At 42.9% G+C, this 256,947-nt stretch overlaps 7 protein-coding genes across 18 annotated transcripts in view; 4 read left to right on the top strand and 3 right to left on the bottom strand.

Moving 5' to 3' along the window:
• Positions 1-13,612: 13,612 nt before the first annotated feature.
• On the bottom strand, positions 13,613-134,887 carry sh3pxd2aa (SH3 and PX domains 2Aa). 8 transcript variants are annotated; one of them, XM_036137604.1, is made up of 17 exons: positions 134,555-134,887; positions 134,242-134,366; positions 114,238-114,318; positions 91,366-91,441; positions 86,010-86,086; positions 81,440-81,531; positions 68,225-68,250; positions 61,560-61,604; positions 56,820-56,948; positions 31,409-31,522; positions 25,339-25,422; positions 20,234-20,351; positions 17,826-18,229; positions 17,729-17,743; positions 17,461-17,510; positions 17,193-17,312; positions 13,613-15,759 (listed from the first exon to the last, which is right to left on the bottom strand). In XM_036137604.1, the coding sequence occupies exons 2-17, from the start codon at positions 134,335-134,337 to the stop codon at positions 13,762-13,764; spliced, it is 3,525 nt and encodes a 1,174-aa protein (XP_035993497.1). In that variant the 5' UTR covers positions 134,338-134,366; positions 134,555-134,887; the 3' UTR covers positions 13,613-13,761. The 8 variants fall into 8 exon arrangements, with proteins under 8 accessions (XP_035993497.1, XP_035993499.1, XP_035993500.1 ...); XM_036137606.1 differs by lacking the exon at positions 17,729-17,743; XM_036137607.1 differs by lacking the exon at positions 61,560-61,604.
• A 3,540-nt stretch (positions 134,888-138,427) lies between these two features.
• On the bottom strand, positions 138,428-145,697 carry stn1 (STN1 subunit of CST complex). 3 transcript variants are annotated; one of them, XM_021323634.2, is made up of 9 exons: positions 145,349-145,697; positions 143,319-143,414; positions 143,058-143,135; positions 142,676-142,849; positions 141,203-141,308; positions 139,335-139,485; positions 138,935-139,030; positions 138,766-138,838; positions 138,428-138,600 (listed from the first exon to the last, which is right to left on the bottom strand). In XM_021323634.2, exons 1-9 carry the CDS (start codon positions 145,479-145,481, stop codon positions 138,443-138,445), a joined length of 1,065 nt encoding a protein of 354 aa, XP_021179309.1. In that variant the 5' UTR covers positions 145,482-145,697; the 3' UTR covers positions 138,428-138,442. The 3 variants fall into 3 exon arrangements, with proteins under 3 accessions (XP_021179309.1, XP_021179308.1, XP_012732128.1); XM_021323633.2 differs by having other exon boundaries at positions 138,908-139,030; positions 145,349-145,695; XM_012876674.3 differs by having other exon boundaries at positions 138,908-139,030; positions 139,335-139,482; positions 145,349-145,692.
• A 1,031-nt stretch (positions 145,698-146,728) lies between these two features.
• Positions 146,729-174,563, top strand: LOC105917813 (serine/threonine-protein kinase 10-like). The gene is given in 19 exon segments (XM_036137603.1): positions 146,729-147,478; positions 151,137-151,301; positions 156,567-156,615; positions 156,862-157,011; positions 159,671-159,743; positions 160,927-161,121; positions 161,523-161,604; positions 163,478-163,609; positions 164,766-164,804; positions 164,806-165,474; positions 165,544-165,674; positions 165,789-165,912; positions 168,616-168,795; positions 171,124-171,253; positions 171,661-171,785; positions 171,891-172,082; positions 172,160-172,285; positions 172,355-172,468; positions 173,473-174,563. Coding segments are annotated over 19 exon segments (2,997 nt in total). The 5' UTR covers positions 146,729-147,304; the 3' UTR covers positions 173,620-174,563.
• col17a1a (collagen, type XVII, alpha 1a) lies at positions 174,456-198,800 on the bottom strand. 2 transcript variants are annotated; one of them, XM_021310723.2, is made up of 54 exons: positions 198,670-198,800; positions 197,038-197,096; positions 196,773-196,814; positions 195,220-195,654; positions 195,086-195,133; positions 194,941-194,994; positions 194,780-194,827; positions 194,518-194,658; positions 194,339-194,437; positions 191,172-191,243; positions 191,011-191,079; positions 190,848-190,892; positions 189,246-189,407; positions 188,988-189,068; positions 188,859-188,903; positions 188,627-188,749; positions 186,741-187,043; positions 186,608-186,658; positions 186,506-186,532; positions 186,405-186,431; positions 186,257-186,319; positions 186,078-186,182; positions 185,931-185,993; positions 185,812-185,847; positions 185,676-185,729; positions 185,476-185,547; positions 185,313-185,375; positions 185,152-185,223; positions 184,965-184,991; positions 184,847-184,882; positions 184,688-184,723; positions 184,473-184,589; positions 184,316-184,387; positions 184,144-184,212; positions 183,842-183,892; positions 183,660-183,722; positions 183,507-183,566; positions 183,387-183,413; positions 183,261-183,311; positions 183,124-183,159; positions 182,961-182,990; positions 182,352-182,453; positions 182,136-182,276; positions 181,964-182,041; positions 180,630-180,755; positions 180,474-180,548; positions 180,193-180,330; positions 179,883-180,035; positions 179,561-179,725; positions 177,731-177,868; positions 177,510-177,653; positions 177,339-177,419; positions 176,146-176,199; positions 174,456-174,781 (listed from the first exon to the last, which is right to left on the bottom strand). In XM_021310723.2, exons 2-54 carry the CDS (start codon positions 197,087-197,089, stop codon positions 174,735-174,737), a joined length of 4,569 nt encoding a protein of 1,522 aa, XP_021166398.2. In that variant the 5' UTR covers positions 197,090-197,096; positions 198,670-198,800; the 3' UTR covers positions 174,456-174,734. The 2 variants fall into 2 exon arrangements, with proteins under 2 accessions (XP_021166398.2, XP_021166400.2); XM_021310725.2 differs by having other exon boundaries at positions 191,172-191,237.
• Positions 198,801-206,310: 7,510 nt separating this feature from the next.
• On the top strand, positions 206,311-208,579 carry LOC118563237 (small integral membrane protein 26-like). The gene is made up of 2 exons (XM_036137602.1): positions 206,311-206,555; positions 207,617-208,579. The coding sequence occupies exons 1-2, from the start codon at positions 206,432-206,434 to the stop codon at positions 207,784-207,786; spliced, it is 294 nt and encodes a 97-aa protein (XP_035993495.1). The 5' UTR covers positions 206,311-206,431; the 3' UTR covers positions 207,787-208,579.
• A 1,084-nt stretch (positions 208,580-209,663) lies between these two features.
• On the top strand, positions 209,664-229,300 carry dtd1 (D-aminoacyl-tRNA deacylase 1). Its single transcript, XM_012852738.3, has 6 exons — positions 209,664-209,799; positions 211,342-211,432; positions 211,627-211,862; positions 213,584-213,681; positions 221,617-221,781; positions 228,340-229,300. The coding sequence occupies exons 1-5, from the start codon at positions 209,757-209,759 to the stop codon at positions 221,770-221,772; spliced, it is 624 nt and encodes a 207-aa protein (XP_012708192.2). The 5' UTR covers positions 209,664-209,756; the 3' UTR covers positions 221,773-221,781; positions 228,340-229,300.
• A 4,940-nt stretch (positions 229,301-234,240) lies between these two features.
• The window catches only part of LOC105917821 (sodium/potassium/calcium exchanger 3), a 64,136-nt gene continuing 41,429 nt past the window's right edge, over positions 234,241-256,947 (top strand). Inside the window, exons 1-3 of one of the 2 annotated variants that reach the window (XM_036137600.1) lie at positions 234,241-234,262; positions 234,606-235,138; positions 242,497-242,619. In XM_036137600.1, the coding sequence (XP_035993493.1) occupies positions 234,952-235,138; positions 242,497-242,619 (310 nt within the window). In that variant the 5' untranslated portion in view covers positions 234,241-234,262; positions 234,606-234,951. Of the gene's footprint in view, positions 234,263-234,443; positions 235,139-242,496; positions 242,620-256,947 lie in introns of those variants that run through there. The other variant, XM_036137601.1, reaches the window with a different exon arrangement.

Raw genomic sequence — 256,947 nt, 5'->3', positions numbered from 1 at the left:
AAACAATCTCAAAGCCTGCAAAACTCTGCGGCTCCGATTTGTTAAAGGAAACCCAAACGGCGATTAGGTTTACTCTCAGGGCCCGATTGCCTTCCTCAAGACAGATCTGCTTCAAATTCTGCCCGTAAAAAACTCTGCTGACGCACTGTGAGAGTTGATTATAAAGCAACAGAGTCGAAGGATTGCTGCCATCAGCCTCCTGCCTTAACTCACAGAACCTGTTCTGTGGTTTTTCTTTCCAAAAGCCCAGATTGAGAACCAAATGATGCTGCTCTGTGGCACAGACTGCCACAGCCGTTCACTCAGAGGAGGAAAAAAAAAGCACACAAAGTCAAACTATTTTTCTATAAAAGTCCATTTTGCTTATTGATCGTTTTAAATGTAAGAAACACTTTGTGACGAACGTTTCATCAGCAGCAGAGATCCTTCACTGAAGGAATCGCCGATCGTTTCCTGGAATATTTTAATGATTTATTGCCCTGAATTTCCACTATATAATTTATATTTATTGTAAAAAGTAAATGTAGTAATAATTCCAAGGTTTATAGCTCAGGAAACAATGAAAGATTATCGCCCAGTCTGCATTGAGTCTTAAATCTACATAAATACAACCTCCCAGTGAGAACAGCGCACCCACATGGAAGAGTTGAGACTGAAGCAGATGTAAGGAGAAACTGATGGACAGAAGACATTAATGTTTTAAAACACAGGAAGTTTGGCTGCTCTGGAGCGTTCACCGGCCTTTTAACCCAATGCCAGGATGGAAAGACACCAGCAATGAAAATCAGCCCCTCAGTTTAGTACAGCTATAAGACGATTTCCAGATATTTCATTCCTGGGTAGGGCTGGACGATACAGAGAAAAAGCATATTAATAAAACAGTAATCATGTTCATCAATATCGATAAATATCAACAAATTCAAAACATAGATTTTTAGTGCAGCCATTTTATGCTGTTGCTTGGCAACCTATTTTTAGATAAAGAACACACAAACACTGAATTCAAACTCAACCCTTATTCAATCAACTTTTTACCAAAACTACAAGTTTTTGAAAAAAAAAAAAAAAAAGAACATGTGTTCTCTGAACTCTTTGAAGGGGGTGGAGCTTGGTCCCCGAGTCTGCGTTGAGATTGGTTGGGAGGATGTATGATGTAATATTAACCTACGTGGCTAGAATGCAAAAGGAAGGCAAACTTTTATCTATTGAACTCTTTATTGACCCTTTTCTATCATTGATATACGTCGATCGATATATATATATATATATATAATATATATATTATATATATATATATATAATATATTATATATATATATATATATATATTATATTGTTATTGAATTATCGTCCAGCCCTATTCTCAGCACAGAAATATTGTTCAAGTGGTCATCATTTAGGACAGATACCGATATTCCCAGGGGTGGACGTCCTGTTTAGTTCACCCCACGGTCTGCCGCTCCAGTGGTCAAGGAAAGGAGAAAACATCCAAGAGCTCCACCTCAGATGGTTTGTTAAAGATCACGACAGATAAATTAGTAAAAACCTGAGTATGGCTTGGCTGGAGCGCTTTGCAATGCTGCATCTGGATGAACTACCAGACTTCTGGAGTAATGAGACCAAAGCAGAGCCGTTTGCTCAACGACGCCCAGCACCGGGTTAGAATAGAAACGCAGCATATCAGCACAAACACCGCATACCAGCTGTCCAGCACAGCGGCGGTGGTGTAATGATCTGGGCCCCTTCAGGTGGTCCAGTCGACCATGATCTCCTCTGCATAGAAAAGTATTCTAGACTCCGGACTGGGACATCGACGGAACAATGATCCCCAACATGGCAGCAAATCTGCAACATGGCTGGAAAACCGAAGAATCAAGGTGCTGCAGTGGCCTAGTCAAAGCCCAGACCTCAGCCTGATTGACATGCTGCGCTGGGACCTTAGGAGAGTTCTGTGTTCACGACAGTAATGCGGTGGGGGGTGCACTCCTTTTAAGACCTTTTGAAGACGAGAAGCTCGGCGGCTGGGTTTGTTTGGTTCTGCGGATCCTTTTACTGACGGGACTGATTTTTGCTGCTGCTGCTGACTGACGGGGGCGTTTCACACGTCCCTGCTCCCACGTTACCATTTCCGTTCGCTACTGCTGAAGTGTTAACTCTCATTTGAATGTAATTTATGAGTTTAGAGAATGTCTTCGCTCAAACTGAAGGACAAAAAAATTATATAATGTTTTTATTTTTACCTTTGTCTGATGATTTTCTCCTTTTCTTTCTTCTTTATTGAGATGGGAAACGTGATTCTTTTCGTACCTGATGCTGTGGAAGAAACGTTTGTGCAGTACAATCGAACCAGATTTCAGGTGTTCCTCTGCTGTACTCTGTGGGGTTTTATTTAGAGACTCCCCGCCTCTCCGGTTTATAGCACTTATTATATCAGTGTCTGGTAATGGAAGCGTCACTTTATGAGGCTACTGATTGTAATCTTGTAAATGTTTAGGCCAGCGTTGCTCTCTGCAGACCAAATCAAACAGAGGAGCATTTTTTAGCACATAGTTGTGTTTGGAGCCCAAAGTGCAGTCTCTCTGTCACACATTCATCTGTAAATGATTTTCTACTTGCAGTGCGAAGCTGTTTTTTCTTACCCATCATGCACAAAACTCAAGACGCTCCTTGAATGTTATGAAGCTGTAATGTAATATTTATTTGTCCACCACCGAAGGGGGGGGACTGCTTTTGTTCACGTGGCTTTGCTTTTCTCCTTTTCCTGCATCTATTGGACGTTGATGGAGCTCGGCCGCGTCCGCTCGCTCACCCGGCTGCACATTTACACGTTCTGTAGATCCCGCCGTCGCGCCTGAGATGAAACTTTCCTTTTGTTCACTCAGAGCGAGCATCAGGACCAAGCACAGACGAGTGTCGGAGGAGAACGCTGTTGGGCGTTCGTGCAGAAAGGGAGCCAGAAGGCCGGGAAAGCTGCGTACGCGTTCTCCGTTTGGCTTTTCTTTTTCTATTACAGCAGCTGAAATCATAAACAAAGATATATTGTGTTTCTACTTCCTTTGAAGCAGCGGTGTGAGCTGGATGATTGTGGTTAATAAACTTTCCAGATGTGTTTGAGACAAGAGTGTTTGACTCGTTATTTAAGACGATTTGTGTCCGACAGCGGAGAATTTACAGAACTACAAAATGTAATAATTTACCAAAATAAATGTCTGGAAGTAAAACTTCAGAGACTTTTAACACAAAGCAGGACAGGATTCTGATGGATATTGTCGAAATACGGTATATTGGGGATGTTTTTATGTAGTGTTGGTTTCAATTGGGACTTTAAAAAATAATAAATAAATAAACTGCCCGTTTCCTGATTATTATTATTTTTTTTTATTTTTTTTACTCAAACAAGAACTTAATATCATATTTTTGGATCCTGCAGCTCAGTTGTGAGTAGATTGAACATTTGGGAGTTGGTTCAACTAAAAGCTTTTCAGCTGTAAATTACAGCAGCAAGAATAAATATAGATAACTTGGTTCCCTTTTATAAAAGTACGTTTTTCTGCCAATTAAAGTTTTTTAAGAAAAATGTTCATATTTCTTGTGGATGTATTTAACATTCATGCTGTACTTTACCAACCTGTAATGTTCAAGAAAATGTTTAGCAGAAAATTTATGAAACACAAACCGGGTGATGGGAGGTTAGGATGACCAAACCAGAAAAGAGTCTTAATGGTTCTGTTTTAGTTTAGTGTTCTGAGTGGGAATCTTTCTTTGTTTCAGAAAAATAGTCTTATTGTTTTAAGACTCTGTTTTAAACATGTGACAACTTTCACTGAACAGATCAGAAACACCTTTATTAACCATTTTTGTGACAAAAACAATTTTCCTTTCAGGTCAACTTTGCTGTAAATGAAGACATTTCAAATATAAAAAGAGCCGTTGGGGGAAAAAGCATTTTTTAGTGAATCAGTCTGGATAATCTGACTGTTCAGTGTTCATCAGTTTAACCACTTGGTTGCTCTGTGGCGCCACCTGAAGGTAAAAGTCTGTTTGGGGTCTGCAGAGACGTAAGCTGCCCTGTTCCTGCCCTGAAGGTCCACTCTGCAGAACTAAGCGGTGGTTTCAGTCTGGGCCGGTCCGGTTCTGTGGATCAGCCCCACAGTGACGGCCGTGGACGTTAACCACCAACGTTACGTCTTTAGCGGCACCGATGCTAAAGCCCTAAAACAAGCGGATCTGCAGCTGTTAGGCTGTGAATAGTGTAATGTCTCTGTTTATTTTAAGATATTGCATTTTCTTTATTTTACCCTTTTTTTCCCAGTTACTTGGTTTGAAATAAACTAAGTAATAAATAAAAATAAAAAAAACAATAGATCCCAGCACAACTTGGTGTTGGAAAGCTTTAAAAACTACTGGAGAAAAACCCTAATCTTCCCCCTAATTTTCCACATGAAATTAAAAGAATAAAATATTATATTACTAATGATTATAATAAGCAGTTTCTTAGTTAAAATGTTTTTCCTGTCCAAACTGCATTCTGTTGCAGGCTGAAGCCTCCTGGTCATCATCATGGCTCATGTTCTCTAATTTCAAGTATGTGGATGAACTTTGCAACAGATACTTTTAATATGGTCCATCTTTTATATGTTTTACAGATGTATCTAAAAATCTTAAAGTCAAATCTCAGACTTTAGATCGTTCTTTCTGTGTAGACCATAGAGTGGAAACTGCTGCTACCTTTGCACAAACTAGGGCACAGGTGGTGGGACCTGTCTGTCTTACCTAAAATATTTTTGCTCATCTTTTTAAAGTGCCTCTCTGGGGCAAATAAAGTTTTACTGGATTGAATTCACGGTTCTCACACATATGAACTAAAGTTCCTAAAACACGGGTTTAATACAACGTCGTATTCCAGTCTGCAGCTGGAACTACTTCAACTCTTCGGGGAAAGCGCTCCACAGCATTTAGGAGTTTGTGTGGGAAGCAAAATGTGCTCCAACTCATCTGAAGGAGGTCAGACGAGATGTTGGACCAGAAGCCCTGGTTTCTCCACTGCTATTCATCCTAAAGGTGTTCCATGAGGTTGAGGTTAAGTACTTCTTCACCAAAGCTGCTCATCCATACCTTTATGGACCTTACTTTGTGCACCGCTGCACATTCAAGCTATGACAAGGGAGGACTGTCCCAAAGTTAGGAGCAAAAAACAGACCTAAACATCTTCTTATACTGAAGCGTTAAGAGTCCCTCACCATAATCCTCCCTCCACCAAACTTTCCTTTGACAGAGACGGTTAGTTTGGGACTCCAGGGAACACGTCTAGCATCCCTGACAGGTTCTGAAGTCGCTGCTCAGCCACAGAAACCCGTTTGCTGAAGGTTCTGTCAGCGCAGCTAATGTGAAGGAGGCCTCTGCAGAAAGTCGGGGACCTCTGCACCTCAGTGTCCGCTGACGCTGCTTAGTGAATTTATGTGGCCCACCACTTTGGGGCTGAGTCGACGTCATTCCCTTTCCACTGCGAGTGGACTTATAAGACAGGTGGAATCGTCTGACGGTACCGGACTGGAATTGCCTGAGCTCCTCGGAGCGACCTGTTCCTTCACCAGATGTTTGCAGCAGCATGGCTGGATGTTTTTACAACGGTGGCCATGAAAGTGACTGAAAGACCTGAAGTCAATGATTTGGAGAGGCAAGACGGCGTCACCTGGACCCTCACCAACTCTTCTTGATCCCGACCCGATTCTGGTTCACTCCAAACGTCAGGGAATGCTCTTTGTCTCCGAATTCTTCCCATTTCAGAAACGTGAGCAGAGACGCTGCTAATCCTGCTGCTGCCTCTTGTCATCATAGAAGGTACACCTGGTCTGGCGTTCTGTTAACTGTGACATCATCCAGAGAAGACGGCTCACCCGCTACTACCATCTAATGTAGAACAGATTACTAGATCAATGTGTGCTTCTGTGCTTTTTTGTTTCTCTTGTTGTGTCTCTGCTCTGTCTTCTGTAACCCCAATCGGTCGAGGCAGATGACCGTTCATACTGAGCCTGGTTCTGCCGGAGGTTTTCCTTCCCGTTAATGGGGAGTTTTTCTTCCCACTGTCGCTTCATGCTTGCTCAGTATGAGGGATTGCAGCAAAGCCATGTACAATGCAGACGACTCTCGCTGTAGCTCTACGGTTCCCCAGGAGTGAATGCTGCTTGTCGGGACTTTGAAGCAATCAACTGGTTTCCTTATATAGGACATTTTTGATCAATCTGTATAATCTGACCCAATCTGTATAATATGATTGAACTTGACTTAGTAAAGTGCCTTGAGATGACATGTTTCATGATTTGGCGCTATATAAATAAAATTGAATTGAATTGAATCTTACGGCAGGAAAAAGTTCAGCAGTGGAGAAAACTGAAACCTTTTATCAAAGAAGCCGAATTAAATTCTTCTCAGCTGCGTTAAAGCAAACCTGCTGCAAATGGAGCATCAAACATTTGTGTGAGGGTGAAAGCTGCGGGTCCCACTTGTTCGTCAGCAGCTCCAGGCTTCCTGCATGGTTTGAACATTGGTAAAATGTGAGTAAAGACATTTTTTTAAGAAGCTACATCTTGAGCCGTGACCTTTGACCCCGCCCAGCTTTAGTGCAGGGGTCGTCATAGGGTCAGGATTTAGGGAAATGTCACGCTGTGGCTCATCCTGAAGTCTCCCTCCTCTTATCAGGAGTTGGTCTCCAGACAAAAGAAGTGGCCGAGGGTTATGAAGGAGACGAGAGCCCTTACCTCTGCCACAGATCGTCATCTTTCAACGTTAACGTCCAACGTTATGAGGTTCGCAGAATAAAAGCAGCAGAAGAAAGGAGCCGCTCACAAAAGAATTTCATTCCCAGCACCGACGTCGGCGCAGATATGGACTCTGGAGCTGGCGGCTTTATTCATATGGAAGCCGCTCTCACAAGACGAGCCACGCTTTCAGCAGCAGGCGGCCGTGCCCTGGCTGGACAGAGAGCGCCCCCCAGTGGAGCGGGCTGGGTAGGGCGCCCTGGACTCACCGTTAACGTCACTTCAGTCCAGCAACATCAATGGGACTGAATCTGCTGCCAGATTCCGCAGATCGAGTTAGATTAGTTCAGAGCAGCTTCTTCCTCACACCAACAGGCAGGTGGAATAACAGGATTTAAAACCTTTCAATGTGGATAGAAAGCTGCTCAAAGAACCACGTTTAAAATGTTCTGAAGCAGAATGTACGGAGAAGTCGTCTTTAAATGGTACACGGTCTTAGGCAGGCTCAGAAACTTTGGACTTCAGCTGCATATGTAGCGGTTCAACCATAAGTGGAGGATAAATGTGCAGATTACCAAACCCTCTGTCTGCATCAGAAGCTCTGAACCTCACAGCTTCTGCTCCTCCACGCCTAAACTCCCCAAACTCAACAAAGACCAACGTCTGGACGCAGGATGCTCCTGTTCCGCAGCGGCAACAACAAATGAGCAGCAGGCCGGTGAAAACAGCAAAGATAATACATTTAATATTGTTTCTCTTTCGGGCAGATACAATGTAAACATGTACAAGATACAAAACAAGAGAGATACATCGAGACTGGTCAGAATGAAGCTGGAGATTAGAAAGGGCCCCGTTCTCAAAAGGGAAAGTCTCAGCCGCGCGGGGACGGGATGTGGCGGCACGTCTTCTGCAAACGGGACGAGGAAAGAAAAGAGCGAAGACGTGGAAGAGTAGCACCGGGTTTGGTCCAGCTGAAGGCCTGCAGTAGCTGTCTGTCGGCTGGTAAACTGTTCCTCTGTCAGGGTTTACGCATCTGCAGGGTCTCTGCGTTGGTTTTGGCACACGGCGCTCCACAGCGAGGAGGAGGTGAATTCTGCTCTCTGGAGACTCAAATCCATCCTCCTTCAGCTCCAGGATCAGGAACTCTGGGATACGCTCAGACGGAGCTTTAATTAAGATGAACTGTTGTCCTAATTGAAAACAAGGGTTCAAATGAAGACAAATGGAGCCACAGCTGCTGCATGCTTCGTTCCTCGACACAGCCTCCTCCTCCTCCTCCTCCTCCTCCAGCATCTCTACCTCGGGAAATCTCAAATAATCAGAGCTCACTCACACGTCGGTTTCTTTTTTTGTTTTCATCTTTCAAACGCAAACAGAAAGTGAATTAAAAACCTGCGTAATCATCCTCACACTTCCCAAACCTCTCCGACCAAATCTGCTCCTCCGACGACCAAAACTCCCTCCGCTGCCGCCGCCTTCTACCAACTTTGCTTCAAAACGTACGAATAAACCGTTCCCACCCACTGCGACACCTTCAACTGTCCTCTGAAGAAAGACACGGACCCTCTGACACCTCTTCTGTCCCAAACCTTCCTCTAACTCCTCAGGGAGACGCAGGATCCGATGCTAAGATCAGATCTGATCTCTGTTCCAACCTCTCCTGAACACACCTGCACTAGATCCAGCTTAAATGCACCTTCACAACATTCAGTGAGACGACCGGGGCGTCTCAGAGGAAGAGGAAGCTCAGCTGTGTGGAGGAAGGAGGACAGGAAGGGCGGAGCTTCTTCCAGCTGTGTCATATGAATAAAATGGCCGTGAGGGATGATTGGGATGATCGGGAAACCAACAGATCCCCAGCACGCCGGATCCTAACCAAAATGTCCCAGAAACTTTGCTGCGTGAATTCGGTTTAGAAACGTCGCAGCTGCTGAGAGACGCTGAGAAAAGCTTCTTCCTGGATGACGCTGAGAGTTCGATGAGCAGCTTTACGCCATTCCTATTCTGAAATATCCAGGAATCCATGAAGGAGTCACAGGAGAGCTGAAGGATTTGTTTTTATAGAAACGTTGTGGCCTGGGTCAATGTAAGCTTCTGTGCTTTCTGTGTCTCTGCTCTGTCTTCTCTAACATAGAAAGTACTCCTGGGTCAATGTGAGCTTCTGTGCTTTCTGTGTCTCTGCTCTGTCTTCTCTAAGCCCCAGTGGGTGGAGGCAGATGAGCGTTCACACTGAGCCTGGTTCTGGTTCTGCTGGAGGTTCTCCTCCCTGTTAAAGGGGAGTTTTCCTCTCCACTGTCGCTTCATGCATGCTCAGTATGAGGGATTGCTGCAAAGCCATCAACAATGCAGACGACTGTCCACTGTGGCTCTACGCTCTTTCAGGAGGAGTGAATGCTGCTTGGAGAGACTTGATGCAACCTGCTGGGTTTCCTTAGAGAGGAAACTTTCTCACCAACCTGGAGGATCTGATGGAGTCTGACTTTGGAAAGAGACTTGAGATGACTTGTTTTGAATTGGTGCTATATAAATAACATTTTATTTGAATGGAATTGGACTGGAACTTTTAAAAAGAAAACATGTTGATTTTTAACTTGTTTAAACATCAATGTCAACATTCAGTTTTTCTCAGTTTTTCTCAGTTGTTTGTTCAATATTGATGCAAACGCAGAGCGGTGCTGACCTTTGTTATGTTACTAATCAACAAACCATAAATTTACATAAACGTATCTTGCTGACAACCAGCGAGCCTCACATTTCCACTCAGGACCCAGAACACGCAGGGTCCGGTCGGATCAGGGAATAATCAATAACGTAGATAATCTATGTCTAAGATAATGAGGAGGACATCACCGTCCCTCTGGGACAACGTGGTCCTAGCTCTGAGTCCCACGTCTCCAGGACATAATTCTGCATCTGGACCATAAAAAGCAACATGTACAGGAGGCAGGGCGTCTCTAAGCAGACCCAGCAGGGATACCGGGTAGATCTCTGGAACCGGCCCCTACACTTCATGCATCTATCTGCAATTTTCATACTTCTTCTTCTTTCAGTTTTCCCTCTCAGCGGTTGCCACAGCGAGTCGTATTGGACCCAGATCCCACTTCCCTACAGGAAAAGATTCCTACATTGCAGACTTGGAATCCCGACACATCTTCCGGTTCATTTATTGGACGCGAGCAACAAAAATCGCAACTTTTAGCAAATCCTTCCTGCTTTCCAGCTTTTAACTGAAACTAAATCAGGCTGGACAGGTTTGATTCTTCTGACTCAGGAGCTCAGAAATGTCACCTGTGTTGTAGTCAAACTGAATCCCTAATCACAGAAAAACGGCTGATTTTACAAGCCTTCCAGCTCGTCTGTCCACATTGGAAACAAATCCTGCTACATTACCACCAGAACATGGTTAAACCCAGCAGGTCTGAACTATTTCACCATTTCTGAGCTTTTATGGTGAAGCTGCAGCAACAGAGGTAAAAGTGTTACTTTTTTGTAGTAAATCTATACTTTTACTAGATTAACCTTTAGACGTTATTGTATGTAGTCATAAAGTTAAATATGTTCATCCTTGGGGCTGTAGGCTTTCTGACATGCACCTGTTAAGCTATTGCCAAATGTTCTAAATTTCCAAACTTTCCGGTGGAAAATCGGTTCCATTTGCAGCTGATCAGATGGGATTGAGTTACTCTGAAGCTGCAGCGTTTGAAGTTTGAATCCTGGAATCCTGGACATCTTCAGCGTTCACTCCCGAGGTCTGAGAATGGTTTCAAGCTCTTCATCGAACTCTCAGCGGCAGATTTGTTCCTTTGATTTGACTCCGAGTATTAAAAGTGAAGGATTTCTAGCCCCTAACATGAGACCTGTGTGCGCTGACCTGTAGCACATCAGTGCGGCCTGCTGGGGGCCCTGCGCTGAGAAAAAGAACAGATTTTCCTGTTTGGTGAACATCCTGGAAGTCGATGGGTTGAACTGAAACCGCCCGGAGGAGCATTCGTCTATCGGGTCTCGCTCCAGCCGACGTCACCAAGCGCGCCATCACCTACGCTTCCAAATGTCACCTTCACTGTGGTGAACGGCGGCGAAGGGGGTCTGACAGCGAGGGGGGGTAAATGTCAGCAGAGACGTTCCTGCAGGTTGAGAGAGAGGACGCGCTCCCGAGGGTGAAGAAAGCAAAACACAACAAGACACAAAGAAATATCAGAACTCCATTCAGGCACAAACGTGACAGCTGAAAGCGGGGCCGCTGAGGGCCCCCTGAAGACGGGGCCGGTCGTTCTCCGGGTGTGGAGAGGCTGCCAGATGGATGCGATGTGACTCGGGAGTGGGCTTCAGCAGAGATCCTCCTGCTCCCGCTTTGGTCCGATGTCTTTCAGGGCCTCGACTCAGACAGACGTCGGCAACAAGCTCAGCGCCGGCGGTTCGATGCGGGACGCCGATCCTCCGCGGAGGATGTTTACATCCACGGCGCCGTCTCTGTCTATTGCACATATCCTCACGGGTACATTTCAACGTTTGTCAAATAAAACATGGGGAGAGAAAAAAAAAGACATTTAAAGCGTAAGATAAATGCTGCACGAACAAATGTAGATTTGGTACAGAGAGATTCCCTTGAACAAAGGTTCAGAGCGACCAAAGAAAGCCATATGCAGCCGTAACATGAGCTAAAGTGATCCAACACGCTTACATAATGCCTTCGTCTTAAAGGGACAATTCAGTTTCCTCACTCAGGTTTCAGCTCAAGGTCCAAACGACTATTTTCCCCTAAAGTTGGTATTTATTGTAGCCAGATTTATCAGGGTTTGGATCACGGATGGAAGAGGGGGGCAGCTGCATGGAGGACTCAGAGAGTTCGTACATTATAAGCCCGTCCACCACCTCCTTCCGCTTTATAATTATGCTCTACACATAAAATCCCAATAAACACATTAAGGTTTATGGTTGCAACTGAACACAATGAGTGAAAATGCTGATTGTTAAATTATGTAGAGCAAAAAAAAAAAACTCCTAATAAATAAAAGTAAATCAGGCATTATGTAAAGGCCAATAAAGATGAATGAAGTGCTCGTGATTTGCCAAAGTTGCAGCATGCAGCATAAAGAAATACAAAATAAATTATTTCCTGATAAGAAAATTAAATAGTAACAAATTAATTCAGTAAATTTAGCTGCACTGAGATGAAAAAATATGAAATTTCAGAGATACTCACTGACCAGCAGCGCAATGTCTTCTTGCACTGAGGTAGCAAATGTTGTTGTAGTACCTCTCAACCTCCACACGAGGTCTCTGTTTCGCCAATTACATCAAAACAGCTGACATACACATTGGAGTTTGAGCTGCAAATTTAAATAATTACAAAAAAATAGAGAATAAATAATATGCTGATTATTTACTGCATCTTTACATTAATGCACCATAAAAAAACTTTTAAAGTGCACTAATTTCACAAAACAGAACCACTTCGTTCCTCATTATTGCTGTTGTGTGATCACGGAGCAAAGAAAAAAACTCTTATGGTTTCGTTAAAATAGACTTTGAGCAGATAATGTACTCTGTTAAAGATTATGATACTGTCCAGCAGAAACATAATAAAATAAAATACACAAGCAGCCTAACCTGTGTGTGAGAAAATGTATTTCAGCAGTCTTGAACATCAGCCGATGATAAATTTAATAGTTCAGTTATAACTCTGAATGTACTCTATTGTGGGGGAATACATTTTGATATATTTATTTTTATTATTTACAGGATTTTAGGTTCTTTATTGAATAAGATTGAGCTAAAATGTTTAATAAACTGGTAAATCCTAAGAACTGTAATGGACACCAATAACTAACGTTTTATATAATGTTTAGTTCTATAATTTGGTGAAAATAGGTCAAGTGATTCCAGGAACAGAAGAAAACTAACATTTCAACAGTTTAAAAGCTGTGTTTTAAACATTTTTGAAAAATGCCTCTTAATTTTTTGATCACATACGACAGAAATTTTATTTTAAAAAAGTAATTTTTGCCATTGAAAAGCTGTTTCTCTTTGGTTTCATCACATTTTGAGAGTGTCCCTGGGATTTTATCACCTCGCTTCCAGCATTTATTTAACATTTTGCAGCAACAGCAGCTTTATTTTAGGTACATGAAACAAAATGCATAGAGAAACTGGTTTGTCTGGAGCTAAAACTCTAAAATCTCTGTAAACTAATTGTCTTGTCTTGGATTTTGGTCCGAAAGCCAAACAAGTTTTATATAAAATATCTGTCTCTTACTTGAAGTTTTACATATTTGTCACTAAATCCACATTTAAATGGTGTCTTTGAAGAACACAAGCACCAGTTTATGCCAATTAGTCCAAACTTAAGTAGTTTTCCCTCCCTTTGAGTTCAGAGTTAGTTTGAACTTCAGATGTTTCAAGACGGCAGAAATAATTCTCAGAGGAAGACTTTTATCGAAACGCGACGATGAAACAGACAAATGGAAAAACTCAGTTATCTTTTTCTCAAGTCTCAGTTCTTCAGTCTGGGATCGGTAACCGGAACCAGAACGGAAACGTTTGGACGTGACGGTGGAGCTCTGAACCGGTACGGGTGATGCTCGGTGGTGTTCGCAGGACTATGGCACTGTTAAAAAAGGATTTGGTTGATTTAAGGTTCTGCCATCAGGAGATCAAACACAAAAGGCACTTATCAGCCATCATAATCAGCAAAGCCAGTATCCTGCTTGGCTTCTGCAGAACCCAAACCTCTTTAAGAGGTTTTTTTTTTCTCCCCTCCCTTCTTCTCATTGTTCTCCTCAGCCTTCCCGTTTCCCAGGTGTTCGGTTTTCCGTCTTTTCTCTCTCTCAGTCTCTTTAAGATTATCTGTAAACCGTCACTAAAACATTTTCCTTCTCCGTCTTTTTAGAAGAGTACTTGTTCAGGGACGTATTGCTTAAGGGGGATCGTGGGTGACATTCTTGGGGACTTACGGCCCCAGCTCTATGGAGACATCACGCGGACTCCCGTGAAGCTCCGGCTTTCATTTTTTGCGCTCCAGATAATTAGACGGGACCCAGCCCTTGCGGGGGTGCAGGCTGTCCTGCACCTGGCAGTACCACCAGCCGTTGGGGTTTCTCTCCAGCACCTCCAGACACGTCCCCTCAGTGAAACCCATAGTCTCCTCGTCGCCACGGTAGTCCGCGATGGACACGTACACGTCCCTGCCCAGGTTGTTGTGGATGAGCTGGCTCTTCTCGATGGGCTTGGGGCGCACCGTGGACACCGGGATCCCGTTGCGCTGGCTGGCTCGGCTCAGGGCGTCGGGGACGTTGCTGGTGCTGAAGGCGCTCCCCGAGCAGCCCAGGCCGGAGCGCTCCACCGGCCTCGTCTGGCTCTCGACGACGACGTGCGGTCGCACGGTACTGAAGGAGGCGTTTCTGCGAACCCCGAGCGTGGCGGAACCAGAGCTGTAGTGGTCGCTTCTGCCGAGGGACTCGTTTCTCCGTAAGGAGCCGGTCGTGTAGTGGGAATCCTTGGATGTCTGCGAAGTGGTGACGAAAACCGACTGGGGCCTGACGGCCACCTGCCGCACCCCGTTTCTCATCCGCACGCCTCCGTTCACCAAGCCGGAGGGCTTGGAGAAACCTCCGGGTGGCTTGGACGGAATGGGAGGAGAGTTCCCCCTCAAACCTTGGTGCTGCTGGGTCAGACCCTGAATGTTGATGTTATTCAGGGCCATAACGTGCTGCTCATTCTTCTCCAGGCTGTTGGACTTCTTCCCACTATTCCTTTGCCCGTTTGACTCCAGCACACCGGCATCGCCCGCCCTCTTGACGGGTTCAAGGTAGTACGAGGGAGCCCAGCCCTCCTCTGAGGCCCAGCGGACGTACCACCAGCCGCTCTCCTGCTTCTCGAGAACCTCCACTTCCACCCCGGCCGGAAAGCTGATCTCAGAGTCCTGGATCTTCTTGTAAACGTCCACGGAGCGGTACAAGGTGGGGCCTTCCACGTCGGAGTCCCCTCGGCTGCCTTTAGAGTACACAGACGACAGGTCGGAGGTACTGCGCGAACACATGGAGCCCTCCGAGGAGATCACAGACGCCGTCTCCGACTCGTCCCCGCGGGTCGGCTTGAGGCTGTGCCGGTACTGACTGGTCGGCCTCAGCTGCCGTCTCAGAGAGCCGATGTCCATTCTCTCCGGGCTCTGCGGCTCCGACTTGGTCAGGAGGGGTTTGGGTCTGACGGAAGGCTTGGGTCTGGTGGAAGGGCTCTGGCCGATTCCTGGTTCAGCATCCCGCTTAAGGGCGGGACTTTTCTTCGGACCTCTGCCTTGCTCGTCTGATGAAGAGTGAGGGCTGCTGTCCTGAGACCTCATATCCACACGTCTGCCGAGCGTCTGGCTCCTCCTGCTCATCTCCGGCGTCCTGTTCTGCCTGGTTAAACCGGCTAGAGGGGACGACCCCGATGGTTTCCTCGGGACTGTTGAGGAGTGGTAGCTCCGCGGGGAACTGGGTTCACTGGACCCTTTAACTCTGGGTCCTTCGATGCCACTGCTGAGCCTGAAGCCATCGTTCTCGTAGATGCACTCCCCTTTACTGACCTCTTCCACGGACCTGAACGAGGTTCTTCGATGAGCGAAAACCGGGGACGCTTTGCAGACCGGAGGTGAAGCTTTAGTGGAAGGAGGGGAGCTGTGGTACTTCTCAGCCACCGTCTTGCAGGCCTTCACCTCGTTCTTCAGGAACTCGCTGTCAGAGTCGCCCTCGCATCCCACAGCGGGAACGTCATACTCTGGTTCCTCGTACACAGGCCTGCTGGGGTGCTCCGAGGCTTTGGAGGGCGGGATCAGAGGTTGGGGGGGTTCTTCGGAGTCTTTTTTGACCGGAGGAGCCGGCGGAGGGACTTTGGGTCGAGTGAGAGTGCTGCTCCGTCTGCTCAGGTTGGGCTTCTTGCGCTTGTCGATGTACGAGCAGGGCGCCCAGCCTTCCATCTCACCGATCTGCACGTACCACCAACCTCCTGGGTTCTTCTCTATCACCTACACAACAAACATAAACTCGTCTTAATGGGGTCAGAGTCACGTGCCATTAACTTAGGGCTGAGCTTAAATTAATCAGGTTTTTATGGTTCGCCTTTCTGCCAAAATAAACAAATCATCAGCGCCTCGTCCCACGCGTGCATGTTTATGCGACGTTGTTAATTTATAAGAGAACATCTCAGATCACATGCTTAATAAATCACAAATACAAAGAAAATAGTAAAAGTCATAAATAATAAATGCAACAATCAACATCATATTTAAATAAACCCACAGTTTGCACACGTTCTCTCCGTACGCAAGCTAGTTTTACATGATTCAATATCTAAATAAAAAATAAATAAACTGAAGAACTATATACAGAACCCGTATCAAACATCTATATACAACTATATTCAAAACTATGGACAGAAAAGGCACATTATAGACCTCTAGTGGTGTGTTTTATTACTGGATCAAACTACCTAACCTCACCTCTCCTGCTGCAATGACAACTCACTGTAGTAATAATAACTGGACTTTGCTTTATAATTTAATCTATTTTAAGATTTTATTGTAATAAATCTTGACGTCTATTTTGTGGCGCCCCCTGGAGGCCGTGGCGCCCTCAGCATTTGCTTATTTTGCCTAGTGAGTGCCTTGGCTCTCATTGACTGCTTCTGTCTGGGCTATGTTTGCTTTTTTTAAAGTGGTCTAAAGTATTAAAGTAGTTGAAGTAAGCCGGCAATAAACTAAGGTTTGGATGTTCTGCAGGCGTTGTTGAGAACAGCAGCCTGGTGCACAACCGAGGAGACGGACCCAGGGGCCACTGGAGGAGAAAAACTGGTGTTTTTAAGCTCTGGATGCACTCAGAGGTTGGACAGGTCGTCTTTTCCTTTTCTTTCCTGCACATTTGACATATTGGTTAGTGCCTGCATGTGTTAAAATCAAATAAGCATGATCCATTTTGATGTTAGTCTATTTTAATATATCTTAACTAAAAGGTGCAGGAGAACCCAATTATTTTGTCTCCCATATCAGGAGCTGAGACCTGTCTTAGTTTATTTCCAGTTGGGTTTAATGAGTGACATTTTGAATACTTTCATCTCTATAAAGAAATAAGGGCTTCATCTTATTTTTGTCAACATTTTGTTTGCATTTCATTTGTGGAGGAGGCTGGGGTTAGAAAAATGTATTGCCAGCACTAAAATCCAGTGAAATGCTAATAAACGGATCCCATAAATGATTCCCGTGACGTTTAATGTCTCATTTATAATCATGAAGCCCCCTTAAGGTATCTCCAGTGGTGTCTTTATCTTTCCGCCTGAGTCTCTACAGAGAAATCTCTCTGCATGATCTCATTAAAACACGTCTCAAGGTCGCACTCCGCTGACATACATATGCAATCAGCCCTCTCTCATCTCTGCAGCGACACTCTGCATCTGTCCTCTTACATCAGCCTTTTGTCCTCCACGGAAACTGATGCCATCGGAGATGGAGGACTGGAAATCCGCTATGGTGTAGTACTCTGCTTCCACAGCAGGGGGCTCTGGTGGCTTGGGTAACTGGAGGCCCTGAGGAGGAGACAGAAGAGCTCCAATCATGCAAGAAATGTGACTACTTGTATAAAATCTGTATTCCTCACAGTTAGGGGGAAATCACAACTTATAACAACATTTGTGGGTTTTTTTTAGTCGGCAGAAAGTTTGTGAATTGTCTCACCAAGTTGGCTTCTCTTCTTGGGGGAGGCTTTTGTCTCAGATTTGGAGACCCTGAAGAACACAATAAATCTTCTCAGACTGATCAGAGTAAACAGAGCAGCAAATAAAATCCGGTAAAGAGAAACTTTACACGTGATTCTTAGTTAGTGAGAGGAAGCAAAAACCACACAGAAAATGAAAATGCTCGTGTTAGAGCTCCAAGCAGGTTAGCATTGCCAAAAATAATTAATTTCATCGTCTCCATCAAATTCACCACCAGCCAGACTCACCTACAGCTTCCAGTCCTACACAAAGAATGACATCTTTTACTTTTACACACAGAAACAACCCACTGTCCTCTGTAGGAAGTTGAACACGAGCCCTCACCGATTTCCACTCTGTGTGGAGCCACTCGTGCCACAGCTGGAGACCCGGCTTCTCCTCTGACTTTGCTCTCGCTCAGGGCAGAACTCGCAGCTATTCCCAGGCAGGGACTGTTGGTGTCTCGGCCGGCGCTCAGCCTCCTGCCGGTCTCGGCGTTGATTTCGGAGTTGTAGGGCATGGGCAGGCTGATCTCGCTCTTGGTGATGTGGCGCTCCGGCGTGTTGCTTCCCTCTCCGTCTGTCTGGATGTCCTTCTCGCTGACCGACTTCTTCTGCAGCAGGTTGCTGATCTCCATGATGTTTCCGATGATCTCCACGGGGCCCGTCAGGGTCTTCTTACGAGGCGAGAAGTCGTCTTTTAGTTTCTTCAAGTAGGAGGCCGGGGCCCATCCCTCCTTTCCTAAATATCTGTTGGTGGAGCAGACAAACAAAAGTCCTCAGTGTCTTATGTTGCTGTTTATTTTGTCTGTAGCTGATTTTTACATCACAGCATCACTGACAGGTCAGACCAAATATAATCCCTTCCACAGATATTAGAACTACAAAAAAATGCTATGATGTGTATGAAACTGTTATTGCTCCATTTCTAGGAGAGATATACGATGGACGGAGAGATGTGCATCTTGTTCATCTTTACTTTTATTTTTTCACCTGGATATTCGGCCTATTTTAATAATGTATGATACTACCATATGTAATGTGCATGATAAGGCAGCTGCATCCCTAGCTGGTTACCTTAGCATCTAGGGACAGTATAAACGATTAATATTCAGATCAGAACATGTTTGTCCATTAGCATGATGTAAGCAGGTATTATGCAGCAGAGATTATAAAGTCTGACTGATGCTGGGAGGAACAACCTGCAGAAATGCTCCTTAGAGCATCCAGGATGCAGCAGTCTGTCCCTGAAAGAGCTCTGCAGCAGCTCCATGCATGGAGGAGACGTTGTCCCTCTGTGAGGGGATCTTCCTTCCAGTCCTTCTGTCTCCCACCACCTGCACTGGTCCAGGGAACATCCCAGGACAGAACTGGTCCTCCTAATGAGTTTATCCAGCCGCTTCCTCTCAGCTACAGACCAGCTGCTGCTCCACCAGACCAGAGAAGATGGCTGATGCCACCACAGAGATAAAGAAGGTCTTCAGGAGCCCAGAAGACCTCAGCCTTAGTTTGCTCTGACCCTTCCTGCGAAGAGCATCAGTGTTATGAATCCAGTCCAGTTCATGGTTCAGGTGAACACTCAGGTACTGAGAAGAGTCTAATATCTCCACATCAGCTCCCTGGATGTTCATTTGTGTCAGTGAGGTGGATCCATGTCTGTGAAAGTTCACCATCAGCTCCTTTGTTTTCCCTGCATTTAGCAGGACATGGTTCTGCTGGCACCAGCCTACAAAGTTCTGGATCCACTGACTCGTCCTCATGCCAAAGAGACCGACTATGGCAGAGTCACCAGAGAACTTCTGCAGGTGACAACCAGAAAAGAACAGTTAGCTTTGAAACGAGCCGGTTCTTTAACTGTCCTGTAACCTTGAGCCACGACAGCCTGGTGATTCAGGCTCTCAACCAAAGATTTTCTCCCAGTTGTTTCACAATAAAAGATTTTATCGCTGATGAAGCTTTGTAAAAAAAGCTTTACAAAAAAAAATGTATTTCCTTCAAAAGCTTAAACTGCAAAAACGGAACTAAAAAAACTTTGAAATGAGCGCATTTATCCTTGATTTGAGCAGGTAAATAAGATTATTTTCCAATGGAAAAAGATTTTTGCACTTAAAATAGGAACAACTCATCTACATCATCTTATTGCAAGTGCAGTATGTCTAATCATCTGATTTTAGGGGTCAAAATATTAATTCCTTTGGCAGATGATCTTATTTACCTGCTCAAGTCAGGGACAAACGCACTAATTTCAAGACATTTTTACTTATTTTTTGTTTTGTTTTTGCAATGTAAAAGTACTGCAAGGAAATAATAATAATAATAATAATAATAATAATAATAATAATAATAATAATAATAATAATAATAATAATAATAATAATAATAATGCTTTAAAAAAAACAAATCCCAATGAAATCCTAAAACGAGTGTATAATGACACATAGTTCTTCACATGTATTCGTATATTTTTAAGTACTGGCCAGTTCGAGGATTTCTTGGGTTTGTAAATGTAAACTCTTGTTGCGATGCCAGAAAGCAGCAAGTCACAGCAAGCTGCCACTTTTAACGCCCCACAGGAATACAAGGAAAGAAACACGCATGTCAGGCGTAGTCAACGGGACGCCCACCAGTCACTGAAGAACGTCACATCAACACGATGACAACCAAACGGCTCGCTGGTCTTTAAGGCCTCGCCTCGAGCCCAGAGAAAAGTAAAAGTCACCTTAAAGCGGGTCCATTTGTGTCCAGTTGACCCACCTGATGTACCACCAGCCCTCCAGGTTCTTCTGGATTACCTCCACGGTGACCCCTTTCTCAAAGCTCACCTCATCCGCCCCTTGGCTGGTGTACGGCTGGACAGTCAGATATTTCTCCTCTGTTGACGAAGGAGGGTAAAGAGTCAAAAGAGGAACAAAGAGTTTCTTTTTTTGGAGGAGAAATGGCAGCAGGGTCATTCGTTGAGCTTTTCTCAACGTTGCTAATTACTTGCAGCAGATTGCAGCCTTCATCTCCCTTGAGAGGTTACTCCTCTTCAATTTACAGCCCTACATCAGGCTTTTCTTACAGAAGATGAGCTATTTGGGCTTAAATCTGTCCTCTCAGATCCCTATCTGACCATCACTCCCCTCTCACGCTCTGCTACCCCTCATAGACCCTGCAAGGGAAGGAAATCCCTCCATGGAGAGCAGAGGAGGCGTCTGGGATTTCTGGAGACCAAACAAAACAAAGACTGGTCAGAAAAGGATGAGAACAACTGCACACTGCAAAAACGGAACTAAAATTAAGTACATTTTTCTTGAAATGAGTGCAGTTTTCTTGATTTGAGCAGGTAAATAAGACTATTTGCCAATGGGATAAGATATTTGCACTTAAAGTGGGAACATTTCATCTCCATCATCATTTTTCAAGTGCAGAATATCTAATTATCTTATTTTAGGGGTAGAACTACTAATCCCATTGGCAAATAGTCTTATTTACCAGCTCAAATCAATGAAAAATGGACTAATTTCTAGAAAATGTTACTTACTTTTAGTTCCCTTTTTGCAGTGCAGCATGGTTAGATTTATTGTTGCTATATGAAAAGTGAACAGAGAATATGTTAAGTTCACCAGAGAGAGGTCAGAGACAGCTGGATCACTGAAGAAAATGAGAGGAAATGGATTAATTCTGAAAGATCCTGGAGTTTCGTCTATAATCGGAGTATTTTATTTATCTCCATGTTCCTCAGACTCAGCACTGCAGCAACAGCTCAGTGTGAGAAGTGCATGGTCAGCGGGATTCTGGAGATCAAATCAGGGGTTTAACGTCTCTAATAAGACCCAAACCCAAACAGAGTTAAAGGAGACAGCCCTACTGGGGTTAATTCATTGCTCAGGCAGGTAGAGACAGCTTTACCTGGCCGAGCACAGGTGGTACAAACAGGAGTTGTTTTAACAAAAAATACTGTAGAAATACTGGGAGGAAACTCTGATGAACACCCAGAACCTGCTGCAGGGACTAGATGACCGTCTGGTCTGGGAACGCCTTAGGATCCCAGGAATGAGCTGGAGGATGTCACGGGGGGAGCGTCTGGGTTTCCCTCCTGGATCCGTCTCCCCCAAAACCCAATCAGATACTGGAAGGCAATGATGGATGGATATAGAACCACTCTCTGTTATTAGCAACGAGTCCAGTCTTTGTTTTTTTGTGGTTTGGGAACACTAAATGTCCTCAGTTCGTTATCATCAGAGTTTCATTAACATGGTTTCTACGCTGCCACGGTGTGTTTAATGTTTTAACAACAGATCAGGACACTGACTTCACTTCCATCCAGCTCTGGCATCTATTTTCCAACAAAAACAGGTCAGCCTCCAGAGGAGAACTGACGGATTTAGATGTGATTTGGTCCGGACACAGAGCCACGATGGGAAAGGGAAAGGCTGGTTTTTGCAAAGAGCTGACACACCTAGAAAGATAAGATAAGATAGTCTTTATTGATCTCACAATGGAGAAATTCACTCGTCACATCGGCTCATACAAGAAGGTGCAGAGTAGGGAAGGTGCATTCAATTATATACAGTGAATCTTCATATATACAATGGATCAGAAAGAATACCAAAAAAATACAAAAAAGGAAATAGGAATGGGCATATGATGTCTCATTTACATTCTTAGTGGTCTATATATATATATATATATATATAAACATATCTATATACTCAAATATATACATATATCTATGCGCCTACTTACATACGCACCTACGCGTATGTATGTGCATATACATTGTATACATTTGTACATACATACATACATACATACATACATGTGGGCTGACTTATGTTCAGGTGGTGATAGCAGCAGAAGTCACTACATCAGGATTATTGCACGGGTTGTAGGACAGTGTATTAAATAGATTATTGCACCTTGGTTATTGCACATTAATTGTTACAGTTATGGTCACAGTTGCAGTTACAGTGCAGCATTGTAAAATCTTATAGCAGCAGGAATAAATGACCTGCGGTAGCGCTCCTTTTTACAGACAGGATGTCTAAGTCTTGCACTGAAGGAGCTGCTCAGCTCCTCTACAGGAGGACGCTCATGAATCTGATGCGTTGCAGGCAGCTGGCCGAGCATCCAACAGTCAGTTCAGGAAAATGAGAGCGGACCAGGAATTATGGAGAATGCTTGATTCCTGCTTGCTTGAAAACAGCCACACACTTTAGTTCATCCCAATAAGATGGGTCCAATGGGTTCAAACCCATTAAGGATGTCCAGAGCTGATACCTGCATCCTGATTGAGTTTACCTTTTTTCCAGAGCTCCTGCGGCTGTTCTGCTGTCTCCCATTATGATTCACATCGTTCATATGCCAGCCAGCCGGGAGCTCAGAAATCACTGCCTGATTTCTTCAGGACAGCTTGCAAAATTGTAAATGACATTGGCGTGAAAACAAGTTCTCACAGATTTATTGTGTTTCTGCATTTTTTGATTTAAGATCTCCACAATCACATAGACCGTGTAACACGGAGCAAGCATAGCGTGTTAGTTAACCATGTGGCCGTGGCATTGATTAAGGCCTGTAAACGACGAGGGACAAAAAGCCCTGATTAGGTCATCCCTATTAATTAGGACAATTATCCTTCTATTAGCTGCCCTCTGTGTCGGAGGCTGATGTGAAGGGCTATCGGCTGCATCCCCTGTGGACGGAGAGGGACGTTTAGCCGTCTCCCAAAGTTGTGGGTGTGATTCCAGCTTCCTCTTGTGACATGTTGACGTACCCCTGGGCAAAGTCATTAACCCCTGGATGCCTCTCAGAGTGTGGACCGAGTGAATAAACATGACCAGCAGTCATTAAAGAGGTTTCCATCGTGTTCAGAAACACTGAAAGCAGGATGAGTTTGAGCAGCGGTGGCGTGTTAGCCGAGCTGGTAGCCAGTAAAGTTTAAAACCAGGAGGAATTCAAGGAGGAGGCCTCCAGCACGGTTTAATGGCCTCATTCTCTGGCGGCGGCGGCGGTGGCTAGCCCGCTGACTCATTTCAGAGGCAACACGGAGGCTGAGGTGATTAAAAGCAGCCTCCTGATTGGGCTGCGGCCTCGCTTTAACACTTTTCCATACGCTCATTTCGGGGCCAAGCGTCGCAGTTTTGAGGAGACGCATCTAGCGAGGGAACAGAGGTGCAGACCAGACGGAAGGACTGCTGAGGCCGATCAGAGCAGAAGCAGGAAACCTTTAGATGTTTTGCAGATCTGAAATAAAGCTTACGGGACCTTCAGAAAGACCGGAGACCCATCGAACAAAAACTATTAATCATTACATAGTAATAAATTAAAGACGCTGACAGAATCAATCAAATCACAATAAACTAAACTCTGAAGTATCAAGATCTTCTAGGCTTGGCTGAGCTTTGCACCTCTTTATTCACCACTGGGTTTCCTCACGTAGAAAACTTGATAAAACTTGATAATGTTTGGAGGATTTGATTTAATAGACTCTGTGAAGCCTTGAGATGCCGTGTGTTGTAAACTGGCTCTATATAAATAAACTGATTTGGTTTGACTAATAAAATAAAGGATATCTTAGCTAATGCTCAATAATAAAAACCTGACTCTCACATTTTTTTTGCTGATTTTCTAGAAAATCGTAGATTAGGTAGCAACACGGTTAAAGCTGTAAGGGACCAGAGGGGGAAAAAAGGTTTAATGCATTTGACTTATTTAGCTGCCCGGGGTGAGCTGAGAAGCCTTTCACGTGCGACGGGGAAATATTTGAGATTTCGCTGTCTGCGCCGTGCGCTGGCCACCCAACCAGCCGCTGCTGGCACCGTCCCAGAGCAAGTTGCTGGTGGAGGAGAGATGAGTTGTTTACCCTAACCCTGAAAAAAGCTGAGCATGAACACTGCAGGCTGGTTTTCTCGCTGTATGTGTGGGAACTGCAACCAGCGTATTACAAACCCGTCAGAAACAGATGCGTTAAAAGCGTTTTCCATCACTTTAAAAGGATAATGTTGTCGTTAACGTGTTAGAGAACGACCGTCCCACCAGGTCGATTACCTCCCTAATGTGTTTATACCATTTAAACTTTTCTACATTTTGTCACAAAACAAAATCATCCTGTTTTCATCTTTTTTTTTTTTTACAAAGACAAAGCTTTTACAGGGAGAAGTCACACCTCCACGCTTTTCCTCAAAAAGTAAAAACTACATTTAGCTGTGAGTTGCAGAACCTTCTGCTGACCAAGCATATTTTTAGTGCTTAAGTAGGCGATACGACAGAATAAACTGACCCTTTGGTTCTGGGTTTCAGAAAGAAATCAGGGAAAATAGGTTTGAGTGTACGTAATCTGCACTGTTGGGTGCTTTTACACCCAACTGTACAGGTATGTCCTAGAAGATCCTGAGACTAAATTATCAGGTTCAAACTGTGCATGTGAAGGCAAAATTTAGTGCATGAAATCTGCTGAAATTTAAAAGTTTCTGATTTTTACAGCATTAACATTGAGATTTTGTGACATCCGCCTCAAGCTGTACAATCTGTGACAACCCCCCCCCCCCAAAAAAAATAACAAAACTTTGACTGAAATTATGTAATAACTATAAAAGCTACCAGATGACGACTTTCACTGAACCGATTAAAATCTGAAATCTGCTGGAAATGACGGTAAGATTTCCACAAAACATTCAGCGAATTTCACAATTTTCCATTGGAAACATTTCACACTTTTATGCATATTTAATGAAGTCTTAGCACACGCTTCCTGATTGAGCCGTAGATTTTAATGATTTATCGGTATGTCTCAATTGACCACTAGAGCTGCAGTTTCGTTGTTAATTGGCTGTCGTTCTGTGCAGGTTTTTGTGTCAGGATTGTGTTTGGATGTTCACCTCTGCTCTGCTGGCGGTTCACTATACCACCGAGGGTCCAGCGGCGGTCCAGCCTCTTCAGATGAGCCTTTCTTCTCTTAGTAACTGAGGATGAGCAGCAGCAGCAACCAAAAGATAAAAGAAGCAAATAAGTAAATTAGTATAAGAAGCTTGGTTTGGCAAAGTGAAGAAAGAAACTGCTGTTAGGAACAGAAAAAAAATAGCTCTTAGTGGGAATTCAGTTTTTCATCCACAGCAGGAACCTCAGAGGACGTGTAAAGCATATTTTTATGTATTTGGATTATTTACTTTTAAACTTTTCACACAGATCGCTGCTTAAAGTGGACACAGGAGACTCATGTAGTGTAAAACAGACATCTCTTTTGAATCTTATCTGAATCAGAGCCATTTCTCTTAACTGTTCGCCGCGGTTTATCTGTCGCCGCTAATCAGCGGCGCTGGGAGATCCGTTTTCACAAGGTCTCAATGCAATGACTCTGACACCTTGCTTCACGTGCTTGGCAGTTGATTTAATCAGTCCTAAGTATGTGGAGCTAGTTTAAGATAAGAGTATTTACCACGCCCAGACCCCTGCCGTCTCATGACAGCGTGGCCATCCCAAATGTCTCCCGCCAGCATGTCGCGGCTCCTTTTGGGCGCTCTATTCAGGATAAGATACCTTGTTTTGCTTTACCTTCTTGCACCGAGGGCCTGGAATCGCTTCTACTGTAACGCCTCCTCTCAGGTCAACATACCAACGGAGAGCCTACGAGTTGATAATAGTTGGTTTGGGCTGGTTGGAATATCAGGAATATACCAACCAGCCCAAGCAGCTGTGCAGAGTTCCAGTATCTTGGTTGGGTAAAATGAGAGACAGATAGGAATCCAGAACTTTGTCAGCGAGAACGAGGTTGTTGCTTCAGCCTGAGGTGGAGATAAGAAGCCCAGCTATAATTGGAAGCTCCATATTTACTGATCCGTCTCACAGGCACGGTGATTGCATGTGAATCGACACAAAGAGATAAGCTGCTGACTAATTGAGAAGTATTTATAACAAACTGTGCCATGAACAGTGGCGGCTGGCCAGTAGGGGGCGCTCGGGCGCCGCCCCCTTTAAATCGTTTAGATAATAAATGATTTCTGAACTGCAAAGTACTTAGAAATGTATTTATTCATACTGTGTGTCCAATAGACATGTTAGAATTTATTAAAATAGTAAATACATAATTCTATTTAATTGCTCACATTGTGCACACTTCCTCCTTTCCTATGTGCGGGGCGCCGGTCTAATGTGAGTGAATGTAGGCGCAGCAACTTGGGCAAGCACGTGATCTGAGGCTGACTTTTAATTGGTTAGCTAGGTTTTTTCATAGGGGCGCACTGCTCTGCGTCCCGGACACACCCATTCTGTTGCGTCATTACTGGTAGAGTGTCAGTACTGGCTACTTTTTTTAAAAACATTGTGTGATTGGACAATCCCCGATTCGACTCAGCTCAGCTGCAGTTCGTTAGGTTGATTCACGGTTATGCTTGCAAAGTTGAGTAGTTTCAAAATGAGAGAAAATTCTGTTTTGTCTTTACAAAAAAATGCTTTTACAAAGCGTTCACTTGAAGAAAAAAAACAGGATAAAGGAGCTTGGACCGGATCGTCTTAATTTACAAATTCAGCAGCAGGCAAGTGATCTCTCCACTCCATGGTTGGACAAAGCAGTGTAGGTAGTAGTCAGCCAGTGAAGAAGCGTCGGATACTCAGTGTAGAAGACCATGAAAGGATTGCTGCAGAGGTGAGTTGTTGTGGAAAATCACTGTTACACTGGTTTATAGTAATGTTATTTAATATATTAGGAAGATGTGCGTTGTAGTTAGAAATACCTTTAGTTGTGTCTATGCTGTGTAGGTATGTTGATGTAATGTTTGTCAGCAAGATATTTTATTATTTAAGTTGTACTGAAGTTTATGGGTAATGGGGAATAAAACATTTGGTTACTGAATTTTGTATAATCTTGTCCCACAAAAATGCTGTAACACATTTCATAACACAGCCTTAAAAAATGGCAGCAAATGTTATTAAAATCAGGAAAACAATCTAGAAGAAGTCTTTTCAGAAACTGTCACGCTCTTGAAGATCCTCATCACCACACCCATGACCACAGCAGAAAGCTGAAAGGTGCTTTTTAACTCTGAAAAGAATCAAGACTTTTCTGAGAAACTCAATGACTCAGGACAGGCTGAATGCAGTGGCCATGTTGTCAATGGAGAAAAGACTAGTCACAGAGATGACTGACTTTAACAAGAATATAATTGAGAAATTTGCTGGGCAGAAGGAAAGGAGGGCAAAATTCATGTTCAAATAGTGCTATTTTTTAAGATTTGCTTTGTTTGTTTTTCATTTGTTTGTTTATGTGCGCCCCACTCAGTTTTTTTAGCACCAGCCGCCACTGGCCATGAACCATTGATTTTTCTCACAATCCATTACTTCAGAGCCTGTGTGCGATCATAAAGTGATTAATCTGACCCTTTTCTGAGGGCATATGAAGAGCAAACATCAGCGAGAAGAAGAGCAGACGGAGAAAGAAACTTTCTGTCTTTTATCTGTCTTAGATCTGTAGAAACCTGATTCCTTCTTTAGCTCTTAACGTCTCGTCCTCTGACCTCTCTTATCTCCCAAATGTTCCTCTTTCTCAGCATCCTTCCATCTGTCTCCGGTACCTGTCATCCCCTCTTTCTCCTGGTTCCTCTCTACCTCAGCAGCAATCCCACTGAGCTCCACCTTGCTCCGGTTGACCTCCTAATTGAAACATCCGCTCAGGCACAGAGAGGAAATGTTATTTCGAAGTAATTTCAGTAGAGCCGCGCCTGTCGGTTTCTTTCCAGAGAGCCGGGCCGTCGGCAGAATTAGGTTACGGACTACACGGAGATAATAAGATGTAAGGGGCGAGGGGGATCCGAGGGATGCAGATCAGGAATGAGAAGCGACAATGTGTGCAAACAAAGGGACACAAGTGGAGGCACTGCCGATTAAGCAGAGTTCTGATTCACTTCAACGACGTTCCGATGGTTAAAGCTTAAATCAGGCTTTACGTCGTTATTCGGTGGGATATCACTCAGCTTTCACCTTCTATTTCATAAAATTATTACCTGAACTCGGATGCAAATTACAGTTACTGATACATTTCTGCTTTGACCAGAGGAGGAAATTTTTCAGCTCCTCCATCTGTGTGATACACTTAATAGTCCACGAGGGTGTAAGTGTTTGACGAAAGGAGAATTTTATACTTTAACAGATTTAATTATTCTAAAGATTAATGTAAAAGGGAAAAAAAGTATGAAGGGTTAAAAGGGACAATATTAAATAAATAAATAAATCATAAAATATATACATTTAAACATACCATGAAATAATTAAATGTAAAATAAAAGAATGAAATGTAAAATGAAATAAGTAAATGTGTCATTAAAGGTCCCATTAAACAATTGAAATGTATCATTGAATAGACCGTGAAATAAATAAATGCACCATGAAATGTTCCATTGAATAAGTAAATGTACAATTTGTCTATTTAAACCATCATTAAACAATTAAAAGTAACATTAAATTATGAAATGTAAAATTAAACATTTAAATGTGCCATTGTGTGGATTGTTGTAAATATATATATATAAAAATGTGTGTATATCTGGAGCATGTAACAGAGGGTAATTTCCCTCTGGGATTATAAAAGTTTGTCTGATTCTGATTCTAATTCTGAAATAATTTAATATTCCTTTTAAATTATGACATTAAATTATTATATGGCATTTTTGTTAAATAAATTAATTGGAATATATATTTCATTACTGCTCTGTATTTACACAAGACAACAAGACAACTTCTTCCTGGTTGAACATCGAATACATTTTTGCTGATTTAATGGGCATTTAATGATGCATTTAATCATGTAATTCTACATTTAATTTTTTCATTGTACGTTTATTTATTTCATGGTATATTTACATTTAATTATTTCTTGATATATTTATTTATTTAATATTGTCCCCTTTAACCCTCCATACAAAAGTTGAAAGAAAGAGGCAGAGGAATCTGATCCAATCTGTATACACAACATGAAAACTTCATTTAGGAAGCATGAAGTTCTGCTTTCAGCATCTCCACAGAGACAAAGGGAGAGAGAATCCTCCTCATCAAAGCCTGTTTAAGATATTTTACCAATCAATTAAGAATATTTTTTAGCATTTATGGTCTCTGAGAAACAGATTTAAGTGTTCACAGCTGCCTAGAATTGTTGATTAATTACCATTTTTAAGTCTAAATGAAGCAGACGTAGCAGCTGCTGTGTGTGTGTAGTCATTATTTCTATGAGAGGCATCCTACAGGCTTTAACTATTAAAGTTTAATGAATTACAACAAACAACAGTTAAAACCGGTATGAAACTGTTACAGTTCATTGTAATCCTGATTGGATCTCGCTCTTTGACTCCCTCCACAGTTAGGAGTCAGGATCGGGAGTCAAAATGCATCTTAAAGTTGCTGACACACCATTTTCCATCTTCTCAGGAATGCTTGCTAATTGAAAATCATCCCTAACCTGAGTCTAAACATGAGAAAATAAAGAGGAGTTTGCAGAACAGCAAGTCATTCTGTCTTTGAAGCATGTGTGGCGGTTCTGAATAATGCACACGTCTTGGGATCAAGGGTGTGGAATACGCAGTTCTGCTGTGGCAGGATGGGTTTCGCTTCTTTTGCCCTGACATCCTAGTTCCATGACAGGGTCAGTGAATGTCTGGGAATGTCACTGGATGCCCTACGAATGTCTCCACAAAGGAAGACAATGCCTAGCCAAATTAATCAGAAAGTAGGACAAGAAAACCATTTTACATCCTCTCTGAGGTGGAGGGGCTCTGGATCTGTTTCTCTTCCAAAGCCCCTGGGAGTCGTGTCAGAGGGAATTACACCATGAACTCTTTGAAATACCAAAATATGTTAAATTAAAATCTGACGGCTTGTGCAAGTCAACTCAAAATGAATCGGTATTGGGTCTGTTTTTAAATTGTCATTAGGGCAGATTTTAAGTGCTGCATCTCTACTATAAAGCCCTTTTCAAAGTAGTTATTTTCTCTGCCAAGAAAGATTAGAGTTCAGCTCTATAGCTGCTTTAGACAGTTTATTTGTTACATTACTATCAACTCAGCTGCTCAAATTAAGTTCAAAAACACTGTATAATGACTAACATTGACAATTCATCAAACTCAAAGAGTCAAACACTTTTCTACACCAAAGAAAACATCCCGTAAATAAACATTTCCCTGTTTAGCTGCTAAAAGCTTCCTCAAAGACAACGCTAGTTCAAAAGTGTCTGACTGCTATTGATGCAAAGCTAAAGAATCAAGCTTTTAATTTCACAAGAGATTCAAAGAGAAAAGAATAAGCGCTAATATAAGCTCCAGTGGCTGCTGTTCAGAAGCTGTCATCATCCTAGCCAAGTGGGTTTTGCAGGATGTGCACGGTCCGCTGGAGCGTGCCGTGGGCGAGAGACTGTTTGTTAGATAATCCGAAGGCAGCTTACATCTTCGTAAACTACTGCAGATTTCTGCGTGCAAAGCTGCGTGTTCCCGGTATGGTTCCCTCTCTCTGGAAGCACAAACCGGGGCGCTGTTGTGACACAGTGATGAAACACTTCATCCGGGCAGTCAGACTAAACATTTGGGGGGGAAAGGGTAAAAAAAAAAAACGAGGTTCCTGCAGAGAGTCGCAGCCTCCTGGGGGACCTGGAAGGAATTCTCTGTGGTGCCAAAGTATTGCAGGCTTTTGGCTGCTGTCTGGTGCTGTTTCGCCAGAACGTTGCGACTGTGGCCTCAAAGGCTCCGAATGTGTGACTGGAGGTGTGTTTAGGGTTAACTTTTAAAGGCTCTCTTCACTCTGAGATTTATATGTGGAAAACAAACACAGCAAAAAAAAAAGAAAAAAAACTCCTCGGTTGAGAAATCTCTGCTTCTTCCAAGCAGACGTTTCTCTCTCCCACAGCGAGTCGGCCACAGCGACGTTTATGTGTTTCTGTGTTATATGGCTGTAATAATGTTTCTGTGCACAAACCTTCTCCGGTCCTGGAGGTGGCCAGGTCCGAGTCGTCTCTGGTTCCGTTCTGGGAGTCCAGGTATGTGGCCGGCACCCAGCCCTGCTGCTCAGACGTGCTGACGAACCACCAACCTGAGGCCAAAACACAATAAAAACATGTTTTTGATTCACACCAAACAATAATTGCTCATCCTCTCTGAAGCTCTCTGCTGTACAGTGGCTCAGAAAACAGACCGCAAACCTCAATGTTTTTCACATTTTATGTCGTTTCAACTTGAAATGTCCCATAAATGACAGTTACAAGTCTTTTGTGGGTATGTCTCTACCAGCTTAGCAAATCAGCAGGCTGGAGGGCTCAAGCTCAATTAGCCTGGATGAAGAGCATCTGTGAACATCCACTTTCAAGTCTTGTCACACGTTGTCAGGTGGATTTATGTCTGGACATTGATTTTACTGATCTAACAGTGAATGCTTTGAACTAAACCTTCCCAAAGAATCTCTGGCTGCGTGTTCAGGGTGGTCGTTCTGCTGGAGAGTGAACCTCCACCTTCAGCCTCCATCAGGTTTTCTTCTAGGTTGGTCCTGGATTTAGCTCCATCCATCCCCACAGCATGATACTGCCACCGCCGTGTTTCACTGTTTTCATTAACTGGAGCACTTCTGAATGGTTGCACTGTTTGTTTGTTTTTTAGAGATGAGTGGGCTGGATGCAAACTATGCCACTTTTCTAGATTTTTATTTATAAAAACAAAATAAACCATGTTTTCCTTTTGAAATTCTCAGTTAGAGTCATGTAAAAAAATATATCAGTAGTTCAAGAGGCATAAACATTTCTGCGAGGCACGGTGGCTCGCTGCTTTAAGGCCAGCACTGGCAGCCTGCCCAAGGTAAAAACTGCATGAAACATTTTGGTTTTCTAAGTAACAGCGTGACAAAGAGATTTAGAGAGGAGCTGTGGCAGATGGAGGTTTCACCCACTTGGAAAGATCATTTCATTATGAAACCAGACACTGAAAAACACCGCAGAGAACGGAGAGGCAGAAGGAAGCGAGCAGAGACTGCAGTTTTAGGAACCCCTCTCTAGTATTCAGCATGTTAGTTTGGACTTGTTAACTTTCAGCATGGATAAACAGAAGGACAACATCAAGGATCACAACCAGGTTGGAACAGATTTACAAGATTAGGACTGGTAGCTGCAAAATATGAACAATAATCCACTGAGGACATTCAGCCACTCCTTAAGTTCCCAAACATCTCTCCATTATTCCTGTTATTCCACTACTCCTCGTCCTAGTCTGACGCCACCTTCCTTACTTCACCTTCCTCACTCAGGTTGTGAGGCTGAGCCCAGCCTACCCCCAGAAGAACGTCATTCCAGACACTTGAATGTAGGATCTTCCTCTTTCGGTAAAGATACATACCTAATGACCCTAGGCGAGGGTGGGAACATGCACAGAGCGCTCACATGATTCTTCACTATGACAGAGGGGAGCAGTGCCCCCGCTACGGCTGAAAAGGCTCAATCACTCCATGTATCTCCTTCTCCATCTTACCATCCGTCGTGATTAAGACAACAAGCTACTTGAACCCTTCTGATTCGTGCAGAGACTGACCCCAAACCCAGGGGGGTATAATGACACCCTTTCATTCCCAGCATGCCTTAAAGGTGCATAGCCACGTTATTTTTATTTTTACGTCATTAGCTCACTCTGGTTGCAAACAAAGTTTTTATGAAAGATTATCACGTTCTGCTGGTGTATTAGTTGTTATTTTGGTGTTTTGTGCTTTGTTTTTGTTCACTTTGTTAGTAAATAAAGCCTTTCGAGTTTATTTAAGATTTTAATGGAAGTACGTACTGAGCATGCGCAGCAGGGGTTAAAACAAGGAAGCGGCTAACGGCTATTAGCACCTCAATGAAGAATGGTCCAAGTTCCAGTGAAAAAAAGCAATGATTCCAAGAGGGAATCGCCTGGAATGTCTCTGGGAATCCAGTCTGAACGTTGGAGTTCACCGAATGGGACGGTAAACCTGCCGAGGCTCAGATGTGACGCAGAGTTGACTGACGTGAGTAAATGTTCTGATATGAGGCTATTAGAGTTGCTGTAGATCGTTTTATTTAATTAATAACGCTGGTCTTTGAACACGCTAAGCTGCTGCTTTACTGCAAGGCATTACAGAGGGTCAGGCTCTGTCCGCTATTATTTAAAAGTGATTTATAAATTAAGCAAACCGCCATTATGGTAGTTCTGTGATACTGTCTCTAGATGGCGCCACATTGGTTTATATGTGCTAATCGCGCCCGAGAGGGGATTCATCTTCAGCTCAAAAGGGACCATCAAAACACTATCAAGATGGAGGCTTGGTGTATATAACTTTATTTTATCATGATCAAACGTTTTTTGGTCTTTTTTACAAGTATATTACGTGGCTATGTAACTTTAACCTCTATTTTGCCAAAGCATTTGGAGACGAAAATTTCTCGCTGTCACTGAACTGATGTACCAGCAACAGTGAAGCTGTGACATGATCTGCTGCAGAAAAAACAGCAATATATGCTGCATTAGACAAGCGACAAGCTTATTGAGGCAAGGACAAAATGTTAATTTAAGATCCTGCAAAAATCTGTGACATAACTTAGAAAAACAAATATCCCAACGTTGCTTTACAGAAATTTCCATGTTTTCAGATCCATCCAAGAAATGCAGCAGAGTGCTCACTGAGTATTGGTAGTTTGAAGAAAAAAAGACACAAACTTGAGGAAGAGCAGATTCAGCATTAAACTTGGTTCCCAGTCAGTTTTAAACCAGTTCAAGCGCCCAAACATCTGTCAGTGAGCCAGGAGAACAACAGCAGTAACAACGCCCTGTTGTCAGGGGATCCAATCTGGATTTGGATTTAGAACGGCAGAACGACACTTCCCGATGCTTGAAACTTCTCCTTTACGAGCATTTAGCTGGGGAAGCCCTTCGGATGAAGAACGAAAGGTTTTACCCTACAGCACAAGAATGAAGGTTCACTTGTTTTGTTGTTTAACCCTTTTTGAAGTTAACATCTCCTGGAGGAGAGAAAAAAACATCACCAGCTTCTGTCTTTCCAGCGCCTGTCGAGAGTTGAAGAACTTCCTCCACCAGATGGAAGCCACCACATCGCCTCTACTGACTGCACTTTATTACAAAAACAAATCCCCTCCCTGAGCTCCAAGGTTAAGGACAGATCTGCCTTTAGCTGCACGCTGTTCTCTTGACAAAGCTGCTGAAACATTTCCCTTTGGCCAACGATCAAAACCGAAAGCACCAAAACAGATATTGATTTAGTGATGAGGATCTGGTCATCAGAACAGAAACATGGTCACATGAAGGACTGCCGTTAGATCATATTGCCGGCACTGGAAGACGCACCCATCAGTCCTACAAAGAAGACATGTGGCTTCATTAGGGTTGTTTCTGCTGCGTCTGGCTGCAGCCCAGCGTGTGACGCATTCTTCCAAGTTCTGCCATACAGTCTGCCTTGACGGCTGATTCTGTCTGAGGCGGGAGCTGAATTATACATCCAGCACGGCGCTTCAGTCTGTGCGGAGAAAAGCATCACGACGACGGGAAAAAAGATCCTGGATGCTGCTGTAGCTTCGCTCAATCCACAGCTTTTTGGTAACTCAGCGCGCGCCATATGTTTGCTGGATGCATCCTGCATGTCGGTCCCTGCTGCTTTTTGTTGACAACCATATGCGCTGAAGTTCTCTTGACTTTTTGTCAGCAAAAGTGACATAATAGCTATAAATGTAAAAGAGAGAAATGTATTTTATTTCTCCAAATGAATCCAGAAGTCATATCACAGCCTCCAGGATGTATTTACAACCGATGGCTCAGAGTGAATCATCATCATCACGCCCTGTTTTATTATTACCCACCGAGACACACTGGCAGGGTTTAGGAAAGATGTGGAAAATAGAGACTGCAGAATAAAACTGAATGCTGACTAAATGAAACATATCTATTTCTATTTTGTAATCTGGTCTTTGGCTGAGGTCTTAATGGAGCACTCACATATACAGGGCTCACTCTTTTAGATACATAATTTGTAGAATAAACAAAGTAAGGTAAAATTAAGAAATGTGCATAAAAAGATGCAACTATTCCATTAAAAAATAAACCAAATCATTTATGCATTAAATTTAAAGGAGAGGAATGTGAAAAAAAAACTAGCAAAATTGTTTGTGGGCAATAATAAACACAACAAAGTAAAAAAAAAAGCCAGAAAAACCAAAAGAGGACGTTTCTGCGGGCGTGTCTTTTTAGGACCCCTGTGATGAACCAGTAAATAAACAATGCGTGTTCAACTTTAAGAACCACAAATGAAGGGTTTCTGCATTTTTTTTAATGCTCACTGACTTTTTTAAGGCCATTATGAGTGAAATTTAAGACCTAGAACTCGACGTACAGAAACATCTAAAAGTATTGTAACTTAGACTCCTGTGTTGTGGCTGAATTTATGGGTCCTCTGTGACTAATGACTTGTGGATTTTATTACAAGTGTATAAAAAGATGATTGCTGATCAAATAAAGCTTCGTAGATGGTGAAGATGGATTACAACATAACAATATAATAAATTTACTGAAGCAGAATCAATATAGCAGCTCAGGAAACGTGAAACTTTGCAGCGCGTCGCAGCAGGCAGAGCAGCAGCTGCAGTGACGTCAGAGTCGGTGAGCAACGGGGAGCACAGAGACTCAGTCCAGTCACGTGGGGTGTGAGGGTTAGGTCTGTGAGTGTCAAGTCTAATAATGCCGTCATGGATCCATTATCCAGCGTCCAAAAGTCAGGTTAAAGGACCTCGCATGGAGGAGGATCAGCGAGGAAGTTTGGATCTCGGGTAAGTTATCAAAACTTTTACCACGGTAAATATTTCCCTGATATGAGGAAAGGAACAGGGTAGCTCTTCCCAACGCACGTCTGACGGGTCTGTCCACACGTCGCTGACGCTCTGCACAAGCGTCCAACGCTCAACTCGGGTTCAGTCTGAACGCACCATCAGAGGGTTTAGGTGAGAGTCGGTAGTCGAGAGGCAGAGCGAGCGTTGGTGTCCAGCGATAGAGATCAGTCATGAGCAAAGCAAAGAGGTAAACCTGTGGCTGTTAAACAAGGTGAATAACAAAAGCTGTAGATAGCACGGTAAGGAACTGCTGGACGTCTACTGGCTCAAAGCGGCCAATAATCTGGCGAGGAGCTTAGAGCTATTGTTAGTAATCTTGTTCAGAAACACTTTTTGTTATACTCTGTAAATTGTTCTTCGATCTTGAAACTAGTCATTACATTATGAATTCAGAAAAACGAGGTTAAAAAATGTGGGGCAGGCCTGTAAAAAAATAACCAATCCCTATAATTCGGACAGAATGGCAGAGATTGGTCAGAGTTTAGTTCCTACTCTCACTCCCCTCAGTCCCTCAGGTTCTGGGGGTATCATCTTATCTATTGGTTATCCCACATACTATCATTCTGACTCTTGTTCCTTCCTAGTTTCTTCTTGCTGGCTGCGCATATCTAGTGTTTATGTATCCAGTTAGCTTAGCAGTTAGCTTAGCGGTTAGCTTCGGTGTTAGCCATAGCTCTCAACTCTCACGCATTGACCGTGTGACACACGCATTTCACTAACTTCACACGCTCACACGCAACACATGGCATTTCACACGCAAACATGGCATTTCTCACGCATAAAAATCACAAAGCCCGTCTGGGCTGCGGACGACAAAACTCTGCCTTCTGCTGAGCTGTTTCGGCTTCTTTCACAGCTTGTGGCCATCAGTAATTCCTGCTGCAGTTCGTGTTAACAGAGCAGCAGGAAGAGCGATCAGAGTTATGAATAATTTTAGTCTTAACAGCGGTGAAAGTGAGCCGGTAAGGTCCTGTACCGCGTACACAGGAGGGGAGGGGGCGGAGCTGCTGCGAGATGACCGGTTCATTCAGAACCAGTCATGGCTGCACGCTGGATCATAAAACAGTTCTGCTAACCAGATGCAGTTTAAAACGTCACTTGGTCAGTTTATAAGTTTCGTTTTTATTAATTCTGCATTTTGTAACTACATGCACCGTATTTCTGTGCCTCCGCGCTTGCTCCTCTCCCCCCCTCCTTTCCCTCGGAGCAGGTGCTTTCTGGGCGTCAGTGCGCCCAGAGCGCACTGACGAGAGCAATAGAGATTTGTCTGGTCAGCGCAGCGACTGACTGAGAAACCTGTCGCTGTGAAAGGTGATGAGAATGTTATAAACTGTAACAGTCTAGAAGTGCATTGAGCTGAAAAGAGGGAGACATCAGCAGCTGGATCGTGCGTAAAGACGCAGCGGGAACCTCTGTGTGCTTCAGTGTTGCTGCTGAGGGGTAATTGTTGATCATAAAGGCTTGATGAAACTATAGATTTACAATGATAAACAACCCATAGATGAATGTGTAACAGTATAATAATTCGGTCAATAATTAAAATCTACTTAATTTTATTCAGTATTATTTGAACAATTGTGTATTATTTATGTTTTAATCCATTAACTGAACAATTAATTAAGTATTATTATTATTAAGTATTAATATGTCTCTTTCTCTTTTTAACACAAGTAATACATGTCTTCATTGTCTGGTGGGATAAAAATGAGATGGAGTTGGCTCCACCGGCTCTTCCAGGGTCCTGTTAGCCCCGCCCCCAAACAAGCCCCGCCCCCAAATTAGCATAATCTCACTCCTAACTTTTGATAAAAGTTGAGAGGTCTGGTGTTAGCCGTTCATTGTAGCTCCGCTGCTCTCACCGTAGACTTTGAACATGGCTGAGAGTCACAAGAAGGGAACTGTATACAAGTTTATGAGAAGAAGAGGAAGGTCTCAGTAACAAAGAAGTAAAACCAGAGTGAATTTTGGAGATTTTTTCCCGTGATTCCCCTGATGTGTGGAAGAGTCTTGTGCATTTCTTCAAAAAGGGACTTGGGGAAACGCCAATCCTAGCTTTGAGTAGTGCAGCGCGCAGGTGAAGCAGGGAGGAGACGTAGCTTAATACAGGTGGACTAGATGAGACTTAGAGCAGGAAGAAGGCAGGAGAGACGTGGTGGCACCAAAGAACAAACATGGCATGAGAAAACGTGAATTATTCCACCACATAGATTATCTGTTCCATATACAAGATTCCCCACGTTGCATGTCACCAAAGATTTCCTGGAATATGATGAAAACACAGAAGGAACAGGAGGCGCCTGTCATAATTAACAGGAGTCCTGTGCTAAAGACAGATTTCAAGTCAACAACAATAAAAATTATATTTATTAGAATTTAAGCAATCCACAATGTTGTTTCCCAACATTTAAATGCTTTCATAGCCGATGTGTTTGTTTAACAAGAATTTAAAAGCTCCTCACCGCAGTGAGCCTGAATGAGAACAGATTAACAATGATTGCAGTGAGACATCACTCAGGAATGAAGTTGTTCACTGCAGTTAGCTTACAGACCTGAGTTTTCTCCTCCTGGACTGAAACTGTTTTCTGTTTAAAGAGTCTCACTGTGGTCGGGATTTTCACTTCATGCCATCGTTCAGTGACATGATCCATCCCCGTATAAATGTTAGATGATCTGGGATTCGTTGGGAGGCTGTGGTGGCTCCTTCTCATGGTTCTGGTTTGGAGACATTTGTATTTTTAAAACGTAATCGCTGTGATTCAGCCCGTAAGTTTGATTTCTCTGATTTATGGCGGCAGATTGTTTTCCTGAGTTTTGGTGGTCATTCTCTCGCTGCCCTACGTGGCTCTGTGCCTCTGCATTATGGTTATCCTTTAGGTGTCCTCTCTGAAACAGCTACGGTTAACATTTAACAACAATTATAAGCTGTATTTTTTTCTTTAAAGTGTTTGTAGATGGACCAAATTTAAAGACTAGAGCTTGGAAGTGGCATGATGAATTTGAGGTGGTTTATTCTAAATAAATAAACAAATAAACTTCCAGGTGAAGGCAAGGACCAGGAATAAACAAGCAGTTTATTTCATCAGTACATTTTGGCACAAAATGCTGCATTTGTTGCACAATTGTATTGTTTAGTACAATTTTTAATCTTATGAGATCTATTTCAATCACCAATTAGCTGCTGATTAACAAAATGAAGAATTATTCTATTCTGGTCCATTCAAAAAATCAGGTTTCTAGGACATCGCTTTCATCCCTTTCACCTGCACAATATTGCCAAAATTACACGTTTCTAGCCTCGATTATAAATATTTTATCATCAGGTTGTCCTGACAAAGATGTCTACGGATCAAAAATGTTCCAGTGATGCTTTTTATAGAGTTAAAAGGCCTTGTAAGGTGCCTTTGTCATTGAGTTGAAACAGATTCTATCAACCTCAGAGGAAAATGAACAAGTAATAAAAGTTTGACTTGAGAAACGTGTTTGTAGAGGAGTCTGAGGCCTGAAGCACACAGACGGAGACAGCTAAACCTCACAGACACCTAGAATCCCTCTGGGATCCTCTCGTTCCTGGAGTTCCTGCACACAGCTTGCACCTCACAGCCAACACAGAGCTTAATTCAACCTGCAGACGTTCAGATGCCCTGAGCTCTGCACGGCAGCTGCAGTCACCGCAGCTTTATCCTCCTGCAGAGACGGACCAGAGCCTTCAGGTTTCAGCAGAGGTCAGTTTGGCTCCATAGGGATCGATTTTCATCTCTGCATTTTACAGAACATTGTTCTTGATGGTGTGACAGTTAAATAATCCTCATTAGGTGTTACAAATACTGCCTGTTTCAAAGATAATCACTGTGTGTTTCCTAAAAAAATAATCTTACTTAAAACCTATGCTTATTCAGTTAACATCCATCAACTTGAGACATTCAGCTAACCCCCCCTCCCCCCCTTCGTTGCATATACCCGTCTATCCTCGCAGGTCCTTGGGGGGAAGGATCATTGGACGAGAGATGGATTACACCCTGGACAGGTCAGCAGTCCATCACAGGGCAACACAGAAACACAATCAGACCTAAGGGCAATTTCACAGAGATCGACTACCCTAACGGAAAAGTCTTCAGACAGTTGGAGGATGCCAGGGTACCCAGAGAGGACTCACACATGCATTGGGAGACCCCAGACCTTCTAGCTGCAGAGCTACAGGGCTAAACCCTGAGCTGCCCTACATTCAGCTATTATAGTAATAACATTATGATGACTGCTGAAGAAAAGGAAGCACATTCTGATGAATGAATGAACATAAGAACAGCACTTTGTAGCTAATGTTTCCAAGTAGCCAAGGGCCACTTAAGGGCCTCCAGGATGGACTCTCCTATCACAGCACTCCCATCAAGAGGAGGTTTTGAATTGTTTCTTGTTATTTCTGTTCTCTGTCATTTTTCTCTTCATAGAAGGTACAGCTGGTCTGGTGTTCTGTTAGCTGTGACATCATCAGGGGAGGCAGATCATCCACTATTACCATCTAACATAGAAAGTACTCCTAGGTCAATGTGAGCTTCTGTGCTTTCTGTGTCTCTGCTCTGTCTTCTCTAAGCCCCAGTGGGTGGAGGCAGATGAGCGTTCACACCGAGCCTGGTTCTGGTTCTGCTGGAGGTTCTCCTCCCTGTTCAAGGGGAGTTTTCCTCTCCACTGTCGCTTCATGCATGCTCAGTATGAGGGATTGCTGCAAAGCCATCAACAATGCAGACGACTGTCCACTGTGGCTCTACGCTCTTTCAGGAGGAGTGAATGCTGCTTGGAGAGACTTGATGCAACCTGCTGGGTTTCCTTAGAGAGGAGACTTTCTGACCATCCTGGAGGATCTGATGGAGTCTGACTTTAGAAAGTGCCTTGAGATGATGTGTTTCATGAATTGGCGCTGTATAAATAAAATTTAATTGAATTATTGTAAATTTGTTGCTGTGTCTGGGATAATGGTCCTATTGATGACCCTCTCTTCATTCGTGGGTCAGATGGTCTCATAAAAATTAATCCAAATCATCACCCCTCCACCACCGTGCTAAACAGTTAGAATGCGCTTTCTATGTGGATATGTTGTTCATGGTTTTCCACAAATTCGGTGAATTATGGATAAACATTTATACGGTGGGTGTCGTGCCAGTTGAATCTCACCAAGAACCAGTCCTGAGTCGGTTCACAGCAGAAGAACTGAATCAATTCATGTTCAAGGTTCAGGACACAAACATTATGAACTAAGTTCACACTCCCAATATGATCTAGTTTTAGTTCATCTATCATAAAAGATCAAAAATAAGAGATCATAACACTATCCATGGATTAGCATATTGATAGTTATTGATAGTTATTTACAGCACTGTTAGAAATTTTTTGCCTTCATTAAGTGCGACAGAAAAGCAAAAACAGGTCAAACCAGGGAGGAGGAAAATCTTTTCTCACAGCTGTATCTCCGATAAGATAAAAAGTGAAAAGGGTCCCGGTCAAGTCTCGATCAAATGTCCCTGACTTTGGAAACTTAGCAGCTACAAGCCCGTTAGGTCTGAAACTCCTGCTAATAGCAGCTTCTGATGCTCATTAAAGGTTGGCAGATAACAAAAAGATCTGAACTCTCACAGCAGAGCCAGTAAACAGTTTACTGAATCTGGCCATTGCTGTTTTCATTCTTTAAACTATTTTGTTTCCTATTATCCTGGGCAATAAAAGGTCTGCCTGGCAGAGAGAAGTACTTGGCTCATATGAAACAAATTAGGGCTTTTATACCCTGATTCAGTGCAACTTAAAAAAAAAAAAAAAGGAAAAATCTGAAGAATTGAAGCCACCTGTAAGAGAGGCATTCTGGTTCTGCAGAGAAACAAAGGCTGGAGCTCGTCCTCTTCACGTCCGCCTCTGTATTAGAAGAAAGAAAACAGCACAACACGTTCCTCCCACTGGTAGAGAAGCGAAGCCGCGGCACGCCATCGACCTTGGCGAGGACCAGCGTCACAGCTGCTTCATCTCAACTGACCGACACAAGCTACCGTGGAGATAAACTGAAACGCTGATAAGCCACAAAAGCTGTGAATCAACTGCTGTTTTTAGATGAAGCTGAAGTTGAACGTGATCTTAAAACTCAAAGGAGAGAAACAGACGACTGAACGAAGTGAAATCTGGCCGCCAACAAAGAAAACTCAGCCTCTGTGTTACTCACACATGCACAGCTTCACCCTCCACCACCAGCACATGTGTCGGTGCAAGCAACATTTGGGCAGAGCCCGACCCCCCCATAAATCTGCCTCTGGAGAGAGTGGACTCGATAAAGTCAGACAAACGAGGACCAGGAGGACGGTTGCCAGCCGCTCAAAGGGTTGGAACGGCCGACCGGCGCGAGGTGAGGGAGACAACACCAGCATGCAGATGTGAGAAGAAAGGCACGAGTTGGCAGCGTGGAGGACCCGGGTCCTGGGAGAAGTGGGCCGACCCTGGTGTGTGAGCGCCTTGTTGACAGATTACAGTTTTCACAGAAAATCTGTCCCGTAGGAGGAGATCTGGACCAAAGATTGGCAACCAGATGGAGGAAAATTACTCAGAGGCAATTAAAGCAAAGCAAAACTTGGCTCAGCATATGCATGGATCCGCACATGGAGCCGAGCTGCGTTTGGGTTTGTGTCTAAGATCCTGTTAAAAAGTGCTAAATAAATACCTGCTTTATTTTGACGCTGTTTCTCATCTACCTGCGAGTCCTTTACAGGGTTCCAGACTGAGGAGCGTTGATCTGGATTCCTGACGTGGGATAATTAGTAGGATCTTGCGTTTCACGCGTAACGCAATCATACGCTGCGTGATTCAGCTAAAATGTTCAAACCATTTACTTCATTTAAAACATCATCATACATGTTAGGGATACTGTCTTTAAACTCTTCATAGAAGCCAAAATAGTTTAGCAGATATTATGAAGGCTCCCAAGGCAGCTACAGTTAGGTTCTCTCTGTTTACCACACCCAGAATTTCTGACTGAACTTTCACAACAAACTAAGCGAGTGCAAAGGTAGACTCAGTTTTGATTCTCTTCCTGTTTCCCTTTTTTTTCTGTTGTTTTACAAATGGTTCCACATGGTCTAAGAAAGTAGGCAAGATGGATTAATATAAGAAAGCAGAAGGTGCAGAGTAGTTTAAGAACCGGAAAACTAAGAAAATAAGGAGTCACTCACTGATGTCGGGATTCTAACCTCTTCTGGCAATCAGTAACATTTAAATCATTTAATTATTTAATTTAATGCTATGGAATTTTTTTAAAAACACAAAAAAGAAAACACAATATCAATCAGACAGTCAGAAAAGGTTGACTAGTTGCCGTGTTCCACTTTTGGCTCGTCCACTGAATATTTCCCAAAAGGATTGAAGACCATCATTTTTGGTATTTTTGGTCGGTGTAAGACTTTGAGCTCTTTTTCTGAGCAGCAGTGGTTCTGGCCAAGAAACTCTTCAATGGAGGACATCCAGGCTCAATCTCCTTATTGTTGCGTCATGAAGTCTGACCTTAACTAAGTAAGTGAGGCAAGCGGACATTCAGATGTTGTTCAGGTTCTTTTCTGACCTCCCAGATGAGTCGCTGGTTTCTTCATGGATTCATTTTGGTAGTTTGGCCACTCCTAGGAAATTCAATGTTCTTATAATTTGTTGGTAACAGTTTTCTCCCGGGTTTGCCAGAATATCAAAAGCCTTCGGAATTGATTAATGTCAAGAACTTTGTTTCTCATCCCTTCTTGATATCTTTGGATCGGAGTGTGACGCCTTTCTTTCTGAGATCTTTTAGTCTGCTTCATGTGTCAGACAGGTTCTGTTTAAAACTGAAATTGAACTAGAAATGATTCATGATTTAACAAAGGGGTTGTTACTTTTTTACACATAGCCATCTTGGTTTCACTAGTTTGTTTTCCCATTATAAATAACAATTAGAAAACATGCATGTGAGTACATACATAATGCATGTACTCACATTATATTAGACTTTTTTCAAACATTCCTTGATGAAGTTGTGTTTGTGGAACTTTCAAGGGGACTCGCAGGAGAAACAGGCCATGAGGTGCAGGAAGTAAGAAGCAGTGTGATGGACAGGATGAGGGAATATGAACATTGACAAACCAGGAGCTGAAATAGTCTGAGGCCCAGGTGGAAAATAGAGAAAGGAACCAGAAAAACTACTCAGAGGAACAGTGGAGCAGCTTTAGCAGCATCATAGCAGCGAAGCTGAGGGGGGGAGGCTAATTAACACGTATAGAGCTAAACTGAGAAACAACTATAACACAGAGGGGAAAGACTGGATGGAGATTTAACGGAATAATTCCAAATTTCCAAAAAAACAAAAGTCAGGAATACACAAAGAACTGAATACAAAATAATGACAAACAACGCAACAACTTGGAGAACTGACAAAAGGAAAATGGAGAGGACAGAGAGCAAAGATAAAGCCAAACACCTGGAGCAGGTGACAGACGAAGGCTACAGAGCAAGTCATTTTCCCAACGCTGGAAGTTCACACATGCCAATCTATGGTGGCCTGCCGTGGAAAAAAAAAACATTTGTCCCGGCGCCTGCTGGGCTCAGCAGCCACAGCAGCTGTGAAAATGGACGAGACAAAGAAAAAGGTGTTCAGGTAATAAATGTCATGCTGCAGAGCTGCAGGGCGGAGGGTTGTTTAAACAGGTTGAGGAGATCCCGCCTTGTTGTGGTTGGTCGGGTTGACTCATGTCGACGGGCAGAGAAATCCCAAGGATTCCCAAAGAATCCCAAAGAAAGCCTCGTGGCTTCAGCTGGAGCTGAGATTCGTGCTGCTCAGCGAAACCAGAACACCAGCGCTTTCCTGTTGGGCCTCTTAGTCGCCCAGGTGTTCCAAGAAGCAAAGAACTGGAAGCCCTTTTTCACTTAAACCAGAGGAGACGGACAGGTATGCTATTTTTCCTTTAGCTATTTAGCTCGTCTGACATGAAGAGCTCTGAAGAATTTACAAGGCGCTCAAGACCTAATGAGTAAAATGCTCCGACGCTACGGAGCAGCACCCACTGTCACCCACATGCAGCACGGATATTCATGAGCAAGGCAGCACAGGGACCGTAATTGGCGTTTCTCACGGTACAAAACTCTAATTGGAAGTTTCTTTCCACGCTGTGTCTCGGCAGGCGATAATTGCCAGCTTCCAGTCACAGAGGCGAAGACGAGGTCACAGTGAGCAGAGCGGGCTTATCGCTGACCGCCAGGCCCGGCTGACGTGGGAGTGGGTCTGAAGAAAAAACACAGGTGAGAAGGAGAGCAAGGGAGGGAGGGGGAGACGGAGATTAAAGGAGCGGTAGAAGTGTGGATACAATCTGAGAGGTGGAGGGGGGGGGGGGGAGGGAGCAGCAGATGTTTGGCTGGAGCTTCAAAGCTGTCGTTTTCCATGCTGGTCCAAAAGCTACTCGGCACGCTCTCCTTTGGGTTCTCCGGTTTTTTACAGTAAGAAGGGCCGAAATGTTGGACAGGGACGACTGTCGCTCTGGTTACTTCCTCCTGTCCTCTAATAAGGAGCAGATCCCCAGGAGAGCAGCGAGTGCTCGGGAACGGCGTGTAGCGTTCCAGCGCAGCACAACAAACTGCCTGCTCATCTTTTTTTCTTTACAGATTGAGCATCAGGGGAGAGCCAAACAATAAGCAGAAGAAAGAAACCGTCTCTGCTGCTGAACGTCCAGCTGCGGTATTATGTTTACCTCTCGCTGGTTTATTGTGCAGGAATTGCTGTCATCTCAAAAAGCGCTTCTGATTCATCGAGTGGACAAAGATAAATCATTTTGGATCATATTTCTAGCCCAGAACCAGAAGGTCCAGATATATCTCACAGCTCAGGGACAACTGGAAGCCCACCCATCACAAAAATCATGTGACAAGAACTAGGAGATCAATTCAATTCACAAATACTTTATTAATCTCCAGCTGAATTTGTTTTTTGCTGTCAGAGATTCTCAAAAACATCATTACAGACGCTGATGGCTGAGGGCAGGGAGGATCTCCTGTAGCAGTCAGTATTACAGCGGTCTGAAGACGCCTCTGACTGAAGATGAAAATAACAATAAAAATGAAGCTCATGCATGGACAGATTGTTAGCACAGCTACACAGAAAACCATGTGAAGCCAACATGGAGGTGTTGGCAGTGATAAAATTCTGCAGAAAGGAAACTATAGAAAGTCTCTTCTGGTGCAGTTACCATACAACCTGTTACAAAATGTTCAACCAGCTGTAAAGTGGCAGAAACCAACGATGGCTGTGGTAAAAAAATTGATCTTCAGCCTACAAACCCTTTATTATTCAGGATTTACAGCATATTTCCACCTATACATTTATACTGGTATGAGTGTTGTTAACAGGGCGGGGAAGCTGTGAGTCAGAACCACCGTCCTGCCAACTGCCCCAAAAACGCTCCTCCTGTTTAATGTAAGCATGACCAGTTTGATGAGCTCTTTGTCTGAACCATGAACATCCTTTGTTCAAAACGTTCAGTTCCTAAAGTAGAAACTGGAAAGACTCTCAGCGCCTCCAGGAAGTGAAAGTTTTAAACAACTGAAACGTTTGCCTGGAGGATTAAACGGGACATGTGAGAAGGCAGCAAAGCGTTTCTTCCTGGGAAGTCTGCTGGATGGTTCAGAGCTTTGCTGGAACTCCCTGATGATGAAAGTGTTTGAAGCTCATGACGCCTGATTGAAGTTTTTACCCAACGCACAACGCCTGCCGCTGATCCGCTCCAACAAGTGAAAGCTGATAGGCGCATGTGGAAGGTTCAGTAACCAGAGTTGACTAAACATCACGCTCAGCGGGCTCTGGCTAAACGTCTGGATTCAGGAACGTATGGTGTGTGTGGGCGTGTGGGAGTTTTCTGGTGCTGTGGGGTTTCTTTACACTTTTATTTAAACCGTTTTTCATCAGCTTTGAGGCCCAGGCTGCAAACGCAGGCGCTGTAGTCAGGGTTTCTGTTCTTTCCAGGAAAACGCTCCTTGGAGTTGTTTGTTGTTTTGGAAGTGGACACTATGTCTCCTTTCTCTTCTTTGCTAGTTTTACTTTCTTAAAAAAAACGTAATCCTACTGGGTCTGCCGACCATGAAGTACAGTTTCTACCCTGAGCATCAGATATGTTCTTGTTGTTGCTGGATGAAACTACCTGAGCTGGAAAAGAATGACACCACCCTCCCTGGTACTGACCGGCGCTCCCTCCGCCTCCTAAAACGGTCCATTTCTAATCCAGAAAGCATCCTGTTTTTTTCCCCAATTACAACTCAGAATGAAACTCGCCACCATGAGAACCACCAGAAGTCCTAAAAGCAACAGAACAAAGCGGCTTCTCTGGGTTTTTATTAGCTTTGGAGAACACCAGCTCTTAAATGCAGCAATTATTTTCCGAAATTAGGCATCAGCTAAATCCTGCAAAGCTCTGAACAGCAAACCCGTTGAAAGTCTATTTGCTTTTATTTCACAAACTGGTTCCTCAAACATTAGATCTGACTTCTTCTTCTGTTGGCTTTTCCCTTTCAGGGGAGGCCACAGCAAGTAATCTGTCTCCACCTCACGCCATCTTCTGCATCTTATTCTCTCACACCAAATAACTTCATCTCCTCTTTACCCCCATCCATAAACCTCTGTACACTTGACAATGTACCTTTAAATTCAAATCAAACATTAAAGGATGGAGCCGTTACATTTTTAAAGTTTTAGAATGGTAGCATTGAAGTTGACTAAGATCCTTGGGTTGTTGTTCCCTTTTGGCCAAGTGGATGATCAACTCAATAAAACAAAGTAAACGATCTCCATGTAAAGCATCATGCAGGCTGAAGACCCCCAGTCTGCTCTAGGACCCACAGGATGTATCAGAACTTGCTTTGAGCAGCATGTTGCTGTTTGTTGGCATGACCCGTCATCAAACAGGTAACGCCAACACCCTGCATCCCATCAAGGCAAGGCAAATTTATCTGTATAGCACATTTCAGTACAAAGACAATGCAAAGTGCTTTACATGATTAAAATATAGGAAAATAAAAACGGAATTAATGCTGAAAAAGTTGGAATAAAACATAGAAACAAAATAAAACATGGGAAAATCGAAACTAAAAGCAAATATTAACAGTTGGACTACAAAGTTGAACTAATGACGTTTCAGTAAAACAGTTTAACTAGAACAGTCGAAGGCAATCCTAATTTATTTTGATTTAAAGGAAGTATTACTATTACTATTTTTTTTTCTGGGAGTTCGTTCCAGATCAGTGGAGCATAGGAACTAAATGCTGCTTCTCCATGTCTGGTTCTGGTTCTGGTTCTGGTTCTGCAGAGCAGGCTGGAGCCAGAAGACCTGAGTGGTCTGGAGGGTTGATGCCCTGATAACAAGTCTGTGATGGATTTAGGTGCTAATTCAGGGATTTATAGACTAACAGAAGGATTTTAAAGTCTATTCTCTGAGATCCAGGGAACCATGGAAGGACTTCAGAACCGGGTCCATGTTCTCTACATTCTTAGTCTAAGTGGGGACTTCAGAACCGGGTCCATGTTCTCTACATTCTTAGTCTTAGTGGAAGGACTTCAGAACCGGGTCCATGTTCTCTACTTTCTTAGTCTTAGTGAGGACTTCAGAACCGGGTCCATGTTCTCTACATTCTTAGTCTAAGTGGGGACTTCAGAACCGGGTCCATGTTCTCTACATTCTTAGTCTTAGTGGAAGGACTTCAGAACCGGGTCCATGTTCTCTACTTTCTTAGTCTTAGTGAGGACTTCAGAACCGGGTCCATGTTCTCTATGTTCTTAGTCTTAGTGAGGACTTCAGAACCGGGTCCATGTTCTCTACATTCTTAGTCTTAGTGGAAGGACTTCAGAACCGGGTCCATGTTCTCTACTTTCTTAGTCTTAGTGAGGACTTCAGAACCGGGTCCATGTTCTCTACATTCTTAGTCTAAGTGGGGACTTCAGAACCGGGTCCATGTTCTCTACATTCTTAGTCTTAGTGGAAGGACTTCAGAACCGGGTCCATGTTCTCTACTTTCTTAGTCTTAGTGAGGACTTCAGAACCGGGTCCATGTTCTCTACATTCTTAGTCTAAGTGGGGACTTCAGAACCGGGTCCATGTTCTCTACATTCTTAGTCTTAGTGGAAGGACTTCAGAACCGGGTCCATGTTCTCTACATTCTTAGTCTTAGTGGAAGGACTTCAGAACCGGGTCCATGTTCTCTACTTTCTTAGTCTTAGTGAGGACTTCAGAACCGGGTCCATGTTCTCTATGTTCTTAGTCTTAGTGAGGACTTCAGAACCGGGTCCATGTTCTCTACATTCTTAGTCTTAGTGGAAGGACTTCAGAACCGGGTCCATGTTCTCTACATTCTTAGTCTAAGTGGGGACTTCAGAACCGGGTCCATGTTCTCTACATTCTTAGTCTTAGTGGAAGGACTTCAGAACCGGGTCCATGTTCTCTACTTTCTTAGTCTTAGTGAGGACTTCAGAACCGGGTCCATGTTCTCTATGTTCTTAGTCTTAGTGAGGACTTCAGAACCGGGTCCATGTTCTCTACATTCTTAGTCTTAGTGGAAGGACTTCAGAACCGGGTCCATGTTCTCTACATTCTTAGTCTTAGTGGAAGGACTTCAGAACCGGGTCCATGTTCTCTACACTCTTAGTCTTAGTGAGGACTTCAGAACCGGGTCCATGTTCTCTACGTTCTTAGTCTTAGTGAGGACGCGGGCAGCAGCGTTCTGGATCAGCCTGTTTCCAGGGTTAGAAGGATCCTAACCTGATGCTGCGACTTCCAGAGACATAAAGGTTTTTATGGACAATGTCAGGTTGTAGAAGGTTGATGGCACATACGACGAGGATCGAGTAAAGCGGAGCTCTCTCGTACGCACATTTTTTAACAAACCATAAAAGCGGCGCTCACGGTTTCCTCACACTTCATGGTGTGACACACTGAGCTTACGGCTTCACAAAGCTGGTACACGTTGAATATAAGTGCTACCAGCCTCACCAGATCCCCCGGGCTGTGGGAAAGATGCGGCGGGGGAAATGTTGCCAAACGGTTTGGCTCTAGATGCGCCTGCAGCGGCACTTCACCGCCTCTAACAATCACCGCCATGCTACTGAGAAACGTCCGCACCGTTTCCATGCAGGCGATTTATGACTGCAGTCCACGGAAACAGAAATGCTGTCATTTTCCAAAACAGAGGGATAGTTTGATCTAAAAGTCACAGCAGGGGAGGGGGGGGGTGCACTATGAGAGAGGTACAACTCCAGAGCAAAGCTGTCAAATCTATTTAGCAAAGTGTCTCTGGGACCTCAGAGCAATCAGCTCCAAAGTAATGAAGGAAATTGCTTCTGTGACTGCTGTTGTGGCTTGGACAGCAAACTGAACCAAAGTTTAGTGTTGGGTCACTTCTGCTTAATCCATTTGTTTTGGATAATAAAGTTGGACGAGGCGGATCTTTTCCCAACATAAACTATGCGCTCTGTCACATGGTCTGAGCGGTGGATTCGTTTCTTATATTTACTTTAGGGGGACACAAAATAAACATAAATGTAAATTCACAAGCCATTGCTGCTAACAACACTGATCATGGCTTTAGCAGAGATTTTCATTGTTTTCCCAGCCGGTGACAGCTCTCCAGTCTCCAATAACTGGAAATAACATTCTCACAACAGATGCATGCATCTGATCCAGTCGGCCTGAAGCCCAGAATCACTGTAAGTTATGGATGCAAATCATTCAATTTAAGCTTAATTTAACACAAAATCATAGAGATCAGAACATTAAGTTTAATGGTTCACAGCAACTATCAAAACGCAGTGAATTACTTTGACAATTAATAAGGTATAATATTGATCCAACTGAAAATACAAATATGCATTTGTGTTTTATGTTTCTATTCTAGAAAACAAGAGGAACCGGTAGAATGAGGTCAACACAACTTAATGATAAATTTAAACGGGTTCAACGTGTGAATTTTAGCTTTTAAAACTCCCAATTAACTCTGAAAGCTGATGGAGTCCTGACTAACCCAGCTGACCTCTAATCTCCATCTCTGCAACGTCAGAACTTTCCTTTCCTCAAACTCTCGCTCAGTATTTAACTCGTCCCATATGCAGGGAGATTTTCTCCAGCTGGGACATTCCTCCATCCAGACTCTTGGAGCTGGAACCGGTGAGAGAAAATTAGGACAGCAGTCCAGAACATATATTCTAAAGGATGGTTGCCCTTTACCTTCCACCCATAATGACCTTTATTGCCCAATAAATCTCTCTTTTTTACGAGGCTGCGGTGAAATACTCTTTACTTTAGCACTCCAGCAGCTTAGTCTTAATTTGTGGGACCAATAGTGTCCTAAACAGGCAGAGAAATATGGACTATCCTGCTACGGAGCCGAACCTGTCATTGTGTCAGATCAAGTCAGCACGAGAGTCCAAAAACCGCTCAGAGTAAATGATAACGTATGCAAAGCCACATCTGCTCTAAATGTGTAGAGGCAAAAAATAGATCCACCACAGACCTGCAGAGTATCTGGAGAGGAATAAAAGACATGATGGCATTTCTCTGACTCACTGTCACTGGGAGGTCAGAGAAAATAGGTTGTAATTAAGAGCTAGAGTGTCGGGATCTCTGCTTCAGAAGAGCAGAAAGTCAGGCCACACAGGCCCAAAGGCTGCAGTAAAGCCCTGCATGCAGGACGCTGGAGGAGGGTTATAGTACGAGCTCTCACATGTGTTTGTCTTGGCACAGCCTCCAAGTGATGTCATCATCATCATCATCATGCCGTTGCTCCCCTTCTCTGGCCAGGAGGATGACGACAGCAGAGACACACACCCATTGAGCTCTTGGGAAAGACTTCCAGACAAGTTCAGGAGTTGCTCGTGTTGCTCTAAGTGCTCCGATAAATGTTGGAAGCTCGTGTTTGGAGCAGAGCGTCCAAACGCGCCTGGTGAGCAGATGCTGTCAGGCCGGATATGAGAAACCGGGACCACAGAGGAAACTTCCCGTGTACCTTAGGGCCACGCTCATATATACCCAATTACCAAAACTTTTCATAATGCATGCACCTATTACACCTGCAAAGCTTCTGTCTTTCAGCTTTGCATAGAAATGAACATCAGTCTAAAACTGAAACTGTCATAAACATGTTTATTCAGAAGCAGCAGATAACTTCCTGTCCAACATCCTAAAGCTAACAGCCAGACCTTTCTGATAAATTAATTAAACTCACTTCAGATAGAAAAAAAAAACTGGGCAAAAACTATTTCTAAAAAGGCCCAAGGCAACAGATCAGAGGCGTCATGTAAGTATTTACTAGCACCAGCTGATCGGCCCAATTATTCTACCTCCTGTGACGTCGTCAACAATAAAACTCAAAGAGGAATTAGCTGTTTCGTTCATCAGCGTAAATGTAAACCAACAGGGGGAATACGTACCTCATCCCTTAGCTGTGATTTTATTGTCTGTATTTGTTTGTGGAAAAACACATACAGAAAATACAGAAGTTCTCTAAACAACCGTTTCTTCTGCGATGAATGAAGCCGAACTGGAAATTAGCGAACATGTCGCTCGCAAGTCGCTAGCGGCTCCCCTCCCTGTCCGGGCTCTCACTGTAACTGCAGTTTGTCGGGTATTTTATTTAGAAATATGATTAATTTAATTTTTCTTTCTAGTCCAGTGTAAAATGGTTTTGGAGGGTGGGCTTTATAAGCTTATTGCTTCTGCCAATACACCCTTTTTCAGACTTTTAATTTAGGTTACATGTAAATATACTGTAATTTATACACATATATACATTTATATACTTGTGTGTAGGCCTACATGTTTCTGGGGGCAAGTTTACATTACAAGCCATTTGAGTTATTAAAAATGTGTGGACTGTGGCGGACCACTAGGGGCCTCCACTCACACCCAGATGTGTTTTGTTGGTGCTTATTGCCACAATGTGTACCGTTCAGTTCAATCGGAGTCGCGTAAACGAGGTGATCAAACTGAGCTCCTGTGTCGACTCTTTGCTCGATCTTATTCTGGCTCTGGATGCTGAACTGGTCGGCCGCCCCTGATCTAGTGTGATGAATTTGCAGTAGTCCACCAAAACTTTAAAGTGATTACCTTAAGATAACCTGGTGGGTTTTAGGCACTTATGTTCAGCTCAGAGGCTCAACAGTGTTTTCTCCCAGCAGCAGAACCTCCTGAACCAACTAAGCTGAGTGTCTTTCCAGTTGTTAATCAGAAAACATAACCAAGGTTGAAACGACTTCAAATGTTAAGCAACATGTTGAAATGGTGGCCCTCGTTTTACTGCATTGGTATTTTGGAAAGAACATCAAGAATAGCTCATCTTCATCAGTTTCATATCTCCTTGTTGAGCCTCAGCACTTTATCTCATTTAAAACTCATCACCAAGCCAACCAGAATGCTTTAAAGCCACAAAACAACACAAAGACCAGTCACTAACTAAAGCAACTTTTATTCATTCAACCTTGTTCAGCTAAAAAGTGAATATTTTCACAAAAGCAATCAGAATACCCTCTGGCTGCAGGCAACTCCAAACACACACAACATTTTGTAAAACGCTTAGCACCATTGGTTGAAACGTCAATAAAAGGCTCAAAATGAATCGCTTTGGAAAGGTTGTGACCCCAAGACGGCTTTCTTTGCAGCAGTTTTCCAACAGTGAGCTTTGGTGGTGAAGGTGTCACCATAAATCCACCTTCTTTCTCCCACTGCTTCAACTCGTTTAAACGTTTTAGGTGTTGCTGTCCTATCCCCAGTATAAGAGCCAATTGAAATTTGTAGTTTAAGGTTTGAAATTTGAAATATTTGATCCCCCTCTTGGTCTCAGGGAAAAACAGCTCGTCTTTCACACATAGCTTCACATTGTTGCCGTGGGCCTTCATGATTTCCATTTTCTGTTGTACTATTTTATGTATGAACCTAAAACGATGAGACATTATAATTTTCCTGCTCAGTAATTTTGAAGTAAGAATATTAATTACTGACTGGGTCGTTTTATTATAAAGAAGATTTTACAAAGGCTGTGCTTCTTCGTTCAAGCAAGAAAAAACAGGTTTTGTGTTTCTTAGTTTGTTACCATGTAAACTACCTGCATATAAAAATAGTCTGATTAGAATCAGACCTTTTTTAGACAATGAATTTATAACAAATAATTTTTTTCAGAGCAATTATGTATGTGAACTTCTTTTTTTTTTTTACTTTAAGTTCGCCAGTAAAAAAAAAATCACCAGCAAAATATAGTAGGCAAAAATCCAGTTGCAGAAATCAATAGCCAATCCAATTAAGCTTATTTGATCATGTGACAGACCAATGCGTTTGGTGCGTTTTTGGTGCAAAGGTCTCAACAGTTAGCCACCAACCAGCTAGCTGACCCACCTCTGTGCTCGTGAATGGCGTGATCAAATGAGCGTGATTTGACGGGCTAAAAGCCGCTCGACTCAATTTAGTGGAGATTGCTTTAGCTTGAGACACAAGAAGGACTTGCATGTGAATTTTACTGAAACAAGAAACTTTAACCAAGCTCCCAGATGTCAGAAACATGCCAAGCAAAATTTACAGGTACATGAAGGACAGTTTGCACCAGAGGTAAAGAACTTATCACCAAGCTATAGATCTCACACAATCCATCGTCTCTCTGTCTCTGTCTCTCTCAGGACACTCAGGGCCCCTTCTTTAATTTCTAACCTTGCCTGCAAGCTGAATTCTCACAGTATTTATGTGCTCACAAACACACGAGAACCCATCTTGTCCCACTCCTGCTTCAGCCGTTCCAGAACCGACCCAGCACGGGTCTGTTTGGTGAGAATCCACGGTTGGTACAAACGTCACTATCCAAATTAAGCCATGACCAGCGTAAGTTGTTGTTGCTTACGGTGCCTGATGTTTACAACATTTTCATTTGATACCATCATTAGCTACAACTGAGGCGATAAGAATTGGGTAGGCGGGCACCAGGTGTAGCTTCGCCCAATCAGCTTGGACAGTTCAGCTGAATGTCCCTCCTTTCCCCAAACAGACCCGATGGCAGCAGACCCAGATAGACGATGTGTAGAGTGCTACACATAATCAATGCCACTTGCCAGGTTATTTTATTTCATCTTTTGTACTAAAAACAAAGGAAATAATCTCTAATTTCATTGTTTTTGATACAAGGTTTTGGAAGGAAACTCAGTTGACCAAAAGCTGCAGTCATAGACAAGATACACATTTCCCAGCATGAAGAGAATGCAAAGATCCTGAAAAGTTCATAAATGAGTAAAACAACAAGTGTACTCTGTGCAAAGTCCTTTAAACTCCATTAGATGAGGTTTATAATTCAAAGCAGGAGCCAAGAGAACATCCGACATGTCATGTGACTGGGCCAAACTCTGTTGAGTGGTACATGTAGTTAGCTGTCTTTGATTGTAAATCAGAAAAATGGATCTAATGTCCAACTGGCCTAGAATAAATACTGTGGAGGTTTAGCAGCTTTCAGCGTTCAGCTAGTGACTCTGTGACCAGAAAAGCATTGATAAATAATCCGCTGATCACAATCAGATGAGATTCAGTTAATTGGTTGGATCCTTTTCAGTGAGATCGCTCATAAATCTGATCTTTCTCCGGTCAGTGAATGCATCCTACCTAAACCCAAACCAAGTTGTTGTAGCAGGAAAGACTCTAAGTTAGCTACTGTCAGTATCAGTGAGATGTTTAGAGGAAATTCAAAAGCTGTAACAATAACATATTCAAAAGGAAATTGTATTTCTGTTGAATCATGGCCGCTGTTCATGCTTAAACTGAGAGCTAGACTTCAGCAGGTGATGGTCAACTGCTTTACTCATCTTTGATTTTGGTGGTTTCTACCCAAGTTTCGGGGGTTAAATAAAAAATAGAGATGTCAATTTGTGAGGTTTCACTGAGGTGGCGAAAGGGCAAATCAACCTGGGAGCAACTTCAGCGTGAAACAGGAAGGCTGAACGTATCACTGGAAAGGTGTTTTGTTTTATATCAGCTCCAGCCTCTGTCTGTCATAATGCCTACTGGATCTGGTGATGTTAGCAGAGTAACTTTCTCTTGGTGAAACACATAGAAACCACTGTTTACATTAAGCATTGCTAACGTTGCTAATCAGGCTAATCAGCAATTGTAAATGCACTTCTTGTTTACTTCACACGCCTCCTGCTCTCAGACTGCGCTTCGTCCACGCTCCCCGGTCTGAGCCGGCCAGACAGCACCTCCCGGCGGCGCCGAGCCCCCAGTCAGGAGGGTAGAGGCTGAATATGAGGTTTCTCCAAACAAAGCAGAGAGGAGAGGCTAGAAAGGTGCTGAGTGTGCATAACTTCATACCAGTGTTTATGCTTCTGTGTCAAACAGGAAGGAACTCTAGATCTCAAGCAGTATTAATTTTAAAGCTAAATTGCTTTCCACCTCTCGACAACGACCGTGAAGATGATTGTGGAGCTTTAGATTGAAATAAAAACGCAGACAGACTCACCGCTTTCGCTCTTCTCGATCACATCCACCGTCTCGCCGGCCTTGAGGTTGATCTCGGAGTTCTCCTGCCTCTCGTAGTTGGCCACGGCCACGTACTGCTCCAGCACCATGGGCTCTGAGCTGTCAATCCCTGAGGGGAAGAAACAGGCCGTCAGCCACCTGCCGGCCGTGGCACCCCGCGAATGCCCGCTGCACCCCAAACCCCCGCCGCCGCCCCTGCCGGGCATCCGGTGTGTGGCCATCAGCCGACCCCGACGCCCCGCCGCCACACCGCCAACCCCGTCCAACCGGAGAACAACGTCCTAAACCGGCTGCATCGCCCCAAACGTCTGGCCATACAGCTGTTCCAGAGAAAACAACTGAGGAGCATTGGAAGGAATCAGACCAAGAAGAGGGAGGGACAGGAAAAATGTTTGCAGGATCTTCATCCTCCAACTACAGAAGATCCATTAGCAAAGGCAAACCGGCAACCCCCCCCCCCCCCAAAAAAAAAGGCAAAAGATGGTTAAAAAAAAGCGTAAAATGAGAAGAAACAGAGGAGCGGCTGAAGAGTGGGAAGAGAATGAGTGGAAGAATGGAGAAGTTTCCCTGTGGAAACTCAACAGTGGTAGAGAGGAAAAGCCTCCCCTCCACCGCCTCTGGGAGCCAGCCGTTGGACGGGGAGTCTGGGGGGGTGGGAGCGGGGGGGGAACACCAATCATAGCAGTCAGCACTGCTGGCCTTAAATAGAAACATATGAGTGGATCAGGGAGAGGGAGAGAGACCCGGGGAAAAGGAGGCTGTGCCGCTGAGGAGAGTGTCTCAGTTTGGACACTTTGTTTTCTCACTCTCCTGTTTTCTGATGTCTCGGCTTTTTCTCCTGTTTTTTAAGAGTTATTCATTATTTTTGCTTTGCTTGGTTTCTGAAAGAGGAGCTGAACGGATTCAGATGAACTGAGGATGACACGTGTTCAAGGGATGGAAAATATTAAGCAAATTAAAGAGCGGCCTTGAAAATCAGTGAAGACTCCAACTGTAAACACACATTTGACGCAAATATGTGGAGTGTGATAATATGTAGAGAGTTTGTCAATAACTGGGAGCCATGTGCTACACCTCATATATATAAATAACGAAAGGTATTAAAACTTGAAACAAAACTAAGGATGAAGACCGACGAGAGGAGTTGTGGTTTCTGGGACACCTGCTGTAATAGTTTATAACTCCTTTTTTTGCCAATAGGGCGGCACTTTGACTTCTACCACATTTCACAGAGTTGAAGCAGACAGAGAGAGGTTTGACCATTCCTCTGTGCAACATCGCAGGCGTCCTGGTTGCTCTTTCATCCTCTCTGCTCTTCAGCAAAGTCTGCAGGGTTTCTGCAGGGTTCACAGTCTTGGGGCCTGAGATGGTCTTCAAAGAAGGTTAAAGGTTGAAGTAATTCGATGTTGATTTGGAAACATGTTTTGGATCATCATCCTGCTGCATTACCCTGTATAGTTTCAATTCAGTTCAGAGTTTCAAAGTGTTTAATGCCATGCATTATGGAAAAGAAACAAACCCACAGCCTCACAGATCCTCCACTGTACCTACCAGTGGGTATGCGGTGCTTTTCCACATATTTATCTTTAGTTTCATGCCTGGAATATATTTTGAGGATAAGTTCAGTCTTAGTCTCGTCTCACCAAAGCGCATAGTTCCAGTTAATTGAATACTATAATAATAATAATAATAATAATAATAATAATAATAATAATAACAATAATAAAGTGTTGTTTTTCTCATGTTGTAAACCTGTCCTAACTGCACTCTCTTCATCTATTTTTTTATATATATTTTTGCCCTTGTGTGTGTCTGCATGCTTCCATTTCTGTTTCACTTTGCTGCTGGAACAGCTGAATTTCTCCACTGAGCCACAATAAAATATGTTTTTATGAAAGTCCCAATAGAGATGCAACTGTTTGTGATGATTGGACAGAAATGCTTTCCCCCTTTTCCCTGACATGCACACCAAACAACCAGTTGGCTTGTAGATAGTAGCTAATAGTTTTAAGAGAACTCTGTGACTCCATGGATCCCGTCTTTGCTGCAGTGAGCTTTGGTGATTTTTTTTATCTCCCTTAGCAGCCTGTTCATCCACCTAATGGCAAGAAATGGACCTTTGTCATTTAATATTTATACTGCCAGGACAAAAATCTCATAGTTTACTTACTAGATGTTCTAGGAAACAATGGCAAATGTAAAAATTTGAAGTATAAAAAATGAATGCTTTACTTATGTTTATTTATAAGGGGTACAGTGTTATTGTACCATTGGGGGTTATTTAAAAAATATTGTTTTTTAACAAGTTTTTTTCCCTATTGTATAACTGTGTAGAAGATAGAAGTTTTCTAAATTTTATCAGAGTGAGGCTACTACTTTGTGAAGTTAGCATGGAAGCTTTTTCAACAGGTTTTCTAATGAGTTCATGAGTTAATGGAAACTTAAACCGTTGCAGTTAATTTTTAGCAATTGTTTCCTTCTCTGGAAATGGCTTTTCTTGAGTGTTCAGAAAACAATAAAGAATATTTACAGTATAAAACTTTGTTTTTGAAGTGTGAACAACTTGTTTGCTATTTGGTATTAGAAAAAAACAGCAGAGACCTGCAAAGTTGTGCACTAAGGAAGCCTGGGAAAGTGGATGAGTCAAGTTAAAGCCTGTGAACAGGACTTAAAAATATAATTAAGCATCTCTAAATGTCAAGTGAGTTGGCAGGGAACAAGAAGAGCTCATAACTTTACTTCCCCACTGGGCAAGACCGAGTGTTTCTCTGCTTTCTTTCAAAAATTTCAACACAAATGATGAAGCGGGGAGACTAGGTTAAGCCTGAGGGTTAAAGGAAGCACATTTCCATCTGAAACCTGCCATGTTGATGGAGACCCCGCCTTTTTCACAACATACATGAATCATAAAATCCTCGAACCTTCTTTGTGAGTTTACAGCCGCATGCAAAAGCTTTCTGCAAGCTGTAGATAATTACTTTAGTAAAAGCATTGAAATTAGAGTTTATTGTTTTTGGGTAGCTTAGATGCACAACAATATTCGTCTATAAAGCTCACTCAGGCCATACTCTGAATAATCCATGCCAGCAAGCTTTTATGAGCACCACTACCCAGATCAGGACAAATCTGGAATAAGCAACATTAAACATGAACGCCGTGGAGTTTGCCTAACTCTGTTAGCTCTTTTAGAAATGAATATTCACACAGCTGGTTTGCAGTAAACAGCCTGTGCTGCAGAACAGAATGGGAGGGGATAAAAAGAGGACAGACTTCCAGGGCAGGGGAGTATTACGTGTAATAAATCCTGTTTTCAGGAAGTTTAACATAAAGGAAGAATTATAATGGGTGGGAACTGCAGCAGCACAGGGTGGCATAATGTGTGCAAGAAAAAGGGCCGTGCTTTATGGGAATAATAAATACTTATTTTTCTTACTGCAGCCAATGTAAACAAAATTATGGAAATAATGTTTTAATTAGAACAGGACCGAATGCTCAAATATTGCTTTTTTTTTGCATTATTATATTCTAAACTTCCCTGCAAAATGAATTCTCGCGGTAATTGTACGTTCAGAAACTCACGAGAATCCATCTTGTGCCGCTCCGAACCCAAACTGGTTCGGGCCAATCACGTTGCAGTATTGAGGTTTAAGGCGGGACATACCGGTGCGAGGAAAACTCGCGGGTGAGCCCACAGCCGAATCAACATAAACACGGCAGCGCAGGCGGACGCACGCGTAGCGGCTGCTCTCACGTGTTTTTGGTCAGAATACACAATTTCTTCTTTTAAAAAAAAGAACAGCAAGAAGTGCCTTGACCAGCTTAACCTCGTTGTGGTTTCTCATGGCGTCTGCTGCTTACGTTTTAATTTGATACCATGATTGGCTAAAACCAACCATTGGTAGGCGGGCACCAGGTGTCGAGTCACCCAATCGGCTCAGAGAGTTCTGCTGAATGTTCCTCCCTTTCCCAACCGGATTCAAATGAAGCAGACCCAGATTGATAATGTGCAGAAGTAGAAGCGCTACTTGGCTGGCCAAGTTACATCCCCTTCAAAATGAACCGGTGGCTAAACTGGTTATTAAGCTTTACTAGATTCTAATTGCAGAAAAAGGCAAATTTAGTAATCTCTATATGAAGAACTTTCAAAATGGCAATTAAACACGAAATACTGATAAATGACCCATTAAATGGGTTATACTCAATAAATATTTTTGTTTAGCATGCTAGTTTAGAAATTAGCATGGCAAAAACACAGGACTTCCACGCACCGTGACAACTTGTGTCTCTCATGGTCTGAGTTAAGAACGGAGAGCCGTTTGGCTCTGATGCTAAGATAAGAAACGCTTTTCCTTCCACTTCTTCCACAAAATCAGACAGAAACGCACGAGACCAAGGGGAGCAACCAAAGACGAAACACAGACTGAGTTTCAAAGCACTTGATATGCCACATGCATACCTACTACCGTCCTCATTCTGGCTCTGGCTCTACGTCCAGCTGCTGTGTTACCCAGGCAGGTTCATCCATCCTGAGATGGAGGAACGACATGCAGAGAGACAGAGAGACTGATTCTGAGCAGATGGGACATGCAAAGCAGATGTCCAGCGAGAGCTGAGGTGTGAAGAGAAATCAACAGAGAAAAACAAACGTGACGCAGCCAGCCTGTGGCTCTCATGGCACATGCATATTGAACATGTTGAAGAAAGACACACACAAGGCTACCTGAGGCCTCTTTCCTCGGGCTGTCTGTAAAGCCGTACATCCACACTGCAGACAAAAAGGGAGGAGGAACAAAAGAGGAGAGAAAGAGGGAAAGAAATTATTTAGCTTCACAGCCGACAGAAGCAACAGTAAGCAGAGGTAAATCAGAGTTGGCTCCAGAGTCTGGGCCAACTCGTCTGGGCGTGATGGACAGAAGGTGTTTCCTCTGCTGATGGATGAATGGATGAAGGGCGTCTAACTGGCCAGACTGATAACCACAATAACCACCCCGCCCGTTTTCAGCCTTCTTCCCTTCTCACATCATCCGTCCAGCATCTCTATCTGACTTTCTCCTTTTTCTCTCATCACTCCTGGAATGCTGCGGAGGGCCGTTATAACCACCCGCCCCATGGTTCCAAATAACAGGAGCCTCTCGCCAGGAAATTACATTTCCTTCACCAGAAGACCCACAGAGAGAAGGTGGAGACGAGGGCTGAGGAATGAGTCGGTGCCGAGGATCCGGTCTAACAGGTAGAAATCAGCTTGTTCTGAACGTCTAGTTGATCTTTTCATGAACGCTGATGGAAAATAAAATCATTGTTGTAGCTTTAGCAAATGGGATTTTATTAGTGTATCTAAACCAGACGTTATTAACCTTTAGTTTTCAACCTGATGACCAAAAAAAAAAAAAAACACCATATAAGGTTTTCCTAAACTAAAGTTTTCAAACTATAAGTTTCTTTCGGTGTGGAAATGCCTTGCATTTATAGCATGAAAATGCATAGGAAAGCTGCTAAAGCGAGCATTTTTAAATCAGCATCTCTGGTGAAGTGATAAAGAGCCACAGTAAAGGGTCTGAAGAGCCACATGTAGGTCCGGAGCCGCAGGTTGCCGACCCCTGATCTATGCAAACGTTTTAGCTTTTCTTGCGTTTCTGTAATAAATTCTGTCCTGTGCAGTCCAAGAGTTCTGGTTCTGCCACATCCTGCAGGGTCAGGGTGAGGAGTCAGGACAGGAGGAATCTGTCACAAGTGGTGGCCTGTAAATAGCTGTAAATAGGGGTGCTGGGGGCCAACCCATCTAAACTGCATGAAGAAAGTGTAGACAGTGAACCTGAGTTATGAACTAAAAAGTAAGTTATTTATTTAGGCCTAATTAAAATGATTATGCTGAGGGGCGTTGGTCAGAGGAATGTGAATGGACGTCTGAATGGTTGTCTCCCATGTCACTTCATGCTGGTCTCTAATTGGTCACTTAAAGATTTTCCTCGGGGTGCAGCACTCTGTGCCCCGAGGCCAATCGCCACTTATTGTGTCATTCTTCCTCCAATCAGATTGTTTCACAAACCTGTCAGTCAAAGCTACAACCCTGCCAGCTTAGATGTCACTCAAACACACAAACAACGACAAGACAGGTGAGAATGGTGCAGGGAGAGAAAAATCAGTCATTTATGTACAAAATAAAGCTGATTCAGCAGCAGGCCAATGCACTGCAAAAAGGGAACTAAACGTAAGTAAATTCTTCTTGAAATGAGTGTATTTTTCCTTGATTTGAGCAGGTAAATAAGACTATTTGCCAATGGAATAAGATGTTTGCACTTAAAATAAGAACAATTCATCTCCATCATCTTATTTCAAGTGCAGGCTGTCTAATTATCTTATTTTAGGGTTAAAATACTCATTCCATTGGCAAATAGTCTTATTTTGCTGCTCAGATCAAGGAAAATTTCAAGAAAACTTTGTTTACTTTTAGTTTCCTTTTTGCAGTGCAAGGATTTATTTTCAAGTGGAACGTATTGTTGAGTTCATGTCTGCGACCCATTTTAAAGGTTTTAAATGCAGCAAACAGTTTTTTTTTTTGACCAATTAAAAATGATGGATCAGAAGAGATTTAGGAGGAAAAATTATCCAAGTTTATCATGTTCAGCGGTGTTGTTCTCTGACACTGAGGTATAAAAATTAACTCACAGGTTTTGAAAAACGTAAAAAAAAATTTACCTAAAATCCTGAAGCTCAGTTTAATTTATCAAGCTGTCAAATATCTTGACAGTTTTAATTTGAATTCTAAAATATCGGCATGTTTTTCCCTTCCTTAAATGCAACTAAATCTTAATCATGCCAGCAGCATCTACTAATTTTCTCGTCTTCATAAACATCCTAAAAGGCTCCTTCTTCAAAATCTTTCTCACCTTGCGGGATGTTTTAAAGGTTAAATTGCTTCACCGAGAGCTTAATTTTTTTCATGGATCTATTTCCCTTGAATTTTCCAAACTTTTGAAAAGTTTTCAGAAAAATAATACTGAAGCAAACTCTTTTCACGTAGTTTTTTTCATGCATTTTTAAGTGAAACGGACCAAATTGGTCCGCCATGCAGCTTCAGAGAGGAGCAGAAAGATAAGAGCCCCGTGACTTTGACAACAATCCAGCAGCTAAAACTGCTGCCGCTGCAGATGGGAACGCCGTCAGGACAGCGCATGATGCAAAGCGTTGCCACATAGATCGCAATGTACAGGTAACAAGCATCGATCTGCCAAAAGCAAACAGAGAAGAGAAAATCACACACGAAGGACGCGAGCGATGTCAAAGCGCAGGGAGAAGCTGGGTATTGACACAACGTTTATCAAGAAGAGAAACAAGAGGAGAACTGATTTATCTGCAGAAAACGTCTGAGGGACAAATGACATTTATGTGCAAACGAGACGGAGGAGCGAGTGAATGGAGAAGAAGAAGCTGCAGCAGCCACCAAAAAATAAAAAACACATCCAGGCATGAATCATTTCTGCTTTTAAATCAATATGTTGGGATACAGCATCCATCTACGCATCCGGTCCCACATATCTAAGGTCAGGACATGAAGGTAACATCTCCAGAAGGAAAGCAAAGTATCCCCAGCAATATTCTCCAGATTACCCAAGTGTACCCAGACGGGGGGAGATAACAGTTCCCAAAAGGCCAACAATAACTCTGGAGGAGCTGCACACATATACAACTCAGGTTGGATAAATAAAGCCTACAGGTCTGCTACTTATTAGGAGACGTGCAAGAAGAAAGCCACTGCTGAAAGAAAGCCGTGACAAATTCAGCTTCTCTTCTCCGCAGAAGACGCAGCAAACAGGTGAAGACGGATCATCGGACCAGACAGAACAGAAATTAAACATGTTTTAGGGTTTATGCAAAATGCTGCGTGTGCTGATGTTGCACATTACCCTGAAAACATCATCCCCATTAAGAAACATGAGGGGGGGGCGGCATCGTGCTGTGGGCCTGCTCTTCATCAGCAGGTACAGGGAAGCGTTAAAGAGTTAATGTGAAGGAGAGTGGAGATAAATCAAAGATAGAATGGCATGTGTTAGAGCAAGCATCTGTCTGTGTTAGAATGGCCTAGTCAAAGTCACACACACACATATCTGGTTTTATTTCTCTCTGTTCTTCTTCCATGGCAGCTCCTCTGGATGTCGCTGAGAATGCTTCATGTATGAATCCCCAATCCTTTTCCTTTCATTCATGACAACAAGCTAGTTTGTGATGAAATTCCCAGAGAATGGAAATAATGAAACTGAATAAATGTGGGCCTGCAATGTAACGAAACATGAAAAAGTTGTTGCAAGTTCTGGCTTTGCCCATGAGTCTCCTCTGCTCAAATTAAACACTAAAAAGACAGCGACAGGCTGGAGTAAAAACACAAATTTAAAGCTTTTCTATTGGATTTAACTTTTTTAGCGTGTCCTTGACCCTTTCTTTTAGTTTTTTGTGCCTGTTGCTTTCAGTTTAATCCATAAAACTGATCAAAGTGCTGGATAAGATAAAGTTGAGTTAGCCACGGTGGACAGTACCAGATCCAGGATGGGAGTGTGGTGTGGGCACAGTTTCTACCCCATCCCAGACCACAATGAGCCCTCTTTTCTCACCTCCTTCCCATTTCACTGAAACACTGTCCCTCCGGAGTCACTGCTGGGTAAACACACGAGCGACGCGGCTGTAAAGTCCCAACTTCACTGCCGTGTAAATCACCGACGCCACGGAACAGCCTCTACCCCAGTTTAGAGCGCAGCGCAATGTTGAACTTTTATGGGGCCTAAATGGGAGGTTTAATGTCAAAGGTTTGACAAAGGGAACTCTGGTGTCATAAGCGGCGGCCCGACTCCCAGGATCCAAATGAGCAGCGACGGTTTAACAGATCCATAAACACACTCTGGCCCCCGGCCGGACCTCCTACACTTGTAAAAACACCGACGCACACCTAAAAACAAAGCCCTTCTTCCTGCTCCCCCTAAACACGGCCCGCCATTCCCATGTCGGCATGAAACCTTATCCTCGGCGCCACGTAAACACAGTCGGGCCTTTCTGACAGCATCGACTCCTGTGGCCCCTGCAGCGCCTCCCCCAGTCCCCCCAAATCTGACTCCCACGTGGGGGAGGACGAGCTTTATCAGCGCTGTGCAAAGGAAGACGAGACCCAGACCCGACCCTGTGGCAAAAACACACATCTGACATCCAAAGTTCATCAACCCAAATCAGCACTTATATTATATTATATTATATTATATTATATTATATTATATTATATTATATTATATTATATTATATTATATTATATTATATTATCCATCCATCCATTTTCCGAACCGCTTTATCCCTCATGGGGTCGCGGGGGGTGCTGGTGCCTATCTCCAGCGTTCTATATTATATTATATTATATTATATTATATTATATTATATTATATTATATAATATTATATTATATTATATTATAATATGTTATATTATATTATATTATAATATATTATATTATAATATGTTATATTATATTATATTATAATATATTATATTATATTATATTAAATTATATTATATTATATTATAATATGTTATATTATATTGTATTATATTATATTATATTATATTATATTATATTATATTATATTATATTATATTATACCAGTTACCAGTCCATCACAGGTCAACACAGAGACACAAAGGACAGACAACCATGCACACACACAACTAAAGGCAATTAGAGAGACCAATTAACCTAACGGTCGTGTTTTTGGACTGTGGGAGGAAGCCGGAGTACCCAGAGTGAAGCCATGCATGCACAGGGAGAACATGCAAACTCCATGCAGAGAGACAGCAGGCCGGGGTTGGATTTGCAAAGCGGCAGTGTTTAAATGTTTTAAATGTTTTTGTTTGACATAACTTTAGAATGACCAACTGTCGGACAGTCTGCTGAGAACCAGCACCTTTGTGGGGTTCTGCACTGCTACACCCATTATAGCCATAATCCTGCACAAAATGGATAAAACAGGGTAGAAAAGTCCAAACCGCATTGTAATGATGAATTAAAAAAATACAAAATGGCTTGAAAGTTAAAAAAAAAAGAGAAAAGAACATTGTTGGACAGCCTGGATTCTGCTGTTTTCAGGGATCTCTACAACATTCAGATGGGCGGTTCTGAATATGAGGGAAGTATCATGAAAGCGTGGATCCATCCTGCCTTGTACCAGCGGTTCAGGCTGGTGGCGTGATAAAATCAGTCGGTACCGGTGCGGACCTTATCCCCCCCCTACAGACGGCTGCTTCCAGCAGGATAATTCATGAACAGGACCACGAGTTCATCGTGAGCCACACTTTGTGATAAGCTGTACCTAATAAAGTGGCCCGCCCAGTGAGTCTCATTGAACTGGTAGACGGGTCAGCGACAAAGTTCATCATCACGGATCATGTTGTAGTTTTTAGTTTAGTTAAAAAAACAGGTTGAAACTTTTAACCAGTCGCATCTTACAACTTTTCAGGTACAGAAAATATGAACGGTTCTTTAAAGCCAACCGCTTGAGGAGAATCGGGTCGTCTATCAAGCAGAAACCATTTCCTGAATTAGCTCCTCAATAATTTTCCTTCTGCTTTTTGTCCAAGCAGAGATCCACGACACATTTACTGTCAGGGCTCCTGCTGAGCAGCTAGTCTCCGGCTAATACCGTGGAAGAGCCATGCGATTGTTTGCTAATGTGCTAACGATCCTTCAGTGGGGGAATGGATGAGTGGTCTTAAAGTCAAACAAGATGGCTGTTTTTCCTTGTTTTGGCTTATGTGGCTTAAAGCAAATGGCTTTACGGTGAGAACGGTGATCCCGACATCGTCCCGCAGACTTGGTCAGGCCTGGCTGTTCCTTTTTAATCTAAACTGACATCCAGACTGTCGCCCGTACACTGAATTATCAAAAACACTAAACATGTGTCTCAGAAGAAGCTCTGAGTTGGACTCCAGCAGAATAACAAACAGCCTCTCCCACGATCCAATTCAATCTCAATTCAGTAACGCAGCACAACAATCATTCAATAATTACTTAAATGTGTCAGACCCTCAATAAAAAACATACAAATTTAACTGAATCTATGAGACAACAGCATGAAATATAGTCATTAGTGCATTAAAAAAAACAGTTCTACATGTGCTGAATCAATTATCAGTATTTAAGCCATTTGATGATGACACATAAACAATTAAAGGAATGATTTATTATTTTTTTAACACTTAGGCGACCCTGAGCTTCAGGAGGCCAAAGGGGGACAGACGGCGTAGTGATGGACCACAGACTGACAGCTCCCACATCATGCAGCGCCATCCTCCTCCAGGAGCAACAAGCACAGACAGCAATCAGGTTCGGGTGAAGAGAAGCAGGTGACTTACCCGACTTGCGCTTGGAGCCATAGTCCCTGAGGGAGAAGCAACACAAGAGGGACATGGTTAGTGACAGCGGACGCTACCGTCCCGCAGCAAACACTTAGTCAACACACGTGCATCCTGGTGCTGCAGCTCGGCTTCTGTGCGCTGAGAAACGCACGAGTTTGAGGGAGGGAGGGAGGAAAAAGGGAGCCGGAGAGGGAGGGAGCACTTTGGCCGGCTGCCTGTACTCTCTGCAACAGACACAAATAAGTCACGTGACGGCAGAGCAGCACCACCATCTAATTTCCCCCCCCCCTCCTCCCTCTGTCCCCCCCCCCCCCGCCGCGTCCTGTTAGAGGGGAAGACACACATTCAAAGGAAGGAGGATCAGTTTAAGATGCTTTGCTTAATGGCCTCTAATGGGATTATGGCACAAGTCTGAGCTGCGGTTCTGAGGCTGACGCAGAGCGGCTGTACGTGAGTCCGCCTCGTCTCCCGTCCAGAGCAGAGCGGGGCAGGCTGGGGGCTCAGAGGAGACGGGCGAAAAATTAGAGTCCAGCTAAGGGAGGCGAGGGGGGGGGGGTATTTATAGGAATACAGAGATGAAGATCTCTCAGTCACTGCTCAGGTTATTCCTCCAAGTCAGCCCCATTACGTATTTGAAAGTCACCCCTGCTGCAGCGTCTGAGGGAAACGTCCGCAGAATCATGCCGCAGTAAAAGTATTATTTGACTTTTCTAACCTTCAGACTGCAGACACTGGAATTTAAACAGCTTATGCGCGACACATGGGCAAAAAACATGGCGATCAGCTGATGTTAGGCATCTTTCTGCATTTCTGTGCTCATCTATCTGCAGAGCTGGTAGCAGGGTTGCCCTGGCAACAGGAAGGTTCTGGGTTTGAAACCCAGCCTGGGGTCTTTGTGCGTTGTGGGTTCTCTCTAGGTACTCCGGCTTCCTGCCCCGGTCCAGAAGCATGACATCTAGGTTAGCTTGTCTGTCTAAGTGGCCCTTCAGATTGAAGGACGTCTGTTCTGTGTCTCTGACATGGACGGGCGACACGGTGGACCTCACCAAAACTAAATGTCCCTTCCCTGCATTCAGAATTTCTTGTAATGGCTTGAAGTGGTCTTGACTAACAGTTTTCCGATCGTTTGCTTATCTCTGAACTTTGGCTGTTCCTCTTTTTCTCCCGTCAACTACCCGGACATTCAAGAGGTTTCGCTTTTGTCATTTGACTCTGAACTATGAATCAATAAGACCTAAAAAGAGTCCCAGTCTCAAGAGATGAACAGGTTCTTTTGGGTCTTTAGCTTCAGTTTGCCCCCCTTTCTTTTGCTGAATTTTGAAAATACCGAAAATATTCCCGTTTGACAGACAGAAAAAATTTCAGTTCAATAATTTGGTGTCTTCCCAACAAGGGATTGCAGGACAGCGAGGAAATTAACCTAGATTTTAATCCCGGCTCTGCTCAGACGACCAACAACAAACACTCGCTTTATCCTCAGCATGTCAATTTTCCTGCTCTTCTTGTACCACACCGTGAACGGCATGCTGTCCTGGTCGGGTACCGAGACCGGAGAGTTCATGGGTGGAAAAGAAGCCAAAGTAGCCCTCCAGAGAGAACTGTTGATGATAGCACATTTAAAAGACGACAGGAAAGCCTGGAGTTTCCAAAGTGCACAATAAGAAAAGTTGCTATGAGCAGCTGGTCAGGAAGCTACCAGAAGGTGGCCGGGCGTCAAACCATGGAAAGTGCATACGAGATCATGGCTGAGGGTCGGGTTTGAAGCACTTCAGGGTCGCTTTTGTAAGAGAGTGGGAGGGTACCCATCAACTCAGCCGTCAATTAGGGGTAAAAACATGAAAAGATGCTCTCGCCAGTGACCTAAAGTCCGTAGGCGGTTGCTGGCTTTCCCCTCCTGTCCAGCAAAGTGGACGTCAGTAATTGGAGCAGTTTTGTTCACAGCTCATCCCGTTAACGAGGGACCTAATCTTGTCAGATATGAAGATGAGTAAATTGAACTGAAGGATTAATGCAGCGGAGGAACTGTTCCCTGCGGTGCAGCCGGTGGTCAAGGTAATGACCTTTCACTGCGTGGGATTTATGAATCCCTCCTCCAGCGTGTCCGTGACGCCGCTCCGTCTGACAAAGCGACACATTGTGACGGGTACAGGTAGGCTACCATCGCAGGGTAACATCTGTCTGCTCTGAGCAGCTGCAGACGCAGATTCCTGGTGCCACTGTGCTCTGCTTTCTCCGATCCCTTGTGATCTGATGCATCCGCCTCTCTGTGGCTGGCTTCAGCGGATGAATGAAGCCTTTATGTCGACCTCTTTATGCCAAGAACTCTGTGCACCAGCAACCAGAATATGCTCCGCTGTCCCTGAAGAGGGACGCGACATGACTTGAGGCCATGCATCATCCCGTCCACCTGAAGTCAGGCAGGACACAACCTCTAAAGCACCAGGAACGATATTGCTTTCTTCCCAGAGGGCAAAGACTTAAAGTGGAGCACAATGAGCTGTGCTCTGCGGCATCCGGATGGGTCTGGTCTGGAGAGCCGGCGCTGGACAGAGAGTCTGTCAGAGCGAGCAGAATCTCTGCCTGGACGGCTGCTATTTTCATCCATCCGGCCACAATTCATTAAACATGCAGATATACATGAAGATATAAACATAAATACTGCATTAAGTAACGCACAACACTTTCTTTCTCATTGTCTCATGAGTTAACACTAAACTTTTCAATTCAATTCAATTCAGTTTTATTTATATAGCGCCAATTCATGGAACATGTCATCTCGACGCACTTTACAAAGTCAAATCAGTCAGATTATACAGTTTGGTCAAAAATTTCCCATATAAGGGAACCAGTTGATTGCTTCAAAGTCTCTCCAAGTAGCATTCACTCATAGAGAAGCGTAGAGCCACAGTGGACAGTCGTCTGCATTGTTGATGGCTTTGCAGCAATCCCTCATACTGAGCATGCATGAAGCGACAGTGGAAAGAAAAACTCCCCTTTAACAGGGAGGAGAACCTCCAGCAGAACCAGAACCAGGCTCAGTGTGAACACTCATCTGCCTCCACCCACTGGGGCTTAGAGAAGACAGAGCAGAGACACAGAAAGCTCAGAAGCTCACATTGACCCAGTAATCTGTTCTACATTAGATGGTAATTCGTCTTGTTCTATGTTGGTCAAGACAAACCAAAAAGTTTCTATTCGGTTACATTTCACAATAATGAGATAAAGAACTTAACTTTTTTCAATTTCAGAAGTATACCTATGTTTAAAAAAAATGACTTTAAAGCTGTTTAACCTGAGTTAAATGTTCTGGGTTCCTTTCACGGGTTTCCCACTACAGCTAGCAGAAATTCTGGCCCATTTCTCTGGACAGACCAGGTGTAACTGGGCCCACTTCGCCCACACACAGAGCTCTTTGATAAAATGTTGACTTTGTGGTGCGTGAATAAGCTATAAATTCAATGTTCCAGTCTAGTTAGTAAGAATTGGATCAACTTCTTCTATTTGTGAAGAATTGTTGCTTTTTTACAACTCTGCGATTAGAGTCCATGAAACATTTAATTTGAAAAATCTGTCCGTAAGAAAATCTGACTGTTTGGTTTCTGTTAAACAGGCGTTGTTCCTCTCCACTTTCTCCATGTGCTATTTTTCAGTTTACAATCTCTTTTAAATGTGCTACTATTGCTTGTTTCTTATCCTACATTTACCTGTTATTTATGTGCACCTTAAATCGCTTGCAAAACTGATCAGGGAGGGTCATAGATGTTGAAAACAGCGAATCAATGTTTATTAGCATAACCGCTGTGACTGAACGACACCGAGCCGCCTCCTCATCAGCGACCGTTTGAAGAACAAATGCTTCCAGAGATTATCGCCTTAACCTCTCTCTGTCTCCCACACCTTCTGCTTGAACTCCAGATCCAGCATCATCCCCAACTGCTGCCGTGTCACGCCCTAATCTGCTCAGGAGCCCCACGTTACCTTCAGCCGGCCCCCGGAGACCCCCAGCCTTTGAGCTAACACCGCAGACGCCTTGTTCGAGGAATAATATTCTGGATTTGCTGATTTACCAGAATAGTTTATGAAATCATCACAAATAAATTACCATCGCAGCAGCTTCTGTCTGGTCATGGTTATAGTATCTCGGTGTCTTGTCCACAATGAAAGCACGAAGCCGGGGATGGAGAGACGGACTGAGGCTTACGGTGCACCAAAGTGAGGCTGTTGTTCCGGGATGTCGGGGTGAAGAAAAAGTTACGCCAAAGGCTCCTGGTCTTCATTCAGCCTGTCTATGTTTGAACCTTTACCAATGATAATAAGATGTGAGCAAAAGAACGAGATTCTGGAGAGAAACGGGACTGAAATTAGCTTCTAAATGAGAAGTTTGGACACCTGAGCAACAGTCCAGACATTTTTCCCCTTAAAGAACCTTTGGTTCAGGACAGACTTCCACAATGAATGGGACAGATGGAGTCCATCTCCTGGTAGCTCTCTGTGTTACGGCTTTCCAACCTAACAACACATCTCCTCATAAAAAACCCTTTTGTATTGATCTATGGGATCATTTGATTTTCTTAAAAGCTGTAATGAGAGGTTTCATCAGTTGTGAGACGTGATCATCAAAATTCACAGACAAGATGTTTCAAACGTGTGTTTGTGATTAAAGTGTATTAGATGCGCTTCACTCTTGGCAAAATAAACCGACTTTTTAGTGAAACCAAGACAGAGACTTATCTGTACTGTTGTTCATGACGCTAAAACAAAGAACACTGAGCCCGCAGCGAACATGCAGGTCAGAATGGGAGCTTTCTTCTGTTTTTCTGTCTGCAGCCCAACCAGAACTCCTCTCACATCAGATACACATTATCACCTACTTATTCCAGATTAACCCCCAAACAACCAGCCTGTTCTCCCCCACCGTCAGCGGGGGTAACCCTCCTACTTAAAAACATCGCCTGCATGGAGCCCGAAAGCTGACCAATCACACAAGTTCATGACTTATCCCTGCAATAATCTGATAATCATGCAGCCTCCTTCCACCTCATGCAGACTCGACCCCAGCTCAGACTCTTCTGTTACTCACACAGAGGGCTGTGAGGGGGGGGGGGGGGGAAGATGACTGATCACGTCTCTGCCGCGGCCAATCAGCGGCTGAAATCACAGCAACGATGCAGGATGCGCACATTAATAAGGAATCTGTCGACATTACGGTGTGCTGAAGACAGATTAGTCATTTTAAGTTGACACTTTTCCAATTAGAGACAGATAAAACAATCTTAGTTTCAAACATGTCGGTTTGATGATGATGATGGAAAATCATAGCGCTTCCAAAATAAAAAGAAGGGAGAAAGGGAGGGGGGGATCCAGGAGGAGAGAATTTCAATGCAGTGGAAATATATCTGGACAGAGGAAGAGGAGCGCTGCCGTAAATACAAGAAAGCAAGATGAGAGGAAGAGAGGCGAAATGAGGGGCAGGACCAGGGAGGAGCAGGACCGACATCTGAACTGGACAAAGCAGCTTCATCTATCTGGACTGGTCAGTACGCCACCATGTGGACAGATGTTGTACAGCAGATTGGGCTTAAAGCTCAGCTGTGCAGTGGGACAAATAAAAGCCAGTGTGGAGTCCTGGCAGGTTCTGCGTTAAATGGCTGAAGGCCCGCAGAGGACAGCGATCTCATTTGGTTTCCAGTGAGTTAAATCAGGGACGGAGCACGGATCTCTTTTCCTCAAAGGCTTTTTGCATCAACTTTTACACTAATTAAACACTAATTTTAAATACCTTAAATTAAACATTTATTGGAGTAGCATAATTTGCCCCAGGATATTTAAAAAAACATCTAATTCATTTATGCAGAAAAATGTGGAAAATATTTTATTTAATGGCAAAATTAATGGCGTCGCTTACAGTTTGCAATCAATAGAGGTAACTGAAATGCTTTTTAAATCTTTACTCTGAAACGCATGTTAAAACTGAACCAGAGAGGAACCCTTCTGGACGGGGACAGATAGATGTCCTTCAGTCGTGTCTCTAATAGAGACCGTCCACCGTGATTTAGAGGAAGAAGCCGTTTCTCTCCACACAGATGCATGTGTGGAAGTCGCTGCTGAGACTTTGACTAGGACGGGGAGCTTAGTTCAGATAACACAACGGATGCATAGGTGGCAGATTACACAAAACTGGTTCAGGAGACTCAGAACCAGCCTTCTTCCAGGTCCATCTCAGTCTCTGCATGTAAGTCCTGCAGAACAATGGAGGAGACCCAGTCCTGGAGAGGTCTGGGATTCTGGACCATCGAGATATTGTCCTCTAAATGCTCCAACATGCTCAGGCTTCAAGAGGGAGGACCCTAAGTGTATCTTTTTTTAATAAATATAAATATTCCTTGACATTTAAAATAGCTTTTACACAAAGAAGAGCGCTTTTAATTTATTGTTAAGGATTAGGAGTCGATTTTAAAACAAAGAAAGTCTTTATGCTACTTCCTTAAAATAGTTTTTTCCTGTTTGTTATTTATTGACACTAAAATCTTCTGAAGAAACCAAGAATATTAAAAAGGGTTTTGTCGTAAGGCTGAGAGGAAAAACAAGCTGAAGAGGCTCTGTCCATCCACTGAAGTTAAAAAGATGTGGAACAACCCATAAAAACAAAAGAATTGGAAGAAATTGATGCAACAGCCTCTAAATGCTCGCTGTTGGCAGTTTTATAAATATAATCCAAAGACTCAGATCATCAAAACTAAGAGGAGGAAACATGTAAAACACAACAGAATCCTCCCACTGATAAATTTTTACTTCATAACAAAGCTGTGCTGAAGCAGACAAACGCTGCAGGGCACGGGCCACCGAGGCCCCGAGTCTGAGACCAGCTTTCAATGTTTTACATCCTTCAAACTCATCGCTGCAGCAGCTGCACATCTGTCTCCACCAAACTAAACCAAAGTGTTTGATTTTAGTCGTCGTTGAAGGATTTTGAACATAAATTTACTCAAATGATGCTGATTCTTTTTTTTTAATTATTGTTACAATTTCACGCCAGGCTTCTCATAACTCATGGAATGTGTCAATAATATTTTGTATTCGTTAATTCAACATGATTTATTTCAACACCAAGAGCAATGTGCGCGTAAATGAAGCTGAGTGGTCTCCAAAAGGAGACCTGGATTTTAAAAAAGCAATCAGCTGATTGCCTCAGAGTGACGTCACTTCACAGCACCAATGGTCCCTAACAGATGCAGTACCAGCATCGGCCGACAGGGGTCAACATTGGGCAAACGCAAAAAAGAAAGAAGAGGCCTTTATTCCCTTTATTCTGACTATATCCTGGCCACTTAGTGTTTTTTTTACAGAAAGAGTGAGTAAAAAAATAATAAGAAGAAGATTTCAAACACCTTCCAGGCAGAAAATCAGAGCAAAGGTCAACCTAAATCATCCCATGACGATTTCAGAAACTCCAACTAAAGAGAAATCCAGAAGATTTCAGACCAAGTCTTGTCCCAAGAGGATCTCTGTCCCCCGTCCTTCCTGCATAATTCCTGCAACTCAATCCATCACACCCACGTGGCGGCCGGCCCCTCCCAGAGCTGCTGCTGTGGCGAGCCTGGCTCAACAAGTCCCGGTGAGTAAGCGTGCATCAGCTTAGGGGAGCAGAAGTGAGTCAGACGCTGCATCTGGGTGAATGAGTGCATCCACCTGAGGGAGGGACAGCGAAGAGCCGAAACGGGAGAGCGGAGGCCGGGGAGAGGTGAAACAACCTGAAAACGGTCGACAAGCAGAAACAATTCAGGTGCTTGAAAACAGAAATGGGTTTGAACACCTTCTATGGGACTGTGACTGCAAAAAATTATATATATATTTAAAAAAAAAAAAAAAAATCGATGAATGCTCAGTGACAAATAAAAACAGGACGTCCCCGAGGCTCAGCTGAGCGCTCCTACCGGCGCTGACATGCTCCGAGAGTTTAAACGGACTGAAGACGCTGCTGTTCGCCGCTCGTCGGGTCTCCATGGAGAGCAACTGAGCCTAAAAGCTCATCCATTAGGGTTGGGAGAGCCTGTGGCCTCGTTGTGAACAGAAGACAGCTGGAGGCGGGGGGAAGTGGTGGAAGATGAAGGCTGAACAAGCTGCACTGCTCGATCTGGTTGGATCCAGAAAGCAGCTGGCTTTGGCCCAGAACAGCTGGATCTACCTGGGCTCCAACACGCACCTGGACCAAAGGAGAGCTCCACCTTAAGCAGGAGACCAGAAATCAACTAAAATAGGTTTGAGTTTCATATTTGAAATGTGAGCAGGTGTAGGTGAAAAAGCACAAGTCACTCCTGTTTGCTGAGGGTTTATTTAATTTTTTTTTACTAATTACGTTAAGCGATCAGAAAGGACAAACACCATTGTGAGAATTGTTTAAAGCAGACATATGATCCACTTTTTTAGCCCTTAAATACATTTTGCTGTGTACTTGGAGTCTCAAGAAAAGCTGAATGTACAGTACTCTGTCCAGGAGCTGCGTAGATATCCTTATATTCTGTTTGGCTCATATTGTTCAAGCCGTTCAGTTTTCTCTGTTCTCTATTATGTGTTTTGAACAATTATGTCACAGTATTTGCTGCAGAGCTGCTAAACAAGGTCATCGACTTCCAGGATTACCGACTTATCCACCTTTTTTTTTACCATGAAGGATGCCGAAGCTACAAGTGGATGAGTGAAAATGTTCAGCTGTCGGGTGTGTTAACCCACATAATTCATTAAACTCCAGCAGACTACAAAAATGGCCGGATGGGTGGGGTCATCCAGATTTAAAGAGACGGCGCCAAAACCAGTCGGTCTCAGAGGCGCTATGGGGCAACAATAAGGAGGAATTAAGACCGAAGTGCATTTCCACTTTATGTAGACCACAAGTGAAGGGTTTAAATGTGAAAAGTAAGACATTAGAAAGCCTGATATGTCCACTTAAATACAGCACAGGCAAGAGCACTTAAATACAGCATTTATACATGCAGGCAAGAGTAATCAGGGTAAAAAGCATTTATTCAATCTGTGTAGACTAACAAACAAACATCAGCGCCTTATCTACATGCAGACCCCAGTCAGGCATAACATTATGACCACTTGCCTAACTGTGTGTTAGTTCCCTTTTCTGCTTGTAACACCTCTCTGTCATGGACAGACCACTGAACTGTGGTAGCTGCCTCCAAGATGCTAACAGCAAATCCTTTCAGTTGTAAACCGGGGGCTGGATCAGACTCGTTTATCCATACTCTCACACTGCACCGTGATCCCATGTGTCCTCCAGCTAAGCGACCCTTTATGTGATGTAAAAGGAAAATATCTTCAATTCTCTGCTGTCCCCTTCTGATGCTCACCGGCTCATTGTCTTCAGTGTTGGTGACGGACGGGGTCAGCAGTGCTGGTCTGCAGTTATGCCGCCATGCAGCCTTCCCTTCCCAAATGCACCTACTTGCTCATCCGTGTGGCCGGCTCACCACTTTGGACCAATCTACTGACCGCTGCAGACTGAGAACCTGATAAGAGCTGCAGCTTTGGAGATGCAGGGACTCAGCTGTCCAGCCATTACAGCTGGATCCTCGTCAAACTGGCCCAGAACCCCTAATGCCGCCATCTTTTTATCTGCTTCTGACACATCAGCGTTGAGAAAAGGATTTATTTATTTATGATGAGATAATCACATAATCGGTCGTTGGTCATAATGTTATGCCAGATAAGAGTAAAACGACTTTTTCAGCGTTTTAAATGTAAGAATTTAATTATTTTCACACCAGCTGTATTTTATTTACCGGTTCCTGTGACTCTCTGTTTCCACTGGAAAGAGGAACATAAAGTCTTTGGATTTAATCAACATGGTGATAAAATACCGCAAAAAGAGACACACACACACAGTGTGATGGATTAGTAATAATGGAGAGCAGTCCATCCATCACACACACACACACACACACACACACACACACACGTACTGTGAGACACTCGGGACTTTAAATCATCTGATGAGCTCATCCCGAACGCCCCCATCCCTCCATTTCTCCATCCCTCCTTCCTCCCATCCCTCCATCACCAGATACATTTTCATTTAGAGGATGCGCTGAGGTGAAAGAACCAAAGAGCCACATCCACTCCACTCCTTGGAGCTTAGGGTTCTGACGTTTAACACACCATTAAGTGAGCAGAGCGAGCGCCTCGCCCCACACTGAGTGTTGTTGTTCTTGCTTTATATATACTGAGGCAAAAGGAGAGAAACCAGAGAAGGTTCTGTATCGATTTTGTCAGAACCGGTCCAAACCGCAGCTCTCCATCAGGCTAAAGAAGACCTCTGCAGGGTCTCTCAGGGCTACATCAAAGTCCTCTTGGTGCAAAACTTTTTAATTATTTCCCTCTTTTTATTAAATCTGTGACATGTTTGTGTGTCAGGAGGAGAATTACTCTTTAAAGTCTGAGTTGTTGGGTTGTGTGTTGGAATTGGGGATTGGACTCACAGCTGGAGATGAGAAATCCTGCACAGAGGGCTTTAAATGTGTGAAAAATGGGAGGTGGGGGGATTGCTGCTTCAGTTTCCGCCCCATATTCCCGTCTCAGATTAGTAGCTGATGATGGGTGGAAAAAAACCACAGCACACTCTTGAGTCAGCTAATGTTTTATTATATTTTGCTTTCAGGCAAGTGGTCTCAATCAATAGTTGGAGGCTTTCTGAAGGTCTTTCAGTTTCTTTTCACCTTATTTCAGTTGTTGTACCTCGTCAGAACAGCCTGTTGTGTTCAACACACAACCAGCATGTAAAGCAGCTTAAATCAGCACATATATCATGCTAATGTAAAGTATAGTCTGTGCACAGTTAATGTCCACGTACAGAACCAACGAAGGAGTTTCCTTTCATCGTCTATACCTGCTTTTACGTGCCGCCACACGCCTAAGGGCAGTTTTCAAGCGATCAATTAACCTAATGGTCCTGTTTTTGGACTGTGGGAGGAAGTCGGAGTACCCGGAGAGAACCCACGCATGCGCAGGGAGAACATGCAAACTCCATGCAGAAAGACGCCAGGCCGGGATTTGAACCCAAGACCTCCTTGTGCTCTATTTTCAGAATATACAAAAACATGCAGAAAAGTCCAGATACAGGAGCTGAGAGATTCCTCCTGACCTTCACTTCACTTCAGCCACTGGAAAAATGGTCATCAGTGTAATCTCTTCTACCAAAGCAGGAGATTTGTGGGTTTGTTGCTCTGGTGAAGACAACGCTGGGGCGGAAACACATCCGCAGTTATCACTGGAGGCTGCTGAGCAATGCGCTCCAACAGTTAATATTTGCTTTTAGTTTCGATTTTCCCATGTTTTATTTAGTTTCTACATTTTATTCCAACTTTTTCAGCATTAATTATCTTTTTATTTTCCTATATTTGAATCATGTAAAGCACTTTGCGTTCTTTGTACTGAAGTGTTTACTGTACAAACAAATAAATTTGCCTTGCCATGCCTCCATGCCAAAGGACTCTAGAGTCAAATGTGAGGACGTTTGTCCAACCAATTAAAATGGTCCAAACTGGATGAAGATCCAGCAGCACATCTGCACCAGAATGGCTGATAAAAGAAAGAAGGTGTAGCAATGGCCTAGTCCAAGACCAGACCTGCACCTGATTGTTATTCTGCGACGGCACCTCATCAGAGATGGCAAACCTGAATGGTTAAACCAACACTGGAAAGAAAAGTGGATGAGAACACCAGAGAAGTCAGAAGAAAATCATAATTTAAGGTTAACGTCGCTAAATGTGGCTCTACAAGATATTCCCGTCACTGTATGCTCTTAATAAAAGAGAAAGAGACGCTAGTTCAGGAGCAGATAATTTCCAATTCACTGAAGGTTTTTTTTTTTTTTTTACCAAACTCTCCTTCTAGGTCTTATTTTCATTTAAATACAAAGTACAAGTTATAAAAAATTATATTTTTAGATTCATGGAGTATATGTATATATATATATATATATATATATATATATATATATATATATATATATATATATATATATATATATATATATATATATACAGATGTAAAAGTCCTTGTTTCTCTGTTTTGTTTTTTTCATCTCCTTAAATCCTTTGATATCCTATGTAAGGAGAACCAACAGATGCCTTTACTTCACTTTACTGGATATAAACAAGGAATTTAAACAAATCCAGCGTTTGTCTGCTGATGTTCCACTGTTAAAGATCAATTTCCCTCATCTGGCAATATTAGCGTTAATTATTCTCCCTGAGAAGACGGTGCTGTGTTTCCTGAAGGAGAAGACAGTAAGCATACATCAAGCAGAGACATGAAGAACGAGGCGGCCGCGGTCAGAAGACGCGCTGTGCGCACACCGAGAGATGGTGAAGCTGCTAATTCTGTCGGCGGAGGTGTTTATAACCTTGAACCGTCTCGCCAATTAGACGTACTTGAATTTATGAGGGTGAGTTGGATGCAGACAATTAGAAGCAGAAGAGCGGAGGGATGATCTAGTGCGGGAAAAACACTGACAGAGAGGGGTCACAAACGAGAGGCAGAGGAGGAGAAGCGCCGAGGAAAGTAATTAAAATACAAGAAGAGCCTAGGTAGAGCTCTGAGTCGGATCGCCTCGGGTGCATCCATCTCCGCGCAGACAGCAGCACATTACAAATGAAGGGTGCGATGCCGGCGTTTCAGTATCGGAGGGGAGAGCATGTTCTCTAATTAACTACTACCCAACGGGGCCATCCCCTGCTGCAAAACAAGCCAGTCTCCTCCTCCCATTCTCGCATCCATCAACTTCCCTCGCTTTATAACCCGGTGAGAGGTTTTAACACACAAACTCAGCGAGACCGAGCCGATCTGGGAATAAGATTTGAGAGCCGGAATAGACGGAGAGGTAATGAGCTCGCAGCAGACGAGGAGGGGAGCGTGTGTTGCATGGACGTCCAGGGCGGCGTGATGGCTCTGTGAGCAACGCTGTGTTTGCACGCATGCACTGCAGAGGGTCTGCAGAGGGTCTGCAGAGGGTCTGCAGAGGGTCTGCAGAGGGTCTGCAGAGGGTCTGCAGAGGCGAAGCACTGTGGGGAGAGGTCCTGCAAAAACCGCAACTCAAACTAATTTTCCTCTCTGGGATTTTAAACAAGCGTTTCTCTTTTTAAATCGTGTGTGTGTGTGTGTGTGTGTGTGTGGGGGGGGGGGGTTATGTGTGTGTGCAACACTCACTCCACTGGGGGGTTGATGTCCTCGGTTTTGGTCTCGAAGAAGTGCAGCACCTCCTCGCTCTGAGAGATGTGAGGAGGAAGTCTCACCAGAGCCTGCAGACGGAAAGAGACGAGCAACGTGAAGACTGAGAGAACCAGAACCGGACACGGCCCAGAGTCTCTGGGTCAACGTTAACCTGCTCCACGTTCTCCTGTCGTCACACCACCCAAAAAACACAATTATTCTGCGAAGTGTGATAATTTCTGGATGTGTCACTGAGGTTTTGCCACCGGTGTTTGTGGATTTTTGCCCTTTCCTGAAGGTTTCTCTCATAATCCGCCTTTAGTCAGATCACTGACCACAGGTCAGTAATCTTGGTCTATCACATGAGATTTTATGTGATAGACCAAGACACTGAGGTGCATTAATGTACATTAGAAGAAACGGTGTTTGAAAATAAAGGTTGTATTCAGACCCATTTACTCCTAAACCCTCTAAATAAAAACCTGAAGTTGTATTCAGAATCTGCAGCTTTAGATTTTCTTTGCCATCAATGCAAACTGTCTCCACACCAGGAAGCAGCCGCCACCACGTTTTAATCCACTGACGCCTAGTAAATGGTTAACGAGTTACCAGATGTCTGTTTTGTCAAACCACAAATATGCTGTAGCTGCTTTTCTATCTTTTATTGCCATCGTTTACGTCTGAACTCGGAGTTTCAGACGTTTTAGGAGCCTTTAACCCGCTTTTCACCCGATTTTTTAAATATTCCAACTGTAGCCTGCAGTTCTCCAGAACCTTTTCTTCCTGTTTGAGCGCCTCTTTAAAGCAGCGCTTTGCAGGTTTTGACCCAAGAAACAGCTTAACTTGAGACATATTAAATGATTTCTAAGGTCAATATGCAGCATTTAGAGCATATTAATGTCAAAAAGCACAAAGTTACTGTGTAACCTGACAGTGCAGTGTTGCCAGTAGACCTCAGGGGGCGCTAGACCTGGAAGTTACAGGCCTAGCGCCCCCTAGGGGCTAAAAGTTACACGGTGCTGCTCTAAGTTCTCTCTTGATTTAACTTATCGGAGGTCATGTAGCTTTCTGGACCAGCTCATCTCACGCTAAGCGTCCAACACGACATGTTGTGGTCTGTTGGTGCTCGGAAACTCTGATTTCCGAAATGGATTTAAAAGGTTGGTTCAATCTGGAGTTTAAATCCAACATGGCTGCTGCCGGTCCGTTCTGAGGGTGTAGTAAGGAAGGTGCTGGTTTTAGCATCTTCCTTACTACCCTATACCCTGAATAATCGATTCATTGATGCGAAGGCAACGAAACAGGAAAGCCGCCAAAAGGAGCGAACACTGCAGCAACCTCCATGTATCGCAGGATCTGTTTAAGTGAATCTGCAAATTTTGACCAGCAAAGATTTATGATAGAGATCAGTGAACTGCTGCCTATGAGCATCTTCAAACACAGAGCCCGGCCACAGCCAGAGAGGATCATATGTCTGTTATCCATCTATATTTAATGAGCCGGCCGGCTGCGAGCCGAGCTAAAGCTCACGTACAGAGAGCCGCCGAACCAGGAGCTGGACCGTGACGAGGATCAGAGCGGGCCTTTAATTCAAATTCCTGCAATCGGGGACTGAGCGGCGTTCATATTTCATTCATCTCAGCTGATATCAGGGAAGAAGCCTTTTGGTCGGGATTGAAGAGGCTGCACCACGCTGTGCATCCACAGCTGTCAGGACCCCGCATCCTGGATTCTCCAGAGAGCAAAGCCTTTGAAAACACCGGCTAATTACTCTTCCTCTGTTGTCGGTGCCTCGCCAACAGGACGGAGGCAGTAAACAGGCTGCGGTGCTAGATGAGGGCCTGGACGCTGCAGCAGGATAAATGACTCCGCTGCAGGTTATTTGGGTAAGAAAGAGTGCGTCGTTGGGCCGCCCTGCTTTTATTTCTGTGGTCCCGCTTAATGAGCTGATTTTCAGGCTAGCCTTCCCTAATGTGGGCCAAGAATACTACCTCCTAATTGTGTGCGGAGACAAAGCTGCTGCACGGCACCCATTTCCCACTGACAGTGTGGAGCTGTGCCAGGAGGAAGGAAGGGAGGAGGGGAGGGTGTGAGGGAGGAAAAGATCATAATCCGGTACGCACCAAATGAACCGTATCTAATAAGAGTGTGAACAGGAAGTGATAATCAAGCCTGTCTTGACGTGTGTAATTACAAAGGCGCAGTTCTTTGATGCTGCGTATTTTTAGAGGAAGGGAGTTTTGAATGGGTGAGCGTTTTATTTACAGAAATCCTCCGGAGTTTGATAAACCGTAAGGTTGCACTGGAGGCTTGGAGGCCGTGAAAGCATCCGGTCAGGCCTGCTGCTTCAGCAGCACCACCCGCTCCTGATCAGCCACAACTATTCATACCCCTTCAACTTATAGCCGCAAAACTGTGAAAATTATACATGTTTTTAACATATATAAATCTTAGTTTTGCTGCAAATCTTTCAGCTGACGTCTCTACCAGCTTTGCATGTAGATGTTGACTTTTCTGCCCGTTCTTCTTTGCAAAAACGCAGTAGTTCAAGTTCAGTCTGACTGGATGGAGAGTTTTCAAGTCTTTCTACAGATTCTGAACTAGATTTAGGACTGAACTTTGACTAGGCCGTTCCAACACATGAATATGTTTTGATCTAAACGTGTGTTTCAGGATTGGTGGCCTGCCAGACGGCGAACCTCCACCCAGTCCCGGGTCTTCTGCGGTCTCTGACAGCTTTTTCTCCAGGATTCTCCCATTTTCAGCTCCATCCATCTTCCCATCAACCCCGAGCAGCTTCCCTCTCCCTTCCAAAGAAAAACGTTCCCACAGCACAACGCTGCCAACCACAGGTTTCACCTTGGGCATGGTGTGGTCAGTGTGAATCAAAAAAAAAAAAAAAAAAAAAAAAAAAACAACTGGACTTTTATTCTGAAACTGAAGACGTTTCTCTTCCATCCAGGAAGCTTTCTCTATTCAAAATGTCTGGAGTAGTGAGGAGTTCCAGCTTTATAGACCTGCAGGCCTCATTAGAGCTTAGATTCACCTGGAACTGGTCGCCCCTAACAACGGAGAGTCGTTAAGCTCCTCGTTAGCCTGGCTGACAGGAGGAATGTTGTAGTCACATGTATGGAGGTGAGAACTGGGCCCAAACTTGGCAGGAATCAAACTCATCGCTGTGTTTTATGTATGAAATGTATGAAAGTTGAAACCTGAGTCCTCCTCCTCTGGTTTTCTCACTTTACGTAAAGCTCCCCCCCCCCTCTCCATCCGTCTGTCTTCTCTGTCCACAATGTGGACATGTTGGTCCTCACAGAGTGTCCTTTGTCCTTTAGGTGTAGGTGGACAGCAGAGTCTTGTCCTGAGGAGGTAGCTCTCCTGTGTTGAGCCATGTGTCTGTGGAGAGGTTGTTGGTTTCTCCATCATAACAATCAGAACGTTCCTCACTGACTGAACCACAGACACCACTCCACTCATCTTAGGTTTGGGGGTTTTGTCCTTAGGATGGACCAGACTCTGTCTGAGGGTCCTGGTGGGTTTGAAATGTACCGGTGTTTAGAGAAAATCCTCCGGAGTTTCTCAGAGACTCCAGCAAGATCTGGGATGACATTGTTTCTGCACTTCTCTGCAACGTGTCTGTTGGATTTCCTTGCTGATGCCCAGCTAGGGTATCCACAGGTTTGGACAGAAAGGTTTGAGGTTTGCAAAAGCTTCAGGGTAGAGATCCAGTTGTCTTACTTTTCAACCTTTTTTTTGGATTGATCATGACCTGGAAGACTGAGAGTCTTCACCAACATGTGTTCAGTGTGTTGTGCAGTGCTCCTGTTCCACCAAAATATGTCTTGTATGCAGACTAAAATAAAGTATTTTACTCTCTGAGCAGGTTTGCTGTGGCTCCTTGATGCAAACAGGACTTCTTATGGCTTTCTGTCACATTTTGTTCCTGCTCCTCTCTTATAACAGCCAGAATTCTCCATTGTGAGATCAATAAAGTTCAATTATTATTATTGGAGAGCGCACGACAGATTCCTGGCAACACGTTCTCCCAGCTGAGCCGTGGGTCTGTGCAGCTCCTCCAGAGCCACCATGGTCCTCCTGCTTCTCTGATCAATGCTCTCCTGGTCCGGCCAGTCAGTCCAGGTGGACGTCCATGTCCTGGTAGGTCTGCAGGTGGTCCATCCTCTCTCCAGGTCCAGATGATGGATGGATCAGAACTCTGGGAGACGTTGCTGTAGAACCTGAACCTGCTTTAAACTGGACCAGAACCTCCTCCCTGAACCGTCTGCTGGGTTCCTTGGTCTTCATGATGCTACTAACTAGATGACTTCTGGGGCCCGATGGGTTTTACTTAGGGGGTATCTGAGTAAAGTGGGTTGAAGACAAATTCATAGATCATCTTTCAGATTTATCATTGAAAATATATAATTTCCTTCCACTAATCGATCACTTTGTGTGAATAATGAGCAAAATTCAAGGAGTATGACTATTTCTCATGACTCAAAGTTATGTTCCCTCTCCTCTCAGCCTTAGGGAACGTTTCAGATCAGCGACACGGAGGCCTCTTTACCCTGCAGTAGTCATCGATGAAACGCAGCCGCTTCATGGCCACGTCTCGCACATGACTCCTCCGGAACAGGATTTTGCCTGGAGAGGGGAAAGGAAAGGGGACAAAAACAAAGAATCAAAACGCGGGGAAAAGCGAAGGATAAACAAGGAAACGTCTCACTGTGTGTAGGGAAGAGACAGAGGAAAGAACAGCAAGGAAGCGTACGGGAGGAAACATGCAAACAAGTCGGAAAATGAAGAGACATCTATGTGTATTTTCCTGCATAGGCAGTGAAAACTCAAGGGTGTAATTCTCAGATGTGCCAGCAGGTGTCGGTAATTCACAGATTAAACATTAAAAGGTGACAGCTTTTTGAATAAAGCTTGAGATTTCAACATTCCTGGATCTCTTATCATTAAACTATAACTAAGACAATAATTGCTGGATTTATCATGACGCTCAGCTGTTTTTGGTTTGGAGAGAAAAGAGGAAACAGCAATGATTATCCAAGTGGCCTGGAAGTAAAAAGCTGTTTTTTTTTCAGCTTAATAGTACTTTTTTTTTTTAAACCATCATGTATCAGGTGAGTAAGAACTAAAACAGCTCAAACTGCACTGCAGTGTTATAGTAAATCTTGCCTCATGTTGTCTTTTTTTTTTTTTTTTTTTTTTTTACCATTCAGAGGCATAACCTAAGTGAGTTAAAGCTTATGGTCTCAAACAGACAGCCAGACATTGTCTGTTAAACAGCAGAATTAATTTTTCCATTAATTATATCAATCCAGCTGATTATGAAGTGACAAAACAGGGCCAGACCATCCCACTACCACCACTATGTTTGAGTGCGTATAATCTAAACGTTTTATTGTAAATATATGTGTAGGAGTGTCTGGGTCAGCAGTGGTTTGGGCCTTAAATTTTTGCCTCTCTTTCTTTTTGGTGAATCCTTAAATTTGACCCTACCAGAGGCAGCTAGGCCTGCAGAGCTTTAGATGTTGTTCTGGGTAATTTTGGCAGGGCAGCGCCTCCAAAGAAAGGTTCTCCACTGTTCCACTTGTTCTCCGTTTGTGGATAATGGTTCTCACAGTGGGTCTACGGAGCCTCAAAGCCTTAGAAATGGCTTTGGGACTGATAAATGTCAATGATTTTAGATTTCTTTTAGATAATTTCAGCTTATTTGATGTTGTCAGCCAGGTTTAAGGTGATTTCTTCATTCTGCAGGTCAGACAGAATGAAGGAAAACACAGACAAACCACTCCTGGGCCCGACATGGGTGTGGTTTGTGAAACTCAAACAACACGGTTAATCACAGCCATCTAGGGATTTACCCAGGCGGACAATCATATTTTCACACCTACGTTGGTTTGGATCGCTTTTCTCTTTTAAGCAAAATCATCCTTTGAACTCAGAGGTTGTATTTATTCAGGTTATCTTTGTCTGATAGAAAAAGTAGATAAACTGAAACATTTCAGTGTGATAAAAAGCAAAAACAGGAAATCTCTACGGGATGAATGCTTTTCCCCGCGCTGTGCAACCATTTAGTAATTCCTCTAAATGTGTCTCTGTGCAAGGCAGCAGCTCCAGACGTTGGTGACACTCTCACTAATCAAGAAACAAGAATCACCAAGTGTTACCAGCTCAGCATGCACACATATAACAGATTACATATAACAGACACAACAAGACATGATCTTTTTTTTATTGAATCAGTTGATTGCACTGACCAACACACTTCCTGGAAAGCTTAAAGGCTTAAAGCATGCCAATAGTCTCTAGGGTCTGATAAGACTCGAGTCCAAAAAGTCTGCCAGCAGTCCCTTTGCAAACGATATGAGTTACTGTGTTGCATGAAATAGTCACACGAACGCTCCATCCATGATGCACTCGTGCTGTAAACACTGTTAAACCTTCATTTTACAGAACTGTGCAATCTGCATGGATCACTGTCCAGCCAGACATTCCCTGAGCAAATAGAGTGAAAATAGGCCTCACCTGTAGTGTGATTGTAACACGTAGCTAGCATCTCCTCTTTGGCGCCTTTACTGATTTATGAAAAAGTAAAAAACTACCTGAAGCCACATTTCTAAATTTAGTGAGATAATTTGAATTTTGTCATTTCCATCAACTCTTTCTAATGCGACACTTTAAAATGCACGTTAGAAAAACATTGATGGAAACATGACTACAGACCACAGACTTCTCACAGCAGGGGGCGATAGCCTTCACAGCATTTGGAAAGAAGCTGTTTTTGAGTTTGTTAGCTTTTTAATCAATGTTTCTGAAGCCTTTCCCAGATGGAAGTGGGTAAAACAGTGCATTGCCCGGGTGGGTGGGGTCTGTGGCATGGACTCATGCAGCATAAACCCTGTCCAGATCATGTAGACAGCATCCCACAATCCTCACTAACTTTGCTAAATTCTTGCTCTGTGCTGCTCCACACCACACTATGCTGAGACATAAGATGCTTTCTATCGTAGCTCTGTAAACGTTTAACATCTTAGTAGAAAGTGCAGTCCATTTCAGTTTCCTGAGGAAGAAGAGCCGTTGTTGGGCCTTCCTCACCAGGTGGGAGGTATTCCCAGTCCAGGAGAGGTTGGAGGAGATGTGAATGCCCAGGAACCTGATGCTCCACCACCTCCACCACCTCTACCACCTCCACCTGTGCGCAGAGAGGAGCACGTTCAGTCTTCATGGGCTGTGTTTCTACTTGACGAAATGTAAGCCCTCTCTCAGTGGATACGGCGGGCCAGCTGGATGTCTTTGGACATGATGGTGACCCTCTTGGCGTGGATGATACACATCCTAGAAGAGGCCGACCAGGTAGGCTTAGCTGGCCTCCAGCAGAGCCATGATGGCGGAGCTCTGGAAGTGCAGGTCGGTCTTGAAGTCCTGAGTGATCTCCCTCACCAGCCGCTGGATGGACAACTTGCAGATGAGCATCTCGGTAGACTTCTGGTAGTGACGAATATCTCTCAGACCCACGGTACCAGGCTTGTATCAGTAACTGGGGCGCTTTTACAAGCAGGCTTGGTAGCTAGCTGCTTTCCTCCGGTGGATTTACAAGCTGTTTGTTTGCTTCTGGCCATTGCAGTTTGCTCATCTTCTTCACGTTTCAGACTGTTGGTGCTTGAAGTCACTGATCCAGGAGCAGAGTAGTGGAGATACCCCCAGGCTATGGAGCTTCAGAGCCAGCATGTTCGGGAGGTAATCAGGTAACACGTGCAGGACTAAGTGATCAGTACATTAATGTAAGAAGCCGCCACATATACGGACACCAGAGAGCACAAGTTGGGGTTTTAGTGAAGCGCTGAGTTGCAGGCAGTTGCCAAAGCAGCAGACAGAGAGGATGCTTCAGTTAAAGACTCAACATCCGCCCTGTCTTCTCTAACATAGAAAGTACTCCTGGGTCAATGTGAGCTTCTGTGCTTTCTGTGTCTCTGCTCTGTCTTCTCTAAGCCCCAGTGGGTCGAGGCAGATGAGCGTTCACACTGAGCCTGGTTCTGGTTCTGCTGGAGGTTCTCCTCCCTGTTAAAGGGGAGTTTTCCTCTCCACTGTCGCTTCATGCATGCTCAGTATGAGGGATTGCTGCAAAGCCATCAACAATGCAGACGACTGTCCACTGTGGCTCTACGCTCTTTCAGGAGGAGTGAATGCTGCTTGGAGAGACTTGATGCAACCTGCTGGGTTTCCTTAGAGAGGAAACTTTCTGACCAACCTGGAGGATCTGATGGAGCTGACTTTGTAAGGAGCCTTGAGATGACATTTGTTTAGAATTGGCGCTATATAAATAAAATTGAATTGAATTGAATCAGCAGCACGAATAGGAAGAAGGGCTCACGTTGAAGGTTTGCCTGAGGTTGAGTGGTTACATCATCACCTGTACTTTGAAAATAATGGACAGTAGCACAAAACAACCACTAAACACCAAGCAAACAAAAAAAATGTGAACCCCATTAAAGTCAAGTACAGGTAATGCCATTAACAGACCTCAAAGACACCCTAGTATGTCTTCTGACCTTCTCTCACTGTTTCCTGACTGTCAGATGCTTCGGTCACTGCCTGTTCCCGCTATCGCTCCAGTCAGGATGACGTTTCTTATACCTTCTCTGGTTCTTCTGGGTGGAGCAGCTTCCAACATTCAAATACCAATTAGTTCTCCTGTCAAACCGTGTCTTTATGAATATTTGTTCAGTGAATAACGATCGGGTCTATATGGTTTTCAATTAGAACGTTGCAATATTTCATTGAACTCCAGGTGGCATAACCTTATTTAGAAGAGTGTGAGCGGGGACACATGAACTTGTTTTTGTGAGAGCCCAGTTTTAGAATAAAAGAAAGGCTCCAGATGAGCTCTGTCCATCTATTTTACTGGACAGTCCACCTTCTCTAGAGGCGCAGAGGGAACAAGGCTGACAAATGATGCACTGAGATTAAGCATCAAAGTGAAATAGTTTAATTCAATTAACTGTTTTAAACACATTTCGTAGACTGTTCATAATTCAATCTTTAAATTGACACTAAGAAATTCCTGAACATCAGAAGTGGTACTTCCGCAACCTGGATTATTAGTCCAGCAGAAAGGTTATTAAAGTGAGATATTTTAGTGCTGCAACCTAATGGGCTCTTTCAATCTTTTCCAATTAGAAAGGCCATTAAGTGTCGCACAGCGAGGGCAGGGGAGTTTGACCTGAATTACATGTCCGCAGACGACTGCTGCCTTTTGTGTCTGAGGAGAGCGGCTTTCTGGAGAAGGCATGGGTAGCAGTTTTTGTGTGTGGGAACCTGTGACAGCCATGCTTGGATACAGAAGGAAAAGGTAGCTGGAGGGTTGATGGGAGATAGGGAGCGACTGGTGTTGATGCTAGGACCATGTGATGCCCACAGGGCTTAAACATTTAGGAAAATAAACCGCTTTAAATAGAAACAGTCACCTTATTCTCTTGGTGTAAATGAATCTGCAGAGATCTGCTGCAGAATCTGCAATAAAAGCGCAATAAATCACCGCCGCCACTGCACCGCGGGGAAGTCACAAGCCTGAATGTCAGCTAGATAAGCAGGTGTCTATGTGACAAGGCTCGGATCGATACCAGGGCACACATACACACACAAACACACGTGTGATGAGAAATTCATGCGCCGAAACCAGCTGAGTAACAGACCTGCACACGTGTAAAAAAGAAAAATGTAAAATAAACATGTGACTGACGTACGTGCATGCACAACAGCTGAGAGGGGAAGTCACAGATATTGTCTCATCAGCAGCACTCGCTGCACAGACATTAGTAACCAGCTCAGTGTGACGTCCCCTGAGTGCCAGTCATGCATTTTTAATATGGGAGCAGGTTCAGATAGCTGGAGCCGCGGGAGCCGGCTATTACCTGGGAGAAATGGAATGATCCTCTTCTTTGGATCTTTTTGCCCTCCCTCGATTGGGAACTTGTCCAGTAGCTGCATCTGTTGGAACCCAGAGGAGAGGAAACGGCTCAGTGTTATCGCTGTGTGGATTCAACGTTATAGGATTTATCTGCCGACCTTTTACTGAGCAGCAGATAACCGCATCGATTCCCTTATATTGACTGCAATATCTCGTGTGTCATGTCGGAGCCAGGAGGCAATTAGCTTAGCGCAAACACGGGGCATGGCGCAGATTTGCCCCACAGCACTTCCACAGCTCAACACCTGATACCCCACACCTTGATTTATTTATTTATTTTTTGCTTGATTTGAGAAATGGAAAAATAAAAAGGGACATTTCACAGTTTCTGTTTACATCTAATTTAATTACATCTCTGAGGTGCAAATAAAAATGTGGTACTAATCAGTTAAAACCTCTTGATTTTTTAGATTTCAGTTCAAGCGGACTCTGAAGGCAAAAATGTGTTAAAAGATTTGCTTTAGAGATACTTGAAAGATAAACACCAGCAGCAATTATTCTATCGCAACGTTTGATTCGTGGCCAAACTAACCCACAGAGAGCAGAGTGAGCTGTGTATATCTGCCGTGATTTCACATTATTATTCATACTCATATAGTTTCAAGAAAGAATGAATAGAACATGATTTAACTCCCTTCCCTTTAAGTCCCTGATGACGTCCAGCTGGTCTCCTGCAGCTGCACAGCATCATTGATCCATTTTAATGCTCGCAGGAAAAACGAGTTAACTGAAAGCGAATTACCAGTCACATCCCATGAGCAGTCATGTGTGGGTGATCTGGTTAGAAGTTAGGATTCATACAGAATAACTACCATTTTCTTTTTACAAACTGAACTCCATCTCTCATGGTATCCAGGAAGCGTCTTGTTGTTGGAGTACAGCCTTTACAGCTCTGTGATGACTCTGTAACACATCCTCACATCCCCCATGTCCACTTAACCCTTACAGAGCTGGATTCTCCCTGAACATGTCACCAGTTACAGTACAACACAAATAAGATAACATTTCCTGAAGCTATTAAGCATTGCTGTGTGACATTTACACAACACACACATCTGAGAAAAGGTAAATACTAAAGAAGTTAATAAATCGTAAATCAACACATAAGATAAATAAAAAAAACTACAAATAGTGTATTATTTTATATGCAAGAATGTCTTGAATTTCAATTTTAAGGATAAAATATTCCACTGGGATAAATATCAGTCACAGATCAGCCTGAACTAATAAATAAGGCCAGAAAATAAATGTTTTTGGTTCCTTCCTTTGGTTCCTTCAGGCATGGTAAACAGTAAAATTATATTTAGGTTGGACTCAGTCCAGTTCAGTTTACTTTTTCCCTGGACTTCCTTATAGAAAACCTCCTCGGTTCTCCTGGACCTTGGCCAATCAGTGAACATCAGTCTGTTCGCATCACATTCCAGCCCTACTCCGCTCTGATTGGTCCTAATCCTGAGCAGGACCCAAAAAAAAAAAAAAAACCCGCTAGGAAAACATACTGTAACTGAAATGCTCGTAAAGTGGGTGGAGCCAAGTAAAGCCGGGCCAAATATCAGCGATGTAAAAGGGGCTGTACAGGCTTTAGTTTTCAGTAGGTTCTGGGAATAATTGGATTAAATTAAATATAGCCCAAGTTTTCACAGAAACTTTAAACCAGTTGTCTAAATAAAGCCATAATGCTGAATAATTTTTAGACAAAGAACCAATGGCTAAACTAGCAAATAATAAGCAGATCAAGTCACATCTGGATATAATCTGTAACAATTTGAAAAAGACAAGGTAATTAACCGTTCATCTTATTACAGATTATGTCCAGGAGAAGACATTCCATGTTTACACGGACTTCCCAAAATCCACAGGGAAGGAAAACCACTCAGACCCATAGTGAGCAGCAATAATTCGGTGAGTTACAACATTGATAAACATCTCTCCAGTATCTTAGCACCTCTGGTGGGAAACACAACACACTGAGAACTCCACAGATTTTGCAAACAAAGTCAAACATCTAAAGATGGCGCCAGGAGAAACTTTTGTATCTTTTGATGTCACGTCACTTTTCACTTGTTATACCCACATCAGAGGCGGTAGAAACAGTCAACAAGATGATAACCTGAACAACAGGACTAATTTCACTCCGGAGCAGATCTGGACCCTACTGGACATTCATCTTTCTACAACCTACTTAGAGTTCAATGATCACCTTTACAGGCAGAAGCATGGTTATGCTGTGGCATCTCCAGTGTCACAGATTGTGGCCAACCTTTACATGGAAGAAATGGAATAGAGATCCTAGGACTATTTCAGAGGAACACCACCAGGCCACTGGCTCAGATATGCGGACAACACTTGGGTCAAAATCCAGGAACAAGAAGCAGAAACTTCCACCAGACACATCAACTCAGTGGGCAACATCCGGTTTACCAGAGAGGACGCCAACGACAACAAGATTCCCTTTCTGGACTGCTTGGTGATCATGGAGAGCGATGGAAGCCTCAACATTGACGTCTACAGGAAACCTCCTCACACACACCAATATCTTATTTTTGATTCTCACCTTCCGCTGGAACACAAACTTTCTGTCATCAGAACTTTACATCATCGAGCTGAACATGTCCCCAGTAGGACAGGAGGGAAGAACAAGAAACAGAAACACGTCAAAGATGCTCTCTAAACCTGTAGATACCCTAACTGGGTTTTTTTTCAAATCAGCAAGGAAATCCAAAAGCCACCGCAGAACAGAACGTAGAGAAGAACAACGAAAAGAAACAATGTCATCCCAGATGTTGCTGGAGTCCCTGAAAAACTCTAAACATAAGATCCCAGAACATTTCAAAACGACCAGGACCCTCAGACAGAGGCTGGTCCATCCTAAGGGCAAAACCCCCAAAGCCTAAGGAGGATAAAAGACACTCTTTGAGGACCAGAATGTTCACATTTGGGACAGAGAATACAGTGGTTTGAGAGAGGGGTGAAGGAAGCCATTTACGTAAAGTGAGAAAAAACTACTTTAAGCACAGGAGGAGGACTTAGGTTTCAACTTTCATACAATTCAAACATAAAACACAGCGATAGGTTTGATTAGTGCAAAATTTCCCCCCAGTTCTCACCTCCATACATGTGACCACAACATTCCTCCTGTGAGCCAGGCTAACGAGGAGCCTAAGAGGAACATCTTCACCTTTGACTCCCATTCCAAAAAAATGTTGTTTACAGTTCTCATCAATTGTAAAATCATTAGGTACTTGATTAAAAGCAGGATCTCTAAAAACAGACACCTATATGGATATCATAAAAATGACAACAATTAAAGAAGATAAAGAGTTTGTTGGAGAGGTCCAGGTCAGTTTGTCCATTCAAGGCCATAAGACACTTTTTGGTCTGCATCCCTATCAGGTGTTCAGCTCCTTCCCATGCAGGACTAGAGCTGCCTGTTCACAGTAGGACTTTAAAAGCACGCTATGCTAGTTTGATTTGGTGATTATTTGTTAATTGCTTGGTAAGTTCCCCTTTTGTTCCATCTTCCCCTGACTGAAGCAAGGGTTTATCTGAATTAGAAAATATCTCTAACTGGTTTAGTAATTTAAGGTTTCGTGTTCGAATAAAGAGTGATGGATTTTTGTTGGAATAATTTCTTCCCAAAACGAGATATAAGCCGACACCGTTTCTGCCAGATCATCTACATCCACAGAGGTGTTCCTCAAAACAATCCAATAGGTGCAGGAAAAGCTGTCTTTTAGACCCCAAATGGACTCCCCTGACCACGTAGGAACCAATGTTTGCTCTCACTTCGTTCTCTTCAGCACTGGCTTATAAGTAGGAACAAGATAAACAGCAGTGCGGACCCAGAGGAGCTCTGCAGAGGGCTTTGCATGCCCCCTTAACTGTTCTAAAACACAGATCCAAACACTTGGTAGTGGCAGGGTTTGGGAAGGCATGCAGAGAAACAGGCACAGCAGACCATCTTGTGATAAATCTGAGTGAGAGCAGAGGGAAAGGCTTGAAACTAGTTACTTCTGCATGTGTGGGAGGATGGAAGTCCTAAAGGGAGAACATGGCAGTGTGTCTGAATCTGATGGCTGTGGGCTGTAAGAGACTCCGGGGGACTAACATGCGAGCAAACAGCCGGAGGGCGCCGGGATGTTTGGAAAAACCTGGATACAGACGCATGCATCCCCTACCGGAGCCATTTTTTTTTAAAATGGCTCTTTCACAGAACTACTGCCTGTTCCTGGTTGGCTTTGTGACACATCACAGAACACGAGGGCAGCGATTTTATACGCCACGCAGGTCACATTCTAGATTAATGGGCTCCAGAACCTTCCCCAAGCTGCCAGGTTTCTGCATCCTTGTTATAACTTCGACCGTTAGGTAGTGCAGACGATACGAGGCAAGCTAAGATGACGTGTCCCGCCGCTTCCTACACGCCTAGCAGAAAGAAACGTTGAACAAGAGGAAAGTGCAAACTGAGACTGAGCAGCTAAATCAGCATTTTCACCTGTGTACTCCTGCAGGAACTGAAATCAAACTTGATTCCACTTCACTCCCCCCCCCCCCCCCCCCCCCCCCCCCCCCACACACACACACAGGAACCTTAAATTGGATCAAGGTCGACCCATTGTTTAAAAAAGACTCTTTCCTGTCGGCGACGACAGATTCCTGGCAAGACGAGGCTGAGCTCAGAGCGGCCTGGAATTGAAAATGGTGAGAACAGGTGGGACGACGGTGAGGATCGGGTAACGCAGCCTGGAGCTGCTCGCCACACGCGCTCTTACTACTTTCATGTGTTAACGCGACAAACACAACTGCAGGTCCAGATGGCCGCGTCCGTACTGCTGAGGCCGAACCAAAAGAAACCAAATTCATAATAAAAACGTCTATGCCAGAGCATCGCTCCACTCCTCAGACTTCACTGTCTCCTTGGTAACCAGCACAGGGAGATGGTGAAGAAGAGTTGTGAAGAGACGTGATTGGATGGAGCTTCGCCGCTCTGGACCAACAGTGGAAATGTTGGCTGTCAGGTAAAAAAAAGAAAAAAAGAATAGGAGGGTTTTTTCTTTTCTCTCCTGTCAGAGTGAGCCCAGGTTACAATGACGTAATGTTTACTCCACCGTCCGATTTACACAGGAGCTTCTCTGCAAAGCTCCGACCAATCAGCGCCGCAGGTTTTAGTTTCACAGGAACGCTTCTCTCTGCAGTTAAAATAAGCAGCTTTATATGTTAAAAAATAACTAAAGTCAACAATTAAAAGCACCAGTTTTTAATTTAATGTGGCCCTGCAATTAACCCCGCACATAATTAAACATTTGTTTCTTCCAAACAAAATTGCTTACAGCAACAAATTAATTACGTTTCTTGTAATGGAAATCTCAGAATCTGTTCGAGACGTTGCATCAAAGCTGCAACATGTTTTCCGTGCATTAAATGCTAAACGGAAAACATGCAGATGCACGGTGAGAGGCAGGGACAGTCAATGCAACGCTTTATAAAGCTGATGCAACAATTTCAGAAAAATGTCACCATTTGATTTCTGTCTGCAGTAAAACCTTGAAATAAAGATGGAGGAACAAACAGAAACAGCCTTTCCACTGTGCATATTTTACTACAGACTCACAAGACCGAACTTAATGTCTGACCACACTGATGAGCCTAAACGCCACAGGAAATGTATCTGCACAGGTCTAAATGTACAGCGTAGGTGAAGGGTTGTTTAACCAACACAACGCAGCATATCTGATCATCCGCTGCTTAATAAACGCAGAGAAGGTGAAACAGTCGCAGTAACCTCTCCATGCAATTGTAAGGAATGCAGGTATAAACAGATGAAAGGCAAACAGCGATAACATTACATTTATTTTTTAAACATAATTTAGCTAAAGCTAATGCGCTAAAACTACTGTAAATTATCCCAGTATTTACAAAGTGACCAACATGAAATACAGAGAAAATCAGCCAATGCTCAACCTCCATTAAAACTGCATTCAGGTGAACATTCAAAATCAGTCTCCAGGACAAGTACTGCAGCCCTAAAACCAATTATTATTTAATATCAAAAAAACATGTATTGTTGTTACCAAAATGTAAACTAGGGTGTTACAATTGAAAGTATTTGCTATCTGTAATGGTTTAAGATGTGGGAAACCTGTGAGCAGTCAGTATCTTACCTGCAGTATATCTACCACTCAGAGTGATCGATTTAAAGCGTCAGTGAGACCTTTTCATGAATAAGTCAAGCTAACCACTACATTAGCTTTAATGTAAGATAAATATCTGACTGCTGCTGCTGTTTTCAGGCCTTCTGTCTTCTGTAACCCCAGTCGGTTGAGGCAGATGACCGTTCATACTGAGCCTGGTTCTGGTTCTGCTGGAGGTTTTTCCTTCCCGCTAATGGGTGGTTTTTCTTTCCACTGTCGCTTCATGCATGCTCAGTTTGAGGGATTGCTGCAAAGCCATCAACAATGCAGACGACTCTCCCTGTAGCTCTACACTTCTCCAGGAGTTAATGCTGCTTGGAGAGACTTTGATGCAGTCCCTTATATAGGAAATTTTTGACCAATCTGTATAATATGATTGATTTGACTTTGTAAAGTTCCTCGAGATGACATGTTTCATGAATTGGCGCTATATAAATAAAATTGAATTGAATTGAATTGAAATTCTGCAGTTCACAAACTCACAGAAATATGAGATACCGTGTCCAAACCCTGTGTTAGCTTTAGTGTAGTAAAAATAAAGTACATGTAGAGGTCATGAGATTAAACAAACAGCTTACCCTTTTAGGTTGTTTTGAGTTTACCTTAGACTGGCCCGTTTCAGCATTTTGTAATTTAATTTGAACTTAACATTCTTGAAGCTATTAGCCCTTTTCTTTGTTGTATTAATTGGGTTAAAATGATTATGTTTTGGATTTGTGAAATCATTCTTTATCTAATAAATCATCTTACATTCCACCTATTTTCTCTGGACACATTTTTATGTTACTGCTCCTGAACCCTAGACCTTGGGGGCGTCACAGCATTCAACGTAACACAGAAACCATCTGATTTTAGGGACGAAGGCGCTTCTAAAATGCTGTCGGCCGTTCTGCAAATTCGTCTCACTTGCACTTCCTCGCTGTGAACAGTAATGGTGCGCTGTAATAACGCCCCCTAGGGGTTGGGAGGTATATTGATATTGAAAGCCAGAATGTAGGACTATTAAATCGTTTTTAAAAACATCGATATTAATCTTTGTATCGATTTTTATGCACAGCCCTACTACACACTGCGTATTGGTCCAGAGCTCTTTTATATCCTATGTAAACCAGGAAAGGCGGTTTGATCTCAGCTGACAGAAGGTCCAGCCTTGCGCATCCGTCCAGTCAGAATGGATTGATTTGGTGACCTGTACCAGAGAGGGATGGCATTCTAATAGTGTCCAGATTTATCGGAACTGTTTTCCAGAAACAACACAGAAAGTTGAAAAGCACAGGTGAAACAACCGCAGACTTTTGGAGCCCTACTAAACATAAAGCAAGATAATATATGTTAATTTTTAATAACTCAGAACCGAAATTATTCCAAATGATCTGCAGAGATCATTACAGTTTAGTCACAGCAACCTGAAACAAGAGCATTCAGGAGAACAACAAGTTCATATCACGCTCCTGTGCTATGAATAGCACGTCTATAAAAGGAGCTGTGAGAGTCGCTGGGGATTCCACGGTGGTCTGTTTATCAGGACTGATAAGTCACTTCCTGTTGTGGGTCATGTGACTGTAAAGTTTACAGCGGGGCTTTCATTGGAAATGAACACAAACGCGCTGAACTGCAGCTCTGGAAGAACTCATGACCGGCAAGGCCAGGCCAGCATGTGATTTTCTCACCATTGCTGTGTTCTGAGTGGCGAGAAACAGACCTAACAAGCTGCTTCTGGCTCTACTCGGGGCGTAACGCCATAAAATCACTCCGTCAAACATGTAGCCGATGAAGAAAATCTGGCTTCTGTTCATGATGAAATCTGGTCGTATCCTTTCAGTTTGAATCCCAGATCCTTCACATTGGTTCCAAGATAGAGGATAAAACAGAGCAAATGAGCTTTTATTGTCCTAAATGGAGAATTTGAGGGAATTCTGAACATGCATCAGCACCTGGCAGTGTTTAGCCTCTGCAAGACAGATGTGTGAAGATAGCTCTGAGCGTGGAGGGGAAGTGTTCCTTTCCATCCAAAGTCATCCACAGTTGATGCATCTAAATATAAAATTGGCACCCTGGCACCAGATCTGCACGGATCGGTGCCCAGGGATGGCACGTTATTTCAGGAAGGAACATGATATCCTGATATCCTGCATTCTTTCCTGCAGCTGAAACAGGAGTCGGGACCGCACTGGATTGTGGAGCGCTTGAGAATCGGAGAGTTCAGTTTCTGAATATGTCAACGCTGTGTGGTGCTGCGCTGCGGATTGTGAGTCACGGCGCCCTGGTTTTCAGTATGACAACAGGTGCAGGGGCTGGGGGACTCCTGGCTGTCTGCAGTTGCTCTTTTGTCGCCCTGCAGCGTCCATGACGGTTGTGTGCTCAGAGCAAGGTTCTCTCTTTTCACTTCGACGTCTAACTTTGAAATCTCCCGCTTTTTCTGAGAAAATAACGATTATTTGTTTTTGTTTCTTAAAGGTGCAATACCAGAAATATATGCTTTTAGGGCCGTCGTCTGAAGAAAAAGGAACCAGAAAGCATCATCACTGGCATGGGGATCATTCATATTTTCACCTTTAATCACTGAGTTTGAACCTTCCTTTGTTTGCAGACATTGAATGTTATTATTATTTCTCTAAACAACAAAGGGTAAAAATTATACATACAGGCTTAAAGCTATAGTTAGTAATCATGTTCCATCTCTAACACTTTTTGTTATACTGGTTAAAACTATCCTTCCATCCAGAAAGTAGTTAATACATTATGTATTCAGAAAGAGAGGATAAATAAAATCAACCTCTGTGGGAGCTGCAGGCCTGTAAAAACTAACCAATCACTGTTCTTTGCACCGAATGGCAGAGATTGGTCAGAGTTTTGTTCCTGCTCTCACCCCCCTCTGTCCCTCCAGTTCCTGGGGAATGTATTATCTACTGGTTATTCCACATGTCAATCATTCTGACGCGCTCACGTAACATCAGTGTGTGTATTTGTTCTTTCATAGTTTCCATTTGCTGGCTGGATATGCGCACTTTTAGTGTTTATATATCCGGTTAGCGATTAGCTTAGCGGTTAGCTTCGGTGTTAGCTTCGGTCCAACTCGCTTTAAGACGGAGTTGCTTTTACACTCCACAGCGGCAGAGCAGTTTCTCCAAATGATGTCACAAAAACCATCAAACCAACAACAATAATCATTTTTAAATTCAATGCAAGACCATCGTTTAACCCTAGGGGGCGCCACACTGACGGTTTTAGCACAAAAGCAGGATTTAAACAAATATGCAGTAAATTGTCAAAATAATGACCAGGATATGTATGCAGCACTATTAAAAAAATATTTAAACAGTTTATCAGCAAAAAAAAAGCTGATTTGGGGGTGAGCTACCTTTTAAGGTCAGATCAGACAAAAATTGTTGTTTGGTCTTGATGACCAAACTATGCCTGGAGTTGTCAATATAAGGTTTTCTAATTTTAGCGTCAAGTATGGTGATGGTAGCATGGAGTTCACAAGTGTTAGACACAATCATTGACCCTCCGTAGGCCACATAAAGTGGTTCAGACAAGGTAAGGCTTCACCAACACAAATACATTAGAGAAAATGCAGCATTTCCTTTTAGAGAACCGCCATTTGCTGTTTTTCATGCAGAAATTGTATTTTAATTCTTATTCTAGTGAATTAAGCAATGAGATTTGTTGCCCAATCATCATTATTCACGCAGCTTTGATTTAGGTCCAGCGTTTAACCTCCTTCCTTCCAGAGAGAGCGAGCGAGACGATAAATGTTCCTCCGACATTTTCAAACACTTTTCCACTCTAGCAGCTTGGCAGAAATCTGACAGGGCGAACCAGCGATGCTTTCGGCTTCCAGAGCAGCAAACCTCGATCAGAAAAAAAAAAAAGGAACAGTGTTGGCTTAGCCTCACACTGCTTTCATTTAGTTGAGAAAGTAGGCCAGCCAACTAGCAGTTAGAGCGCAATTAAAGGCAGAGAGAACAGGCTCTGATCTGCGCCGAGGCCCGGCAGAAACAGCCGAGGCGAACATACTTAAAGCAAAAGGCGTTTGGAGTTTCACATTATTCTTTATTTCTCTTTCACGGTAAAATATCAACGTTAACCACAAGCAAGCAGGAAGAAGTAAAAATAAACATGGACAGAGAGTTTGAAACTGGAACTAAAATGGGCCTTTCTGGTCACGGTGAGTTACTAAGCAGTGAGGGAACCGGGGCGAGCCTCTTCATCGCTGACTCCATCGTTTGCTGTGTTGTCAGCTAACAGCTTCCTGTCACACTTCCAGAGACCTCTGATGTGCAGTGGCTGTCGGGAGCATCGCTGAACGTCAGTCACCGTTGTCTGCTTATGAGTCCTGCGTGGTCGACGCTGTCAGGACCCGCCAACTGGTGATGACTCTCTAACAATATGTTAAAGAGTTTTTATGCAACGGTTAAATTGTAAATACACACAATAATGAGCATCAGGTCTTGAGAGAATAAATCCCTAACAAGGGTCCAACAGTATGTAGAACAACCTTCAGCAGCAACATCTCTCAGCGGTCAATTCCTGTCTGTCTTTTTTAGCCTCTCACATCTTTGTGGGGGAATTTTCTGAACTTCTTTCCAACATTCCTGCAGATCAACGAGGTTTACGAAGTTCTGTTGCTACACGACTCTTTAAAGGTCCGACCACACAGTTTCAGTCAGGTTGAGCTATTGCTGTACTGGATGAGCAATACTTACTATTTATGTTCCTTCGAACAGAGCAGCTAAAGTCTGTGCCAAAGAGCTTGATTTTGGTCTCAGGTAAAGGTTCTTGTTCGTGGCCCAGTTTGGGCCAAGCTTCAGCCGTCGTCAACATATCCAGAGGAGTTCAGGGTCAACTCAGCGACTCGTTGGTGGCAAACTGGCAGCCAGTAGGCTTGACTGGTGGTAAGAGGTGCTGGTGCTGCTTTCTCCAAACACGGTGCTGAGCATTAGGACCAAACATGTCTCCTTTCCAAAGGACATCGTTCCAGAGGTGTTGGGGTTCCTTCAGGTGTTTTTTTTTTTAAGTTGCGCTAGCTGCCATATTCATTTTAGTGAGAAGAGTTGTTTTGTTTTTACTTCAAGCCTTCCAAATAAGCCATATTTGTTCAGTCTTGTTCTAATAGTTCTGTTAGGAACCAAAATATTTTACATGCTAACCGAACCCTATTGAGTCTAAGGTGGAGACAATCGCTTCGTTCACACTGAACGTGATTCCAGCAAAGTTTTCTCCTGAAGTCACATGACTCTTCACACACATTTACGGCCTCGCTTGCTTCACCACATCATCAGATAGGAGGAGTTTCTATCCACCTGTCTCTTCAACTCAACAGAGCACATGAGATTTGAACCAACCGAGTCACGGTGTTGGAAACCTGAACAACGCCACCATCCCTGCGGATCCACCAGATCCTCCAGAGATTCTCCTAGTTCGGAGAGTCCAGGAGCTACGGCTGGATCACGGTCACTTCCCGCAGTGCTTCCTTCTGCCCAAAATCCAAAACTTTTATCCCATTTTGGGGATGGATTACCCGTACGACAGAGGTAGGACGAGGAGGCGCATCTGGAGCTCAGACAGGAGTAGCAGGAGATCAGAGCAAGGAGCCGGCAGAGGCGGCGTCTGGCCTGCTCCTTCACCGTATGTCACAGCCATATCCAGCCTCTGATTGGTTGACGCAATGCAAATTAACAGAAAAGTTCAGATTTTTGAACTCCGGCGAAAGTCATCGCAGGCTCTGCTTCGCTCTAGCTCAGCGTGGATCGCATCGCGGGCCTTTTCCATAAAACTAATATGTGAATCATCCACTCAGGTCGCCTCATTTGTGTTTGCCGTGAATGCACCATAAGAGGTTTTTGTTGGGGGGTTTATGAGCAGAAAAGGAGGAAGAAAAGATTCCTAAAGAACACGTCTCTCTGTGGACACAGTTCCCTTAAAACGTAGCCTGGGCGGGCCCCAGGTTGTTTGTCTATTAGCCATTACTGATGGTATTCTGACTTGGCATTGTGTTAAAAGACGCTTGTGTTAAACAGATTAAACTCCTGCTTTTACACAGGTCGTCACATCTGAAGACGATCAGCTCGTCAGTAAAGCTGGACTCACTGCTACCTTCCCTGCTGGTTCCTATGGAGGCAGCGACGACAGACTGGGACTGTTTGGAAAGGCTGGTTTTTCCGTTTAATTATCACCGTAGTGCGACTGACGGTTTAAATCTGAATGGTTTACAGCCTCCAAAGCTCCTCCTGCGTTTGTAGCACAAAACTGTGATGGAGAGGTCCCAGGGGGTTAAACTGCATCAACGGATACTAAAAAGGTAGACTGAATAAACTGCAGAAGTGCATCGCACACCCACGCCTGCATCAGATTAGCAACCCAATAAAAAGAGAGCATGCAGAATAGAAACCTGGAAGAGAAGAAGTGAATTCCCTTGGTCGGTTTGGATTAGCTGGGAAAAGACCAGGGGTGGGGTTGGGGGTGGGGGAGGCTAGTGATGAAGCTGGTGGAGGGTTTCTGAAGAGAGACGGAGACAGATGGAGGTGAGAGGATAGATATGCAAGCCGACCGGGGGGAAGAGGCGGAGTGAGAAACTGTAAGATACTGATGTGCTGCAGAGAATGCAGGAAGACAAAGAGAGCGAAGACGGATGGAGACAGCAGGACAGGAGGAGATATGTACCCCAGCTTCATCCATCTTTTATCTCTGACCGGCTCTATGTCAGCCTCTAACCCACCGGCTGGCATTTAGGGCTCTGAGCGCGTTCTGTCCGGCCTGATGTTTGCTCAATCGTTGTTTATTAACCTGCTGGGTGCGAGGCGAGGCGAGGCACCAGGACCCCGGCTGGCCTGAAACTGCCCGTGTCACCAACACTGCAGACGAGCAGAGGCCGCGCACAATCCCAGGTCTGGATTCTGCTTCATCAGCAACAAAACATGGAAAAAAAGAAGTTGTTTTTTTCAGTGGTTGACGAGAGAGCTCTGAAAATACACCGATTCTGACAGGCAGAACAATAAACACGAGGATTTAGTCTGGATTAACTCACATACTTTTGAGATTTGCATGAAGTTTTGCTTGTTTATGACCTAATACTGTATGTTTTAGGATGCAAAAACAAGCTTAGAGCGGCAATTAAACATCTTGAGAAGAGCTATAATTGTTTGGGGAGAATCGTTAGCTGTGCTCAGCATTTTTTTTCCCATGAACTTTATGTTTAATTAATGTTGACATCATCACTGCCTAGACAAACCTTGCATTGCGTTATTATTGGAGATTTTGTTAAACCCAGGCGCAGAGTTTAAATACCCAGAGGGGTGTAGTTAGACCCTGAAATGAATGGTTGCCTCAGTTTTTATCAATGTTGCCCTGCAGAAATAATATGTGACATGTTCTCTCTTTGCATGCAAGAATTCTCCCCGGGTACTCCAGCATGTTAAGCTAACTGGTTGTTTAAATTAAATTAGTATGCGAGCATTGATTTATAAGAAAGCCAATCAGAGACTTTTCCTGATCAGGAAGCTTAGAGGTTTTGGAGTGAACTCACAGATTAGGGTGATGGAAAGGAGGCCTTTCAACCCCAAAGACCTGGAGCTCATCACCAAAGATAAATCACCAAAACATGACCGGAAATTTTCAAAAACACAGATAAAGATTCTTTGTATATTGTTGAGAAAGGTATAAATTGTTTGAGATGCTATTTTATAATAACATTTAAATAACCTTCCTCCTTTTACGTGGTTGTATTACGTTTGATATCCTGGCAGAAACAAAGTTCTTGGTTGAACAAAAATAATTCTGAATCTAAATCTGCTGGGGGTATGAATACTTTTAGGTTTAACTATATATATATTTTATACACTGTACATATTTAATAAAAAAATCAAGAACTAATTAAAATAGAAGCACTACAGATAGGTGCTAAATATAAGTTGTATCACAAAGCTGCTGAAAAACTCTGAACAATAAAACCCAACATAATATTTGTGAAAGAAAATCTTAAAACACAACTAAAAAAATACATTTAAATGAAAAAAAAAAACACCGAAAAATATATAACAAAGGTCAGGGAAGTTTTTGACAAAAACCTGGCGCCAGACATTTATTTATATTTTTATGTTCTTACTGCTGTTATAACTTTTGGGTTAACATCTTTGTCTTTAGGCCAAGTTACGCTATGCAAAAGCAACAGCGCCTCCCCAACGTAACACCAGAGTAAAGTAACACGGTGGTCGTAGAATACGGTATACCTTCCCATTTCAGTGTCCATTTAACATGAAATAGTCCCATCATAAAATCTAATAAAGCTTTATGCATGTAGAAATCAAGCAAAGCACTTTGGGAGTAAGACAATTATTAATGCTGCGCTGCCAGGCAGGACACTCACAAAAATAAATTATACGGTGATCACAGAATATGGTGTAACACCGACATCTCTTCTTGTTATTATTAGAAAGCTGCTGAGCAACGGGAGCTGACAGTATTAAAATCACATCATAGCAAGAAGTAAGGTAAGAACAAAGCAGCACAGCTATTAATGGTCTTTTACGCTAGCTGCTACTACCGTGTATGGATGTGTAGTGAGAGCCAGGAGAGTGACGTAACAGACGGATAAAACGCAACATGACCGTTCAGACAGCGGACGCTTTGAAAAAAATCAGATATGTATCCAAATTAGTGCCGCATATTGGTCACATTTCCCTGCAGTGTGAGCGTAACCAATGAGATTTAGAGACCTTCACTTATTTAGTGTTGTTTGTTGTTAGAGTCCAGCGCTGTAACTTGTGATCATTTCTCTGCCGTGTTAGAATAAATGGTTGAGCTAAAGTCTGAAGTTGAATCATCCTGAGAGGGTGTTTATAGTGGTAAGCTGCTTGAAGAAGTTAAAAGGACCGGGGGAGCGACCATGTTTGAGTGTTAATGGGTGTAAACACATGAAGATACTTACAAACACCAGCGCTGTTGTTCATTGTTTGGATCGGTCAAGCAGGATATTGTCTAATTCCAGAAAATCCACAAAACAGCAAAGCTTGTAGTTTTGCTACTATTCTGTTTGGCACATCTCCTACATGCTTCTCTGGTTTGAAGAGGGACACGTGAACATCAGCACAAACTAAATGAGAAATTGGATTCTTTGATATTTTTACGCATCTTGTTTCCCAAATTCCCAAATCGAACCCTGAACGGCGTTAAAAGCCTGGTTGGTCCCAAAATGCATGGGTGAATTTTAGGTAACTAAAGCTGTAGAGAACATTTTGGTTGTATGGAGACAGATTTGTACAAATTGTTCCCTGCAGACATGTTAAGCACCAATAAAATGATATATTTTAATTGCATTGATTAACTAGAGAGGGAGTTTTGATGCATTTACTGACAACAGCCAAATAACTGGAACTTTTAACACCAGTCAGTATAACAATGGGCTAAATCCAGTTCCTCCGTGCATCATCAAAAAAAGGTTGACTGTTTTAAATAAAGATATTAATATGTAGTGAAAACTGCTATAAAAATGTACTGTGTCGAGTTATACCACTTAAATGGTACCAGTAGCTGGATGTGCTGCACTGCATACGCTTTCATCTGTCTTTTCATCACAGGCTGTTGATAACATCTGTCCTTCAGTCATTCGAAGCAGCGAGGAGAAAACAGAATCTGTCCTTTCAGCAGATAAAATGGGAAAAAAATATCCTGAATAGGGAAGAAAAACCTTGAGAAGCTTCTCCCTTCAGGGCTCAGAGCGAGCTGCAGAACTTCAGAGCTTTTCACCAAACAATCCATCTGAGTCCGGTGGAGAAGACCTTGAGCTGGACAGAAACGACGGCTGATTGGCAGAGCAGAGAGGAATAATGAAAGGGAGGAGGAGAGCTACAGAGGAAGTCTGTCAGCTGCCGTGTGCAGCTGCAGATAACAGGCAGCCGAGCAAACCGAGGTAGGAAAGCCGTGGGACGGTGGACAGTTTTTAGAAACTTTATCCGTTCAGTAAATTCAATAATCACCACAGAGGAAGCACCGGGAATCAGGATGAGGCGGATTTTAGGAGTCGTTGGTCCAAATGCTTCCAGGTTCATAAACTCTGGACTTTCCCCCATTCCTCCTGGCCTTCATAGTTCCTGTGCCGCCATTTAGCCAACTAGGTGAGATGTTTAGGATTGTCCGTTTAGAAGACACACTTCCTGGCTCAATATTTGCACATAATTTAATATCCTCATAAAATCATTTATTTTGTAATGTGCAGCAGTCCCTCCACAGCATGATGCTGCCACCACCGTGCTTCACAGGGCTGCAAACAACACCTTTTTCCTCCAAACATAAGAATGATCAGTAAAGCCATCAGACCGTGATGTGGTTCTGGTCCCTTGGTGGATTTACAAACTGTTCTCTGGATTTTTCTGCATCTTCAGAGTGATGTAATCGTCCTCTCAGAGGGGCTAATCAGCAGCCCGTGCAGGATAGGACTCGTTTCACTGGATAATGACTCTTACCAGCTTCGGCCAGCGTCGTCACATTGCACACTAAAACCCGTCTTCCCTCCTGAACGTTGTGACGGCTGCTTGTCCAGGGCTCGTTATGCCTGTGCATGACTTTTCAAACGTGGCACCTTGTGGCCTCTGGAGACAATCCTCTTCCTGATATCTTGGCATTTTCCTTCGGATGTGTCCACGATGACAAGGAAGCAGTGTGTTTGAGGTGTTGCCTTAAGATACAGCCACATGTGTGCCTCCATTTAACTTAAATGTTGCAAATAAACCCGTCAGAATATTAAAAAAACACATCATCGTCATCATCATCATCATCTTCAGCGCCGGCTGTGAGAATCGCTGGGACAGGTTGTCTACGCTCTGTTTTTCTACCTCTTCCCTTACCGACACACACAAATAATTCAAAGAAACTTTATTCTCCACATGAAACAACAGGCTTGCTCTTCCCCTCCATAAACGGCTCATCCACAGAACAGCTCAAGGACGAAGAGGCTGAGGCGCTGGATGGGATATTTAGAGTCTGTCCTGAGGACGGCGTGAGGACATCGCTCGTGGCCTGACGCACGTTTCTCTCAAACAACGAGAATTAACGACTCGGTGACCTTTCTCTAAAGCGACCACGGCTTTGGTGTAACTTTGTTTCTCTTTGCAGCCACCAGGCTGCCTCTAACCTTGGAGTTCATTTCAAAAGGCAGGGAGGTCATCTGCAAATCTGCTCAGAAACGATTGATCGGGTCCTTGAGGAATGTTGCGTTAAGAGAACTGAATATTCATGGAGGTTTGTACAGCGGGAGCTTGTGTGTGTGTGAGGAGAGAAGCGAACCGAAGCGTTTCTTTCTAAAAGCGTGAGCCGCAGCGTTGTCTCCCAGATAAACCCAACGCTCCCGGTTTCCTGTGAACGCCGGCAGCGCCCAGCCCTGCAGAGACACATCATCATCCGTGTCATCATGTCCTCCTCCGGCTGACCTGAGTCACTCCCAGACCTGGACTCCTCCCTTCAGACCGGTAACTCACCCCACGCCCAGTTTCCCTTAATGACCAAGTCCAGGAAAGGGCAGTTTTCCCTTTCCTGGACGGGAGGATGACGTTGTCTGACTGGGAAACAGGGGGAGAGATAAAATTGGTCTCAGTCTGGCCGATATTTCTCTCAGCCATAGATCCATGTGATCATATTTTACATATTTCCCTTTATAGTCCCACGGAGGGGAACTTTGTCTCTGTGTTTAACCCATGCCACAGGGAGCAGTGGACGCTGAGAGGCAATCTAAGGGAATGGGAATGATTCCCTCCAGCTTGGACCCGTCTCCTTATTTTAGTTTTCAGATCTGGACTAGTTCATTTTAAAGATGAGGACAGAAAACGTTCTTTTAAGTCTTCAAAAGTAGAATAACAGTAATTTTAGACCGCTTTAAAGAATCTCTGTTTGGCATAAAATAAGCCAATCCCGGTTTGATCTGACAAAATGGTTTAGATTTAAAACGTACGTGAGATTCAACATGAATAATTATTATTTGATTGCAAAAAAGTCAGAAGCCAGTGTCAGTATCATCAGCCCACTCCGATGTGCGTTTTTTATTTTTATTTAGTTGCTTATACATTATTTTGGTCTGCCACCATTCTTTCTTTCCACCTAAATGCTGCCATGCATCGACTTAGAAGTATCGGACGCTTCTTAAACGTTATTTTAATCAGGAAATATACCTTCACAAACCCATACCTCCATTTTATACACCTAGACTCATCTCTTCTTTTAAACTCATAAAATATGATTGTGTACCCATGAACCTAAACCATTGTATACCAGTTTATTTCTAATGGTAGTTTAGTATTTTAATGAATTATAAGTATTTAAAAAAGCTCAAATCTCCAGTATAATCTAATTTAATTGGACGTTATCTCCGTTATGCACCATTTATATTGGTTCTGAACCCAGTTAGGGTTTGGGTTTATACTTAGTTCACCAGATTAAGTCATGCTGGTAGACACTAGAGGTCACTTTGCGAGGCAGACTTCCCTTTCACCAGAACTATCACATCATTTTAAAAGCCAAAGCCTCCTCACATCCTTACTGCTAAGACGTCTCTAAACACCGTCCCAAGTTAAAGTCCGACCTCCTAATGCAGACAGGACCCGGTCAGGGCGGCTCCTGTTCACCCATCAGGGTTCAGGTGTTTCAGATGCTCCTCAGGGTGTGAGCGTAGACGTTGGGTTTCTCACATCTTTGCTTTTTGGAGACGACAATGTTCCGTTCTTCTGTTCCAGTCTTGATTTTCCAGAACTCAATGAGTCTAACAGACCAGGGTTCTCTACCATGAAAAAGTGGAATATTCCCTCCAGATCTGCTCCAAGTGGAGGAGCTCAAATATCCTGGTTGACGAGAGAAGCCCAGAATGGAGCGGAAGATGGTTGGATTGATCGATGCTTGGTCTGCAGTTTCCTCTGGTCTGCCATGGCCAATAAGCAGCTGAGCCAAAACATGAACCCTTGACTTACTGGTTAATCTGCTTACCAGACCTCACCTGTGGCTCAAGAACCAGAAGCTGGATACAAGAGGCTTAATCTACTTCCTCTGTAGGATGGCCGGGCTTTGCCCCAGCCAGGAGGAGTGGTGGATCCGAGTAGTCACTGCTTCTCCGGGTAACAGGGAGGTGGTTCAGACACCTGACTGGGATTCCTCCAGGACGCCTTCCTGTTTCTTTGAGCCCAGAGTGTCTCTAAAGAAATGCAGAGGGAGTTTACTGCCTCTGCATTTCAGTCTGAGTCTTTCAGGCTCAGACTGAACACGGTGCAGATACGGTGCAGATACGGTTCCGGCGCAGCAAGGAATTAAAAATCTGTCTCATTAAAAATCCACGTGTCCACTCACACCAGACACGTGCAGTTTGGGGTCCGGTCACCGAGGCCGTGGAAAAAAATTCTGCAAGAAGGAAGTTTGACCAGACGCCGCAGTGGTCCCAGGATCAAACTCCTGAATTTTATGAGCGTTGGGCGCTAGAGAGGATAAAGTTCCAGTGAATTTCAGAACAAAATCACAGCAGTTTTACCCTAAAAAATTATTTTTAATCGTTTATGAGGAATAGCAATAGAAAGGACCACTTCTGTTCCTGCGAGTGCCCTTACCGCCGCCGGAGTTACAGCTGGCCTCTGTTTCCCTGGGAGCAGTGGGAGAGGGAGTTTGGCGGCAAACCCGGACTGAATCAGACCGTAACCTGCACCGTGGTCAGTATGAGCACGGTGCAGGTTATGAATCCCTTCTGGCTTGGGACGCCTTTAGATCACCCAGAAGCAGCCAGAGCAGACGCCTCTAACACTAGTTCTGTCTTGCAAATTTTAGATGCATCTCTGATCTGACTCACCTGAAACAAAAGAATCTACTACCTCCTGGGCATTGATCAAGGTCTTTATGGGCCTGGTAATTAGTTTTATTCAGGTGTGTTGGAAAAGGGAGGCGCCTAAGACCTGCAGGACAGCGGCTCTTAGGGTCAGGAGCTGGAGGCCCCTGAACTACAGAGAAATTCTGGGGCTTTTTGGCTTTTTCCTGGTAGATCTTTTTAACTCTGAGATCCATTCTAGGATAGTTGGAAGAAAATGCACGAATAGACAAAAAGTTAAAGTCTTCAACGGTTGCAGGAACAGACCATAAAATGCACTAAAACAGATTTTTTTTATTTAGGACTTCCGCTCCCCAAATGACCATAATTTAAAAACTATTAGCAGAAGGAAAAGTATTTCAGTCTCAGAAAACGTGGCCCAAGGCAGTTCCTCCCCGACATCAGTAAACGAACTCCTTGGTGTGTGGTTCAAGCAACATTTGGTATTAATATATCGCCTCTATAGACTCTAAATTACTCTTGACACGAAGAGCTGCTAAGCAGCCATAATGCAGCTTCTATTTTCCTCGGTCAGAGGAAGACTGGAGCATTTTGCGTTTCTTCTGATCCGGCCATGTTCAGCATCGCTGGCACAGAGAAGGAATGCCGGCCTGGATCCAGGACCCGTGTGTCTCCAGGAAGACAGAAAACGAGAATCCCCCGCAGGAAACGCCGGGTAAACCCGCACCGCTGGCGTCCTTTTCCAGGTCGGCGGGTTTCTGCACCAAATAAATGCTCAGACAGGAGAGGCTGCAGGTGGCTCCTGAAACAATGGGGCCAAACAGGACTGTTCATGGTTTTAAGAGGGGGGGGGGGGGGGGCTGTCAGTGCAGTTAGAAGGCCTGGAAAATTACATAACTGCTATTTTTGGATCATGCTATTACAGCCAGTTTTAATGGCAATAATTAAAGCTTCATTTTTATTTTTCTAGAATATACAGCACTCCTAACCAACCCTTAACAAAAACTAGTCTTGTAGAGAAATCTTAAACTACACAAAATCCACCCTTTAATTCGAGAACAATTTTTTGAGAGGAACAATCCTACTTTAAGACACAATAGTTTTTAACAAAATCACTAACTGGCTCCCCTGCAACCTTTGACGTTAGGACAAACCTTAAAAACATTTCACAATGTTGGAACTGGGGCTGGACGATATAGACAAAACAAAGTATATCGATAAAATAGAAATCATATTGATCAATATCGATAATTATCAACAAATTCAAAACATATATTTTAAGTGCAGCCCTGACTATTTTATGCGTTTTCTTAAGGACCTATTTTTAGACACAAAACACTGAATTCAGACTTAAACCAACTTTTTTACCCTGTGGACTCTAAACTCTTGGAAGGGGACAACAGTTAGCTAAACAAGTCAAAAGCTGCGGTTTTAGACAAAATGACATCTGGCTATTTGTGATTTTATTTGATTCAACCTTCTGACTGCATCATTTGACTGAACTGACTGTAAAGTTCCTTGAGATTAAATCGAAAACTGAAGGCATTTTGTTTTTACTTTCTTCGCTCGTGTTGACGTGAATGAAAAAGTCGATAAAGTTCTGAGGCCGCCGTCAGACGACAGCTGCTACACTGCAAAAACGGAGCTAAAAATAAGTTAAATGTTCTTAAAATTAGCGTATTTGTCCTTGATTTGAGCAGGTAAATAAGATGATTTGCCAATGGAATAAGATTTTTGCGCTTAAAATAGGAACAATTCATCTCTATCATCTTATTTCAAGTGCAGGATGTCTAATTATCTTATTTTAGGGGGTCAAAATACTTATTCCATTGGCAGATAATCTTATTTACCTGCTCAAATCAAGGATAAATACGCTAATTCTAAGGACATTTTACTTATTTTTAGATCTGTTTTTGCAGTGTATATTTGCCGACTCGGTAAATCCCAAACAGAGCCGGGTGAACTCTGCCCTGCTCCGTCTGAGAAACCAGACCAGATGAATCCTTCTGCGGCCGGCTGAGGGCCATCTTCTACGTAAACCATCAGGCTTCTCCTTGTTTGTTATTCCATCTCCGTCTTTTACTCCACAGTGGGAATAATCAGCTGCAGGGGGGGGGGGGACTCCGCTTCGTCAAAGAGAGCTTTCAGAGAGGACTTTCTCTCTCGCTGACTGAAACATCCTTTCCTGCAGAAGCAGCACACTGCTGCTATTCAGGCGCGCCCCCTGCAACTTTTTCACTACAACCTTTTTATATTTACTCATGACCCGTGGACCTCAGGAGCAAAATGCACACGGTATCAGCTTGCAGCGAGCCGAGGGTCCCTGCGGTCACTGGGAGCGACACAGCGGACGCTTTCACTGCCTCCTTCCAACACAAACAGTCCCGCCGCTTTAAAACGACTTACACAAGCCGAGAAAGACTCTAAATAAAGACTCCGCCGATCAGCAGCCCGAGCTGCAGGATTTAACAGCAGCCCAGCCATAAAACACGCCACATTAAACCCACTTTTTCTTTGCTCGTGCTGTAAGAAAAGGCCTGACGGCTCGCTGACGTTTTGAGGCCAAGCCAGGGATGAGATGAGGAGGGAAGAGGAGCAAAGAGAGAAGAGGAGCAAAGAGAGAAGAGTTCTCTGCATCTGAACGAGGCAGAGAAGATAAAAAAAAAAACAACAACACAACATCCTGACCAGATGCAAGATTCAGCGAGGCGACGAGGCAGCCATGAGCACGAAGCCGGGATCCAAACAAAACAGAGACACCAAACCCGGAGGCAGAGAACCGCGGGGTCCGAGTTCTAAGATCAGCAAACAGGAGCGAGAGACGGAGGCGTACCTGCAGGTCGAAGAACTTGCTGTATCTCCGGTAGATGATGTGGGACGTGTTGTCAGAGTAGGTGACATTGATGACATACACCTGCCGAAAGAGGAAAGTAACGGCAGCAAGTTAGCAATTCAGAGGTTCTTCATCATCATCATGTCAGCGTAACATTTTGTTTGTGTTTCTTTCTCCTGACATTCCCAGCCTCCAATGCAGAACTCCCAAGCTCTGAGTCAGATCTGGTAACAGTAAAGGTACATTTCACTCCTCCTGTTTCATAAAAATAAACCTTTTTCTGTCTGTTCATCACAAAAACTAAGCTTTCTGAACCAAGCGCTTCTAAAAACTGCTTCGTGCATCCTTGTGTCCTTGACAAAAAAAGAAATTAATTCCAGAATAATGTAGTTAAAGCAAATTAAGGGAACAAAGTTCCAGTTTCCTCGCAACCATTTTGTCACAAATGCTCCACATAAATGCTGCAAAAAGGAAACATAGAAGTTTCCTAAATGAAAAGACTGTGGAAACGTTCTTTAATCTACCAATAAATGATGGATTCAAACCAAGGCTGGGATTAGCAGATGCAGAATCAAACTGGACCAAACTGCAGTTAATGTGCGGCGATAATGAGTCCTATGGACGAATGCACAGCCTGTTCTCACAGAAAACCACCCACTCCTTCCTCTGATTTATTTGGTGTTTATTATAAAGTCAGAAATGCTGATATGTGATGTATTTCAGAATACAGTCACCAAATATCAATTTACTACTGACAAGTCGACGTTTATGCTTTAAAATAACAGGATGTTGCAACAAATACAACAGAAAACGCATCTACGCCAATACTTTCTCTTTTCAGAGCAACAGACACACGCTCATAGCTAAGGGCAGCTTAGAGAGATAATTTAACCTAACAGTCATGTTTTTGCACTGTGGGAGGAAGCTGGAGTACCCAGAGAGAACCCGTGCATGCACAGGGAGAACATGCAACCTCCAAACAGAAAGACCCCAGGGCGGGATTGGAACCAGGGACCGTCTTGCTGCAAGGCAACAGTGCTAGCTATGCAACTAATAAAACATGCTAACAGGCTCTTAGGATGTTTAACTTCAGATACACACTTTTTATAATCATCTAGAAAGCTCCTGGTAGTATTTTCAAATTTTTTATGTGATTCTCACATAATAACACCGTCCGTCCGTCCGACCTCATCTATGGTCACGAGCTTTGGGTCGTGACCGAAAGAACGAGATCCCGGATACAAGCGGCTGAAATGAGTTTTCTCCGTAGTGTGTCTGGGCTCTCCCTTAGAGATAGGGTGAGGAGCTCAGTCATCCGGGGAGGACTCAGAGTAGAGCCGCTGCTCCTCCACGTCCAGAGGAGCCAGTTGAGGTGGCTCGGGCATCTGGTCAGGATGCCTCCTGGACTCCTCCCTGGTGAGGTGTTCCGGGCACGTCCCACCGGGAGGAGGCCCAGGGGAAGACCCAGGACACGCTGGAGGGACTATGTCTCTCTGCTGGGAACGCCTTGGGATTCCTCCTGAGGAGCTGGCCCAAGTGGCTGGGGAGAGGGACGTCTGTAGCCTCGTGAGACCATCCTGATCTCGCGAGGTTTCAAGGTTTCACTCGCAGATCAGTCTGGATACTCTCCGTAAAGAAAATTTGGAGCCGTTCACCAAACGAACGTCCAATCAGCGTTGGCTTTGAGGCGGGTTGAGGTGTGACGCAACGAGAAGCGCGACAGTTCAGTCTAAAGAACATGGCGGCTTCAGCCGATGAAACTAGCGTTAGCGTGGCTATCGAGCAAGTTTTATCGGAATTACAGAGTATTTCTCTGCTGAGCTAACGAGCCTTTACTTGCAGCAGCAAGAGTAGCTTGGCTTGTGGTTGTGTTTTCGTCGTCGCTCTGTTACGAGCAACAACGAATCTGATTGGTTTATTTGGCCCGTCTATCACCAACATAGGCCAATCAGCTAACCAGTATTTTCGCCCCTTCCCAAAATTACTTCAACGGAAGGTTTCCAGATGGATATGCGGAGCAAATCTATCTGGTGGAGTCAGGTAAGGACGTCTGGGCCTCCCTACTGAAGCTGCTGCCCCCGCGACCCGACCCCGGATAAGCGGAAGAAGACGGACGGACGGACGGATTCTCACATAATAACACAAAACACTTAATGTTCAAATAGTTGAACAACACTTCCTGAGAACTCTCGTGCAAATAGTCCTCAGCAGCTGATAAGATTTAAGTGTAAAAGAGACAGATAGCGGTCACTTTACTGCACAATGTAAATGACAAAACACTCCTTGAGAGGTAAAAATATGTTAACTTGAAATGTTCAAGTTAATTAATGCTCAAATCAAAAAGACGAGCAGAAGTCCGTTTCCAGGATGACGTAAAAACTACTTAATGAATGTATCAGACACACATTCCCAGAGAAGTTAAAGTGTGCAAATAAATAGTCATTAACAAACTTTTGAAGCTTCAAGTTGAAGAACATGAATGTCGCACAAAGACAGAGGAACACCTCCAAATTCTCCTACTTCCCCTCAAGTCAACAGCCGGACGGTTAAAACTTGAACATGGCTCAACATCTAGTCTGTCTTTGAAATTGATAAAGAAGGAAAAGATTCAGCTTTTGTAACTACCTTTGTTAATTCTACTGAAAATTAGTGAAATATCGTTAACAGCCAGGTAAGTGTTGGGAAACCAACACATTCTACCAGAAAAAGCTCAAATGCCCGGTCAGAATTACACCAGGAGCAAGTTGTCGATCTGGAGCATACTAAGGTTTTGTCCACAGTAAATTCAAATTTCTGGAGACAATAAAAAGTTCTTTGTAGGACCAGAGGTTGAACGTTCAGAGACACGTCTGAGCCTAAACTAGGCCAGTGTTGTCCTAAGTACTCTTCATCTTTCAATTTGCACTTTAGTAAGAGTAGAAATATGACTACATGTCATTTCAAAGTTACCATCCAACAATTACTGCACCTTTACAATGTTTTGGACAAAGAATAAAGCCCTTTGATTGTACCGGTCCAGCCTAGATGTCCTAAAATGTTTTTTTCTTTAACATCACGTCCTTGTAAACTCGCACTTCTGTATTATTGATTGCGACGTCTCCCATCGTCAACCAGCACTCCGACCTACCGTCCCCGTTCAGCCTTGGCTGAAAAACTGCAGCAGCCCTGAGAGGCCGGAGGAGATGAGATACAGTCCATTTATCCGTCAACAGGAGATAAGTGATGCCACCATCATCTCTAATCTAATAAAACAGAGATAACCAAGGTAACAGATCCAAGGGCCGGGACATTTGCAGCAGAGACATTAAGAGCAGGTGGGAGCTCACACTCTCACACGTAGATGTACAAAAACACTCAGGTTTTTACAGAACATTAAGCTGCAAGTTTCAGCTGATAAATTATAGGAAATACTGTCAATCTGCTAACATGGTAATTCATATCTACAAGTGTTCAAAGATCTCAGAGAGATCTAAAAGGTTTTAGGTCTTATAACGCCCTTGAAGGTCTTTAACTTCATCTATACATCAAATAACAGTAAAATAATGAGCTTTTAAAATAAAAGTACAACAGTGTACCTCTATTTTTAAGAAAACACACCTGAAATAGGACTGACTTTTATGTAAAAATGAGTCGATAATGATCTGTATGTAATGGCAGAGCCGTACAGCAGAGGAAATGACAGAAGAAAGCAGCAGTGATTTGTAAAAATCAGAACCTGGAGTTCTGCACAGCCGCTTAAACCTCGACGGGGATCCTGAGAGCGGTTCCAGCTCCGCTTATTAAACTCATGTATAATTTAAAACTGCTAGTATTTGATTACTGGGCAGTAAACGCCTGGGAAAAGCTTCAATGCAGAAATGCATTACTGGGTTGGTTCTCATTCAGCCGAGTTGGTAAAAACTCACCAAAACATCCATCAATCACATGTAATCTGCCAGGAGTTTTGTTAGCAATTTAAAAATGTTCAATAAAGTTCAGATATGTTCTCCTTAGATTATTATAGGATTCTGTTAAAAGCTGCGAGGGAAACCGGGCTATTTTATGCACCATAGCGTAGCCATACTTTCCAGCAGAAAAGTCATTTAAAGCTGAAACGATTCACATAACTTTGGACTTTATAGGACTGGATTTGCATTTTACCTTTAGATTTTACCACAGAATGTGCAGCTTGGTAAATTATGATGGCACACACTCGGTTTAGACCTTGTGAAATATTTTAGAATATTTTCACGCCCACAGTTTTATCTGTACGTGTAAAATTCATCAAACCGTTGACATTTTTCTCTGCTTTCACCCACTGTGTCTCCTTCTGTTAAAAGACTTGTGCTTTTTCTGCCCCATTACCCCAGAGGAAAGAAACACATGCAAAGACAAAATGCTGCAAGTAGCAAAAACAACGGTGGGTTTAGAAAAGCTGCAAAGTAGCTCCGCGTAACGGAAGAACTCCAGACCACTAGGGGGAGTCGACCACCAACCTAGTCCTGTGTTTTCTGTGTCAGCTTAATTTGTGTTTGCAGCATGTTTGCACTTTGTGTCTAATTTCTGTGACTGCAGCGATTCTTTTTGGCTGCATTTTTCCATCGTTTGTTTTGTGTTTCAGCCTCTGTTTGGTGTCTGGACTACTTTTTGTGTTTGCAGCGTATTTATGTCCTTGTTGGCACCAGCTGGATGAAAAATCCGCCCAATCTGGCACCTGCCCCCAACCAGTGCCTGGAAAAGGTGGGAATCACCATTACAACCAGTAAGTCTACATTTTTTATTTTTGGTTGTTTTTTTTTTTTGTACACTACGCCTACTCAGCAGGTTTGTTTTTCTTTAATTTATCAGCCAAGAAGGACGTAATCGAGCAAACTTATACACTGCAAAAAGGAACTAAAAGTAAATACGATTTTCTTGAAATGAGTGGATTTGAATTGAGCAGGTAAATAAGATGATCTGCCAATGGAATAAGATTTTTGCTCTTAATATAGGAACAACTTATCTCCGTCATCTTATTTCAAGTGCAGTACATCTAATTATGTTAGGGGTCAAAATACTAATTCCATTGGCAGATAATCTTACTTACCTGCTAAAATCAAGGACAAATATACTCATTTCAAGAAAATTGTACTTACTTATTGTTCACAGCAGAACCAGAGTTCTCCTCTGCAAGATTTCTGATCAATATATATTTTAAAAACAGCTTAAAGTAACATGAATGAACAAGACGATACGATAACGTTATTTTTCTTTTCATAAAATTCAACAATAACAGAATCCACAGTGCAGAGAAGCAGAGACGCTGCTTTTCTTAAAGAACGTCCTGCAATCAGACTTCTTTTTTCCAGCCGGCTGCCTCGGCCTGACTGACCGCGCTCCATCACCTCAGCCCTCTGTACCTGCCAACAGCCTCCGAAGCAGAACGAGGCCAACGAGGTTGAGTGGAAGACCCTGACATTGACGTAAGAAGGACACCGACCTGAAACAAAAGGGCTTCCTCAAACAAAAAACAAAAAGAAAAGCTGCAGGTTTAAAAAAAAAAAAAGTCGCTGTTGCTTTTGGACGGGGCACAGGTGCTGCTGGCACGCAGCCACCGCAGCATGTTTCCCCGCATGCAAGAACAACTCCTGGCATCCAGAAGCTGCGATAGTCGCATTCCACTGTGGAGCTCCTCCTCAGCGCGGTGGGCCGTCACCACGGTGATTACCGCCGCCGTTTATCACCATGGAAGTGTGCTTCTGGGGTAGTGCCAGGTAATTATATCATGAAACTAGCTTCCTCGGCCCAGACAATGCATTTCTTTTGTGGCTTCTGTATATTAACAAGGTGAGAGCTGTTTTTTTTATTAGTTTTTTTATCTTTAAGTAGGCAGTCATGAAGAGACGTCTGCCGACTCTGAGCAGTCAGACTCCCCAGACAGGATGTTTCTGAGAGAAGCATCCAGCTGTCGAGCTGAGGTGAAGCTAAGGAATTTGGAGGAAGTCGTTTTTATTTTCATGACACCAGAACCTCTGGCAGTGAAACAGACCCACAGCCTGATACTACCACCGCCGTGCTAGGCACACCGTTCAGTAAGCAGCGCAGACGTCGACCTTTGTCCTGATTTAATCACCCTTCTGGGCAGACTTGGTAGAGTTCAGTTAAATCGGTTGCTTTTCTGGGAGGCTCATGTTTAAAGCATAATCCACACATTTTCAATAAGGAGGTTGTTATGAATTATAGAAGCTGGACCGGGGATAATCATCCCACCCTGGAAAAAGGAGGACAGACCAAATAAACCGCAGAAAGCCCAATAATACATGCGACACGCCGGCCCATAAACGCGTTTAATTCCCGTCAGATGCTGAGATGAAGCGCTGGAAATGTCTGGAAGAGCTGCAGAGATCCAAACTACAGAAGCAGTCCGGGGATGTGACGGCAACCACAGTGGAAAACAGAACCGCCAACCATCATCCTTTGGCTGGCCCTGCCCAAAATATCGAGCTCAAACCTCCTACCCTGCCAAGCCCAGAAATAAACTCAGCCCACTTCACACAGGGCCGCTGCCGCTCAGCATAAATCAGCACTTAACTGATTTCTCTTGTCCTATAGCATGTCGCATATTAAGGAGGATGCGTTTCGTTTCACTTTTAGAGACAATAAGCTAAGATTTTCTGACTCAGGTCTGAAACGAGGCCCAGTCGTGCGCACTGAGCGCCGATAAAATGCAAAGAACCCGACATAGAAATGACTCACAAACGTTCCTCCGTCTGGCAGGGAAGTGTTTCCATACGATCGTACACAACCGAAAGGTTCAAGTCGGCTTAATTAACAGGAATGTTTTAATTGCACAGATTTGGAGGCAAAAAGTCAAACGTGTCTTTTAATGTAGTTTTCACACCGCAAGCTTTACAGGACCGGTCCAAAGCTTCTGTTTAATCTCCAGACGCCTGAGCTGCGGCTACGTGTGGAAACACCGGCGTTCAACAACGAGAGCGAGGCATTAGGAGACACGGAGGAGGCTGAAACACGACCTATTGCAGCTGAAGAGGATGCAGGGACACTGGCGCACACGGCCACCAGCAGGAAGAAAGGGAGTTTCCTCAACACAGCCAGCTTCACTCAAGACTTCACGTTGGATTTCTGTTCACAAGCGTCCAAAAACAGCCGACTTATGAACAGGGAGGAAGAGAAATGAGGGAAAACAAAATCCAACTCAAGAAAAGGCTCGAGGGTCTTGGATGTCCCAGATAGAGAACAAAAAAAAAAAAAAAAAAAGAGTCTAAAAATTGTGCGTCTGCTATTCCCGCAGAGGAAGCGGGACGTGAAAACAAAAGCTCCTTTCATGATCAGACACAAAGAGAGAAAAATGAATTCTTATGACGGAACAAATTGGACCTGTGATGTTCTCATTACGCTTCTTCCAAAACAGCCGTGAGGATCCGTCTCACAAGCAAAGCTCGGCCCGTTCCCTCGACCCAGAACAGCCCCAGACGTCCATGGAAAAGCTTAAAAACTTACAGTTTCAGAGGAGAGCCGGCATCCAGCCTCGCAGACTTCCAGAGGAGAAGGCGAAAGAGCGGGGAGCTTGGCGGGGCCCGGCCACTAAATGCAGCCAACCCCGCCTAAATTACTATATTTGAAGTAACCTATAAAAAAACAGACCCAACGCACACTTCCAGACGCTGTAAGCGCAAATGAGCCGACTACAAAAGTCAGGTTGGACAGATTTTCTTTGGATCAAGTAATGTCTTTCCGCGCTCGGCCATTACTGGGCTAAATATACTCTCATGTGTCAGAGACTCACTTGTTATTTCAGCTTTGCTAGAAAGCTTAACAAAGCAATAGAAAACAATAAAGCCTCACAGATTGGTTCAAGCTCTTTTCTCCCCCTTTTTCCAGAAAGTTATGTGAAGCATAACTGAACATGGTGGTCCTAGGTTAAAATCCCAGCTGGGGCCTTTCTGGTTAGACGTTAGACTTGTTCTCCCTGTGCATGCATGGGTTCTCTCTGGGTTCTCTGGGTTTACTCCCACACACCAATAAGAACAATGACCACTAAGACCCTTTGTTGCTGTAAAAGCTTTGATTTTACAACACAAATGAGCCATTAATCACATGTTATGAGCCATCATTTGCTTATTGCATCATCTTCTTCAGATACTCTCACACTGCCTGCGCCAATTCTCAGTCAAACAGGTTGAGGGAACCACAAACCGGGGGGAGGATTGAGGGTTCGGCTTTCAAGCATCTATGACCAGCTTTGAAACTCATTTCAAAGAAGTTACATAAATATTCTCACCAGGTTTCAGGAGCCCAAGCGAACGCCTCACACCAATAGGCTCTAAACAATGCAGGGGAGTGACGGCCGTGGATTTGCATCTGACTTGGAAAGAACCAGGGAGGATGGGAATCCATGTGCGTAAAAGCAGCAGCGCTCCAGCTGCAGGTTGCTTAGAGCGAGCTGCCAGAACTGACAAAGACTCCTGGAGAGTCTAACAAAAAAAAATACAGAGCGAAAGACCGGTTGTCTCCGGTTTAAGCCAGTCTGCAGCTACTCTCACACTGTTTCTTATCTGGTGGACCCAAATCGCCTAAAACATGCGTCCAACTCAAGGCCCGCGGGCCGAATGCGATCCGTCAAGGCAATTTATCCGACCCTCAAGAGCCAAAAAGGGCATATCATGTCATAAAGTAGAGGCTATACCCTTTTAACATGTTTAAAATGTTGATTCTTTGATTATGTTGATTACTGCTACCAGATGTCAGTTTTCCCACAACACATTAAAGCAACCCAGAAATGTCCAAAAGGAGAAAAAGTGATGCAAAATGAAGAGTTTAAAGTTTAACTCACCATAATATTACTATTTCTTTTTACAGATAAACTGTTCAAATGGGCCCACGGGTGCTAATTTTATGTTACTGTAAGTTGTTTTACATTTTTATATGAACTGGAATGAAATTATGAAATCAAAAGTATCATCTATACAGGTGCAACCGGCCCTTTAATGACTTCATGATGCCAAAGTGGCCCAGTGTAGAAATGAGTTTGACAGCCGGTTCTTCATCATACAGAACAAAGCGCATGAGGGACTTTCATCCTTTGTTTCACGCCAAACCCATCTCCAGTGTCCTAAAGCTCAGTCACAGATTCACACTATACTGCTTTTCATTTCAATGGCGTAGCGAGTCAGGAAACAATACACTGACTCTGCAGAATCACCGTTCTTACTTCAGCTGTGTAAGTTAAGGCAAGTTTATTTCTAAAACACTTTTCAGCAACAAGACGATTCACTGTTATTCCTATCAGATCCGGCCCAAAGCAGAAGCAAACTTAAATCCAAATGCTTGAATTTTAACACAGAACATGGATCTGATATCTTTATATTATAAAAAATCAACACAGCTGAGACTCAGATGTTGCAGCAGTGACCCAGTGGTGACATTAATGAATCAGACAATATGCCAATCTGCTCTGATGAAGATCCGCTCAGTTTGGCCAGTCAGATGCTCCAAGCTGAAAATGAAACTAATGGCTGGACCTACTTTCTAATTCCGGTGGCTAACAGCTATCTGAACACTTTAAACTGCCAGCATTTCCCTCCAAGATGGTTAGATGACTGTGAATATGAAATAAATAAAAAATATAGGACTGAAATGTCACGGCAAAAACTAACGTAACCCGTCCAGACACGGCAGAACACTGAATTTCACACCTTTGATCTCGGCCGACGTCCACCGTTGAGAAAGGAAGAGCATCAAAAGCAGCACACGTAATTCAAAGACGTGACGAGAATTGATGTTTCACAAAATCCCTTCCATTTCTGCCGCTTTGGGCCCGCATAACAAATGTGCCATCATGCAAACGCACACAGCAAGATCAAAAAGCGTGACATAACAGATTAAACCTGCAGGTAGAAGCTTTAGGCGGATCTTAGCAAACCACACAGTTCCAGCTAAAGGAACCAGAAGGTTAACAAACTGCACACGTTGATGTTGGTGAAGGTAAGACATGCGTGCGTCTTAAACAACCGCTGGGATTCTAAAAAGCGTCTGATGGCTGTTTTTACAGACTTTCCTGCAGGTTTCTGAAATTCTGCTTTGGGGGTTCAGTTTATTGTTAGTGATAGTCAGAGTAGACAGAAAGTTTACTCCAGAGTAGCTCTACTTCAGCATATTTTACTCTAGTCAAAGTAAAAAGAAACCAAGAAAAAGGTAAGAGTAAAAAGTATTTGCTTTGAAGGCTACTCAAGTACTGAGTAAATATTTATAACAACTGATTTAATATTTAAAAATTATGTAATCGCTCAGGCAAAAATATTAAATTATGTACAAATCCTGATATTTTAGCGACTTACTTTTTGTTTTTTTACAAACAATTATAAAATAAGAAATTCAGGCAGAATAAACATTTGTCTAAACAATGTTTTCAACATAAGTCTTATGAAACCAAGCAGTTAATGTACATACAGTAAGTTAGAACAGTGCAAAGTACTTCCAATGACAATATCTACTGTTTACTGTGGTTAGTTGACCTGTAAATGGCTCCATGAGCTCAGCAGATATATAATATATAACCTGTAAATATGTTTAAACAAAAATGCACCAGAGACACGTTTGTTCTTTATTCAGGAAAGTTACTCTCAGAGGATGGAGTAGCCCAAAATTTTACTCCAGGAACAGTAGCGATACTTCTGCGTAATATTTACACAAGTAAAAGTAAGAAGTACGGTGCAGTAAAACGAGTATATTTTATTCAAAGAGTAACTCAAGTAAATGTAATAGAGTAAATGTAACTAGTTACTACCCACCTCTGGTATTAGTGAACGTATCGGTCAGCATTAGTCACAGTCCCAGGTTTATAGAATATTTTTGTATTATTGCTCTGACTAGATAAGCTCAGATGAGTATCCTTTTTTTCCTCGTTGCCATTTCCTGACTTACAAAGATCAACACGTATCCGCCGGATTTGAACGGCATGTCTTTCCTGTTTTAAAGAGTTTTTAGGAGGACTGCTTATAAATTCACAGGGTTGTGTATGTTAATCTAACTCCTTCAGAAATGTTTTAAACCAGAAGAAGCCATCGTTAAGCCAGGCTCTGCAGAGCTTTACTATAACATAAAGTCGGCTGCAAACAACTTTCTCATCTTCTTTTTCTCTGCACATGAAAACTCTCCTTAAAGCAGCCAAATAATTACAGAATGAAGCGTTAAAAAGTGTCCTCTGATCATTCTACCCCATGAAAGCCAAGCCGGAGCCGTAGTGGGTTGGGCCACGCGTGCTTCATCTCCCATCTTCACCACTTAAGACTGACGTAACCAGCTCTCACCAAGAGGAGCCGGAGGCCACGATAAAACGCTCCAACATGTGTTTTTTACCAGCAGCGGCAGCAGTTACAGGGTGAAACCTCAGCAGGATACAAATAAAATCCCGCATCTGCTCTGAAAACAGACTCGTGCATCCTAACAGTCAGGGGTGGGCCTCTGAAAAAAAAAAAAAAAAAGAAGGCTCCCTTTTCACCAAGATTTCACTCTGTGTTTGATACGAGCCAATAAATATTTGAGCGCGCAACAGCTCTCCAAAGAGATGTTTTATGGAGCCAAATAACAACATCATCCTGCAGCGCCAGCCTTTGTTGCCGCGCAGGAGCCGGTAGAAATGAAACGTTGTGGGACTGGGACTTGTAGGAGAAACAGAAGCTTAGAGTAAACATGGCCGTGTCCAACCCCACTTCTTCTGTTATCACCACCTCCCCCCGGCACACACACACACACACACACACACACACACACACACACACAACGGAAACGTGTCAGTGTGCAACACATGTTTGCGACTCTGCTTCCCAGTTTTCCCCATGCTCCAACGACCCTAAGATCCTGAACCTCATCCGTCCAGCTCCTCCTCTCGCTCCTTCAGCAGAATAAGCGTTTCCAGCTGGCTTCACAAACATTACAAATGGGAATCAGGGGTTTGCCACAGATTGTGTCCTTCTCTCCTTTCCCCTGCCTGCCTCTCTTTTCTTCTCACAGTAACAAGCCACGTCTCCAGAGACGGGGCAGCAAAGGAAACTAGGCCAGAGTCTGATCTGCTGGGACCTGTGAGCCTGAAACACGCTCTGAGAAACTCCTCTAAACCTAAACTGTGAGTGTAACATGAGCTGCTGGACAAGAGTCCTCTATATCTGCAAGTTATAGAACCTGAAAGCAAAAGCATAATTATAAACAGACTGAACTGGACTGATGAGATTGATTTGGACGGGTTGGATTCTATGTAATATGTTTAAAATGGGATATTTCTGTCTTTAAAGGGAGCTGCAATCATTATCCATGGATGGATGGATGGATGGATGGATGGATGAATGGATGGAAGGAAGGGTGGATGGATGGATGGATGGATGGATGGATGGATGGATGGATGGATGGATGGATGGATGGATGGATGGATGAATGAATGGATGGAAGGAAGGGTGGATGGATGGATGGATGGATGGATGGATGGATGGATTATGGATAAAATGGATAGGATGGATGGATGGATGGATGGATGGATGGATGGATGGATGGATGGATGGATGGATGGATGGATAAATGGATTGATGGATGGATGGATGGATGGATGGATGGATGGATGGATGGATGGATGGATGGATGGATGGATGGATAAATGGATAAAATGGATGGATGGATAAAATGGATGGATGGATGGATGGATGGATGGATGGATGGATGGATGGATGGATGGATGGAAGGAAGGGTGGATGGATGGATGGATGGATGGATGGATGGATGGATGGATGGATGGATGGATGGATGGATGGGTGGATTATGGATAAAATGGATAGGATGGATGAATGAATGGATGGAAGGAAGGGTGGATGGATGGATGGATGGATGGATGGATTATGGATAAAATGGATAGGATGGATGGATGGATGGATGGATGGATGGATGGATGGATGGATCCCCTGGATTGATGGATGGATGGCTGGCTAAATGGATCCCCTGGATGGATGGATCTCTGGATGGATGGATGGCTGGATGGATGGATGGCCGGCTGGATGGAAGGAAGGGTGGCTGGATGGATGGCTGGATGGCTGGATGGATGGATGGATTCTGGATAAAATGGCTCGGATGGATGGCTGGATGGCTGGATGGCTGGCTGGATGGATGGAATGGATGGATTATGGATAATGGATAGAATGATGGAATGGCTGGATGATGGATAATGGATGGATGGATTTAAAATGGATTGATGGATGAAGGATAATGGAGATGGATAAATTGATGGACTGATGATGATGGATAAATGGATGGATGGATGATAATGGATGATGAGAATGGATAAATGGATGATGGATGGATGGATGGATTGATGGATGGATGGATGGATGGATGGATGGCTGATGGCTGGATAGATGGATGGATGGATGGATGGATGGATGGATGGATGGATGGATGGATGGATGGATGGATGATGGCTGGATAGATGGATGGATGGATGGATGGATGGATGGATGGATGGATGGATGGATGGATGGATGATGGCTGGATAGATGGATGGATGGATGGATGGATGGATGGATGGATGGATGGATGGATGGATGGATGGATGGATGGATGGATGGATGGACTTGGACACTCACTTGTTCAATCAGGGCAGGTGGTGGCACCGGATTTTATTTTCATTTAAGGGTATCAGAGTAAATCATTATAGCTCAGCATAACCTAAGCCACTCTAACTAAATAAGAACGACTAGATATATAACATTAATATTAATTCCATAATGTATATAAAGTTTTATCTTTGCAGCAATACTTGTTGCTTGTCTGTTTGAAATTAAAGCAGTCAGATCATTTAATATTTATGCTGTGAAGCAGTCCTATTTTTACTCCAGATTACCATGAGAATTTCACAACGGCACACGTCTACGTGAGCAAAATAGCTAAAGCTAAAGTACTTTTATCTCCCTCACATACCCTTAAATCTTCATCGTTAACAAAAAAAAAGTGTGTCTATGTAAAAATTAAACAGCGTATCCGTATTTCTAACACAGCAAACCCAAAAATGCTCTAAAATTTGAAGAAGTCGCTTTTACGCTCCTCATCGGTTTCTCCCTCCATCCCGTCAGAACGAATGGAAATACAGAATTATTTAGGACAACGTCGCCGCTCCTCCGGGAAAAACACAATGGCAATTTTTTTTTACTTTTCTTTGCTTGAAAAGCGGCTGCTGAGGACATTATGTTCTGTGGATTATCAGCCACAAGCAGACGTGTGTTCTGTTATAATTACTTACTGCGTTTACTTTGCACAACTGTGTACAGGACAGTAATGAGACAAAGGAAATGCAGTTTAACTCTCCCCAAGCAGTACGAGGACTGACACGGAGGGGAACAAAAGGCTTGTTTTGTTAAGCAGCTAATCAGGGAGCAGAGGTACGCCAATGAGGAGCCCCTCTGGGTGTATTTAGATTCATTATTTGATTAATCTAAATAATGCATTTTCTCTCTTCTATCCGTCCGTCCGTCAATCCTTGTTTAATGTTTTTGCATGTGATTTTTTTTTTCTTTCTGCTGCACCTTTTCTGACCCACATTTTGCACACATTAGTTATTAACATTGTTGGTCCGTAAAGAAAAGAGTCCAGGCGCTAAACTGACCCGCCTGCCACCCAGACCGGTTACTCAGTACCAACATCTGAAGCATTTCAAACTGGGAAAACGCCACACAAGAGGTCCTGATCAGCAGACGGCCGTCCAGCAAAGGCTACAGACGCAACACAGAGCTGGTCAGGCCCAACTTTTCATTTGCTTTGTTGCAAAGGAGCCTGCGAGTGACGATAACTTCTCTCAGCTACGTTACCAAGGCTACGGGACCACCATCAGCAGCTCTCGGACCCAGGATTCAAACGTTTAATGCGTTTCCTCCAGCGTGAGAGGGACCAGGCTGAACTGCGCCGTGCAGAGCAGAACAAGAGAGCTAATTGTGTCCACATATCATTACGCCTGAGGGTCTGCAGCGCTGTAATTGAGTATTAGGGAGATTGTGTTCCTTTCATTGTGGTCATTTATTATGACTTGTTTATGAGGCTGAAACAGGATCTGAACTGGAACCATGAAGCACAGAGCCTCAACACACACCCACGCTCCCAACAAGCCTGCTATTGATGAGTGAACCGGGGGCGGGGGGGGGGGGGTGCAGGAAGGTAATAACAATCACTGGAGCCGTCATCAGGTCTCAGAAGGTAAAAGGGACCAACGTTCTCACAGAGGGACAGAAACTCTGAAGGAGAGACGTGGAAATAAACCATTAAACGTAACAGAAATCCTTAAAGCACTCCGAACACAAACAGGGATTATAACTTTAAGATGTGAAACTCTGATCCATGCGCTGATTGTTATATGTACCATAATTATAAAGCAGCCTGTATGGACCCAAAACATCCTGTTATTTCCCTGGTTTCCCATCCATCCCTTCATTTAAGGCCTGCAAATAACTTCAGTGAAAGGCTGAGACGATGCGTGCTTTCCAGTTCGTAACGACTCCGATCTTTTCCCAGAAACATGACGACGCTCTTGCTTTGAGGTGACGACACGTTCCAGGTGTTCATTTGTCTAATTCTTTCTTCAGTAACGCCTCAAGGTGTGCGAAATAAGGGACTGTCCCGTTGTTTGGCTTCTAATTAGTCCAAACTTTTCTGCCGGGGACAGACCAGGACCGCAGCCGGGAATTATGGGAGTTCATGAACTCTAGATGCCTTGTGGAGATGAGTGTAAACCTGACTACAATGCAAAACTCATTATGAGGCCAAAGTACCTTCTATTTTCTCTCATCGACGTTGTTTTGTGTAACCTCCATCCGTTTAGGGTGCAGCATATTCCAAACACAGTCGTTAAAATTAAGCATGAGCCACTTTGTAACGTTCAGATTCCTTTTCCCAGCCGTTAGCACGGTGCCCTCATCTAACAGGGAAGAGTTTCAGGTGTTTTTTTATGCTATTCTTCCTGCAAACATGCCTGAAAGTGTCCAACAGCAGGAGGTTGTTGTCTCCTTTTCGGTTTTTAAGTTCTGCATCATTCTTCAGACGAGGACAGCTGAGGACTGCGGGCAGACCAGCGGGAAGTCGTGCTCTCTTGTTCCTCAGGTTTGCCTTTGGAATGGTTTTCCACTGACTTGGTGAAAAATGCACGGGTGTCCCTGGATTAGATGTGGTCTTGAAGGCAGAATGTGCTGCTTTAAAATCAATGCTTTTGTTCATTAATGCTGCCATCACACGAGTGGAAATCATCGCTGATACAACCCCGTCCAATCGCAGGGCCTGCCTGCAGCTGACTGGTTGCTCCACCTTTTTCTTTTTGCTTCAATTTCTGCAAACATCCAGGATCCATTTTAGAGAAATCCACCTTTTCAGCACATTTTACAGCTTTCTAACAAACTTCCCCCAGTCATCGATTGTCCAAGAGGTTCTACCAGCAGCTGATTCTTGATGTTTCTCTGAAGGATCAGAGTTCACGGCTCCCCAGATTTATCGTGTTCCCGGTTCAGAGTCTTTGACTGGTTTAATCTGGACTGCAGAGGAACATCGCACATTTCTCCTTAAGGAACGCCGCTGAGGCAGGACCGGGTGTGAAGAAGTGTAATAAAGCTACGACTAGACAGGAAATATCTGGGTGTATATCATCAGTTCTGGTCACTTTATGTTATTTCGATGCTGTGTGAGTCTGATTTTAGTTTGTATGAATGTAATAGGAGAGAAAATGTCCCGGTTTGCTGGGTAATAACTGATTTTACAGCCGGATCAGAGCTCATCTGTGTAGCTGTGCTTCTGTTCTAGAAGAAGCCACCTGGTGAGATTTTACTCCAATTAACTCTTTACTTTTTCTTTAACATAGAAAGTACCCCTGGTTCAGCGTGTCAGGCTTTTTTTTGTGTGTCTCTGCTCCAGGCGGCCGATGACCCGCTCACACCGAGCCTGGTTCTGGTTCTATTGGAGGTTTCTCCCTGTTAAAGGGCAGCTGACGGTGCTCCACACAGATGTTTGTTTGGGGTTGATCTCCTGATCTGCTTCTGATTGGCTGAGCTGTTTTCTAGCCTCTAGATAAATATGTTTGTCAGTCTCTATCTGAAAGTGCACTGACGGTGACATTTAGCTGAAACTGAACAATGATTAACAGTGAGGGCTGGGAATCGCTCTCCGGCTGTCCTCCTGAGCGTGCACCCGTCATTCTGCCTGAACTCCGCGGTTCTCCAGACCGTTCTGGCTGCTTTTTCCACTGCTGGGCCATGTATGCTCAGTATGAGGGATTGCTGCAACTCAGAAATGTCAAAGACTAACTCAACTTTATATTTCTTCACATAAACTGGATTTCTTTGTTTTGCAAAGTGCCTTGAGACAACATTTGCTGTAAATCAGCGCTGTGTAAATAAACTGAAGTGAACGGCGGTTAAAAACTATTTTGCCCCCTAAGATATTTATTCTGTTTTTGCCATTGTTGTCAAGCTTAAATCATAAAACAGATTTTAATATCAAACATGGATAGCATAAGTAAATACCAAAAGCAGGTTATTTTATCCAACAAGGTGGGAAAAACTAGCCTGGGTGTATGTGAAGATATAATCTTGGTGGTAAACATCTAAAAAAAGCAACACATCATGTCCCGATCTAACAAACTCAAGGGCAGAAGAGAAACAAAGTTGCTCATCTATCCGTCTGCAACACAAATCCATTTTGAAGGTTTTGGGGCTCCAGAGAACCAGAGAGATCCATTATTAATCATGGAATAGAGGAGAACCCGCCCGATGGTGGTTGGGCAACCAGGAGGCCAAAAACAACCCAGAGCATCATCTAAGGTACGAAGGCCTCATTTATCTCTTTTATCATCAGTATTCATCATTCAACAATTAGATGTAGAATGGGGAAAAAATGCTTCTAATGAGGCCAAAACCTGAGCGGAAAGCAGAAACGTAAGGAAATGTAAGATTTGGCTGAAAAAAGAAACAACCTGGTGATTTCTGGCACAACTTCACCAACTTTCAAGGTGCATGAAGAGGGAAAACGAACTGGTAGATGAAAACGTCAGCAACACTTGAAGGTTCAGGAGCCTTTACTTACAGGCCAACTTACAGGCTTGTGGTTGAATGTAACACCCCAGAAACAACCCTGATAACCCACAACCTACAGGGTGATTCTAAATGTGGAGCTGGCAGAAATTGTCAATACCCTGAAAATGTAAAATCATATAAACACCCAATTGGCAGTAAGATCATCAACATAAATTGTATTACCTGTAAAACCAAAAATGTTATTTATATGATATAGTGCCGATGCAATAAAATATACATTGGAGAAACATCCGGTCCTTTGAAAGAACGAATCAATGAACACAGAGGTTCCATCAATGTTCTAACTAGTCCTGTTGCCAGACATTTTTCATCTTTTACCTTTTTGTTCTCTCTCTTTTTCTCTTTGTAGAAGGTACACCTGGTCTGGTGTTCTGTTAGCTGTGACATCATCCAGGGGAGGCAGATCATCCTCTATTACCATCTAACATAGAAAGTACTCCTGGGTCAATGTGAGCTTCTGTGCTTTCTGTGTCTCTGCTCTGTCTTCTCTAAGCCCCAGTGGGTGGAGGCAGATGAGCGTTCACACTGAGCCTGGTTCTGGTTCTGCTGGAGGTTCTCCTCCCTGTTAAAGGGGAGTTTTCCTCTCCACTGTCGCTTCATGCATGCTCAGTATGAGGGATTGCTGCAAAGCCATCAACAATGCAGACGACTGTCCACTGTGGCTCTACGCTCTTTCAGGAGGAGTGAATGCTGCTTGGAGAGACTTGATGCAACCTGCTGGGTTTCCTTAGAGAGGAAACTTTCTCACCAACCTGGAGGACTTGATTGAATTTGACTTTGGAAAGTGCCTTGAGATGATCATGTTTCATGAATTGGTGCTATATAAATAAAATTTTATTGAATTTTAATGAAACATGGAAGCTCACCATAGGACCCTGAAGATATTCGGCCACAAGCCGAGACGCGTTGGCCTGTCAATAAAGGCTCCTGAACGGTCAAGTGTTGCTGACGTTCTCATCTACCAGTGGATTGACAAGACAAATGTGAAACATTTTGGAAAATGTGCTTCTGGTTATATTTGGTAGAACAACCACAGCCTTTCAGCTATAGAAGGCACGGTAGTGGCAGTATAATGATCTTTGACTGTTTCGCTTCCTCAGGATTTCTTTGTTCCACAGTCATTCGGGCGCCTTCCCTGTCATCTCGTTAATCTGTCGTCTCGTTAAAGTGATTTTAGATCTCAGAAACGATAGGACCGTAACTTTTTTTAAAAAAAACATCTGTACATCTTGATACAGGTCGGTGGATAAAAGAGTGATGCTGTGGGCTCCTCGGAATAAGCAGCCATCGCCATAGAAAACAATGAGACAACCATTTTGACATAGTAGTTTTGAGTAGTTTCTTCTTCTTTGTATACAGGCTATATCCAGCTTTGTAGTAATCCCTCTTGACACAAGGAAGTTCCGAATTCCTAACATGGCATCCTAAAACAAATAGGTGGATTTTTGGGCACTAGGTGGCGCACTTCATAATTATTCCAAAATGCTCTCGTTTGTTTAGCTGCTTTTAGCTAATTACCTTGTTATAAAATGGACCAACTCATTGAAAAACACAACAGTTCTAAACCTGAGCGGTCAGTCAACAGAGCCTGCAGCCCATCAGCGGCCTTTTAGCGATGATGGAGATGATGAGCCGCAGCCATGACAGCACTCAGGTAGGCTGCGTGAGTTCACCTGTCTGCGGGAGCGCCACAGAGGCGCTCAGCTGCTAGCTGGCACCGGTCTGGGCTTGTTTCCTATTTCTGAGCAGGCGCCTTTCTGCACGGCAGCCTGGCCTGCAGCCTCAGCGCTCATCTCCCCTCAGCTGCGGACTAAATGGTGCGTTTAGGTGCCACGCTGCGCCCGCGGAAAGGCCAGAGACCAACGCCGCCGACAGCCCACATCTAACAGGAGCAGAACGGAGGAAGATGAGGAGGACTCACGTAGTGCTTGGACGGATTCCGCCTCTTCTCCACGTCCACAACTTTCACGTCCAGCACCGTCCGGAACTGCATCTTGATCCTGCACAGGCTTTGCATTAAAACGCTCCGGATGGATCTGCTTCCTCCTTAGAATAATAAAAAATAAAATAAAATAAAAAAATAAATCACAACATTCCTCGGTCCAACCTGGCGGCTTCCCGATGCAACGAGCTGGTTGGAAAGTTATCAATAGTCCAATAAATCAGGTCTCCCAGACAGTCTGGGCGGCCGGGGGGAGCGCGGGGGGGGGGGGGGGGGGGGGGGAAGCTGTCACCTTAAAAAAACAGACAAACACAGTGAGGTGAGCTCCTTTGTGTTGGAAGCGTCGCTCAGAAAAACCTTCGTCTGCAGACCCGGATCCTCGCCGGCAGATCCGGCGGCTCCCAGCAGCAGGGGGTGGGGGGGGTTCGATCCCGCATAAAAAGCCACTCAGAAACACGCTGATTGTGACCGAGCTGCTGCGTAATCCTGACTCATTCATTCGTCTTCCTCCAGGGCCCCAGAAGTTCTCCGGTTAGCGTCAGAGAGCCCCGAGCAGCGTGATCCAAACATCCGGACCGACCCGCGGCTGCGCGCCCGGGAACCAGCAGCATGTTAGAGGCTGGAAACCTGATCGCTGTCTGATCGCCGAGGTCTCTGTCAGCTGCAGCTTTCTGGCCGGAGACACGAACCACTGGAACTGAATACAGATGTTTCACAGGCGACCAATCAGAGCCGGCCGCTCTGCGCGAAGGGGCCAATGAACGAGACAACACTGACCCCCAGCGGACGAGCCGCGCATCGCACCCGTTCAGACTCATCACGTCGGCTTTTGTGTCGGATGGCCGGTGTTCTTGCGGTAACATCGCTTCATTTTTTCCGTGTTAACGCTCAGAAAGCCCACATGTATTATTATTTGAAGAAAATGTACCGCCTTTTATTTTTAAACACTTGATTTGTGCAGCAAATTATACATTCATACATTGAAATCCCGCAATCGGCTCTCCACTAAAAAAATACAAGAGCAAAAGATAAAAAAACAAACAAAAAAAGCAATCATGTATCCTAATTTAATGTATTAGTTTGTCATTATGTGTTACTTTAGTGATTTTTAGACATACATCGACTCATGATGCACATAGACAAGACATTATATGTCCACAATTTTTTATTAATTGAAATCAGTTTGCTGCACTCACCAACAAAAAACAACAAAACTGTGCAAATCAGTCCCTTTGCTAACAATGTGAATTATTGTGTTAATGCATGAATTATTCACTCAAAACTCCCTCGATGACGCACTCATGCCTGCAGTTGATACTGTGCAGAAAATACCTTGGAATAATTTAAAGCCTTCATTTAGAACTGTGCAATCAGACATTCCCTGAGAAATTATGGTGCGCAAATAGGCATTACCAGTAGTGTGACTGTAACATGTAACAGACCACAGACTTGTCAGAAGGGGGTGATAGCCCTTACAGCTTTTGGAAATAAGCTGTTTTTTAGTCTATTAGTTGTTTAATTAATGTTTCTGAAGGGTTTACCTGATAGAAGTGGGTCAAACAGTGAATTGCCTGGATGGGTGGGATCTGTGGCAATGTGTCTGGCCCCTCTCTGGGCTCATAAACTTTCAATTCAAGTAAATTTTCATTTCTATAGCATCAATTCACAACATATCATCTCAAGGCTCTTTCCAAAGTCAGACTCCATCAGGTCCTCCAGGTTGGTGAGAAAGTTTCCTCTCTAAGGAAACCCAACAGGTTGCATCAAGTCTCTCCAAGCAGCATTCACTCCTCCTGAAAGAGCGTAGAGCCACAGTGGACAGTCGTCTGCATTGTTGATGGCTTTGCAGCAATCCCTCATACTGAGCATGCATGAAGCGACAGTGGAGAGGAAAACTCCCCTTTAACAGGGAGGAGAACCTCCAGCAGAACCAGAACCAGGCTCAGTGTGAACGCTCATCTGCCTCCACCCACTGGGGCTTAGAGAAGACAGAGTAGAGACACAGAAAGCTCAGAAGCTCACATTGATCCAGGAGTACTTTCTATGTTAGATGGTAATAGCAGATTGGTCATTACAAATCCATAGATTAACAATAATCAGAGGTGTTTTCATTGCCTGGATGTGAATCGGAATATTCAGATTGTGCCTTTATTGTCAACTGTATCACTTAATAAAGACATAAAAAAAACTTATCTCTATGTTGTTTAACAATTTTTTTTGCTTGTTTTGTTGAACCTTTGTTGGAAAACCAACTGTATTTCCCCCCTTTGACTATTAACTGTAATATTGTGTGCGCTAAAAGAAAAAAAATACAAGTTTCCCATTGATAAAAACAAACAAGAATTCAGAAACGGATTAGATCCACATGTTATTCCTTGTCAACTTATAGGTGATAGGTCCTGTTTAATTTTTTTTTTCATCTGTCAATTCAAAGATGTTGACTTGAACAAAGAACTAACCTAACCTGTTTCTGAAGTAGTCTGTGTATATATATATATATATATATATATATACACACACACACACACACACACACACAGAGACTACTTCAGAAACACAGCACGGCCCAACATATATCAGTAAATATGTCCTCTTTGATGTAAAAAATAAAGAGAAAACCTACATTTTTAGTGGTTTATTTCACTGAGAAGGGGGAATAGGTTCCCGCTGGTCACACTGGGTATGAAGTCTGTCCCAGCCTGGCGTTTTACCTCCCAAGGAGCCCAACATCTTCATCTGCCCTCAGGGCTGATTTAGACTCTACTGGAGCTCTGAAGGCTTCAGGCTCATTGTTAGTCAACAGCCGTGTGCTGATTTCTTTGCATTTTAAAGATAAAACCAACATCCCAGACCCCATGAGCCGGGCTTCCATGCATAGAAACTCATTTGTGATTTTTTTGGCTGATCTTGAGAACAGTGGCAGTGAAACACATTTACATTTAAATCCAATTTCATCTAAACTCAAAGCACTTTTATGCGGCTGGGTAACAGGTGCCTTGATATTTGCCTCCTGATTGAAAATACTACAGAGGGTGAATAATAAAATAAAGTTTTACTTCACTAAAGAATTAACTCAACCTGCTACTACTTTCTCATCCAGTGAAACAAGCTCTCTGGGCAGGGAACTGAAAATTAATTAACCATTTCAATATAACTTTAAAGAAACGCTTCACCGCTTTTAGCTATAATGATTTTATTTGAATAATTTTTACATGTTTACAATCACCTTTTACTTTTTCCACTTAAACGTGAAGAAAACACCATGTTTCAGACCAGCTGTGAGGTGCAGAAACATTAAATAACTTCCAGATGTAACTTGACCAACATTTGATTCGACAACACTTGTGGTGGATATTACATCCGGTGCCTGGCTGTCGTTCTCCTCGAGGAACCACAAGCCTTCTGGAATAAAGACGGGACTCAGGCAGAGACGTTTGGTCCTACTGCGCAGCACCAGATACCGGCGGTCCAGCGTGGGGGGGAGGGAAGACGATCTGCAGTCGTAGACCATCAAGTCCTCCAAAGTCTCGGCTTGGGTGGAACTGGGTCGACATCAGGACAACGATCCCAAACACAGCCGTAAATCTACAGCGCGGCGGCTGTGGAGGATCAAGGTGTGGCAGTGGCCTAGTCAAAGTACCGAGCTCCGCCTGTGGCTGGAGCTCATGGTAGCGCTCCAGAAACAAATATCTATCTATGTATCCACGAGTGTGTCAGAGCGATAAGGTCAGACAGAAAACTCTGCAGGAGCGTCGGATCGACGTTGGAGGCAATAATTATAACCGGCTATATTCTATATTCTATATTCTTGTGGTTTTTCTGACAGCTTTAAAAAGAGGTAACAGGGAAGAAGGGGTGCCTCTAACATAGATCGCTGTTTCTTGGCACATTTTTCCATTTCCAAAAGAAAAATTTAAATAAAAGAATTAAATAATAATAATAATAAAGACGTACTGCATATACAGCCGATAGTCTCAGAGACGCAGGGCTTAGGGTCCCTGGAGACGTTTTCTGCCTCAGGCTGTCAGGACAAGCTGATCCTGCCATCTGTTTTCTCTCACATTTTTAAAATCTAAAGCAAACTTCCAACGTCTCTCACAGATCCGGACCGAATCAGGACGGGCCGAGGAGTGCTGCCGACACGATTCCCATCTTCATTTTTAGTCCCTGGCTGCGGCGGCTAGAGCGCCACATAGTGGCTGTCGCTGGTGCTGACGATGTCGCTGTCGCACTCCAGCGTCTTGAGGACGAGCTCCAGAGCCGCTTTGGTCAGGTTGAGGCTGTAGCGCTGCCTGACCGCCGACAGGATGTGCAGGACGTGGCAGCCGCTCTCTGCGTCTGCGTGCACAGAGACGAGGGCCGTAGATACGCACCAACACACAGCAAGAGGAGGAAGAGGATAAGTCTTCCTCCAAAAGTCCAGTAAAACCAACAGATAGAAGAATTTACTCCTGTTCTACTGCAAGTGACGTGTATTGAAAGCAGAAATTCAAATCTACTCACACTTTTCCCTCCTTGAATCCTCCCTGATGACATCTTTGACGGCTATGAACAGATCTTTGTCTTGTAGCGTCACCTGGTGGCGAGCAAACGGGTCAAACACCCAGGGAACACCAACCAGCTAAGCTCCACTGCTCTTTCTTACGTGATACACTTCATCCTGGGACTTCACCTTACGGTACACCACGCCGTCGTTCTGCAGGACCTGCAGGACCTCCTTCAGAAGGTGGCTGAGCTGCTGCCGTCCAGACGGACCAGCGACGGGCTCCTAAACCGCATCCGAGAAGGAGGATCTTTACTTTTCCCACAGTGTTACTCAGCCACGATGCTTAATGTTTCACACACTGGATAAGAATGTATCACGAGAACATGCAAGGCTGGGTGGAGCAATAACTTCACCGTAAAAGGATTCTGCAAAATTTAACCCAGCAAAATATTTATAAACCTTCATAACAAAAAAATAATTTGCAACAATCTGCAAAGAAAAATCAGTTTTTAATCTTTTTTTTTTTTTCCCACTAAGATCTCAAAGGTTCAGACCTGCAAACGGATCCGTTTCCTGTCCTCCTCACCTGCTCTGTGGCCGTTGTTTGGAGCCGGGCGGCGATCAGAGGCTGCAGGAGATCCTGGACGTCGTAAGGTCTGAACTTAGTCACCAACCTCTGCTTCAGGAAGTCCTTAATGAGGTTCGTTGCCTTGCAAAGGGAACTTTCTGCTGAGCTGCTGCAAGCAAGGCGAATACAGCATTAGGTGGAACATTCATGTGTTTAAAAGGAGTCAGAACAAGGAAATTCAACCTGCAGCGGCTGTTAATTAGGTCGGACAGGAGGGACGGCCTAAAAGTGTCCAGCAGGGGTTTTCTGAACATGTTTCCGTGGGAGGATGAGCTCTGAGGAAAAGTCTGATCGTCGCTGTGAGTGAGGAGAGAGACCGCAGTATTTAAACGGCGCTGCTTTGCCCATCTTCATGCAGGTTCCTGCACCCTCAACATGACAGACCTTTCTAGACTCAAATCCACAGCCTTTTTATTGCATGTTTGGTCAGTTTTTAAAGAATAAATGTCAAAAAACCTCTCTGTATTTTCAGGAGCTCCTTCAACAATTGTCCGACTTTAAAAACAGCTAAACTGCAGACTGCGAGGAAGATGACAGAGATGTATTCACTCCCCATAAAGCTTTTCACGTTTGGTCCCGTTACAACCACAAACATCAATTTATTTTATGATGACTTTGTGCGACACACCAGGGGTCTGCAACCTGCGGCCCCTGAGCCACACGTGGCTCCTCAGCGGCTCTTACAAAAACAAATAAGTAAGATTTGATTGAAGCCATATCAGCATAGAATATCTACACCAGAACGGCACCAACGGTACAAGACCCTTAAACGTAATTTATAGGGGACATTTGATGCAAGATCCACTTTTTTAGCCCTAAATTTTTTTTTGTTGTGTACTTGAAGTCTCTAGAAGTGCAGGAAATGTGAGTTTAGTCTCTCCAGGAGCTGCGTAGATATCTTTATGATCTGTTTGGGTCATATATTTCAAGCAGTCCCATTTTCTCTGTTACATTTTCTGAAAAATTACATCACAGTATTTGCTGTGGAGCTGCTAAACAATGTCTGAACTGGACTTCCAGTTTACAAAGTTTTTTTAGCTGTGATGTTGGACTCCAAGCCGAAGGATGCCCGAGCTACAAGCGGATGAATGAAAATGTTCGGTTGTTGCATTAGCCCACACAATTCAAACGACCTGGAGGGGGGTGGAATGTGAAGTGACTCCTTTAGATTTAAAGAAAATGAGAGTCTTTCTACATCCACACGGAGACGAACACTGCTTCTGCACTGAAAAGTTAGAGCATAAAGATGGAAACCGCATCAAGCTGGAGGAGCCGTAGTAGCATCGCAATACCTATGCCACGCCAGTGAGTGGCGCTAATGCTGCCATGGATGTAAAGAAGGACGAAGAAGAAAGAGAAAAGATGGTTTCTGTGGAAAATTTGTGTAAAAATCCACAATAAAAGTACTAATAAAATGGACGTATTCATGCAACCGTTCATAACTTTGTTCTGCTATAAAGGACACTGCAGACAGACGTTTAGTCACTGCACTGCAAAAACGGATATAAAAATAAGTAAAATGTTCTTTAAATTAGTGTTTTTGTCCTAGATTCAAGCAGGTAAATAAGATTATCTGCCAATGGAATAAGTATTTTGACCCCTAGAATAAGATAATTAGATCTACTGCACTTGAAATAAGATGATGGAGATGAGCTGTTCCTATTTTAAGAGCAAAAATCTTATTGAATTGGCAGATCATCTTATTTACCTGCTCAAATCAAGGAAAGATACACTCATTTTAAGAACATTTTACTGATTTTTAGTTCCGTTTTTGCAGTGTGGCCATGTAATCTGAATGCCTTCAGGGCTCTGAAGGATCTCTGTACCCTGCTGCGTCGAGCTGGAAGCGCTTGTCGTAGAACTGCCTGTAGAGCTGAGGAACCTCCATCATCCAGGCTATCTGGACCGCCATCATCGGGTCGTCCACCTTATCTGCCAACACAAAGAGACACGAGCACACGGGTGACGGACTGGGACAGCATGTGTTCGCAAAGTCAAAACGTAACCCAGTCACCCTCAGTTAAATACAAATGTCTGTGATTTAAATCAGAAACCTTTTAAACAAACTTCTGTGTTCATGTTTTGAGTCAGAAAACCAGCAGGATTTGTTTGATGCGCTCAGTAAAGACCCAGGCGAGTTGATCTTACTGCATTTAAACCAGATGTTTTACTCCTGTGTGAGAATGATTTAAACTGATGATGCAACCAGGAAAGTGCTTATTTTAAATCAAAATTAAGACACTAACACAGTTCCAGCAGATCTCTGTCGATCTCTGCAGCTTATCTGTCACCTTAAGAAACATAAAGACTAACATCCAATGTGATTGCATCTCTTTTTACTGGAAAATATTTAAATAAATAGAAACGTTTATTAAATTACACACATTAATTAGGTTATTTTCATTTATGTTTAGTTATGTATTTAGTTCACATTTAAGATCTTTTATTTAATTTTTAACAATAAAATCAAGAAGACACAAACAACCAGATATTTATACCATATAGAAAGTCCAAATTCAATCACATTAAATTGAATAACGTTAAAAATAATAGAATTATAATAAAAAAAAACTAAATTAAAAACATGCTTCTACATAAAATGATGAGAGTTTATTAAAAATAATGAAGTGCTGGTTTTATTTTATCATGTCATTTACTATTTTCAATGATAAAGAATAAAATTAAATATCAATCAACTATTTATCTTAGTTGATTAAATGGCTAGATGCCTCAAGACCAGCCTTGGCCTAGAGACTGGTCTGAGGCCAAATTTTTTGGTCTCGTGTCGTTTTGCTGCGCTTCATAGACTCTCTAGTTTTTGTCAGTCATGTAAAATGTGACTCCCTTTAATCTTCAGACGCACATCCCAGAGAAACCAACAAACTAAAGAAACAAAAAGTGTTGATTGGCCACGGAGGCAAAGAGCTGCAACCCAAGGAGAATATTTAAGTAACCAACTAGTGACTAAGTCACATGGCTTTAAGTCTCCTGCTTTGTGAGTGTTCAATTCAATTCAATTAATTTCAATTTTATTTATATAGCGCCAATTCATGAAACATGTATTGCATTGTGAGTGTTCATTGTAGGAACCTCACTGAAAAACCTCAATAAGTCTAAATGAATCCACTTAATCTTACTTTTACATAAAAAGCACTCACCAGCAATATTAGCAATCATTGGTTCTATTAAAGGAGCAGTCTAACAACAGCACAACAGTCTAATATTCCGTTTTTAAACAGCGTATTAGACTGTTGTTAAAGGCTTGTTTCCCACCACACTGGTCTGCAGGGGGGACTCACAGAAGGTGGAAGCCATGATTTCTCTCTGCTGCCTCGACGTCTTCACTCGTCCTCGAACCCGAAGCAGCTCTCCGATCTCCAGCCGGCAGCGCTTCTGCTGGTTCTGCCGGAGCTTTTTGAGCTCAGCGACCGGATTAAACCCGCCGAGAGCCGCATCACTGTGTGCCGCCCCGGCTAAACGTAAAAAAAAAATACACATTCTTAAAACATAAAACAATTTCTACTCACTTGAATAAAAAAAAAAAAAATCTGTTTATTTTTCATAATACTATCTACATCAAAACGATTGCATTAAATTGGCATTTTTTAAGAACTCTGCCGGTTCTAATGAATTAACGAAGTTCTTCACAGATCACTGATAATAAAACACATTCAGACCCACATGTCCTTGGATCCTCTTCCTCTTTCAGCAGATTGCTTTTCCAACAAAGACAGTTTATAACGCCGGTGCCATCATCCACTGTGGACACAGAACACTTAAAGTGACTCAGCGACAGCGAGACTGTGTCCGTTTGACTGGAATATTCATGACAACACGGTAGAAAGAAATGTTTTAAACACAAAGGTTATGAGAATCCAGAAAAATCTCTAATAATTTATTAAATTTCCACAGAGAATTTCCACGCAGAGACACGACCCATACCTCCATAACAGAAGAAGTCGTCTCTCTCCCTCTTGTAAACCACAGTTCCAAGAACGTCCACTTTATAGATCGGATGCCAGTTGTAGAAATAAATGCCTATAAACAATAAACAGAAACTAAATAAAAATTCAAACCTATTCAGTCTTCATCTTAGAACTGTGGCATCTTTAGTAAGGCCTGCTACATCATTATAGCAGTAAAGTCACATTGATATTGTTCTTTTAAGTGTCAACAGGTTCTCGCTTTCTCTCCTGAGAAATATATAGAAAGTCCTGCTCAGCGCTGTTTACTTGCCCTCAAAATCCTGGTTCCATTGGGTTAAAGGCTGCTTACAACTAGAACTGGGCAATAAATACATTTAATTAGAATTTACGGTTTATTAAGATTTAATTTTTGGAAAATCAAGACATTTTTTTTTTTTGCCAATCCACTCTCCTGGGCTTCCATCAAACTTTGCACTATATCAGTCCCGAAACGGGGAATAGTTTTGGTAATAGCATGCAATGTTGAATATATGTTTAGAATCCTCTAAAGAGGAAACCTTTTTACACTAAGACGAGGCACTTTAATTTATTCACTTACTTATTTCTTAAGTTGGTGTGAAGATACACAAGTGAAGTAAAGTCTGAGCTTAGATGTGTAATACAACTAGCAGCAAATATATTGTGTTATATTTTCATTTTTTACTACCCTCTTGTTTTATAAGCATGTTTTAAAGCTCGTAATAAGTTCTACATTGAATTCAGGTCAACTCACAGATGAGATCATAGAAATTAAAAGTTTAAAAAAATAATTTCAGCAATTTGTTTTTTTTATAAAACAGACGTTAAGAAAATCAATTAACGGGATTGGGTAAAAAAAATAAATCATAGATTTTATTTTTAAGCCATACCGCCCAGCCCTACTTTCAACATAACTGCATATCAATCAAAAAGTGACAGCAAAAGTCAATAAGTGATGAGACAAATGAAAACAACACAACCGACAGAACATGCCAGAGTCAAAACGTCCACATGGAGGAAACTGCAGGTCAGAACTTTGACCTGCAGTTTCTGAAAGAAGTTTTCTGGATCATCAAGAACTTGAGGCGTTGTGCTGCAGAGAAGATGCTCCAGGACCTCCATGTGTGTCCAGGAAGCTCCAGGAAGCTCTGGGCTGTAGGGGGACATTGGCAGCAGGAGGATTTGACTGCATCTGCACAGTGATGAGAAGACTTCTGGACAAGAGGAGCAGCAACAAATCATCTTACTGTCCAGTAAAAACATTAATGGCATGGAAGTAGGGCTGGGCGATATTACATTTTATGACGGTATAATGTGGTCCTACTGTGATAACGATAAAGGTGATGATTAAAGACCAGCTTCTTGTAGTCATTTTATGTAACTTTGTGGCTGTGAGTTCATGTCAGTTATAGCCTGATAAATAAAATCACTGTCCTTAAAAACACACATTAAATAATGTAACATATTCAATTTTATTTATATAGTGCCAATTCACAACACGCATCATCTCAAGGCACTTTACTTGTATTAAAACAAAATTCTAAATATGTTTCATCGGGACAAGTTACATGAATAAATGTGATTTTTATCACTTCACTGCGCACAGTAACATCATTTAATTATATATTTTTTAGTTTAGGCATTACTAATTGGAATTTATCACTGTCAAGATAGACACAAACTCTAATCTTAGCATGATAAGAAATCTCTCACGATGACGGTAAAATGATACCATAAAGGCCCAGCCCTACAGGAAACATGACTGGTGCAGTTTTGCTTTCTCGCATGGTGGAGCACTACATAAAGTAATAATAACAAAGCCGCTCACAGATCAGAACAGTAAACTGGACCTGCGACCTGGAAACGCAGATATTTTCCACCACCACATGTTCCTAAAAACAGAAACAAACTGACCAACTCCAAGCACTAATACGACCAGAATGGGTCACCGCCGGTAAGGATTTGCTGGAAATCTGGATTTAAATCTTCCAACGCCAACTTCCGTTGCGCCCTGGTTGTTTCTGTTACCTGGAACCTGTGTGGACTCTGTCATCTGCAGGATGTCACTGACAAACAGCCGAGCAAAGGCGGAGAAGATCGGGTCCAGTCCCCACAACATGGAGGGGGGCTCCTCGCCTGGATCCATCACGGCGGCCTGCATTTCATCACGACACAAAACCAGGCGTAAATGCTCGTTTTCTGGTTTCTGTTGCTATTGTCTCTGGTGTGGCAAGCTAGCCCCCATGGAGAGTCACGTGTGTAGTTGCCCCGTTGGAACGGTGCGAGTCCGCCATGTTGCGAGTGGCACATTCCCCTCGGAAATAAGGATATCATGTCTAAAGTCTACGTTCAACTTGTTCTGATGGCTCATTTCAAACTAATTAACCCTGGACACAAAAAACATGTTAGTAAACATAAATTGCAGAAACAAGTGATCTTGACACTACTGAAAATACATCACTGAATAAAGTTATGATTAAACTATCTTTAGTATTTCTTTTGATTAATAATTGGTATTAAAGCTGTCACAAAATTCTTCAAAAACCATTTTATTTAGTCATATAATAATATAATTAATAAACTAATTAATCAATAAGAATTTGCCCAGTCATGTTCCAAATTTTCATTTTTAAGTAGTTGTAAAACCCTTGTTTATATTAAGTGTTTATTTATATCAGGAGTCTTTACTGTCATCATGTAACCATAAATTGTATTAATATTATTAACATTATTATTATTATTATTAATAATACTAATATAATAATAATAATAATAATAATAATAATAATAATAATAATAATAATAATAATAATAATAATAACATGCCGTTAGTTATAATTTATTTACGTCAATCAAGGAGACAACTGTATCAGTAAAATAGTTGCTTTTCAGATTTTTTTTCTTTTAGGCTTATTGTCGAACAATAGGCACTCACAACATGGTGGTAGCTGTAACGTAAGCTCCAGTGACAGTAGTCACATGACCTTTCAGTGGCCATGTGACCCATTTATTAAACATGTTTTTAAATCTTTCACATTAATTTTATCAAGAATATGTTGTATCTTACAGTGTGCCCTATTTCTATTTTGTATAATAAAAAATATATATAATAAAACATTTTCGCCAGATTTTTTTTCCAGGCGACTGTGTCGCAATGTATTATGGTAGGTGTAGTTTCACCGACACAAAGAGACTCAACAGCGGCGAGTTTGTGGCTGATGCGGTCAGAAATAACTGGCTTGTAGGTCGTAGTTGTGGTTGAAAAAAGTGCAGAGGTGGTTAATTCACACAGCCGTTGTGTTTTATTGTTTTTCCCGGCCAGTTGATGGCGGCAGAAAGCGAAGTTTGGCCCCAGCTTACCGCTGTTAGCCGTTAGCCAACTGTCAGCTCAGGGAGAAAAGCAAGGCGGGCACGCGCCGCGGTGCACGTGAACGCGCTCGGTCACTAAATCCGCTACGAGGCAGAAGCCCGTCCCGCTCCGGGAAAAGATGACCGTTTTAACGGTTTTACCGAACACTAAACCGCCGCTAAGCTGCGTACGTTGGTGTCCTTTTGGAGTGTAACGCGGGACTGTGTTGGAGACAACGTGAGGATTTTGACCGAGCTTGTTTTTTTGGGGTTTTTTTCGTCTTCTGTGTGTTCTTGTTGAAGAAAGAGACCCGCAGACTGACTGGGCTGTTGTCGGGCCAGTTGGACCAGCGACCAGCCTCCGCAAACGGTTCCTTCTGAGAAAGACAAGCAAATATTTTTTACCACACCATTTTTAGATGCTGCGAGACGCTCAATAATTGTCATGATTATTTTATGGGTTAATAATGTTTTTTTATGATGCGTGAAACAGCCAGTGGACAGACTGGTGCCAGAGGCTAAGCTAAGGTCGGGATCTGGATTGTTATGGAAGCTGCTCTCTGAGTTTATGCTCCTAATGGGACTTCACTAACCTGCTCCGGACCGCCAACCCAAGCCGTCAATTTCTGCTCCTTAATGAACTTTCATCCGGGAGACGTTATGTCGTTTTTTAATTTCCGTAAGATATTTAAACTGGGAGCGGAAAAGAAGAAGAAGCAATACGAGCATGTGCGCAGGGATGAAAACCCGGAGGAGGTCTGGGAAATAGTGGGAGAGCTGGGAGATGGAGCCTTCGGCAAAGTTTTCAAGGTTGGTGTCCCGTTGGCTGCTGCTGACATGGTTCTGTACTTAAAACAAAAATGGCACACAGTTTAAAGCTGCTAACCACACTTCTCTGCGCATTCCATCAAACTCACGCTACTTACAGTTTTCCACCCGTATGACATGTACGGTCAGTTTTTCTACTTGTCTAGTAATCTTCTTCGTAAATTATTTAACCAAGATAAAACCTGCGCTCCGAAAAAAAAAAGGAAACCTCCATGTGTGCGTTCCTCTGGTGACGTCACACAAGGCGCTGCTGACGTCACATAAGGCATGAGGCAACTGATTGAGCACAACCGTTTGAACTTTTTTTCAATTTTATTGGCGTCTTTTATTAAGTTCGTTGTGTTCTGTACAGCTGAAACTAAATGTTTCAGTTGCATGTAAGACTGTAGCTTAAAAAAATAAATAAATAAATCAAAGTGGACTGGAAACAACAGATTTAATCATCAAAGATCTTTAGGCAAGGCAACTTTATTTGTATAGCACATTTCAGTACAAAGACAATGCAAAATCCTTTACATGATTAAAATATAGGAAAATAAAACAGAATAAAAGCAAGTTGGAATAAAATGTAGAAACAAAATAAAACATGGAAAAATAGAAACTAAAAGCAAACATTAAAAACAGTTGGACTACAAAGTTGAACTAATGATGTTTCAGTAAAACAGTTTAACTAGAACAGTCTAAGGCAATCCTAAACAAATGTGTTTTTAATCTTGATTTAAGGGAACTCAGGCTTTCAGCACTTTTACAGTTTTCTGTTCCAGATCAGTGGAGCATAGGAACTAAATGCTGCTTCTCCATGTCTGGTTCTGGTTCTGGAGAGTAGTCTGGAGCCATAAGACCCGAGTGGTCGTAAAACACTGTTGCAGTGATCAATTCGACTAAAAATAAATGCATGGATTAGTTTTTCCAGATCCTGCTGAGACATCAGTCCTTTAATCCTGGAAATGTTCTTCAGGTGGTAGAAGGTCCACTTTGTAATTGTCTTTAGATGAAGGTTACTGAGCCTGGTTCTGGTTCTGCTTGAGGTTTGGCATTCCCGTTAATGGGGAGTTTTTCTTTCCACCGTCGCTTCATGCATGCTCAGTACGAGGGATTGCTGCAAAGCCATCAACAATGCAGACGACTGTCCACTGTGGCTCTACGCTCTTTCAGGAGGAGTGAATGCTGCTTGGAGAGACTTGATGCAACCTGCTGGGTTTCCTTAGAGAGGACATTTTTGACCAATTTGTATAATCTGATTGAATTTGACTTTGTAAAGTGCCTTGAGATGACATGTTTCATGAATTGGCGCTATATAAATAAAATTTAATTGAAAAAGGTTCAGGTCTGAGTCCATCACTACTCCCAGATGTCAGGCCTGATCAGTGGTTTCTAGCTGAAGCTAACTTCTGATCTCGCCTCTATTGGTCCAAAAATTATTACTTCAGTTTTGTTTTTATTCAATTAAAGAAAATTTTGGCACATCCATCCATTGATTTCTTCTAGGCATTTACTCAGAGCTTGAACTGGTTCATAGTCACCTGGTGACATGGTGATGTAGAGCTGTGTGTCGTCTGCATAGTTATGGTAGCTGATGATGTTTTTCTGATCTGAGCTAGAGGGAGCATGGAGATGTTGAGTATGAGGGGACCCAGGATGGACCCTTGGGGAACCCCACATGTAATTTGTATCATCTCTGATGTAAAGTTACCTACTGACACAAAAAAGTCCCTGTTCTTTAAGTAGGATTTAAACCAGTGGAGAGCTGTACCAGAAAGGCCGACCCAGTTTTCCAGGCAGGCAATCCTGCCATGCTTGTTACCAATGCCACCGCCAACAACACCAGAGACAGGAAGGTCAAGTAAGCGGAGTTTGAGGCAGTGCGGCTGCACTGGTACATTATGAAGCTATTTGAGGTGGAATAGCCCAGATGAAAACCTATAAGATGGAAGCATTAAAGCCAGAAAATTAACATATTTGTATCAGTTGTGACATTGATCATTATCATGGCCATTTGCATCAGCTTCCCAATCCACAGCAGGCTCTGTCATGGCTTGGGGGTCAAGGCAAGGCAAATTTATTCGTATAGCACATTTCAGTACAGAGATAATGCAAATGCTTTACATGATTAAAATTTAGGAAATAAAAGCAAGTAGGAATAAAATGTAGAAACAAAATAGAACGTGGGAAAATAGAAACTAAAAGCAAACATTAAAAACAGTTGGACTACACAGTTAAACTCATGATGTTTCAGTAAAACAGTTTAACTTGAACAGTCAAAGGCAATCCTAAATAAATGTGGGTCATCAGAGTCAAACTGGCTCAAACTAAAAGTCAGTTTAAATGTTTTACAACCCAGCCAATCTGCCAGGTTTCTCACCTGCCATGTTATGTTATCTAGTACCTCACTAGCATCTAGCTCACTAGCTCAATAACATCTTAAGTTTATCCATTCTTATTTTCTGTAAGAAATGTATTCACTGCTGTGGACTGAATTCCCTTCTCTGCCTGGTTAATCTGAATTTATTAGATCTCCTTGGCAGTTTTGTAAGCCAGGAGAAAGTGAGCCTGTGTGGTTCTGGTCATTGTTGCCCAATGCAGTTTAACACTTTTAACAGTGCCAGTGTTTTATGTCTGAGATTTTCTATTCCCAAAGTAACAAAATGAACTTCTTAACAGTAATTTATGGGACGCAGATCCATTTCTGGATTCTTTGTTTTTATATGTGATTCATTATGTAATTATAGGCGCTTCTGTCACAAATATGGTTTAAATTTAAAAGATCTAACAGTCACACTGTGACTGACGGATACTGGTACTGCTGCAGCGTTAAGGCTAGTTTGGACCTGTGAAGGATGGCATTACAAGATGTTTATGGTAGTTCATGTCACCATTAAATCTAAATAATAAAAAAAGGTTATAAACAAAACAACTGGCTTCAGCTCTGTGCTTCAAGATGTTTTGATCTTCATCTGAAGAGCTTTTTTCAGTTCAAATCTAGAGCAGGGGAGGTTCCAGGCTTTAAATGAAACATTAAATGTAAAGTTGAAGAGATCCACAAACTCCACAGTCATGTTTGGCCGTTAGCTGTGATGCTCCACTGGGACGGCTTCAGAGCCGGTGGGAGGTTATTAAACGCCACCCAGAGCCCAGCGTGCAGCTGTGAAACACCAGGAAGGGGCTGTGTCCCATTTCACAGCAGCAACGTCACCGACTACATCCTGTCTGCTGGAAAACCAAAACAGTCAGCAGGAATTTTTACTTTAACACAACGTATCACACGTTATTCACATTTTCTCCAGACCCAAAGCATAGCAAAGGGCTTTATCCCTTTTATAGCCGTCCAGTCAGCGCAGATCAGGTTCAGCATGAGCTTTTTTTTGGTTTGTTTGTACCTCGATCTGTTGATGCATATTGAAAAATACTGAAAATACAGAACAACTGCCAGGTTTGCAAAGTTGAAGTCTTTGGGCTTTATATAGTTCTGGTCAGAAGCTAACACTTTTATACCTAATTTATAGCTGTATAAGCTTACATCATCATTTGAGGAGCTTTCATGGCAGCGTATTGTAAGCTGGCTGAGGCTTGCATGATAAAGAAATGATGAAGAGTTATGACCAACGGTTAAATTTATTCATCGACATGTTTTTACCTCCAGGCTCAGAACAAGCAGACGGGCGTCCTCGCTGCCGCCAAAGTCATCGACACAAAGACTGAGGAGGAGCTGGAGGACTACATGGTGGAGATCGACATCCTGGCCTCCTGCGATCATCAGAACATCGTCAAACTGCTCGACGCTTTTTATTATGAGAGCAAACTCTGGGTGAGTGTCACACAGAACCTGTCTGGCTCATCAGCATCTCCTTTTATCCAAAACCACAACAGTGGGGGGAGAATTACCCTAAAGGGTTACTTTGGATTTTTTTTAGACTGAACTTCTGGAAAAATGTGATTATACACCAGCTTTAATGGTGCTGCACAACTGACTTACACCCTTACACCCGTACCCGGTAATTTACTGGGTCAGGGTTATGTGTGAATAAAGCCAGAACTGGTCTACCCGGTAAAATTTACTGGGTCAAGACCTGGTTTCCTGCCCGCTGGTATACCGAGACGGCTCTAGCCTGAATAAAGCCGTTGCATTCCAGGGTAAGATGTTCGTAGTCTCCATTTAGCTCCTCCCTTCAGGTCTGAAAGTCGCTTCTCTGACTGAAAAGTTTACAGAAATCGTTTTTCTTCTCTAGTTTTCATAAAGCTACCAACCACTGGAAGAACCGCCGGTCCTGAAGCCGTGGTTGGTTGTGGCTAACCAGCTGGTTGACTGAGGAAATTTCCAGCTGAAATTCTTCTTCAGAGGTTGTCTTGACCAGTTAAAGCTGTAACCCTTGCATTACTGCCACCTGCAGGTCATGATGGGTAATTCCGTTCCACTGTTGTCAGGTTAAGTGTGGAAAGAGCTGATCCGGTAATTTACTGGGACTAATTTGCACGTGTAAAAGGCTCTGATTGTTGTTTGACCTGGGAACGTGGTTCCAGTAAATTACTGAGACTTAAAGGGTGTAAGTTTCCTCCGTTCTTTGTGGAGCAGACTGACGAATCTTAGGAACGTGGAAAATTACACGTAGACTGTTTATACCGGCGAACATCGCGCAGTTTCCCAGTGAAAGGAACATTTCCAGTCTCTGCTGAAACTGCAAGGATTATTTTCTCTTCAACATGCTCATGGTGGAATGACGTTTTTCTAGTTCTATAATTACCGTTAATAACTGCACACAAACCTACAACAAATCCAAATAGATTGTTTAAAACCCAAGTTTGAGGTTCACGCAAAAGCAGAACCCAGAAATTTCAGGGTTCTGCAGCACATTTCGGCGTACGCTGAAGGTTTTCTAAATTACACCCCATTGCAGTGATTGATGTCTGCAAATGCAAGAAAGTCGCATATTGTTTATACTATCATAACAGAGAGAACAAACACGTTCTTCTAATTTTATGATTTAACTTGCTTGTTGTTGAGGCAGATAATAAAGTCAGTTTTAGTTAGTATTTGGTTTAAACTCTATTTAAAAAATGTTGTACCTGACTTTTTGGTATATTTTGGGAAAAGAAAAAAGTTTTAAAGTTTAATTAGACCGATGAGTTAATTATCTCCACCAGATGTCTCTAATTTCTGAGATCTACAGGGCGACATGTAACCTAATTTCTCAATGTTGTGACTAATAAATATCTGAGGTTGCACCAGTGCAACCAGCCGTTAAAAGGGGAAAAAAACTATAAATTCCTACACAAAGCAGATATGTACATTGTCCTTTCATGATACAAACTAAATAATTTTATTTCTGTTATTTCCACCACATTCTGTAATTTCTGCCTCCACATAAACGCGCGTCGCAGCGGAGGTCTGCCAAAACGACGAGGATCTCCTGGAAGTTAAAAACTCGTAACATGAAAACTGCATCCAGGGAACAAACACGAAACCCTCTTTAGCCGACGAGGCAAACACAGCATTGTTCACACGTATTTTCCCCCACGAGGCAGACGGACAGAAAAAAAACAAAATGCTAGACGCTAGCTGTGCTACGCTACAAGCTAATGCTACAGAGCAACTTTTAATGGTCCCAGTTAACCTCCTGTATTGTGTGAAACAGTAAACCTGTCAGACAGTAGAGGCTAACGCTATCAGTGTAAATATTAGCTTCACAGACATAAAACGCTCATCGGTCTGAGCTTCCCCGTCAAAATAGGCTTCCCAGGTGTCCAGTTCTGAAGCAGGTAACGTTCTGCATGGCTGGGTGGGCTTACATGTAGGGAAGCCAGTCTGTCCCCTCCTTTAACTTCTAAAGGCGTTAGAAGCTAATGAAGCTGAAAACACCACGGCTTTAAATTTCATAATATTATAAGAATTAAGTCGTATATTTATAAAAAAAAATTACAAAAAATATACTAACTCTTTTTAGCACATCAGCATCAAATCATCTCCGTCTCCAAAAGTGAAACGCTGACAGTTTTAACAGGCTGGTTTTTACCCGAGCCTCTTTCTGAAACTTTTTTTTTTTTTTTTTTACTTTTGTTGCACAATTTCTGCGTTATTCACCCAGGATCCACGTCTTTAACGCTCAGCATCCGGCAGCCGGTGGGAAATTGTTGCTAAACTCCTCTCTTGCTGTCGCATTGTGGGGAAAATGTGGTGAAAGTTCACATGAGCGGTGGGAACAAGCCGCCTTAAGAGCTGTTAATCATCATGGGTTTATAATCTGTCCGCCCCACACATTAGACCTTTGTTTCTCTCTCACTCACGTTTTGATCTCGGTTCAGCGTTTCAGACGCAGCTGCAGCATTTGTTTTCTGAATAAACGTACGGCCTGCCAGGCTAACCAACGTAGCAGAGTCAGACGGCGCCGTCCGGCCCACTGATCCACCGCTAGGGCTGAACGATTTTGGAAAATAATCTAATTGCGTTTTTTTTTTTTTTATATATATATATTGCGATTTAATGCGATTTTTTTTTTTTTTTTTTTTTTTTTTCTCCACAGTTAAATTTATCATGTCTTTTTAAACATATACAAACAACAAATCAATTTGTTTCCTCGCTGTGCAGATTAGTTGCTAAAACACTCACAGCATCTAAACTCAGAGCAGAAATGATTGCGTTCTTTCTACGATATATTTCAACCAAAATTGCAATTTTGACTTTTCTCTGCATTAACCACAAGCAACAAAATAAATATGGCCTCTAAATAAAGACGTTTGTAAACAAGGACTATTTAAAACAAGAACTTTTAATGTTTCTATTAATCAGAATAATATTCAAGAGAACAGCTTTTAGTTGATTTGGACATCAATCCTCGTTGAACATAAAGTGCAACCAACAAGCAAGTCTATGTATTAAACTGATTGACCAGTACTTAATGCTATGTATGATTATATAAACTCTAAAACAAGTAATAAAATTAGATTATCTCACTGCTGCAACTGTCTTCCCTTCCATGTGGAGGCAAACCCACTTTAAACATTTTACCAACAGCTAATAGACGCGTCTAATTCCCTGATTGTTACATATCCAAAAATTGCAGACTCTGCGATATGGAAATTGCGTTTTTTTTAAATCGCGATTATATTGAAAATGCGATTAATTGTTCAGCTCTATCCACCGCTTTCTTTATCTGATCATGTTAATATTGTGAGTGGGGTCGATGGAGCAGCCGGAGTCACACTGCAGCTCCTGTGAGTCAGCAGCACAGCAACACGTGAAAAGATATTCTGGACATGAAGCTGATGATCAGCTGAGTGTTTAATTTCACTGCACCGTGTGGCGCCCGCTGCCCCTCCCGTCTTCATTGTCCTGCGAACAAAGAGCTCAGTCTGACGGAGGCAGATTTCTCTCCTGGCTGCTGTCACACCTGCTCATGCAAAGAGGAGACGCGTTTCCTGCTCCTGGTGAAAGGCGTCATTCTCCTAAAGCCCCCAGGGGAGTCCCACAGGTGATGGGCTGCGTTTCCCCCCCACATAGCCCAAACATTTCAGGTGAAAGGACCACAACATCCGCCCCCTTTGTGTCACACCAATGGGTCAGAATCCAGCGGTTGTAAATGTAACAGATAAAGAAGTGGGGGAGGAAGCCGCGGCCCTGGCCTCTGGTTCCTCTGTGTGGAGCCATTGTGCGCCGGCTGAGCCTCTAAAACAACAGCTCGCCTGCAGAGAAACACTAGAACCGTGTGCGTGTGGAGCGGCCAGCGCTGCTCCGCGGTTCCTTTGTCGTTGGAAGAGGAGCCGTCCTGAAAAGCTCAGGAATTCCCCTGAAGCCGTTTTCACTGTTGCTCTCTGCAGCTTTCCTTGTTTCTAGGAGTTTGACCCGTTTTTTGTCCTAAAATCAGGATGAAACCTTCGGCTGAATGTTTAAACCACAAAAGGTTTCTCGGTGGTTTCAGAATTTGCAGAAGTGCAGCTTTATTTCAGCTTTATTCACACAGTAAAACTCAATATTTGGTAAACTCAGCAATATTTGCCAAGCTGACGGTCGGCAGCAGACGGAGGAGGACGAGGCTCAGCAACGGCACACAAGGCGCTCCTTCACAGATACTCTAATCCTCTTTGCTGAATGAGGACGGGGGGGGGGGGGGGGGGGGCTGTTGTGGGAAACCCTTCCCACCATGTTGACACCATGATGTTCTCAGAAGAACAGGGTCCATGGTTCAGCTGGTTTATGACCAAAGCTGCTGCTCGTCCAGAACGTTTCAGAGCAGATTCCACAGCTACTCTGAAAACACGCAGGTTTGCTTCACTATACATAATTTAATCATTACTTTAACCAATTTCTTTCTAATAATGAAGGATTTGACTGAAAGAATATAAGATTTATTGCCAATGTCTCTCAGCGACGGGCTGGTTTTCAGTTCTGGTACAAACTTTGGTTTTCTGGAGGCTCCTCAGAGTTGGTCTAAGCAAAACAAAACAAAAAGGTTTGAAGGTTTTGTGACACTGCAGGAGTCCAGGTTTGGAAGAAAACAAAAAACTGTGGCTGAGTATAGCAAACATACCTGGTTGGTTCTGTGGTTCTGTTACGAACCATGGACTCGGCTCCCGGACCAGCAGCCTGAACGTCCAGGAGGGTCGTCGCCACGCGGGAAACCCTTCTACATGATAAATAGCTTCTGATAAGCTGACCTGTGTGGATTTTAAGAAAGCTGCTGCAGAGCAGAAGGTCCAGCCGTCCTCAGGTCTGATAACTTCTCAGGACTGAAGCTGTTTTCACCTTCAAAGCTGTAAAAACGAAATCTGTCTGAAGAACAGACTGACGGACAGGTCCACTTTATAGTTAAATCATTTAAATTAAAAGAATCCCATTTAAAGTTATAACAAATCATCAATGCATTGTCTTCTTTCCATACCTACTGAACTTACATAATAGTCAAATCTAATCTTTTATGTCTGAGAAACTCAGAGAATCTGAGCCTAAAGCTGTTCCTGGACGCCATGCATGCAGAATAAAAGCTTGTTTGTGACTTTCTACATTTTACTTGAAGCAAAGCATGTGCAGCACGTTTGGAAAATAAAGCTGGTCCTGTTTGCTTCTCCTTCTCTCTGGCAGATCCTCATCGAGTTCTGTGCAGGAGGAGCCGTGGACGCCGTCATGCTCGGTGAGTCAGCCGTTCCACTTTTTATCGCCAGCAGCTCCAACCAGCAGAGACGCTGAAAAAGGACCAGCTAGCGTCATCAAAAGGCAGCAGCAGACCACCCACACATCAGTTCTGCTCCTCCTCGCTTTCTGCAGGACGCTAACGGCGGTCAAAGCCATTTTACCACCTAGAATTAGGCGGCATTAGGGCGCCGTGCTGCAGTAATTTAAAGCTCATATTTCTGTGAACCTTCGCTCTCCCTCGCAGAACTGGAGCGGCCGCTGACAGAGCCTCAGATCCGGGTGGTGTGTAAGCAGACCCTGCAGGCCCTCGTCTACCTCCACGAAAACAAAATCATCCACAGAGACCTGAAGGCCGGCAACATCCTGTTCACTCTGAACGGCGACGTGAAGCTGGGTGAGGAAGCTGTTAGCGGCGCCACGATGTCCCAATGCGCTGATCTAACCTCACCTCAGGCAACACATACTGCAAATATTTACCAATGATTCCACATTTTAGATTAAAAGGTGAAATATTTTCCAATGATTCCACATTTTAGATTAAAAAGTGAAATATTTACCAATGATTCCACATTTTAGATTAAACGTTGGAATATTTACCAATGATTCCACATTTTACATTAAAAGGTGAAATATTTTCCAATGATTCCACATTTTAGATTAAAAGGTAAAATATTTACCAATGATTCCACATTTTAGATTAAAAGGTGAAATATTTACCAATGATTCCACATTTTAGATTAAAAGGTGAAATATTTACCAATGATTCCACATTTTAGATTAAAAAGTGAAATATTTACCAATGATTCCACATTTTAGATTAAAAGATGAAATATTTACCAATGATTCCACATTTTAGATTAAAAGGTGAAATATTTACCAATGATTCCACATATTAGATTAAAAGGTGAAATATTTACCAATGATTCCACATTTTAGATTAAAAGGTGAAATATTTACCAATGATTCCACATTTTAGATTAAAAGGTGAAATATTTACCAATGATTCCACATTTTAGATTAAAAGGTGAAATATTTATCAATGATTCCACATTTTAGATTAATAGGTGAAATATTTACCAATGATTCCACATTTTAGATTAAAAAGTGAAATATTTACCAATGATTCCACATTTTAGATTAAAAGGTGAAATATTTACCAATGATTCCACATTTTAGATTAAAAGGTGAAATATTTACCAATGATTCCACATTTTGGATTAAAAGGTGAAATATTTACCAATGATTCCACATTTTAGATTAAAAGGTGAAATATTTACCAATGATTCCACATTTTAGATTAAAAGGTGAAATATTTACCAATGATTCCACATTTTAGATTAAAAGGTGAAATATTTACCAATGATTCCACATTTTAGATTAAAAGGTGAAATATTTACCAATGATTCCACATTTTAGATTAAAAGGTGAAATATTTACCAATGATTCCACATTTTAGATTAAAAGGTGAAATATTTACCAATGATTCCACATTTTAGATTAAAAGGTGAAATATTTACCAATGATTCCACATTTTAGATTAAAAGGTGAAATATTTACCAATGATTCCACATTTTAGATTAAAAGGTGAAATATTTACCAATGATTCCACATTTTAGATTAAAAGGTGAAATATTTACCAATGATTCCACATTTTAGATTAAATGTGAAATATTTACCAATGATTCCACATTTTAGATTAAAAGGTGAAATATTTACCAATGATTCCACATTTTAGATTAAAAGGTGAAATATTTACCAATGATTCCACATTTTGGATTAAAAGGTGAAATATTTACCAATGGTTCCACATTTTAGATTAAAAGGTGAAGAACTGCTGGCCGGTTTTATTTCAAGTTAAAAACACACACAAACGTTAAAACTCCATTGTTTAGTAATAATCTAACAGTAAAACCTGTGCTGGGGTGTCACAGCCATGTAGATCATAAACAGTGCTTTTTAACCCTTATTATTTTAGCTGTGGTTGTTTAAGACGCTTAATAAGCTCATGTGACGCCTTCATGGTGGTTCACTTCATGCATGCTGACCAATTAGAAGAAAGCTTGTTCTTTGAACGGAAAGATCCAGAAACCGGTGAAAGAATCGGTGCCGTTTATTTTCTCATCTTTATTTCTGCCACTAATGGTCGATGGTAAATACTGAATTTAAAACACGAACCTCTGGGGAATTTAAGGGAATTAAAGATAGCAGTAAAGTTTTGGAAGCTGCTTAGTCAGCATCCAGCTGGGGAATCAACTAATGCAGAGTGACTAAATGTTAGTCGGTTGGCATAGAAATGCTGACAGACGGCTGCCCAATAAGCCTGAATAGTGTTCCTAAATCAGCAGGCGGTAGGTCCTGGCATCTTATTTATCCTAATATTCCCCCTAAAAAATAAGATTTAGATTTCCAGGTGAGCTTTACAGGATGTCCTGCCACATTAAAGACGGAGAAAGATAATTTTAAAAGAAACAATCCTGGTCTCATTTCTACATCTCTCAACCTGTAAACCTTTCCGATCCGCTGAACACGATCCACAGTTTCATCATGAACCCCAAAGGTTTCCATTTTTATACGTTTTGTCCCACACAGTCAGTGAAAACTGACCGGAGGAAAATAACAAACAGAAGAGCAGAGTTGTTTTTAGCATTGTGGGAATGTTTTAAACGTCAAATACACGGTTTATCCTCCAGCAACGTTTTTTTAATTTAATAATAACTTTTTTAAGTGTGGAGACTGAAACTACAGAAGCACATGGATGTTTTATTGTAGACTAAAGTGGTCCTCAACCATTGTACCATTTACTAATAAAAGAGCTTTAATATAAAGTGAAGGGGGACACTGTGGCTCTTATTCAGTGGCGTGTGAGTCACGGTGGCGTAATACAGCGGCCATTTTGTCCAGCGATGTGACACAGACAGAGGCGTCTGGGTTTCTGCCTGCAGGAACACCAGACTGTTGCTTTCACACGAGCCGAAGCAATGATGCAGATCCAGAAAGTCTCCTGATTCGGGCTCGGCCGTTCTGACTGCTCTCTGTGTTTTTTCTTCAATCAGCTGATTTTGGCGTGTCGGCCAAAAACACCAAAACGCTGCAGCGGAGAGATTCTTTCATTGGAACGCCTTACTGGTGAGTGGAGGAACATCTGTACTGTTGGAAAACGTTCACTTCCCAGAAAATCCAGAGCATAAAGCATAAATCTCTGTTTTATTAGGCTCTTATATGCTCGACCAACACAGAGTCAGGCATAATAATGAGGAGGGAAAAGGACGTAAGGTTTTCACATTAGCTGGTAACGTAGATGTGAGAAGTGTGGTCAGCCCTCGATCCTTTGTCCTGTTCTAGTTTTAATTTTCATAAAATCTTTATTCAGCCAGATAAAATCCTTTGAGACTAAGTCCGCCTTCGTGTCCTGCTGTTCCTGAAAGGCAGCAGGACACATCGCCAGAACAAAAGCACCAAGAAAACACGTGGTGGGTGTAATATAACGATTAAAATGCAGGAGTTATGGTTACAGCAATAATAAGACATTAAAACAGTAACAGCTTCAGATTTAAAGCGCAGGCATTTCTGTGGTCAGCTTCTTTGACAGAGTGGCTGGTTTTCTGTGAAGGCTGCAGGTTTTTCTGCTGCCTCCATCAGGTTTCCTTCCAGTCTTGCCTTGTTTTTAGGTCCATCAACTCTGAGCAGCTTCATTTTCCCTGCAGAGGCATCCCCACAGTGTGATGCTTCCTCCATGTTTCACAGTGAGGATGCTCTGCTTAGTTTTCTAAAAAAAGACAAAAAGTTCGGTTAAATCTGACCGAGCACCTTCTTCCACATGTTCGCCGTGTCGACTTCTCACGGCCTCTTCTCTGTAAGTGCCAGATGTGAGGAGTCTCCCACCTGAGCGGAGGGTCTCTGCTGCTCCTCCAGACTCACCGTGGGTCTCTCCGCTGCGTCTCTCATGGCTCTCCATATCCGGTCTGTCAGCTTCTCTGCAGTTTAGCTGAACTGAACTGTTAACTGGGACTAAAGGACACACTGGAGACGCTGTTTACTAGTGAGACGACGTCAAAAAAAAGATTACCTGCAATGTGTTTTATTTAGTGGTGTCAGGTCAATGGGGCTCAATAAAAAAAGCACGCCACACTTTTCAGATTTGCACTCATATAAAATGTTGAAAGCCATTTGTTTGCCACTTCTCTGTTGTGCGCTGCTTTGCGTTGGTCTGTCACTTTAAACTCTGACAATGTGTTGAAGTTTGTTGGTAACAGGACAAAATCTGAAAAAGTTCCCATTTAAACTGAATTTGGTGTCAACGCACCGTCAGGATGGCTCCTGAGGTGGTGATGTGCGAGACGTCCAAGGACCGTCCATACGACTACAAGGCTGACATCTGGTCCCTCGGCGTCACCCTGATCGAGCTGGCTCAGGTAGAACCTCCGAACCACGAGATGAACCCCATGAGGGTCCTGCTGAAGATAGCCAAGGCCGAGCCGCCCACCCTGATGCAGCCGTCTCGTTGGTGAGTCCCGGCCCGGCGCTGCCATCTTCCTGCTTGACTTCACTGCAAAAAAAGAACTAAAAATAAGCTGAAATTTTCTTGAAATGAGTGTATTTGTACTTCATTTGAGTAAGTAAATAAGATAATCTGCCAGTTGAATAAGATTTTTGCACTTAAAATAGGAAAAACACGTCTCCATCAACTTATTTCAAGTGCAGTATATCTAATTATCTTATTTTAGTGGTAAAATTACTCTTTCCTTTGGCAGATCATCTTATTTACCTGCTCGAATCAAGGACAAATACACTAATTTCTAGAAAATGTTACTTATTTTTAGTTCTGTTTTTGCAGTGTTGGAAGGTAGAAAAGGATCTGGTGTCTGACAGCTGAGCGCCTGACTGACCTTATCTTTGGATTTCCAGGTCTCCTGAGTTCAGCGATTTCCTGAAGCGCTGCCTGGACAAGAACCTGGACAGCAGATGGACCGCAGCACAGCTTCTTCAGGTACCTTCTGGATGTGTGTTTATCCCCAACACCTGGCTGCTTCTAAACCAGGTAGCCCATCCTCCCCCCGGTGCACCACCTGCCATCAGAGCAGAGCCACATGCGTTTGCCTGGGCTGTGCGCGGCTGAGCCGTCGGTCCCAGCAGGCCGACACTCATCCCTCTGTGTCTGAGCTGACGTCAGCAGAGCAGGCTTTTCTTTTTCCGTCGGGCTTAAGGCGCTCGGCCGAGTGGCAGCCGCTCATTCGCTCACTGGGCGGACGGGCAGGCCAGGCGGACGCCTTCTGACTCACACCGGGAATATTGCAGCGCAGCACCGACAGAGACTCCATGGGCCTAAAAATACAAAACAGTGGTCTGCCACCCATGAAGGTTCTGATATCCAAGAAGCTTCACATTATCAGGCCGGCGATAGAATATATCCAGCAGGTCTCTAAACCAAAGAAGGTGAGTGTTTCTGGGAACTTTAAGTCGCTGATAGATGTAAATGTTTTTACTCTGATGAGACGACAGAGCAGCCAGAAAGCAGCTTTGAACGTCCAGCTTGCATAATGTGTGTTTGAGCTGTTATCAAAGAGTCTTAAACTTTGAGCAGTTTGCATCTCGAGCTGGGATTAGTTGACAGTGAGGTGTCAAGTCTCTGCTGCTTATTAATCCTCAACGACCTTTTAAACGTCAAATTGAGTAAAGCCTTAAAATGCTTAGAACGGCTTTTATTTCCATTCACATAGATAAACAAATAAAGTCGTCTAAGATGCTTTTGAAAGCACGGCACCTGCTCCCTAATCCAAGGATTTAAAGAGATCAAGTTTATTATTTGTTAAATGACCCAATAAAGGATAGATCATTCCATGTGTTCATGTAGAAGTTAAAAGATTACATTAAGATCATCTAAGGCCCAGAACCAAACCCATCTATATCAGAGCCTGTGTGACTCTATTCATTCAGTTCTTCTTTTGCAGAAGTAAACCGGTCTGGAGTTGATTAACAATATAAAAACATTTTCATATATCTGTAATAATTCTGCATGTTTTTAATGAGTTTTATATTCTAATGCGTACTCTGCAGTAGGAACAAGTTACTTATACTTATAGCTCCAGGTTAGATCAGGGGGAGGAAGAAAGGATGAAGCTGAACCAACATTTAGAAAGCTGTGGTTCCAGATTGGGTTCCTCTCTTCAGCAGCCTTGAAAAATTAACCCCAACAACTTAAGACATCCAGAAGTGGATGGATGGATGGATGGATGGATGGATGGATGGATGGATGGATGGATGGATGGATGGTCGCCATAAATGGGCCCTGCTCTGCAGTATGAGGACATTCCCACAGAATTTAATTCTGGCTTAAATTCTGTGTTTGGGGTTGTAGACCCGGTCAGAACAATCTTGCTTTCCTCAGTCCATAAAGGTTCACTTCATTTGTCTTATTCTGATTATTGTGTTCTTCAGCAAATGAATCTCTTCTCATCTTGTAAATCTGTACCAGGGGGAGTTTGTTGGTGTTTCTTGCTAATAGCTCAGCTTCACATCGGGGTCTTCTCATGGTTACAGTGCTCACAGATACCTGTAGATCTTCTTTGCCTCTCCTGGAGCTGATCATTGGCCGAGTTTTTGCCGTTTCAGCTCTTCCTCCATCCGGTCAAATGGTGGTTTTCTGTTTTCTTCCATGGCCGGTTTAGGTTTCAGTTTTCAAGCGTTTGAGATCATTCTAGCTGAGGAGCTCTTCTCAGGTCTCCCATCTCCAGTCAAGTTTTTAATCAACGTGCACGGATTATTTTTTGACCTACCAGTGAAATATCTGCCATCAGCTTCAGCCCCTGTTCTTGTTTTCTAACATAGTGCTGGCCATTTAGCATCTACTGTTCTGTTTGCAGCATTCGTTTGTCTCAACCGTGACTGACAGCCGGCCGCTGAGGGAGCTGATCGCTGAGGCAAAGGCTGAGGTCACCGAGGAGATCGAAGAGCACAAAGAGGAAGAGGAGGAGGAAGAAACGGAGCCACATCTGGTCAGTAGATGTTTGTATGAGTCCATGTCCAATTTACAGGGGATTTTATTCTTTATTCCTAGGATTTTGTTTTCAGTCATAGGGCACCAGGTATTTTTAGCAGTTTAAAAAAAAAAGGTTAAATGTCTATTGTGACCAGAAGAACTGTTGTTTTTCAAGATTTTAGAAGCTGTTGAGACTTAATTCTCAATCTGATGGCAGAGAAATATAGATTAGTACAAATAATGCATGTGGATCTGTTGCACATCCTGAAGGTGCTGCCCACTTTTAAAAGAGAAGCTAAAATCATGCAAGAATTCAAAGAGAACCCAGATGGAGATCATATTAGTAGGAAGATAAGATCATCATTTATGGGCCACACAAACACACAAGATGTCTACTGGATGGAAAATAAAACTCTACTGGTCTCGTCATTAAACGCCAAGCAGATGCAGGAAGTGGGACTGCTGCCTAACAGAAAGTAATACTTAATGCTTTTAAACTAATTAGTGCAGCTCTGTTTCAGTATCAACATGCTTCCTGTTCACTGACTGGGCTCCTTTTACTCGTGACATTCTTTATCATAAAGCCTGCAGAGACTCTGTTAAACCCACAGTAACTGTAACATGACGTCACATCATGACTACGTCACGTCAAACAACCCAGCTGCCTCCTTTTCAGTAAAACAGGGACGTGACGGTTCAGCTGTTTGAATACAGCAAACTAAGCATTTAAATCTTTCCTTTTTTAAGAAGGAGAAATGGTCTAAATAATAACTTGCAAAGATGACCTACTTCATAGATTTCTGGTGACTTGAGGTTCATTTTTTTAAGATCCGTCCGCACCAGCACTGATTTTATACCAAACAGAAAGTACGACCTAGAGACCTACTTTGTTACTGTTATTACTTTCTGCAGCAGAAACCATAACAACAACCAATCTATGTCACATTTTCCTGATTCTGTCACCATAAATCCTCAAACATGAGCAGCAGTCGGCGTTTTAGTCTTTTTCAGGATCATCTTTTGAATCTTCAAGTTGTCAATGTTTACACTTTGCTTTCTATTGACACGCCGTTTATATTTAAACATGTTTCATTGGAAAAAATGTTACATCCATGATCAGAACCATGAACTGATCAAATCCAGCAACACTAACTTCTCCATATTTCCTCCAGGGCCACAAGCGCGCTCCATCTGACGTCAGCGTCGCCAGCTTCTGAGGATGAGAAGATCCCTCTGTCCCCCTTGGAAGCCGTCCCTGAGAAGATGGAACCCATCCTGCCGGTTCCTTCCCCAGCCGAGCTTCCTGTTCCCGACCAAGTGATGGAAGCAGAGGATCCTGCTGCAGAGGAGCAAACAGAGGAAGCTCCAAACGCTCCAGTTAAAGAAGAAGAACCTGAACAGAAACCATCAGAGGAGAACGCTCCAGAGGCAGCGTCTGACGTCACTTCCCCAGAGTCAGAGACGGAGCCAGACTCACCGTCTAAGGAGCTGCAGCAGTTGGAGATAGACGTGGAGGATGAGAAGGAAGTGGACACTGCTGAGGTTCCTCCTCCTCCAGAGGACGACACGCCTGTTGCTGGAGAAGCTCAAACTCCAGCAGAGGAAGAGGAGGAAGACCCATACAAACACCTCAAAGTGACGCTAACGCTGCCAGAGTCGGAGAAAGAAGTCCTGAAAGAGGAGAACGGAGAGCAGCCTGCAGAGAAAGACCGCATGGACGCCGAGGAGGAGAAGAAGGTGCCGGATAAAGCCAAAGACGAGAAAGAGAGAGATTCTGATTCAGGAAGGGGCTCGACGGCAGATAACAGCAGCGTAGACCTGAATCTGTCTATTTCAAGCTTCCTGTCCAAAACAAAGGAGCCTGGTTCTGTTTCTATACAGGTAAGACTCAGAACCACGCCTTCTCTCAATGAGACCCGCTCCTTCTAAAGCCGCCTCTGCTTTTCCCAGGAATCCAAGCGGCAGAAGAAGACGCTGAAGAAAACTCGTAAATTCATCGTGGATGGTGTGGAAGTTAGCGTAACAACGTCAAAGATCATCACCGATAACGACACCAAGAACGAGGAGATGAGGTTCCTCAGGTGCTTACATCATTTCCTTTAGCTCAAACAACACTGATGAAAATAATGAGAACGAGTTCAGCTGTATGTTTCCCTGACCTTAATACGCCATGGTCCCCCCCCCCCCCCCCCCAGGCGGCAGGAGCTGAGGGAGCTGCGTCTGCTGCAGAAGGAGGAGCAGAGAGCCCAGCAGCAGCTCAGCAACAAGCTGCAGCAGCAGAAGGAGCAGATCTACAGGCGCTTTGAGCAGGAGACCACCGTGAGTTCTCCTACCCGGACATCTTTTATTTGCCCTTCACAACGTTTCAGCCACGTATTCATTCCCTCTGCTCATAAAACACAGGGAACTGGTTCCCTAACTTAAAAAACACAAGCAACTGGTTCCCTAACTTAAAAAACACAAGCAACTGGTTCCCTAACTTATAAAACACAAGCAACTGGTTCCCTAACTTAAAAAAAACACAGGGAACTGGTTCCCTCTGTTCATAAAACGTGGGGAACTGGTTCCCTCTGCTCATAAAACATGGGGAACCGGTTCCCTAACTTAAAAAACACAGGGAACTGGTTCCCTCTGTTCATAAAACGTGGGGAACTGGTTCCCTCTGCTCATAAAACATGGGGAACCGGTTCCCTAACTTATAAAACACAAGCAACTGGTTCCCTAACTTAAAAAACACAGGGAACTGGTTCCCTCTGCTCATAAAACATGGGGAACCGGTTCCCTAACTTAAAAAACACAAGGAACTGGTTCCCTAACTTAAAAAAACACAGGGAACTGGTTCCCTAACTTATAAAACACAAGGAACTGGTTCCCTAACTTAAAAAACACAGGGAACTGGTTCCCTCTGTTCATAAAACGTGGGGAACTGGTTCCCTCTGCTCATAAAACATGGGGAACCGGTTCCCTAACTTAAAAAACACGGGGAACCGGTTCCCTAACTTAAAAAACACAGGGAACCGGTTCCCTAACTTAAAAAACACAAGGAACTGGTTCCCTAACTTAAAAAAACACAGGGAACTGGTTCCCTAACTTAAAAAAACACAGGGAACTGGTTCCCTAACTTATAAAACACAAAGAAACTGGTTCCCTAACTTAAAAAACACAGGGAACTGGTTCCCTCTGTTCATAAAACATGGGGAACCGGTTCCCTAACTTATAAAACACAAGCAACTGGTTCCCTAACTTAAAAAACACAGGGAACTGGTTCCCTCTGTTCATAAAACGTGGGGAACTGGTTCCCTCTGCTCATAAAACATGGGGAACCGGTTCCCTAACTTAAAAAACACAGGGAACTGGTTCCCTCTGTTCATAAAACGTGGGGAACTGGTTCCCTCTGCTCATAAAACATGGGGAACCGGTTCCCTAACTTAAAAAACACAGGGAACCGGTTCCCTAACTTAAAAAACACAAGGAACTGGTTCCCTTACTTAAAAAAACACAGGGAACTGGTTCCCTAACTTAAAAAACACAGGGAACCGGTTCCCTAACTTAAAAAACACAAGGAACTGGTTCCCTAACTTAAAAAAACACAAGGAACTGGTTCCCTAACTTAAAAAAACACAGGGAACTGGTTCCCTAACTTATAAAACACAAGGAACCGGTTCCCTAACTTCAAAAAACACGGTGAGCTGGTTCCCTAACTTAAGGAAACACAGGGAACTGGTTCCCTCTGTTCATAAAAAGTGGGGAACTGGTTCCCTAACTTATAAAACACAGGGAGCTGGTTCCCTAACTTAAAAAAACACAGGGAGCTGGTTCCCTAACTTAAAAAAAACACAGGGAGCTGGTTCCCTAACTTAAGAAAACACAGGGAACTGGTTCCCTGTGTTTAGAAAATGGGGAACTGAAGACGTCCCAGAAGCTTAATTTCTATTATTATTCTATTATTATTACAGACGTATGTTAGGAAAGTAACCTCTTATAACCACGATCGTCATATCAACTCACTGAAGTGTTTTGTTGTTGCCAATAAATGTCTGTTGAGCCGATATTCAGGACAGACCGTTCACCATTTGACTCATAAAAGTAAATTATTAACGCTTTACCGTTCAATGTTTGTCCAAATCTAATAAGGCTGCGGCTCCTGCGCTGGTCTAAATTTAGCAATCTGACAACATTTGTTAAAAGCACCATTAGGCAATTTTGGATCTAAAATAATTTATACAATTTCTGCTTTTCCTATAAAGAAACAACCTGACTATTTAATTAAAATTGTGCATGTTTAGTCTATTGTTGAGCGTGTAAAGAAAAAAAACATCACCATGGAGTGTTTTATGACTTTGGTTTAAAGAAACTTTTGACTTGATTTTGGTTCAAATTACCAAAATTTGCTTTTAAGACTAAAATGATCAAATTTGTTTGGTTACTGCAGCGAAGGTTGATAACGGTTTATAGGTCTGTGTTTCTAGTTTAAAGTGACTTTAAGACAGTTTAAGGTTTACTTTTTAGGTGTTTATCTGAATTAGAGAGCAGTAAATTTGGCTTTAAAGCTTTGGCTGCCCTTTAAGATTCAGCCAGAATCATTTGATTCAGATGATAAACAGTCCATTAATACATTCTTAGACCGTCCTTATCAATAAGATAATCCATCTTAATGTTTCTCAGAACGACCACCATTCAATATACGGCGCATAAGAATATAGAAGTGATGAAGATGTGAATAATAATAATAATTTAACACATCAGCAGCAGCATTGTTTATGGTTCTAATTCAAACGGGTTTAAAAATGGAAATAAATCAGAATTTTCAGGGATGATTTAACCAAGAGATGAAATCTGGAGACGTTTGGTGAAAGCAGAGTTTTCCCAAGAATGTCTTTTATGCACGTTTGCTTTTTTAATTGTGTTCAGAACCACTGATGCAAACGAACGTTGCAGAGGGGAAAAAACTGAGACATTATCAGGAGATTTAATAAAACGGCTTTCACTCGACTGACTGATGCGCCGGTTTGTGTCTGGCAGAGCAAGAAGCGTCAGTACGACCAGGAGGTGGAGAACCTGGAGCGGCAGCAGAAGCAGACCATCGAGAGGCTGGAGCAGGAGCACACCAACCGCCTCCGAGACGAGGCCAAGCGCATCAAAGCTGAGCAGGACAAAGAGCTGTCCAAGTACCAGAACGTGCTGAAGAACCACAAGAAAGAGGTGAGCCTCAGCTTCCCACCGCCTGCTTTTGGAAAATAATCTAATTGCGATTTTTTTTTTTTTTCTTAATATTGCGATTTAATGCAATTTTTTTTCCCCCAGTTTAATTTATCACGTGTTTTAAAATATATACAAACAACAAATCAATTTGTTTCCTCGCCATGTGGATTAGTTGCTAAAACACTCACAGCATCTAAACTCAGAGCAGAAATGATTGCGTTCTGCCTACAATATATTTCAACCAAAATTGCAATTTTGACTTTTCTCTGCATTAACCACAAGCAACAAAAATGGCCTCTAGATAAAGATGTTTGTAAACAAGGACTATTTTAAATATGAACTTTTAATGTTTCTATTGATCAGAATATTATTAAAGAGAACAGCTTTTAATTTAATTGGACATCAATCCTTGTTGAACATAAAGTGCAACCAACAAGCAAGTCTATGTATTAAACTGATTGACCAGTACTTAAATCTATGTATGATTATATAAACTCTAAAACAAGTAATACAATTAGATTATCTAACTGCTGCAACTGTCTTCCCTTCCATGTGGAGGCAAACCCACTTTAAACATTTTACCAACACCTAATGGACGTGTCTAATTCCCTAATTGTTACATAGCCAAAAATTGCAGACTCTGCAATTTGGAAATTGCGTTTTTTTAAATCACGATTATATTAAAAATGCGTATAATTGTTCAGCCCTAAACCGTACTAAAGAGGACATTATCCAGGGCCCACCAAATGACCTAACAGGTCCTGGTTTGCTGTGGACTTTCTGTCCAACGCTCTGACACTGGAACACGTTTATCCTGTAAAATCTGAGCGTATAGTCACAGTCCCGATGTCTGGAGCTCTTTACTGACGGCAGCATCGCTAAGAACAGCCAGAGCTCTTAGCGCCTGAGCGTGTGGGAGGAGGACGGAGTGTGATCCACAGTCAGAGGCTCCTTCAGTCCTCCAGGCTGTCCTCGCTGTGCGCCGCTCCCACTCAGCGTGGACGTGAACCTCTGTGGGTGTGATTCCTCATCACATCGAATCTTTGGCCTTTACTTGGACAGAGAAGCACTGATCAGAGTTTTGTGGACGATGCCTGCTGATACAGATTACGCTTGAATAGCTATAATATAAGAAAAGACGAAGCTTTCTGGACACCGCCTCTCTCTTGGTGCTCCTGGTGCTGATTTTCCATCTCTGGCTGCTTTGCTGTGAGTCTGAGCCATCTGGGCGCGTTACGGTCAGCCGAGCCTAGAATAGCATGGCCGACAGGTGAATGGGTCATTAATGCCAGGTGTCTGGTTTATCAGCTCAAGCCGCTCTTAAGCTGACAGAAGCTTGGCTGTGAGCCTGAAACCAACACATTTGTCTCACCTCTCAGACTCTGGCCTACTTACTGTCCTGATCATTCGCTGCACGGTGTTTTACTTTGTGCACGAGTCGATCAGACGATGGAGCGTTCATCTGATAGACTCAGTACCGAACGATCCTGCCACTTGTATATTAATTTAAACGGTACATCAAATTAACCAGCATGAACCAGTAAACATTACCATCTATAACCACAAGAGGGCGCTGTAGGCTTATAAAAACTATCCTGCTCCTGTACCACAAATTAATTGAAACATGAACTTATAGACAACAAAGACTGAACATGTTTATGTTGTTTCACTGTTTCAGTCTGAATTCATGGTGCAGCTGGAAGGAAACAAACCGAGACAGAACTCTGTGAAGCTAACAGCAGCTAGCGTTAGCTTACAGCTCTGTTGTCTTCTCTGATGCACTGAGCTTTATGTTGCTCTGAAACATCCGTGTCGTACTGTTAGCGTAGCACGTAGCGTAGCACGTAGCACCGTTACGCTCAACGTCTAATTTAGGCGTAGTTTTTACAACTTTCAGCATAACGGGCCGCAGACGAGAACTTTCCGGGTTGGTGTTTATCCTAATTTACCCCATTCAGCCTCCCAGGTATGTTTCATGCTATACAGCCGATTGTGGGGACTATTTGCACGCTCTAAGCTTCACGGGAAGGGTTGTTGGTGCAAATAACAGAGTTCGTTGGGGGGCAGGGACATTGTCTTGTTGTGTCTGTGTGTTACGTGTAATCTGGGTGGATTCTGAGCTGACGTCTCATTATTATTATTATTATTATTATTATTATTATTATTATTATTATTATATAATGGTAACACATAGTGTCCATTAAGATTCTTGATTATTTCTCTGGCAGGACGTTGGTGCAGAAATGATCTCTCTGGCCTGTTTAGGCTCCCCAGAATGTCACAGGAAACTCACCGTTAGCTAAAGAGCGTCTCTGCTTCTGCCTGCAGGAACAAGAGTTTCTCCAGAAGCAGCAGCAGGACCTGGACAGCGCGCTGAAGAAAATAATCCAGCAGCACAAACACGAGCTGGCCACCATTGAGAGAGACTGCCTCAACCACAAGCAGCAGCTCCTCAGAGGTAAACCTGTTTCCTCGTGTCAGACGGGTTCTACTGGGTTCTACTGGGTTCTACTGGGCTGGGAGAGCACAGTTTAATACATGCGCATAAAGATCCAATCAAAGATGCCTCTAACCAGTAGAAAGCAGCTCTGAGAGGTAAATGAGCTGCAGCCTGTTAACGTGTGACGTCGCCGTGTTCTAATTAAACTCTTAATGAGTCAGAATCTGTAGAAACATTTCTAAGAAATGAGGGTTTGAGCTTCTAAGCAGCTTTTATTTGAGAAATGAAGGTTCAGAGGTCTAACACTGAAATATCATTGACTATGATTGATGTTGGCTCTAGAAAGCAGCTTCATTTGAAAATGGCTCCTTAAAGTCTCTGTGTGAAATGTTCTCTATGTTCATGTTCTCCTCTTGTCTCCACAGCACGAGAGGCTGCCATGTGGGAGCTGGAGGAGCGCCACCTGCAGGAGAAACACCAGCTGTTTAAGCAGCAGCTCAAGGATCAGTACTTCATGCAAAGACACCAGCTGCTGAAGAGACACGAGAAGGTAAAGTCACATCCCTGGAGCTGAAGAGCAGCCCATCGTTCAGGCTGAGCTTCGTCTGCTGCTTTTAACCAATAACAAACACCGGCTGGTCTCTGGTGCTTCCAGGAGATGGAGCAGATGCAGCGCTACAACCAGCGTCTCATCGAGGAGCTGAAGAACAAACAAACGCAGGAGAGAGGCCGGCTGCCCAAGATTCAGCGCAGCGAGGCCAAGACGCGCATGGCCATGTTTAAAAAGAGCCTCCGCATCACGGCGGCCGTCATCACCCCCGAGCAGGAGCGGGAGAAGGTCAAGCAGGTGAGATGCTGTCCTCAGGTAGGAGACGTCCTGCAAGGCAAGGCGAGCACGGCTGATTTCTGCGTTTGTGTTCCCAGTTTGCTGCCCAGGAGGAGAAGAGGCAGAAGAACGAGCGTCTCCACCAGCACCAGAAACACGAGAACCAAATGAGAGACCTGCAGCTGCAGTGCGACGCCAACATCCGAGAGCTGCAGCAGCTGCAGGTCCGCCTTTAAACGTGTTAAAATTCTGTTTTCGCCACAAAATTAGCTAAAGAGATGTTTGTGTTTCAGAACGAAAAGTGCCACCTGCTCATCGAACATGAGACCCAGAAGCTGAAGGAGCTGGATGAGGAGCACAGCGTGGAGCTGAAGGAGTGGAGGGAGAAACTCAGACCCAGGAAGAAGGTGAGCCGTCTGCAGAGCTGTCATCCGATCCTTTTCTGATCAGTGAAGGCAACATATCTAAGCCCTACCGGATCGCACTGAAAGCATGTTTCTGCCTAAAGTTATTTATAGTTTAAAAAAAAAAAAACTTTCTTTTAGGATGTCAAGATTGCTGTTTTACATGTAGTGCATACAAAAATATGAATGTAGGTATTTAGTAACCAAAGTAGCAGAATTAGACATAATTAAGGACAAATCTGACCACTAGATGGCAGCAAAGGGTTTTTAAGATGATGCTTGGTACGTGTAGAATATGCCCCAACAGGCAATAGTGGTATAAATATGCTATCTGTGGCCAAAGGAGATAAATGGACTGAACTTATATAGCACTTTTTCATGCTGACCACCCAGTCGCTCTCACTAACACGCACACATTTATACACCGACACGCAGCTCAGTAGGCAACTTGGGGTTAAGTGCCTTGCCCAGGGGCACATCGACATGCCATCAAGCCACAGTCACCCTGAAATGACACTCGTTATTTTGGAGGTTGTCACTGGGGGAAAAAATCATGGTTAGCTATTTGCCACCATGTGACCAGTGAGGTGTTAAACATGTTTTTATAAGGAAATCATTTTCTGTCGTATTCGGTCTGTCCATCCTGTGAAGGAGAGTTATTATTATTATTCAGCAGATTACAGAAAGCTGCACAGAGGGCAACAAAAGTCGCTGTTTTGAACTTTCAAAGTCAAACTGTTGAGATATGGACTAAATTTAGTAGCTTTGTAGTTTTTAAAAGATGAAGTGCAGTCGGCTACATTAGTATGAGTGATGTCAGTGGTCCTTTAGTTTCCTTTAGTTAGCCTGAGAAATCTGGGCACGCCGACACTTTCTGTGGTTTCTCATTAGAACCATTTCAAACTGGGACCAACTGAGACAGAAAACTGAGCGTTTTTTTTAAAACCTTGGTCTACCTTCACACTGGTAACCAGACCCACTCATCAGTCTTTATGCTTGTTTCACAGGCGCTGGAGGACGAGTTCGCCAGGAAGCTGCAGGAACAGGAAGTGTTCTTCAAGATGAGCGGCGAGTCCGAGTGCCTTAACCCGTCCACCCAGAGCCGAATCTCCAAGTTCTACCCGATCCCCACCGTCCATTCTACCGGGTTCTAAGCCAGCCTGGCCAACAGGGGAACGTCAGGTTCAGACGGTTTGAAACGTTGCCCCTGACGCCACGCCGGTCCGTCCGGTTCATGAAGAATCCAGTGCCTGAAGAACCGGATGTTTCCCACCTTTGGATCCCTGCAGCATCTTGGAGATGTTTGCACTTTTCTCTTTTTATGGTCAAACATGAATCAGTCGCATATTTTCTAAGTGATTCCAACACAGAAGGTATTTCTGACCAGAAACACTCCTGTTCAGCGTATTTTCATGTAGTTTTTAGATTTCGTGGTCCGGTTTGGGCTCCGATACTTTAATCTCCTGTGTGACATGAATCCAGTTTTTCCTCTTCAGAAGGCCTTCGGGTTCAGTTTAGTTTCCAGATTTTCTCTGGAAAATGAAGGAACATTTGAGTATTTTTATCTTCTGATGTCGTGTTTTGTTTCCTGAAAATCGGAACTAGGCCTGTTTCCACTCATAGCTGTTAGCCTTAATAATTCAGATGGATTGTAAATCTGTTACTGCGCCTTTAAGAAATCAGACACTTTGAAGGTTTTTATTCAGCAGATGTTTTATGTCTGTATTCAAACCAACTAAAACACAAAAATCTTTTTATTCTCTTTTCCTCTGATGCAACAAATTGGACCTGACTGGTTTAGGCCTTTCTGACTGCTGATTGGTTCATCTCGGTTTGTTTTCTTTTCTTGATTGGCTGTTCTGAGTTGTTAAATAAATATAACAAGAGTGCTGTGCACCATTTTTTTTTTTTTTTTTTAGAAAAATATTTTCAGTAACTATTTATACAAAAAAACTGCTCAGCTTCCTGAATTCAGACAGAAACAAACATATCAAAATCATTCATTCATTTTTTAAATACGTGTATAGTTTTTAGAAACTCTTGTATAATGTTGATTTTTTCATTTTGCTGTAAATAAAATATTTCCTCTCAGGCAAAACTTTCTCCTGTGATGTCACACATACATTTAAAACAAAATATCCTGAATAAAATGCCCAGAATGAAAACATCAACACCACAAATATCCCTCAGTACACAACAAGACAAGCCGCCACACAACCCAGAGGAAAAGTCAGCGGCGAAATGGGAGAAACATCCGATCCCTTAGAGCTCAGACTCCAGCGCTCCTCCTCCTCCTCGTTGTCAGCGAGAAATCTCCTGAAACGCAACAGGAAGTTCGGTTAACAGCTGAAATATTTCCCAGGTAAATACTACAGGTGTGTCGTTTAGATTCATTACAGAAACAGTTCAGCTCATTTGGACCATTAATGAAAACCTGAAATCAGATTTTCAAAAAAGGAGCGTCTAAGGATCTTTATGCGGAAATGTGGGCGTCTGTAGTTTGGTTGGGGCTCCTTTTGCTTAAAATAAATGACTGGTGTAACATGGAGGTGAATCAGCCTGTGGTTCAGGAAGCGCAGGTAGATTTACCTGAGGCCTCCAGTCCAGCTAAGACTCTCCTGATTTGGTCTTTGGTTCAAGAAAACACAAGAAAAGTGACATCCGTGTCCTAGATGTCTTATTGGTGGCTCTTTGTTTTTCATCGCCCAGTCTGTTGCAGTAGACGTCTGCTCAGACCACATGTTCTTCTGCCTAAAATTGACTTTTCCTTCCCACTGTCGCCACGTTTAGGAAGAGGATGGCTATGAAGTCACTCACTGCAGGGTTCCTTTAGACCGAAAACTTTAACCAATTTAAACTAAACTCAACCTCATTGTTTCTATAACTGGGATCAAACAAGATGTGATTGACTGAATCTGGCTAAGTGACTGGTTGACTGAATGTTTCTCTGTATAAGACGGATCTGCTTGTCTTGTAATGTGCTTGGAGGTTATATGTTGTTAATGTTTTTTTGTTTAAACGGTTACAATGCAAACACAACAGCAGTTTAAAGGTTCGTACAAAGAACTTTGGGTTGGGTTAAGGTTGTGTCGGCCCTTCTGTGGTTAGCCGTTAGCTCCAGAATCAACTATCTGCAATAAATGAAGATGCTTCTTTTTAACCTGTCAGTAGTTTTTCTAAATAAAACACTGCAGACAAATAAAAAATAAAGTGTGGCGACCAGAATAACCTGATGCTCATTTCATATGTACACTTTTTCCATGGATGACTGGGCTAGCTGCCGTTCTGACCCGTTTTTCCGATAGCAATGCTGAATCATTTTAAAAGCAGCAACGGTTGGACAACTTCTAGAGTTTCGGATTCCTTAAGAGGAGTTTGGACAAAATAACACCTGGAACCGTTCCTCAATACCTCGATGTGTTCAGATAAGAGATGGGAACAACTAGAAGAGAGAAAAGCTTTACTCTCTCGATGTTTTTAGAGTTTTAGAACAAAACGCGACGGTTCACACAGTCTGTGGAGTTTCTAGAACATACCGAGGAAATGCAGAGATCTTAAATGTAGTTATGAACCCTTTATGAATTCTTTCCTAAAGCTGAAATAACCTTCATGACAATTATGTTGCTCTGAAGAAGCGAGGAAAGGTAAAACAATTCAATTTTCTCTGTTTAACTACTGACCTCTGTCACCTTTTGGTCCTCTGTGTCCCTGAGGTCCAGGAAAACCTCGTTCACCTGGAAACACAGAAAACATTCAGATGCTGCTGTTAGATCCTCCCATGAAAAGACACTTTAAGTCAGAACATTACTTTAAATGTGTATCAGAATAATTTAAAGACATGGAAACATTTAAAGTAAAGTACACTGGAACAATGTCTTGTTGGTGTCGGTTAAAACATCCAAGAAGCAGGTCTTAAATCACTGCACTGGCCTCCTGTTTGTCAAACAATAGATTTTACAGTTATATTTTAAAATTCATTTCTGAGTTACTGGGTTGGGAATGAACCATGCAGAGCGCTCAGGTCCTCAGAGATGTGCTTACTCAGCATTCCCAGGACCAGAACTAAACAAGGTGATCCTCAAAACCTGTTTCCTTTAAATCAGGACTGAAAACATTTTTTGATCAAAGAAACTGACTAATGATCGGTTTGAAACATTTGTTCCTTTTATGCTTTTAATGTTGTTACTTTTTTTTCATTTTTTGCAAAACTTTTATGCTTTATTTTCTTTGCCCCATTTTTTTCCCTACCTGTAAAGCAACTTCAATTTCCATGTTTATGAATGCTGCTGCCTATATAAATGCTGGTCATATGATTAGAATGTCATGAAAACACTTTTTTTTTCTGAAAAAGTAAAAATTGTATATTATTTTCACTAATTACACATAGACGGACACATTTCATATGTTTATTTCTTTTAATTTGGATGATTATAACTGACAACTAAGAAAAAAACAAATTCAGTATCTCAGAAAATTATATTTTTTACTTCTGACCAATATGAAAAGTATGAACATGTACTCAGTACATATTTGGGGCTCCTGTTTCCTGGGTTATGATTAAGAGATCGAGAGACCATTTAAAGACCTTTGCAGGTGTTTTGAGTTAATTAACTGATTAGACTGAGGCACCAGATGTCTTCAGTATTGGACCTTTTTACAATATTCTAATTTTCCGAGATACTGAATTTGGGGTTTTCATTAGTTGTCAGTTATAATCATCAAAATTAAGAGAAATAAACACTTGAAATATATCAGTCTGTATGTAATGAATGAATAACATACAAGTTTCACTTTTTGAATGGAATTACTGAATAAAACAAACTTTTTCATCATATTCTTATCATATGACCAGCACCTGTATAAATAAACGTACCTTTTGCTCCTGTTAGTCCCGGAAGTCCCGGGTCTCCTTTTGGTCCTGGTCTCCCAGGAGGTCCCACAATCGCTCCGTAAGCTATGAAGGAAAAAAAAAGAAGTTATCCAACGTTCCCAGTCGGACATTTATGAGCAGTTATTTTTAAAATAATTCAAAAGCATTTGTTACTTTTGACATAGTCCATTATGTCGACGACGTTTGTGTGAGAGCCAAACAGCCGTATCTCTCCTGGTGGACCTGGAGGTCCAGGTGGTCCCGGGGGCCCGTGGACGACACGTCCATTCCGGTTCTGTTCGACGTCATGCTTAAGAGCTGCGAAATAAAAGAGGCATTAGAAAGTGTTAGCAGTTCTACGTTTTAGTGGCGTTTTGTTCTCTGTAGACTCTCACTTTGGATAATGTCCATTAGATGAGAGGCGTTTCCAGGGGAGCCAAACCAGGCAGGACCTGGAGGTCCGGGCGGTCCTGGAGGTCCTTGAAAGATCCTGTTGTTGTAGTCCCCTACGATGTCATCCAGTACACCGTGGGCTGCAAATCAGAAGGAGGTTTATTTGGTGCTAGTGATTCGATTTTTTAACCACCAGTTAAACTATAGTTATGATCACTTCAGTAATTATGAATAAATATGCAAGGATGAATTCTTCCATGTGTTTCATTATTTTCAAGTATTCTCCATTAAAAACACTGTGTTTTATCCTCCAGTGTAAAAACACTGGAGGATAAAACAGAACATGCATGGACTAAACATTAAAACGAAATTTGAAAAAAAGGGCTCATAAAAATATATCTTTAATATATATAAACAAAAAAAAGAGACTTTTGGTCTATTTTATGAATTAGAGCAACGCAGCGTCTGCAGCTGAGATGACTGCCGGCTGAAGAACTGCATCCCTTCTCTCCTGGTCATTCTCCTTGGTTTCTTATGGAGAATCCAAAGAAGTTCCCAAGTAAGGTTGGATATTTTCCCTCCAAATCTGGGTCTTACAAAGGAACGGCAGCCCAGAAACAACAACCCATCTCTACAAACTTTGCATTGATGAAGAAACGTCCTCCCCGTGGAGGAAACTCATTCCTGTAGCTTGTAACAAGGATATTCATCATTTCCAACCAGATTTAAGAGTTGAAACACAAATTGATGAGTAAATCTAAAGTGTCTCCTGTTGCCTCAGCCGGTTATTTACCACAGAGGTCTGCTGCATTGTTTAGGTCTACCTCCATCAGTCCATCACCTGCTCCATCATGTTACTCCTCCCAAACAAGTCCTCAGAGAAACTGAAGTTTCCACACGAGGAAACATTCAACCTTTTCTGGTGGAGAACTATTGCCTCAGACAGAGAAGAGGAAGTTCTCACCCAGGACTCTTTACACCTGACACTGCAAAAAGGGAACTAAAAGTAAATAAATGTTCTTGAAATAAGTGCATGTGTCCTTGATTTGAGCAGCAAGTTTAAATGATTTGCCAATGGAATAAGATTTTTGCACTAAATATGGGAGCAACTCGTCTTCATCATCTTATTTCAAGCACAGTTTGTCTAATTATCTTATTTTAGGGGTAAAGATAGGCATTCCATTGGCAGATAGCCTTATTTATCTGCTTAAATCATGGACAAATCCACTAATTTCAAGTTCCCCTTTTACAATGCTGCATCCTTTTGGCCTGAAAATCACAGCAAAAAACAAATTATCTGTTAACCAAATCAATATCTATTGTTGAGATTCTGTCCATGATCCCTAAACAGGCTGGAGTCCATGCAGATCACAGGCAGAGTCCAATCAAACTGAGAATGAGGTTGGCGTTGAGCTGAGGATGGGGCGCGGGCCTGCTTTGGTTACACAGAATCTAAAAATGATTTTCCTCATAAAACCTCAGCAGGAAGCAGACTTAGGCATTCCTCCAAAGCTCAAGTTGACTGGACAGTCAGACTAACCTGACCTCCTCAACGTCTCTGGGAGGGAAAAGATCAAATCAACTGTTCCACAATCAGCGCAGCTCCTAAGTTTGAAGAGAACCAATAGGAACTCCCTCTCAAAAGGAGGCAGAGGTTTAATTACATCTAATGTGTTTGATCAGATATGAATAAATGGTTCAACATGGAAACTGATCATAAAACAATGAGATCAGCTCCCATTTGAGGTCTTGCACAGAATGTGGAGATACAGAAACTCTAAAACAGAGATAACTCAGTTGTAAACTTTGTCATGAATATCTTTGCGACCTACCTTTGATGTAATCAGTTACTCTTTCAGCCATGATGGAGTAGTCACGAGAGTTTGGGCTCCACTCAATGTCACCAGCTGAACCTGGCTCTCCCTTGTTTCCAGGGGGTCCAGGGGGACCGGGTGGACCAGGAAGTCCAAACATGGGTCGACCCAAACCGTCACCACCTGAAAAAGAAAACAAGGCTTTCCTCCAGTCCATCTCCATGTTTTATGTTTTATGTCTTTGTTTTAAACACCGGGTCATCAGCGGAACAAAAACACGACCCGGTTCAGGTCCCGGACGTTGTGCTATCTTCTTCTAAAGCAAAGAAAGTATATATACCTTCGAACTCAGTCCGGACATAATCTTGTCTTTCGGGCTTCAGCTTCTCTCTGCCATCATGGTCTGTAAAGGAAACCAATCGCCCAATTGGACCAGGAGGGCCTTCTGGTCCGGGGGGCCCCGGTGGGCCTGGAGGGCCTCTGAGGGAGACACCTGTAGGGAGGCAAAGGCTCAGACCTTAACTGAACATCTCCAGACTGGTGGACCACAGACAGACAGACATTCAGAAGAATCACTGAAGGGTTCTACAAGCGGTCCAATCAGGAGGTGGACTTCCACATCACCACATACAATTTCCCTCTGAACTCACTCTGCAGGTAGTCACGGATGTCCGATCTAACATAGCTGCCGAATCCTGGTGGTCCGGGGGGTCCAGGTGGACCTTGTGGCCCGGGGATACCGGGTGCACCAGGAGGTCCTGGTGGGCCGATAAGAGACTGAAACCCAGCTAGATGGACGACAGAGATCAAAATCTGTTAGTTTCTCGGCTCTGCTGAATTTTCTGAATCTAGACAAAATGCCAAAGCAGCGGCGTAAAGTAGATCTTCCTGGATGCTACTGTGTCCGTTCCTGGATGAGTGAACTTCTTACTCGCTAAAAGGTTTCCAGGAGGACCGGGAGGACCAGGAGGTCCAGGAGCTCCAGGTGCACTCAGTGCCCCTCTCTCTGGTGACAGACAAATCCCACAATCAGACACAACTGAACTTTTTCCTCGCATGTAACGTAAAGCATAAATGAAACACTCACGATTCAGGAGGATGTAGACGCGTTCAGCCACCTCCTGGGGGTCAAATGTGTAGCCACCAATACCTGGACTTCCAGGAGGTCCTGGTGGTCCTGGGGGACCTGTGATGTATGCCCTGACATCGTCTCCTGGACACACAATGTTAGCCATGAAAAGGATATGAACAAATCAACTTTCAAACTACAGTAGATATTTTTGGCCAAAATGTTTTGTTTTTTTTCTGTATCGTATCGACCGATATGTGCATACGTTGGTGGACCCATTAGCGCATTGAGATCACATGAAGCGCATACATTGAAGAGCGGCTGGTAATGGTGCCAACAACCAGGGTACGTTTTTAACTTTTGGTGTAGTTTTAATTGTCTAACTGCTCTGGCCTTTAAAAGTGTGTCGCTGTCTCACGGTGAGCAGAGGTGTGTCTGTTTCAGTGTCTAAAAACACACGTCTAATCTCCAGTTGTTCATTCCCATGAAGAATCATGTATCCACTTAAATTAATAATCAATCACTACGCATTCAGCGTCTAGCTTTATATAGAATAATGTCCGTACACGGCAGTGGTCAGTATTTTCTCTTCCTTCTCCCCATTGAACTTAAGAAGCTCTGTTCTCGCTTGGACTCTTTCGTTACACTGCAAAAACACAACTAAAAATAAGTGAAATTTTCTTGAATCTTGTATTTGTCCTTGATTTGAGCAGGTAAATAAGATGATATGCCAATGGAATGAGTATTTTTACCCCTAAAATAAGATAATTAGATATACTGCACTTAAAATAAGATGATGGAGATGAACTGTTCCTATTTTAAGTGCATAAATCCTATTCCATTGGCAGATAATCCTATTTACCTGCTCAAATCAAGGGCAAATACACACATTTCAAGAAGTTTTCACTTATTTTTAGTTATGTTTTTGCAGTGTAGTCATGATGCATATCTTTTCTGTATCCCTTTCAAATAATTATCTGGTTTTAATGAAAGTTGTGAGATTTGCGTAACATTTGTTATCGTTGTGTAATTTCTAATCATGTAAATGTAGGAAGAAAATACAATATAAGAATCGGCACTAAAAAAATCGGCAGCGCATATCGGGTATCGGTTAGATTGAGGTAAGAATATTGTATCGGCCTAAAAGAAACCTGTATCTGTCGATCTCTGTGTCAAACATGGAATAACGTTTTATAATAAACTGTTACCACCGGGCCTCGTTCACATGAGGTTCAAACACCGATCTGGGCACCGCTGGCACAGTTTTACAGACCAGCTCTGCGTTTTTTTTTTGTTTTTTTTTAAGGATTCATTACTATAGATATTTAGGATTTCACTGTGATGACACTTACGTTGTAATAGACTGATGATGTCATTGACAGAGACAGATCCTGGCGGAGCAGGAGGACCGAATGCCGCTGGGCCTGAACCTGAGCAAACATTATAAGACAAGTCTCAGATCTGTTAGAGGAGGAGCTGTGTTTCACAGCATTAGGTTAGAAACGTGTAGCATCATGATCATACTCTGGATATAGGAGATAACCCGACTGGCAACCTTATCCACCAGGGCATCGTCTGAAAAACCAAAAGAGCCTGGTTCCCCTGGAGGTCCAGGAGGACCGGGAGGACCAGGAGGTCCAGCCAAGTACTGTCTGACGCTGCCACCTGTGGGCAGCAGAATCATCATTGATTCATCTTTGTTTATTAACCACCAGCATTAAAACTCAGCGAAAGGCTTACTCTGGAGGTAGTCAGTAATGTACTGGCCCACATTAGAGGATTCACTTCCAGGTGGACCTGGAGGACCCGGTGGTCCAGGTGGTCCAGGAATATATGTGCTTCCTGAAAGAAATCACATGAATTCATTAGGGGATGAGAATTTACTCAGACATGCAGTAAAAACACAAAGTGACTGTAGAAGTAATTCAGCGAGCACTTCCTGTAATCACCACTAGATGTCCGCTACAAGAAAACTATGTTAATCTCTTTAAAATGTTTTTATCTTCCTAGAAGAAATTTTAATAAAATCCCCGAAAAGAAGTATTTTTGTATTTCATTCTTTCTTTGTAAAAGCAACTATGAAACGTGGAACAGGTTGTACAGAAACTGTGTCTGAAAACATGGAGGCACCTAATGCTTCCATAGGATTTAAAACTTAAAGTGGTAGCCTTCTGATTATTTGGTTTTCTTCAGTGTTTACAAGTTCTGAGGACCACATGTGTCCAGGTCTTACGTCGTTACAGAACAAATATGTTGCAGTATGCTTCATATCATCTCTTAAATCTACTGTAGGCGTCATCCTGCTCTTTGTAACTATGTTAACGTCTTTTGTTTAAAATATCTTCTTACCAGGTTCGCCTCCTGAGATACGCGGGTCACCTGAGGTACAAATGAGATTAAAAGAATAATGTTTGCCTCTCATTCCTCGGCACAAATAAAAAAGTTCAAACTGAAACTGTCCAAAATAATGTGCATCGTGGTCTGGAGGAGATCACTTCAAGTGTTGATTTACCTTGAGGTCCTGGAGGTCCAGGAGGACCTGGGAATCCTGACATAAAAAGCATTGATTCAAAATCAAACCCTGAAGGATCGTTACTAATCCTGAAAGGATCAAATCTAGATTTAACAGTCTGTGGTTTGACCACTTACCAATTCCTGGCTCCCCTGGACTCCCTGGAAGACCAGGTTGACCTGGTTCACCTGGAATAAAAAACTCACATTTAGTCACAGACGTTATAATGAAGACTTTTCCAAACTAACTGGATGTTTTCTAACCTCGGAAACCTTGTGCTCCTTCATTACCTAAAAAACAGATCAGTTTGTGAGATCATGGAATCATTTACTGAGGAGTGTTTAGGTTGTGCTACAAATAAATCTGAACTGTATTCAGCCTACCAGGTGGACCCTGTGGGCCTGGAGGTCCTGGAGGTCCCGGTGGTCCGGCGAAGAAGGTTTCTGAGTTACAATGAGGAAAAATTTATCCAATGGCAAGCAAAAACAAAGCCTTATTGTTAACTTTACAGACAGTAAGATATTTTTTTTCCTAACCCGATGTTGGCAAGAAGCTGCCAGGTTCTCCTTTCTCCCCTCGAGGGCCTGGACTTCCAACTCCTTTATGAACACAACGTGGTAACAGGTCAGTTTCATGTACGACAGAAAACCTGCAAGTGCATCAGATACAGATGTCCCTCTATGCTGATGATACATTCTTCTATCTAATGTTGCTTCACCTGGATCCCCAGGAGGACCTCTTCGGCCTGGAGGACCCTGCTTACCCTCACCTAGACAACAGGGACAACATGGTTAGAGATCGCTCAGAGTCAGTCGTCAGTAGTTAGTGTCCTGCAGGTTTCTGGTGCCTCCCTGGCTCAGCACACCTGAATGAAAGGAGCGGTTCATTCAGGATGACACGCTGAGGAGCTAATCAGCCAGATTATTCAGGTGGGAGTGACACCAGAGAGTGGGACACATCTAAAGTACGTGGGACATTGGCTCTGGAAGAGGAATTGGACACCCAATGCTTTAAACATACCAGGAGGACCTTGAGGGCCAGGTTCTCCTCGGGACCCCGGAGCCCCTGGTGGTCCAGGAAGTCCTGTCCCTGAAATGAGTTTGTTGTGAATTAAAAGACGACTATCAAAAACCCGTATTAGTCAGTGTTTTGTTATTGATTCTGTTGAGAGTTCCCAGCAGAACGTTTTTACCTGGATCTCCACGTTGACCTTGGTCCCCCTTCTCTCCCTTTTCTCCCTTATCCCCTCGCTCCCCTTTAGCACCTAAATCATTACAAAACATGCTTTGTTCAAGACGTTTGTTTCATGGAGCTACCATGTTTAATTGGGGTCAGGGGACTTGATCTACCTGATTGGCCTGGGACGCCAGCAGGACCAATAGGACCAGACAAACCAGGGGGTCCTGCAGGACCAGGAGGTCCAGCCGGCCCTGGAGGTCCAGGGATAGCCACGGTATCAGAATTCACTATAAATGACGGAAACAGAAAGAAACTGGATTGAATACAGACTAAGTCACTTGGATTTTCTGGACAGCGCTGATAGACGATGTGTGGCTGTTCTTACTCGGGCCGATGACTTTACCAGGAGATCCTGGTTCACCTGAAAGAGAGAATAACCTTAGACTGTAGGATGAAACTGTCCCACTTTTTTAAAATGTTTCCTTCCATTAGATTTTTATATGCAGTTTAAATCTTTTGTCATTGGAAAACAAGTAAGCAATACCTCTACCGCCAGGCTGGCCGGGGATTCCTGCTACACCTGCATGAGGCACCAGAAACAGCCGTGAAATCTACAAAATCCATTCATCTAGACTACAGCAGGACATTTGTGTGTTGTGTACCTGGAGGTCCTTGGATACCAGGAGGACCTGGAGAACAAACAGTTAAGCTGGAACGATTATTACATCCTATTATTATTTTAGTTCGCTGAGTATAAAACATCTAAACCTCTAATCTACATTTAATTTATTGGACAGTGTCTGATAAATTCTCTGTCGCTGAGCATAAATTGGTACCGGAGAATACTACCTTGCGGGCCGACATCACCAGGAGTACCTGGTGAACCTCTGGCACCAGGAAGTCCCATTGAACCCGATTCTCCTGCAGTTAAAGCACAGAAGTCAATGCTGCATTGTGGGTCAGATGTTCTGCAGTGCTTCTGGGGAAAGATCCTCCACATCTCCACTCACCAGCACTTCCTTTAGATCCCTTAGGTCCAGATGGGCCGTGAGGTCCAGGAGGTCCTGGTTCACCTTTAAAAAAAAAACTCTTTAATTATGATCTATAAAAACTTTACTTTGGGGCAGATTTTTCTCTAAATATTGATCTCTAACCATCTCTGGTAGTACCTACCTGCTGGTCCACGTGGTCCTCGTTCTCCATTATCTCCTTTGATTCCTGGAACACCTGGTGCTCCACGGTCACCTGCATTGCATACAGACTTAATTACCATTTAATTGCTGTTCCACATGAGCTACTAGATGAATCCTCTCTAGCTGTTGTAGTAGGATCCTGTAAATTTGAAAGTGTAAGCTGAGATAACGTTCCTCTACCTTTGGCTCCAGAAGGTCCAGCTTCACCTTGGAATCCCTTCGGCCCAGGAACACCTGTTTACAGTTATATGTAATGTAAATTATTCTCAATCATATCAGTGTAAAGATAAAACATGAACTAAAACCAACTTTTTACCTGGAACACCAGGCATACCCTGCTCTCCAGCAGCACCTTCAACACACATGAAAGAAATCTTAAAGCACTTTTATCTCAATTAGCTTAATATTTATTCCCAATGCGAATCCCGTCCTCACCTTTTGGACCAACAGGTCCAGGAGCTCCAGCAGGACCAGGACCTCCTGGTTCACCATGGGATCCTGTAGAGTCATAATAAAAGTCAACACCTTCTGCCCTTCCAGGACCTCCTCAGCTTGTTTTAAATAAATGCGGTCCACTTTAACCTTTATCTCCTTTCTGTCCTAAACCAGGTGGTCCTGATTCTCCTCGGGGACCCATTGGTCCCTCCCGCCCCCTCTGGCCCGGTGGTCCTTCTGGACCTGGTTCTCCTGGGCAGAAACAAGGAGAGTCTCAGCTCTTTCCTTCACTTCCTAACAGAGAAAATAATTCAGGTTCACATTACCTGGATTTCCTTTTGGTCCCCTTGGTCCATCCAGTCCTGAGTGTCCGATCTGCCCAGGAGGACCTTGATGGAAAAAGAAAAAGATTAGCTAGGAGGAGTTTGTTGCTACTCTGGAAGGATAAAACATGGAGTTTGCCCAGAGTCTTACCTGGCAGGCCGGGAAAGCCGCTATCGCCTGAAAAAAAGAGAGATTTTTATCCCTAGTTTGGGTTTATCAACCACTAAACATTCAGCAGAGTATTCCCTCACCTTTCTGTCCAAGTGTCCCCGGATCACCTGCACAGAGGTTCTCATGAGTATGACGATGTAAACATAAGCCTAACAGTTACTGTAAGGTCAGTGAAGTAATACCTTTGGCTCCTGGTTCTCCCTTCTCTCCTTTTAGGGAATAAGCCAGAGTTTCTGCAAAACAAAAAGCCCTCAGACTCAGAAATGCTCAGTTCTGTTCGGGTTTATCCAACCGTGGTGCTTTTTATTCCCACACCTCTCACTGCACTCGAATGTAGCTCAGCCCTGACCAGCTGCTGGACGGTCCTCTGCAGAGCGGCGCCGTCCTGTCCCGGTCCGCTTCCTGCGTCTCCTCCCGGCCCGGTAGCCCCAAGGTTGATTGAATTATCGGAGCGGCTGATTGTGGAGCCGGACGACGTTCTTTCAACGTACGCGGAGTCCAGCGGGTCGATGATGTTGATGCCGGAGGAGGACGACAGGCGGCTGGATCTGGCCGACGCGGTGCCGGTGATGCTTTCTAGAGCGCTGACGCGGTTTTTCAGACGTCTCACCTCCTCACCTGTGAAATAAACGTTTAAAGGTCACCAGGTTGAAACCGGAGCCCTTCCTGGGAGCTGCCAGTCGGGTTCACAGGGAGTCTTAGGTCTGCTCTGAGGCCTCCACCAGCCAATCACAAAACTCTTTCCTACTAAGGCATCTTTACAAGAAGCTCTAACCCTCCTAAACTGGCTTGTTTTGGGACCTTTGAGTCATCAACAGTAGACTGAGCTCCTCCTGAGTGGCAGGCCTCCCCTTCTGGGGAAGCTCACCTCATAACCACAAGCACTGGTTGAAACTCAGACTTAATGGTCAACTGAAAGCTTTGTGCTTCTACTTAGCTCTCACTTTATCATAAGTTTATCAGAACAGTCTCCATGTCACAGCAGATACTGGGTCAATCTGCCTATCGGTCTCTAACTCTGGGGAAGTTAAATGCTTCCTCTTGGTAATACTTTGTGCCCACGATGAAGACTGCAAGCTCCCTGTTTCTGAATCACCTCCTTATTGGCATGAAGGGCTTGGAGTGTCTCAAGGAGCTCAGAAGAAAAGTTAAATTCAATTCGGTTTTATTTATATCGCGCCAATTCTCAACACACGTCATCTCAAGGCTCTTTCAAAAGTCAAATTCCATCAAATCCTCCAGGTTGGTGAGAAAGTTTCCTCTCTAAGGAAACCCAGCAGGTTGCATCAAGTCTCTCCAAGCAGCATTCACTCCTCCTGAAAGAGCGTAGAGCCACAGTGGACAGTCGTCTGCATTGCTGATGGCTTTGCAGCAATCCCTCATACTGAGCATGCATGAAGTGACAGTGGAGGGTGAGTCAGGGTGAGTTGGGGTGAGTTGCCAATGGCAGGATGCCCTCTCGTAGCCTCTCCATGTTGAGAAGTGCAATTTATCGACCCCTTAGATTACCTGAAGATCAAGGAATCAATTAACCTAGCTCAGGTTTGAAGGACCAGGGCCACACCTGGAGCCAGGTCTGCTGGTTCAACATCTGCCTCTTCGCAGGTGAACATACCTGGACCATCTCTCCTGGAAGGTGTTCAGAAAGTCCTACTTGCAGATCCAAACCACATTAACCTGCGCCTTTGGATGCAGCAAAGCAGCGATTGAGAGCTCCTCCTCGTTCCACATCACTGCAGCCAATCTACCCATTTACCTCTTTACTCTGCTCCATCTGAAATTCAAACTCTGCATCTGGAAAAAGCAACTCATTCCCAACCTAAACATGGAAGAAAAAAAAACTTTCCAGCCCTTTCCCGTGGTTAAATATAATCTTCTGAAGGGATTTGAGTTCCTCAAGGTTCTTTAAAGCTGTGCTGAATTCTTGCTCCAGTTAGTGTGGGTCTGACTAAATGCAGTTCAATAAGCCTCGAGGTGATTTCCAGATCACATGAGCAGACTTTGAATGCAAAACTTTATCCTTTATTTAGGCTTTGGGACAGGGGCAGATCAGAGCTTTACCATAGGAGCTAAATATGAGGAGGTCACCAGGAGGTCACCAGGAAGGGACTGTTGCTGTAAAGCCTGGATGCAGAGGCCACGTTGGTCAGATTCCCCCACAAATAACAAAATGTCTGTTTACACAGAATCTCTTGTCTTACCCAAAGCGATGAGTCCAAAGAGGAGCCCTAGGAGGAGCAGGAGGCTGAGCACAAGTGCCAGCAGCCACTTCCACCAGCTGCAGCAGGAGCAGAAGCCAAAACCCGACTCGTCTTTACGGATCTCTAAGAAACAAACAGGAAGGTGTGAGTTTGGCAGCTAGCTTCAGTGGGACGGACGGCCAAATCCATCAAACAGAACAGCTCAATGGTGAAACAACTCCATGAAGGCTACCTGCATAGGTGGCTTTGTCTTTTGTGGTAGATTTCAGGGTTGATGCTACAGTAATAGAATTTAAAATCAACACTTAATTTCACAAAACAATCAATAGTGAAGACTCTAAACATCAAAACATCTGCTTACATTTGCCGTCAGTTCCGTCCTCCACTGTGCCGGATGAAAGCTTCTGTTTCTCCCTCTTCAGCGAGTCCTCAGAGAAAGTGCCTACAAGGCCAAACGTTAACAATTATCTTATTTCTGATTAGACACAACTGGATCAAAGGTCGGAAAACTTTAAACAGATACACAAATAGAACTAAATCAGCACAAAGGTCCAGACATTTTGCTTTGATTGCCATGAATCTGCTAGTTTCCGTGTCGGAGCGCTGGTTTAATTCAGACCTGAGAAGGCGGCAGGTGCGGTGGACACAAACTGCTTCCCCGTGTCTTTGGCCATGACGAGCCGCTCCGTCTCCTTTCTCACCGGCGCGTTCTCCTTCTCTATCAGCACAAAGTTGAAGTCTTTCCCCGGAGTCTCGTAACTTATGGGGCTGCTGGGTCTCACTACGAAATAAACGACGGGTTACAGCAGTCAGTGCTTCACAGGAAAACAAGGGAGCAAAGATAAAGAGACTTAAATCTACAATATTATAAGAATAAGAGAAACATTTACGCGTCACATTAAAATAAATAAATAATACGCAGATGACCGTTCATACTGAACCCGGTTCTGCTGGAGGTTTTTCCTTCCCGTTAATGGGGAGTTTTTCTTTCCACTGTCGCTTCATGCTTGCTCAGTATGAGGAATTGCTGCAAAGCCATGGACAATGCAGACGACTGTTCCTGTGGCTCTACGCTCTTTCAGGAGGAGTGAATGCTGCTTGTCGGGACTTTGATGCAATCAACTGGTTCCCTTATATAGGACATTTTTGACCAATCTGTATAATCTGATTGAATTTGACTTTGTAAAGTGCCTTGAGATGACATGTTTTATGAATTGAATTGAATTGAATTGAATAAAATGCAATTTTAAAACACATAAATAGGAAATAGTTCTGGTCTTGGGACACTGAGTGAGCAGGTCGCTGATGTCATGGTTCATACTTTGCCGACAAATCTATAATGTGTTTTAGCCTGAGACCGTCTACTTTACTTAACAGACAATTAACAAGAATTTAAAATCTACTCGTTTACAAACAGGGAGTCAAAGCATTGAAGCAAGAAAATCCCTTTTCCTGCCGCTGGTCAGAACTCTGAAGCACCGTCAGCTGCAGCTGCCTGATTTTTAAAGATATCAGTACAATTATAATATTTCTGTGTCCTGATCCAACTTTAAAATACTTTTATTCTGATTGTTGGGCTGATAAAAGGCAGATTTAGCAACAGATTTTGTGATGCCTGTTTTTTTTCCATACTGTTACTTCTAACTGTTTTCAGTCTAGTTGATTTTTAACCTTTCTGGTAATGGACTGTGGTCATGTGATGACATGGAAATTAAAAATTGTGTGTCATCAGCATTTGTTACAGATGTAGTGGTGCTCTATAGCAAAGGGGAGCAAATAGATATTGAACAAAAGTGGTTCAAGAATGTAGCCTTAAGGAACTCCACATTTAGTCAGATGTGTAAATGGATTTATTATTTTTTTGTAATTTATTTATCGTTTGCGATAGATCTACAGATGACACAAGCCTTTTTTACCAACTTTTCTGACTGTTCTGACTGGCTGTTAACAGTTTTATTTTTCCTTAGACTAATATTTGATTGTATTTGGCATATCTGAGAATGGTGAGCTGTTTTTCTTTAAATAACTGAGAAAACTGGCCAGTAGGGAACCAAACTTTAAAAAAACCTAAAACCTGAAGGATTATTGATTAGAACAACTTTAAAGATTACATGAAAACCTGGCCAGATGGAGAAAAAAAAAATAGATTTTTAAATACAATCTGAGTAATGTTCAGTCTAAAACCAAATTAAATTAATAAAAATATGGACAGCCTCCTCACCTGTGGATGCACCTATTCCAGATACATTTTTCTGGACGCCACAAACTGCAAACAGACCAAAACACATCTTATATAACATTGTGGGCAGTTTTCTAGGTGAATGGACCCCATTTTAACAGCATGAACAGTGGAAATAGTCATGTTTGTGGGATTAGTGGTTTACCTATCTGTGAGCTGGCCCCAGTGGGGGAGAGGACTGCTGGACTGCTCAGGTTATTCTGCACCCCGTATGCTGGCATCGAGACAGAGAAGACCACATTCAGTGAAAATGTGAAGAGAAGAATGATAGAAAATCTCTGTGGGCTTTAAAAAGTTGAGGCTGACCGGAGCTGCTGACAGCCTGGTCGGCGTTCCCGGGTGGAGAGCCGAGAGTCCGGTTGTTCTGGACTCCTGCACCTGACAGGAAACAACGGACCCATTAATCCACCTGTCCCAGGTGGTAACCATGGAGATGAAACCTTCAAAGATCTCAACGGGTTCCTTCAAGCTTAACCATCATTTTACACTTTAAATCAGCAGCTCAGACCGAGGAGTTTGAGTAATTTCACTGTGAATCATGTTGAGTATTTAACCGCAATAATCATTTTTTATGTATGTACAGTTTTCTGAAAAAAATATGGGTCAGGTTTGTTCTTTAATCGTTACTATTTTCCTAACAAACGTGAAAAAATTTTAATATCTAGTCTATGTTTGTGGAAAGTTTTATTCATTATATAGAAAGTTTTGTTACAGTTTGTTAGTCATATCTCTTAAATTTCAACCTACACTTCATCTTGTTTATTGTTAAACGTCACTCCTCCTCATCTTTTACTTTTTGGAAATCATAAAAAGCAATAAGCAATAAAAAGTTTGACAATATGTGTAATAAAATTATCAATAAAAGGCATCTAAGAAACAAGGGCCAGCCTCAAGGTTGGTGTTGTCTGGGTTTAAAAGTCACGAGTTTTTAGTTTTTAAAAGAGAATTAACATAATTTAATGTTCCATCTGAGCTCACAGATTCAGGGAGGTTGTTCCAGAGATGCACCTGAAGAAGCAACAGAGGATGAAAACTTCCCCAACTGGATAGAGAAACTTCTGTTGGTTAAGTAGGAGCAAAACTACTATTAATATTAATTTAAAACCAACAAAAATCTCCAGCCTTGACACTAACATGACACGATCGACTGTGTCAAAAGCAGCGTTGATATCTGTAAGATTTTAAACAGCTGGTGCTTGAATCAGCAACCAAAAATAAATTATTCCACATCCTGAGAAGTGCTGTGACAAGGCTTAAAGTAGGGTGACCAAACGTCCGTATTTCCCGGGACATGTCCGTATTTCACGTCCTGTCCCGGGCGTCCCGGGTTTTTTTTAGAAAGTGAGGAAATGTCCTGTTTTTTAAATTACCTTCATTGGACCATTAAATTGACAGTCACTAGGGCACTGCGCACAGCGCTGCGTGTGACGTAATCCCTGAGCCGCGTCAGTGCGGGCAGCCCTGTTCTTAATCAGAAGATAGATACCGTGGCTGTCAGTACGCCAACAACATGCCGAAGCGCAAATTTATGTTTACCGACGATTTATAAAAGAGTTTCCCCGCTTTCAGACCGGGTCGAGACAAATGGGAGGCCTTTATTGAGCTATTCATTCATTACAGGAATTGTTAAGCATTTTTTAATAAATAAAATTTTGAATACAATTATCATTTGTTATTGGAGTTATTGCTGTTGACTTTTACTGAAAAGCATTTTTAATAAACCAACTGTAAATATCATGTTATTGTAGGATTACGTAGGCCTATGTTAAGTGAGTGCATGCCACAAACATCTCTATGCATGGGAACAGAGATTCCTCCCCCCCTCCAAGGTGTCCTGGTTTTCCCAAATGAAAATATGGTCACCCTAGCTTAAAGGGGACAAACCCTGCTTTTAAATCTTTAATTTTCACACTGAAATCATTCAGTTGTGTTGTATATGTAGTGGAACTACAACGCTTTGGTTTGAATTCCTCGTTAATTTAACTCCATGTTCTCCTTTTTGCCCCTTTTCTGAGCTGTGTCTGAGAGCAACTCATTTTGGTGCCGTCTCTTTAAATCTAAACGAGTCACTTTGCACCCCCCCCCGCCCCCCAGGTCACAGCAGAACGTTAAGCCTGGTTTATGCTTGATGCATTCGCGACGTCTGCGCGGCCATATTACGTAATTTTGGCTCAGCGTGGCCTAAAGTTTCCGTACTGCTCACCTAGGAAAATTTGTAACTACGAACACATTCTCACACGGAAAAACATGGCGGATGAGCAAGCGGAGGTTTGTGAATATAGACAGCTTCATGATTCTGCCCATAAAGATCACCTTGATCAATGCAAATGCTGCAGACAGATCTGCAGCAGATCGTGGATCGTACATGCGTCAAGCATAAAGCAACCCTGACACTTCACCCAGTGTGGCCATTTTTGTAGTCTGACGGGGGGGCAGCTGATGACTTAACCACTTATAGCTTCTACATCCTTCAGTTTGGACTACAAAATTACTCAGAGAAATAAAAATTACAGCTTCCCGATAATAGTAAGCTGGAAGTCCATGACCTTGTTTAGCAGCTCCACATCAAATACTGTTAGTCAATAATTATAAAAATAAAATAGGGAACAGAGAAAAATAGCTTGAAAATAGAACTCAAACATAATATAAAGATATGTACACAGCGTCTGGACAGACTCAGAGAGACTCCAGTTACACAACAACATGTATTCAATGACTAAAAAAATGGATTTAGCATATGTCCCCTTTAAATCCTGACTAAAACTTCTCATGAATATTATGAAGCTGCAGATAGCTGACTAAAAAGATCTCTAAAAATCTAGAAAAATATATATATTTTTTAAAAGTTTAGAAAGTTTGAGGAAACAGTGGAATCCAAATGGCTTTTCTCAGGTGGTTGGACCAGAGCATGTTTAATAGCAGCTGCAAAATGACCTTTAAAAAACCTCCTTCAACAATCAGGGAATATTACTTTCACCAGGACAATATGAAGGTTTCAACTATCAGACTGTCTCTGAAATCTGAGAGCTGGACTTGGGCTAAAAATGATCTAAAAAGCTGAAGATCCAGGAGGTTTAGCAGGGTCAAGGGTCAAGTAAAGATAAAACCCTGGAGCAAGGGAAGCAACCTGTGGGTTCCCAGAATAATGTATACCTTAAGTATTATCAACCGTTCTAGAAGTGTGGGAAAAGTGTGTTTCAGCAGGATGTTGTATTGATGGAAAGTACTCTGTAAATACCTGGGAAAAAATATAATAAAGTAAAGTATAATAATCTGTATGTCTGGGAGCAAAAAAACTACAACTTCCTACTCCTACAGTAACACAACAGCAGCTACCTGGAAAGTATTGAGAAAGTTTAGACTTTATAATGTCTGTTTTCCAGGGTGAGTAAACTTTTTATATTTGCTTTGGTTTCCTTCATAGTGAACAAAACTGAGAATGAACATAAATGTGATTGTTTTTAGTGACTGACCTGACTGGTAGAGATGGGAGGTGGTGGTGAAGTTGTTGGGCGTTGTGTTGTAACCATATCCACTGCTCACATCCCCTGACCACACGCTACCATACTGGTCTGAAACACAAAGAGATGGTGAACGGTGCAGAAAAAGCAAAGTTTAGCACAGATGAATGTTTATCTCCGGCTGACTGAACCTGTGGAGCTGTCAGCTGTGGCTTTAGTTTCCACGCTGGCCTTCTTGGGGATGGGCAGCGTGTTGTTGGGGGACTGAGTGGGACTGGTGCTGGTGGAGCGGTTTCCCCTCAGCAAGCGCTTCACGTCATCCAGCTCCGTCCCTGCAAGAAGCAAAAGCCGCCTTCGTGATTGTGTTTTCAGTCTGAGAAACTAAGTCTGAGAAACTAAGTCTGAGAAATGTTCAGAAATTCATGTGAGAATCCAAATCTGTGAAGTACTCACATCTTGCTGGAGGTGACGCGCTTTGAAGCCTGGCTCTGATCTCACTCTCTAACAACAAATAAAAATAGTTATTTTATAATTATCTATAGACGATTAGTTAGAAATCACGTTAAACAGTGCAGGAATAAAGCTCTAGTTACAGTAAAATATCATTAGTGCACCTCTGCTTTGAGTTCTCCCCCTAGTGGCCGCATTGGAAGTTGCGGTTAAACTCCCTGAAAAAAAAAAAACCAAGATCAATGTGATGAAACACAAATTGTTCTTAATTTAAATCAGGACTTAACAGGAAATTCACACTAAACATACCATAATCCCTCCTGCCGTACTCCAGGGAGGAATCTGTGCTTGAGCTTTCTGAAGCACACAAACACAAAACTATCATGAGAAAAGTTGTGCTGCAGTGAAAGTGCAAACATCAGGACGTCTGCTTGGTGACCCACCGTCAAAGACCTCTGACAGAGCGGCCGCCATGGTCGTCGTGCTCTTCCTCTCTTTTGTAGGCGAGTAAGCGATGGCAGACGACGATGACCCCTTCTTCCCTTCCCTGGACCCCCCAGAGGAGTAGCCGGTCTTGGTCACAGTGGAGACTGTCACAGCGCCAAGTCCCCCTTCTTTTTTCCCTTCTCTGCCACCGAGACTGTAGGACATGCTGGAGGATCCTCCTCCTCTGGCCTCTTTGGGCCCCCCCGAGGCCGCAGACCCCCCACCTGAGGACAGGGCGGAGGAAGCTTCTACCGAGGAGATGCTGATGCTCGCGGAGTCCTTACCGGCTCTGGCTCCACGGCGGTGGGAGCTGCTGGATGCGGTCAGAACCGAGCTGCTGCCACCCTCCGAGCCTCTTCCTCCAGATCCACCTGAGCTGAGAGAAAAAGCACCTGGAAGGAGAGAAAGGGGAGACAAAAGAAAGAAGTTTCGTTTAATTTTAATCCCTTTAGATCTGTCCAAAGTTGCTTCTGAAGCAGAATTCCTGGAGGGACCATTGAGTGGCATAGATCAGATTCCAAAAATCCATTTTCAAGTGCAAGACTGGACTAGCAAAGGCAAAATATGATCTAAAAAAGCGAGAACTATGGTTTGGGATCTTTGTTATTTGGGAATATTCCAAAACCGCATGTCTTAACATGCTTTATTACAGTAAACCTGCACATCCCTCCCCTCTGATAACAGAACAATTTATTACTTGCACATATTTCCTGTGCTGGTGCTGCCGCGGGTAATATTTTTCCCCTTATTCAATTAAAAGTGAAACGCCGTCAGCTAGATCTGTCGAAAGATCCTATCCCTAATCATTTTGTACCATTTACCTGAACATACAATGAAAGGCTCACGACGTTGGAGAGTTGAGTTTTCTGCATATTTCCAGTTTTCTATGTTTAGTTTTACAACTAAAACCTATAAACCATAATCTTTAAATCCAACAATGTAGCATGCTTGAGACAAGATGTGCTATAAAGAAGTGAGCAGGTGGAGGAATAACAGGCTGTTCTTTAGGTCAGGTAATATGCTCACATTAGTTAGTGTTGGCTAAAACTTTATGCTATTCTCACAGCAGCTAATACAATCAGCTAAAATGCTAATAATTGCTTTAACTATAGATTTAATCTGCTAGTAAACATTTGTAATATGCAAGCATTCACTAAATGCTAAAACTCTGTTCTAACAGCCTCTTATATGCTGTCTGATGGTCGCCACTTGTTTCTGTCAATAATAGTTGGCAACTTGGCTGTCTAGCTACTTTTCACTTAGGCTGGCCATGATATTTGCTATTAAAACAAGTGTTTTATGTAATTTATTAATAGGGGAATTGTAAATTAGTCTTTCAAAATAAAAAAGTAACAGAAAAATCCAGATGTTGCCAGACAGTAGAGCTGCTGCCAATTAATTCCTAATTGGTTCTAATTAGCTCCCTTCCAGTTACATTGAACACCACAGTTTTGCTAGTGTGTAATTAATGACAGGAATTATTGTGTGACCTAAAAACAGTAAAACTTACTTTCGGATGCGAATCCAGAGGCTGTCGCTGTTTTTGTGACCGCTGCAGAAAAACAACAACAGTGAAGAACTAAATTCAACAGGAACTGAATCTGCTTTTTAAAAAACCGTCTCTAACTGGTGTCGAGTACAAAAAGGTTTGATCGAACCTACAAAAATCCGAAATGATCAAACTGGTTAAATCTGTCACGATTTGCAAATTGCAAGTAATAGACAGAAAGTGAGCCTCTGAGCGGCTTTAATCTAAAGAGCTCCTCCCATCTCACCTGCGGCCCGTCCACCTGAGCTGACCACCTTCACTGTTGTCACCTTGTCCATCCAGCGGCTGTAAAAAAAAAAAAAAGAAGAGATTATTCTGTAAAGTAGACTCCTACAGTGTAAAATGAAAGATTGCCATTCTGCTGAACTCAGGTATTATTACCACCTGAGGCAGTTCTTGTACTCAGCCGTACTTTTCTGAGATCATATTTCTCTCGTTTTTCTCCATCAGTGCATCATGCCTGATTTAAACGTCTAACCTGAAGGGTTACAGACAGGTGCAGGTGATAAATGTGGCTTTCCTGTGAACAAAGAGGCCCGGCTGTGTAAATGAACCTCTCAGAAAAGAACCTCTGCTGGAGCAGGTGGGACGTTGTAGCAAGTCTCTGCACAAGTTTAACGTGACAATAAAAATGTTTCTCTCCATGAGGCAGGTGTTCAGTTCCAAAATTACAGTGTAAGGTTGTAAAAAGATTTGCATATAAATACAGGAAGGAAATTAATCCAGCATGTTTAATATTCTTTAGTTAAAGAAAGTTTCAAACCTAGCAAGGTTTAATGTCTGTTATTAGTGCTGTTTAGATCTGATGGTCTGAACGAAGGAAACTACATTTCAGCAGCAAGGCGGTTCATAGTGTTTTACATCATGAAAACATTAAAACATCGTAAACACATGGAAACTGTCACTGGTTGTGAGACCAGTAACAAACATTAAATTATATCAAATAAAAACATCAGATATGTTGGTCAGTGTCCCTGTTATTATGACTGAAAGCAGCTCCAAACAGGTTTTCTGTCTGATTTAAAGGAACTCAGAATTTTGGCTTATTTGCAGTTTTCTGGGAGTTTGTTCCAGATCAGTGGAGCATTGGAACTAAATGCTGCTTCTCCATGTCTGGTTATCAGTTATCACTAAATGAATTACAAGTTTCAGGCCATCTTTTCTGATTTTTTATTTTATTCTCTTAGTGTTTAAGGCAAGGCAAGGCAAGGCAAATTTATTTATATAGCACAATTCAGTACAGAGACAATGCAAAGTGCTTTACATGATTAAAATATAGGAAAATAAAACAGAATAAAAGCAAGTAGGGATAGTGTAGAAACAAAAAACAGAACATTTGAAAACAGTAAAACATTTTAACTTGAACATTCAAAGGCAATTTTGAACAAATGTGTTTTTAATCTCGATTTAAAGGAACTCAGTTTTTCCGCACTTTTACAGTTTTCTGGAAGTTTGTTCCAGATAAGTGGAGCATAGGAACTAAATGCTGCTTCTCCATGTTTGGTTCGTGTTCTAGGTATGCAGAGCAGGCTGGAGCCAGAAGACCTGAGTGGTCTGGATGGTTGAAACACTGATAACAAGTCTGTGATGTATTTAGGTGCTAAGCCATTTAGGGATTTATAGACTAACAGAAGGATTTTAAAGTCTATTCTCTGAGATATAGGGAGCCATGGAAGGACTTTAGAACTGGGGTGATGTGCTCTACTTTCTTAGTCTTAGTGAGAACACGGGCAGCGTTTAAAGCAGAAATTGCAGAAAAACTACATCTCAATATGTTGGTGCTTCCAACGGTTTTAAGGATCCAATTCACCTGTTTTTGAAATACATTTCTAAAAACAACCAAAAAGTTTGGTTTTACCTTTTAGATCATTCCTGCAGAGTGCACCGTCTGCCTCGTCTTCCCAGGAGCAGAAGCAGGTAATGAAGACTGGAGGTCCAGGTGGTCCGTGCAAACAACGCGCAGTTCCTGGGACTCCTTGGTGCATGGAGAGTTTTTGTATTGGCTGTCTGTGACTCATAGCTTCACTCGACAAGTTCCAACAGGGGATTGTGGGGTCGTTGCTGCAGCCCGTGGCGGGCTGTGCAGGAGAATAATAGCCCCAGGCTGAAGTGAAGAGCTCAGAAGATAGCATAAGTGATTGGACAGTGAGCTCTCACAGAAATCACTTTTCACTGTTGTTTGTTTGGTAAAAAGCTGCAGTGTGAGTGAAGATAAAAAAAAAAGATGTGTATGTGTTTTTGATTGTACAAAAGCAGTGAAGCGTGCTGAGCTCGGCATATAATCACAACACATTTCTGGCCTGTTTTTGTTCTCTTTTCTACACAATGCATTCCAAATTCTCCATAATAAAAGCAAAACAAGAAACCTTCTTACCAACTAAAAACAATAATAAAACAAACAGCTTAATTTAAAGGCGATTCGGTCCAAACAGCACTGATGCAGAATCAAATGATTTAATTTGTCTAGATTGGGATCCGAGGACAGAAGTGGGGACATACTGTCCACCAGTCCATCATCAGAAACTGCCGTGTAGATGAATTGTTTCACCACATTTCTAATGACCTGGTGATGGAACCACATCAAAGTGCCAACTGACATTGTGTTATTGCACATGGGGTTGAGTACATCCCTCCATTCATCCATTGTCTACATCCGTTTATCCTCATAGGGTCTGCAGAGATGATGCCATCTCCAGATTATAAGTCTTCCCCATGCGATAGTGCTTCCACCTCATTGGTTATCATGGTGGTCCATACGGAGCAGAAGAGTCAGCTCTTCTGTGGCCCAGTGGTCCTCAGCCGAGCCGAGCATCCTTTGGTACTGGGCTGCACAGAAAGCATAAATAACTTACATTATTTCCATTTTATCTATTGCTTGAATCTGAATGAAGTTTTATTTTGAAAAATGTTCTATTCTGAAAAAATATCCAGACTGTGAACGCTGCAGCCGCCTATTACTCTAGGTCAGTCTCGCTCACATCAATAGATGCATTGATATGGTCAGGCATGGTAGCTAACTCTATTGCTAAGGCTAAGAAGCCATTTACTATCGATCCTGCCCTTCTAGGTGATAACGGCACAATGATGGTGGCCTTAAAAGTACGGTTGCTGCAACAAGAACGTAAAAGTACGAAGGAGACTAGACATAAGCAACAGACTTCACTGCCTATAATAAACTCTAGATGAGACTGTTTTGTTCCAGAGATACAAGCTCAGGGCTCCCACTGATGGCATTTTATGGTGAGTTGTACGATTCATGCAATTTATTTGCATGGATAGTACAACTACAAATTCATTTTGGTGAATGTTTATACCATCATATTCAGAAAACGCCAACGTTTTCATGCCGGTTGCATAATTTTATTTTGGTTTTTTTTCAACCTTGCTTTGAAAACAGGTTGGGGGACTCCTGCTTTACGGCTTATGGTCACAAACTGATGTCCAGAGATTATTCTTCAGGATTTTCTATAAACCAGCAGTATGGTATGTTTCCATCAAGTTGTTCAAAACCCAAAGCAGCCCAAGACCATCACCACCACCATGCCTCACTGACTGCCAGTATGATGTTTTGTTCTAAAATGCTGTGTTAGTTTTAAAGCAGGTGTAGCAGGAAACACAGCGTCCTAAATGTTCCACTTTTATATCCGTTGGGGGATTCATGCCGATGCCTTGGTGCCCACTCCCTCCTCCCCAGCATACGCACACATCAGTTTGGTCTTGAGATGTTGGATGGTAGACTTTGCAGGTATGGGGGTAGGGGGGGGGGGGGGTACCATGCAGACCTGCCACTTATTTTAATACACAACAGGACTTAGAGCTGTTGGGGTGGGAGGGGCTCTGCTGTGCTAAAATAAACCCATTTTATATTATTATCAATTTCTTTCATTTGTTTCATTTATGGGATAGGATCTCCTTCATAGGAAGAATTTACCATTCAAAGCTATTTTCAGAGACACTGGTAACAAAGACATGTCACTGATAAACAGTGATATACATCGTTTCTACATTATTCATTAATTTCTTCGTATATATAATCTGTTGTAACGTTCCAATAGCAACCAGGTTCTGTATTTTAAAATGCAACAAAGGGGTTTTAAAAATATTTTTTTCAGATGACTAATTGCCAAAATATCCTTCAGATTTCACAGTGATGTGTCATGATTTGGGTTTTTGGACTTTTTATTCACTTTCCTCTCCATGCTCCAGCCTTCCCAGTCACCATGCACTCTTCTCAGGCTCAGTCTGAACTCCCTCACAGAACCGGGACTCTTCAGCTAAAGCGGATAAGTGCGTCAGCGGTCGCCATGATAAGTGCTGTCCGAATAGTGCAGTCAGTAAGGAAGGAGGCAGGAAACATAGCCTGTTTGCTCCCTCTCACAGCTAGCTTTGCCTAGGAACCTTGTCTGTTACTGCCACTAAGAAACCTAAAGATATCCCACAATACTTTGCGTGACATGACATAACATCACAGCCCCTTACGGAAATCAACAAAAGTGTCCAGAGAGAAGAAATCACACACTTTGTAGTTCATTTTCAGAAAGCTGTAAATCTGGATCTGACTCTCATCATCAATGAGCGTTTCTGTCATGAAATGACGTCGGAGTTAAAGTCTGAAATCTGCACAGCAGTCTGAAGCTCCTTTCCTCCCCACCATAGACTTCTTCTTCTGGTCTCCTGCCCATTCCTGCCGGCCTGTCTCATCTGCCTCCACCACCTGTTTATGAATGAAACTCTTAAAAGTAAACGCTACTCTGTGTTTGGCTGAATTTATCGGATTCACCGCGCACAGGAACATTACACGATGTGGACTTCCACCTTCTGCGACATTCCTGACCCAGTTTTAGTCCAGCGCTGCCGCTCGTTGCTGTTTCTTCTCGTACGAAAAAATCAACAGCTTTTGTTTTTGCATCTAGTTGAAGAGCGGCACACAAACCAAACTTCGTTTTTTACAAATTTATTACCTCCAAATGCTTTGTAAATCCCCCCTAAATGGTTTACCTGTCAAATAAACCAGACTCAGGAAGGAGTTAAACCTTAACATGAAGTAAAGCTGTGGGGTCATTGTGTTATTTGAGCTTTAGATAGCTTAGCGTCATTTATGAATACTCACGTAAAAGACAACATTGAATAAATAAACCACAAAAACAGCCTTAAAAGCAATGTTTTTTAACAGAGATGCATTCTAATACTCTGGATCTGTTGCTCAAACATGTCTGAAACGTGAATTCATTCCTCTCTGACAGGACTTTTCTGAATCAGCACTGATTTTAATTTAACACTAATCAAATACTCGGTGCTCTGACTTCACTCAGTGTGTTATCCAGCCACGATGAAGCTGTCACTATCCATCACCTCCTTGCTTTATGCTTCCATCTGATCCTCACACAACTTCAGGAATGATTCGTCTGAAGAAATCGGACTGAGTGGCATTTAATCTCAATATCCAGCAGCTAAATGTTATCTGTCAGGCATAATTTGTCCTGGCAAGTTGGATTCAGATCCACATTCTTGAGAGCTTGGTGGATGAGAGAAATTCCTGAGTTTCAAATAAAATTAAGTAAAAAGTGAATTCATGAGATAAAAGCTTAGATGTTTTCATCATTTATGACCAAAACGTTCACCTGTCGGATGAATCATTTTCAGGTGTCCCACAGCTCCTGAAACATGTTTTATTAGGCTTTCTAGGGGAGGCAGTAGGTGTGACTCATAAGCAGACAATAAATCCTCATCTTGTTCATCTATCTTTTGGGTTTAAAGAAGTCTGAGGATGAAAACATCCAGGAGCTGCTTTTACACTTGGGGTTTAGTCCTGGCTGTGTCAAAAGAAAACGGTTAGTGAGCCACAAAGCTTCTCCAAGCATAATACAGCAAAAACACAAGGTTTACATCAGAGGCTTGGACTTTACATTGGTTTAGAGCGTACATGACTGACATTAACTTTTCTTTTTCTGGATGAAATTTAAAAACAATTTAATGACTCTTAAAAACAAAAATTGTCTGTTTAAACTTGAATTCATGGTGATTTTTATGTAATCCACACAGACCATTCCCACCAGCTCAAATTTAGATCTATTTGACATGTTTTGGTAGGGAAGGATCCCACCGCAGAGTTCTTTAATGACAACAAAAAGGGAAAAAAACTTACAGAAGTGGGAGCACAAAGAGAACTAGGAGCATGGGCAGACATATGGAGGAACAGAGTAAGAAACCGTATAACGAAACAATCCAGCGACGAACAATGAGAAGTTCTGAGCATATTTACTGAGGGACAAATGGAGAATGACATTGGATACAGGCAAGTCAATCAGGAGATGATGAAAACCAACAGGGGCAGAATGAGCGCAGGGAGGCTGAGGAAGGGGGACTAATTAACATTAGTGGAGCTAAACTGAGATTCAATCAAAGCGAGAAAAATCTACCAGATCTATCAGGAAATTATACTCTATGTACAAAGAACAGAATGTAAAATAATCCAACACAAAGAAATTAATCAATATGCAACACAGAATATATTATTGTAATAGATTATTGTAATAGATTATTGTAACTCTTCTTTTTGGCATGCCTCATAAATCCCCCCATAAACTCCAACTTCTTCAGAACTCAGCAGCTCGTGTCATCACCAGAACCCCCTCTTTTCATCATATTTCCCCTGTCCTTCAGCAGCTCCATTGGCTCCCAGTTCAATTCAGAATACAATTTAAAATCCTTCTGCATGCTTTCGAAGCCATCCATCCATCCTATCAGACATCCTTCACATCGCCAGCTCCTCCTGCTCCTCAGATCCTCCTCCTCCATCCACCTCAGTGTACCACTAGCTCGACTCGTCACCATGGGGTGCAGAGCCTTCAGCCGCTCTGGAACTCATTCCCACCTGACCTCCGCAGAACTGATACTCTCCCCCTGTTCAAAACCAGACTCAAAATGTACCTGTTCCAGCTTGCTTATTTGTAAATACGCTGTTCTTGTCCCTCTTCACAACTGTTTTTATGTTCCCTGTATTTGTATTTTTACTTTTTATTGTCTGTAAAGTGACCTTCGGTGTCAAGAAAGGCACTGTTAAATACAATGTATTATTATTAGTAGTATTATTATAAACAATAGGAAATGAAGAAAACATAGACACAAGTGGAGCCCAAAAATCAACCACAGAAGGATCATGACAGTATCCTTTCCCAGAGGGATGCAGAAAAAAATATTTCTTCGGGCTTGGAGCCATCTGAGATGGTGATTTGGTGTAACAGACCAGTTTTCCAGATCTTTGATGAGAAAATGGGTCAGGATCTCTGACTGTATACTGGTATTCTGCTCTCAGCAAAGCTTTTGTTTTTCCATTCAATCACAAGAATGATGCTGTGTATGAATGGTGCTTCCCTGCTGTGACGGCAGCATTAATGCTGGAATGTATCCTGCAGAGATTTTAGAGCAATTTGCTGCTTTCAAGACCAAACCTTTCCGAGGGACGTCCATGTTCACTTTGATGATCGAAAACCACAAAGCTATGGCAGAGAGAGAGAGAAAGAGAGAGAGAGGTAAAGCTGCTGGACTAACCTTGGTCACAATCCCGACTTTTCCTCCTCAAAATGTCAGAGAATTTGGAAACCAGAAATGGGATACATGTACGACAAGATGTCAAAGTAGGCAGCATGGGACAAAATTATACGTGAAATTCATCATAGCTTGGTAGCTACTGTCAGTAGTAAAACAGACATTATCTTGAGTGGTGCTTGGAAGTATATGTATTTTGCAAATCATGAAGTCAATAACTCGGGTAAACTCTCTCTGTTCTAATGGAACAATACAGAAACAGATCAGAAGTCTAATCCTGAGAGTTTCAGAAATGGTTGGTATGGAGGAATAACGTGTGGGTGGAGAGTTTCAGGGAAGCCACGAGGCAAATCTGGTGACAGCTTTGGCCTTTTGCCCTCGAAGCAGAAAGAAAATAAATCAGAAATGAGTCGATTCTGATTCATCTGTAGAAACGCAGCAGTGAGGGAGATAAAGCAATTTTTTACATTTCCTAATTGGTGAAACCTAATTATTCTAAATCACATTATGATTATCAGTTTTGTAAAAAATAGATCCATTTCAATTTGGATTTATTCTTTATCCACTTTAGTAATAATATTGTAGATATTTCCATAAGTCAAATATATTCCAGCAAACTGAATAAAAGACACTGAATAAGATTTATAAAAAAATAAATAAAATTAAGATAACATAAGATAAGATAAGAATTCCTTCAATGTCCCGCAATGGGGAAATTCGGGTGTGACAGTGGCAAACACACAACAGTTGCACACAATTAGCAATTAAAAGGAGAAGAAAAAAAGGAACAAATCAGTCAAATCTAAAATTAGCTCTCATAAAACACCAAGAATAGAAGATAAAAGTAAACAGCAGAGTAAATATTGGACAGTAGAAAATACAACTCCAGCCTTTTTACATAACACATGATAACAGAATATGCAACATGCATGATGGTGCAGCAGCATCTCTAGCTAAGGCTAGGTACCTTAGCATCTGGGAACAGTGTAAACAATTAATGGTCGGATCAGAACCTGTGCGTCCATTAGCATGATGTAAACTTTTATCATGTCTGTTGGGAGCAGCAGAAATGATAAAGTCTGACAGCAGCTGGGAGGAAGGATCTGTGGAAACGCTCCTTAGAGCAGGGGTCACCAACATGGTGTCCGCGGGCACCAGGTAGCCCCCAAAGACCACATGTGGGGCCCTCAAGTACATTGTAACACTAGCACAACCCCCCAGTGAGCTGCATCTACAATTATATCTTAGTCTGTTGCTCTACTTTTGTAATCACATTTGCATTTATATAGATTTAAAAGTGACAATGTCAAAAAGAAAAAAAAGAGCATTGCAAATATGTTCATTGGTGAGCTCTGAATCTTCTAGATCAAAGGTCAGTACCGGTAGCCCTTCATGTGAAACAGTACTGATAGATTAGCTCTCAGTTCCAAAAAGGTTGGTGATCCCTGCCTTAGAGCATCTAGGAGGCAGCAGTCTGTCACTAAAAGAGCACTGTTGTTTCATTTAGTTGTAGTTTTTGTCACATAATAAATCTACCCTTCCAGTTTGTACTTATTTCTGCCTTGGTAAAAAAAAAAAAATTCAACATATTTCATATTTTAATAAAGATCCATCCATCCAGGGGGCAACATGTAGCCCTAAGGAGCAAACTTTAGTTTGCTAGTGATGCTTATATGGTAAAAACAGAGGAAGGGAAACTCCTTTTTTTTTTTTTTTTAGATCAACAGAATTCAGTTTACAACAACACAACTTAGATGTTGAGATGTGGAGAAGAGGAGTCTGGGTGGAGAGTCGCGATTTAAATTATAACTGGGTCGACATAATTTAAAATGTAGGGTGGGAGTCAGTCTTAATGCGACAAATTCGACGCAATCCGTCGTAAACGAACAAATAAGAAGAACGGACAGCTTGTCGGTGCTGGCACAGACATGCATACCAGGTGGCGGTAATGCAACTCAGCGGCTGCCAAACCGCAGAGAAGAAGAAGAAGTGTCATGGCGGCGCCCTGAACCTTTCACCTGAAGGATCCAAACAGCTTTAGGTTTCAAAGTTTCTGTTTGTTCGGCCTCGCCATGAGTCTAAAGGACCCGATGAAGTGGAACGCCAGAGTGTCCGCAGTTTATGCTGTGGGCATCTGGACGATGGTGGGCTCCTACGCTTATTTTAAATACACAGGCCGTTATGACGATATAGAAGGTGAGCAAACTGGGATAAAATCCCTATTAAGGGTGGATCCCGTCTATCCGACATATAGCTTTTCAATTGTTTCTATCAAGTCAACCAAATTTGTCCTGATTTGGAGATTTTCCTCGCTTTTCTTGCGATCTGCTGGATAATTAACCTGTAACGGGCATCATTGAGAATATCCCCGAGAAATCGTCTGATTTTAAGATCTTTCCGGTTTACAGCGATTCTATGAAAGATGACTTTACAAATTAAGGTACATGGCAAACAATTATACGAAACGACGAATTCGGCTGTATTTGTGTGTTATTAGCATTTAATTTGCCTTTGGGATTATTAAAATATTTTTGGACTAATTTGAATATTTAACACAGAAAGAAGGGTTAAACACTGGCATTGATTTCTAAGCGATTAGGTTACTTGAGAACAGTAATGAATATAAATTCAGACATGTAATAAATTGCAGTTACGTGTGAGGTTCAGTGCTAAAAAAAAATCACACTACTTAATGTAGCCACTTTCCTGAAAAAGCCTATTTAAAAATGTGTTTTATATATATATATATATATATATATATATATATATATATATATATATATATATATATATATATATATATATATATAGCACACCAATTGTATTCATAGGGCTATTATTAATGTGATATGCAGTCCCAGCCATACAGTGACTTTAAAAGCTGTAAATAGTCTTTTATCATCACTTTTATTGTTATCACAAAAGTACCACAATATATTGTGATGAAATTAAAAGTCTGTATTGGCCACCCCTAAACTGTAGTATGTGAAGTCATCTATCTTGGAGTAGATAATTTTCCACCAACAGCAGAACCTTTTAAACCCACTTTCTGAAACCTTTATTTGATTTGTGAAAGTTCATTAAAAGGCAATTTCAGCCCCTTTTTTTTCATTTGGACCACATTAGAACTGGCAGATTATTTGTAAAACCTGTTTGTTTGTTTTTTCACTCCTAACCTTGTTAGATTTTCAGTGATGTCATTGACTCTCGCTCATCTCAGAAGAAATAACAAAAAAGTATTTTTCCCTCAAACTCAGTGAGAAAAGAAGTCGAAGAGCCATTAGGACCCAACCAGAAGGTCTACAAAACTGCTCACTCCAAATCCATCATCAGCTACAAGGAAGGCTTCGTCCCGTACAGCACCAGGATCTACAACTTCATCAAGTCGTTCAGTGGAGAACCTGGACCTGAAGACAGCAAGAAGTAGCTGCTGGATGCAACATGATGTATACTGGGATATGTTGAGGGAATCTGAATGTTTGGACGTTTAGAGAGTTGAAAAATTCCAGACTGATCATCTCTGCGAAACAATGATCGAGGGGCCACAGAAACTCTCAGATTTTAATAAAGCTCTAGAGATTTGTGAGTTTTGCCAAATCAGGTCTCATCGGTTTTACTGCAGAAAATTTGTCCTGCCTCACGTTGAGAGTCACATTTAAGATTCTGGGATTAAATAGATTGATTTAATTTATTAAGTGTGAACAGAACTGTGCTCTTCAACGTTTATATGTGGAGCTAATTTGGAATGCTTGTCACTTTTATCTTCCATTTTGTAACAAACCATTTCACACACATGAACTTAAACCATTACATATCATCTTATTTCTCTTGGTAGTTTAGTGTTTGTTTAATTAGTTATGGAAGTAAAGGATTGTAAATATTTCCAAGGTGTAAACCTGTAATATAGCTGTTGCATTGCAGCTTATTTTCCTTTATTTTGGCTCCGATCCCTTCTTGGCCAGCTGTTCTGAGATGTTATGCGCTACTTCTACAAAAGCTTGAAGGGCTAAACTGAGCAGCCTCTTTCATTTCACATCGTGATTATTTCATTTGGTTCCTATATTTTTTTATGAATTGAATATAAGGATGAAGAAATTTGGTCATCAGTGGTTATTGAAAATGTAATAAAGGATTGAATTTGTTGAAGGAGGAAAATAATTTGTTCAACTATCCAAAAGACAGCAGTTTCATTACCAGGATAGAATAAAGAATAAGACAAAGCAGTATTTGTGCTTGTGTGAAATATTAGAACATTCCATCAGGGCAGGTTTTTACATGCTCCAACATTTACATTTATTTACCTTTGACATTTGGATGTAAATGGCAACCAAATTAGTGACATTAATGTAACCTTGTTACCTTACAGTACAAATGAAGGTACATGAAAAATAATTTATACAAAATTAACCTTGTTACCTTAATGCATCCTCCATCACATCAGCAGGTTTCAGGTTCTCCTCTGCACCAACCTTCTCTGACATTCTCTGATTGTTCTTTTGAGACAGAAGAACAGCATTTTCAGCTTTGGTCAGACATTTAAATACATGTCATTGACAGTCATATTAATTTAGTATTAGCGTTTTATTTTTTCCTGATTTGTTATTTTTTAAAAGCTGAATTAAATAACAATTATACATAATTGTTTTTACCACTGTCTTTTATCAACAAGCTTCTTTGCTGAATTGGAAGGGTTAATTTAAACCAGTTGGTTTCTAGGCACAAAAATGTTTATTAAGCTTATGAAGGCCGTCGAAGAAGTTTATTTTTATATCTGTTAAGACAGGGTGTGTGTTCATCTGTGTTATCATCCTCGTAGAACACCCAGTTGTGTCCCAAGTTTCAACGATTCGACCCAGACTGTTCCTCTCAGATTTAATTAAATCAATTAGGTTGTTAAGAAACAATACAAAAACCACCAGGGTGCAGAAAAGCCGAATAAGCTTTTTGGCAACAATGACATGAAATACAGCATCTTCGACGAAGTCGTGCATAATAAAACTGCATCGACTTTCAATCATTGTGCTGTTTCACTGCCAGTGGAGCTGGAACATAACTCACAGGGGATCTAATAATGAAGAAGTGGGACCAACTCCAAGTTCCAACCTCAAATCAATAAAAGTCAGTTAAACCCTGATCTCAGTGTATGGTGTGCCCACATGGTTTGAATACCGTTTCATTCAGAGGAAATACGAATACGTCAGAAAGAAAGGCTCAAACACGTCTAAGTGATTTTTAAAAGCGAAAACGAGCTTTATTTGAACCTACTACTCCAAACCGCCACCAAGATGGAGTTGTTGTTGTGCTTCCAACGTCCACCGCTAGAGGTCGACAAAATACCACAGACGGCTGGAGGCGACCGGAAGCTGTGACGGCGTGCTGTCCAACAGAAGCACAACAATGAGAGCGATTATCCAGAGGGTGACCAAGGCGAGTGTGACAGGTGAGCTTTAGCTCCGAATCAGAAGAGTGGATTTGACCAGAGCTGAAATCTGACTGAGATAAACAGACAAACAGGCGGAAACAGCGCTCACCGGCTAGCTCAGTTAGCCCGGTTAGCATTAGCTTCCCCGCTGAAATGAATGGGGCCGGGCTCAGACCTGTGCTAACTGAGGGACAAGCCAAAACAAAAGGGAAACAAGTTGATAAATCAATAGAATTAGTAATTATCACTTTTCTTTCTGACACATTGGATTTAGACGGACTGTCTTTATGTTGGTTGTTGTTTGAACAACAAGTAAAACAATTAAAATTCACTTTATTCACTTACAATTCTGTGTTTACCTACAGTTCAGATTCAGATTAACGCCCTTATAACATTTTTTTTTTATTTTAATAATTGTTTTTAAAATACTGAAAGTACTTCGAGATTTTGATAATTTAAAATGCTGTACAAATAAAATGTATTATTGTTATTGAGGTTAAGCCCTTAAAAGGAAACTACTGCAACAAATAAATACATTAATAGATCATCTAAAAGCACAATGAGAAAAATCAAAACTATAAAACTTATAGTTTTATAGTTTATAAAAACAATAAATTCTATAAAATGTATTATGTCTATTACATTTTATTTATGCTTTAGAATAATTATTAATCAAACACAATAACAATGACTTTAAAATCCTGTTTTTTTTTTTTATAAAGATAATAATATTAATTATTGTTGTAATTTTCCTTCTGGAACTTAATTTAAAACAATAATTTGTCACCCTGAAAGAAAGGAAGATTTTGGATGTGATTTATTACACAAATTGATAAACAATGGGTTTGTAAATGTTTAAGTTAACCAGGAGGAGAAATTTAAAAGGATATAAATGAAATCATTTGGACATGGTGCTACAGGCAGAGATACCACTAACCTTCTTTTTTCCTGCAAATAATCTGCAGAATAATTTATCAGTTAACCTATTTATCAAAATATTAACTTTGCATCCAAAACATATTTAAATTTTTAAAAAAAATGCCAAAGTTACCATTTATTGCATAGTAATAATTAAAATGTTAACACATTATTATTTTTTATATTTGTTCACCTACTCAACCCTAGTTTGAGAGAAAAAAAACAATAAAATGTTATGTTTTTATGTATTTGAAAAGAAAATGTAGCTAAGTAATTTTTATGAGTTTTCCTGCTTTAAATGTGTTCTAGACAGGCAGAAGTAAAACTGAAAGTTAGTTAATTAGTTTTAGTCTAGGTTTAAAATGTTTTGCTTCATTCCTATTAACTGTATGGTTGAACTGTTTTGGTTAATAAATGCACACATTAATAAAGAATAGTTGTTTGTGCTTATTTAGCGTAAGGTGATCGCTATCTGAAGGTCCGTGCTCGTATTATCCACTTCTGGTCTGATTATACCGTTGGAGCTAATTTTTGATTTGTTAATTTTAATTCTTAATTAGGATTGTTAGTTCTAAGTCTTAAGAATAATAACCAGCTAATGGCAGAGGTCTGAAAGAGCCCGTCTGTTTGGTTGTCCTGCAGTGGGAGAGGAGCAGGTCAGCTCCATCGGACGGGGAATCTGTGTCCTGCTCGGGATTTCTGTGGACGACACGCAGAGAGATGCTGATTACATGTAAGTGTGCGTTTGTCAGCTTCCTGCCGTTTGCTTTCTGTTGCACGTTTTTTTTAATCTTCGGCCGCCGCCGTTGGATCCGTAAGCACTGATGATCAATCACGCAGACAGGTTGGCAGATGAAACGGTCGGCGAGTAAACGGGAGAAGGAGCAGCTGCGTCTCCACCTCCTCACGTTCACTTTGTGTTTTCAGCGTTCGAAAGATCCTGAACCTGCGGCTGTTTGAGGACGAGAACGGCCGGGCGTGGGCTAAAAGTGTCATGGAGAGGGACTTTGAGGTTCTGTGCGTGAGCCAGTTCACCCTGCAGTGCATCCTGAAGGGCAACAAACCCGACTTCCACTCGGCCATGCCTGCAGAGCTCGCCCAGCCCTTCTACAACAGCATCCTGGAGAGCATGAGGAGCGCCTACAAGCCCGAGCTCATTAAAGGTGGGGCTCGTTTCTCAACCAGGGATGAGGCCTGACACCATTGATTTTTAAGGTTTCTAAGTGAGCTGACCTGCAGCAGCTGAGAGCAAAAGCTGCAGAAATGGTCCGGATGTGGAGAAAGGAAAGCATGTCGCTGTTTAAACCCTGAACACAGGTCTATTGTGCAGTTAAATGATGAGTTTAATGGGATGCTGCACTAAACTGCTGTTGATAAGCTTCAGAAGGAGACGGACACACTGTGGTTATAAAGACGTGGTCAGCAGATCGGGGATGGGGGGGGGAGACATCATTACATCCTCACCACACTGCAAGAATCAAACTAAAATAAGTAAAATTTTCTTAAAATTAGTGCATTTATCCTTGATTTGAGCAGATAAATAAGATGATCTGCCAATGGAATAGGATTTTTTTTACTTAAAATAGGAACAATTCATCTCCATCATCTTATTCTAAGTGCAGGATGTCTAATGATCTTATTTTAGGGGTCAAAATACTCATTCCATTGGCAGATGATCTTATTTAACTGCTCAAGTCAAGGACAAAAACACAAACTTTTAAGAACATTTTACTTATTTTTACATTTGTTTTTGCAGTGAAGCAGCAGTACAGCTCGTAGGAGGCAGGGTGGATCCTTTACAACAGAATAAATCAAAGTTGTAAACCCAGAATAAAGTGTCACTGAGTGTTAAAAATCCTTCCTGAATCAAAGGGTCCCTACTCTGGGCGTCAAAAGGCCCCGGTCAGGGCTTGAGATCCAGAGGGAGCTGGTTCCAGAGTCTGGGTCCAGCGATGGACAAATACTCCCAGCAGCCCCCCCCCCCCTTTATCCTGCTCCTGATGCTCAGCTTCATCTTCACCACATCTGGATGTCTGAATACACCGAGCTGCTGCCTTGTGATTGGCTGACTCGCCCTGTGCTATGGAACAAGTGTACCTAATAAAGTGGCCAGTGGGTGTGTTTAGACAACATGCGACGCCTCCTGCGTTCTCCGAGCCTTCGATCCTCTGACTTGGAGCAGGGTGTTCTGTCTTACCACCGCGGGTGTCCCGTCTCTCTAGGTAAACCTTTCACAGACGGCACATCCCAAGAAGATTCAGTCTGAGATGACATTAGGGAGCGTTTATTTCCACACAGGGGAAGATTTTCCATTAAGATTGGAATCTGACAACACGGCGGCGGTTAAAGTCGGGTTTAGTGTCACCGAACAGAGCTGAATCCCCTTCGTTCTTTTATTTCCTCTGTGATTAACACCAGAAGCAGGACTTCTCTCCAGTTTTTGGGCCCCGCTCCTGAGTTCGGAGCGGCTCCTCGTCCCCCTGCTGCTCAGCCGCCGGCGTTCCCGTCTCTGCCGCAGTGACGCGCTCGTATCGACGGTGAACTGGGTCGGCCCACTGGGGAGCAGGTGAGGAGGACACCTCGTCCCAGCAAGGCAGGCAGAAGCCTTCCTAATTAGTGCCCCCCCCACCACCACCACCCTCTCACCAGCGAGGAAACCTGATGATGCAGCAGCTTCAGCAGCTTCATTGTGCAGATGGTGTCATCAATCTCAACAAAGCCAGAGAAGGAAGGAGAGCAGTTCCAGGGACACTTCCTGTCCTTGTCCAGCTCTTTCCGTCGTCTGTCCCCAGACACCAGCAGCCTGCTGGGTGCAGCCAAACTCTGCAGACCTCTACGTGAAACGGCATCACATTTCGATTTTCTGTTTGTTTGTTTTTTCTAGATGGGAAGTTCGGGGCCCGCATGCAGGTCAACATTCAAAACGATGGTCCTGTCACCGTGGAGCTGACGTCCCCGGCTGGTCCCACAGACCCCAAACAGGTACTGGGCAGGGTCCGGTCATCTCAGCCACCTTTTGGTCTTCGTCGGCAGCTGGATTTGGTTTCTGAGTAGCAGCAGAGAAGCTCAGGCGGCAGGTTTTCTCAGACCGTCTCTCATTTCTCCGGGTTTTGTTTGAAAGCAGCTTTTCCAGACGGTTTAGATAGGGCTGGGCAGCGGTGGACTGCTGTCCCACGTGGGGAGGGCCGTAGCAGAGATTGAAATTTAGATCCAATGAAAGAAAAGTTTCAGATCATAAAACAAGTTTTGATATTTGACAAAGATAACTTCCCTGATAAAAAGCATCCAAACCATCAGGGACCGTCAGTGAAAAGGAGCTGGCTCCTAAATATAAGAGCTGGAAGGACCACAACAGCAGCAATGAAGCATTTCCATTAACAGCCAATCAGAGTTTAACTTTTACATTATCAGCCAATCAGGGTTTAACTTTTACATTATCAGCCAATCAGGGTTTAACTTTTACTTTAATAGCCAATCAGGGTTTAACTTTTACATTAACATCCAATCAGGGTTTAACTTTTACATTAACATCCAATCAGGGTTTAACTTTTACATTAACAGCCAATCACGGTTTAACTTTTAAAGTAACAGCCAATCATAGTTTAACTGTTACATTATCAGTCAATCAGGGTTTAACTTTTACAGTAACAGCCAATCAGGGTTTAACTGTTACAATAACAGCCAATCAGGGTTTAACTTTTACATTATCAGCCAATCAGGGTTTAACTTTTAAAGTAACAGCCAATCATAGTTTAACTGTTACATTATCAGCCAATCAGGGTTTAACTTTTACATTAACATCCAATCAGGGTTTAACTTTTACATTAACATCCAATCAGGGTTTAACTTTTACATTAACAGCCAATCACGGTTTAACTTTTAAAGTAACAGCCAATCATAGTTTAACTGTTACATTATCAGTCAATCAGGGTTTAACTTTTACAGTAACAGCCAATCAGGGTTTAACTGTTACAATAACAGCCAATCACGGTTTAACTTTTAAAGTAACAGCCAATCATAGTTTAACTGTTACATTATCAGTCAATCAGGGTTTAACTTTTACAGTAACAGCCAATCAGGGTTTAACTGTTACAATAACAGCCAATCAGGGTTTAACTTTTACATTATCAGCCAATCAGGGTTTAACTTTTAAAGTAACAGCCAATCATAGTTTAACTGTTACAATAACAGCCAATCAGGGTTTAACTGTTACATTATCAGCCAATCAGGGTTTAACTTTTAAAGTAACAGCCAATCATAGTTTAACTGTTACATTATCAGCCAATCAGGGTTTAACATGATGGAGGAGGAAGGATAAATGGCAACCAGTTTGTTTCTCATCTGTTCTTGAATATCTATAGATCAGGGCAGGATGTGTTGGTTGCTGTTTTCAGATGTCTTATCCTACTTCATGTTGTCTGGAAGGTTTTGTTTCTGTGGGGGGGAAAAAACGATAGAATACATTTTAAGAAAAAAAATCTATTTATTTGAACATCTTAAACTGTTAATTGGGACAAAAAGCAAAAACAGAAGAAATCTGTTAGGTGGTGTTAAATATTTGATACAAAAATTCTGTGATTTGACATTTTAAGACGTGTTTTCTTTCAACACGGACACTTTGTGTTGAGGACTTTTTGAAGTTGTAGCTTTCCTGATTTGTGACCTTCATATTGGATCTTGGTATAATTTGATGCTGGAGCCGTCTGGACGGCAGGAGCCCTAAAGGGCCTCAAAAGAAGTCATGATAGAGTGATGCATAAATATTCACTGGCACCTGCAAAACGGGCCCGTTAAGCCGTTAAGCCCTGAACACCATCAGGCTGTCAATGGTGTTTAAACAGCAGTCATCATATCTGATGTTCTCAGGTCCAAACAGAAAAGGCCAAGGTGGCCCCATAATTTAACCGTCTGTGTCACGGTCCCTTAAAGATCCACCAACTACATCTGCTGTTTGGCTTTTGATTCAAATAGAGCCTCACATCAGTTTTATCACTGCATTTCTTTTTCTGGAGACCGTCTGTCTTCTCTGTCAATGGAGCTGCTGCTGCAGAGCGCCGTCCTCTGTCCCCGCTGCACCGAACCGCTCTGTGTTCACCTGGGCAGGTCAAAGCTCTGCTTCTCAGGCTGAAGAAATGATCTTATCGGTGTCTGTTGTCCTCTTTAAATGCATAAATAAAGAGGAAGGTTTGAAGCTGTGGTATCAGGGAACGCAGTGGAGAATATTTAGAGAATCATCCGGTAGAAACTGAAGCCGGCGACTGTCAGCTGGCAAACGGCTGCAGACGCTGGATTTAGTTCACCTCCTAACTATGAGCTCAGGTCTGGGAATAACATCAAAGCCAACATAAACTTTTAGATGAAACCCTGAAACAAGCTCTCACACCAACTTTATTTACAAAGCGCTTTGAAACAACCACGGCTGAAACAAAGTGTTGCACAAAACCACAAACGACATGAGAACGATAAACGCGACAAAAACGATTAAAAACCAACAAGTTCAAAGTCTCAGTGATGTCAAACACCAGATTATAAAAATGGGTTTGATCATAGGGTTCACTCAGTTTCCAACACAGCTTTATCATTTTGGCTCCCTGTTGTCGAATAAATAATGAATCTGTTGTTTTTTTTACTTTTACACGACAGGTGGGAGTGAGTGAGCAGATTGTAGAAAATGGAGCTTTAATGGTGTCACTTTGTTGCGCTTTTCCTAGAGGCTCCAAGTGATGAAGATTATTATTATTATTATTATTATTATTATTATTATTATTATTATTATCGTCCTGTAAAAAAAGGTTAACATTGACCTTTAATTAAGAAGCAGAGAAAGACTTTTTAGAATTTGTGGTAATATCTGAAAAGGAAGGAAAGCGTCTGACATTTTTGTCCATAAACACAGAGACGGGCTCGTGAATTAGTTAAATGTTAGCCGCTGTGTGTGAGCTGGACAGCCTGGGTCAGGTGAAGCTGTATTTTCTCTTTTTCTCGTTCCGTCTCTCTGACTGGGAAGCAGAGAGTCCGTCCGTCGTGGCTTGTCAGGCGCGCCGCTGTGTGCTGGACGCGTGACGAGGAGTCGGTGTGGGCCGGAGATGATTGACGGCGCAGAGCCACAAATGCAGTCATCAGGGAGCTTTGTGCGGGAGTTTTCCTCCTGGGAGCCGAGCAGCTTTTAAAACAGTGAATGCTTCATAAAACAAGGCTTAATCAGGATCCGCCGTCCTCCGCTGAGACCACAGTAACGTCACAGAGTTCATATATATTCAGACGCTCGGCTTTAAGACCGTTCTTTTTCTGCTCGCATAGAAATTAGATCCAATGGTGACTTGATTCATTTTTTGCATCAGAGAAATGAGAATAAAGGACTGAATGCTGAACACATAAATTATCTTTTGTATATGCCACAATATGCAGACAGGACACATTTTAGGGGATCTTTTAAAGGTCAGAGATGTGGCTTTATTAAAAAATGTTATGGATTTAAGCATTCTTTCCATTTTAAGATTATTTGTGCAGCAAAACACTTTTCAAAGTTTGCTTTTCAGAACCTGACTCCTCATTTAGGGGTAATGTGATCTTTGTGAACTATTTTATCCTGTTTAATATAGATATAAGTTTAATAGGATTTAAATCTTAGACATTTTTATCCTAATTTGTACATTTTGTACCAGTTCAAAGATAAATTGGCAGGCAGCTGAATGCTGTCCTTTTTAATCAGTTATTTACTGCGTCTTAATGTCGCCTCATCACTTGGCAAAACAGCTAAATATGGACAATAAAGACGATGTTCATGCATTAAAACGCCTGTTAGATTCTTACGAGAGGAGTACAAGTTCAAGCTTAATCTACACAGGGTCAAAATTATACATGTAGTCCCCTAAATTCTTTGCAAAAGTTTAATCAAAGTCTTTTTAAAAGCTCTTTCCAGCATAAAAACGATTTGCTTGACAGAACTTCTTGGATTGAGGCGGATGAATATACTGAAATGTTCCAGTCAGAGGAGTTAAAGATAAAACTTCATGGCTACGATGACCAGAACGATGTTTGGAGGAGTCAAGCTGAGGCTTTCAAGCCAAAGAACATTAAACCAACGGTCAAGCATGGCGGTGGCAGCATCATGCTGAGGGGCTGGTTAGCTACGGGTGGAAGTCGTGCCTCACACCAGCGGCTGGATGGAGGAGACGCAGCTGAAGGCTGACGTGAAGCATCTGGAAGATCCTCCATTAAAATCTGTGCACTGCAAAAACGGAGCTAAAAATAAGTCACATTTTCTTGAAACGAGTGTATTTGTCCTTCATTTATGCAGGTAAATAAGATGATTTGCCAATGGAATGAGATTTTTGCACTTAAAATAGGAACAACTCATCTCTATACTCTTATTTAGAGGGCAGAATATGTAAATATCTTATTTTAGGGGTCGAAATACTCACTCCATTGGCAGATAATCTCATTTACCTGCTCAAATAAAGGACAAATACACTAACTTTAAGAACATTTTACTTATTTTTAGTTCCATTTTTGCAGTGTGAACAGGCGCGCACCAATCTGAGTTTTAACCTGGAGATGATGTTGTTTTCTGTTGGATTCAAGCTCACCGCCTCTATCAAGGAACCTTGAAGGTTTGATTTCCATTGCCATATTCTTTAGAAAGTGAAACTAAACTGAATCTCTCAAACGTGGGGTCGGCAGATCAGAACTGAGAGAAACCCAGAGATCAGCGTCAGTCGTGAAAACCTCCATGAAAACCTGCTAATCGCCTCCAGCTCCTCCTGCTAGCTGAAGGAGAAAACCTCAGACCTCTCTCCTCCTGATCTGCTTCATGTCTGCAGGATGCCGCCGCCTTCGTCTGCCTGCTGGGCCCGCTTTGTTCCCCTCAGAGGACGGATATTCAGGCGAGCGGCAGAATTTTAATCTGGTCTGTTTGGGATGTTTTGCAGCGGAGGCAAACATGAGGGATAAAAAGGCCGGCCAAGCTGACGGGGGGTGGGGGTGGGGGGGGTTAAAGCGACAGCCAGCAGACACTGATTCAGGGAGTGAATCCTCAAACAATGGAGGCGATGAAAACGGTCCTGTTTGTGTTCGGGATGCTGCTGGAAGCCGCTTCTGTTTGTTCATCTCTCAGGAATTATGTAATAAAAGCTCTTATCTGCTCAGGATTTAAGAGTTTGAGGTCTCTAACTTCATATGTTTACCTCCGTGATCTAATCACACGTTACATCATCACGGGTAGCAGGCCCGCTGTCGTGCTTTCTTTAAATAATGTAATTTGTTACGCAACGCTTTGGATTTGTGAGATGGCTTCAAGTCCCAGAGAGCCGTGAAGGTTTGAGCTTCATCGGCTCTCTGCCACCGTGGCTCCTGCGCTGGAAGGGATCCGTGATGAAGAGGAAGAGGAAGAGGTGAGGCTTCGGTTGGTGGAAGTGTTCGCCAGCTGAGCGGTCCGGTTCTGAGTCCGGTCCGGATGGTCGGTCCGTTTAGCTACATTAGTTCTGCTGCAGTCCAGCGGGACGCCTGCTTCAACAAAACAACGTTCCCAGACTGCATTTTATCTGTTTTATTTTATTTTGTTTCACTCGTAAATAAATGTTAGCTGTGACGAAGCCGGAGCCTGAATGAGGCTTAAAGAAAGTAGCTGGTGGACTGGACCTCGGGTCTGGTACCGTTACAGTCCAAAGAGCCATTTCTGCCCACAGTCCAGCTAAATAAAACTTGTTAGAGCCGCAAAGTTTACAGGAAAGAAACTTTAGGATTAATGTCTATTGAGATGACTGCCGTAAATTGGCGCTAAACAAATACAATTTAATGTAATTCAATGTCTACTGCAGGAAGTTCTTCATCATTTTTAAAGTACCACCATTTAATTGCTAGTTTAGGTTGTAAAATATAGAAAAATGAAAAATATTTGTAGAAAGAGAATGGATACATTTTCTTCTATAGGATGTTTATGATGTAAAAAAAAAAAAAACATTTTCCTACCTGATGACAATAAAAATAATCTAAATAAATGTTACCGGTACTTTCAGTGTTGTTCTGTTGTGAAAATTCAATGCAAAGATTTTATGGGGAAACTGCTTAATAGTGCATTTTTCAATTGTATCTACTGTAAAACATTTGGTTCTTTACCATATTTATCTTTGAAGCTATTAAAACCATTGAGGGATTTCTAAAGAGCCCCTTTGGGACCTGGAGCCACAGGTTGCAGAACACTGGACCGGGAATCATGAATTAATCGTTTGACCTGTTAAACTTAAAAAGGAACATTTTTATGTTATCCTAGAAGAATACCAGAATATCTAATATAACATTTATTTAAAGAAGTGCAAAAAGTCTGGCTACAGACCCACAAAGGAGGTAAATGAAGGAGAAAAGTGTTAAACGTTTTTTTTTTTCCTGTTCCACATGCAGATGAGGTTCTGGTTCTTGCTCTAAGCAAGAAGAAGCTGTCTTCACTACCACATGGTTACACTTAGATAAAAAAGTTTATTTCTCACATTTAGTCCGGGAAACCGGGTCTAAAAGTTCTACTGCTCCTTCCGACCCGCTGACCTCTGCAGAAATTTCTGTTTTAAAGGGTGAGGAGCTCCAGATATTTGGGCCTGGAAAGTTTTAAATGTGAGACAACAACCAAGTGTGAAAACTGTCCAGATAAAGTTCCTGAAGCTTGATGTCGCCAGCAGAATGTGCAGCATAAACCACATCCTCCAGAAACCCTGATAAAAAATGTTCAGTGTTGAGTTTTCAGGCGACCGGATGTTTCTTTCATGTATTTTGGGGGCCAGCAGAGAGGCAGAGGGGTAAAAGTAGAGCAGGAGTTGATTCAATACGATTCTCGATTATAGCTCAGCCTGATTTTATTTGACTACTATATAGTTAAATATTACTTTCAAATTAATGCTCAAAGTCATTCAATCAACAAAACCAGCCAAATATTATATTTATGTTAAATTTATTGAACGCTGATATAGTAACAGGAAAATAAAGAGCATTTGGTTCAATGCATTTAACGTATCACAGAAAGCAAAAATTTGCCCAAAACTTCTGATTTTGGGGGTGAAGGAGCTTCTGAAATCCTGTCGGCCATTCCGTAAATTCGTCTCACTTGCTCTTCCTCTCTGTAAATAATAATTGGCACGCTGTAATAACGCCCCCTAGGGGCTGGGAGGTATATTGATATTAAATGGCTTTTAAAAACATCAATATTAATCTTTGCATCGATTTGTATGCACAGCCCTAGATAAAAGGTCGTAAATTACTCCTTCAGATAAACAATAACTAGAGGAAGAGGAACTTTGAATGATATCAGCTTTAGTGTAACTAAAGAGCAGAGTTTTTAAAAGACGGTTTAGATCACCAGTACACAAATCTGTCCGTTAAGCATTTAAAGTCCTCAGGGGTGCTGGTGCAGAGAAATGCTACAGAAACAGCTGGACTTCACTCACGCTGACTGATGGCAGCAGCCTCCTAATTACTGTTTACACAAAATTAGATGTGATTACTGAACTGTAACGCCAGCCGCCTCCTCAGGTAGAACAGACTCCGCTGAAACGATGATCACCTGCACACGTTTCAGCAAACGGCCGTAATGCTGCGCTTCTATTCTCTGAACTTGAGTTATCAACTTGAAGTCATGAGGAGATTTAAACGAGTCTTTTCTCCTAACAGAGGTTCCTCCAGAACAGGAGGTGTTTCCTTCTTGTGACGCAGAGAGCCGTCTCCATGTTGGACTGAGCGGCTTCTCTATTATCTCCGTCCCTTTCAGAGCAAAACAGTCTAAATAATTCAAACGGGGAAAAAAAGAGCCACTTTTAAACTGTTCCACTCAGATTTAGTTTGCACTCGGGGTTCTGTATGTACTCTCGAAATGTTCTAAAGATAGAACGAGATCAAATGTGAGCTCAGGAGCTGTTTCTTGTGTTCCTTCAGCTCTTGAAGTTGGAGAAGCAGCAGCAGAGGAAGGAGAAGACGCGCTCCAAAGGTCCGTCGGAGTCGGGACGGGAGAAAGGTTCCCTGCGCTCCAGACAGGATCCCAGCGCCAGCAGCGGGGCGGAGGGCGACGTGTCTTCAGATCGGGAGCCGTAGTGGAGCCGGGTGAGGAAGACGCAAACACACCGAGGCACGGAAGGCCGTCAAGGAATCCCATGAAAAGAAACGTCGATACAAAGATTCTCAGTCGATAAATCTGAAAAGTGACTGCAGGCTTTTCTTCAGGCCAGGACGTAAACATTTTACAGCGTTGGTACACCACTTTACCTCGACCTGTGAATCATAACGACCTTCTAAAGCCGCTGGTGTCGCCACTAGGAGGCTAATCGATCCTGCCTGGGATTATACAGCCAAATGTTAGGTTTCTTTTCATCCCTTTCACTTCTCTCAGTGTGAAAATGCTAAATAATTTGGATATAAAATGCTGAAAACTGATAAAACTGTGTGAGCAAGGGGAGTCACCATACTAAAATATTAAACTCCATACCAATGCAAGGAAAAAAAATAATCAATATGGTTTTTGATCCCACTGCAGCACAGGGTTTTTGTCCAGCAGTGAGAAAATATATGATTAATTACAATATGACAGTGTTTTACTTCCTTAATTAGGCCATAACCAATCAGTGAGGGACAATTCATCCCTCATTTAGAAAAATCTAATATAACTTCCCTGTTTTTCTAAACATTACGGCGTAGTGTTTATGTTAATCTGTTTTTTTTTGTGGGTATCTGTTTTTGTTTTTGTTTTGGAGTTATTTTATTTTAATAAAGTTGCTTTAGTGTGTCACTGTGAGCCAAGCCAACTTTATAAGCACTTTAAAAACAACACAGCTTATCGAAGTGCTGAACAAATATGAACAGCATACCTGATAAACACATAACAGAATTTACAATCAACTAGAGTAAAATACAATGTAAAACACGTTAGAATGTTATAAGCAGCTTCAGTAAAACAAAACATAAAACACTTTACAAAAGATGTAAGAAAAGTGAACAAAATGAATAAGGTGAGCTAATCTGCCAAAAGCAGATTAAAAAATGAGTTTCCACTTGTCTGTCAATTTGATGTTGCTACAGATAAATTTCATTACTGAAGGACAAATAAAGAGTCATTCTACGGTACGATAAATGATTTTAAATCCAACATGGACCTGATGCATACCAACCATCTTTCTTACAGCGTAAACACGGATCTGGTCCAGGCAGATGTGTTGAACAGCAGCTCGGTTCGGTTTCTTTCTGCAGAACATTTTCTGTGTAGATCAGCTACAGCAGCAGGGCTGGTCGCTGAGGGTTCCTGTTATTTCCGCTCTGATTGTCAGCTTCAGTCTACAGATGGCGACTCAACTTTGAGACTAAAGGTAGAGTTAAGTTGCAAAAGTAAAACCCTTTGAGACTTAAAGTTGTCTCTAAAGACTTGAGACTTGACTTGGACTCGTGGTCTGAGACTCGGGTCTTTTGGTGCGTTCCTTTTGCCTCTGAGGTCGGGACAAACGAGTCGCAGATGACGTTATCTCCGCCTTTTTTACGTTCTGGTTTCCCTCCGTCAGACGGTAGGAAAAAAAATGGACGCTTTGTTATTAAAACAACATCAGTGACAATAATGCTGCCTTCCCTGCCCCCGTCCTGCAAAGCAGACCGAACCCCAGACAGAGATTCTCAACAAAATCAGAGACCTCTCCGGTTTTTGTTAGAGAAATCTGGTCACCTTAACTTAAAAATGTATTGAAACATTAACTTATAGGCAGCAAAGACTGTCATGTTTGAATGTTGTTTCACTGTTTCAGTCTGCTTTCCTGCAGTGAAGCATTGCGTGGTGCAGCACGAAGGACCCAGACCACGACAGAACCGTTACTGGGCTGTCCGTGAAGCTAACAGCAGTTAGCGCTAGCTTACAGGTCTGTTGTCTGGGCGGGTTACAACTTCACTGATGCTGATGTGTATAGTCCAGTGCCACTTATATATGTTCTTTTCCTCTTTATGATGCATTTTTTGACTTAGATTCCAGAAAAATACGATATGTGTCACGTAATGTAGAGACAACATGATAGAGGAAAACGGAGCAAACAACTGTTAATTACAGGTTAATTACAATCAATGTAGTCTTTGCAACAGTTGGCAATTAAATCTCCAACAGTCATGTCTACAAAATGATCCCAGCAGCAGAAGTGGCGATCCTAGCAGTTTTCTTTTCCTGTTCCTGACATTGCTGATTAAAACAAGATATTATCACATAGGGAATCATTTTTGGACTCCATCCATCCATCTGTCCGTCCATCCATCATTCTGTTCTTGCTAAAAATTCTGGAAAATGTGAGACACTCGCTGTTATAAAAAGTGTAGAAACTCGGCTTTCATTGCGCTCTACAAACATGTTATATCAGCAAACGGCGCTACAGCTGTCACGAGCCGCTGGTTTCCATATCTCCCTGTCCTGTCTGTGTCCACCGCTTTTATTGTTGTTGACATTTCAGGGAAACTTAGCAACAGCCACGCGACGCAGATCCCTTTGGTTGTTTTGTGGGTCAGCACTGGCCGCCGAGTTGAGGGGAACGTTCCAGTTTGTCCAGTTTGCAAATAGGATTTGTTTGCCACCAAGAACAGGGGCGGCTGGGATGGAAGCACGGGGGGGGGGGGGGGGGGGGGGGGGGGGGTATCATGTGATCTGCATGAACACGTTGAGCAAATATCAGCCCTGATGTGTGGAAGCTTCAGCGTCTTAAGGCAGGATCAGGATGTTTGATAAGCGGATAATTTAGTCTCTGATCTGTGGGTTTGCTGTGGAAGAGGAAAACGTGGATGAGAGAAAGCAGTTAACTGGGAAACGTTTTAAAAGAGGAAATATTGTCCCTTTTCACATTTTAATCATTCTGTTGTGGTCTACATAAAGTGGAACTACAACACTTTGGTCTGAAGTCCTCGTTCTTGTTGCACCTTAGGGTTTAGGGTACTGGCTCTCAGAAAATTTCTAACTAAAAGCCTGAAGTCTGTGAACTTGTTTAGTTGTTCTGCAGCAAAAACTCTGATGTTATTATTGAAGCAGAATATAACTATATTTACACAGCTCCTGGACAGACTGCAGTCACATTGTCTGCATTCCTAGAGACTCCAAGTACACAACAAAATGTATTTAACATTAAAACTCCCACTGGCAGTCGATTTGACAGGTGACATTCTGACCAATGGGATTCAGGATTAGTGATGATGTCATCGACTGAAATGATTCTTGTGGGCATACTTCCGAATCATCTGACCCACCAACCTTCGTGTGGTTGTAGTAGAGCACAGGTTTCAATAAGATTTGCAATCTTTGCTCGTCTTTAATGCTACAAGCATCATCCTTGTCCTTTATGCTCAGAGCATCTAGATTTTACTGACTGAGATACTAAAGCTGACAGTGGCTGAGATAACAGGGAAAAACTTTATTACAATCAATGTTGTCATTGCAACAGTTGGAGGTGAAAAATTCCCTGTTACTTATGTTAGGCTTTAAATAACAACCCCGTTGCTCTTTTTGTGGCTTAAAGTGAGCAATGTGACTTTTTTTCCTCTTTAATGTGTCATATTTAGCCGTCCTCCTTTATCTTCTCCCCTCTGGCTTCCTGTTTTGGAACATGATCACCCCGGTCGGAAACACGTTTACTGCTATCACTGTTTCCAAAAGAGCGAATTACTGGACGGCTAAAATTCAAACGTAATGACAAAGCTTCTTCTGCTGGTTACAGCGGGCGTTAAGCGGTCCGCTCCTCCTTTTCCATCTAATTTCTGATGGCTGAGTGTCCTCTGCTGTTTGCTCCGTTTTATCCTGGATCTAATTTCACACAGCTGGACAAAACACGAACTATAAACCGTTTAATTACCGGATTTTTACACATTTGTTTAGACGAGATTGACGGAAATAACCAAATGTGGACAATTTTGCTTAATGTTGCAAATAACCTTCACTAGAGGTGATTTTCCCCTTTTCAGATAAAAAGTTTCAGCACTTGATGGAAGTTTTTAACTTTAACTGCCGTAAATCCACCCTGAGCAGGTTGTGCTTCTAAAGGAGGAACACCCAGTGCTCTGTAATAACCCCCCCACACACCGAGAAGACATGTTTACGGGTAAATCATCGCAGGCTAAAGGACATTTTTCTCTGCGTGTTTCGCTCTGGTTTTCTTACCTGCAGCTGTTTCTTATGCTCTAACTTTTAAAACTGTGCAGAGCTGCAAAAAGCAAGTTACCTAAAGATATGAAACACACAGAGATGCAGAGAATATCATAATAATGAATGCATCGTGAGTCTATTCAGTGGAGAACCATCCCAGGAGTACAAGAGCTCATCAACGACTGATCCAGGAGGTCTCAGAGGAACCTAGAACAACATTCGGTGGTGTCCTGGTGGTTAAAGCAGGACATCTGCGTCCTGGGAAGGCTGGAAGTTCCTCAGTTCCATTGACTCCCATTCTGGGGTTCCTGAGCAGAACCCTCAGACCCAGAAAGCTCCCTGGGAACCACAGAGAGGCAGCGCTCTGCTCCCTGAGCGATGCGTTAAATGCAAAAGATACAATTTACTGGAATGTACAAAGTAGCAATTAGAAATAAAAAAAAGGCTTATTTAAAGCTGCAGAGCTTAGATCTTAGTCAAGATCAGAGTTCATGATTCAACATTAAAACAGAAATAAGAACGAGCGACTGTGTTCCAAGGCCAGAACCACTGCCGACCCGAAACAAAACCAAAGCACAGCCCAGATTTACCAAAAATAATTCAGCAACAAAGAGTGGATTAAAAAAAAGACTCAGTGGCCTGGCACACAGACATATATACGTAGACGCGTCAAAAGGCGCAGGTTCGCACGTCAACGTCACCGCCATATTGTATGTGTGTGTATGTGTTATGAATACAAGGATCAATTTGTTAAATCTAAACATTGTGGTCATTATTTCATAAAACCGTGTCACATGTGAACCTTTAGGAACAGACTTTTTGGGGGAGTATTAAAGAGGTAAAATTAATAATATGAGGAAAAAAAGTCCTAGGTCAATAAAGTAAAAATAAACAAACAAACACAAAAGTGATAATGTTATGATAAAAACATCATATTATGAGAATTAAGGGGGAACATTTCCAGAATGTTCACAGTTTGGAGAATTATTTCACTCCTGGAGTAATAGGGCCAGGTTAGATTATGTTAAATATTTTTATTCTTTAGGAGAATAAATTCAGGAGAATGAAGCTAAAGGGATACGAAAATAAACTTGTAATATTACAAAAAAATACTACGAATACAAAGTATATTCAGAGATTAAAGTCCCTCTGATACTGTTTAAGTGACTGAGTAACTGCAGATTTGCCACATTTAAGATGGCGGACGCTCTGACGCATCGCAGCATAGGCAGAACCCGCCCAACGACGCGTCTACTCGTCTATGGCCTGGCAGGGAGGAATGATGTCTTCTTCTTCTTCTGCTCAGTGGCAGGTGGTCATCACTGCCACCATGTGGTGGCCTCACATTTCTACCAGGCGCTGGTAGAACCTAACCTGACAACAGCCAGCTGCATGTATCGCTCCGCCTAGCTCCACTCACATACATCTGGGACACGGCTCATTGAAAATGATTTCCCCAACCAAATTTTTGGTCTGGCCAATCGGGACGCAGGGCGGGTGTTTCATGGATGTGACGTAGTGGAGAAGCCACCGTGAGATTCCAACAACAATGGCGGCTCGCATCGAGGAAGCAAGCGTTAGCATTGATGCTGCTATTTCTTCCGTGTTGTCCAATCTATCTGATATTGTTTCATTAAAAGAACATCAGAGAACGGCTCTGAAGGCTGTTGTTGGTGGAAACCATGTTTTCGCCCTTCTCCCGACCGGATTTGGCAAGTTACGCGCCCCGGAGCGGTTAGCGGCTAGCGCTAACCATATTGGGAGGCCTATTAGTCCTCAACGCGGTCAGCCCGGGATCGACTCCGACCCGCGGCGCTTTGCCGCCTGTCTTCCCCCCTCTTCCTGTCAGCTCACTGTCAATAAAAGGTGTGCCACTACAGTGTTTCCCGCATGGATTTGCTTATGCGAGGCGGATCGACTCGCGGACCGGGGGTGGGTGGGGGGTGGATGACTTTTTCTCCGCGGGGGGGTGGGGGGGTGGACGACACGTTTTCCGCGGCCGCCTCGCCAAGATAGCGCTGCGGGAAACCCTGCACTAGAGCCGCAAACACATAAAAAAAAAAAAAAAGTTTTTTTTTCCGGCGTCGGTCTCATCAGCGTCACGGGTTAGCTTCGGTGTGAGTGGTTGAAATAGCACGTCGATAAAGATGACAGACAAGTGGCTTATCCAATCATATGCAAGGAGTTTTGATAAGGCCCAGCCTTCAGTAAAGGCAATGCCTATGGCGGTGTCCCAGATGTATGTGAGTGGAGCTAGGCGGAGCGAGACATACAGCTGGCTGTTGTCAGGTTAGGTAGAACCAGGATGGCGCCGATGATAGTTTCCTGTGGGAGGAAAGGTTTTATTTCCAGATAAAGGCAGGAGGAGAACCCGCTGAGGATCGCTCCACTGGAAGCTAGTTTTAAATATTAGATTTTGCATTTTTTAAATCTCCCTGACATGGAAGACGTTGAATAACAGAGAAGCAGACTAAAATAATCTTTATGTCTTTTTCTCCTCTTCTCTCTTTCAGAGTGCCAAACAAACCGCGGACACGAACGTGAGCCGGGTTCACTCAGGAAGAACTCTTAGACCCTGTTTCTGTCTGGAGACCCGCTGCGTCCAGACCGACCCGTTCGGACTGAACCAGTCTCTCTATCTGCTTTTATCCCCATTTGTCCGCTTCGATCCGTCTCTGCTGGATTCCTCTCTCTCTGTTCTCACTTCACGCCTCTTCAGAGACGTTCAACTGAAACCCCAAAGCTCCGAGTCCTCTGCGGTGCTGCAGACCGACTGCACCGGTGCCCCCTCCTCCTCTCCTGGTACATTTGGACCCGTGCAGCCTCTTCTAAAGTCCTGTTTCCCGTTTCGAGCAGATTTCATGTTCTGACATCAATCTGGAAAGTCTCTGTAACCAACAGAGTCGCTAACAGATGCTTTAAATTACGACCCCATTATCCCCGTGCTCTTTCTGCACGCTTGGACACATCTTGGTGTTTTTGCAGACGGAGTTACTAATCGAGCTCGCACACGTGCATCATCGTCGCTTCAGTCTAATTAACTGGAGGCAAAATCTCACCGAAAAGCAGCGGAAAGGTGTTCAGGCTTCATAATTATTGTTGATGTGAGAATGTGTCAGGGAAGCTGCAGTAAATCTAAGTTTAGATCAAACAGATGTGACTGTGAGTCACTTTCTTCTTTCTGTGACGAAGGCATCGACACAGAGGAATGTTTAGAATCTGGTTTTGGACATCAGTAAGATAAGAAATCACCTTAAAAACCCAGATGAAGGAAAAATGGCCAACAACATTTAAAACGACTCCAAATCAGTCACTTCACCTTTTCGCTGCTTGTTCTTCTTCTTGACTCCTCGGGACAATCCAGGGTGTAGAAATCATGAAACGCGGCGTTTGGTGTACGATTCCCTCCTCGATGCTGTGTCTCCAGGCGGGTCTAAATGTGCATTTTGTTGCTGTATAAAACTTCAGAGCGTTCCTGTTTGTGTGTTTCTTCACATCCATTTTTCGCTTTGCAGCTTTTCCACATTTTTTTCCGTCTCTCGACCACAAACTTCACAGGATTTTATGACAGACCCAAAACAAAGCGGTGCCTAATTAGGAAGCTGAAATAAAATGGTTTTCCACATTTTTCTTTCTAACAGATAAAAATGTGAGATGTGTGGCGTTATTTAAGCCCTCTTTACTCTGATTGGCCTAAATAAAACCCTGTGCAACAAACAGCCGTTCAGTCCATCATCTGGACATGGAGAGAAGATGGACCGCCTGCAGACCCACCGAGACGTGGACGTCCACCTAAACCGACAGCGGAGCATGTAGAAGAGCAGCCAAGAGGCTCAGGGTTACTCTGGAGGAGCTGCAGAGATCCACAGGAAGTTGACAGGAAGTCTCTCTGTCAAAGTGAGACTTACTGAAATGCTGAGTTTGTTACAAGCTAACAACGTATAACGCTAAACATACCATTCCCACAGTGAAACATGGTGGCGTCATGGCGTGGGAGGGTTTTTCGTCCGCAGAGACTGGAAGGTTGGTCCGAGGAGATGGAGCCTAAATCTGGAACAATCCTGGAGGAAAAGCTGTTAAAGACCTGAGACAGAGGTGGAGGTTCACCTTCCAGCGGGGCGATGACCCGAAACAGCAGAGCTAAGATGGAACGACATCAAAGCATGTTCGTGGTTTAGAGTGGCCTAGTCAAAGTCCATACCTAAATCCAGTTAAATGAGCTTTCACAGATGCACTACCTCCAACCTGAATGAGCCATTTTGCTCTAGATCAGGGGTGTCAAACTCATTTCTATATGGGGCCACTTTGGCGTCATAAAGTTATTAAAAGGGCCGGTAGTATGTGTATAGACGATACTTTTCATTTCATAATTTCATTCCAGTTCACATAGAAGTATAAAAAATGCACAGTAACATAAAAATAGCAGCCTTAGGCCCAGTTTATACAGTTTATCTGCAAGAAAAGTTGATATTGGGGTTAGTTACACTTACAGGAGGCACAGTTTTAGCCACTTTATACACTTTAAAAGGATATGTACCTCTACTTTATGACATGAGATGCCTTTTTTTTTGCCTCTTGAGGGCCGGATAATTTACCTTGACGGGCCGAATTCGGCCCGCGGGCCTTGAGTTTGACACCTGTGCTCTAGATGAACCAAGCTGGTAGAAATGCCGACTAGCAGCTGGAATTGCAGCAGAATCTGCGCCCTCAAAACACAAAAGTTAAAGCGGTGCGAATACTTTAGCAGGTGCTGGATGTGATGCATGATGCGGGAACCTTGTCCTTCTTTCTGCTCAGAACACGGGCAGCCGGCCTAACATTAGCTCTGCTATTCCTGACCCGGCACGTCGCCTCTCTCACCCGGTTCCCTCCTGCGCTGCTGAGCTGAGCTTTCTCCACGCGGAGGTGAGGAGCGACCCGGACTCAGAGAAGACGCTGACCCAGATACGTCTGGCCGGGCACAGCTTTAAATTAGGCCCGAGCTGCAGCTCTCACTCTGCGGTGACCGTGCTGTGATGCTGCTGCCAGACAGGGAGGATGTAGCAAACGTCTCAGGGGGAAGGGGGGGGGGGGGGCCATCAATCAGAACGGGTGTGGACAGGAGTTAGAGTTTTGGTCGGAAGTTTAAGACGTAGAAAAGTGGCTTAAATTCCCGGCGTTTTCTTACATCTCAGGCTGCACTGTTTCTGGGTTTCTGCAACTTATCTTACATCTCCTGCATGTCTGTGTGAGAGGCCTGTGCCAAGCCCACTGGCAATGGAAAAACAATTTAACTGGATTTAATTTGTTTCCCTCCTCCTCCTCCTCCTGCCCAGTTTGTTTTTTTGTATTTCGGTGCTGTGTGTGTGTGTGTGTGTGTGTGTGTGTGTGTGTGTGTGTGTGTGTGTGTGTGTGTGTGTGTGTGTGTCTGGGAGTTTGGGAATTCATGCCCTGTCTGAACTCGCTCTGTGAGTTGGGGAAGGCTGGCTTTGTGGCCTGTTGTTGGGTCGGGAACTGTTTCTCCCAGGTTTCTCCCAGACCCACCGGACCGCTCGGTCGGATCCTTTCTTTTGGGTTTCTTGGGCTTTGAAGGGTTAATAACACACAATGAAACCAGCTGCTAGCAGCTCTGGCCGCTTTTTCCATCCTGGCTGGAAAATTTCCAGATTAGTTTGAAAAGAAACCTCAGACTGGAGACCTGTCATATCCAGGGGGATGAATATTTCTCACCTAAATCAATCAGAACCAAACCCGATAAATGGCACGAACAGCTCATGGTTTTGAGCCGAAGCAGTAAAATTTAACAGCAGGAAGTTTTATGTAAATTAAAGACTGTTGATCTTTGAGCTGATGAGCCTTCCTGGTTCCTCTTAACATGAGCTGTAAGGCCGACCTGCAGCGCGCCTCCAGAGAAGAAGTCATCACAGCAACGTTCAGTGATGCTGCTGGGTTGTTCTCCTGTGACGGCAGCATCAATGCATCAAAGTCCAGCGCAGATGCCAGCTGCCTTGCAAGACTACTTCTTTTCCAGGGGCATCCATGCATTTCTCCCCCATGAGGCTGAGGGAGACGGGGGAACTGCGTGCAGAATGGCCTGCCTGCAGTCCTGATGTGCCGCCGGTAGGACCGATCTCTGCAGGATGCCTTAAGATGCCTTTGCAACAAGATGTGGGATAAAATGGCACCGGACGCTCTTCATGACTTGGGCTCCTCCATGCAGCTCTCTGCAGAAATACATAAAAGGCAAACAGTGAGCTCACAAGTGAATAATTAGCTTCATAAAGTCTGCAAAAGGTTCTTATTAATGCACAATGTAGAGCTTCTCACAGGCCTGCTACACCAGTCTTAGTGAATTACAACAATCCTTCTTCACAGAAGTGTTGTACACTCTGTTAAAGCAGTCCTATATGGAACATGTTCTTATTTGTGTTTTTAAACGCGCTGCAGATGGAGCTCACCTTCAGTTATGTTCACCTGAGCTGCAGGGGGAAGTTTTCTTTGCCACAGTTCCTCTCAACTGGGTCGGTTCATCTGCATTCCTCTTCACCGGCTGTCATAACCACTGGGGAAAACATCCACGTGGGCTCAGCAGTGTTATGCAAGTAAACTTCATGCAAATATAAATGCCTAAAAAAGTATATCCTGATCATAATAATAATAAAAACTGGCAACAGAAAGTCTGTGTTTTTGGTTCCCATGTTTAAAGCCTGTTAAATAAGCGGCTTTATAGTAGCTGTGGATTTGTTCAGCGCTTCAGATGAAGCCAGAGATGCAGGGTGGGGCGGAGGCAGGAAGACCCCAACCTGCCGTCTTTCTGCGTGGAGGTTGCAGGTTCTGTCCTGGCTTCCTGCTGCAGTCCTAAAAACCTGAAACCAACCATCGGGTATTTTCCTAAACAAATCCTGGACTAAAAACACGATGCAGTTCTGAATACAGATACGTCCTGTGAGCCAGAGCGGCTAAAGGTTATGACGTGTCAGTGTAAGCAAATACGTCTTCAAAGCCTGTCGGTTAATTCTGTGGCCTAACGCTGGCCTAATGTCGCAGTCATGAGTGAAATGCAGTTTCAGTTGAATTTGCTCATAGATTTTATCAGGTTACCACACATGAAACCGTGGCAACTTTACAAAAAGGCAGTTAGCTGCGCTCTTTTAAAATTTTAGCCGTTTGGTGATTTATCTCTGCTTAAAGGAAACTTTCTAGAAAAACCATCAGTTTTAATTTAGTTAAAAGAAGTCACATTTGACACAGAACTGTTTAATTCAACAACTGAACACTCGGGTTCTATAAAACATGCTTTAATATTAATACAGTGTTATGTTTACATATTTTCTCCACTTAAAGACCTTATATCATCATTTTGCAGCAGAAAGTTTCCAGAGAGCAATGCATCAATGCATACTGCAGTTTTTCTCCAAAGACAAAGGTAAGGAGAACAAAATCTCCTGCTTCACGTTAAAAAAGGGATGAATTTTATGGTCATTCCTCCAGTGAATATGAAGAATTCAGGATAAATACCGGATGAGAGCAGTAGCTTAAATACCTAACAAACCGCCACCCCATGGAGGGGTTTAAAAGCATTCTTCCGCTGGTCCTTTCATTCGCCACAGTGACAAATTAACACTAATGCTCTATCTAACCAGCGTTGTTACTGTAACACACACAGGTGGCAATAATTCCCATTTCTCCCCAAAACAACAACAACTTTATATCAAAGAGCCAATCAGCAGCCATGCAAGTCTCACTTTTCCCAACATAATCAGTATGTTGATTGTATTATTGTATCAGTATGGTGAGTGTTAAATTGCACCACTGTAATATAGTAGACACACTGACAGACAGAAAAAAAAGTATAAATGCCTGGTCAAATTTAATTAACCCGGCTAAAGATGCAGAAGGTACGTTTCTTGATTCAATGCGATCTGCAGACTTAACCAGATGTTGTTTACTGACAGAGGACGAGTAAAAACCTGTGAAAACAGAATTATATCCGTATCTGGCCATGTTCCAGCTTAAAACACAAGCTGACCCTTTAGTCTGGCCATCCAGACTCAGTCTCGCTTTCGCTTTGCTACCTGTGATGTTAGCCAACGGAGTCTGGAACCTCTCTCCTGATACCGACCAATCACAGGCGTGGGCGGGCCTTATATGCTGAATGACGTACAGCGCCCGAGAATCCCTCAGCCAGAACAATCAAGATGGCCGCTGCTATCGAGCGTTCATTTGCTAGCGTACTTTCTTCTGTTTTAAAAAGAATCGTTCACCGTAGGTTCCACTCAACCGCGGCTCGCCATGTTGAATTATATTATGAAACGTTTACAGTGGAAGTCTGATTTTGCCTTTTTCCCCCACAGCTTCTCTAATTGGTTTACTTTGCGCCTGTTAACGCCGCCCTAGAAAAAGCGCTCTATGGGAGCAGTTCCAGACTAACGTCAGCCGTATGATGGAGAGGCAAAAGTTAGTGTGGCTGGCCAGGCTGTCCTGTTGGTGGCAGGGACGACACTTTTTGTGAATTTCTGCTTTCTAAGTGAATTGAACTGAATCGTGGTGGCCTCTGGTCATGCTTCTAGGCAATCACCGGCCTGCATGTGTGCCAAATTACATACAAACTTTGTAGTTGTTTTATTTATTTATTTGTTTTATTATCAGAAGGTTCTGGGTTGGGCCCCAGTGCGTCCAGGTCCTAGGAGCGCCTCTGGAAAACAGATAAAAGGCGCTGGAGGTTGAAAGAAAGCGCCTCTGTGACTGTAATAGTAAATTACTGTGGTTTTAATGTTGATCTCTTTTGCCAGCAGTGCAGTGCACCGCCCGCCCCGCAGATCGTTGCGTGACTGTGCGTGTGCGCGCTCCCCGCACCTCTCCGCCTCTCTGGCTCTGAGCAGCACGCATCCATGGAGCGCTCCCGCAGCCGCCCGCAGCCTCAGCGCCTCGGAATCCGGATTTCAACATGACATCAGGAGACAATCCGGCTTTCTGAGCTCGGTTCGGTTCGGTCCGCCTCACGGAACCTCCCCGGTATCATTGCCCAACTTTTAACAGCCCCCCTCTCCCTCCCGCCCCCCCGCCACTCCGGGGCCATAAAGCCGCTTCCCGGGAATCGCAGGCGCTCCTGGTCCATCCCTGAGGCAGGAGGAAGGGGGATCCGCATGGATGAGGCAGCCGACCAGGGGATGTCTCCGCCGGGCATCCGACACCGGGACGGAGCGACGCAGAAGCAGAACTGGGTGAAAGCGAGGCGGAAAAGGCGAAAGGAGCTGGTTTTGATCCAGATCTGCGTGTTCGGGGGATTTCTGCTGGCGGTGAAGGGCTTTTCGTACTTCAAAGAAAATCCAGGTGAGAACTGGAGGCTGAATAGTTTCCGTTTGCGTTTCTCTCCAAACGGGCTGCTTTAATTGTTCCATATTTGCTGACGGCACTAATGAGCAAAGAGAAAGAAGCGTAAAAAAAAAAAAAAAAAGAACCGAGAGGATTAAATAAATTAGCTTCTGATCCTAAGGTGTAGCTGTATGTAAATTAAAAAAATCGTTATTCATTTCAGTAAGTCATTTCAGAATATGAAACCCGTAACATAAAGATGGACGTTCAAGTTTTTATTTCGCTTCATTTGAATGATCATGGCTTACTGGCCAGGATTATCCCAAATTCACTCTCAGAAAAGTGGAATAATGCAGAACACAAAACCAAATCAGTGTTTTTTACACAGAGATGTTAGGTTGACCTGCCTTACTGCTGACCTGACAGATGTCCAGCAGACAGTCATGGAGGGCAAGTCACAAAAAGGGTCATTCCTGAAGAAACAATCTGTTCACACAGTGCTGCGTTCACGCATGTTGATGAAAAGTTTGGTGGAAGGAAAAAGTGTGGTATAAGAAGATTCGCAAGAATGATGGATAAGCATAGTATTGAAAGAATTGCAAGGCAAAGCCCTTTTAAGAGTTTGAGGAAGATTCATGAAGCAGCTGGACTCAGAGCCTCAAGAGCGACCCCACAGAGAGAGAGAGAGAAAATGGACTACAACTACCAGGGTCCTTGTGTTAAGCCCTTACTGGACCAGAGACAGGTAGAAGCATCTTAGCTGAGCTACGGAGGAATAACTGGAGTGTTTTCAGATTAAAGTAAAGTTTGCATCTCATTCGGGGATCAAGGTCCCAGAATCCGTGTTGCTGGAAGTTCAGGGCGAAGTTTTCCCAATCAGCGAAGATCTGAGGAGCCACGTCATCTTCTGCTATCAGGTCCAAAGTCTGCTCTGCCGACACCAGGACATTCAGAGTCATTCCTGCTCTCCTCTGCTGACCAGCTTTATGGATGAATTGGTTTAACTTTTCCAGCAGGACCTGGGTCTGCCCCACCCCGCCGAACGTACCAGAAGCTTTAAAGACTGTGGTGTCACTGCAGACTGTTCTGACCCAAACCTCAGAGAAACGCCATGGGCTGAGCTGAAGGCCACTATTAAAGCAAGCTGAGCCTCCTGGACACCTGACGGGCTGAGTGGCTGCAGGCCACGGCGCTTTGATGCATGAATTCATGCATCAAAGCGCCGCCACCAAGTTCCACATTTCTGAATTATTAATGTTTTCATTGTTCTTATGCAATAAACTAACCAAAATTAGTAGAAATACATGCTTGAAATATATCAATATGTGTGTAAGAAATGTCTGAATGTCACTTTTAGAATTGAACTGCAGAAATAAACGAGTTGGGCGCCTGTTCTGCTGTAATTCATTGATTAAAAGCAGTTGCAGGACAATGCAGCCCGCTTCTGCTTTTGCAGAGAGGCATTCTAGTCGCTGCTTCTTCCTGCAGCTCCCTTTTATTTCAGGTAATGGTAGAGTTGTGGGAACTAGTTCAGGACTGAGATATATATGCAGAAGCCGTTTCAGGCTCAGGTGTTTTACCTGCAGAACTGTGAAATCAGGCCAAATGAACCCCAGGGTGCAAACAGCCTGCAGCCCCATTGTTTCCTGCCAACAGATCATGTTTTCCATGATCCGTGTTCATCTGAGGGCTCCTTTAAGCTCCAAGCCTGATGTCTGAGGCAGCGTCAGCTCATCGCAGACGTTTCTAACTCTGAATCGACAGGACTGCTGAATAGTTGTGATTTATCAGCCAGTCCAGTCTTGGCTCTGCAGTCGAGGCCACAAGTTGTGACACGATGTGGTGAAAGCTGACATTGGTTTTAGATTCTAATTCAGGCGGATCAGATGCATATTGAGCTTTATTGGCTTCCTTTACTTCTTAAGAGACATGTTTACTACATTTTTTTTTTACCAAAATGTTCATCTTTACTTACTTTAGTTTACTTCAGTCTAATTAGCAAACTGATCGCTATGAAAGAGACTGAACTCATTAGGCCCGTTTACTCGACACTTTTTTAACCGAGCCCAGACCAGTCCGAGCTCGGTAACCGAGATAACTCTTGTGTGTAAACGGTCAGCAGACTGAACCGGACCGTGCTAACTGAAGACCAGTTCCTGAGCAGGTCTCGAACTGTTTTTTTTATCCCGGTTACCTGATAAGGAAGAGCGCATGAGCAGACCGCGTCATCCCCTTACAGCTGACTGTCTGGCTGCACGTCCCGATTCACACTCCATTCAGAGAAATTTCAGACATTCATAATAATACTAGCTTCCTTACCGTGCCACACGGTTTCCAGAGATGATTCTGCTTAGCAGTGTGATGAACCTCAGCGTCTGTCGTTGTTTCCTGCGTCTGTAAATCCTTATTAGACGTTTGTTTGTCTTATCCACGTCCCAAAAGCCGACTCCATGTCTAACCATAACATCCTGAATGTTATGGGTGCCGCCATTTTGATTTGCTCGGCCCTGCCTTCAATTCCAGAGAGTGGTAGTACCGCAGATCGCCACTAGGAGGCGAGGCGCAACCAAGGAACCGAGATAACCGAGATAACTCTTGTGTGTAAACGGCCGTCTTTATCTCGGTTAACTGATCCAAGCTCGGACTGGTCTCGGCATGGCTCGGTTTTTAGGTGTAGTGTAAACGGGCCTATTGTCGTCTTCTGTTAGCAAAGGATAGCTTTTCACGATGAGGGAACACCGGGTCACGTCGATTAGAAAACCAAAGGGCCCAAAGGGCTCAGGAAGCTCCCTAAATCTTAACCCCAGAGATGCATCGCTCAAGGTTTTGCAGACGATACCGATTTTCATCTAGATCAGAACTGCCGATGCTGACTTTGACCGATTCAGACTTTTTCTGAAGACTCTAAACACCTGAAACAGAAACATAACGTGTTAATCCATCCCTTAAGGGGCAGTGCGGGGAGCATCCTGGGGGCTAAGGGTCATGCTCAGAGTGGGGATCAGGGGTTTGGACCAGGGAACGTGCAGCCTTCCCAGGAGGAAGCACTAGGACACCATTCCCCCTGATTATGACGCACAGAATAAAGTTTTAAGACTTAGAGCGTTGCGGCCTCCTAGCTGAGGGACTTTAAACGTTCCCACTCCTCTCCATCACTTCGTGCTGAAGGTCGGTAACGATGGGAGGAGCAGTTGAGCCGCGGCACACACCCGTCACCGCCTCTGCTGCGTCTGCTGCGTCTGCTGCGGTGGACGTAAGGATAGGTGAGAAGTTCAGACTTCCCCTGAGGTCTATTGAATAACTTTCTAATTCCACCTGAATCCCTCTTTTGGGTCGGGCTTGTGGTTGGCAGGGTGGAAGAGGGCAGCGCACTCCTGCAGGGCTCCCTGAAGGATGAAATGAATTCTGCGGAGCTGCTGCTTTCTGGAAGAATGTGCAGATGTAGCCGCAGTGGGAGCCCCACTTTGTGGGCTGTGCCGTTGCTCCACTCCCTCCCAAGAGGACCTTGTTTTGGAAAATGGTGAAATTCCCCTTTTTAGTGAGTGAATTGGCTGACCAGACGAACCCAGAACTGACACATCTGTGAGTAGCAGCAATCCAGGGTCCCAAACCGACACAAACCGCCTCTCTGAAGCCTGAAGCCATCCAACCAACCAGATCGCCTTGGAAAGGCTGTTTGATCAACAGTTTTAAAAAGCAGGCGAAGCCCCGATAAATACTCTAAAAGACCTCCAGGAAGCCTGTAGGACCGATTTGATAGATTACAAGAATTTTTTTTTTTTTTTATCGCATCACATATTTCTTCTGAATCAACTTTTCTGGACTTTGACTAGGCCACTTAAATACCCTGATTTGGTTCTTCTAGCCAGTTAGAGGTTGCTCCTCTTCAGATCGTTGTCCTGCTGCCCGACACAACTGTGCTTGAGCTTAAGGTCACAAACTAATGGCCGGACATTTCCTTCCCTTGACTGTGCCAAAGGGAATAAGAATTATTCACTTAACATAGGCCCAGCGCATCTCCATCATCTTATTTCAACTGCAGTTTATCTAATTATCTTATTTTAGGGGTAAAAATACTCATTCCATTGGCAGATAATCTTATTTACTTGCTCAAATGAAGGACAAATACACTCATTATACTAATTATACTTGTTTTTTGTTCCCTTTTTGCAGGACAGAAAACATTAGGGACAGTTTCAGGGCTCTGGTCTATCTGGACTCTTGGTTATTTACTGTACTGGATCGCAGTTTAGGAGTTTTCTTGATTTTATACCATATTACTTTTGTTGATGAACTTCACCACAGACTCTAATATTTGCTTTAGCAGCATGTGAGGCAAACAAGTTTTAAACACCACCACAGGAAGACTGGACATGAAGATATGCCGTTTCACTCTGTTACCTGGTTGTCTGAGGTAAATTTAGTGCATAGTTTAAATTATCAGAATCCACAGAGCCACGTCTGGCAGTCGATGGTCCAACGCCAACGATCTCTGTCCAGTTTATTTATATAGCAGCAATTCACAACAAGATTGTCATCTGAAGCCGCTTTACAAGACAAACAGATCCAATTTCTACCCAGAAATATATGGTGAAATCAGTGCAATCGTAGAGAAAAAGTCTAATTCAGATGGAAAGTTCTGGGCAGGATTTTGAAATGTGTTCCAACGTTAACTGGTAACACGTGAAGGGGAGATGTCTGTGTTTCAGGTTAGAGGACTGCTGCAATAGTCCAAACCTGAGGATATGTTAGCCGGACAAATCGTCTCCAATTCAACATTGGAGATAAGGGGTTTCAATTAAGAGACATTATAGAGATAAAACAGTTTTTCATTTACTCTTTAAAAAAATGTGCTCCAATGACATTGCTGCATCAAAAATAATACCTAGAAACCTAGTTAAGTTTGCAGCAATTCCTCATACTGAGCAAGCATGTGACAACAGTGCATGATTATTTGCACCAAGTCAACAATCCCCCATCCTGAGCTGGCAATTGTAAAGAGTGGAACTTTGCAGCAATCCCCCATTAGGATCAAGCATGAGGTTATTTGGGGTGGTTGATTGCATCGGGTAGTTAACTCTGCAGTCATTTCTCCCCATGTGCAAGCATGTGGTGATAGTGGACATTGATTGTGTTGAGTCTAGGGCTGGACGATAATTCAGTAACAATATATAATCTATCGATAGACGTACATCAATGACAGAAAAAAGGGTCAATAAAAAGTTCAGTAAATTAAAAGTTTTCCCTCCTTTGCATTCTAGCCTATCATGTAGGTTAATATTACATCATTACATCACAACCAATCACAACACAGACCCAGGAACCAAACTCCGCCCCCCTTCAAAGAGTTCAGAGGCCACTCGTTCTTTTTTTCTTTTTTTAAAAACTTGCAGTTTTGGTTAAAAGTTGGTTGAATAAAGGGTTGAGTTTGAATTGAGTTTGTGTGTTCTGTATCTACAAACAGGTTGCTATGCAACATCATAAAATGGCCAGGGCTACACTTAAAATATATGTTTTGAATTTGTTGATAATTATCGACATCGATCAATATGATTTCTTTTTTATTGATACCCTTTTTCCCCTATATCATCCAGCCCTAATTGAGTCATTGACTTTGTAGCAATACCACATCCTAAAGGTAAAAGTTGACGGCTGATCGCATCAAGTTCTCACCTCCACTGCAGCTCCTCATCCTTAAAAAGGCAAAGGAGCAACTCCCTTTAACCATGAAGATATCTCAGTCAGCACCAGAACCCGGAGAACACATAAAAACACTCCAGAAGTTCTGGTCAAGGACTACTTTCTATGTTAAAGAAACTGAACCAAGTCAATGGCACCTTTCTCTGTGCTGCTTTACTTTGATGTGTTGTCTGTCCTGAAAAAGTTAATATTGGCCTAAGTCCTGTGATCCATCAGACACCATTAGTGCGGTGCGCCACCTTGTGGTTACTACTGTCCTTCTCAATGATGGCTAAACTACTACAGTTACTGCCAAGTATGTCATGTCTAATCAGAGATGGGAAAGCGGAGGTAGCAGGTCCAGGAAGGAAGTCCAGATGCTCCTCTACTCAGTGACGATTCAGGACCCCACAGGGGACCCCATGGTGTGTCCAGGTCAAAATGGACATACAGTCCATGCAGTGAGTTCTGGGTGTACCCTCGTCCCAGTGGGACATGTTCAGAAAACGTCCAAAGGGAGATGTGGAAGAGGTTGATAGGGTTCCCAAGCCGGTGCAGTGATGAGTATCTGGAGGCAGCAGAAGCTCCTTCTAAGTGTGGAGCTTTATTCCTGCAAATGGAGCGGCGGACTTGGTCGGGATTATTGGTGTCCTTAATGCTGAGAAATTCAGGCAAATATGTATCCATCGTGCATCAGCGAGGTGTTTGTTTGACCCCAAATATATTCTGCACCAGGACGACGGCCCCCGACCATGCAGCCGAGGTCATTAGGAACGATAATCAGCGTAAAGAAGCACAAGAAGTCCTCACTGCAAAAAGGGAACTAAAAGTAAGGAAATTTTTCTTGAAATTAATGTATTTTCCTTGATTTAAGCAGCTAAATACGACTATTTGCCAATGGAGTGAGTATTTTTACCCCTAAAATAAGATAATTAGATATTCTGCACTTAAATTAGGAGCATTTAATCTCCATCATCTTATCTTGAGTGCAAAAGTCTTATTCCATTGGCAAATCATCTTATTTACCTGCTTATATCAAGGAAAAAACATTAATTTCAAGAAAATTTTACTTACTTTTAGTTCCCTTTTTGCAGTGCTGGATGTGATGGCGCGGCCCCCACAGAGGCTTGGTCTCAATATTATCGAGCGTTTTTAGATTACATGAAGAGACAGAAGGATTTCAGGAAGCCTACACCCACAGAAGATCTGTGGTTCTCCAGAATGTTTGGAGCAACCCATCAGCAGAGCTCCTTCAGGCGTAGCGAGAAGAACCGATGGTCGCAGCAAATTTAAACTCTCTCCTACTCAGTCACTGCATTCTGGGAAATGAAGAAAATAAACCAATAACACTTTAATATTTTGTGTCATACATGTCTAAAGCTTTTGCCCAGTGCTGAACATTTGATGACCATAAGCGTTTCCTATTACCTCCTCCCTTCACCACCAGGAGCAACGCCCCGTTACTGCAGGCGTCTCCTGCTCCATCCTGCATCCCGTTCATTCACTTTAACTGACAGCTACAGATTAAAATCCTGCAGTTACGCAACATCTCACACCTGTTGAGGCGCTTGCATACAAAACCGACTGCTCTCATTTCTGGCTCTTACATAATACAAACTTCTAAACTGAAATGTTTTTTTTTTAAAGAGTTTCCTTTGTGAAAATAAAAGCGGGAACTCTTCCTTTCCACCCTCCAGATTCTGACGTCTCAGTCGAAGGCCAGCAGAGACGTTTGGGACGAAAGCTCCTGCAGGAGGCGTACAACGGCAGCCTGGAAGAGGTGGAGATTGATGAGGAACCCCAGAACTGCACCGCTCCAGGTAAGACGGGATGAAAGAAAGAGGACACAAGCGTCCTCCGCTTTCCTTTGCTCCAGAATTCAGCGGCGAGGCTAAAATAAGACGAGCAAAAAAAAAAAAAAGGGAAACAAATCGTCCCTTCCTCTGTGCCCCTAACATGGAGTAACCTAGTTTGTGCGGTCATATGGTTTCCCGTGACTGCGGCAGTCGGTGACGTTCCAGCTGCCTCTCTGGTTTTCACAGCCCCCCCAACCCGGTACATTTTTAGGACTATTCTCACCTTCTTTCATTTCTCCACCGACTGCGTTAATCTCTCCGTCTTCTCTCTTTCTGTCCGTCGTGTTTCCACACCGCCGGCCCTACGGCGACATGCCGAAAGGATCCACACTGCTTAAACTTTTTCTCATCGTAGCCTCCATGTGTTGCCAGGGTTTTAGGTGATCCGGTAACTCAAAGTCGTGAAGAGGAAAGGAAAACCCTTCATGGATTTCCAATATTTTAACAAGAAAACTGGAAAACAGTGGCGTTCTTTTAAAATTCAGCCTCCTATTGAAACGTAGAGCATATGTGAACATCCATTTTTAAATATTCCTCCAGGTTTATAAAGATTCTAAGGCCTGGACTTGGACTGGACCGTTTTAACACATGCTATGATCTAAACCAGGGGTGTCAAAGCTGTGGCCCGAGGGCCATTTCCGGCCCCTGGACTGGTTGTGTGTGGCCCCCAACTGCAATCCAGGAATGATTTGACCCACCAGCACTGGTTGATGCAGATGTAGACTTTTTTTTTTTAATTAGCAGATAATTATTACAGAGAAGTTAAAATCTTCTTACAATTTAAAATGTTGGGTACAACACCAATTATTTGTCTTTTATTAACCACACTTATTTACATTCTCTTTAATTTCAGAGTAAATAGGACCACATCTATCCAATAACTCGTTTTAATTCATCCAGTAAAGAAGGCCAACCACAGTAAATGTTTTCAAATTGAGAGACTGACCCAAATCCTGTTCTTACTGCTGATGACCGGCGGCAATCTTTTGAATCAAGCCCAAAAGAATTAGCAAACCGGATGACCTTTCAATGACGCAAAACACTTTTTAAGTGTTGCATCTAGAATAATTTCCTTTCCCAGACAAAGTGTGACTAATTTGTTTAAATAAAATATTGCATGTTCGTACCTGTGGGGCACGTAAAAAAAGTCCCAATATAAATGTTTGGTAATTTCATTTATTTATTTTTTGGCCCTTGATTAATTTTAGCTCAACAACTCGGCCCCTGTGACAAAACGTTTGTACTTCCCATAGCGGCTGCGACTGGAACGTCTCGGTCTAAGGTTTTCTGCGGCCTCCAACAGGTTTTCTACCAAGATTATCCCGTGTTTAGCTAAATCCATCGCCCCGTCACGCCGCCCCCACCGTGTTTCACCGTGCATTTTCCAGGTTAGGTGTTGTTATTTCTGAGTAGAGGAACAAATAGTTTAACTTTGGTCCGATCTGAGCAGAAAATCTTCTTGCACGGCGTGTCCTCTACATGTCATGATTCTAAAGGACGATGGGACTTCCCATGGCTCTCTTCTTGCCATTTCACCATGAAGGCCAGATCTTTGGAGTGCAAACTTATAGTTTTCATGTGAACAGATAATTCCACCTGACATGTGGATTTCTGCCATTCCTCCAGAGTTCCCATGGGGTCATTGGCTGCTTTTCTGATGAATGGGCGACCCAGGATGGTAGGTCTGCAGGTGGTCCGTCCTCTCTCCGGGTCCAGATGACGGATTGATCAGAGCTCTGGGATGTTGTTGTAGAACCTGACCCTGCTTTGAACTGGACCAGAACTTCCTCCCTGACCCGTCTGCTGGGTTCCTTGGTCTTCATGGTGCTGTCTGATGTTCTCTAACAGAACTTTGGGGCCAGAATCAAAGCAGCTGCATTTATACCCAGATTAATTTACACACAGGGAGAATCTCTTTGCCAATTAGGCGACTTCTGCAGCCGGTTGGAGGCAGTAGATTTTATTTCAGGACATCAGAGTAAAAGGGGCTGAACACAAATGTACACAAATTTTAGATTATTTTTGTGTAAGAAAGTTTGAAACAACGTGTCCTTTTCCTGCCATTGCCGTTACCGTACTGGTCACCTCTCAGAGGGAGCGGCGGTTCTCTCATAAGTTTGTTCAGCAAAAGGCCATCATCAGTCTCCTTTCTCACCTTCCCAAGGTTACCTGCCTTCATCTATAAACAGATCTCAGGTGAAAGTTCCCCTCATTCTTCTCCCTAGCTGATGACGCAGGAGCGTTGCTCCTCCTGCTGCTAAATTTAAAGCGGCCCGACCCGCCGGCTTTAACCTGTGCTACCCTCCTGAGGACAGTGTCAGTGTCGTTTCTGCTCAATAACTTCCATTTCCTCGAGGTTCTGCTCTGCTTTGGTGGTCTTTCCTCTTGAGACGGTAAATCACCTGTCGGGGGACAATTTACATCCTTCGTCCATTAATTAAGACGAATAAGTTATTAAAACTTAACGCATGACTAAAATGTTTAGAGGTTAATAAAAACAAATATAGAGACTTTCTATTGTCGGGTTTCATGTATCGGCTCATCACAAAGTTTATCTGCTTCTGAAATTACTTAAATTTAACTTTAAAAGCAAATCCACCTGCACTTTGACTGAGCTGTTGCTGAACTTTATTTTCTTTTCCAGCCTTTCTGCTGTAGATTTGCTGCTATGTTTGGGACTATTGTCGTGTTTCTGACTAGGTTTGGGTCTTTATGAGAGCTAACTCTGTTTTTCTTATGTCTCTGAGCATCGGGTCGTCTGACCTTGGGGTGGATTTGCGGGAGAATCCACCACCGTGAAGCTCGAGAGCTGTCTTAAACTTTATCCTCGCCTTTATAACAGTTGTCTCTGCAGAATGATGGATTTCAAATCGTTTGCCAGATTCTAGATTGGTGGTCAGTTGGTCATTGGTCCATTGATAAAACCAGCAAGGTAAAGAGAAAACCAGACGGCTTAAATACAGGGGAGAAGTGAGGAGAAGGTCAAAGCAAGCAGAGGAGAGTAATAAGAAGAGAAATGAACACCAGCTGAGAATAATGACACAATGGAGCTGAGGAGAGAAAAGCAATGAACTGAAGGGGAAACAGGAAATATAATAAAATGTGTATAGAATAAGCTAAGAAATCCACTAACTAATTATCAAAAGAACTAAAATTAACAATCACTCGAGGATTGTTGGTCAGCAGCTGCTTCCCTGCAGTCATTGCTGATATCTTTTCTTCCTGGCATTGTGTCAACACACCTCTGGAAGCTGCAGAGCAGCAAAAAGACAAAACTGCTGCTTTTATAGAGGTGTTCCCATTAATGGGCTGATTAATGCACGTGGATCTGTACCTGGCTGCTACTTTCCATTCCAAACCCTACAGAAGCAGCAAAAGCTGTACTTAGTTTTCAACATATAACTGTTTTTTTATATATATTTTTTTCAATTTTGGCTTCATCTTTTTTTTAAAAAACTATGCAAATATGGAATCCTTTGTGTTCTCAAGTTTAGTTTCTGAATAAAACTTCCTTCAAATCTTCTCTAAATGGATGCGCTTGTTTAGCTACTCTGTGTGCCTAAAAGTTCAACCAGTGAGCAGTTTGGAGTAGAAAAGACATTTCAGTGACATCGCAGTAGATGTCAAGGTTGAACTTGGGTTAAATTTTGAGTTTTGCTGATATCTAAACCCTCATCATAGATGGGAAATAAACAGTATAAAGTCTAAATAAGTGCTGTTGATTGGAGGTTTTGTCTGTGATTGATGGCTGGCCAGAAGTTGAGGGCCACAATTCTCTTTGTGGTGGATTTCTAACCGTAAAGCTAAATATATTTTATACGATCATGTATTACTTTAGCACTAATGAAGTTATTGACTAATCCTAAATCTGATAGCAAGGTTCTTGTGTGTTTCCTGTGGCTTTTAATGCCGGCTGATGAGGAAGAAGCCCAACGGGAACTCTCCGTTGCCGGCTGATTGTTCCCCTGAAATTAGAAGGCAACTGATGGAGAGCTGGAAACAAGCGGGGAAGGAAGAGCTGCTCGTTTGCTAATTTTCTCCTCTCATACTCATCACCCTGAGCTTGATTGTGAGAACCCTGCCGCTTCTGTTGATTTCAGACACTTCGCCTCTTCGTCACCGCGTCATTTCTCAGTCAGGATGGAACTCTGCTCTGGGAGCTGCCGTCTTCTCTTAATGAAGGGAGATTTATTTGTTTTGTCCCGTTGCTAATTGTTGACCCCTCTCGGGTCCGACTGTTCCTCAGGAGCTCGACGTTTTTCCTCCCATCAGCAGTAAAGCTGGGATCCACTTGTTAACACACTGCAGAGATGTATGCAGAAACACAGTCACTCACTGATGTTTGCATCTCATTTAAATGCTCAGCAGTTATTTCAACCTGTGCTTGAGCAGCCCTCTGTGCACAGTAACAGCCCCCCCCCCCTTTACATGTGACTAAACTCTCCAGGGTGTTTTCCTGCTGGCTGTCCTCCTCCGTTATTAAAACTGAGAGGGCTGCTGTGACTTAATCGGGGCTTCCCTGTGAGGAAGGCGGTGTGTGTCGGTGCGCCTGTGTTTTTTTTTTTGGCTGAAGGTTTTAGAGCAGCATTGATTAATGCAAAGGCGCTGGAGCCTGGTTTCTGCAGCCAGTCACGCAGCGGGTCGGTGGGCCCGCCTCGCTTCACGTGGGAATCCTCCCGGCCCTCCCTCACATGTCTGAGGCGGATATGTGGCTGATAAATTAATCAGAACTAAAAAGAAAGAAGGGGTCTCGTCGTCAGCCCGTCACTAATCAAATATTAAATTGACCCGCGGTGCGCCTAGACCAATTTCCTCTGCGGAGTCGCTGCTTCCACTTGGCAGCGGCATGGCTGGCTCTGAGTGGGCCGCTGCGGCTGCTTTCCCCAGTCAACTCACGGTGGCAAAGTTCTTTCGTGCAGATTGGCAAAGTCATCTTGTCTTGTTATTGCAGGATCAGGAGCTCGGTGCTCAGGGGAGCTAAACCAATCCATCACAGCAATTAGCCGAGCAGAGTCAGACACTTTCCTCCACAGCAGCTCCTGCTGCTCCTCTGCTTGTTTTACCCTCTTTAGCGGCTTTATGACATTAATCCAGCAAGACGAGTTTCTCTTGTTACCGTTTTTTTGTTTTTTTTTCACTGTTTACCTGAATGTCAGGAGTGAACAATGATGGCCGGAAGTTTTGTCTGTGACAACAATGTTTTGTTTTCTTTAGATCTTCCCGCTGAAAAGAACAAAAAACAAATTCAGATTCAAATTCTCAACATGGGACACTTTTCCAGCAGAGACACAGAGAAATCAACTAATGACCTGAATCAGACGATTCTCAGCATGACCAACCAGAGAACAGACTCTTAACTGGGTGCAACCAGGTATCCACAACCGCAACGCTCTTCAGTGTGGAAGCTGTCACTGTGGGAAGAAGAAGTGAGTCATTTTCAGCTTTAATGCAGCTCTTGAAAAAGAAGCACAGAAGTTGTTGGAAGCTTCTAGAAAGGACTCAGTATTTTCTACCCAAGCAGGCTGGCTGCTAATTCAAACCTTCTTGATTGTGTGCAGCGGCGTGGACGATAATACTCCAGGTCAGACGGTGGCGCCTAAAATGAAACAGCAGATAAAGAAAATGATCAGATCGTGAGCTGAACAAGAAAAGCAACAGTGACGCTTGTCTTGAGGAAATGCAAGAAAGGAGAGAATATTTAGCGTCAGAGACTGAAAGGATACAGAATATGCGCTGATATTCTGGTCAGAGATCATTTATGTTTTAGTTTGTTTTTCTTTTCTTCCTCTACACGAAGGAGGAGAAGAAAAATGGTCGTCCAGTATAAGACTTTAGTGAAAACTGTATCTCTATGAGTTTAATGCAGTTATTCAGCTGAGGAAGCAGCAGTATTAATAGGAACACATGTTTTTATGGAAAGTCTAAACAGATCCAGTTTATGGATGGCACGGATGTCAGCATCTTCAGACTTCAGTGGATGCTTTTCCTTTATCTCCTTCACCCAAGGGCAGGGGGTCACCTTCACCATTTAGTTCAGTTGCTGTTTGTTTTATGCCTGAATTTCTTAATTAAGAAACAGAGCCATCTGCCACAGGAGATGCTTCCGTACCAGTTATTCTTTAAACTGGCAAACAGGTGAATTGACCCAGGGTTCAGCAGATACCCAGATACCAATCTGAACACAATGCAGTAACATGCTCAGACTTTTGAGTTTGTCATGAAATATGCTGGATTTCTATGCCTGCTTTTGGAGAACTGACTGACCTGGGGAGTTTTCTGACTGCAGGCATAAAATTAGGATTTGTTTTGAGTCGATTTGTCCTAACTTCACTCCAGTGACATGGTCCTCCAGGATGCTCGTAAGTCCAGAGATCATCACCAACCCACACCTGGATTTTTGGAAGAAATTGGAAGAAGACCTGGAATCTAGAATTTTTATTGTCATTATGCAGCCATAATGAAATAGTGGTGAGACGTCAGCTCTGAATGCAAACATAACACATAGACACAACTCAAAAACAACCAAGGAAAATCGCAGAATGAGCATTCCTAGAGAAGACCCTCAGAAATGCAAAAACACAAAAATGTAAGGTTAAGCTGTACAGCAGAGGAGACTTATCAGAAGGGGAAATCATACTGTGCCATTATTAATAGGTAATATGGGATATTTAAATATTAATGAGATGTTTAAGTTAAAAAGGAAAGCAGCAGTCGATTGACAGCGATGGATCACTGCATGAATTTACCAGACAAACACTCCCTGGGAAGCTAAAGTGTTCAAATAGCCATTAGCTTCTTATAAAAGTAACATGCTCAAGTTCAAAAAGAGGAAGAACTGCAGTCTATTTACATAAAAACGTGCGATTTGCATGAATGTCCAAACCCTGGAGGATCACAGCCTGTATTCGTGGAAGCGTTACTGTGCAGAGCTGAACCGGAGCCCGGTTCTTTGGATAAGATTAAACCACATGGATCATGTCAGGAAGCTTCCTTGTTGTCAACACACAGGGGTTGTGGTCACCTTTACTTCTGACCAGCTAACAAAATCCTCAAAAAAGATAACATGACTCAGTGTTAGGCACTTCCTGCAGAACTGATGTATTTTCTTGGACAAAAGTGTTTTTTTAGCCATACTTTGATTAAAGTCTTCACCAGAATTTGCTTTTACATCCATCTGCTGCCCGGGTGGTGGAAGCTCTGCACTTCTGGCAACAACAAAAATCTGTAGGAGACACTCCTGGAGCTTGCTGGATTCTTTTTAGACTTCCTGAAACCTTCTTCGCTGAACGCCTCTGCTTGAAGTGCCTGATGATCGGGAATCTGTTCTTGCAGCGTTGCCTTCTCAGCAGCCCTTCCCTGTCAGTAAGGCCACTTTAATGAGAAGTGATGATGGCTGCACACTTTTCTTCAGCCATAATTGCTGCTAACACTAGAAGGCAAGGTGTTAAACACATCTGATATTCTTTTATGGCAATCAGCCTGCTAATTACATTTTTAGTGTGACTTCAGCTGAAATCCATCACACGACAATGTGACTATACTGACATAAAGTTAACTGATGATATTGTGTCAAACCAAAAAAGTCAAACAATGGTTTTTACATGCAGTGAAGTAAACCCATAAACATATTTGTGTTAAATTAGTATGCATCTCATCACTCTGCACAATAATCTAAAAATGTACCTTTGGAAAAAAAAAAAAAAACTGAAGCCGTGAAGTTTATAAGACACAACTCAGGGGTCTTACCTCCTGCTCACCCTGCCAAATAATGGAGGCCTGATTGTTTACCAGGAGCAGATTTAAAGATTTATCCTGCAGCTGGGAATGAATGCAATGTTAAGACTGTTTCCTTAGTTCAGCAAACATCCTCCTTTTACTGCTGCAGTCCCAGGAGTTTCAGAGGACAAGCGAGGCGTCCTCACAAAGTGTTTCTGAGCCTTCACAGCTAAACTACTTAAAGGAGCGCTGACATGCAAAAGCTCTTTCCAAACTCTCTGCCTTTTAAACCCGTGGAATCTGTCTTTAAATCACAACATCTTCAGTGATTGTCCAGGTGTAAAAGTGACTAACATGTAGGATGAAATGGTTCCAAAATGATGTCATTAATTGCTCGTTTTGGAGCAAGTTTTAATAATGTACCGGAAAACAGATGCATTTTTACCTTTTAAATACAACACATGGGGATATACTGTAGAATCGCTCCACGGCAGCAGGAGCTATGGCCAATTCAATAATTTGGATATTAAACAGAAAGTAAAGCTGAATTTGTTTTTGGGAAACCTTTTGATCACAGCTGGCTAAAGTAGCAGGTATAAACAGTCAGACATTAGTCGGACTGGCCTCCGTTCACCCTCCATATATTCAGTAAGGAAAGTAGCTACTGGTTATTATTCATTAGGTCATGTCATTACAATATGTGCATGGCCATGTGCATGAAATTATGCAGCGTAATAGATAAAAAGCAAGTAAAAAAAATCAGGTTTTCATCATCTCTAGCTGTTTGGGTTTTGGTTTTCTTTGGTCCTTATATTTTCAGGAGTTCACTGTTGTTCATTTACATTAATTTTAGTCTTGTCATATTAGTTTAGATTTTTGTCTTCTGTTTCTGTGTGTTCTAGATTATTTGGTTAGTATTAGTCCTTATCCTTTGATTAAGTGATTCCTTGTGTTGTAGTTCAGCTCCTCTGTGTGAAGTAGTCTCCCTCCCTCAGCTCTCCCTGCTTACCCTCTGGCTCAGTTGCTCAGTCGTATCTCTTAGTTAACTTCAGCATGTTAGCCTCTGCTGGTCATTGTTCCCTGCTTGATTCTTCCATTTTCCTAATCTTTACCAGGTGAGTTGTCACACCTGTAAGCCTTCCAAGTTGTTTCTGCCTGGTGCTCTTTCCATGCTCCATGTCCTGATCTCTTTGTGTAGTGGTGTTAGTTTCTTTATTTAGATTTAATTAAATCTTTCAATTTACTTGTTAAATCTTACCTATTAAATCTTTCAATTTACTTGTTAAATCTTACCTATTAAATCTTTCAATTTACTTGTTAAATCTTACCTATTAAATCTTTCAATTTACTTGTTAAATCTTACCTATTAAATCTTTCAATTTACCTTTCAATTGAATCTGTTGATGGTTCTTCCATAAATGGCATCAGAGGCGAGTCCTGTCCTAAAGGTCTATAAACCTTCAAATAAATGGGCCCCATGTGTTCAAGAGCAATATAAACACAACCAGTGTCCAAACTACTGCACATATTTTAAATTTTGGCCCCTTTTAGATTGAGTGCCGCTTTCTTTCGCAACATATGTTGTAACTACAAATTGCACACTAATGCATGGGGATTAATTGCAACGCTGTGGAGTCTTATAACATTAACAACAAGTATGTTATTGTAATGGATCAGATAAGCAGAGAACCCAATATTCGAGCCAGACATGGTTTCCCCCAGCATATCATAAGCCTGGCCAGGAAACCTTGTATAAATACCTCGGTGTTCATTTCTGAACGCGCTCACCGCTGAACATGTTAGAGGATGATTCAACTGCAGACCTACTGAGGCGTTTGCCAGCAGTGGCAGGTCAGGCAAGAAGAGCATTAATCAAGAGGCCCATGGTGACTCTGGAGGAGTTCCAGAGATCAGCAACTCGGGTGCAAGGATCTGTTGACAGAGTGATTAGTTGGCCCTAAATGCTTATGCCAAAGGCAACAATGAAGCGGTTTAGATCAATTAATATACATGCATCAGGCTGGGCGAGTCAAAGATCTGACTTCAGTCTAATTGGGAAATTTTCTGAAGACGAAATAAGCAAAGCAGCCAAAGTCCAAGGAGAAACTCTGGAAGACCAGAAAGCATGAAGAACTGTTGAATCTAACATCTAAACAGTCTGACTGATTGGAAGTAAAAGATTAAAGTTACTTTAGAGTGAAATCCAGCGTAGTTGTTGTGGCGGACGGTGTAGATGAATGAGTTGGATTTTTGTCAGTGCAAAGCCGGGAGGCACAGCTCTGCAGATGTGTCAGGATTTTCTTTTCCAAGCTGAGCAGGCGTCCCGCTGAGGTCATCACAATGTGGGATTAATATGTTACTTTTATCAAAGCCCAAAAATGTCCGTGCACAACTCCAGTTCTGTCTTAACTGCAATCTAAACACATTACCTGCAGTTTGCTTCAACGTGTTCATGCAAACCGAGAGAGCGGCTGTACACCTTCTCACCGATGACTCATCACCTTTTACAAACTGCGTGGAAAAGTATCTCACGGCCTTCGCCGGTGCGTCTTATCACTTAACCGAGATTAAACCGCTTCTCTCCATCATCTCCAGCGAATGTCGCAGTCACTTTGTCCAGGGATGAGTCACGAGGAGCTTTGTGCACAGCTTCATCAAGCTGAGGCTGTGCAGCTCCACGGGAGGCTGCGCTGCCCGCGTTGCCATGGCTCAGCAGTGACTCACCGGCGTTGTGCCGAGGGCTCGGGGTTGTGCCCGAACGCAGCCGCGTGAGCTCTGCTTCACTGGTTGTTGTGTTGAGAAATGCAGTATGGATGATGGAAGCGGTAACTATGGAAACAGCCTGTAACAAAACAGCCTCTGATGCTCTCTGAAGTGGAGAGCTTTGCCGTTATCTATGGAGACACAACTAGTTTTACAAGTGCGTCCCTGAGTAACTATTTGTTTCTGTTTTTTTTTTTTGGATAAATCTTCATCCTGTGTTTGTCTCTTTTAGCATCACTGTGGATTTTACCAGACACTGACATCTGGAAGTTTCCTGGCATTATTACCACATGCTGGTGCAGGAAGCCTCTGGTGAGCTTCATCAAAGGGAATCACCAAGATGTTAATTAAAGGGCTCTATCAGACAGTAACCCCACAGAAATGTTAACACAGAGACCAACAGGTGAAGTCCTGTTAAGTCCTCCTTAGCAGGAGATTCAGCTATGATTTTTAGGAATCCCATGCATCACAGCTATGGTTTAGTGTCTGACCTCTCCGCTAAGGCCAGACTGTCATGACAGACCCTAATAGGGGCTGCAGCCCTGGACTTATGTTTTATTGTTGATCTTATCGGCATTCTTTACACCATGGGATTAATTATTAGCCAAGAATGTACTCCTCTAATAGCCTCGTGAGACCATTTCACTCGCAGATCAGTCTGGCTACTTTCCGTTAAAGAAAATTTGGAGCAGTTCACCAAACGAACGTCCAATCAGCGTTGGCTTTGAGGCGGGTTGAGGTGTGACGCAACGAGAAGATCGACAGTTCAGTCTAAAGAACATGGCGGCTTCAGCCGATGAAACTAGCGTTAGCGTGGCTATCGAGCAAGTTTTATCGGAATTACAGAGTATTTCTTCACTGAAAGAAGAGCAAAACACTGCTCTGGAGGCTTTTCTCAGAGGAAAAGATGTTTTTGCTCTTCTCCCGACTGTCTTCGGCAAGAGCTTGCGGTTGTGTTTTGGTCGTCGCTGTTAGTACGTCATTTGCTTCGTTGATCTGATTGGTTTATTTGGGCCGTCTATCACCAACATAAGCCAATCAGCTAACCAGTATTTTCGCCCCTTCCCAAAATTACTTCAACGGAAGGTTTCCGTATGCGGAGCAAATCCATCTGGCAGAGTCAGGTTACTCCTCAAATACTCAAATTAGTGCAATAGTTCTCAAACAAATGTTCCATAATTAGACTGTGAAGTTTCGTTATTGAGGTTTCAGAGTATCAGGATCCAGGATGCAGCAGGGAGGAACCTGGCAGTAAAAGAGTTGGACTATCCATGACGTCTTTAACACATGCAGCGGCGCGGGTTTGTCTTTGGCGAATATGAATGTGAAGCCACGCTGACCTCATGCCAATATTACAACCTTTACCATCCTTGAGGGGGCAGCTGCTATGCTCATGGCCCAGGCTACAGCCGACAGGAGCTCTGCTGCTTGGTGCTCCAAGCTGCAGAGAGGCGCACACACCTCCAAACTGTGCATTGGCTGGTTGTGTTTTGATGCAGTTAAAAGCCAAAGCACACATTTCAAACTATCAAACAGAACCCCTTGCTTCGCATTTTAGTAATAAGGAGGGACAAGGAGAGGTAAAATGCTCACATGGTGTTGGATTTGTATAGGGTTTATAACTTTACATTAGTCAAAACACAACTTACGAAACAGAAAATATAGTTGATGCTATATGAAATACATAAAGAAGTTTCTCCTTTCACAGTGAAACCTATCAGCAGATCTTTTTAGATTAGATATGCAGAGATAGAGGTGAGAGCGGATGGGTCACTACGTTTCCACAGGCATCCATGAAAAGGATTATTACCAGAGTGCGAAATATGGGAGGGTCCGGGGGGGCTCGACCCCCCCGATTAACCCATGAGACCCCCTGAAAGCCTCAAAAGCAAAATTTAAAGGGGGTCCTAAATTGTGTCAAAAAAATTTAAAGTCAAATATTTTTTGTCACTAATGGTCACTAAAATGTTTTTAAGCTCAACATGTCCAGTATTCAATTCAAATTTTTTTTCACAAATATGTTCTGTTTTTTGCCAAGTGGAACCAGCCAATCCTGTTTGCGTATGCAAATTAGCCATGTGCGTGCGCAAAACAGAAGAAAGACGTAACGTTGACAACAATTAATACTAAAAATGTTTAAATTTTAGTATTAGGGACTGATATTATCTGTTGTGCCTATGCACTTTATCTGTTTCACTGTTGGTGAATGAGAAACATCCTCTCGAATCCTTGTATGTCTGGTGAATGGGAAGAATTGACATTAAAGCTGACTTTGGTTTTGACATTATAATGTTATAGGCCTACTGCATATTGAGAAAATTTAAATCGGTATTGCGCAACAATCGGGAGATGAGGACCCCCCCAAACATTGACAGGTATTTCGCACACTGATTATTACACTGTGATTTTATTTCTGTTTGTATAAGTAAAATGGACTTTTCTTTTCACATATTTCAGTAGAATGGACATAACACTAAGTCTCAGTATATTTTTAATCATCTATCATAATCCATCTTCTCACTTCACTTCTCTTCTGGTGCAGCTGTGCATTCATAAGTAAAGAGTCCATGCAGGGGATGACTGAGTAACCAGAGGGGAATCCGTCGCAGTCAAACCGGGAAGAAAGGAGCTGCATCCATGTCATCAGAGCGTGCACACGTGTGAGTGCATGCGTGCACGCACACCGCATGCCCACATGCACTCACACGTGTGCACGCTGCATGCGTGCCGCAAAGGGAAGGTTTGGGGAAAATAGCGGGAGTCCTTAATTGTCACACATCACCCAGCACGGTAACTATGTTGCCGACATGCGACGTGTCACCCCTCATCGCCGTCACCCACCGCCCCCCCTCTGAGCATGTGCAGAACAGGCCCCCCAGTCTTCTCTGTGCGCTCAGATTATGCACGGGATTTGCACGAGAGTGAACTTGTGAACACCACCACATCGGCCCCTGTTGCTCCTCCGGATGCTGTGAGGGGTCGGCGTCATCGTGGGCAAATGGCAGAACCTGAGAGGACGTCCCGGAGCGTCCATTTAACGTTAAATCCCAAAATTAAATCTCAAATGTCTGAGTCTTTTTCAGGATGAAGGATAGAGAAACGAAAAGTTGAGCAGCTGTTGGAGTACTCTTACATAATTTGTCCTTTTCATCCAAACCGACAGAAAAGGATAGAGAGATTAGGGGAGCAGATAACAGGTCTCCCTGATAAACCCAAACTGCTGGATGTTTAGAGATAAATTTGTTTTTCCAACAGCTGCGTGCCGAACCGTCACGCAGCTGTTGGAAAGTCAATATTAGTCCTACCCTTCTGTTTTTTTCTGTACTCCACGCTTCAGCGAACTTATTCTCTTTGGATGCAAAATAAGTGTTCTTGCCAGCTGTGGCGTGTTTTTATGCATCATTTAAGCACGTGGGTTTTAAAGCCGTCTCCAAAATGTTTGCATGGATCCAGATCCTACAAAGGGCAGAGAGATGAGTGCAAAAACACGGATGAATCAGATCAGAACTGGACTTTTTTTTTTTGCCATTTTTCTTTCTCGTTTTCTCTCTAGACAGCGTGAAACGGCCGTGTCAAACAGAATCGCATCAGGGTGGATTCACAGCTTGGGTTTCCGTCATTTGGAGGTTTTCCCTGTTGCTTTTCCCCACAAGGAAAAACACACATGAGAATAATTAGCCTCACCTGAGAGACAGAATTATAGATTCATCAGTAAAAATCAGCGGCACTATCTTGCTGCATTTACTCTGTAAATGTCTGGGTTCAGAACATTTGTGTCGGGTTCCTGACATCCAAACTGCTTCTACCTTTTAT

This window comes from Fundulus heteroclitus, chromosome 5 (genome assembly GCF_011125445.2).
Source record: "Fundulus heteroclitus isolate FHET01 chromosome 5, MU-UCD_Fhet_4.1, whole genome shotgun sequence".
In the NCBI taxonomy this organism is placed as follows: Eukaryota; Metazoa; Chordata; class Actinopteri; order Cyprinodontiformes; family Fundulidae; genus Fundulus; species Fundulus heteroclitus.
Note: the sequence above shows the minus strand (reverse complement) of the source record. Positions and strands in the feature narration are given on the sequence as shown.

Excerpts from the sequence above, each read along its gene's own strand:
- sh3pxd2aa (XM_036137604.1), bottom strand. The coding sequence starts at position 134,337 with ATGCAAAGCCTGTGCAGGATCAAGATGCAGTTCCGGACGGTGCTGGAC. Across the intron at positions 81,532-86,009 it reads TCATCGATGACTACTGCAGG|GCTCTGGTGAGACTTCCTCC; the intron begins GTAAAGAGGCCT and ends TTCCGTCTGCAG. Across the intron at positions 20,352-25,338 it reads GAACCGCCAGCAGAGCAGAG|AGGAGAAATATCTGACTGTC; the intron begins GTGAACATCCAA and ends CTTCGTCAACAG.
- stn1 (XM_021323633.2), bottom strand. The coding sequence starts at position 145,481 with ATGCAGGCCGCCGTGATGGATCCAGGCGAGGAGCCCCCCTCCATGTTG. Across the intron at positions 142,850-143,057 it reads GGAAGAGGATCCAAGGACAT|CCGGGGCGGCACACAGTGAT; the intron begins GTGGGTCTGAAT and ends TTTTACGTTTAG. Across the intron at positions 141,309-142,675 it reads AATCATGGCTTCCACCTTCT|ATAAGGTGGACGACCCGATG; the intron begins GTGAGTCCCCCC and ends TTGTGTTGGCAG.
- col17a1a (XM_021310723.2), bottom strand. The coding sequence starts at position 197,089 with ATGGACAAGGTGACAACAGTGAAGGTGGTCAGCTCAGGTGGACGGGCC. Across the intron at positions 185,376-185,475 it reads AGGACCACGTGGACCAGCAG|GTGAACCAGGACCTCCTGGA; the intron begins GTAGGTACTACC and ends TTTTTTTTAAAG. Across the intron at positions 182,042-182,135 it reads GGTTATCTCCTATATCCAGA|GTTCAGGCCCAGCGGCATTC; the intron begins GTATGATCATGA and ends ATGTTTGCTCAG.
- LOC118563237 (XM_036137602.1), top strand. The coding sequence starts at position 206,432 with ATGAGTCTAAAGGACCCGATGAAGTGGAACGCCAGAGTGTCCGCAGTT. Across the intron at positions 206,556-207,616 it reads CCGTTATGACGATATAGAAG|TGAGAAAAGAAGTCGAAGAG; the intron begins GTGAGCAAACTG and ends CCTCAAACTCAG.
- dtd1 (XM_012852738.3), top strand. The coding sequence starts at position 209,757 with ATGAGAGCGATTATCCAGAGGGTGACCAAGGCGAGTGTGACAG. Across the intron at positions 211,863-213,583 it reads CAAGCCCGAGCTCATTAAAG|ATGGGAAGTTCGGGGCCCGC; the intron begins GTGGGGCTCGTT and ends TGTTTTTTCTAG. Across the intron at positions 213,682-221,616 it reads GTCCCACAGACCCCAAACAG|CTCTTGAAGTTGGAGAAGCA; the intron begins GTACTGGGCAGG and ends GTGTTCCTTCAG.